At 40.8% G+C, this 243793-nt stretch overlaps 3 protein-coding genes across 14 annotated transcripts; 1 reads left to right on the forward strand and 2 right to left on the reverse strand.

Moving 5' to 3' along the window:
* Positions 1-2508: 2508 nt before the first annotated feature.
* TG (thyroglobulin) lies at positions 2509-161497 on the reverse strand. Its single transcript, XM_054193484.1, has 48 exons — positions 161431-161497; positions 159730-159838; positions 158732-158829; positions 158073-158276; positions 157822-157981; positions 153158-153264; positions 151934-152077; positions 150009-150194; positions 145457-146521; positions 143677-144264; positions 140614-140856; positions 140132-140269; positions 138449-138526; positions 137883-137995; positions 137092-137203; positions 135258-135458; positions 131099-131308; positions 128722-128876; positions 128231-128387; positions 124764-124988; positions 119407-119556; positions 117073-117243; positions 113403-113525; positions 111561-111676; positions 110720-110828; positions 108705-108902; positions 106771-106938; positions 105276-105341; positions 104463-104543; positions 102217-102354; positions 100917-101093; positions 99833-99944; positions 99201-99280; positions 98790-98933; positions 95492-95557; positions 83655-83789; positions 82385-82549; positions 81485-81707; positions 77779-77872; positions 73163-73322; positions 67923-68122; positions 34232-34396; positions 33316-33483; positions 25717-25898; positions 21191-21298; positions 8866-9006; positions 7916-8106; positions 2509-2829 (listed from the first exon to the last, which is right to left on the reverse strand). Exons 1-48 carry the CDS (start codon positions 161495-161497, stop codon positions 2714-2716), a joined length of 8307 nt encoding a protein of 2768 aa, XP_054049459.1. The 3' UTR covers positions 2509-2713.
* SLA (Src like adaptor) lies at positions 42354-63066 on the forward strand. Its single transcript, XM_054192097.1, has 8 exons — positions 42354-42539; positions 47762-47855; positions 53973-54072; positions 56781-56867; positions 58214-58317; positions 59514-59645; positions 61705-61837; positions 62804-63066. The coding sequence occupies exons 2-8, from the start codon at positions 47795-47797 to the stop codon at positions 63021-63023; spliced, it is 837 nt and encodes a 278-aa protein (XP_054048072.1). The 5' UTR covers positions 42354-42539; positions 47762-47794; the 3' UTR covers positions 63024-63066.
* An 8989-nt stretch (positions 161498-170486) lies between the features above and the next one.
* PHF20L1 (PHD finger protein 20 like 1) lies at positions 170487-232819 on the reverse strand. 12 transcript variants are annotated; one of them, XM_054189580.1, is made up of 22 exons: positions 232690-232819; positions 231417-231522; positions 222648-222819; positions 222435-222519; positions 221565-221653; positions 219050-219112; positions 215157-215364; positions 214366-214491; positions 206793-206875; positions 202762-203014; positions 200551-200748; positions 200145-200351; positions 192315-192533; positions 192059-192115; positions 190618-190722; positions 183225-183389; positions 182670-182851; positions 180629-180728; positions 178219-178414; positions 177443-177812; positions 173841-174006; positions 170487-172764 (listed from the first exon to the last, which is right to left on the reverse strand). In XM_054189580.1, the coding sequence occupies exons 2-22, from the start codon at positions 231497-231499 to the stop codon at positions 172622-172624; spliced, it is 3270 nt and encodes a 1089-aa protein (XP_054045555.1). In that variant the 5' UTR covers positions 231500-231522; positions 232690-232819; the 3' UTR covers positions 170487-172621. The 12 variants fall into 12 exon arrangements, with proteins under 12 accessions (XP_054045555.1, XP_054045564.1, XP_054045556.1 ...); XM_054189589.1 differs by having other exon boundaries at positions 173841-174003; positions 200551-200736; positions 214366-214494; XM_054189581.1 differs by having other exon boundaries at positions 200551-200736; positions 214366-214494.
* Positions 232820-243793: the final 10974 nt, after the last annotated feature.

Below are 243793 nucleotides of genomic sequence, written 5' to 3' on the forward strand. Positions count from 1 at the left end.
GTGAGCTGCTGAGTTCCTAGCTCAAAATTAAAACCTTTTCTTAAATTCCAGAGACATTTCTGGGCTCAAGGTGGAGCTGAATAGTGAGGGGGGAAAGATTACATATTTAGCTTCACTAATATGAGTCAATACTGAAGTATTTTAAATCTGTCATCTGCTTACCAGCTCCACGGGCAGCAGATTAGTACTGGGGTGGCTGTGTACAATAATGAGTTCTCAAAGATATTTAATTTTGTATGGTATATTTTATGCTTTATGATATTGTGATGTAGAAGACAGTATGTTCACAGTATTATGAAAGGAACCCTGCTGAGCTGAGCATTTCCTGTTGGAGTTATTGAATTCATTGGACATGTTTGGTTTTTCTTATGATTTGATTCTTTAGAGGCCAATTGTGTTTAATTGCTTTTTGGGAAGCTGGCTTGTTTGGAATGACACTACAAAATTTGGTATACACAACAGGAAAAAAAAATCATTTATTTGCGTTTCTTTTTTAAAATATTCATCTATATAAAATAGTAATAAAAAGCATATGTTTATAGCTTACTAGGATTTAAATTATTTAAGTATTACATTTAGCATTCCAATGTTCATTGTAATAGCTTTTTAACATCTCTTTAACAGGAGCTTTGGGATATTGGGTTGATTCATCAAAACTCCTGGTCTCATGGCCCATTTTCCTCCAAAGTGATTATTTGACACAGTGTAACAATAGAGCCTGGCCTATGGCTATACCAAGCCTGTTCTCCACAAACAATAGGCCATTTAATGTCAGTATTTCACAAGGATTTGGCCGATGTTCTTGAGAATTTGATTTTTTGGAAGAGTACAGTGCAGAAACCAAGAACATTAGCTGGGAGAAGATGGATCAGTGTTGGGATTGAAAGATAGAAGGACCAGGACCGAGAACAAAGTGTCCTAAAATACTTTTAGATGAGTTATAATGCATTTGTTTAATGGATGAAAAAGAACTTTTCGCATTTGCTGAAAATTTTTGTAGATATATATGTATAACAAATAAAGATTCCCAGGACTACTAGGGTCAAGCTAAGGAGGACCAGGATGCTGCCACTGTAGAAATTAGGTGACAGAACTAGAGAAACCCACGTTTCTTTAAGCCGTCTCACTGTTTAATGAATCTGAAATACTGTAGCTCAGCTTTGGGTCTTTCTAGGGCTGGAGATATGCACAGGACTGTCTGCATATGCGGACACATGTAAAACCGTACCTGTTATTAAATTAAGAGGTTTTGGCAGGTTGCATTAAGTTGCACAAAGAGAATCTGTAATTCTGTGATTCTATTAGACATCAATTTCCAGGAGCAGTCTCAAAAGAGGAAAAAGTAAACCCAGTCTTGGCCAAGGGATCGGAACTGTTGCATCTACAGTTACTGCAAAGAAAGCATCCTCTGTTGAGCTATATGATTAAGATCTGGGCTTTTAAAAAAGTTCTTAAATCTATTTTTTTTTTTCAATACCAGTTAGCTAGCATAGGTAAAGATAACGATGGAAAACACAGTTTGATTTCTCCATCTTTACTTTTTTATATTTAATCAGTTAACAAGCTTTTTGAGTCTGTTATATTTATTGTTTGTTGAACAAGATGTAAGTATAAGACCTATGAGTATTACACAGTTTTTCTTCTAGCTAGGTAAAATCTTTGGAAACCTGCATACATGGCAGACAGCAGTAACTGCTCATGCACTGGCAAAGGTCCCAGGCAGAAAACAAAATTTTATGAGTTGTTTTATTAAATCATTTCAACACTGCACAAGAAATGCGGGTCCTACTGAAATCCATGGAAATTTTGCTATTAGTTTCAGGGAAGTCTTGATTTCACTTTTTGTTCTCAAGTATCATGAACATGTGTGTGATTTACTGTAAATTGAGGATTATTTGTTGCCAAATGATCCCAGCAATGAATTAACAATCTAACCTAAACTACCTTCAGAGCCATTGGAGATACCCTATGATGCGCTTTTCCTTACACTTCCAAAAGTATTCTGTATCTCACCTTCTCCTTACAAAAGATAAACGACAACATATTCTAAACTTAATTAACATATGCTTTGTGTTATCTCTGTTGTGTGTTGTGCTTTACCCAAGTGGTCTTATACATCTTTTCACAGGTGATCATGAGCTGAATATTGCATGTGCCTGACTTCCCGGGAACACACTCAATGCACACTTTTGATTCCTTTCTCATATTGTTCTTCCTGGATCCAACCCTTCCCCATTTTGAAGCTTTTTTATTTTCTCCAGAATGCCAAACCAAAGCTCCCACTCCTATCAGCAGCTTGTGATAGGATGAGTAACAAAAAAGAACAAGTCAGATATGGCATCTAGCAAATGTGAGCCTCATTAGCTGAGGGACTTCTCAAGAGTTTCAACGTACATCCTTTTCTGGCTGGTGGTACCACAGTGTGTTGGCATTTGGGTAGTTGGAAGAAATAAAGTCCAAATACTTTTGGGGTTTTTTTGCACTTTTTATTGATACTTCATTTTTCAAATTACAGTTTCTTTTGACCTAAAATAATAGCTGTAGGACTTATTTTGTGTCATATTCAACAATTTTCTTGAGAAACTACTTTCTTGAAAGGTCTACTTTACTCGTTCAGAAAGTTAACTAAAGGAAACAACTTGTTCATCTGGTGTGACACAGTTGCACGGATGTACAATTGTGTGACAAACCCATCCAAGAGCACTGTGATTTTCTATCTGCTGTAAGCCACCTTGTCTCCCAGCGGCTGGCTCTCCCGGGAGGTAAGTCCTTCACTGGGAGCATCAGTAGGGCTGTTTTCTGCAGATGGCTCTTCATTACTTGCACTTCCTGAAAAGACAATTTAATTAAGATAAAAATAAATGTAATATCTTTGATGCAGCAAGCTAGAAGTTATACACTTTGTCAGTGACACTTAAGAGCCTTTTTATGCAGCTATAAATGTTCAGGAAGCTACTTTTCTCAGTTTGTGGTCCATTTCCAAAATCCTTTAGGCTAATGGCAGATCATCTAGTGGTAATTAAGTATTATGCTTTCAGCATGCTTTAAAAAACTGCCACTGGAATGCATAATAGCTTGCACTCCACTTGTGCAAGACTTGTTCTCTTTTTTGTATTATCTCCCGATACCTGCAGGAAGTGTGGGAACATTATTTTTTTGTCTGTCTGGAATACGTAAAGCCCCAGGCTCCTACCTCTGACATATGTCTTCTTCCTTATTCTTTACCTTCTATGATTTAATCTTCCACCCTATTTCAGTAGTGCAGTTGCCCGAACAACACCAAGAAAGTGTGCTGATGGTGTTTATTTAAAGTATCCTAGCCAGAGTGTTCCCATTGCTGCACAGATGTCCCTCATACTAAAGGAGTCTGTTTTCTAGCGGAGATTTCCAAAAAGAAGGTGTGAATAGAATGGGTAAAAGACGAATGCTAACCACAACATTCCTGATTCAGTCTTGATTCAAGTCTGAACTATGAACACTGTTGCTTTATTTGGACTCTTGTGAGGCTACACATGGTGTCTCAGAGCTAATGAAGAAGGCTTCAGTTTTGCTAGCCATTGAATTTTCTATAGGTGGGGTCCAGTCAGGCTAACTTGGACATGTAAATTATTCCTAAATGTCTAAATTCAGGCACATGAGTTAGGCAGACAAGATTTCACTTTAGAGACATTAAAGGTATCTCCTTCTGCCCAGTTGCAACACTGCTTACAGAGGCACTTATTTTAGAAGGACTGGTTCTGTTTAGATACCAGTTAGATGAGAGAGACATGTAGACTGGATCCAAGTCCACCTGTTTGGGGTGCAGTGAGAGGCCTCTTAATAAAGGGAATCACTGTTGGGCACCACAGTCCACCACACTGTGCAAGGGGAATTTTAGCATTCAGACGTACTGTCTGAATATGCATAAACATTCTGGAGCTCCTGTTTTTAACTGAATTTCAAGTTGTTAACACATTCCCTGGAAAAAGCTATCGACAGCTTTTTTCCACAATGACCACTTTTCTTGTTTCTCGTTTTGGTTTCCCATGGAAACCATCATGATTCAGAATATAAAGTATGTCTTTGAAATGCAACCATGAGAACTCCATTTACTAAATCCCAACCTTTTCAGGCACCGACACTTTCATAATTCCTCAGGTAAACTGCCACCCAAAATGCCAACTTTACAAACTAGTTTCAAACAAAACTTCAACAGATTTATAGGTCATCTGCAACAGATTCAAATTTTCCTTGATAATTTGTAAAGGCACTGGCAGGTAAATACGATGAAGAATCATTGCATTTATGACACAACTTCTGCTCAATAATCTTCAATTATGACAACATACATTTCAATTATATGCCAGGAACAAATGATACATTCTGTCATTAAATATTGCAGTCTGATCACAAAATGAAACACCTACTTCAACTTGGACAATATTTTTACTAAATGGAAAGAAAACTACAGGTAGCAGTTAAGCTGGATATATACACAGTAGCTTCTAGATCCAGCAATGAATAATCTAAAAGACATGTAATTTCAGCTGTACAAGAGATTCTAAATATGAGAGGCTTTATTCCAGAAACTGCAATGTATGAGTTTAGGAGTAACTCAGTTTTCTGTTGGACTGAGACCTAGGGTCTAAGATATTGAGCTTTGAGCCTTTAGTTATCCCTAATTTGACATTTCTAAGTCAAGACCTTTCACATGGCAGTAAACAAAGCATCAAGAAAAAAGTTTGAAAAGCCAGTTGCAGTTAGATTTTATGATCGCTGGTTTGTCCAGTTCTTCTCCATTTTACTGAAATATGTAAATATGTTGATTGTTTTTTTGCTTATAGATCACAGATGATACATGAAACTGGAAAGATATCAATTTGGAGGAAGAGGTGAGGTGGACAAAATAGGATTCATCACAGTTGGTTGAGATTGCACCTACAGCTTTGAACTTTGATGTGAAAAATGGATTGTTTCATTAGTGATGCCTCTTGCTGACACACTTGTAAACTCCATCTACTTGGCATGAGGCCACAAACTGCAATGCACAACAACTGATAGTAGTCAGAACAAACAGTGTATCATACAATCCAAAAACACTATCATGAAGATCTATAATTATTAAAAGGCAGGAAACTTCTCTTTTTTCCACAAAGTATGTGTTAGACTGGATCTCACAGTAGTTGACTGACAAATAGTTCCCCCTCAGGATGGAGTGCAAGGTACACCATCCAAAAATGGTTTGCAGCAATGCTCTCTCAAACCTAGCATCCAACTTCACACCAGAATCCCATATGGCAGCCTGGCAGCACTCCAGGAACAGAGTCTGAAGCGGTCAGGTAAGAACAGAGATGGAGAGCTTCAGCTCTGATGGTAGGTAAAGCAAGCTAATTCTGGTGCAAGGAGGCACACCAACCAAGCAGCAACATGATGCTTAGGGACTTAAAAAAAATAATAGTTCAGTTCTTTTCATTGAACACATTCTACAGTCTCATTTGTCCGTTCCTGCAGAGTGTATTTTTGGGAGCAATGCAAGTGATGACCTTGTACTAATGGACTGACACTGCTTTGCCATGAATTTTGGCACAACCTGCTCTCAGAAAGAAATTGAAGGTGTTCAGCCATCATCATCTGAAGTTCATAGAGTCCTTCTAGCTGAACTGATGAATATTATGAATCTTTTTTCACAAGGAGGTGCGCTCAGATTGTTATCAAGAGACCCTCAGCACGAGTACCTGTAAGTAACCATCCCATGTTGAGGTCTGGAGGAGAAATGGGTTTGATTTTTTGCCTACTTAAGTAGAAGTCATATGAGAAGTTTTAGTATTCCAGGGCTGAGTTAAGTTACTCTTTCAGTGTGTTTTTCTCTCCCCCTCTCAATTTTTATATTTAACATTCAAGTATGTTTAACACAACACCTCTCTCGTGAGACCCCACCTGGTGCACTGCATCCGGCTCTGAAGCCCTCAGCACAGGAAAGACATGGACCTGTTGGAGCGGGTCCAGAGGAGGGCCAAAAAAATGATCAGAGGGATGGAGCACCTCTGCTGTGAGGACAGGCTGAGAGAGTTGGGGTTGTTCAGGCTGGAGAAGAAAAGGTGCCGGAGAGACCTTATAGCAGCCCTCTAGTACCTAAAAGGGGCTACAGGAGAGATGGGGAGGGACTCTTTATGGGGGACTGTATCAGGGAGGGGTAATGGATTTAAACTGAAAGAGGGCAGATTTAGATTACATATTAGGAAGAAATTCTTCACTATGAGAGTGGTAAGGCACTGGCACAGGTTACCCAGTGAAGTTGTGGATGCCCAGGCTGGACGGGGCTTTGAGCAACCTGGTCTAGTGGGAGGTGTCCCTGCCCAGGGCAGGGGGTTTGGAACTACATGATATTTAAGGTCCCTTCCAACCCAAACCATTTTGTGATTCTATGATTTTGGTTTTGGCCACTGATGAGGGCTAGGCAGACCATTGGACTGACCCATACCTGAATGTTATTGTGTTCTTATGCCAGTTTGGATAGTTTTAAACCTTCTCTATCTCAAAACCAATCTGCCCTGGTAGATATTTTCCCACCTTTTGGGGGGATTTTCTGTAAGTGCTGGGAGTAGCCTCTGTCCGTGGTGCTCGGTCAACAGCTGTTCCGCCAGAGCTGTGAGTTCAGCTCAGTCTGGCATTACACAGTCATAATGCTGTGAGATGAAGTCCCAAAATTAACTCCCAGAATTAAGATTTGCAAATTAGGAATATCTTGACCAGCAGAAAGCCATCAGAGAGAGCTTGAAAGACATTGAAGGATACCAGGAAACTGATGAAAAGGCCTATAGCAAAATCTTGAGTCTGCTTTTGAAGAAAGATCACGAGTAATGATGCAGGCTGTCTTTTGAACAAGTAAATTGATGTTTGTTGGTGTTTGTATCAGAACCACCAACTTAATGATTCTGAGACACTATACTTTGTGTCACTCAGACGTCAACCTCAGTCCATTTGAGGTGGTCTGTCAGGCATAGATAGCCTGGGTGGCTTAGTGTCTTGAAGAGTACATTTTGTTCCCAGAAGTGCAACTTCCCCCCAAAGCAGAGGGCCTGGACTGTGTTCACTGTGAAGATGAGTCCTTAGGACATAAAAAACACCTGTAAGCTTGCAGGCCTCCAAGAATAATTCAAAACATCTCTGCCTGCCAGAAAGGGATAGTTTTGTTTGTTTTTCTTGAGGCTATCCAAATTTTTTTACAAGATACACAGACATGAAGGGGATTTTATTTACCAGAATAAACTGAGTGTTCAGAACAGAGCAGCAGATTGAAATCTCCACAGAGTTGATCTTACTGTCATAAGCAGTAAGAAAAAATTGAAGGAATCTCACAGCTGCATGGAAATTTATGGAGACAAAGGAGAAATACATGGGGCATAACCAGTACAGCTATTAAAGAACCCAAAGAAACTTATCTAGTGTGAGGTCAAAGCATGCAGGTTCCATAGTGAGATATACCCAAAGTCTCAGTTACAACTTTACAGTGGATAGAAGTTACTGTGTTCCTCCTAAGTCATACGACTCTCAACGTTCTCATGTTAGGTGCTTCCAGTAGACAAAAGAGGCCTGTATAGCTAGTCTTCCAGTTTAGTCAAAGTCTATGTTATGATTGCAAATAGAGAGCAAACTATTAGAAGATATAGCTTCATCATATCTTCTATCACCACTGCAGGAAGATTTCTCTAGCTCTAACTCCAGAACAATGAAACTTTATTACACGCTATCTGCTATAAAATAAATTTGTTTAGTGTTGCATCCTTTCAGTGTCAGGAGAGACTTAACTATGTACCTTTCACAATGCAATCTATGAAAAGTAATTTTCCACACTAACATAACAGGACCACAGTCAGAGGAAAATATTAAACAGAGAGTTTAAGTTTAATTTAACGACAGGAAACATTCTGCTCACCTGTGGATGCTCTCAATCTTCTGATATAATCAGACCAAAAGGAACAGTCTGCTTTTTTCAATCCTTTAAGAGTCGGCAAGGAAACAGTGAACTCCTTGTAGTTATCACCACCATCATTTGGCAGATACATAGGCCAGGGGGGCATCACCTCTGACATTTTTCTTGAGAAACTATGAGGGTAGTTTGGATTTCTAGGGGAATGGGAGAAAGAATCATCAGAAAAAAATGACACGAACAGTAAAATGCAGAAGGAGATCAGCTAGGTCCAGGAAACATGTATCCAGCCGCTCTGACCAGAAGGGTTCAAATTCAGTCCAGACTGGTGTCTCAGCTGACAGTAACTTGTTAGTCTGGTTCACTTCCTAAGGAACAGGTACATGAAACCTGTATAGGCACAGGTTTATGAACACTCTCAACAACCCTCAGTCCCAAAACAACCCAAGGTGCTCTAAAAAGCACATAAAATCACAGTTCCCACACTAGCTTTCCAGAGATGCTCCTCATTCTTGAGCATGGCCACAGCACAGTAAAGCTGAGGGTTATTTTCAGCATAATTCATAAAGGTTGCACTGTCTCTTCATATTCTTTCCCCTTTCCTCTGGGAATAAGGGAATGCTTAGCCTAGAGACTTCAAAAGTGCGGTCCTAGAACTAAGCTCTGGAAACAACACCAAGGTCTTTGTAGCCCCCCATATTTAAGTAGAATTTGCAGCTGCTCCATGGAGATAAAATTCCTATTACTTCTAGCTAAGTGTCATACTACAGATTTTTGGTATCTGCTTGACAACTTGGCCATGAGTTTCCAACAGTGTTGACCAAAGCCCCCTCTGTAGGATTACAAATTCCTAGAGGAAATGGAGGCTACTTGAGTGAGGGCAGAATCTGAACTACATTCCCTCTACTCCTTGCCCCCTCCCCAATTGTGGCAATTCTTAAATATCATATACTTACCCAGAGTTTACAAAATTGGAGATATACTGCATAATTTGCAAGGAAAGGCTTTTTTCTTCCAGAGTAAATTGTTCTTCATACTTTGGGTAGAATGGCAGTCCAAATGCATACTGAACATCCAGCAAGAGCTCCTGACCTGAACTAAAAAAAAAATATTTATATAAAGATAATTAAAACCATCATTTATTTATTTGGGGGAGAAAGGGATCTAATTTAATTCGGAGAGTAAAGCAAAGTTTTAAATAATTAATGACCATTAATTAGAGTGTGGTGAACTGTGGGGCTTCTTGAAATCACAACATAAAAGAAGAGCAAGCAATAACAAGGAGAATTTGCCATTAAGTTAATGCAGGGTCTTTAACATTTCTTACAAGAGGAAATTGTGGAAGACAGCAGGGCACATTTTCTAAAGTAACTGGGCATATAAGAGAAAGTGATAGAGGGAGAAGCCACTTGGCTATTCCTTAAATGCCTCTTAAGTTTTGTACAGATTTTCACTAAAATTAAATTCAGAAAGTGGAAGCAGGTGATGACATGGAATCTGGCAGCCATAAAGGAAGGTTAATTATGGTTTATTTCACAGACTTGGAATAAAATTCTGGCCCTTCTTAACAGCAATTGGAGTTTTTCCATTGACTTCATTGGGGCCAGGACTCTGCCCCAAATCTTTGGATAAGGAAAGATGTAATAGGAGATGTTTATGAAGATTTCTGTTAGACATAGTTTTAATCTAATTTCTCTGCTGGATGTGTGGTTCTGGTTCATATAGTCTGTTCTCCCCAAGCTTTATGTACCAGTCAAGTCAAAACAGCTTGAGATAATCACCTAGATCAGATTTAAGAAAGAGCAATTGTTGTTTCATTCCATGTAATAATTAACACGTATAATAAGGAACATTTCAACAATTCAGAGACAAGACTGGCCAGGCAAGACAACAACACTCACAGGACTTAGTATCAAAGGTTACAGAACTCAAGATATTCAAGTTCTGCAGAAAAACAGTGGCCAACTTTTACTAATAAAATTATAACTAAACTATTCTCAACACAGCTTTGAATGACAGCTCAGAAGGAGAGATTTCTGGTATGGTCCGATTGCATTTTCTGTATCCCATATTTAGACAAAGGTCTTATTGACTTGGTTAAATACTGCATGAAGGCAGACAGCATCAGGGGACCTGGGAAAAGGAACAGATGTCTGTGAGGCAGGAATAAACAAATCCCAGATCTACTCAGCAAGATTTCATCTGCAGTGTCTGCAGAGGTTGTTGTCAAAAGGTGGCACAACTGAAACTATTTTATCTTTGGACATGAAAAGCAGTAGCATTAATATGACCCTGATACTGCCTCTAATGGAACAAGGCTTGTAGTTCAAACCATTATGGGCAGGTGGGCTGAAAGCAAGATGGCTCCTTTACATTTTATGACTGGTGGCACAAAAGCCCCTATTTTGAAAAACAAACACACAACCCTCTAAATGAAATACATCTTTGGTTGTATTTTCCTTAGTCTTATCATAATACCTCAGTAATACTTTGCATCTGGAAAGTGAATTATTCACAGATTATTCACCAAAAAAATGTAGAACTGAAACAAGATTAAAGCATATTTTTCTTCCCCACATGTTTATAAAAGGATTAAGCAAGATCATAGTTTAATAATTTTGCTTTAAAAATAATTTGCTTGGCCCAGTATATTACAGAATGTTTAGTGTCAGTATTGCAGCAAAGGTACTATAAACTTACAGGAGCTATTTTCTTTTCAATAGAGTCACTTTTGAATAGAATAGAAGACATGAAATTAGTTGAGATGCTATGAAGGGACAAATGTACCCATTTAGGGAAGGCATGGCAGAGGTGAACTTAGCTCTAAATCTAAAACGAGTGGGCTGGGACTGAGGGTTTCCCCCAAAAGGAGACTTTGTTCTCAACCCTCATGTTTCTAGAGGTGAAATCTGTTAAGGTCACAGCCCAAACTAAGATTCAGCAAACTCCTAAACAGAGATGTTTTTAGGATTGAAATTATTTGTGCAACTGTAATGGGTTTGATACAGAGACATAAAGTGGTACAAAACTCTACAATGTCGTGGGCTGCCTTCAATGTTTCTGGCTGATGCTACCACACCCTGGCCAGTGAGTACCAATAGTAAGAGGATAAGAAAGAAAACGTAAGGTTAAAGAGGGGAAAGAGGCACATATATACATGCACAGAACAGCAGTAAAGACGACTGTGAAGCATCTAGATGGCAGATAGATGGAAAATACCAGGGGAACATTTCTGTCTCCTCCCTCAAACTCTGATCATGATCCATTTGCTGCCAGAGAGGAGTGAAAAATAGCCAGAAACACCCAAACAAGGATTTTGGAGTCTTGTAAGAGGTCTGAACAGTCTCAGGGTAGCAGCAGGTAGTAACACTGTTTTCACCAGAAGAAAAGCGGAGTGGGAGAAAGAGGAGTGACAGATAAGCAAAGAACAGCTTTGCTGTTGTACACTGCTAGCTCTATGGAGAGTTTTTTATTTCCTGAGCTGCTCCAGACTCCACTCCTAGAACCCCAGGGTGCCATATCGTGGCTCAACAGCATCAGTTCTAAATGGGGAAACGCAGAGCCCAGCAACTGTTGGACTTCAGAGGACAGTTTGATAACAGGGAGAACCGCAGAGACAAGGGCAAAAGGGATTTTTAAAGTCTTTTTTAGGAAGACATACTAATAGCAGCTAACTTCCCCTACAGAAATCCCTTTTCAAGGAACAGATCTGTTATTAAAATAACAGTTATATGTAAGGATGAAAGCTTGGATTTGGTGACTTCAAGGGACTAGTACTTCATGCAAAGGTATTGCTGCTTCAGGTCTTCTGTGTATACCTTTTCTTTTTAAGATGTCAGCATTTTTAGAAACTTATTCATAGCTCTTCTTACGTGACAGTATGACAGACTGGTAATTTGAGCCATGGGGCAGCTAGGAGCCAGACCCTACCACTTTGTTCACACTAAAATGAGCTCCCCTTGGAGAATTATTACTTCACTTCAGAAGGAGGCACTACTGGAGTTGAGTTATCCAGTTTACAGAAAAACAGGTGTTAAAAGCAGAAACTTTGTGCCATTCATAGCCAACGATTTAACAGCAGACCCTGAAATATCACTTGCTGGGAATTTTCATTACACAGTGCCAACCCATTTAATTGGGAAGGTATTGGTTCTGAGAAAATTTTCCTTAAGCCTGAGATGGAGTTTCCATTTAAATGTTTCCAAGTAAGAGAGAAAGGGATTTCTTAGCCATCAGATACTCCATTGTTCTCTCTATAGGACTGTGGCTACTTTCGCATACAAAGAACAGCTTCAACAGGGAAGAGTAAAAGATGAGAAGGTCAGAATTTAGAACAAAAATACCCAGATTCTGTTGATTAGGTTCAAAGTCTTGTTCCAAATCAAACAGAGTATAGATGTAAACCCAGTTTTCCAACAGTTGAAGTTAATATCTTAACCACAAGTTTTTCGAATAGTAAAAAAAAAAAAGAAGAAAAAAGAAAAACAAGAAAAAACCCAGCAAAAACCAAAACTCAACACTCCCCCAACCCAGAAATACTCAAAAATTTTGTTTGCAGAATGGAATTTTCATTAATGGCTACCCATAGTCATGGCAGTCTGAACAGAAGAATATGACCTGGCAGACTACCATGCTATTCTACGTTATGAGAGAATGCACAAGTTAGAACTGGGGCTGCAGAGACCTCACACTGTGATCTGTTGTAAATTAGGACATATATCTCATTTTGAACTTTGTCCTTGTTCTAGATCTGGCTAATTATTTCATACTGGAAACTCATTTTGATGATTAATGACTGACTATGGTCTAACAGTTCTCTTTTTTTTTTTTCCCTTTCATTTAAAAATAGTCCTTATTCTCCTAATGTAACCGTTTCAACTAATCTCAAAGCCTTTTGAGTCACGGCTTCTATTCTTAGTTGGCTTAATGCAGCTTTGGCTTCTTTTTTAAAACGCCACATCCAGATAGAAGCCAATGTAAATTAACTCAAAATTCAAATGACATCCTATACAACACCAATATACCAAACTTCCCACTGCTATTCAATCATTTGAATTTTAAAATAACAAGATAAACATAACTCTAGCTAGAGTTCAGCCAGAGTTACCAGTAAATTACTCAGGATGAAAAACCAAGTTGAAGAAGAATCAGTTTGTCATTAGTGAACATACCAAAGGAATATTTGTCAATCTTTTTAGCTGTGTTGACCAATAATTATATGTATTTTAGTCCTCATAAAGCACAGATAACTATTAACAGAACACTTTTCTAATATATATGGTCTAGAACTAGAAACTAATGTGTGGCCAAGAGTTTCCTTTTGGTTTTGTGCTTTAAAATTTTTTACTGATAGTTAGGAAAGAGTTCCAATACAAATGGAAATTTAAACCTGCTGAAAAACCTGACACCACATCTCCAATAGTATGTGGGAAGAATTTAATTGACATTTTCACTCCAAAATTCATTCTGTCTTCATGAATGCAAACTATTTTAACCGATTTTCTTCATACTCCTTTTAATTCAATTTTATGTACTCAACCTACTGTCCATTTTATGACACAAGCACCCCCTTTTTCGCAAGGGATACTGGTTTAGCATTCTGGGTTTAGGGGATTGGTTTGTTTGTTTGGTTGGTTGGTTTGGTTTGTTTTTTGATGAATGATGAACTTGGAACCAATATAGTCTAGCAGCCATATTTCTCAAGCCCAAGCCTGAAAACCCTCGATGCTCAAATGCTCTTCAGTCTCCCCCAGCTTTGACTAGAGATATTGGCCATTACGCTGTGTGATATGAAGCCAGGCATAGCACAGTAAGCTAGGCTGAGCAAAAATCTAAGCAGAGAACTTCAGAGGCTTAAGTTCCCAGGCCCATCCTACTGGGGACAGCAGCATCATTAGTCATAAATGGTCTACTGGGCAACTCCTTCTTTCTTCAATTTCTGCACAAAGCTTTTGGCTTAGCTAGAGCATTGCAACCCAGCCTCTTCAGGAGATGAAATAGAGAGATCTATTCATTTTGTTTCAGCTACAATGACTGTCTGAGACATCTCAAACTAATGTTAGTCACTGAGTTTAGCAGATACTGGTGATCTGCTACATTAATCCTTTAAATGTAAACTTTTATGAGCTCATTCTAACAGTTGTGTGAAAGGGTCCATGTTAGAGATGGGATCATGGCTTTGAGTTCCTAGCCTCATACTCAAGACCCTGTTCGGTATCCCATTGGCAAGGATAGGCCTATCACTAGGAACTAGGAAAACAAAACAAAACTCTTATCCACTGTCACTTGGCTTTGGTGACAATAGGTCATTTACATACTGATTGGATTGAACATAGATGAAACCCAGACCCATAGCGTTGGTGATAAACCTCTTGCTGATTTGAGTCAAGATAGGATTTCATAACAGCCATGTCCCTGGAGAAGAGGATATAAGGAAGAAATTTTTTACAATCAAGGTGGTGAAACACTGGCCCAGGTTGCCCATAGAGGTGGTAGATGCCACTTTCCTGGGAACATTCTAGGTCAGGTTCAATGGCACTCTGAGCAGCCTGATCTAGATGAAAATGTCCCTGCTCATTGCAGGGGGGTTGGACTAGATGTGCTTTAAAGGTCCCTTCCAACCCAAACTATTCTATGATTCTATGATTCTATATATGAAATGCCACTGCCTGCATGATCTTGTGGCCCCATTCTGTTTTTGTTTTCAATAAATGGATTTAAAATTAATTTCTGCAGGAAGTGTTGGAAATACTAAATGTGGTTGTTTGCAGACATCTACACTCTCTTCATATTAGTACCAGATTTGCAGAAGGGGGTCAAATATTCGAAGCTGTTAACAGGCACCATCTCATCCATGTCATGGGAGAAGAACAGCCTACCAACACTGCACTCTGCCTGGACTGAAATGTTCATTTCAATCATAAGCAAAAATAATTTTTAAAAATATTATATATATCCACATATCTCAGAAAAGGAAATGGTACATAATTGCAGGGAGAAAAAAAAATAATCAAAGGAGAGCTGGATATTTATAGAAATTTAATGATCCAATATAAGGCCTGGTGTGACCTCTGTAGTTCTAGGGATGCATTTGGCTCATTGTGTCTCCTCACATTACAAAGTCCTGCCAAAGAAATGGGGGAAAGCATGTGAAAAACAGATGAACATTTTTCTTTCTTTCTTCTTTTCAGGAAAATCAGGACATATGGAAAAAGCTTAACTCCTAACGGGATTAAACTGCCAAGTTTATCCACCTTTGTACCAAAAAAGCCCTATAGATACATGTGACTTTCAAAAGTATCCTGGAGTTTGCTGTGTCTTTTCCACTTGGGTTACTCCCAATACACGCAATGTTCTACTTTGCATTTTAGCTGTGCCAATTGAAGAAAATAAAACTGAAGTAGCAGATAATAAATTCAAGATCCTGAAAGCTCACATTAATTTAAAAAAAAAACCAAAACAAACATAGATCTTAATGCAGGAAGAAAGCACTTTTATTATCTTGTCAGGACTCCTAAATAACACAGATTACAGAATTTTGTCAGGGAATTACTGTATTAAATATCTAGTAATAGGCATGTTGACACTTGAGTACATCTTTGGTGGGCAGGAATGTGTTCAATATGCCTACTCCTGAGCTGAATGAATGGGTGCATTTCCTTGAAAAGGTGACGTGTCCATCCAAAGACACCAGAGCACCAAGGAAGTTCTCTCTAGATACATGTCCTTTGTGCTTGTCTTCTAAATTACACTTTGTGGGAACAGCCTGTCCCAGTACAGCACATACAGTTCCAAAAATTGTTTTGTACTTTTCTGAGTCTTTTAGCTGAATTTTGATTCCCTTAAAGCTGATTTCTGCTTTTTTTTAGCTTGGTACTTTGATTTTGCATATTTATGGCTAATTTCCAAGATTGGAAAAATCTACTGAATGATAAAGGCCCCTAAGCATTCCCATTCCGTGGGAAGAAAAAACAAATTGTCTAGACCTTAAGCCTTTAGCAACACAGAAACTGTCTAAAGACTTGAGAATGGCGTGATGTGGTTGAGTCAGCAGGAGAGTGTTTTCATAGCTGCAGCTGGCATAACGCAATGGATAAGGCTGGAGGGACAAGAGGCAATTTCAACAAGAGCAAAACAATAACTTTTAGAAGATGATTGGGAGTACAACTTCACAGAGAAAAATGACAAGCTGTTGTTGCAGCAAGTGTATGTAGCTACCTAAGGTGATTGTGGTTCCTGCCCAGCTATGGACGCAACGTGCATCTTGCAATTCTTATTACCACCTTGCCAGTGCCTTATCTGCCCTCTGTGTTTAGATGAGTTTCTTTGAAGCCCAGAGACATAACTTTCTATCTGCCTCCACAGCACCCAGTTCACACTGTGGCCCCCCAACCACTCATGGTTTTCCATGGTACTCATGGACTAACAGCTACAGTCAGGGGGAGAGCCTCAAGTGGACAAGTGGTGGACAAGGACATGATTATTACAAAATCAAAAGAGTGGAAAAATCTCCTTTAATTAGAGGGACATTAAGAACAGCCAGAATTAGCACAGCATATATAATAAATAGAAAATTAAAATATTTCGCATAGTTGAATGGGTTTATACACAAACATTTGCTTTTTTTTATCAGTCAGGAGTTCTCGTCTAAAGTTACAGGAATCATAAAAAGTGTCACCAAAATCCAGCCAACTATGTGAGCATTGGCACGGAGCAGTCTTTTAACAACTCACACCAACGTACACATGAGTGCATAGTCAGGAGGTAAACTGAAGCCCCAACTAAAATGGCTCAAAACAGACATCAGCTCATTAATCTTGGATGAATCTGTCCAGTGCACAACAGTTAACAATAGCTTTTGTGACAATTATTATGCTAATGTTAATGACTATAAGACAAAGTCTCATTAAGTCTCAGCTTCAACCCCTTCAATGACAACAATGATGCTTTGCCATCCTGCTGCAGCTGACGATCTGCCCCCTCAGTGAGCAGAGCACTGATTTTTATCCACCGTCTTTAAGACAGCACATTTGTCACCACAGTGTGACTTGGAAACTATGCCGGTGTGGCAAGCACTGCTACTTCGTATAGTATGCAAAAATCACCCAGAAACCTCTTGAAGGGTTAACGAGGCAAATCTTTGTACAGTTAATAATATTATCCTTGTAAAAACATACTTCTCCTATCACATATTTCTTTACTGTAGCTAAAGCTATGCTCCAGCCCTCCCCACTAATCCCAGGCAATGCTGAGCAGTCACATTCCTCCCACATTGTTTAGAATAAATGTTTACTCCAAAGCCTAAGTGTTCTCAAAAAGACAGTGAGAAAATGGCATCTGGGTTATGTATATATTCTTACCACGGATCATTAATGCGGGAGTTGGCTACGTATCCCGCTCCTTATTCAAGTGGGAATTGAAGACTAAAGCAGACTCGGTGTCACGCCAAGCTCAGGAGAATGCTACCACGTGGAAGGAGATATTAGTTTGGTCTCTGCAAGATCCATTCATCCATATGAAAACTGTCAGTTAATCGGTTTATGTGATTTTCCACATATGTCATAGACATCAGTTTAGCATTGCGTTTTTAATCCTGCTCCTGTATCTATGCATGCTTGAGTGTATGTATGTGTATACATTTTAGAAACACCCAGTTGTGAGAAAAACTTTTGCTAATTGACTTGCACTGGTAAAAATTCCTCCCTGTTTAATAACTTTTTGTCTACTTTGCATCATTGCAGTTGGGTCTGTCTTTACTGGCTGACTTCTTCCTCCGTCTTGTTTATCTTGCTGTGAGTTATTAAGGGACTGCTCCATGTGAAACAAGAGGAAATACCAGTACTTTTTCATCTCTGCATTTTAACCCTCTCTTCTGTTACACATTTTGGGAGACACACATAAAGGAGGAAAGGCATGACAGAGTTGGAATTGGAGAATGTGTTGCTGTGCCTTATCTTAATTAGTGAATCGCCATTTCCCCAGCCACAGTATTTTATCTAAGACTAAGTAGTCTTCCATATTTGTAGTTATCTGAACACAATAGTGTTTTAATGTACTCTTTCCAGTACCCCTGTGATGTAGCTATTAGTAGTTATGACGAATAATATATATTACCATCATCATCTTTATGATACAGATAACAAACACAAAGGGGGAAAGGTCCATATCCTGTGTAAAATAACATCTTAGGAAGAATTTAGACACCAAAGACAAAAAAATCATTATTTTATCTCTAATGTTACCCTATGGACATAATACTATAGAAGTTTCTGTTTTTACAAGGGGAGGTATGTACGTCAGAAAACCCAGATGTGATTCAATATCAAATGGGCTGAGAAATCATTTTCTGTCAAATGCCTATGAGTGAGTGGAAATATCTAATGAGGTGTTCCTCCAACTACAATGCACTGAGAGGGATCAGATCCTGTATGTGTACTCACAGAATATCCCATGCATGCCTACTATGTGCAAAACATACTGTTGGATATTACGTTCATTAAGACAAAGAAATGGCTGTAACAGGTTTCTTCTGTTTGGGATGCCCAATCCATGGAAGTGTTCAAGGCCAGGCTGGATGGGGCTTTGAGCGAGCTGGTCTAGTGGGAGGTGTCCCAGTTCAGGGCAGGAGGGTTGAACTAGACGATATTTAAGGTCCCTTCCAACCCAAACCATTCTGTGATTCTATAATTCTATGATTCTGTTCAGGAATTTAATAGCTAGGGTGTTTTCAGGGTCCCCGATTAAATTCTTACTTCTGCTGAGCAAGTTCAAACCCACACATCCTACCTTCCAGCCTAAGCTGGAGGTTACTCAGCAGAGTATCTGCCTCTGCTGCTCCTCCTGAGAGTCACAATTTTGAAAGAGGAACTCGAGAACTGGCAGGACTAATTACTCCAATGGTTAGGAAAGTCCCTTGGGAGTTCGTGACATGGTTGCAAGATCTTTCCCTAAGATTAGTTAGTGTATTCTACTTGAAGACTCTTTCACGTGCATCATTGGTTTTAACCTGGCAGGGCAAATCACCAATAACATTCCCAAACACTGCATTTTGCTGGTTTCAGATTAATGATGGCTTCTCATAGTTTTTAGCAGTTAAGGCCACTCTCCCATGTGAAGCTTCTACCCTTGACATCGCATCATTGGCATGCAGTGAGGCTGCTGGACAGCCTGCAGTGCACTTATACTAGATGGAGGGGGAAATACTGTAGGAAGGGCGAGAAAGGGAGGTCACATGGCAAAAATGGGATGCAGAATAAGGAAGGATCCACTTAGGAATGAAAGACAACAATGTTTAAACAAAAAACTCACAGTGTATTCAGCAAAGGACCTAGTGTGAGGTCCTTTGGGAAAACAAGGGTATAACTTCATAAATAGTCATGTCATAGTGTCAAATGAGATCTTTCAGTACACGGACAAGATGAATTCTGTAGTTTCTGTTTAAATGCTTGCCTTTGCAACATAAACAACATGGTACTTACGCATAAATAAAGACAAAAGGAGTAAGAATGTAAATGCAGCATACCAGTTTAGGCCATTTCTCCTTACAAGTGGCTTAGCCCAAGGCATTTGAGCCTCTGCCTCACATTCCCACAAGTTTCAGACAGCCTACTGGCTTTGTTTGTTCTTTTCAAGAGGGTTATGAAAAAGTGAAATAATAAGTTTTGCACTAAAATTTAAAGTAATTACCTCAGAAGACCACTGACAACATAAATATTATTAAATGTGTAGCTAAGTGCTACATTTCTGCTCTGAAGAGTGCGAGGAGGGCTAATTACACGAGCGCAAGAGAAATCTTAAATAGGTCTGGATAGAAAAGGAAATTCTCATCACTCCAAAATTGCTGCCTCAAAGCCAGAGACTCTAAGTTGTAGAAATACTATTTCATCTACTTTCAAATAAGATCTTGTCGTAGATGACTGGGCCACTACCATTCTCCAAAGCAAGAGAAAACTTGCTAGCTAATTTAAGAACACATCTTTTCTCTTTGTGTGGCTGGATTTTTGGCATACCGTAGATTGTCCCTGTTTGAAGCCTTGTAAAAGTCACTTATCGGAGCCTATGAGTAGCCAAACTGTGAACATTCCCGCTGGAGCTGCCAGCGAAATAACGGCTCCCTGAGGATTAACTTTTTCCCAGCTAAAAAGAAAGAGAGCTGTGTTACCGCAGCATAATGGCCTTCATCTGTAACCTAGATCTTGGTGGTTTCTTTCAAAAGGTTTTTTACTGCGCTATCAGGAAAGGAAAAAAACCTGTGTAGTTTGCAGGGAGCTTCACAGCATCAAATGGTGTCAGTAGGAACCCGCCATCCCTCCCCTGAGCCCCCATAAAGAAAGATCTAGAAGATAAGCATCCCTGTGTGCTTTGCTGCCCTAACGTGTGGCTCCGGGGGACAGGAGGGGCTACTGTCACAGCAGTTTCTGATCACTCAGCCTTTGAGAGCAAGGCACCAGGAGCTACTGTGGTGTGTCACGTAGCAGCCCAAGTGCCAGCCACTGCCTGCAAACCTCAGTGTCTCATCCTGACTTCTGGAAGGGGCTGGGTCTCACAAAAAAACCAGGGAAGGTCACCTTAATGGCCTCTGTCTACCAGCTTGTTCTGTGCCCAAGGGAACAAGGCATTTGCATGTTGCATAGGCATTTATACCTTTCTGTCTAAAATATGATACAGCTTCTCCTGCTGAAAAATCTTCAGGCAAGCTTCTAACACGAAGGATGACAGAGAGCTTGAGTCTGCAAATGCCTGTGTTCAAAATGATTTTTCTTCCCCTGAGACAGTTTGCCAGCTGATCACAAGTCACGGTGCTGGGGCAGGAAGGAATAAATCCCAGGCTCTGTCCACACTGAAGGCCAGGCAGTGTAACTGTGGTACAACTGCACTGACTTCAAAAGCGGGCAGTGTTAAATTAGTGTCGAATCCCTAGAATGTCTTACCCCATCTATCTTGAGAGCTGTGGACTCCCGGTGGCTTAGACCTCATTCTGGTTCTTTCTGGGAGATTGATCAGATATAGAGGAGAAAACTAAAAGGCTATATGGAACTGGAAAAGGTGGGTAAGTTGCAAAAAGGGAAACTTAATTTAGACACCTAACTTGAAGTGCCTCAGTTCAGAAACAGCATTCCTATTTAGCCAAGAGAGAGAAATAATCTGTTAGATTATTTGTAATAATAATCCTTTGCTAATCCGAACTGTTCATACTCCATCTACTCCAAAGGCTGTCCATACAGACAGCAGTTGTTTTGCAAACTCTAAATCCAAGCAACATAATAAAATACATCTCCTTACCTGCTCTGTGAGGAGCTCTCAGGTACGTGGTACATGAAGACGTTTCCTCTGGAAGCAGCAGCCCAGTGACTGGCCATGTTTATGATGGGACATGTGATAAACTGGTCACTGATAAAAAAGGAGGAGCAGGGAACAGACACAGTCACATAACAGAGAAAAGGAAAGATAAAAACTCCACAACCAGCAGACCTCTCGATATTGATAGGCTTCTTTAAATCTTCCAAATGCATATCTCTGCCTTCAAGTGCGCTGAGGGAAACTACATTCACCCTCTATAAACCCAGTACAGCTTAGAATTCAGTAAAATGTATGTTTTATGAAGTGTTGAACAATGGTAATGATACTAAATAAACAAAATCTGACACATAAGGAGTATCCTGGCAAAAAAACCAATTCCGTTTTAGTCTAGTTTATGGAGGCCCAGGCTTGTAATAGTATAAAGTTCCATCTCTGACACCACTAGGTTGCGATGGTATCTTGTAAAAGGACTTATGTATTTCCTGAGTTAAAGAACAGTAATATCGTTTCTGCATTTGTGTATGTGTGATTTTTTTGGGGTAGAATTCCAGAGCTGGAAGAGGTAAGAGACCACTTTTGGAGACATCCTGCAGGGCCTCTGGTAGGGCTCATCAGTATGGTGCATTGAGGTCACCAATGCACTATAGTGCAGCTGTATGCCTGGGAAAGAAATGTTAACAAAGAAGAGTGCAATGAGATAGTTCAATGATCAATTTATCACCAGGTATTGCAATACAAAGGTGTGAGTGAAACGAATATGCCCAAACCATCCAAGCTTCCATTGACCCAAAAAGTGGGACTGGAAGGTGGGGTGAGCAGTAGCTGGAAGGAGCACAAGCGGTTCAAGAGGGTCAGGCAGAAAACGGGACCACTTACTGCAAGATATCTCTTTATGATTCCTCAAGGCCATATTATATATACATGTATATCACCACTTCTCATTCTACATGTGCCTGAAGACTCAGCACACGCTTTGGGTGTTTATAGATCCACAACTACACGAGCACACACTAACGTATCTGCTGCGGAAGTAGGAGGTTTCATTTCTCAGTCTAGTGAATCTGAAACAGTAGCTGCTCCTTCAGACTTGGTAGGCAAAAAAAAGAATGACTGATGGCAAGAAAGAACAGTGTCAGAGAAGCATAAAAACAGGTTGCTATATTTAACCAGTATGATTATGAAAGGCACTGTTTGGGTAGCTATCTTGGTTCAGCAGAGCTTATTTTAGGCCCATCTGTGAGACCACAAGCCATGGGCTGACTGACCACAATGCTCTTTGACAGTTATGGTTGACAACACCCATATGAAATGAATATTACTGTTCTTCACATGCCTACCAGCACGGGGTTTTACAGGAGCAGATGGCCTTTGAAAACTAGGGAGTCTGTGGAGAGCATTAGCTCTTGACAAATGTTTTGAGATACATTTCGTCACTTAAAACTGATTCTCGGTGCTATCGGGGGAAAAAGTCGGCTATTCTGGGGAAGTAAAAGAAAAATTAAAAAAAAAAAAAGTAGTAACCACAAAAATGAAGCGGTTGTTTCTTACAGCCATGGAATACCAGAATTAAAAAAAAAAAAAAGGGGGGGGGATAAAAAGAAAATGAAACTCATTTTATACCTGTGAAAAATACCAGAGAATTGCAGCTAAAAGAATTTTAAAAGTGGAATTATTTTAAAACCACAAAATATGCACAATGTATGAAAGTTTATAACAACCACTTATATTGCTTTCTCACACTTTATCATCCAGTTAAAACTTTAGCAATTAATTATAACTTCCCAAGATAGAACTTTTCTTGGGTTACACATCTATGCTGGTGGGAATATTTTTTGTCAACAAAATACAGAAAAAAACCCAAACAATCAAACAAAAAACCCTCAAAACAAAAAAACACCAACAAAACCATAACCAAACCCTTCTTTTCTCCACTTTGTATGGGATATTGATGTAGGTGACTGTCTTTCTGTAACTGCTGTCTCCCTTCCCTTTCTGCTGGAGTAATATATCAGATGTCCTGGTTTCACTACTCATCCTTCTGCTTGCTTGTGGTGATTCTTTAAACCATTCAGGTCTTTCCTTAGTCAAATCATTTGCCTCATCTCGTGAGCAAGCAGGTGGTCCCTATGCCCATGAGGCTGCTGCGGGGCGCTCACAGGCTGAGCGCCAGAGGAGCTATTTGTGTGTCCCATCGCTACTGCAAGCCGGTGGTCTGCCTGCCCTCATAGCTTTGCAAAAGTCAGTGTCTGCACCACACTGAGCCTTGGTCTGAACGTTGCTGATCAAATGTGACAGCCCTCTCTTATAACATCTCCTTATGGAGGTATGTCTGGATACCTTCCCATCTCTGGGTGGGAAGAAGGCTTAAAATTTAAGTCCTTCTGTCCTTTATGGCTTAAAACCTTACTGATCTGACTAAAGAATTATAGCCCCATGGGTAACGAAGGTGATGGAAAGAGATCAAAGACGAGTTCTGGCTTTAATGCCCATGAACAACAGCACTTCCACGTGTGCTGCATGCAGTGGCCCCAGACACTGCAGTGATGGGTGGCCTGTCCCTGGGAGAGGCTACGAGGCAGGGCAAATGCGGCACAGTGCAAGACTAGATAAATAGCACAAAGCTCAACCCACAGCCTTCTGGCTTGTTTACTCCATGACCTCAATGGACCAGCACACCTGGACCACCCAGAAACCTTCCCCAAACAGATTTGGTCACTGCTGTCTTGGATCAGGTGTTTCCAAGAGAATCTTGTCTCCTGTTCATCTCCCACTCCCTGAGGCTCCCCTGGAGCAACGCCCTGCAATTCTGATGGAGGATGAAGAGCTACTGAAAGCAAAATCTTGTCTCTAAGGTCTCATGGAGAGCCTCACGGTGGGACAGAACGCTGTAACACTGGGAACGCAGATACCAGGAGCTTGTAGCAATGACGTCTCAATTCAGAACAGAGGTGAAAGGGCTTGAACAGGCACACTAGGAGTCAAACCACCAGCTTATAAAACATATCACCTTAGAAATGTAGAGAGTTTTCATAACGAATTTGCTCATGAAGCAGAGACAGGACTAGGGAAAGAGTTTTCTGATTTGTTTTATGAAAATCTGTTCCAGTTAAGCATTCAGCCCCTGAGTTTGCACAGAGGCAGGAAAAAGGAGGTAAGGAGATTTTCCCCTCAGTTTGCCTCCTTTCAGAGAAACAGGATCACCTCCCCTCAGCCCCCCCCAGCTCAAGATCTGTAACTGGCTAAAGCAAACTGTCTCCCCATGGGGGAGAGAGCAAAATCTACAGTGTTCTCTGCAGACCAAACCACCATGTGACCCAAGGTAAGGATATCCACTAGGATTTATGGCCTACCATAGGTGTCATGACTACTGTGGAGTCCTAGTTCAACAGGGCAACGAATTCTTCAAACTGACTGTTATCCAGTTAAGCGTCAAAGCTATGCATATACACTAGGTAGCGTGAACATGGCCCACTGCTCATCTTCCACTTCCCAATGGCCCCTGTCTGCAATGTTTCAATGCAAAGTATGGGATTGTATATAATGGAGGTAATTTTCTCATGCGTCTGATGACATTTCATCACAACTATTTCCTTTGGAAGAGGTTGGGAGGCACTGTGAGTCTACAGTGTGTCCTGATGGATCAAACAAGGCAAGAGTCATCTATCATGTGTTCTCTTTTCACCTCCACAAGAAGACCCCCAACAGAACCATCCTGCTACCTGATTCTGCTTTCTCTCACCATGGTAAACCATACACAAAGGGAGCAAAATGCGGATTGGGTGACATACAATCACTGTACACTGGCATAAATGACTATAAGGATCAAGGAAATACATGAATAAGCTTAAAGGGATTCTTTAAGCCATAGGTATTCTGCCAGGATTCTGCCATAGGTAAAATGGAGATTAGCAATGCACAGAATGGGGTTGGGAGCCCCTTTTCTGAACATTCACAAATGCTTCATCATTTTCACAGGATATTCACCTGTAGAAAGCCTGACATTGTGAAGAAATATTTTTTGCAGGTTTCGTAATATAAAATTTAATGTAATTGCTGAAATCAAAGTTTTCAAATTTGACCACTCTCCAAATTTCCATAACGTAGGAAAAGTATCTAACTGTATAATTAGGTGACTATTTGTGAGTAAAAGCCATCTATTCGTTTTCTACTATCACAGGGATGAGAGGAATCAAGAAACAGTTGATGCACAGTGTGCAAACCAAGATATCTTTGACATGAAAGAGTACACAAAGAAGCATTAGTAGTCTGAATCCAATATACAGTTGAGGAAAGACAATGGAAACTTTTCACAATGCATAAAAGTCAGTTCAATTTCTGTTTACCAATGACATTGGAAACCTCATAGGAAATGAAATCATATTCCCCATTTTCTGTTCATTTACATAAGATTTGCTCAAGTTTTTCAGAACACAAATGCACACTTGAGATAAGCAAAACAAACCTTGCTTAACCCCAACCACACAGTTGTAATAGGATGAGTTTCTTACCGGGTGGCATTTTCCAAAGCCCTGGAAAAGGATGAATAATCATCGGTTGAATGTTCGAGGGAGTAATACCACGTAGCTGCATCTTCAATGAATGAGTTGGAGTCTTCTCCTCCCAGAGAATTTTGCAGAGCCTGATAAAAAGCTGTTTTACTGTTGGCTCTTCCTTGTCTTTCTTCAAATTTCTGAGAACAAAATGCATACATGGAATTTACAAACAACAAAAGATACATTTTTAATGGAACAACATAGGCTCAGATCTCCCTCTGCTGGAACAAGTCCTCTCTTCTGTGATCTCCGATTCCTAGGGGAAGAAGTAGGGGACAATTCTACTTTTGCTTTCCCAAGATTCTCATCAGCCAGCAGTATTGGCTTCCTCAAAATATACTGTAGGACTGAATCCCTAATCTAGTAAATCCAAATCATAGATATCATGCCGTGAAGATGTAGCTCTAATACTACAAAAACCTCGCTGGCTCTCACAGAAGTAGTCCACATGGATAGTTCTCCACTGTAGGTGTGCCCAATAATGTCTTTCTTATGAGGTCCCTGAAGCAAAACAAGAGGGGAGAAAGGGAGATGTTGCTACTTTCCTTTGGAAATTCCAGAAAGCGAACACGCCATATAGCCATGGATATATGGCTTGCTCTGCCTCTTCTGGAAATACCTACGAAGAAATGTGGGTGACAAGGCCTGTATTTAGGTCCCTTCTGGAATAATATCTGTCTTAGCCCTGGAAGAGAAATCACCTTCCTCTAAATCCCAATGCAAGTAGCAGCCATGATCTTCAAACTTCTTAACCCCTAGGGCCTTTCAGAGAGACCTACAGTGAAATGCTTTTTTCCTGAGATCTGTGGTCTGAAACCTTTCTTGACATAAAGGCATTTTCCCCAGAGCAGAGTGCCCATGTCACTGCAGAATTAGTGACAGCAGAGGGACCATCTTCTATGCCAAACTGTACCCAGTCTTATTTTTACCAAAACTAAACACTGCTGGAAGTTTTCAACACAACTTTCTTTAAGGAAGTTTTTTATTTTATTAATTCAGACTTTTTGCTTTCCTTTTTTTTTTTTTTGGAAAGAATTTATTTCAAGTTCAGAAACGGAGGAACTTCCTGAAAAAAAAGTAACCTGAACTTTCCTGTGGATCAAGTCTTTTCTAAAGAGGGCATCTTGCAGGTGCACGCTGGCTGCATCGTGGTATAAGAACTCCAAATCTAATAAACCACCTATATTATTTTGGGCAGCCAGTCTGATGCAAAATAGGCTGGTGTCTGCCCAGTCCAGTTACCATAGATGTTTTACTGAATATATTATTTTGATGACCCACAGCTGGTTTTCATCACGCTGCTAGAAGGTCTTTCCACAGCCCTACACAGAAAGTACAGAGGGAATAATTACTTTTCAACAGATTCACAGAAATGAAAGATGGAAAATAAGTCCCCATCAGCCACGGACGAGGCCTGTCCTTACTGATGTACTCTAATGCTTTGTGCGTTTTGATTAAGTGACTTTACAAGGGATTTCAAAACACTTCCAAATATCCCAAGATCCAAAAAGATCTTGGCAATTTTCCTTGTATTTGTAATATATTGTTCTTTTGCTTGATATTGGCCCACGCGATGTGAAAAGAGTCATGTGGTGCCAGTTTAAGTAATACAGCTGTACTTCAGAAAAGATCTGCAACTCACACAGGACACGTCACTTCATGTGCACAAATGCCACAGATGAAACTGCAGAGCATACTTGCCTGCAAAATCATTCAGTTTAAATACAGCAAGGACACGTATATTTTTCTGCAAGAAACAGAAATCATTGCCGAAGACCTGACAGCAGGTTCAAAAGCAATCTTTCCATCGGTTTTGGCACCCACCAATTCAGGTCCCTACTAACCAGCTGAAGCACTGCTGCTGTATAATTAGGAATCTCTCATTTGGTGACTGGGGCTGGTGGATTTGGCTAGCAGTTATGGATATGAACAGATGCATTTCTGTGTTCTTATGCATAAAACAACCTGTACAAAGCACCTTTCATGCAACACTTTCATTTTGTTGTGTTTTTTAAATGGATTTGTTACCTTACTCTACACTCATCATGGATACTTAAAAGAGAGAAAAAAAGACAGAGAAAAAAACCTTAGGGTATTATTAATTATCTACCCTAGGAACTGATCCTCTACTGCCTCATCAACGACCAAGCATCAAATAAACACTACAGTTGAAAAACACAGAGAAGGAGATGGATCATCATATAATGCATGGTTAAACTGAGGAACTCCTTGCCACGAGGCTTTGCAGATGCCAAAATTGGTGAAGATGAAGTTTCATGAACAAGGTTTTGAATGTAAAAAATAAATAAATAATAAAGCAGTTGATGGTTATTAAATACGGGAAGACCAATTCAGGCTAGGAAGTCCCTGAACTGCAAAGTGCTAGAGATTTGGAGAGCGTTTAGCAGAAGTATCACATTTGCTTACGCTATTCTTACAAACATCCACTCTTAGGCACTGCTGAAAACAGCATTCTGTGCTGAATGGGCCTTTGATCTGACTCAGTGCGGTCGGTCTTAGGTTTTTAATGTGCCTATGTACTAGTTTCTGTGACCTTCAAAATGCCCCCAAAATTCTGGTAGCCTTTCTCAGGCAATTATTGTTGATAGAGTGGGGTCCTTAAGATGTGTTGAGTCAGATGAAAGAAGACTCTACAGGCAGAGGTAGATGAGAAGCAGAACTGGCATTTGTAACACATTTTGAGATTTTTTGTCCCAACCAGCACTAAAATAACATGACCTCAAACACGATGTCTCAAGTGTCGCTTTAGATAGAATATAATATAATTTAAACATCTGACTTTAACGTGAAGCACAAATCAAAGTAATACGTTCAAAATAAAACCCATGACACATTAAAAAGACAAAGTATTTTAACTTTTCAGAAATTGATTCAATTTGACCAATTTTCCACATCCAACAAATGTTTCCCATTTGAAGAACAATTTTCAAATAGCAGTAGATACAACAGCTGCTATCAGATTAATAGAAACAGCTGCACATTATGTAAAATAATTTACATTCTGCTAACCTTTAAAGAGGTATTAGCAACTGACCTCAGAGTTATAGTGGGGTTTTCAACTTTTTTTAGAAAGTAAGTAAGAAAATAGTTAAAGACAGCAGGTGCACCGCTTCCTACTCTTCTGGTGGTGCAAAGTGGTCATAAACATCGTTTAAATAATGAGATATATAATGCTTACTGTTCTTGTTGCTGCAGCATAGCTTCTGGAGTATGTGAATGAATCTGGTCAAGTGTTTTATTTTAAAAGTAATTGTAACTATTGGTACACCAAACGTTTACATCTTAGAAGGTGCAAAATGTACTTTTCTGTCAAACTGGAATAGTGATAACACTAACAGAGTGTATTCAGATCTTAGGTCTTAAATGGCTTTTGACAAACGTTGTCACAAAAGATGGTGAAAGACCTGCCAGCCATCCCGCAGAGTGTTTCAAGGATTCCAGCTCGTTACAAGATGAAGTAGACAGCTGATATCAGTCCATTCTCCTTACTGATGGCATTTATCAGGACACTGCTCCCCCGGTCATTACAGTTAATATACAGATATCTGCCATCTGTTGCATGTGGCTAAATACCTTTATTCATGAAGAAATTAACTGACTGCAATATAGTGCAGGATGGAAGATCTGGTCTGCACATATGCCGTTGCATGGGGTAAATAAACCTGATTTCTCTCTGTCCATTCCCCTATGTCCTGGTTCTGGGTTCTGTGGCCAACTAGATTTGTGCTAAGGAAGGAAAGAAAAAGAAAGAAAGAAAATACATAAAGCGCAACCTTAGTCTTCCAACTGAAAAGTTAACAATCCTTGCAATGTGGAGATTACATAGTAGGTACAGAACATATGGAGGATATAAACAGGGCTGTACTGACTTACATGCATATACCGACAAAAACAGATATAGATCAGCATGAGTGACTGCATATATTTAATGCCAGTAGGAACCATTAGATCCTCCCTCCTGAGCATCACATAGAGCAGGGGGATAAAATTTTGCCCAGTTGGGAACTGAAATCAACATTTTTAGAGGTTTCTGCTCAGCTGCCCTAATCCATGACTGCTCAAAGCTAATATCCCTGAGGGTCTGTCATGGGAATTGCAGTTAACGGGTTCAGGCTTAACTGCTCCATATGCCGCATAATAGTGCATTATGGCACCACTTGCCATTCCCTTAACAAACTCTGCTTTGTTTCTCACTTAGTTTCAACCATCTGATGGCTGCACTGGGGATGGGTACGAAGTGCTCCAGGAAGTGGTAAATCTGTCTCAGTTCACATGAATAAGCATTGAAGTGAATGCCATAAAACGGTCATTTCCATGGGAAAGACATTGAGCACGAATGTTCAGCGTACTCTCTGCTGCAAGCATCACTGAGAGACCTCAGCCTTTAATTGCAAACAAATCGAACATAAATGTTTTGCTAGCACATAAGTGGTGCCTTCTGTCTTTCTGTTTTTTATTTTTAATAGTAAAGGTCTTAACAGGCATAAGCACAGCGTTGCAGTGGGAGTACAGAGACACCCAACACAACCAAATGCCAGTAACACCCCACAGAACAACATGGTGCCAACTGGATTTACCACCTTCAGGTCTGGTTGCAGTCTAGGCATTTTACTCTCACTTCTAAGACTTGACTGCTAAGAGTTTATGAAACTTGCATGCAACTCCAGTCTAAGATGATAAGATTTGCATCACGGCTCAAGCTTGCTTGCATCCAAATGGCTAAAAGTGTCTCCTCACCTTTTACAGGATCGGTATTAATAAAGCCAGACCAGGATTAATAGAGCAAGTCCTTGCCTGAATTTTTCTAGCACAGCTGTTCCCAGGAACTGGTGGAACAGGTCAGCAGGGGTTAAATTTTTCATCCCCTACTCTTTGCATCTGACTACACTGAAATCAGTCATCCTACAGGAGATGGAAATGAAGAACTTTGCCAATTCCATATATTTACCACAGCACCTTTCAGCTGTGCCATTTATCTACCCAAATACATGCATTGTTCTTCTCTCTGCAGAGTCGGAGCATGTCCACAGACGGATTTTAACCCCGGGGAGGTTTGGTCCCCTCTTTGGAGAACAGATTAACTAACTTGGTTGTAGTCAGAGGCAAACTAGGAACTATGCCTTGGTTCCCTGAGCTGAGCTCGGTGTTCTGTCCACCAGCTAACCCCTCCCACCGTCCTTAGTATATCAGTAAAATCAGCTTTGGGGTTTCCCAGAAAGATGCAAGTCAGATCTACCTCAAGGGAACCCTTAAAATTAATAAAGAGTGGGATACAGTGTGGGTTGGCTCAGATCCTTCTTCTAGGTCTATTGTGGGGAGAGGACAGTCAGCACAGATGAAAGATCCTTATGACATTATGACAGAGGAAACGGAGCACAGACTTCTCGGTAACAACCACCACCCGCACCAGTTTCTGCCACTGTAACTAAATACATCTGTGGCCTACTCAGGACTGTATCATCTGACTTTGACTGCAACCATGCATGCTCAGGGCTATGACGTAGAAATGCTCTTGAGGAGCTGGAAAATGCATGTTCTTAAATAGTTCAATGACGGAGGAAGCATTACAGTTTCCCAGCAATTAATACACTAACTACGTGGACAAGGAAGAAATCAGAAAACTTTAACCTTGCAGCAACTCTTTAAGAAAACAATCTGAAGTCAGGAATACAGACTAGTCAGAACAGTCATATTGCCTCTTGCAAGCTCTAAAAACCTGAAGACACAGGAAAATAGAAATAGAGGAAAAGGTACATAAAAAACCGCATCAGTTCTTACTGAGAACATGAAAACAACTTAAGGAAGTCAAAAGGGAGAAAACAAAATATAACCACCTGCCATGAACATTAGGAATTAGGAATCTGACTTACAGCAGTAGCACTAAGTAAGGTAGGTACTATTATAATAGATAGTAAAGAAATTAACTACTCTTCTAAGTAAGGAAAGTTAGACCCTTGCCAAAGGAGGTGAGAAGAGTAGTACAACAGTAGGAGATTTTAAAACAAGTCTCTTAGGTTGAGATAGGTATGACCTTAGGGTTGAGTTGAAACTTTTTGAGTGCCCTTCCAATCTTATCTTCTGCAAGCCTTTAAATAAAGAAGATATTCCATATTTTCTTCTTGGAAGGGCAACATTTTACTGCAGAGTTCTCAATTACTAGTGGTTTTCCTTGTCATTTCAGCCTGATAGTGCTGGCTTTTAGCACTTATGGCTTTCATTTACACCATGGTTTGTTGCAAAATTTCTAATACATCATGGAATTTCATTTTGGTTTTGCAGACAACTGTCACACGTGGAAATAGTGGTAAAGAAAAGAATTTCACTTCCTAGTCTTCATCACATGACTTGTAATGAGGTTACTGAGGTTTATTCCCCTCTCACAGGGTCTGGATCATTATCTGCAGGCCTCCAGCATCACAGTCCACTTCCTGTGCCTGACTTCCTCTTTTAATTGATTCCAAAAGAGAAAGAAACATGAAATAAGAGCAGGAAACTTGTGGTGGAGACAAAGCAATAGGAACTTTATTCAGGTGGGTCAAAAAGACTTCTTTCAAAGGGGTAATTTTGTCATTAATTCTGAAGTAAATTGATCTATGCATTATTGGCTACCAGCAAAGAGAAGCTGGGATTAACCTTTCGCTGCCTTCTGCAAGATGGAATCCACACAGTTAAAGAAAGATAGCAACTGACCTGCAGTTCGCTTAGATAACCCTCAGAATTATCCCTCCCATGTTACATTGTCCTGTTAATTTCTTAGTGTATGTCTGAGCACGTTGGAACATTTAATTTAATTTGGCTGTGTTAAACAGGGAAGTCCTATTGTTCCCATCGTAGAGAAGGACAAACGAACTAGAAGAGGTTGATATGCTGTCTCAAGAACAGACAGTGCCAGAGGGTTCACAAGAAGACGTAAAATCCCTCTGGTTAGACCTTCATGTTTTTGAGGACTTCTACATCCAAAGTACAGCATGGACGCAATTCTTTTTCATTTCACCAGTTTATGCCCTGAAACCTTAGCCTACACATCAGGCCAGTGCTATTCATAGCCAGTCCATATTCAGAATCATCTTTACAAGAAAATATACTTCTTAAAGGCAACAGAGAGAGAAGGTTGCCACAAAAAAACCACGAACATTGGTGTGGAAAAGACTGACTTAGCCCTGCTGCACAGTGAAGAACCTCATAACCAAATTACGAGCTTGCTTTCTTCTTTGTGAGGTACAACTGAGATTGCAATATAAGTAGGATTTCAGAGACAGTAAAACATACTGCTGCATGTTAATACATGCCAAATCATTACTGATCTCTTACATCTTCCTATATACCCCTGTAATGTTAATCAACAAATATGACAATGCCATTAATCAGCATAAACAGCACTGGCTGGAGATGGGCAATGTCTTTGCATATTTGCATGGAGTGTAATTCACAAATTGTAGAAATCAAAAAGCATCTGTCCTGGCTGCATATGATTACCGTCATCACTATCATAATAGTTATACCATCAGTTCATTAATAGTGGCCTCTTCCTACCTTAATTGCCTTAGCTCTGATGATCAACCCATCTTGCTGAGAACTTCCAATGAGGAGATCTACTTTCCGAAGTTGAGGGCGCTGCAGGGCTTTAGCTAAAGGTTCCCGAAGGTAAATTCCATCCATCACTGGACCCCAGTACTGGAAGGGACCGCTTATAGCGAGGAGCTAGATTAGCAAAAAAGCAATGATAGTACAGTTAAATTATCTTACCCATGTCCTTTCCATTTTACCTATGTTTCAGAAAACTGAGCTGATAGCCTTCAAGTGAACAAGTGACCAGTTAGGGTAAGTGCAAACTCACCATTGGCAGGAAGCAATGCTTTTGCTGACAGTGTCAGTAACAGAAACAAGCCGAATAAGGCAAGAGAATTGATAGACTTAGAGTCACAAAAATATTTTTTTAAAATAGAGATGCTCTATGCATGTCCTGATTGGAAAGTGTATTGCCAGTGAGAGTTTTAATCTGTGGGTAAAGGATCCATATCTAGGATCAGTTATACTGCAGCTTTCTCAAGTCTCCCACTTAAGAGAGAGAGCACTGATATCCCTCCCCACTTCTTTGTCTGAAAAAAATGCAGTTACTGAAGCTGCAAACACTTGATTCTCCTCTAGACTAACACCCATATGCAGATGAGAGGGGACTGAAAGAAGGTAAAATTTATATTTGGATTAGTTATGAAAGGCATTGTCAAAGTAGGGTAAAAGGAATTTAGTCTAAAGGACAATCAAGCTGTGAGTATTCATGGGTCAGGAGTGGATGTCATGGACATCAGCATCACTCCACCAAAGCTAGTCAAGTTCCTCTTTCACAAGGATTCAGCCCAATTTATTTTTTAAGCTTCCTCACATCTTTATGTCAATAGAAGCTTCTTTTTGGTTTCTTGCCAATGGTATATATTTTGCAATGGTGTACCTTAGTCTGTGCATCATTGAGGACACGCGCAGGCAACTGGCGGAGGCAGGCTACAATTTCCTCAGTGGTGGATGAAGGGCATTCCACATCTCCAGCCAGGACTGCTGCTTGGGTCTGTGCTCTACTCTTACTAATAACAGATGCTGGAGAAAAAGCTGAACCTCCCTGGAAAAGACAGACAATACCAGTCAACACATGCTGTCAAAATACCTGGTCCCAGTAAAAAAGCTGAGAAGGAAAATCTGCTCAGTTGCAGAATGTCAAACACTGGTATTTAAATCACAAGAAGCAAGTTCTAACGATGAAAGCAAAGGGGAGAAAGATAGGTTTGGCATTTTCCATCTCTGCCATGGTTATTTTGGAAGACCTCTGAAAAGTGTCTATGTTATGTCTATAACGAAGTCACAAATCTTTATGAAAACTTTGCTGGAAGGAGACACATTCAGACAGGAGTAAATACGAAGAAGGTGCTGTGAGGCACATCAGGGAAAGGAAAGCCCATCTTACAAGAGAAGACTAAGTAAAGTTTTACTTCCTTAACTGTGATAAACAAGGACTGAGAGCAAATATGATCTTTATAAATGAATCCATGAAAAAGAGCTATTTATAACTTAGGACAATGCTGGTACAAGACCAAATGGGCATTAACTATTCATATTAACTGTAAATAAATTTAACCTAGAAACTTTAGAGACAGCTAAGCCAAGGAGCAGTGAAGGTTTAGAAGAGCTACGAGCAGAGGTAGTAGGAAAAAAAGGCTAACCCGAGGTGCAGAAGATCAACCAGAGCCAGAACACATCAATATCAGAGAACAGGCTACAGTCCAATCTCTATCCCAGATTTTTTGTTTCTTTCCTACAGCTGTGCCAGCATGGAAAAGGTCCTTGCCAAGAAAAGATGGTACAACATGGCTTCAAACTAGAAGAGGGTAGATTTAGATTAGATATCAGGAAAAAATTCTTCACTATGAGGGTGGTGAGGCACTGGAACAGGTTGCATAGGGAAGTCGTGGAGGCTCCATCCCTGGAAATGTTCAAGGCCAGGCTGGATGGGGCTTTGAGCTGGTCTAGGGGAAGGTGTCCCTGCCCATGACAGCAGGGTTGGAACTAGATGATTTTTAAGGTCCCTTCCAACACAAACCATTCTATGATTCTGTGATAACATTGTTGAGTAACCATGAAAACTACTTATTGAAAATGCAGATAAATTAGTATAAATCTGATAAGACCTGACCTAGAACACAAAGGCTGGAATAGCTCTGACATGGTTCAAATGACTAATTTCCAAACATTTAAATCAGTTTACTATAACTGCTATGATTAGCTTCCATCTTCTAAAAAAAACCCCAAACCCTAGATGCATGATATGAAAGACCCCGATCTATTCAACTGATTAACTTACTTCTTACTGAATTTGCTCAAAGCATAACTGTAAGTCTGAAAAAGTATAAAACCAGAAGCAAGTTAAAAAGAAACAGAAAGCAAACAGCAAATCCTTAATTTGAAATTGTCTCAAACCTTTGAGCCTGAAGAACTCTGTGCAGCCCTGGCCAGCACCCAGAACATTTTTTATATTTCAAACAAGCAGACCTATTGATACTAATAGGATACCATTGCTCACAACTAGAGAAATATGTTTCCAAAAATAATTGAAAGACATTATTGTTTGGATGTAGAGACAGTCTTTTTAGTTCACTGTATGTAGAATTCCCAATGCTACTAGCATCCTGAAAGTTTTCTCTTCCTTTTTAAGGGATCTGGAAAACAACCACTGTTATCAGTCTAGTGACTGAGATGCAGATGGTTGCAGACAAGCTAAGGAAAATGCTAAGATTGTCAGTCGTGGGGCAATAGAAGAGCCATCTCTGGTTTTAATAGAGCAGAAAGTCTAAAGAAGAAGAAATAAACACTGCTTGGTCTTATTCCTCACTTCCACCCTCAATTTAGATGAGAACTTGAGTGAGCAATGGGCTTTATCCTCACATGGGATTTGCTGTGGACTATTTCGTGTTTGTAAGGCACAATATTTGCCAGCTGCTGACTAGGTGCACTGACTCAGTTGGTCATGAGAGAGAAAGAAAATTATTCTTGATGAGAGCATCTCTGTGTGTCGGTGTGTCCCCAGGACGCAGAATGAGAACATTGCTTTTTTGCAAGGCCTTCAGAAGAGCTTGTTCCCCACCTCTAGAATGGGTGAGACTAGAAAAGGGGTAACACAGCATGCCAGCTTCCCTCAGAAGAGTAGCTTCCTTGCTTTTCATTTGGAGCAAGGAATTACGTGTCTCCTTGGTATAGCAAAGAAGTTAGATCTAGTTTTGTATAATATTTATCCATGAATCTGGAAAACTTATTCTTCAATATCAGATCTGAAAGTGCTCAGCATGTTTTATCAAGTATCCAGTACCTCTAAATAGCATTAATTTAAAAAAAAAAGAAAACAAAAAAGCCCCAAAAAACAACCAAACAAAAAGCAACAACCAAAACAACAAGGGCTTCAGTTTCCCAAATTCTGAAAGTTTCACAGATTTTGAAAGTGGTAGTTTCTGCGTAAATTTTGAAGTTCCCTTATTAAAAAGCTAAGTTTGATAGGGAAAGATCTACTGAGATCAGGCGACATACAGAATCCAAAAATTCGCTGGGACCAAGCAAAACATCCTCATGTGTTCTTGATTTTGGACACATCTCCTCACGAGGATTTTAAAAGCCATGCAAAGTTCCCCTGTCTCTGAGATATCTGCAAACTGAAAGACTACTCTTGGGTCAAGCACTGAGTCAAAAAACAACTGCAAAAGGTTCTGGATAGAAGCATCCCACAAGTCCTCCCTGCAAAGGGAGAGCTAAAACCTTGGACAGGCAAATCTTCATGTCATGCCACTGGATGTGTATGGGTTAGCATTAGATATGGTCCAAGCTCAATGAGAAAAAGAAAAACCCAAAACTTCTGCAAATACATTTGTAAGGCGAGGAGAGCTCTTGTTTGAAGCCTTACTCTTGCTGCACATATATTCTCTTTTTTGCATGACTAGTTAGAACAGGTTTACGTGCCCTTGGTTTTTTTTTTCTTCTATTTTCCATGGTAATGCCCACTTCCTTAGTTTGTTTGGGGTTTTTTGTTTGTTTTTTTTTTTTAATAACATCCGCGTTCAGGAAGCATGTCTTGCACTTTGGGCTTTGAAAGAGATGTGGTATCCACCGTTATTCATACTGTTATTCATGTTTAATCTTCATTGGGACTGGAAGTGGGTGATAGAGGAACTTGGGACCTCATTCAAGCAGTATTTGGAAGCAATGCCATTATGTTCCCTCTTCTGGTGCATCTGAAATAAGTTCCAGGCTCTGGAAACAGGGCTCCTCTTACCACAGAGGTTAGGCAAGCAAAACTGTACCAGTTCTCTGTTTTTCAAATTCACATCACAATTCAGTCTCATTGTTTCCTCATCCTCACTAAAAAAAACTCATGAACAAATAAGTGAGAGCAGAAGCTGGAGACGGCCCAGAATTAAATTTCTTCCTTTTTGAGCCTATAGTTTTCACATTAAAAAGAAATTTTCCCTAAACACTGTAGCCACGTTAGAGGCAGGCTCAGGACACAGAGGATAACATAGCTGCACTCAGCATTTCTGTTGGCCCCTTTCCCTGTGAAACTATAATTTATTTGTGTGATTAGTCCCAGAAACCAGTAACGAAGGAGTTGTTTGCTTTAAAAAATAGGACTGTTTAGGCAGAAGCAGAAATAGCAGAGAAACTGTTCATTTCCATTACATGACACCCATATTACCATTACATGACAGAATCATGAATCAGGAAACCAAAAAATCATGAGATCAGCTCAAAAATAACAAACACTCTGTTCTTTTTGTTAGTCCTCTATTTTTTAATTCTCCAGGAATTCTCCTCTACCTATAAACACAAGAGCTAGAAAATTCACTTTTAAACCTAACGGCTGAGATCTTCAGATAATCCTGCAGGGTAGTTTTTTGAAAGCAAACCTATAAACAACATGAGATATACAATAAAATTGTGAACATTCGCCATCTTGCCGTCACAGGGTATTTCCTATCTCAGCATCATTTAGAGGGGCTTGACAGGGAACTGAAGCCACAGGCAGTTCTTGTTTCAGCTGTCCTCATGGATTGACCTACTGTCATCAGAGGAAGTTCCAATGATATTTCGGACAACGACCTGGATGAAAGCATTCAGTACTGAACTGCTGAGAAGAAGCAGTTGCAGCTGTGTTGCACAATCCACAACAGTGATATTACACTGTCCTCCTAAATTCATAGGAAGAGTGGGAACATTACGATGCTGGGCAGTAGTACCTACTGTAACAAGTTATGGCATTGAAAATGTACGGCAAAGCTTTCAGTGCTATTTAGTTCAGGGACCAGCAGCTTTGCAAGCATTTCTTTATTTCTATTTTCAAAATTAGAGGTTAAGCTAGAATGTAGAAATTCAGATATTAGGAAATGTTGCAGCTCGCAATGGTGAGAAGCTGACGAATGCAGATCAGTATTGCAAGAAGATGAATTCTTGCTTTGATGTTAGGCTGTGATCAGCTGAGTTGAGGCTGGTGCCCCTTGCAAACTTCTCTCTTGGGACACCATAGGTCACAAATCTCCACTGGTGCTGCCCTCTCCATCCCAATTCTCCCTCCGCTTGTTGGACTCATCTAACTAATGTCTAGCCAGACATTAGCTTTCTGCTTCAGATATCTCACAGTTCAGGAGCTTTTACTTGAATAGCACCCCTTGCTACTATTCTGATGAGGCAATAAAAAAGAATATATGGACTATTAGTGTAAGCTGTACCTCTGTCTCCCAACATACCTGGAAAAGACAATCGCCGTATAAGCTGCAGTGCTGAATGTCTTTTAATTCGTCATTTACTCTGGAAACTTACTTCTGCAAAGTTTTTCAAAACTGATTCACAACAGATCTAATGATTAGAAACTTCACTGCAACTAGTTTTTATCACCCACACACTGTAAAGCCAAAATCTTCTTCCTCTCCTCACACCATGACCTCTTGTTTTTTCCAACCTGACTTGAAACTGAAAACCCTGCTCAAGCCACGTTCATCTCTTCGACACGTCCACTCCCTTCAAATTAATGCAGTTCTTCTGACGGCTGCAGGGCTGCAGACTCCTTATGGAGCAGCCTTTCTGTCTGCCCAGAGGCACGCTATAGACAGCAATGTTGCCACAAACAACAATAACAGTAACACCACCCAAAAAGCGAGATCAAAAAATATCTAATGAAAACAGAGAAGCCAACGAAATGTCCTGATAATTCTACTTTCCCAAAAGAGCCAGCTGTACAGCAATATTTCATTTGTTAAAGATAGGCACTCTCCAGGCTCAGTTGCACACAGTTCCCAGCCAGAAGTATCTGTCGGACCATCTGGTTTGACCTCCGTGATAGCCAAGGCTCTTCCATTTCCCGACTGCTGTGCTCAAGGGCTTCCTATCACTTAAAACATGGCTCGTGTTTGACTAAAGCCTGACGTTGCATGAAGCATTTAAGCTGGGCTCCGAGACACCGAGGAAGGCATACCGCAATCTTCTTTGCAGTTCATGCCTGAAGATACTCACTCCACTGACGGGAAAACTCCACCTTATTTCTGTTTGAGGGTGTCTTCAGTTTCAGTTAACACCAGATTAAAGAAATTGTTTATATCTTGTTTTTTCTCTCTGCACAAATGAGCAAGCTGCAACTAAGTGACTACTAACTCTTCTTTCCTACAGACTTTTCTCTAAAAGACTGGATTTAAAGTATTTTCAGAAGTTGTTGTCAATTTGGGGGTTGGTTTTGGTTTTGTTTTTTTTTTTACTTGCAAGGTTGTATTTCAGTATCCTTCATTTCTTTTCCTTAGACATCTAAATCTGAGCAGTGGCAAGCGCTTACAACACACCAAGGCTGCAGGGCTCTATGTGGGGACACTAGTGTTATTTTTTTCCAGGCTTTCAGACAAAGTCTGTCCTCAAGAACTGGGAGGAGTAGAAATCTTTGGGACCAGCTTGGGGAGTATCTATCACTGCTAATGAGCTCTGTGGCAGATGTAGCAAATGTTAGCACATGAAGTGTGACAGGGAATTGGCCAGTCAGTCCATCAATGGACAGGGAGAACGAGATATAAAAATTTTTCCCTCCATAATCATCTACTAGATCTGCGATTTCCAGATAAAAACAGGGGAGAGGAAAGGGTCCTCTGTCTTCTATCAGAAATAACTTTTTGAAGATTTCTTTTTCATACATGAGCCTTGGCAAATCCATCTTTGCTCTAATCAGAGGCAGTCCTGCAAGTGCAGCGTTCCTCTCTCAAGCGACTCACTGAGTGCCTGTGTCAGGTTAGTGACTTAAATAACAGGATATGAACACTTTTAAGATGACCTATAAAGCCCCACTTAATTCATATCAAAACTTTCTTCCATTTAGATGTAAACATTGCCTTATCTTATCATTTAAAACAAGTTATTAGCTGAACAGGAAAACTCACTGTCATAATTGCACGAGGGTAAATTGCCACCAGAAACTGGCAGAAACAATGTGGAAATGGAGAATTTTCTTTACCTCCCTCCACCGCAAACTCATCTGTTCTCTACAAGCATAGTACAAACCGTGTGCTTCCAATGGAGCATGTTCTACCAAGCAAGCCCAACCTCTTCTTTAGTGTGTCCAATCTTTCTTGCTCAGTCTGAGACCTGCCCCATTTTGGGATGTGACGTGACTTCTCGCAAAGGCACAAAGACCGTCAGAGCCAGCCTGAGGCAGACATTGGTGCGAAGGATCAGGAAAAGGCAGAGCTCTGCCCCTGCCTATTCCCATGAGTCACGCAAACGTCCCCCAGCCCGGGATCTTTTAGTAACTCCAGAAACATTGTACATCCATTCACTGAATGCTGTTAGGAAATGTGCATGCCACATCCCTGTCATTTGAAGAAAGCAATAAGGTCCTAAACGATCAAAATGTAACTGGCAGGGATAACCACGGGGCAGCACGGTAAAAACAGCTCCCCAGAGTTCCCGTAATGCTGTCCTGGCTGTGTGTTGTAGCCTGATTTGCTTATCAAGCTCCCTAATGCTTTCCTGCCCCTTCAAGGTGAGGACTGTTAGCACAGCCCATCAAAGAGAAAGGATGTTCTCCTGTAATTACATAGCTCCAAATTTTGGCACAGCTTTGGGAATTTGATCACTGTCTCGTGGTTCCAATAACACTTACACAGCAGCTCCCACGCTCGTCAACTTTTAGTTTTCATCATCAAACTGATTGGCGTTACAATGAGCATCTACTCAGAGCTGCTCTGGTGTGAAGTAGGAACTCAGGTTTCCTGGTGGAATGTTTTCGGTTTGGTTTGTTTGGTTTGGGTTTTTTTTTGTTTGTTTGTATGTTTGTTTTTTGTGTATGTGTTTTTTTGTTTTTAATTTTACTATACAAAATTAGATATATGAGCTTTTCAGATCACATCTTGATTATAAATGCAAAGGGCAAACCTTAATAAATGCCTTTGACTTCTATTTTCACATCTTGCAGTACTATATCTTCCTGAGTGACTTCAGTTGGGTTATTTAGCAGGCTAGTATCTTGGTTTCCCCATCTCAGACACAGAGATGAGAGAGGTCCTGAGGCTCCTGCTTCTGTACTTTTTTACAGCTGATGTGAAAATGCACTTAAGAAAGGCTTTCTCTCCACAATCTTTCATTGCTGAGATCGAGCTTCAATTATTTGCAGACAGAGGTGTTTTGGAGTGCAGAGAAAAGAATAAAGCAAACCTTGCATTCCCATCCAGCTCAGTAAGAATGGAAAACAAATTTTTTGTGCCTCTTCCTGTCTGTCTGAAAAAACTAGCAAAACTACATAAAACAAAACAGTTAGGGACTGAACATTACTGGATAAATAAATTTGGAAGAAAAAAAAAAAACAGAGAAAAAGAAACCCTTTCTGTGTAAGTAATGTAAAACAGGTTATTTTGCTCTTTTTTTTTATATCTGCTCAAACCAGCCCTGATGCAACATGTTGAAAATCTCCCTGTTTTCCTCAGCCCATAGATAAAAAGTGTCTTGAGTAGTGACTTGCAACAGGAACTTCATCTGTTGCAAACACTTTGAGCCTTCCTTATTTCTCAGAGAGGAAGTATGTGGCCTGTTTGGCAAATGCTGCTGTACATGACAGCGTGAACTTCACAACACACTCATTCGACCGGCTGCTCCTCGACTTGATCAGCTAAACCTTGCTGGCAGCACGAGAGCAGTATTATAACTACGGCTTTTTTGAGAAATACTGCAATCTGGAATACGATGCCTAGCATTTAAAGGTAATCCTTGCTCTGATACATTTTTGATTATCTGCCTATGGGACCAAATGTTTTGATTTTATTTGTATTCATTAACAATGACAGTATTCAGACCGTGGATTTCAAGTGCCACCAAAGGTAGAAATAGAAAAGCCTGCCGTGATCCTTTTCATAAGGAGTGGTACTAAAGATAGAAGGGACAAGGAGTATTTCTACGGAAAGCTCACAGTAAGACAGATGCATAGGACCTTATGCTGAAGGAAACTGCAGCTCACTATAACGCAAAATATCAGAAATGTCACAGACAGAGTAGTAGGCTTTTTATTCAAAGTGTTAGAAGTTTGCATAATGTGGTATTTCTGTGTTGTTTCATAGGTGCATGTTTATTTGAATTACCTTGATGGCAGCATTACATCGTTCTTTCTAAGCGCAGAGGTACAAGTGTCTAAAAGCTGAAAGGATGCTCATTTTGATTAAAGACAAATTAAGGGAAATTCACACAAAAATACACAGTTTCTGAAATCTAAGCTGCTCTTTTTTTTCCCCCATGTGAAAAATAAAAGGATGCTGGTGCTTTCATTTTCAAACTAAACGGGATTCAGACATTAGCTGTGAACCTTACTGAGAATTAAATTCTGAGACCTTGGTGGTATAGATGTGAATATTAGGTAACAAAAATAAAATAGAGTGGAGCATCTCAGGAATGATGAATGTCCTGATTTTACTAGTCTGCAGTGTTCCTTGCAGAGGGGCTTTACTCAGGTGCTTATTTTGCCTTTTTATTTCTCTTATTATTTTCATTTCTTTATATTTACTATTTCTCAATCATTTTAAATATAACTTTGAAAAAAGTTCTTACAAAGCAATGAACTTTCCTATATGCCGTGCTATTTAACTGCTCCACAAGCATGTTTTCTCAGAGAACAAATTCTGCGAGAGGAAATTATTGCTACATGTGCTGCACGCAAGAACGGAAGGTGTAAATTGTACCACAGGCTTTTGGGAGGCACGATGTAGGTCAATGAGATTCCAGTCTTGACAGGTGAAGGGTTTGTATCTGCCGAGAGTTCTGCCACTGATAAACAGGACACAATGCAGGACTGGGGCTGTAGGTGTTTCCTCACCTTCCTTTTAGCAGCAAAAATAAAGCAGTACAGATCACTAAAACCCACTAGCTGTGTGTTCACAGACAGCTGTGGCTATCAGCTTTCCTTAGACACCTTGTGCACAAGAGGAAAGGGGAGGAAAGACCAAAGCTTGGAAGACTGCAAATGTGACCTGAACAGTTAATAATCTAATTTCCATACCAGCCTGAGGAGGTGGCCTGTGAGCGAGGAAAGCTGCCTGTACACCCGCAGGTAGTTTGGTTTGCAGCCCAGCAGCACGGCGGTTCCTCCGAGCTGAACAGCAGCTGCACTCCTCCATGCAGGGCGTTGGGTTGATAGGACAAGGTGAGGTTAGAGTCTATCACCTCTCCTTAATTCTTCCCAAACCACCCCCTGTGAATTATTTTCTTTGGATCTGGCATAGTTATCTGCTTCTACGGCAGAGAGATGCCACGTCTACTCATATCCCAAACTCTGTCGCCAAGTTTAAGCGAGATGCACTGCCTGGAGAAGATTCATGATTTCAAAAGAATATCATATAAAAACATTAATGTTCCGCTATTGACTTGAATGACAAAAAATCAGCTCGGCCACAACATGCTCTACAGTTTCCCGTAAGTCAATTTTTGCAGAGCATCTCAAAATTTCAGAAAAAACACCATACAGTTTAACATATAGCGACACAATGGATTTGTATTGCGCTGCCAATACTTGACGCCAGCACAAGCTACTTAAGCCATTAAATTCTATCATGCACTTGAGTCATGCGCGCTGCTGTTTTAGAAATACTAATTCATACACTTACTCTAAAAACAGCGATACGCCATTGCCAGTAAGTAAGTAGAAACAATATTCTGCCCCCTCTGTTTCAAATAAAATTTCCGTTTCTTCCATTTCCATCTCATTTTCAAATGTCTGAGAGCTGAGCCATACCTGAGGGCATTCACTCCACCACCTTTGACGGGACTGTAGGCACATTTACTTTGCCCAGGTGCATAATGACAAGTGGCCTTAGTGGTAAAACCTAGTATGATATCTGTCATTTTCCTTTTAATCACTTTGGATGAGCGAATCATCAGCTCTCAGCTTTCCATTTGCTTATTTTTATTGAACGCTTCTGCCCTGAGTCTAGAGAACATCTTGAACTCTCTTTCCCTTTCAAGATTTTATGCTGCCACTAATGGTTAATTAGTGACAGTAAACCAACATGGAAAATGTAATGAGACACAGTAAACTGTCACGCTAGTGACATCAAAGTCCAAAACACCATGGCTCTTCACTGTTACCGTAAGTACTTTGTAACATTTGTATTTTCCGTAAATCGGATTCTTCCACCTCTAAAGTAGCAGCACTGAGCTGCACACTCTGTCCTGTTGACGTCAGAGGTCCTTTGAGAAGATCAAGGTCATGCTCATATAAAGTGACAATTTGTATGGCAGAAGTGAGCCAGGACAGTTTTGGATGTGCTCTGCAAAAACATGAACTAGGCACATGCCAATTGTTTGGTACTTAATGCCGCTGGACTAGACAGCAAGAGGTTTAATTACAAAATACATATAAGCAAAACTTCAAAAACATGATAGGTATTTTTAAAGCAACGTTTAGAGTTTAGATCCCTAAATACCATCTAAAAAAAAATGAAGATGCTTTGCTTGAACTTGCCATGCTTTTAGAAAGTTTGTAAGTGTGAGGTAAAGTTTTCAGAAGTCTTTCCATGATGCACAAATGCTACGTATCACTTTCCAAAGTGACTCAGGCACACCTGAAAATCATATCCACTGTATCTTAAGAGTAGGAAAAAAGCCCTTGAAAGCACTCTCACAACTCTGATCGCTAGTAGGATGACTTGCTCTCCTGGCCCTCAAATACCAAGACCCAGAATAAAGGGGCACATAGAGGTAGGACTTTATTATTTTTATTTTTCCATATTTTTGTGACACAAAATTACAGTATTATTCTCATCTAAATAACAGTTGCGGTGTTAGAATTATAAATAAAAATATAGGAAATTTGTGCTGCCATGCTTGGCACCTATCCGGAATTGCAAAAAAAGTTTTGGTAACTGCAGCTTGTTTACTAAACACTTAGCCAGATTTGAACTGCCCGTTTCAAATACTCCAAAAACGCAGCTACTACAGCACAGAGCTCAGCAGAGGTTTTCTGTCCAGGTATTCATCCCACTTCCCTGTCTGACTTTTTCAGCCTTGTTGAGCTCTCTATTCCCATGCCCAAGAAATTCTGCTGGCTAATTTGAAGATGAGCCAGGACCATCTATAGTATCTGTAGCCAAAGCACTGGCTGCACTATTCCTATGCATGTACCTCTTATTCCTTATGGGATACGACTGAGAAAAACATTGAAAAAATTAAAATTGGGTCTCACGAAAAAATATACGTAATTACTTCAAGAAATTATGATCTTGCAAGTAGACAGTGCCTGACAAAATGAATTCTGATTTCAGTTTTAGGAACTTAGGTGCATTTTAATGGAGAATAATTTTGTGTTTGTTGTCAGGAGAGACCCTTTTATTCAAATGTGGGTATCCAAATATCCAAAAATTAAATTTAAAGCTACTTTATTATTCAGCTTCTAGACTTCATATGTCAGGCAGTGAAACATTTTTTTGGTCTTGTGAAAGCAGATTTCAGACAGTTGTCAGAAAGACACTGGCACAGCTGCATCCTACAGATGCGCTACAAGCTGGTTCCTGAGCGCAGGCAGTGAAAGGGTGATGTGCCATTTGGCCGGTGACATAGAGATTTCTCACAAAGAGCTTTTGGGAACAAGCACTTAGAAGCTTGAAAATGAGATGAGGTGGAGTCAAACTGTGCATTACCATCTGTTTTAGCACTGATCCACTTGCTTTTGGTAAGAGTCGAATTCTGTTTCTTTTTAACGGCATTTTTTTTCTGTAGGGTATCTCCCTAAACTCGCTGTAAGGTATAAAAAAAATTATGGTATTAAGCAGTATACTTGATTCTGCCAATCTTATTCCAAAAGACAATTAATAATAAAGTCTCTCTGATTTCAGCAGTACTGCTTCTCAAGTTAAACACTTCTCCAGCTAACACCATCAGGCTCTGGTCTGTTGTAAGTGAAGAGCAATACACCAAAGGCAGTCCTCATCTTTGAAATATTTAAGCTAGAAAAGACTGAAAGATGCAAATTGCACCAGAGTTTAGTAAATACCCACACGATGCTGCTAGAGCTCCTGCTATGCTTTTCACCAGGCAACTGACGGAAAAATATTTTTAAAAAATAATTAGCTATCAGCAAGTGAGTTTGAGTTATTTTGCTTTAACGTACAATTTTGAACAGGTATAACTTACTCTCCTCTCTCTCCTCTGCCTCTGAAAATATACTATAGCATGAGACCCCTTCCACATCCAAAGGGTTTTTCTCTCTGTCTTCTGTTGGGGAGAATTATGAAGGGTGTAGTAAAGCCATGAGAAGGAACGCTCCTTTTCACAACATTTAGTTCCACAGTTGCCTCATACTCTTTCTTGTACACCCACCAAGACTTAAGACAAGCATCTGAAGAATTTGCACCACTGGCTTTCTGCAGGAGGAGTGTTCTGAGATCAAAAACTTTGAGGCAAGGTGTTACTTTAAAAAAAAAAAAAAGAAAGAAAAAAGAAAGAAAAAAGAGGAAAAACAACATTACCCACATTCGCTGAGAGCACAAGTGCATCAGAAAGAACCCAGTGAACAACATTCTTGGTGTTTAGCAATAAGGTGACATAATAGACACAGTGCTGAAAACCAGATCCATCAGTCTAATTTCTTTGGAGCTTCAGAACTCCAAACGCTGAAAAGAATATTTTGTATATGAAATGACCGTAGGGGCATGGCTTTGCTGTGACTTCCTATTGTGCTGAGGTTCTGGTAATGGAAACTTTTACTGCACTGCGTTCTTCTGAGCAACTTCCCTAGCTGTGGTTTTCTGCTATTCCCCTGATAAAAGCACCAAAGTGGTGAGAGTTTAGCAAGTATGTAAAACTCTCACATGAGTTTGACACAAGAGTTCTCAAAAGCAAAACTGTATAAAGTCGGAGACACCCCAACTAGGTCATTTCTCATCTGTTAGCACAGCAGGTGTTATACTGATGTTTAATTTCAATGTCTCCTTTGATTTAGTTTTGAAGAGCTTTGACGGAATTACAGAGCACAATGGGAAATACTGTGAAAACGCTGAGAGCCTCCGAAGAAACAAATGTGCCGAGCCAAATGGGTAAGCACTCATTTCATTTCTTTTAAGAGAAAAAGATGTTCAAAATATACGGTACATTCATCCATGTGTCTTCCTTCATCTGCCTGACGTAGTAGAAGCAGGCAAGAGCCTGACTGCTGTGGGAGAAGGAGGGCACCCTCAGACAGTGCTTATTTTTACGTACGTTCTAGCTCATTTTCCAAGAAGTACTTTAATTAAAGATCCCAAATATTAAAACTACTATTTGCTACTGCTCCTTGAAAGACATTCCTTCCAATTCAGAAGCCACTGAAGCACTACTTCAGAAACCAGAAATACTGTGTTTTGACATACTTGCATGTGATATTTTATACAAATTTGTTCTGGAAATTTGGTTTTGCTTCATTTAAGGTTAAAAACCTTAATGATGTTATGCTTGCACTGAACCTGAAGTCCGCTGTTGGTTGCATTAAAAGTAGCACGCAGCCAACTTGTCAGCAGGTTTATCAACAAAGATTACACAGAAATACACCTCACAGGCCAAGCTGCCAAAGGGGATCTAACACATCTGCCCTACGCGTCCACGTGTGAAAAAATCAGGTTGCAAAGCTCCCCCCCACCATAGGCTGGTAGAGGGTCATGCATCTGAGGGGGGAAGCAAAAGGGATTCAGCAACCTGCTACTCCCAGCCTGCGAGCGAGTAGATGGAGAGTCAGCGCAGCCTCGGCTCTCACGCCCCGATAGGACAGACAGCTGGTGGAAGAGCTGCAATAAATCACTCCCCAAAGGTGAGTAAGAGAAAACAGGTTTGGTTTTTTGTTTTGTTTTGGTTTTTTTTCAGAGGAGGAAAGCATTAATCAAAATTTTTGGCTTTTCCATGAAAGATGGTTCAGTTGTACTTCTCATTGTTACAAAGATAGGGAATGAGCCTGGTTTCGTTAGTGCTGGAAGGAAACCTAGCCCTGCTTTTCGCTTGGCCAAGAAATAGCTGATAAGGGTCCTAGGTCCTAATAAGGCAGAGACCAAGTTCTGTTAAGGCTACTCAGAGGCCCATAACATTAACTGACAATTTATTTTTCTGTGCCAAAGTGTGCCTCTTGTTGGCCTTCCCAGCAACCGCTGTCACAAATACCGTAACCACAAAGCAGAGACATGCACGCACTCAGACCAGGACCTCGCTGTGGCTGTGACCAAGTTTGTATTGTTCCTGTACATGCTAAAAGTCAGGATTTAGCAGGGCCAAAGCCAACTGCATCCCTTTCAGTGACATAAATAGAACACACCCCTAAAACATATTGATAGCACAGCAATTAAAGGGGGAAATTACCCATTTAGGAATCCAGGGCTCCATCTGCTTGCAGTCTCCTACACGTCTAGCACATCTAGAAAGGTGCTTTTTTGGATCCTGCCTGACCTTCAGCTGTCACCTGGGGAGGGGACAAGTCTCCCATAGCTTCATGGGAGCTGCTAAGGCCGCAGGATGTGTCAGACAATCACACTGGTGAAATTGCGCTGAGTAGCTATGTGTAAACATCCAAAGGCAGCTTTAAAATCCTACATAGCTCTCTGGAGCTAACTCTTATTCTGAATCAGACTAGCATTATTCATAATGGCTTGAATATAAGTAATTAAAATCAGGAATACAAGCATCAGTAATCATCCAAATCCAATGAAAACAGACTTTCGAAAAGGAACTCAGTACCAAAAGCATATATTGAGGTTAATGTAATGAGTTTGTATCTTTTTGTTTTCCTGAGCAGATCAAACTCCAAATCACATCACCAAGCACGGACTATTTCCCCCAGGCCAGGAACAGCCACCTTTGACTTAAGTGAGGTGGAGGACCCAATCCACAGACTTACAACAGTCCCAATAGTTATTAGGAAAAGCAAGTTTTACACTGGCTCATTTCAGGGAATAAAAGGAAGGAGTGAAACAGAAGGGAAATAAAGAAAGGAAAGAATAACCAAGAAATGGGAAGAAAACAGATGACTGGAGTCTGCAGACTTGATCTGCAGCGTGAATGTGTTCATCAGACCCCTATGAGCACTTTATGCTGCCTGAGAGCTGCACTGAAAGCAAAACCTTATGCTTTCCTCACCTCCAGCGCATCGGTCTTGGCCCTGAAAAAGGGAAGAGTGCATAAGCTGCATTTCCCCAGGAGGCATTTGAACTCCAAATATGACTGCACTCCATCTGAAAGCACACTGTATGGGCATCCCTGACACAACGTAGGTACTGATAACAGGGTAACTACTGCAGCAAGTGGTCATCGGGGGATGTGAGCCCTCCTCTTTCCTCCCTTGGGACCCTGAATCAAGGGTTAATCCTTACTGAGCTGCACCTGCATAACTCTCAGTTCCCAAGCTGGCTGGTTTAGATCTAATTTGGGTACGCCAGGGCGATGCTGCAGCCACACCTTACGGCTGCTGCACAGACAACCTCCCAGACACACACCAGTGCCCTCCTTTACCCTCTCTGGTAGACGCCATGCCATAAATCACAGTATGTCTGCTGGAGAGTAAAGCTGGGAGGATGCAGGGAGCTGAGCTCGGAGCAGCTCATTCCGTCTCCAGACAGGGATCACACGGCTGCACAGCACAGTGTTTTTTGGGGGCAATGAGCTGGATCCGGATGCTCTGCCTACGCTCTCCCTCCTCTCTAACCATGCTTCTTAGTCCATTCACAAGGAATAATTTGAAGCATGTGATATTCAGTCTCACACTTCACAAGACATCCAGGGATGTAGACACTTAAAACCAACGTATATTTCATATTCATCTTCTACTCCTAAAAAAAACCCAACTGAATTAACGCCTGATTCAGTGGAAATGACTGTGCTTCGATCTTTCCACTCTAACTTTTGAGTTGTTCCATTTCAGATGTAACCTACACTCCCACTGCGGAGGAGAGGTTGTGTTAGAAAGACTCAGTCAAATCTTCTTTTTTCTTTTACAACTTAAAAGTACAGGGAGCTCATCAGATCAAATCTATTAGATCATTGTAAATTTTAGGTGTGGAGAAAGAGGGTAATTTTTTTAGTCCCTGTTTCGAGGCTTATGTATTTGAAAGGAGCCAGTACGGGTTTTGTGAAACGTTGTAGAGTGTGGTGGGGTATTTCACATGTCCAAAAAAACCCAGTGAGGTTTGATTTAAATACCAATTAAAAAGAGGTCTTGTTTGTGGAGTGTGAGGGTTTAAAGGTTTTGGTAGTACAAACCCCCTTTACTTTCACTCTAATATAAGTACATGCAGTTTAAGAGGTAACGTTTGCATGGATGGGGCAGCCAACACTATGATTAATTCCTTCCTTTTCAGAACTACAAATTAATGTGCAAAATTGAAACAAAAACGGATATAAAGATGAAAGTGTAAGCAAAGTAATGCAGATCTTGCCAGAGAAAAAGTCACGTACTCTGTAGTGCATAACGAAATGCAAACCACTGGTACGCAAGGAAGGAGAGCAGAAAAGCACTTGTTTTCCACCCTTTCAGCATGGAAAAAAAACATTTATAAAAAAACAGCACAAGTTTTAAAAAAGCATTGCTAAAGGCACTGTCATTAAGCTAAAAAAGATGGCATTCCGCGTAGAACTGGTTTCAAACAATCTGCAATGAGAAATTAGGTGCCAGCACTTTATCCTCACTCTGCAGTTCTTACAACATACCTTCCGGCATTTATTTCTCGTAGTCACAGGTAAAGATCTTGCTTCGTTGAAAAAGACTCAGCACCAATGCTTAGGTCTCGTTAGCCTGAGGTACTAAATAGTTTCATAGACAGAGAAGGTGTCGCAATTTTTAGTGCAGAACAGGGAAGCAATCAAAGGCACTCTCAGCACAGAATTTCTTCAGTATAGTTGAACCAATTGTATAATAAGTTACAGCAGACTAATCACGGCAGTTGGCTCATTAATACAAAGGTACTGGACTAGTCCTGTTTAATTCAGTGACACTAATCAACTAAGAAAACCATGGTGCACTGTCAAACTAATGAATGTCTATTCCAGACTACATATCCATAAGGATGCTCACTAACTCTATTGTGAGGCTACTTCAATGGGCAAAGGCTAGCAAGACTAAAAATGCTTACAGTCAGTTTGAATATTAAGGTAACTACTTTGCATAACACAGGTCCCTATAACACAAAAACAAACAGCTACTCATAATCAACTGAGAAAACACAGCTTTTTATTTCCTTTAAACCACAGATGGGGAGCATTTTTCTTAACACACATATTTTCTTTATCACCGCTGTAAGGATAACAAATGTAAAATTTCTCCTCTTGAAAATATTTCTTTTCTGCAGACTTCCATGTTTCCTTCAGCCTTTCATCGTTATCACTCTGAGTTATTTGTAAGGCCCCAGGACACAGAGGCTGAAAACACAGTCCCCGTCTCAGCATTCATTCAGGATGCTGTTTCTAGGTTTCCCTAAAACAACTGTCTTCCTTAAAGACAAGTTGACGAGGAATTTATATTAAATGAGAAAATCCAACACGATACAAAAGCGTGTCTGTCTCTCTGGGTAATTTCTTTCCCTCCTCCCCTGAATTCAATCCCATTTTTGTGCCTGTTGAGCAGCACAGAGTGGGCAAGTATGGAGATCAGACCATCTCTGCAGAGGGACTGCTGGATGGTATTACTAAGGAATGGGGTGCAGATCCTGCTGGAGGCAGAGGGAAATCTTTGTCTCCCCGTGTGCCGGTGGAGGGTACTGAAATGTGCAGAGGGAAGGGACCCACCTCAAGGACAAACATGGGCAGCATATTACATGATCTCTCTTGCCGGGACTTCTGCAAAAGAGCTCACAACTCCCAGCACAACACATTTCTGAATCTCTCACTTGCCAGCATTTACTGGACACCATAGATTCCTGATGGATCATAGAATCATAGAATGTGTTGGGTTGGAAGGGACCTTTAAAGGTCATCTAGTCCAACCCCCCTGCAGTAAGCAGGGACATCTTCAACTAGATCAGGTTGCTCAGAGCCTCATCAAGCCTGGCCTTGAATGTCTCCAGGGATGGGGCCTCCACCACCTCTCTGGGCAACCTGTTCCAGTGTCTCACCACCCTCATTGTAAAGAACTTCTTCCTAATGTCTCATCTAAACCTACCCTGCTCTAGTTTAAAGCCATTGCCCCTTGTCCTATCGCTACATGCCCTTGCAAACAGCCCCTCCACAGCTTTCTTATAGGCCCCTTCAGGTACTGGAAGGCTGCTATGAGGTCTCCCCAGAGCCTCCTCTTCTCCAGGCTGAACAACCCCAACTCTCTCAGCCTGTCTTCATAGGAGAGGTGCTCCAGCCCTCTGTTCATCTTCATGGCCCTAGGGAGCTCCTGAGGTGCTTTTGAATGTTTGATAGTGTCAGTCTTGTGCAAAGTGCCTGTTCCATCCTTCAGAAACCCAGGAGACTCAGCCCGTGTCCTACACAATGCTGCAAGGCCCAGAGTCATCCCAGCTGATGTAAAAGGTCTTCTTATCTCTTTATTGACTTCAGTTCTGCAAATTGCAGTTGTACAATGATTTAATTATAAACACCCCTGTTGCATCTTTAATTGAAGATAAGGGCATCACGTGCTGCCTCTAGGACAGTTTCCATACAAGAGGGGGAGAACAAAGAGCTCTAGTAGTCCACCAAGCTAATTTTAAAAAGCAATGGGAAATGGGCAATAATGGCCACACTCTTATTGCCCTTGATCTAAACTATTACCTTTGAATAGTACCAGTGTTGGAACAATTCAACGTGCATCTTCCTTTCCTTAAACGTAATGCATCAGCTTGGCTCAAAATTGTACTAGAGGCATTTAGGCAGTGGCATTAATCAAACTGGGTTACTTCCTAATACTATAAATACTTACTAATTTTGCTAGTTTCAAACTGAATATGTCCTTGAAATATGGTAATTACTAGAAAAAGTGGTCTAAAAATAGTTGCTTACAATTAACCAAATGACCTTTTTTCATTTCTAATATCTTCCCATTCTTCTTATAAAGTTATAGGCTCATCTTTAGCTCTTTATGTTTACCAAATAACATTTCAGAGTGAGATTTTTTTCCAATTTGACCTACTACATAAAATATAACATACATAATGAAAAATCTATTTCTACTTCAGAACCCTATCTTGCTTTTAAGTGACATTTTCTTTCTTCTTTAACAGGTCAGGAGAGTGATTTCCTTGCTGTTCTCTATGACTATCCTTCAGCAGACATAAGCCAACCTATATTTCACATGGGGGAAAAACTACGTGTGCTGTCAGAGTAAGTTGATCCAGTTTTTTTAAATTAGGTTTTGTTACAATTGATGCAAAGCTCTGTTTTATGCACCTGGCCAAAACAGGATGCAGTTCAGCAACATGAACTGAGTTCAGAATTTGCAAGGAAGGATGCTTAGCCATGGTGTAAATTTCCCCGTAGTTTAAGGATTTGGGATTTCAGATTGTTCTTGGATGCTTGGATTCTTCTGACTTGGTTTCTGAAGCTGGATTCAGACTCTATTCTAAGGTAGGACTCAAACCAGAATTCTGCTCTAAAAAAAAAATGTTGAAAGTATATCCCTATGTTAGTGGAAAACAAAGTAAGAGCAAAAATAGTTTGAATCACACAGAAAAGGAAAATTGTTCTGAATTTCTCTGTCAAGTGTGTGTCTTTTATTTTCTTTCTCATCCTTTTTATCTAACGAACAATCTGTTATGATTAGGTCTTAGAATTTCACCCTCGATTTAAGGCATCTCTAACAAAAATAAAATGAAAAATACAGCTTTTTTTCTTCTTAATTTTTTTAATTGATTCTGCAGTTTCTTAGTGGAGGGTGGGGGGTAAAGTATTTCCCAGTCACTTCCACTTAAAAATTTGAAGAGCGCCAGAAGGAAGTAGGCTTAAGGGCACTACTTCGTACTGACCTTAAGCATAGCGCAAATATTTCCACACACAACAGTAAGCACAGTTCTTGAAAAATGGAAACCAGCAGCCCTAACGTTCTTTTATGCACCACTTGTATCGGCACACAGCGACCTCCTAGAAGTTACTCGGTCCCACAGACACTGTTTGCACTGCTTAAACAGAAATTAAAGATTTCATTTTTGCAGCTGGTGGAGCATATGGATTCAAGGGGGACTAGACACATTCATAGCAGAGAAACCCTCCGAGGATTTCTAAATTTGTAAAAAAAGTTCTCTACCTGAGGAAGTCAGAGTATCAAATGGCTGGAGGACAGAAGTACTTAAGAGAAGTATCACAGACGATTGATGAATTCTCAGACTCTTCTCCTGGCTACCATGACCTATAATGGCCTTTGTCAGCGACAAGCTACAGGGCTACGCGGACCTTTGGTCTGACCCAGAATGTCTGCAGTTTTGTTCTGATGACAAAGTGCTTTCCCTACCTCCCTGAACCTAGAGGTCACAAGCCTCAGACAATACCACTAGATGAATTTTCTGCTGATGGAGAGCTTCCCTAAACCAGGGGAATTCTTCTCTGGTAACTTCTAGCTGTTTAAACCTTGCTGCAGTTTGTATAACATCCACGACATGGTACAACAATTGCTTTATCTTGGAAATTCCAGCTTAAAGCCTCACTCCCAGCTTTTATTAGCTACGAGCCCTCACAATACCACATAACTACATATGCCCGTATCAAAGGGAATTATGTGTGTGGCACATCGTATGCATACATTTGCTGCATAGTGATCTACCGGATGAACAGCTTCTAAAAGTACTAGGCTTCTGTAGCAGCAGTTTTTATCAAGTTTGCCTATTGTGCAGTGATCAACAGCTTCTCCAAATAGTAAACAAAAGCCAAAGCAAGCCTTGATGGGAGCTTTCCTTTTCCTATTTTGAATCAGTTTGTCCACAGAAGACATGACACTCCAATGCTTTATGCAAAGCGTAGTGTCCTAATGAAGGACCTGTTCTTCCCTGCTGGGGCATGTGCTGACGTTAACAGGAACTGCTTGCCTGCAGACTCTTGCTACACATAAGCTGTAGGCATAATCTTCTTCTCAAGTCATTCGAAGGAGCAAAATGCAGTCGAAGAGAAGAGCAGCATGGCAGGCACGACCAGAGCATGAGTGATGAGGAGTCACCACAGAGAAGCCAGCGTGAGCAGGCAGCACATACTGCTTCTTCAACGGCTGCTTTTCAGCCTTCTACCAAAGCAATTATGTGTAGCAGCAACCAGCCCCGCCAAACCCACCAGGAACATGATATATGGAATGCCCATAGAAAACACAGCTCCTCACAGCTATTTGTGACCGCTCTGGGTTGGCAGGATTAGATAAGCACCACTGGCACAGTGTCCCACTCCCCACACTTGTCAGGCACCTTTCATTACCAGATGAACAACTGCAGTTAGCTGGCAGTAGTCAAAGCAGATGTCCTCCAATGATCCCCCCAATCTACATAATTTCTGTGGCTCCTGACCCAGCAGTGATGTGCTGCTTTTTTATTGGAATCTGGTCAGCAACCCATTGAAGAAAAGGAAAGGAGCAAACCATGAAGCAGGCTCTGTCAGACTGAAAACCGGTTCCCAGGCAGACAAGGGTCCATTTGCTGAGCGTCCCTACCCTGATATTACAGGAGTAACTACAGGGCTGTCCAGACAGAGCATGCTCGGACATTACCTGAATATCTTGGATACCAGGACAAGTCTAGCTGTGGGAAGGCAGAGCACAGCAGGGTTTAACCACTGAGTTATTTACCCTTCTTCTTTTAACTACAGAAAAATATTTTATTACTGATGTAATTTAAATGGAACAAATGTAGCTTATTTCTGCGTCCAAATTTAATTCCAATGTAGGTTTAGAAAGGGAACTACTCTAGTGAAACAAACTTTGGTCCCTTTCTGAATATGTAGATTCAGGAACACGGACAGAAGGTTACAGGCTAATCCGTATGTCTTAACTAATTTCTAAAATAAGGACAAGCTCTGAAAGTACATCTGAAAATATCCCTTCTCTTGCTTTCACACAGTGAAGGAGGTTGGTGGAGAGTCCATTCCCTTACAACAGGTCGAGAAAACTATATTCCAGGAAAATATGTAGCAAAGGTTTACCACGGGTAAGTAAATGCATTTCCTGCAGTCTTTCAACACTACTTTTCTATGTACAGTGCCCTGATTAGTTATTCAGTGGCATAATCAAAGCAATGCCAATAGTGACTAGACAGGCAGAAATTTTATTTATTGACAGTCTAAAATAGTTCCTTTGAAATCTGAGAACATCAAATCCACATCTAAGTTTAGATTATATGAAAAGGAAAATCCTAGTTTTAAATGCTGGAAAGGGTCAATAACCCCTCAAACGTGAAATTTAAAATACTTCATTGCAGGGACTCATCTCTAACTTTAAGATTTTGATAAAGAGACCTCGTTTAGAAAGAATTTTTGATATTTACAAAGAGTAAAATTTAAGCTAGAGTTGCTCATGAAAAACAGACCAAAAAGAACAAATAGAAAAAACTAATAAGTCATTCAGGAATGTAAACTCTCACACTGGAAGAGCTAAGGAAGGTTCAGGGGTTTCTTGTTGTCCTAGACACCAGTCAGGAAAAAAAACATTGAAGCACACGCTTAAAACTTTTTTGGCAAAAGTTTTAATACCTGTTTAATTTTAAGCATATGAACTGTGAACTCCACTGCAATTTATGCAAGTGCTTAAATTTTAATACACTTTTATATATTCTCCTGAAATAGAGATGCTTTCCCAAAGACAGGGCACAGGGTAATGAAAGCTACTGTCTGAAGCTTCCCCGAGACCATTTTTGCTGGTAGCAGACGGGATCAAATACACAAGAACAACTTTAAAATAAAGTGCTAGTAAGTCCTACACCAAGCTCAGTTACATGGTTAGACACTAGCTCTGGCAAAATACAGCAGTGCACCAAGCTGTGGTGAAAATCAGTAGTTCTAATTCCACCTTCCCATATCCACAAAGTCAATTAATTGAAATGGATGGACTGTTCCCTAGTATAAGCACAATAATTGTATTTTATTTTGGGTTTATGTACAATGCAATAAAATACAATTTGGCGTTAACAAAAGTAGTTTAAATGAAAAAGAGGGAGTTAATTAATGTCACAGATACTCCATCAATATACCACAGGGATGTGTCCCCAACTATTTAGATCAAGGCAGCTTGAAAAGTTGTTTTTTTTTCCCCTAATAAGTCCAAACCTTATTCACTTTTCTCTTAGTCTTACAAAAGTTAATAGAACTCAAAGAGAGCAAGATTTTCTCCATAAACTGGGGAAATATGCCTGGACATAGTTGAGAGAATAACTACAGAAAGCTACAGTGTTATTTTTGCCGTCACTTTTCCTGGCTAATGCTGCACTTTCACGGCCACACGCTGCTCTCTGTTTCACTGGTGTCCAAATTTCAGAATTTGTTTTTTCCTGCTTCACAGCTGGTTATTTGAAGGGCTGGGAAGAGAAAAAGCAGAGGAACTTCTACAGCTACCCAACACCAAGGTCGGCTCCTTCATGATCAGAGAGAGTGAAACTAGGAAAGGTGAGCAAATCGGATTTCTTTCCCCCTTGATCTTGGGCACTAACAGTTTTATGGCTTTTTAATTCACTCCCTGTCCTGCTTCATATGGATCAGTCTGAAACCAGAAAATGGGAAGGCAAAGGCACCCAATGCAGCATGCCAGTCTTCACCAGTCACCTACACTACGAGCAGTGCTGGAAACATGGTTAGCGATGGCCATGGAAAGTTCCACAGGCATCAGCACAAACAAGACACAGTTGTTTGAACACTATTATTTACTTTGGTTGCACGCAAAGCTTATCTGGCAGTGGGACTTTTCAAATGGAGGAAAAGTCACAGCTTTGCCTTGGTCCACAACAGATTGCCTCAAGAAGCTATAAAATATACACCAAGCAGTGGGGGTGGCTGATAAGTGCATTTCCTATATGAACAGGTGGTTCTTTTATTTACTTTTTTAAAATGACGTGCCTTCAACTTTATTTTCTTTCATAGCAATTCTGTTGCTACGTGGGAATTGTACTGTACACACTTTATACTTTTATTCTCTTCAATGGGAAGACATCTCCCACTGTGCAATGTGGTATCTTCCCTTTTTCTGAAGCAGCAGAACACATCCCAATATCATGATACTACAGATAGAAGGGAATAATAAATCATCTACTCAACATAGGCCAATTTGTTTCATAATACCTATACTAAATTCAAAGAAATTTAGGTTCGACATTCAGTCCTTACCAATTAAATGCTGTACAATAGTTTTGAACAAAGAAACAGGAAAACCCAAGTCGTCATCTCCTGCCAGGACTGCACTATCAGGTATCAGCTACTGCATTATTGGGAGGTGACTAAATCAGCATACCAGCACATGAGTCTGGTCCCCTTCTTCAGCGGAAGACAAACAAGTTCTGTAAAGGCCTATTTCCTTTACACCATTTCAAAAAAAACCCATACCAGAAAAAATAAAGGAAAAACACACCAGAAATTTAAATTCAATCAAAATCTCAGGCCCTGATGCGCGGCTCTGTATTCCCTTTGTTATACTTCAGTATGTATATAAAGTATACTATATTACTAGGAATTAGGATGGTCACTCAGGTTTTTTTTTCCAGATCTTTCTGGTACCACATCTTACAGATACTTTGGTTGTGGTCACTGCTATCCAATCCAGAATTAGGGTCCTACTTTGGTCTAAATAATTCTCTTCTCTCTTTCTCCAGGTTTATATTCCTTGTCAGTGCGGCACAGGCAAGTGAAGCATTACAGGATCTTCCGCCTTCCAAATAACTGGTATTACATCTCTCCACGGCAAACCTTTCAGTGCCTTGAAGACCTTGTGAATCACTACTCAGGTAAAAAGAACTACAGGGTAAACATGTGTTCTACTGGCAACTGTAAAACTATCTACCAAAGGCCCAGAGAAGAAGTTTTGCCTATGTGCGAGACTCACAACTATTGCCACAGAACAAGCAATAGAAAAACTTTTCATTTATATCTTTTACTTTACTTTTTATCCTAAATACAAATATGCTAACCTTAACGGTGCAACTGAAATCAACCCAATAACTCAGCTAAATAAAGATAGACAGGCTCTGCCCATATTGGTAGATGATATTGTATGGTTGTGCCAATAGAGCTGTCCCTAACGCTATTTGGTCCAAACACTAGTGTCTAGCACTTTCTTAGACAACTTTCAAATACAGTTTGGAGATTAGCACAGGCCAGGCATGACCAGACCCTAGCACAGCTAAAGTTCAAGTTTGGGTGTACAAAAACTTTAAGCTGTACAGATGCCGGTCAAGGGTTTGGGTCCCAGGGCCAAAGTTCAACTCCTGGCTCGTTTTCTTTACCAGCGTGGACATGTCTACCATTTATTTACTTACCATAGAGACAGACAGATAGAATCAGGACATGCAAGACGAGGTTCTGCAACCACGCTTCTCTTGGGAACCACTACATCACACAACCTTATCTACAGCAGGAAATTATCGGAAACGTTAGTTTCTTCCCTATTACTTTAGAAGAGTATGGCTGGATTTTATCAGCAGAAGTTATCTCAAGGGGCTCAAGCTGTTAGCTTAAATTTAGATTCGACCGTCATTTTTACTAACATCATTCCAGCTGATGACACCTGTTTCAATTATAGTTTTCCAGATTTATGGCAATTTAACCTGTGTCAGAGAGATAACTCAACAAACAACGGAATTAAGTGGCTGCAGTTAAAATGATAACATTTTAAAATGAGGAAGGAAGACTGCAATAGGTTAATTGCATAAAAGTTACATAAGAACAATAGGTTCTGTGCTTTAATTACTAATGAGTACTCTGTAATTTTAAAAGTGTAAAGCTACTGTGTCTGCGTATTTCATAGGTAAATGAAAAAGTGTGTTGGCCAAAGAGTTCTCTGACATGCTGGGGCGAAAAGCCATATTCAGCTTTAAAACATGCAAACGAAACTTTCAAGTCCAATGATATAAACAGAGTGAGAATTTGGACAGGATATTTTTTATTTTTACATTTTAGTTAGCTGACACCTTTCTCCATTTAGAAAGAAGCAAACAATCCATGCTTAAAATTCTGGATGGGGGAAACCCAAAACTTGTAACAGTTAACATTTCTACTTGAGTTATAGGTGTCAGAGGAGACATAGTGAGATTTAGCTCTCCTCCTTCCTCCACCATGAGATGATACAGAATCTCACCCTGAAATAAAGCTCAGAGATCTAAAATACTAGTGTTCTGCCACGATGTTCTCTACTTCCCTAGATGTCTCTAGGGACATGGGTTAGTGGTGGACTTGGCAGTGCTAGGTTAACGGTTGGACTTGATGATCTTAAAGGTCTTTTCCAACCTAAACGATTCCATGATTCTGTGATTCTGCTTGGGCAGAAGAATACACGCAAAGTTCCTAGTGGAGCAAGGAGAAGAGGATAGAGAGAAGAAACATATATGAAAGTAACATGTGAATCTTAATTCATTCCATAGTCATGTCCCACAGCACAACTGGTGCACAGACAATCCAGTCCGTGTGGTTGTATCTTGCATCTATTTTACATTCTCTTTGCATGGCTGAGGCAAAAGCAGAACTCACTAAGGACTCAGGAAACCTGGGTTTAAGTCCCTGCTCTGTCACAAACTTCCTTCCAGAGTTTGGGCAAGTCACTGTATCTTTCTGTGTCTCAGTTCCTCACTTATACTGTGGAAAATATACCTCATGATAAATTAAAAGGCAAAAGTATGAGGAAAGGAAAAAGTTAAACCTGTGTTTCAGTGTCCTCGCTGAGAACACACAATTTATTGACTGCTACTACTGTGCCCAAAACTGGTTTTTTGAGCACGCACCGGGGAAGGAAAACAATGAAGGTAAGAGTGAGCAAAGATTAACTGTCTGTGTATTCATTTCCCTGTTCAGAAGTTGCTGATGGTCTCTGCTGTGTCCTTACAACACCTTGTCTTACCCAGTGCACTAACAACAGCAGCGTAACGAATCAAGTTCCTCCTGTGGTGATGCGGAATAAAAACTTCAACTGGAGAAATATTCACAGGTACCACATACAACACAGGCTGCCGAAAAACCAAGGGTTTTCTTTTTCCAGCCTTGTAGATACTTGTACTTACAACACAAAAGAAACATCCATTTCCTTCTTCTGAGCCCAGTTTTAAAGATTAGACAATCTTCAAAGCTGCTGACAGCAGGTTAACCCATGAAAACTGGATGTGCAGTTCTCTACCTGATAATCTTGGTCTAACTTTGAATAAAAGTATAGTTAACATTAAATCATATCTCCTATTCAGCTAAGGGTGTGCCCACCTATGCAGTCCCTTTGGAGCTCCTCTCAACCAAGGGGGCAGGAGCAAAAGCCAGGCCATAAAGCTTAGTCAGATCCACCACCAATGTCAAATTAACATGCAATGATTACAGGTGAGTCCCGATGGTCAGAAATGGATCCCCCTTGTTCACATGGTGGCCATCCATGAAGCAGCACGAGTACAATGAACACATTATCCCAGCATAAATCTTTCCTACTGTGTGTGTCTCAATACATAGCCCAACTCAAGGTTCATGAGACTTCTAATATCATGACTGCAACTAGAGAAAGTAGGTCAGGTTTCAGAAGCTGGTGAAACAACCACCTTCAGGAACAAAAGCACCTCTTATTTTTGAAGTGTAAATTTCCCTCCGCTACCCTTTCTTTACAAAGCATATTAATTTGCTTACAAATGCAAGAAAATTTTGTGCAGTATCAAGGCCATCTTTCCTACAGATTAAGAAGAAAGAGAGAAAGTATATAGATGTTATTTCCTTTTCAGATGCCAAAAAATATTTAGATACTACTGTTGTACTGATTGTTTTGGAAAATCACTAAATGACAGAAATCTCTGGCAATTTATGAGACTCAAAATTTTTTATACAACAAAATTAACATCATTTGGTTTGACAACTGTTAGTATTATACTAACAGGCTCAGTTCAAGTAGCTGAAATGGTAACAAAATTTTGTTCTTTTAAAGGCTGGAGGTGACCGAAGATACTGAAAGCACCCTGGCAGCAATGGATGACTCTTGTCTCAGCTACGGCCTGAGGGAAAGCATCGCTTCCTACCTCTCCTTAACAGGGGATGACAACGCTTCTTTTGCAAGTGCCAGAAAGAAGAAAGCCCAATCTCTTATATACACAGGGAGTAAACGTAAGAGTACCCTTCACTTGCCACCTACATACTATGAGGACTAAATATAAGACAACCAGGAAGGAAAAAAGAAAAAAAAAAAGACAATGAGGGGTTAGAAGAGAAACCCAGAGCGTTCTGTGGTCCTCCAGTCCTTCGACAGCTGAGAGATACATGCTGATGATCAAACGCTGGCAATGCTTCTGCATTTTCTCTTCTGAATGTCAACCAGAGACGTTCTTAAGGGTGCCATCTCAGCCATGGCATACACTGGGTATGTCCCCAGTGCACCTGAAATTAGAACCTGCTCACAAGCAGGATAAACTGAGATAGACGCTAAGTCAAGAGACAAGTGAGGCAGAGGACTCTTCAGCAAGGGTGATGCCCACCATTGTACAAAGGTGATTGCGTAGGGAAGGACTAACTACAGCTCAAGAACTTAAATTAAGTCTTACTCTGGTATTCTCCACAAGGCTGAAAATCATCTTTTCAGAACCTACCTACATTGAGAAAAGGAGCCTTTTTCTTCTCCATATAGAATCATTCATTGTCATTGACAATGGGTCAGAAAGTCATCAATAATCCTAAGGAAGTGTTCAGCATCCATCATCCAAGAAACACCTGTTTATATTGACTTCATACTTCTGTCATTTTTACCTTTTAGGGGAAAAAAATAGAATCATTGACTTTCCAAGTGGCATTTAATACAACTGCTGGTAATGGCCTGCAGCAGCACAAAGTGGTCGCAAAATTAAGAACAGGCTTAACTCACTGAGAAACGTAATTCCTGCTTAGCCCTCAGCTTCTCGTAGTATGGCAAATATACAACAGAAAATAAAGGGGGTTTTAAGTGAAAAGTAAAATATGGTAATACCATGCCTAACTGCAAAGGTAGGTTTGCAAAGGTGTGACCTTTTATGTATAGAGGACCAGATTTTAACCTCATCTCCTGAAGGCATCCCAATATTTATGTATAGTATTTATATTAATAGCAGCTTTTTTTAATAATTAAACTCAGAGAGCAAATCAGCGACAATGGCTGTTAAAGAGTTTTCTGAATTTCCTGTTTGAAGAGAGTTATGTCAAATAGTAATGACACATTTCATCAAACCGCTTAAAGATTTGTAACTGGATTATCTGAAATTTTTAAAATTAGAGATTTTTTCGTTATATATGCACCCTTTGCTAAGTGATAAAGGAGCAGCTGGCATGGTCCTTTGAACGTGACTCGTGACTGCTTTCTAAATCAAGTAGTCACTCACATCTGGGGGTGTAAAATGCTGCAATCTATGTTCTTGAGGTGAAATCTTTTCAATCTAATATTCTGTCATACCTTTTTGCACAGATTTGAGTAATAAAGGTTTGGAGAGAGGGAACTGGAGATGTATATGTACTTTTTTTTTTTTTTCTCTGTAAATACCTCTTAGCACAAATCTGTGTGGTCCTTAGATCCTTTGAGATATCAATATCTCTAGATCTTAGGTCATTTGCACTAGCAAGAGATGTTCAGAGATGAAAATAGTTCACAGCCTATTTAAACATATTTCAGAACTTAAAGGATGAATGTAATTTGGCTGGTAAACATTGAACACCATAAAGCAAAATGAACTCAGGAACTCTAGGCATTTGTATAATCTTATTACTGTTACTGATCATTAATATGTTATGGTTATTGCATTTTATCCAGTAAAATGTGTATGGGGAGCATTACAGATTTCTTAGTCATGACTTGTATTTATTCATTAAAATAATATCCAGTCGTTACTCTGTATTGCTTTTAGAAAATGGAGAACCTAGTGTGCAACTAGTACAAACACCCAGCCTTGCAATGACACTGCCAGAAGGTATCTTTGACAGAACGCAACAAAAGAATCCAAGAGCCCATGTAACTGGGCAGCACCTGGAACATGCTCTGTAGGAAGGGGAAAAGACATGTTCTGATGACGACAGGTTCACACAATCACAGACCAGTTCAGGTTGGAAAGGACCTCTGGAGGTCACCTGATGCAACTCCCCTGCTGAAGTAGGGTTACCTAGAGCTGGTTGCCTGGACCATGTCCAGATGGCATTTGAATATCTACAAGGATGGAGACCCCACAACTTCCCTGGGCAACCTGTGCCAGCACTTGGTCACCCTCACAGTAATGTCGTGAGAAGGTGACAAAAACTTATGAATTGTGCCACAAAGGATGGCTGGATTTCACAGATGGTTATGGGGAAATTCTGTGAGGTCTGGCCATTTTTCACAAATAACTGAAAGATTATTTTAAGGACCTTTTGTGAAGCACAATCTTGTGAGGGCAAGCAGCACTGTGGTGATTCCCTACAAATCTGAGATTAGTTAAGAAACAACATCAGAAATACCAAATTTGGGTAGGGATGTATCAAAACTAGGATCAATGTTGAAAAAGTAATCAAAGGTGGTTGGTTGGTTGGTTTTAGAGGGAATGAGGCTGGTAAAGGGAGAAAAAAAAGGAGATGGGAAAAGAGGGAAGAAGAGGATCTAAAAGGTACTTAATTATAGGACTGAGGATATTTAGGGTCCATGTCAGACAGCCCTGCATCCAATTGCAGTAGTTTTCAGTAGGCCAATAAATTTGCTCTTTCCACCATTGGCTGACCTGCTTCTATGGCCAGGAGGGACCTGGTGTGTTCCCTTGTGTTGGGTGGAAGCAGCCTGGGAGCTCTTCTGACACCCACCAGGGAACACCTGGAAGGGACACCTAACATCTGCCCTCCACTGCCTTCTGCAAGAGATGGAGGCAATCCATACCATTGATCCACTCTTCAACATCAAAATTACACCGGTAAATAAATCAATTAATCAAAAGATGAAGTCAAACACCACGTTAATGCTCTTAAATGATTTAAAACAAGACCATAATCACTGAGACTACACTTTAATAATCATACTACTGGAAGATGAAATAAGTCATAAAAAGTCCTTATGATACTTCGCATTGATTTTGTACTAATCTTTTTTCAGATCTGTTCCAAACAAAAGCTATTGTAGGGCAGATACAGGAAACTCAAAAGCATTTTGCTATTTCAGGCGCACGTCTTCTTGAAGAGAAAGTTTCATGCATCACACCTCTCTGCATGCTAAGAAACACCATCTTTTTTTTTTTTTTTTAAACACACAACAAAGACCCAAACAAGGAGCACAAGACTAACTTGCAGAAAAGTTGTATTGCTTCATGGGATTTTCCCTCAGGAAACTTATATCTGGTATATATTCTTAGTTTCATGATTCTTAATCTGTGTGTACCTCCTTTTTTTACAGTAAAATTAAAAGTACACAATGGTTTTGGTGTCTTGGAACAAAAAGAAGACACATCCCTTTACAGGAGGTCTAGGTGAGAAATCTGAGTAAACCAACAGTTGCATTCTGCATCACTTCGTTACAAAAAAAAAAAAAATCAAGTATATTTTTAAGCCACTGCTGTTACTGCTTGCTTTTTATTTTAACAGTGTATTTCAGAAGAAAACTAAATCCACTGTGAAACCGTAAGGATAAATACTTAACCTTACTTTGAAATAAGTGGAGATCCTGCTTTTGCCAAGACAGTGGTCTGCACAGCTCCAGGAAGAAAACTGTTGTTACAAACACTAGATTAGAGGGAAAAATTGATGCACCTGCCTGCTCATTGCACTTGCCACTGTTTTCTATTATTCCATGTCTTGCTGTAGGAGAAAGGAGGAGTTCAAACTCTATTTTATAAAAGAAAAGATGTAATGTGCAAGTACACTCCAGAAATAACGAGAAGTAGAGAGATCCTTGCATTTCCCTTTTATCAGTTGTTCAGCTGGCAAATTGCACTGTACCCTGTTACGGCTTTCACAGGGCCCCATCCTGTCAGTAAAGGGTTTGTGACTTCAGAGAAAGAGTAGGATGAAGCTGTACTCTGAGAGAAAAGGACTCTGAGTCTACTAGCAAATTAACCGTTATGCCAAGACCTGGGTAAAAATCTAGGAGGAATTACCTGAGAATGACACAAAAACCCAACTACTGAACAGCAATTTTCAGCAACTTCCCTTGCCTTCCCCACTAGAGTGATGCAATTAAAATAATCTTACTGAGACAGGGGGATGTAAAAGGCAAGTTATGTTTCCTGGAGCAAGGGCACACTACAGAAAATTCAAATAGCAAATAGAGATGTGATTATTTTCAAGGCGAGATTTTATTTAACTGGGCCCTAGCTTTCCTGGAGCAAGAATTTTGTTCCTTCGCTCACTGCTCTAAGTCAACACAGCTAGCAGAGAGATCATTTTGTCCAAGTACCATTTCTGCTAGATATATAAACCTCCACTGAAGATTAAGCCTCATTTCAGTGCACATTACTCTCATCTGAGGCTGTAAAGATCAATGGTAGTATCGAAGCTGACAAAGCTGGCCTCAAAGTCCTGAGGTTTGACACAGGAAGGGCTGTAAAAACACTGATCACTTGGGGTATCTGTGAAAATAGCCCAAGCTGACAGCAAACAAGGCCGTGGGCAAACGGATTTTTACTCTCTGAAACTTGCTTTTTCTTTTAAATGAAATCTGTCGTGAGATCAGATAAAAAGATTGGATACTTTAAACATGCGGATGTTTGGCTCGTCATTTTTGGAGTCTAAAAACTGCTGATCAACAACCATATTTATGGAATGGAAACTAACCTGTTGTACCTATAAGTTATGAAAGAAGACTATTTATATAATACACAAAAAAACCACAGTGACGAAAACCAGATTCTTGCTATGACTAAACCAGTCACCAAAGTGCATCTCTTGTACATCCCTGTGAAGCACCCAGCTCTTGGAGATAGCAGGCACAGGTGAGATGAAAAATAACTATAGCAATAACAGCCCTTAGAGTGCTGCCAAGGTATGGATGACATAAAACCAGCACCCACACACTGCAACATCCTCACGTCTATAACATCCTTTCACAAAGAAGTCAAAGTGGCAGGAACGGGACTTACCATCAACAACACCCTCTTGAAGAGGTCCATACTCGCTGCCTCTGTGAGCAGGTGAATGCTGGTGACATCCGCCCCACCGCGGTCGGCCCCTAAAGAAACTCGGCTTGGATCTCCTCCAAAGCTAGCAATGTTCTGCTGCACCCACTTCAAAGCTGCCAATTGATCCAAAAGGCCAGCGTTTCCACTCGCTTCAGGAGAGCCTATTGTGGAAAATAAATAAATAGGTCTGAAAATAAATAAAGCTATAAACATTTGAAGTTTTGATTAAACATTACATTTTTAGCAACTCTTGCAGATGAACCTTGGCAAAAATGATACCAGAGCTTAAAAGCCGAAGTAGTCTCTTCCGAGGTCATTACTATATTAATAGACTCCATTTCAATTTTCACCACTCCAGGAGTTTAAAAGAGCAAGTATTCAGTGCTGTAGTTACCATGTATGCTTATTCATTAAGGCCCTGAAATAATCAGACATTTTTTAAGACTTCCCTACCCAAACAACCAAAAGTTCCATGTTATAAGCATGACGCAAACCAGAATAGAGGACTCTCTGGTGCCTATCTGCAAAAAAACATTTTATACCCATACTTGGTCAAAGATGCAACTAAGAGTAATTAACCATTATTCTGTTTAATTTTCAGTACTTTCAAAAACATCTGATCATCTTTTTCTCTAGCTACCATTCTGCAGGAGCATTTTATCCAAGCCCCATAACGTAGTGTTAGTGTATTTTATTACAAGACCAGAGCAAGTTAATGAAAATACAAGAAATGACAGTTCATAGAAAGTTAATATAATCAGCAGTTCTTCCAACTGCATCCTTGGAGGTACCTAATTGTTTGTCCTCATTATAGAAAAATAAGACTCCAACTTCTAAGCTTCATTTGGACACCTCACGGTACGAGACATGAATCCAGGCTAAAGTCTTCATAAATTGAGGCCATAAGATTATTTTTCTAAATAGGCAGCTTGATCTTAAAATGAATTAAAAGCAAACAACAAATCAGTGTGTTTGCCAGATTCAGTTGACTGTTTCCCTGGAGTACACCTAATTGCATCTTTCTGCTTCCTAGATCCCTTTTACACTTTCCTGACCAATCATTTATAAGTCACATTTCTTTACACATGTACAGATATTATTTTATAATTTATAGTATCTCCATACACATCCTTTGAGATTTACCTGTGCCTAGCTGATAGAGATCTGAATTATATGTATTCATATTTTTGTTCCCATGAAAACAAAAGAAAAATAATTGATTACGTACTCTCCATGCTTAGGTATCACCACTGAAAAGACTACTTTCTTTTCAACACCAACCAGTGGTAACCTGGTACTTTGATTAATAGGAAACTAATGCTGAAAGCATCTAAGGATGCGAACCCCTTGGCAAGCTTAATTTTATATCAATAAAAGAAGAAACAAGTAATTCCTACACAGTCCCTAAAAAGGAATAGAAAATGATTATTCGCTGTCTACTTCTTTTTAATCCACAATGAGCCATTCATTTTTAATGATTTTAAATTCTCCACATTCAAAACTTGGAAGAAAAAAAAAAAACAAGACAAGATATAAAGCCAGGAATAGAAACACAGCTGAAACTATTTGTCTCTTCCATTGTCAAGACCAAATAGTACAATTTCAAAGTAAGGGTAGGCTCAGAAACTAGGAAATCAAAATGAACGGATAGTGGAATAAAAAGCTGCCACTTTTGTGGACAGGTAGCCCTGTCTCAGACAAAGAGCAATTGAAAGCATGTAGTAGATATCCATATGCCTACCAGAATGAATTACTAAGGTATCATAGAGATCAATTTAAGCAGCAGAACAGAATATAGAGGAGAGCAGATTATTGATAGCCTTGCAGGTTTTACAGATACCCACGTCACAGTAGCCATCACTGTAAATGCCCTTTCAGCAGGACAGCCAAGAGTGAAATGGCCCTGGAAACTACACCCTTCCACCTATTGCCATAGTTTCAGATGATTAGGCCAAGTCACACCAGTGAAGCAACGGAGAAAAGAAAAATAATAATCCTGCTCTAGTTTTTAGGGATTTTTGAGTCTGTTCTGCACACCACAACCAGTTCCCAGGGTTCTCAATCCAGCAATAAACCCACTCGATGTTGTTAAAAAGGAAACCTCATTTCAAGGGCTTGCTGCATGCCTCATGAAACCTCCCAGAGGAAGTTAAGTCCATGTAAATGTTTTAGCCACCCAATGTGCCTCGCTACCGGCACACTAAACAAGCAGACCGAGGAGGGAAATACAACCAGTTCCTTCTGCCCTGGCAAAAACCACAGCCAGGTTGTGAAATGTACCACGCTGGGGAACAGATGCCTGCACAGACATTGACCGTAGTTAGACGAAAAGAAAGGTGTCTGTCAAGGATCTTTTCCATTGTCTTTTTGCAGGAAAAGATCACATTCCTGAGGACCACAGGAGAATGAAAAGAAACCAACGTTCAGAAGGAAGCAAAGAGGGACATAAATATGCATTTCTGTCATTACTAAACTGGAGAAGAACAATAGTGCTAAATTTAAGCATGAAAATCATCCTGTTTTATATGACTCCATGAACTCCTAAAAGAATCAGGCCTGAGAACGTTGACTGTCTTCTCCATACTCTTGCCATCCATATCACTGGCAATTCACCATAATTAACTTTTCTGGGTGCAAAGCAAGAGATGAAGGCACTAGGAAGAATGTGCATCACTTTTTGCAACATTAACAGGTGACAGCAAATTAAATTAAGCCTCCTTTGTACTTAGAAGAATAAGAGCTCTTTGACTGTTTGCAAAAGCCCTGACAATAAGAGACCAAAACAACTGCAGAACTAACAAAAAAAACAAAACAAAAAAAAAAGAAAAAAGGAAGTCTGTTGTTTTCACTACCCTTCCTCCCCCAAAAGCTCCATTGAAGACCTTCATTTCTAGCTTTGCAATTTATAACAAGTCAACATGAGAGGATTCAGCACTTTGCTTAGTTGGACAATGAAACTGATATTGCTCACAAAATCATAACTTTTGTAACTTCAGGGCTTTTTAACACTCTGCTGTTCGTGTATACCCACAGCCCTAAGGGCAAGCTCCTGCCCCCTTTGAAACTGGTGGCAAAACTTCCAAAGGACCAGGATTTGCCCAAGTCTTTCAGTGAGAATGGAAACATCCCTGGAATATCATTTGAGTCTTGAGAAAAACCCTTATTATATTTGACCCAGCTTGTCAGTCTTCATTGAAAATCCCCAGTGGCAACTGGTGATGCACATAAGGAGTCAGAGATACTCTGTCATCCTGTGGTGGACCAAAGAGTAGTTCTTGCAGTGGGAGCATTGCTTAGCCTGGTACAAACATACCACGCCTCATCCCCCCCACAGGGGATATAGAGGAGACAGAAGTGTGGCACTGAAGGAATTTTTAGGGCTTCCTACGAATGCGGTGCTTAGCTTTCTCCAATGACTCTTGCAAAGAGCTTTTCCTGCTTGTTCAAGTTCCCTGTGGAGCAACAGGATTTTCCCAAATGCACACCAAGGATTTCCCACAGGGGAAGGGGCCAGGAAAGATTGCCCTTTTCCCTGGCTGCAGCTCCGCAGTACAGAGAAGGAGAGGGCCCCCAAATACTCCCTACTCATAATGAACCACCTCCATCTGAAGGTTTGCAGGAATGCAAATACAGTACCTCCAGCTCACGCACTGAATTTTCTGGGACATGCGTACAGATCCCTATGAAAAAGAGGATGGAGATTTTTCCTGACCCCTAAATTATGGACCATCATGTATGTAAAGCTATATAATATTCAGCCCAGCTAGCAGTTTCCACTTAGGAAGAAAGCTAGGTGAGATTCACAGGGTTGAAGGAGGTTAGTGGGTAACGCGTGGGCAGTGCTGCGTAATGGAAGCTCGCGCAACATGTATCCACACTGCACATGGCCCTAGCCAAAATGAAGCCACAGTATCACTTTCATAAGCATCCGGTTCACACTGATGAAAACAGTGATTCTTTCCCCAGATACACCTATTACCAACTTCATGTCTAAATGAGTAAGGAGTTCGCAGTGCCAGCTTTCTACTTACTGAATGAAAAACAGACCTTGCTGAGAGTGAGCTTTGAACAGAACACTAAAACAGAGAAGGGAAATAATAACCAATAGCTGTAGCTATAACCCAAAACTAGGCAAAATCCACCCGACAGCACTAGCACTCAAAAGGATCATGAGGCAAAGTATATCAGTTTGGTGTTTGCAAACATTGCAAATATAACCTCCTAAAGGTTATAAAAGTACTAAAATGTCCACTAGAGAGACCAAGGATTGCCACCGCAGTGATGGAGCCAGAGCTCCACTTGCAATTGTTGCATTTTCTCTTCACAGTTCTCTGCCTTAAGTTCCCCCACCCCAGGCAGAATTGAGAGATGGTAGGAGGAAAAGTGTTCCCCACAGGCAAATCTAATAAAAGGCAAAATGAAAAAAATAATCCCAAAGAACAAAAGGGAGACATTACTGTGCGTTTTTCTGTGTATGCGCCTCTTTGCCCAACATAAAATCCTGTATGTAGTGGGACTTTGTATAATTTTTAATGGCAATAGGTATTAGGAAGCAATAGGAGAGCAGAAGTGTCCTTTACACTAGCATATGGGGAAGGGATGCAAACAGAGCACATGCAAGTGTTCACTCACGTCCAGGACAGTAAAAGGGGCTAAGAGAATACAAATTAAACAAGGCAAGTCCTTCAGAGAAGTCAGGCTGAACTACTGAGGAACCAACCAACTATCTGTCCTGTGCTTTCCATGCTTTCATGTCCTTCTTACCACTAACCTGCAGTTACCCCTCTCTGCCTCTTCCCCACTGTGACACGGGCACAACTGAGCATTAGCAATATTTCATGAGTGGAACAGCTGGTAGTTGGAGACATTGAAAACCATACCCACAATGTCAGGCCACTGAAATTAGCAGAAAAACCCAATATCCACAGTTTCATCTGCAAACAGAAGTCTAGTCAGATGCTTAGATTTTGTTTGTTCTTTTCCCTTTGCCTCCAGACTCTCCCCTTTCTCTTCAGAACAAGTCCCCATCATTTCTTTTCTTGCTCATTTTTTTCTTCCAAAAACCAGTAAAAGAAAGATACAGGTTTCTCAAGTTTAAAAATAGATTACTTTTTCTTAAAAAAAAATAATACTAGAAACAGAAGTGTCACAGAATGCAATTCAGACAATAGTTGTGTGTGTTCTAGAAATCCATGACTTACCAGTACTGAGGAAGCCAAAAACACCGACCCGGTAGTTTGCTGTCACAACAATGGCGTTACTGACGGCAGCTAGGTATGACCCATCTATCGTTGTCTTTCCCGCCTCAGCATTGTAACTCCCTCCATTGTGGAAGAACAGCAGCACTGACATGTTTTTGACCTGCCACAACAACAACCAGGTTAATATCCCTGTAGCCAACTGCTTTTGTAGGTCACTGATGAGAATTTCACATCTTCCCTATCTACACCATTCATAGCTCTTTAACAATGACCATAATCAGAAGATATCCGGCCGTCTGTCTGAAATTCTAGGGCTAAATTGCCCACAATGACCTACATACCATTAAAGAGGACACTATGTCCAGTATAAAGAAGATTTAATGGCACCACTGTGTTCCACCAGCCAACAGGTGGAACCTGTTGGAAGGCTGTAGAGCTAACCTTCTACCAGGTCAGCTCAAGGCAGACCCATCCTGCTGACTTGGCCATTGAGCATGCAGTGGGCTTGTCTGCTGTAACATGTCTGCTTTACAGAAGCACACAGGAAAAGTTCAGACAAATAGGAAACAGGAATGTTTCCTCACGCTCAGAAATGGAGACTTTTTCACAAAGCAGCACCCCATCTGTGTGGACCCTCTCTACACACAGCAGGGCTGCGGCCAAGCTGCTGCTGCGTGAGCAGCACAAAAGCAGAACTGCCCCAGGAGACCTCAACGTTTACCAGCAGATTACAGCTCCGTCAAAATGACACTCAGAAGAAATACAAGTGAAACATATGGAGGGGTTTTGTTTGGTTTTTGGGGGGTTTTTTTGATAGTTTTGTTGGTTTTTGGGGTTTTTTTCTTCCTGCTGCAGAAAGCAGAATAACCTACTGGAATGTTAAAAGGTTTTTTTTTCAAAGTCTAATCTCAATTTTACAGTCAGCACTTTCATGTCCTATTGCTCACTTTGGGGCTATCCTGAAGGATGCTCCTCTCTCCTCTGCTCAACAGCGGGTCACACACACCCACCCGTCCAGCCTTCTGCTTTGGCAACTGCTCATGTTTTTTCAAAGGGCTGGTGGCCCCTGCAGCAGCATCAAAGTCCATCTGAGATTTGTTTTTCCCTGCAGCTAGAGGGCATTGGGCTCTGTCGCTGTTATGTTCTGGATGGAGCTTAGCTAAACACTCTGGCATCTGCTCTGGCAAATGATGTCTCCAGCAAAAATGCGACTGGCTATATGGGAGAAGCAGCAGAGAAGCGATGGTTGCGGCTTCCTGCAAAATTAATTTGTCATGATTGTGTGCGCTCCTCAGTTATCTCTTTGGAGAATCACTTCAGAGGCTTCTTGTGGACACGACAATGTTACCAAAAAAAGCCCCAGAAATTGCAAGCACTGACACACACTGCTGTCTGTCAGGAACTTCTGCTCCTGAATAGAAATTGCCTAATTCACAGTGCCTTGCCCCTGGTTCCCATTTCTGCACTGCACGCAGCACGGCGAGTGAGATGGGGGCAAAGAAAAAAAGGAAAGAGTCTATTTTCACATGGAAATTCATTCTGAAATACAACCACATTGAGCCACCTCAGCTAAAACAGTATTAAATATGATGTTGAGCCCACTCTGTCCCCTCAGCTCAGTGTGGTTAAGCCTGAGGTTCCAACTAGGCATTTCCCACGTGTCCACAGCCTGCACAGCACCGTGACCTCCAGCTGCCCTGTCAGTTGTATATTACATTATGCTGGGCAACTTTGCCCAATGCTCTAGTGATGCAAAGCTTAAGAAAGGCAAAGACGGGAGACAGAAGTTAAAAATGGCAAAACAAAGCCTGCTGCAACAGCTATGGAGCAATGCGGGGGAAGATTTAGCACCAGGGTTATGCCTAACGCCAAGTGTCTGGAGGTAGCATTCCCATTTCTGATCCGTGTCGAGCAATGACAGATCCCTCTCTGATGTAAAGGTAAGATACAGCTATCATGAAAAATAATTTGGGGTTTAGAGATTTCAATCTCGGAGCTCATGGATTTGAGCATTTTAGATGAGGGCTATTTAATGTAATCGTCTTCCCATTTCTTGTTAACTATTTTAACAGTCTAGCACAATTATTTTCATGCTGTAATTGAACTATGACTCACAACATGAGATATTTCGTATCACCTATCTATATATATTTGGTAGCCAGCTAATTATTTACTGTACATTAGCTGCTGGATAATTTATTTTGGATATAAGTGACTTTCCCCCAAGGCTTGCTCTCAACCAAATTCAAAGACCACTGCAATTAAATATGTGAGGCAGAAGAGCTGTCAAGCCAGAAGCAATGCAAGAGCTTAACTAAAGCCTGCTGGAACCAGTCTCTTCACCCCCCAGATGGTACCAGGGTACCAGGCTTGGTACTGGGCTGAGATGCAGCACCACCAGCATCAATGCCAGGTTGCAGTGGGGAAAGTGGGGCAATGCTGGGCAGAGTGGGGCCAGCACGTTCCTCACAGACAGGCCACGGCTGCCACGTGGCTACTGCCCAGTGCAGGGTTTTGCTTCATACTTAGCAATAAAAGGCAAACGCTAGCGCTTTGAGGGGTAAAATCGGCGCAGAGTTACAGCTGGGACGTGGTCAGATGGCTCCCTGGCTCAGGCAGCAGGGGGAGGTCTTCTGGGGAGCCCAGCAGCTCCACTGTGGTCTCATGCCTGTAAGGGCTTAGGTCCCATGTGCAAACTCTCAAGGGGGAGAGAAGTTCAGCATCTGCCAGGAAGCTACAAGTCATCTGGAAATCTGAAAGCCTCTATAATATTCGTAACCATCTTCTCCATTCTGTAAAACATTTAACGAGCTTCTTGTCAGGGATAGATTTAAACTCTACTGAGACAGGCAACCTCAAGTGCTTTTACTACTGTACAATACTGGTCTGTAAAGAATTGAGTGCAGCAGGGATGACGCAATAAGGATAGGAATAACACGTGCAGGGGATGGGAGAAGAGAGGGAACACTTTCCATTCTTATTTAGTGGAGAGTTTCAACTCTTGATCTTACATTTGAACTCTTCGCAAATCAAGCTGAAGCACAGCTTCGCTTTGCTAGTGTGGCAGGTGGTGATGGTTCCACATGGAAAAAAGTCTCTCAGAAGTGCCAGTTTTATTTGGAGGGTTATGTGGTACACGTAGCTATGGAAGCAAAATGAGGTGATGTCGTTCACCACCTTCACTGCTTGACACTTAAAGAGTCCTTCGGTGGCAGGCAGCAGTCCCTGCACCGTGCTCTTGTTCAGGCTCAAAACGCTCCTGAACGACCTCTGCATTCACTACTTTCCAGGAGGTTTTATATTCAGTATTTACTAGCTAATTTAACTTTCCATGGGCTGAAAATATATAAATATAGGTCTCTGTATGTGAGTAAAAAATAGAGCTCACCACAAAAAGAAACAGGAAAATGCCATGCCTTCTGCTCCCAGCTACTTCTGCAAAAACAGAAGTTTTGGTTCTCTCTTGAGCAAGACTTACGCATGTGAAACTGATTGACTTGATCAGACCCACTTCTACCTTACACCTCTACAAAAGACAGGAGGGATTCAGTTCTCAGAACCGCCAAGGAGAAGAGACAAGCTTATTCAGTCTATCAGATGGCAGCAAACACAATGCTTTCAAATAAGCTATCTGGAAAGCAGCACTGTGGCGGAGATGGCAAACTGCCTGGGACAGTGACCTGATGTTTTCAATAAGCGATGACTGTGCTCAAGGCAAAATGACAGTCTGGTGCTGCAGGCAGAAAACAGACTGCTGGTCTTTCTGGTGACTGAAAGGGCCTGCGAGGGACCGTGTGTGCTGCTGTCAGATAGCTAGACCAGCTCTTTCCAGACATGCAGTATGACAGACTCGTAAATCTCTATTATAACCACCGTCACCTTCCGAAAATTACCAGTACTGTGGACAGAAAAACTCTGTCCCTGTGCTCTGGGCCCACTCTTCAATGGGATTCACATGTTATTCAACATCTTTATCCCCAGCCCCCCAGGGGTTTGGCCAACCTTCTAAGCGTGGCTTTAACTTGAAGCTTTATTTTATATCTGTTTGGAATGAGAAATTCAAGATCTTTCAAATGACAGTTTCTCAGATTGTACCATTGACACAGTCATCTTTAAAACATCTATTTTTATGCTCCGTGGGCTGGGCACAAATCTAGCACTGCTTGCTACCCTCATTCCTCAACAGAACTCCCATGGATGTCAACAGGAAACAGTAAAGATGAGGGTGAAAAACTCATCTGCTGCCGCTCAGCTGGTGTTAAGTGTTGATGTGACGTGTTTGCATTGTGTTATCCTCTCCTGGACAAACAGGACATTGCCGTTTCTTTCCTTAATTTCTCCTCCTTTGCTGCCACCTTCCTCTTGTGTTTTGTTTCCCTCTTTGTCTCTCTCTTATTTCTAGCGGTTTAATTTGCTGCCCTCCTCGTTACCCAAACAGGCCTCACTGAAAGCCTACAGGGAATACTCTTGCACCAATACAAACAACAGAGTGCCTAATTTAACCTCGCAGTGCTTTGCAAACACCACATGAAACACAGTCATTCGTGACAATTAAAAGTACTTTGAAAAGAGACAGTGCTCAGCTACAAAAAGAAATTGACTTGTCTCCTACTTACAGTGGCGGCAGGAACAAAGACGTTCAGATATAGACAGTCTTCACTGACTGAGTACGGTGGGGCCTCTCCATCTCCTGGCTGCCAACAAGCTGCCCTAGAGACACAGATTGAGAAAATTACAATTAAAAGGCTTGTACTCTTTTTCCCCTGCTGCTCTTTCCTTATATTTTGATGCACTGAGTTTATAAAATCTTTAAATCTGTAGATCTCAATCACAATTAAAACTATGCCCACCTACACCTTAGTAACACATACGTGGGTTTGTATATACACATACGAACGCAAAAAACGCATTGTATTTTCATGCCTGGAATCCTGCCCTCAAAAAAACCAGCCTCATTTTAAAAATATTAGAACTTGAAAATAAGCCTTCCGAAAACTCACACTACATAAACTTCACAAAATTAGCACCAGATGTAGGGGGAGCGGGACTGGAGGTCTCAAGGACAGGTCTCCCCTTGGCACATCTGTATAATCCACTCTTTTGCTGAAATGCCAGTTATTTATTTTAACTTCTAATAGTCTGTGGGCTACATTTATTTATATTTATTTTATTTTCTAATGGTCTGTGGGAGAATATGGAAAGTTTAAAATTTTAATGCATTTTTAAAATCTTTTTGCTTTAAGCATCATAGCAGACCATTAGCAGTGCCCAGCAATGCTAAAAGTAACCTTTCAACAGGAATTCGGCCAGGCAGCCACGTACAGAAAAATCATTTTCTGGCCATCATCTGTATGAAATTCATATGCTCGAACTCTGTCCACAATAAGAATCAAGTGAATGACTTTTGCAGCTCAGATATAAGCTATTTTGAAGCCGGTTCCTTCTACTTCACAGCCATAGTTGTATCACATAATAAGCTATGGAAAAGCATCACAAGTTATTAGGGAAGAAGACAAAAGAAGCTATGGAAAATACAGTAATATCTCAGAGAATTATTTCTAAATTATCATTTTTAATGAAGGTGTGAAGAATTTAATAGAAAACTGCAAGTAAAAAGACCAGTTTGAACGCAATTCTACAAAATCTTTTCATAATGGAGGCTCCTAGGACAGTGATATCACTCAACAGCTTTCACACTGACGTAGAGAAGCACATCATCTCCAACCAAAACTGCTCAAAATACAAATTCCTAGGTAGGAACCCAACCAGAACAACAGGTCTAACGCTATTAATCGTGCAGCCTTCAACAGGGCAGCAGGAATCATCACCCGCATTTATGGCTATTTTTTTTTTTTTTTTTTTAGCAACTCATCGAGATTCCCAGCACCTCCCTCTCCTCATGTCAGGACTCCGGGGAAAGGCTGCCACCTGCTGAGGCAAGTCCACAGCTCCTCCAGCAGCTGGAGACTCCAACAGCCGGAGGAGATTTTTTGGCTTTTTTTTTGGTTGGGGCTTGTTTTTGTTTTGCTTTTTTTTAATCTCTAATCAGGTCTAGGCTGATAAATAAGTATTTCTCTTCTGTCACTAATGGCACCGTGATAATGTGAATTTCTTATATACAAATATTGTGCAACAGCAAAATAGAGTTCCTAAAAAGAATAGTTGTCAACACTTTGTATACAGAGACTAAGATCCTTGTGATTTTGCAAGTACACTCCTGCTAAGTTCAAAGAAATCTTTTTTTTAACCTTAAATGAATAATAGAAGATAATGTCCAAGTTATTCACTGGCCTAATGAAGCCTGAGAAGTCAAAAGATAGGAGCGGATTAACTGAAGTCCCTAAATTGCTTTGAAAATCTCAGCCAGGCTGCTCATTGCAACACCAGGTCTTCAAAGAGAGACCACAAAGGCAGATGGGTTTTACCAAAGCCTGCAGCTGTGGCTGCAGACACAAAGAGTTGATGGTGTGTGTGCTAACCTAACATCGCTGTGTACCTGAGGAAATAAAAAGCCACGTCTCACCAGATCCCTCCAACGTACATGAGGCTGCATGGCGACTGTGGTTATGCTGTTGTCACCTCCACAACTCAGGTGCAACCTGAAGGAGGAGACCACCAGAGGCTAGATGCTCTTTCAACTCCCCAAGACAACACTGCATCTCTTTTCACTCAGTTCGTCACAGGCGTTGCTAGAAACCTCTGGAGACAAATTCTGAGTAACGGAGGGACCAAACAGAGCTTGTAGGTCTCTCAATCTGTAGCCCCAGGGTGTGTTTCCACCAAGGCAGGTGGTAATTCGTGTCAGCCCTGAAGGGTGCCATCCTCCCACCTCCCTTGCAAAATTGGTAATTCCCTTCACAATGTAAGCTCTTGGTCAGATCACGTAGCTCAAGTAGTTCATCACTAATCACAGAAGTCATTCCTACTGCCAGGAATTGAACAGGACCGCATGGCCAGGCATGGCTGGAAGGATAACACAAGGTCTCAATAGACCTCAGGTCCATATTAGCTGCCTTGGAAGCTCTTGGGTCACTAAACCTCAGCTCTGAACCCTGATTTCTTCAACTTTCTCTACAGAAAGTTTGTCGAGTCCTTCCACCAGACTCTGTCCTTTTGATTGTTCTGCACCTTCAGTCTCCTATTTCTTGTTTCTATCATTTTTTTTTCCTTGCAGTTCTTCACGTCAGCCATGAAACAGTCTGCTTTTTATTGATAGGAATGTGATCGGGTACCAGTTCTCCTGTATCAGCTTCCCGTGTACATGAGCAGCATGGCTCGCTCAAGTGGGCTTATGTGCTTTGTAGTTTGCTTTCTGTTACGTGGAGCAGGGATGCACTATGAAAAAAAAACCTAGAAAAAAACCACTCCACTTCCATACATTTTTTTTCTTCTTGTTGCTGCGTTTCTATTTGCTGGGGGGGGGGAGGGGGTTTATTAAAAATGATTCAATTGTCCTGACATGTTCCACAGCACAGACACACTAAGCAGTCTCACCCAAACCCTCTTTTCTTTAAGGAATACACATTCACAATTTTTCATTTTGGTTCCCCAATGCAAAAAAATTAAGACTCGTATTATAAGACTAAATGAAACATAAACATGCACATACAGGCTATGTCCAAAGAGTCCCTCCAGCCTAAACTCACCAAACAGCGATGTCTGTACAGCCCTGGAGATCCAGAGCCAGCCAGCTGGAAATATTAGACACAGGGACGTAAGATAAATTTAGCCCATCTGCTAATACAGTTCCAAGTGCTCATTTCCTCTTAAGGCATTACCTAAAATGTTTATAACTTCTGTACCTCTGTCCAAGCCATTTAGCAATTATTTGCTTTTTAATAGTTTTTGGTCAGAAAAGACTATTTGGGTCCTTCAGCCTGATCTCCTAGACACTACCAGGCAAAGAATTTTTATATGAGACCCACAACTTCTGGTTACATCAGCGTCAAAGCACCTCCGTTTGATTAAATACTCTACAAATTTATGGCTCAGCAGGAGCAAAATGTATTTGTATAAAAATTAGAAATACTTGTATACATACTTAGAATGAAAATGAATTGACAGCAGACAGTCGGTGGGGAGTTATGCATAGATTCGAGGCAACGTACTGGAATCTGCCTTTTTTCTTGAGGTGCTTTCATGCATTAACATATAGATGGAGGAATTATTCTTTTTTGTTAAACAAAGTCCCAAACTCGTATTAATCTGTACCCTATAGGTTCTTTTGCAAGGAAGTACATGAATATTGTGGTCATCACTCCAGCTACTTTCATACACCTGGATGGACAAGGAATTCTGCAGGTGATCAAAGGGGTTTCTTACCGAGCCACAGTAGCATTCCAGGTTTCCAGCCAAGCAAATGGCTCTGGAGGACTGAATCGCCTCTCCGCAAGGGGAGGTGCAGCATACGGGACCCCCAGGAACTGACTGATATTTCTCCACTCTGAGCCAATGCGAATCACCTGGGACTTGCCCACCAGATCTCCATGGGACGGGATGTACACAGATGGGGTTAAATCCGATTCAGAAATGGGCAGGAATAAATCTATTTGGGAGGGAACAGAGAAGAAATAATTTTCTTTTTCAAGTTAGTACCATTCCAGAAATTAAAATCAATCCATTTCCCCTTAATTTTCAAGTTAAGTGTCTAATTCACATTAAATGAAACATAGATAAATCTGTGTTATTCTCTCCCTATATAATACTTCCTGCTATGCTAGATGTTAGCTACTGGATATGAACATTTTCCAAACCCTTATTCCAACATTTCTTCCAGATCAGACATCACATTAGAGTATAAATCTGAACATGTCTACAAAAAGGGAGAGAGATTTTCAGGCTTCCCCCTCTTCCCTGACACTTCATCTACTGCAGATGAAGAGGGAGGACCTGGACTTTTCTTGCTGGTTTTTTGGTTTGTTTTTAATGTTCTGCACTTTCTAAAACCTCTTTTACAGACCTCCTTTATTTAAACTTCCTTTATTATAGGTGCTTCAATAGCAGATGATAACACTATGATTTCGTGCATTTTAATGAAAAATAAATGGGGATATTTTCCCATCCCACCCGTCTGTAACTCCCCTGAAACGGCAATGGACAATTGGCTAGGAAACATCCAGACTGCTTTATGTCTACTGAGGATTTCCTCACAACCATTCACGAGAATTGCGCGCAAGCCACCACAGTTGAGTTCCTTCCTCCACGGCCTTCACGCGCTCTTACCTTGTCTCCTGTAGATATATGTAGCTGGCTCTTTGAGTAAAACCCAGCAGCTGTGCCCTTGCAGGCCATGTTTGCATATCTGTGTATCAGGGTAGAAAAGGCATCTTATCGCTGAAGGCTGGATTTCCAGTGTAACCACTGTACACGACTGGTTCTTTGAACAAGCTGTAAGGTGAAACGTGAAGAAAAAGAGCAGGTAAAAAATGTATGCTCAAAGTAGTTTGTATGACATTGTTAGAAGATGCTTAAAAGAAAGGTTTTACAACAGGTCAAGCAACAAGGATGCTGCTCTAAGGCAGAATAAGGGAACATAAATGTCCCCAGGTTCCAAGAACATTCTTCAAAGTAGCCAAAGGACAGAAGGTTATATTGGCTTTAAAACAGAGCAATATAGCAAGAGAACTGGTATCACAGCTCTTAGGAGAAGAAAAGCATCTTCTAATAAAGTATTGAGGACCTCAGCTGAATTCAAACAGTCCCCAGGGAGCCCCTAGGGGAAGCTTTCAGAATAAGAAAAGCCATCTTCTCACTTGTCAGTTTGTACTCAAACACCTTTCCTTTAGAAAAGCTCCTTCAAACAGTTGTGAGACAAGGAAAGGGGAAAAAATTACACTGCTCACCTTCGTAAGGCGAGGGCCATCTACTGCAGAAAATGGGACCATTCCAAGGGCCATCTTCTGCAGCAGGTGGGAGCAATAACTTCCCTTTTCCTTATTTCTACCTCTCTGTGGCATTTTAGGATTTGTCCATCATGTGAAGTTAAAGGATTCTTTGCTGTCTAGTCAGGCTCCTGATTAAAGCAGTTCCCTTTGTTGTTACTACAGCCCAACCCTGCTTCATCCCAGCTCTCAGTTAACCTGCCTTCACGCACTACAGCTACAGGTTATTTTAGATAATGGTAGGTAGGTCTACCATCAGTCTTACTTGATGAGCCTCCCTTAACTGTTCTTTAGAAAATAATGAAATTATCCTTTAATTATTTGCTACAATATTCTGCAAGTTGTACAATGCCTGAAGAAGCAAGAGGTCTCTGTGCTCAAGAGATGTCAAAATTACCCAACCACTGTATGACACTTTATTTCCATTGTATCTCTCATTAGATAAATTATTTCCCTTCTCTCAAAATCACAGACGCTAGGGTAGTCTTTAAAAATAAGTTAAATCAATGTATCTATGTAAGAAAGTGTGTGGGGAGGGAGAGAAGCTGTTCTTGGTGTTTCAGTCTCATGAGCCAATATTTTCTGTAAAGTTGTGAATAACTATTTCTTACCGGACAGACAAAAGTCTCTGGCAGTGGAAAAGTCATTGGATATATCTCTACTGACTTGCACAACTTCAAAGTTTGAGATGGATGAATCCATGAGAACAAAGGACATATTTAAGGGTTGCCATATATCCGAATACTCTGTAAAATGAACCATATAAAAATAATATAACTAGATAAATCAGTAAAAAATTCAGAGGAAAATAATATAGAGGTAAAAACACTGGGGAGTTCCCCAGTGAAAGATTTTCACTGGGAAAAATCCTTTGCATCAACAGGGAACAAATGAAATAAAATATTCAAATGTTTCTGACTGACTAGAGGGTCCAGTCTCTTCTTCAGAGGTTATTTAAAATTAAATTTACAAAGGTATTCAGTTAATAAAGATGTAGATCAGGAGCAGCTCCATCCAGGTTTCCATGTAAATCCAACTGATTTAAGTAAAAGATTTCTGAACAGACCTAATTACATTAAAGGACTTAAGTCATAATGCTTGCGCACAAGTTCCTGCACAGGTACAGCCACTGACTCCTTGGAAAGCAAGTGGGGATCCTGCACATGACTGAGCACTCCCAGAACCTCCAGCAGACATCCACATCTCTATTTAAAACAGGAGCTGGTTTCCTAAGGTAAGCTTCACCTCAGTCACCTGCAAGGTAGATATCTACTTCTGAGTCAATTACACTAGACTCCTTGCACTATCGGGAGGAACAAACCATTTTACTATACAATATCTCCACCCTGCTTTAGATGTCTGCTTTAGCATGGGACGAGTTACCCCCAGGAATCCACAGGTTACATGAGCCAGAGGTCCATGTTGTCTGTTTAGGGAACCTCTTGTGAATAGCTGAAATGGAGATGTTTATGTTGCCTGCATACATCTACATACAATGCAAGTCCCGACCTTACAGACTAAGTGCAAATAAGACAATGGTTTTCACAAGTGTTATATTTTGTCTTTACTTCCCTTCTAAGCAATCGACTGAACTCCCACAGCAGCACATGCAATTTTCAAGGATTTACAGACTTTTTTTTTTTAAGGTCACAAGAATTATTTTGATCGTTTTAATTTGATTTCCTAGACAGAATTCCATTAAATTCTATGAAGTTCTAATGTCATGTAACTCCTATATAATTAACATTTAATTCTATTTAATATGTATATATACACATATACATAAATATGCATATATACATATATACAAACATGTATCTTCACATATTTTCATGTACACAAGCATAAGCATGTGTGAGCATATGTATACACATACATACTGACTCTAGTATTCATCCAAAATTATTCTTCTGTCTCACAGTAGATTTAAAAAAATGCCACAAACATTCTTCTCTCATACAAAACCAGATAAAAATATCCTGCAGGCTCTCAATTCTGCACACAGAAGTCAAAAAAGAAAGCTTGGGAAAGAATGGGCCTTTAATTATTTTAGTTCCTTTCAACAGTTCAATATGTTTTAAAGGCAAAAGGGCCCTGATGTGGCCACTGAGTCCTAAACAGGAGGTTGGCATTACCCTTTCCATGTAATTGTAAGGAGAGGACAGAGCTGAGTCAGCTCTTGCCTTGCTATTCCTGGTGAGCAGATCTTGCCCTGTCGCTTGAGTTCGTTTACCACACAGATGATACAAAATTTGTGACCGTTCATTTCATTGAAGACTTCTAGTCTTCTGAGAAATTTGTGACTTACAGACATAGGCAAAGTTTCCTTCCTTACCCTCCTCACAGAAAGACAGCTGTGACCGTACCACACAACATTAAATGTGAAGCTGAGGTCTGGGGCTCATATAATCAGGGGTGCAGCATGCCCTCCTTGCAACTTGGAAATCCTGGTGTTGACATATTGTCCAGTTGATGAGAACCCAAGACCCAAAACAGACCACACACTAGCCTGGTTGCATCATACCTTGAGCAAATAGGCAGGAAATAGTGATGACTAAATTAGATTTCAAAATTATTTTATTCCAAATAATTCATGAGAACACAGGGCAACTGCCACGACCCAGGGCTCTACATCCATAATAAAAGTCTTTGCTTTTGCAAGGCAACACCTTCCCAAGGAAGTGTAAGCCTCAAGTATGGGTTATCTCCCAGAGGACAAGCTAAAAAATAATTGTATGCTACCTATCTTGCCAAGGCTGTTACCTTAGCACTGGGTCCTTTGCTCTCACCCTTGCTGAAGAAAATGTCTAATGGATTAATGGATGATGAACTGACCTACTGTACTCCATATACCTTCCCAAACAGCCCAGGTGTGAACTAGGTAAGAAAACAGCACTGAGTCCCATGGGTGCTTTTCAACCACTTCAAAATCATTCTACTCTTATTATGTTTGAGAGCAATTTTTCCAAGAGACAGAGGCTGAAGTCTCCAGCTAAGTAGAAATGAAGGTTAATTTGGTATTGCACTGTCATATGTTAAAGAGCACATACTTGGCATTGCAGAGTAGCAAAGTCATCATCAGCGCTATATTCAAAGGGAATCTGAATATTAAGGGAGCAGTGACCCTGCAATCACTGCAACAGACCTACTGCACTTAATTTTTTTCTTCCCCTCAGGCACTAACTATTCAATTGTTTTAGAATACCGCAGTGATTTTTAGTCATGTGGAAATTACTATATTTCATACTGTCAATGATTTCTCTATTTTTAAAGCCATCTAATATGACCAGCTGCATGACCCATATTAGAAAATTTCAAACTCTACCTCTAGGGTGACAGTTTGTGGCATTTATTTAGAAAGATACCTAAAACCAGAAATTAACTCCATAAGTGATGGGGAATTAACCATTACAACCTCCCCAGAGATTATTATGTGCACCAACTGGATCCCCCAGGTCTTATTTTTACAGATTATATCTTGTTGGGTTTTGTTTTCAAATATTTCTTAATTTTTTTTTTCTGAAAACATGAACAAGAAAAGATTTTTTTTAATCAATCTGTTTCTACATAAGAGCAATGTTGCCATCTTGCACTGTGTACAGTACTCGTAACTGAGGCCCTACTGCTGGAACAAGTAATCTCCTTAGGTTCAGACACAAAGCTTCAAATTACTAGCTGTGGTTCTTCCAAAAAAGAGCCTTGTTTGGATTCCATTGTAAGTCAACAAGTCTGGGTGCGTCAGTGGTTTTGGAAGATAATTCACCATATTGACTTTATTCCCATCGCTTCCCCAACCCACTGAGTGACCTTAGGCAAGTCTCATAATACTCATACGCCTCCATTTGCCCACAGGTCAAACATTCAGAAGCATTCTTGCTAAGCTAAACGGTACTCTGTCAGGAAAAAAATTCAAAACAATTCCACAAAAGCAAAAAAAAAAAAATCCTTTTATTTACACCTCTGACACTTGAATTTGGCCTCCTGTATCTATTTCCCTGAGGTTTACTATCTTATTTTTATTAAAATATTTTGAAGGTGCTCAAATCAAGCTTGTGAGTGCACACTGTCATTATTAGATACATGTAGTGTGTTCCACATTTGATCACACGCTGCACTTCCTACTTCTATAATAAAAGATTTTTATTTTATCCTTTTACATTGGATAGAGTCAAGTTAATAACATTGATTTTTCAATATGCATAAGACACATTGGGCCCTTTGCAGCCCATGCTAGGCACAGAAGAGTGACCACTCATGATGCAAACATCCACGGATCATATATTCACACCTGAAACACATTTTATTTTGATTATTCTTTGCCCCAAATCTCACAGAAGTGACCCTTGCAACCTCCCACTACCCCCATGGGGTTGTTTTTTGTGTTGGTTTGCGTTGGGAGGGGGTCCATTCTCAGTTCTAGATGAAATGTTCATAATCTCAGATCATATTTAGATACTGAGACTTCCAATGTTTTCCCTTTCCAATGTTCTGCCTAGCTGACCCCAGATGCAGATAAATACAGAAACACTAATGTTTATTTTAATGACAGAGCAAAGCCCTTTAACCAAGAGCTATCTATGGATGGCACCACCGTGGACATTGCCAGCCAGCAGTCAGTTGCAAGTGATATTTTGGCTATTAGTTGTTTCCTTCTTCCCTTCTCCTCGCAGCTGACCCACCAATGCCCACAGCCACGCACAACCACTGCATTACGTGGGCCAAACAGGACTTTCCATGGCTGATCTCAACTTCCCTCCTCTAGAAACTGCTCTCACAAGGCACAGAGCTACAACCTGGCACTGCTTCACTGAAAATGCATAGTGCACCTGATGGGCTGGAAGACATTTCTGGTTTATATATAGGTTAAGCTCAGACCTTCCAAACCACATTTTGGCAAATGCTTTGATTGGATAATTACAGCACTCTGAATCCAGCCAGCCCCGTAACTTTTATTGCAAAATTATAGATGTCCCATACAGAGAGCCTCGCTCTTCCAGATGTTCTTGTTTGGGTAGGCAAGGTTTAAGGCTGGATTTGCAAAAGGACTCACACTGGCCTTACTCAGTTCCCACTCAAGTCACGGGATCACAAGACTGGAATAGGTTTCCTGGGGGCACAGAGTTCTGCCTCCCACTTTCACAGGCAATGACATTATAAAATCCTTTTCATAAGTCAACAGAAGTTTCATCACTGACTTCAGTGGAAGCAAAGAGGGGTCAGTTCTGAATTTGCAGGAAAATTTGACATTTGAGGTAAGGAAACAGAGATGCAGAAGTGTAATAAAATAACAAGCTAAATTTAGAAGAAAACTCGTGAGGTTTTCACATGAGGTTAACATGAGGTTAAGGAGGTACATAACTCAGATCTCTGGGTTCAGTATGGCTAATTTATGTTTGAAAGACAAATTCTGACCTTAATTCTAAGATTTGTGAGCCATATTTAAAAGCCTTGGCTCAAGCCAAACATATGCTGACAGACTGAACTCAGTGCTTTATATTCCTAGCGTTCAGAGATATTTCCAATGAAGACTGCTAACCTGTCTGTATACCAACAGCCTATCTATCTACCAACAATCTCCAAAAACCAGCAAATCATCAACTCAGAGTGGACCTGAAGAAAATATGCTCTTTCTAAAATATAGTTGCTTCTCATTTTTGTCCATCCGCTGAGATTTGAATAATTCAAAACAAGTCATTTTCTTAAAACTGATGCACAATAACTATAATCACACCTCAGACAAATATGTCCCAACCTAACAAAAGTGGTATTTATAGCCTTTAGCAGTGAGCAATCTTGCTATGCTCATGTTAAATGCAAGCTTTCTGCCTCCTTCAGTAGTGCCAATTATAGTAAATGATATAGTAATAAGATACTAAAAATGTACCAGATATTTATCCAGGTTTAAAATAAGCTGTTTTCAAAAGGCTAAAATCCTCATGTTTACAAACAGAATAAAAATCAAACTTAAGACCAAAGATAGAGTAACTCTACACCGGAGGTCCAATATGCTGTATGGGGGAATGGTAAATCAGTTCCCGAGGATGGATAAAGAAAAGCTGCCTTTGTTTCACACCAAAGATCTCTCTGACATATCCTCAGCATTGTGGGAAAACGGGAAGACAAAAGATGCTATTAACCACCAAAGTCAGCTACATCGGCACATATACTCTCTGTTGAGAATGGAAATACCCCATGTGCTGTGATAGCCCAATGGGAAATTTATTCCCACGTCGGAAAATCCCATAGCCGCTGCTCAGTCCTGCATTGAGGGAACAACTATAAATCACTAGGGGATCACAGGAGGCAGAAATAGGATGGGCCTAACATCATTACATCCATATGACTCCATGTTTTCTCAATGAATTATTTGATTTGAATGGAGCCCATATGATCTGTATACGATCTGCAGTCCCATGCAGAGATCACCATTTAAGGGCCATTGTCTTTTAGCAGTTGCCAAATCTAAGATAGATAGCTGTATCCTATTTAAGACTGAGGAACCTGAAGACACAAATGCTCATTAAAGTTTGGATAATTAAAGTATACAACTCATAAATCTCATAACAAAGTATAAAGGTAGAAGTTATACATCAGTGTCACTCCTTCCACATTCCCACACACAGAATATTTGCTGGCTCACCGGTTTGCTTTCAACACAAGTATTGCTTCTAAAAAGCCAGGTAACATGTTTCATAGGTTGTTTTGCTTCTTTCAGTCTTAATTATAAAGACATAAAAATGTCCACAGCTCAAACTCCTGTGCATAAATCATTTGAATAACAGCATTATGCAGCCGTAAAATACCGATACATAATTTCTCATAAAAACCTTTCCTTATCTTCCCATATCTTACTGCAGGCTGCAGAAAGTTCCATCTCAAACCTAATTATGAGACCTGACTGTTTTCTCTTTTACATTTCTCCATATTCACACAACTCAACAGAGTTGTTATTTAAATTCTAGCCTAAGTAAACCAAGACTGTAGCATGACAATATTAGCATTTTCTGCACAGGCAGTCTTAAAATAACAGTTGTCCTCCCATCACGAAAGGTCACAGATCATACCTGAAACTAGCCACAGATGGTTCCATACCCAGTGTCATCACAGCACATGAACTTCTTCAGGGGAAAAAATGCTCCAAATGTAACAAGTCGGACTTTCCCAGTCTGTTCAGCCTATCTATTTTTCAAGCATTATTTCTCAGATAACAGAAACTACATGAAAATCACAACTGAGCAGCAGGAGCGTTCTCTGCTCCATGAGATAGATGTACAGAAGACAAATGAAAGTATTAATTTACTTAAAGACAAAAACCACACATTCAGTTAAACGCACTACAGACTAGTGATGAAGATGACTTGGAGAGTTTAGCCTTGTGTCCAAAAGAATACAAATAGTCAAAAGAGGTTGAACAAACACCAAAGCAACAAGAATTCAGGTAAAAGTGTGCAGCTCACCTCCCTCCTGCCAGAGAGCAGTGACCTACAGGCATCACAGAGCACTTAATTTCCATTTTTTGCAGGTTAACGGGGCACCTAATGAGTGTTAGAAATGCCTAGCAGTGCTGCTTGTAGGGAGAATAACCCGGGGAACTCCACAGGAGCCTCAGGCTCTCGAGAGGAATCACAGGGCTACAATGGGCTGCTGGATGAATAATCTGGTAGAAGGCAAAGAACAGGAAAAACCCTAACCCTTCCCTCTTGCTGTGTCTCTCCTGAGGTTAGCCTCACATGGGGAAGGGATTTTTTTGCACATCCCTGGTGGCTGCAGGCTGCTCTATGACAGGGCATGAGAAGAAACCACTATTGAAAACAATTTCTGCCATTGCAGATTCAGAGGTCTGGAGGTTTTATGAAGATTACTGCTCATGAACATCTTCAAAAAAAAAAAACAAAAAGGACATTCTGGGTTAAAATAAGATAGAAAGTGAGACAAATTAAGATCTGGTGACAGTCTAAAGAAAGACAATCTAGCTCTGCGAGAGCTGCCTTCCTTGTAGAACAAACAGATGAACAAAATGATTTGGGGGCCATAAAATTTTCTTTTAAAAAGTGTTTTCCAGCTTATTCTGGGACAAAATGGAGAATCTTGACAGGTTTGACTGGGGGTTTTTTAGTTTTGTTTTGTTTTGTTTTTTTCTTTTTTGTTTGTTTGGTTGGTTGGTTGGTTTTGTTTGTTTTAATTAAAGAACGGCACTTCAACATCTCCAGGGCAGAATGATTCAACTGGCTCATCAGAGGTGCTCAAATCTAAAGTGACATCCTTCCTTACGGGTAGAGATGGAGAAGTTGGTAGGGAACAAGCTGGCATCCTGCAGGATGGCCAGGATTCCTTAAAATGCACCTTCTTACAACTACATAAACCAGCTAATGTAAGAAGTTACCTCAGCTTGCTCTCCCAATAATCTAAGGAAAACCAGCAAATTAGCCAATATTCCTAATAATTTGAGCTAGAAAAGCTGAAGGATGTGTGAACATGAGAGAGAAGACCTATTTTCTCAGAAGGCTAAATGTTAAAACAGCTTCTCTGTACAATTGCTAGATGAAGGTCCTAGCCAGCTTTTAGACAGAGCTAAAAGATAGCTTGATGGAAAACTGCTTGAGCAAAGATGCAAGTCTGTCCATCTCTCTAGCCTGTTGAGGTCCCTCTGACTGGCAGCACACCACCCAGTCTATGAATCACTCTCCCAACCATTTATCGTCTGCAAATTCACCGCAAGTAGACTCTGTCCCATGCTCCAGGTCATTATTCAAGACGTTAAACAGTATTAGCCCCAGTATCAACTCTGAGGGTACATCAATGACTGCCCTCCAGCTGGACTTTGTGCCATTGATCACAGCTCTGTACCCAGCAGTTCAGCCCACATAACTGCTGATTTATCTAGATTAGTTTTGCTGATTTACTTCATCAGTTTCTGTGAGGATGTAATGTGAGACAGCATGGACAGCCTTTCTGAAGTCAAGATACACAACATCCACCGTTCTCCCCTCATCCACTTATACAGTCACCTGTAGAAGACTATCTGGTTGGTCAGGCATGATTTTCTCCTTCATAAATCCATGCTGACTACTCCAAATCACCTTCTTGTTCTTAATGTGTCTGGAAATGATTTCCAGGATCAGTTTCCCTATTACCTTCCCAGGGATCGAGGTGAAGCTGACCAGCACATAGTTCCCCGGATCCTTCTTGCCCTTCTTGACGACAGAGGTGACATTTGTTTTCCTCACAGCCTCAGGAACCTCCCACGTTACCAGGGCCTTTCAAAGGTAATTGAGAGTGGCCTCAGAATGACATCAGCCAGCTCCCTCTGCACTCATGGGTGGATCCGCTCAGGGTCCATGGATTTGTATGTCCAGCTTACTCCCTAACCTGATCGTCCTCCATTGAGCATAAAAGTCTTCCTTGCTGCAGTCTTCCCCCCTGGTCTCAAGGGCCTGAAGGCTGGATTTACCAGTAAAGACCAAGGCGAAGGAAGTACCTTGGCCTTTTCCATATCCTTTGCCATGAGGTCTCCTGCCCCATTCACCAGCAGACCAACATTTTCTCTGCCCTTCCTTTTGCTGCCCACGTACTTGTAGAAACCCTTCTTTTTGAGACTTTTTCTATTGTTCTTTGGTTCTACCTGCCTCTATCCTCTCTATCAAGAAGAACAATGAGTAAAACAAGCAAAGCGTCTACTTGCCACACGACTGAAAATAAGTGTGCTAATCTGGGTTTCTTCACAATGTGTCAGGGCTGGAAACAAAGACTTGGAATGGAGTCAGCACCCTGACTGCAAATGGGCAGAAGCGAAGTGCTGGGCGCTCAATCCTCAGCATTTAAAATTAGATTACTAGAAAATGAGGCAGTCAAATACATTAACTGTCTATTAAAATATAGGCCTTAATTGTGCTTCAGTAAACTCAGACTCTAGATGGGACATAACACTAACTTCACTATTTCACAGAGCCTTCTGGTAAAGTATTCAAATTTAAGTATCTTTCTGATCTTTTGATGGAAAGTCTCATATACATTTTTTTTATATATATATATATATATATACACACACATATATGCTTACATGCACACACAGGGACATACATACACACACAATGGTGCCCTTTAAATAGGGACATTTTCTTACACTCACCATCTGGTTACCACACGGGAGGCACAGTATTACTTTATTTTCCCCATGTACAAGCAATACCATAATGTAGCAAATTCAGTCACTGCTAGTTTTTCTATGATGCCTAATCCTAAACCCACTAATCTTATATAGCATATATTAATATAACGCATATAATCATAAAGAGTTTGGAAACAATGTTTTTGAAAATTTTCCAAAACTTCTGACAACACGGCGGAGATAGCAATCTGACCTAAATAACCAGGCTGGTGCTTTTACTATCAAAATGAGGCACAACGTAAGAAGGACAGATGGTGCCCGGTTGCATTTTGAATGTGTTGCTGCACACACTGGTGTCAGAAACCCAAAGAGTACCGGATACCAGTGCTAATTTGTCATTCGGGCTAGTTGTCCTCCTTGTAATTCAGTGAGTTCTCCTGACTGCTGTCCTCAGGACAATCACTCCAATCCAGAATCCTTCCTCTTTATGAGAAGCTCTGCTCACCTGGGTGGTTAAGCAGACCTTTGCAAACCAGAGGCATACCTCTGCATTTGGAAAGATGACCTGGGAATGGGTGTAATAGATCAAGATTGTTACTAAGGGTAAGACGAGTACCTCACTTGCTGTGGCTAAGTTCTGAGCAGTCTTTAGAGTAGAAAGCAAATGACAGACAGAAAGGCCTAATTTCCTTAAGTGCTGCTTAGGTCACTATTTTTCTAGATTTAAGAAACCAAGAAAAACATAAAAGTAAAATAACAAAATTACTACAAAGCTTCACATTGAGAGGAAGAAAGCTTTAGTAAAGCTGTTTTCTACAGGCCATGGGGAAAAACATTTTGCAAAGGAGTTGAATTGCCCAACCTACACATTAGCCCACTAGCTCCTTCATTTCAGACAAAAAATATTTCTGCTTACCAATAAAGATAGGTGTTTTCCTTCTAGTACGTTAAAACGAACATTATAAAAGCACAAATTCTACTAATAATACAAATTGTCTGAACATGATCATGACTGGTAGTCATAGATATGATGATGAAACGGTTAGTAATAAATTCTGAACTCAATATTGAGTATTAACCATCTCCTGCAAGCCCAGTTGCATATGGTTTAAGAAAAGACAGACACAAACTGATTAACAAGTTTGCTGAGATCAAACAAATAATCGAGGGCAGAGATGGATGAGACTTCTTAATTTCAACCTAACCCAAGGGTTAAATTGAGTTATCTAATGACTAGTCAACCTGCTTCCTTTCCGTTACACACAGCATTTAGCAAATATGATGTGTATTTATGGAAAGCACACACCAGGGAAGCCTGTAGCTGTTGACAATTTGCATGCATTTTTAGGGGGCGATAAACACAAAGCCCTAAAAGGCATCAGTTAAGTTTCATTTATTAAGAGGATCCACCCACTTCTAAAATAGCACGTGAGTACTGTAGAATTAATTTACTGCAAGACTGAAATAATTTTTATTTCCCAATACAAAAAAAAGATGGTGTCATAGCAAGTTACAGCATCTCCTCAAAAGTGGGGCCCAACACACACCTCAAATACTACATTTTTTGTGATCCTTTTCTGAATAATCTTTGAGATAATATTCCAGGAAACCACAAACAAGGATTAAAGGCAGTACAGTTTATCATTCTTCTGTATCATCAATTATAAAGCAGTATAAACCTGCATTAAATTTCTGGAGGAATTGTCCCTTTTATCATCTTGGGAAAAACTAGATTTGCTAAATTCAACTTTGCTATTGTAATTGTTTGTATCTATTTGGAAACTCATCATCACTCCTTGCATTCAGCGTCACTGACAGAAACTGCTGGTGATTTGTCTAATCTGTCATCTCTTGCCATCCTGGCAAGCACCAGGTGCTACAGGAAAGGCAGTAGAAACCCAACAGTGGACAATAGTGCAATAAACAATTGCTCTTATTACGCAATAAATACACAAAAAATATTGCAGGAGGCTACCTTTGCCAGAGCTTTTCTTCATTGTCCACTGCACTACTATATGAAGTTACATCCATTGAAAGTGATGTAACATCCACACTTATAAATGATATATTTCTTCTATATCATGCCAAATATTTTGCCTCAGTGACCTCTTGGGGCAGTGACTTTGAGAGATAGATATTAGACCAGCATTGTGGATAACAATAATTTTTCCATTTCAGTGATACACATTTAATAAAAAGAATACATGCTGCATCTGTATGAATAAACTCATGGGGTACACAACCATTTCATTATAATGTGATCTTTGAGTAATATATAAAAAATATATACAGAAATAGAGGACGCGTCCTTGTTTTACCTTAATATGTGAATATACTTACCATCTTCTGGCCTGAGAGGTAAGCTAACAGGTGGACACAGGTTAGGCATGGTGTTCTTCAAATCAGCTAAAAGCAGAAAACACAAAACATTTGAAAACAATTACTCTTGAAGGTTTAAAATCAAAACCTTAATATTTCCTGTATTACTTCTGGGATCTGAATGTTGCATCTTCTCACCCCAAACACCGAGAGTAAGGATGCAAGGCTGCTTTGCTGTCTAACTCATACATGACACCAGATTTCCCTAAGTTCCCATATTTATAAACATTCCTACAAACACTTTTCAAAACATAGTTATTTATGACCAACTCATTTCAGTAGTTCTGTGTTTTTTTCCATCCCCCCCTATATTTGGTTTCCTACATCATAAGAGACATGAGATTTTCTCTGCTTCCTGATTAGCAAACTGGAATTTCTCAAAAGGAGAACTAGGAGCAAGTCAGTTTCCAACAGGAAGTTTTTCAAATTAAAATTCAAATAATCATTCATATTTTCCATACACAAAGCTTCTCATTTCCTAACATTTCTTTCAAACATCTTGTAATTTTAAATAGCAAACAAGAAGTTTCCCCTGGGCATTCATATTTTGTAAAACACTTAGGCTAATCAAATCAGTTATAAATTCTCTACTACAACAAAATAAACCACCATCCCTACAGAAGCTGAAGACAGGTCAAATTTTCTGTTTGCTTCTTCCACTTTGTATTGTCCGTGCACGTAACCAATAGATATTTCTTAAAGCTCAGGAGTTTTACCATTCACATTGACAGGAGTGAAGAATTGGGGCTATCCAGAACTCTCTTTAGAATGCTACTATATGTTCCTCTGACGGCGCTGCAACCGTGGATACACATATGAAGTCAAACAGCTCCTGAGCAGAGCTGCGCGGGCAAACAGCTCATACGTCAATTTAACATGAAATGCGGTTACACAAGTACCTTCTTTCAACAGAATACTGCGGACTAAAACCAAAGACCCTGCTTCATGCTACTGTCCCACTGCCTACAGTAAATTCCTCCTTCAGATTTCACTCATTTTTCCCTTTTAGCCTCAGACCTTTCTTGTTCCTCTTCCTGGTTCCCAGACGCCCAGCACACCAGCACAACTGACACAAATTTTTGTCTGCAAATATCTCCATTTGCATAAACATCTGTGCCTTGCTGTGTGTTAGGGTGGAAACACATCTGAAGCTTCCTCACTAAGTAAGGAAATGTCACCATCTCTCCTAACACTATCCCCTTTGCATACACCCAAGGCTCCTTTTCATCATCCCTCTGTCTGTAAAGTAAGAAACATACTTTATTTTTAGGTGATTCTTTGTCAATGAGAGGAAAAACAATTCCACGTGGAAGCGTATCTACACCTCTGCCATCTCCTCTTCACGTTGCCTTTCTACTATTCTTCATTCTTACCCCTGGCTGCCTCTCAGCTCCCCCTGCACGCAGGCTCCTGCCGTTCATTGCCTACTTTATCAGGCCTGTTGTTCCCTTCTTCTCAGCGCTAGAACCTCACCTCATCCATCCCCAAACCCACACTGGGGATTCGGGAAACCCCTATAAGCTTCTGTGGTGCTCCTCAACTCCATGCTGTGTCTCCTGGAGCACAGAGAACCCCAAATATCATGTCTAGTTTTGGGCCTTTCACTGCAAAAAAGACATTGAGGTGCTGGAGTGTGTCCAGAGAAAGGCAACGTTGCTGGTGAGGGGTCTGGAGAACAAGTCTGATGAGAATCGACTGAAGGAGCTGTGGGTGTTCAGCCTGGAGAAAAGGGGGCTCAGGGGAGACCTTCTAGCTCTCTACAGCTACCTGAAAGGAGGGTGTAGAGAGGTGGGGGTCCGTCTCTTCTCCCAAGTAACAGGCAATAGGACAAGAGGAAATGGTCTCAAGTTGCGACAGGGGAGGTTTAGACTGGATATTAGGAAAAATTTCTTCACTGAAAGGGTTATTAAGCATTGGAACGGGCTTCCCAGGCAAGTGGTTGAGTCACCATCCCTGAAGGTATTTAAAAGACATAGTGCTTAGAGATATGGTTTAGTGATGGTTTTTGTCAGAGTTAGGTTGATGGTTGGACTAGATGATCTGAAAGGTCCCTTCCAACCTCGGCAATTCTATGATTCTATGATTCCTCTTTAACCAAGGTTGCACCACCTGGGGAGGAAATGGGTGATCTAGCGGGTAGAGTGCCAGTGCAGGACTTCAAAAGCTCAGGATTGAGTTCATATTTCAGACACTTACAGTGTGAATGAAGGTTTCTTTAAGTTTACCAACACTTTAAAATGCAGTGCATTGCAAGGATATCTGATCTAGCGCTACACAACTTTAATTGGATTATCTTTACATCACATGCACTGGACAGCATATATCCGCACTTCATTCTTCCCCCTTCCACTTAGGCATTGGTCCTTCTGATGAGTTTAAAAGCAGGAAAAAGTACTCCTTATTCAAATTTTATCCCTGATCCTGTCAACATCGCCAGACCTGTCCCCATGGGGCCTCACTACTTTCAGAGAAGTTCAACAGGGTCCTGCTCTTGTAGACTCAATAACAGGCTATCCTCACATAAAGGGGGATACAGTTAGACAGGTGTTCATTGTCCTTATTGTTTCAGTTATGTCAAGTCAACTTTTAACAAAGATTTAACAAAGGGGTCAGTATCACCCATCCATGAGGAGTGTAACAAATGACAAACCCACTGAAACTTTTCAACAAAGTAATGGAGTCTTTTGTTTCACTATGGAAAAGAAAATTCACTTTGACTAGCTCTACTTTTGATTCCTCTTGAGGAAATAACCTAACCTAAATAACTTCTTTTCTATTTGAACACATGACGGCTTCCTACCACTTGAAGAACACAGTGCTACTTTGGAATTTGGTCTTGTCCCTTTCTTTACCAAAACAGACAAAAATGAATTTTAAATTCCAGAACAAAACCAATCCTTTGAGGCAACCCATCCACTCACACTGTTGAACAAAAAGCCCAGCACTGAGAAGCAAAGAGCAATGTCCTGACCAGGCCTGTGCAGTGGGACAAAATATATTTAGATTCCAACATCAGCCACAAGTCTCCCATACAATCTACGGAATACAATTACACCTCTTTGAGATATTTCTGTTCCTTTTCTACAAAAATGGAAATTAAAATTTCTTTCCCTCACACATACTTGTCTGTCCTGTCTATTTGCAATCCCTGCAAATGGGTCCTCCATCTGAAAGCTGAAGCTTCTATACGTTAAAGCTAAATAATAAGCTTTAATGTGCAGAAACCAGCTGGAAAGGCCATGTGGCCTGCACCACTTACCAGGCTTTTGATACCAGCCAAATGGGTGTATCCTGACTTCAGCATCCGACAAACTACAATTTGAAACTTGCCAAACACTCCTTGTTTCCTCAGCACACGTCTGGATGCCCAGGCTGTTCAAGGTCAGGCATACGATCTTTCCACCTGCCAGGGAAAGACATGGTTATAGATGAGGAAATATTTATATTATATTTATATTAAATTTATAGATGAGGATAAATTTATAGATTTCTGTGATGCGGAGCTTTTCATTGCACTGAACTAGAAATGGTTATGATTACTCAAAAAGGTGCTAAAGAAAGTTGCATAAGATCTGCAAGGTCTTCTAAAGTGCCCTTCACATCAAAAGAATGGTAAAATTTATAATAATGTAGGAAGACTGAAATTATTTTAAAAATAGTGAAAAAATACCTGATAGCTGGGAGTCATTAAAAAAGCCAAATCCTGTGCAACAGGGGTCAGCATCACACCAACGCTCACACTCAAAAAAGCTGGGAAAGGAAAAACCTCATTACTTTTATTATCAGTAGTAATCTGTCTCTGCCATGGAGAAGGGAAGAGAGAATACTGCATAGAGGAGAGATATCGAGAACCTGTAGAGATGCCCCTCACGATAAGATCACCTCACAGTTGTTCAAACTGCATAGACGCTGCCATACATTTTCTATTTGTAGATGAAATTATGTTCTATCAGTACACATCTACCAGACTACATCTAATAATTTAGATGAGCATTTTGATATCTGCCCTAAAAATATCAGCTTACATTAATTTGGTGCATTATTACCAAGAGATTTAACTGGCTAACCAGCAATTTAATAGCAGTATGAGTAATAATTCATATATATATAATTACTAATTATATACATTATTATTATAACTCAATTATAAATTTATTTTAATTCATATGGTTTTTTCCTGTGTTAAATATTCTCTGATAATGCTTTTCTTGGATAAATACATCTGATCCCCTTCATCTGCATAGCAGGGCCTCGGTGTTCCAGGCATGATTAAAATTCCAGTAAAAAACAGTCATGTCCTACCCATCTGAAACAGTTTTTCTGCTCATGTCAGTCTTATTCCTCACTGAGATCCCAGTTACTGTCTGGAATGGTATACGTGTGTAGAAGCTCTTCACAGAACTTTTTAGAGTGACTAGAAGGAAAAAGAAAAAGAAAAATAAAATAAAATTGGAAAAATCAGCTTAACCTTGTCATTTACACAGGCTGGCCAACTAATCACATGGTAAGGGTAAAGTTTATGTTTATATGCTACAATGGTCTTGGTCCATCAAAAGGTAAGTTTTGCTTTATCACAGCAAACTTTTGACAGTTAAGCCTGAATATGAACAAAAATCCAACAAGCAAAGACTAAAAACTTAGCAAAGTACGTCGCCACGGAAAGACTTCCAACCCAGAGTTTCTGTTTCTGAGACCTGTATTGACATTAATCCTTCCTCAAGGTCCAAAAACCTTTCCAGAATTCCAGATTGGAAGACTCCAGTGTACTCATGCATTAGTCACCTTGTGCTGCACTTTGAGCTCCCCAAAACGACACAATTAGTAGTTGAGTTCAGTGGGCCTCTACATTTTTCACAGCAAAAGTATAGATTCCTGTACAGTGATAACAGGCTTGTTTGTCCAGTTTTGACCCATGAGCCCTATGAGAAAATCATTCAACTTCCAAAGTATCAAAACCCAAAGATTAAAATCCACATGTCTGTAAGTCTGTATTTTCTAAAAGAATAAAAAAAGTAAAAAAAATTTACACTCAATGACTTTCAATTTTTGCATTGCTTAACTACCATGGAAATGTTAATGGCTGCAAATGGTATTGGTGACATCCCAATGACATTCCCATTTCACTCACATTATAAAAAGGTCTAAGGCCTGGTATACAAATTACTTGAGCTACCCTTGGCCTCACTGAATTGGGAATAACTGAGATGGAGAGTGGAACTTACGGTTAATATATTTCCATTCTGAACTGAAAATGAAAAAACATACCCAGAACAGCCGGACCTTCCCCCTTGCCCCGTCACTTTTTATCTCAGAATCAAGAGCCAAAACACTAGCTTGCGTTATCAGGGTTAGAGCACACATTATACATGCAAATCCCCAAACTTACCTATTTTACGATACAATGTCTGTGGTTGCCGGGGTAGCACCGTTCGACAGCTTTCTGGCATTTGGTTGATGCTGCCATCACAAATCTGTGCCTCTGGATAGAGAGTGCACACAAAGTATACATCTGTGGCATTTTGAAGATCTGCCATTCGACAAAACTCATCTTCTTGTGCACAACCTAGGAAGCAAAGTTACTAAGAGTTACACACACAAGCGTTTCTTCGCCTCTCTATTCCTCTTCATGTCTTCAGTGCGCTTAAAGCTGACCATCAGCAAATAACTAAAAGTGAGAATGTCAATATTGTTCAATTATTGCACAAGAGGAACAGGGACAGATTCTATTTCTTGCGACACTGAAGAGCAGGCTTACCTGGAGAGCACAGAAAAGAAGCTACATCACCGCTAACTGGAAAGATACATTCCCCAGCTGTGATAAGCATTGTCCTAGTGTATTGGTGTCACTGACACTGTGATTCATAAAGATGTCTCTTTCTTTTTAGTAAATTTGGCATGCAAACTGTACAATCATAAGAGAACTCTGCATTAGTCATGGGTGTCTTACTTTAAAGAATAAAAAGAACAATAAAGTCTACAATGTCTTAGGAATTTTTTGCAAAAAATATTTCTGAAATGTTCACGTGTTACACAAAAATATCAATAATTTTTCCAGACTCAACTATTCAAGCCATTTGCTTGTAGCAATTTGCACTGAAATTTGCCCCAGGGTAATAATGCACCTTCCCAAAAGAAACAAAGCTGTCAAACCCATTTCTTAATTACAGTGGCAATGGCTTCAGTAAATATATACCTCAACGCTTCATTTTAAACAGGCATAGCTCGACTGGCCTCTTGCAGTGATGTTTGTGCGTGGCTTGGTACTCTCGGTTCTGCCTTCCTGGTACTCAGAGTTAGAAACTCTTCTCCATTTATCACGTTGAAATGTACTTTATCAGTAACCCTAGACATCTGAATTTTACCTTCTCCTTTTACCACTATGTCATCTATTTGGACGGCTACATGTCAAGAACAGCAGAGTGTTGTCTAAGCTGTATCTTCTACTTCTCTTGCCTATAACAGGGATACGCTGGTGACGAACGATGAGTAACCTTTCTGCCACAGTAGGCAAAGATTGTAAGGAAGAAACAGGTGGCCCCATTAGTAACTTCCATGAAAATTTTGTGGGTTTTTCCCTAAAAAAATCTCTAAGTCCAGAGTTTCCACTCATCATGATTATAATACCCATTAAAATATTTTAATTAATTATTATTCCTTGTAAAATAACAGTCTCCAGGATGTCTTACGTGTGAGACACCAAAGCACAGCTTCCTCTGCTGAGTACTTCTGCCTGAAGACCCAGTACTGCTGGTAGGGGAGAGAAGAGTTCTGATCACTTTGTATCTGGCTGTTGTCCATTAGGTAGAAAAGATCCTTTGTAGAATCTGAGATTCAAACAAACAGACAAACAAATGGTCAAATCCACAAAAAAAACCCATAACTATGATCTGTAATAAATTGAATTTATTTGTATATAAAATTCTGCCTTTCACGGTAAAACAGCTGCAAACTTTTCGTAGGGCTAGCATACACCAAATACTGCTTTTAGTAACAGAATTGTCCACCCACAGTTATTGATGCCTGTGTCGGCAATGCCTCCTCGCCGAGCTCCACTGCACAACGTCGCATTGTCAGACTATTTCCACCACCCAAAAAATAGATGAAAGTCATAGTTCCTAGAAATAAGAAAGTTCTCTCTACTCTGTCACACAGCACATCAGCTTAGCAGTGAAGTATGATGCTTCAGGGGATGTTTACAATGCCTTAATCAATCTAGTTTTATTAATCCAAAACACAGTAGTTTCCTTATATTACCTTGAGAGGCTTTTACACCTTTCAGTGTTAAATGTTCTCTTAACATATATAATATCTATTTCATTCATTTAATCATTTCTTCTAGTTTATGCTCCACGGACTACATTAAATAACTCCTTTCTGTCCCCTGCTTATGACTTTAGATGTGCCTACAGCACTTTATATCTCCTGAGCTTCCTCTGAAACAATCTTAACTATTTCAAGCCGTTTTCAAATTCATCCCTTTAAAATAAGGCTCCAAGTAAAATATTGAAAGAAATGAACACTCTTCACCGATCTCTTACAAATTTCTTCATAAACACCTTTTTATTCATCAAATGTCATCAGCAGGTCTCATCCCCAGTTACTCCAACAGTGGAGAGATTCCTGTTATTTAATTTTACACGCACTGAAACAGCCAGACAAAAATGAAAATAGTAAAGACACGCTGACGATTGCAGCTGAAATGCTGAAGCACCTACTGGGAGTGCACAGTAGCTTTGAATTTTCTATCAGAAAATAGAAAAGATATGCTACCACGTGCTTTAAGGATGATCATCAAGTAATAAAAGCTCTGTAGACATTTTCTCAGGTGTATCCATAACTTTTTAAAAAAGGTGATTTATAAGTCTTGTTACCTCTCAAGACTTAACTTCAACCTTCAGTTTCTCTTAGTTTGTGTCATGATTAAAATGAAGGGATGGAGGAAGAAGCTGCATTCCTTGCATAACTCCAGGGTTTAATGATATCATCAGCTGCAGCAAGGTAAATGGAGAACCCTGAGGGCTGCACTCATGCCTTGGCAGGTAAATGCAAGAGAATTTCACCCAATGTATTAAGTGCAGGGTTTTTTTTTCTCATTTTTAAGTTTAGACTTTAAAATACCACTAATTATATGGGAGCACCACTGGGTAAATGGGCGCTTTAGTTTCCCTTCCTCTCAAATTACACAAGCAAAACTAGCAACTCGCTTCATGTTAAGGTTTTACATGTATTAAATCACATGCTCAGGTATTCATCAAGGCTTCTCAGCAAAGATTACAGTTCATTAGAGATGAGCCCAAGCGCTCTCAACAGGCTCCACTGCTTTGTTTCTCTTAGGATTATGGTTCCGAAGACCCAAAGGAACACTAGGAACTCAATACAAATGATTTTTGGTATATACATGACTTAGTATAATGAAGAGCAGACCCTGGAATAACAAAGAAGCTAGAGAACTTCCCAGGTCGCCCACTTTCGTCATGCACAGAAGAAACACTTGTGATTGCAGTTTCATCCTGAGTTCCTTCAAGCATCGTATTTACAGTCATATTGTTGGTAGCGATATATATATATACCCAGGTACCCAGGCTAAGGATTCAATTCATGAGTTTATATGAATTTTTTCCCCAACCAAATAATATTTCCTGAGTCTTTACAGTTCAGTAAGTCTGAAAGAACAAGCTTTCACTGAACATTTTAACACTTTCATTTCCAGCCCGGCCTGGGAAGGTAAAAACCATAAAGACAGGAGACTCACAATTTGAACATCTCTCTCAAAACCTGCATTGTACTTCTTACCCAAGAGAAATCCTCTGGACTTCACAACAGCTATATCATTATGATACATATATGGCAATATATGATATTTTCTAGTTAAATTCCACACCCCTCTAAGCTATCGTCTGCTGCCTTCTCTGTTCGCCCTTTACTGCAATACCTGATAACGTCAGATCATTCTCTGTTTTCAAAGCAGCAGCATTGCATGCAGAGGTTTTAGTTCGGGTGACCATATCAGAGCCTGGAATTAAAAAGCATAGTAATTCCATTTACCTTTCATCCACGAGACAAGCTTATCCTTAGTTCACTAAATTTAGCAAACATTTTAAAGTGCAACATTTAGGAAAACTCCTTAGGTAGTTCCACCAACTGATGAGTCAAAAATGACTAAGACCATCTATCTACAAGTAACTCCATGGGAAAAACCTAAACCAGAATGTGCTATTTGGAGGATAAAAGTAAATGCCACATCCACAATCACTATACATTCCTCATCAGTGCTCTGGATGCTGTGTGCATTTCTAAAGCAGTATCACAAATCATTTGCGCAGGTCCTGCTATCTGTGTTGTGAGATTCAGAAAGTAAACTTGCAAAAACAACACATACGTGGTTATGGTGCTAATAAAGGTAACCCTGCTAGTTATGTATAAAGTGCCAAATTATTATGGATCCTGGACACTGGTGGAACAAAGGCAAATGTCTCCGTGATAGCATTTTTCGCAGATAGTAAAACTAATAAAGCATCTTCTCAGACACAAGAATTTACCCAAGTCTCACAAAACTGACAGTAGCAGAATTACTCCAGATTACACCTGGCCCACCAGGAAGGACTGCTGAGTAGTGTCTCAATTTGGATGGTATAAAATAAAGTGAGAATAACATTTCCAGTTTAAACAAGTTTACAGAACACACATGTGCCACTGCCTCCCATTCATGGTGAGTTTTTATAACAACTTTTGTGAGATAACTCACCTCTCCACAGATAAACTTGCTGAAAGGTAGTAAAATTTCTTTCAGCCTCTTCTGCCACCTTAGATGCTAAGAAAGAAAAAAAATTGTTAGAACAGCTGCTAAAGTTAAACAGGTAGCACTGAAATTTTCAGAAATTACATTAAAAATACATCACTAGACTACACATCACCTTATTTACAATACAAGACCCTGAGGAAGAAGGACCCTCAGTAAGTTTGCAGACGACACCAAACTAGGTGGGAGTGTTGATTTGCTTGAGGGTAGGAAGGCTCTACAGAGGGACCTGGACAGGCTGGATCGATGGGCCAAGGCCAACTGTATGAGGTTTAATAAGGCCAAATGCCGGGTCCTGCATTTCGGTCACAACAACCCCAAGCAGCGCTACAGACTTGGGGAAGAGTGGCTGGAAAGCTGCCCAGCAGAAAAGGACCTGGGAGTGCTGGTGGATGGCCAGCTTAACACGAGCCAGCAGTGTACCCAGGTGGCCAAGAAGGCCAACAGCATTCTGGCTTGTATCAGGAATAGCGTGGCCAGCAGGAGCAGGGAAGTGATCGTGCCTCTGTACTCGGCACTGGTGAGGCCTCACCTCGAGTGCTGTGTTCAGTTCTGGGCCCCTCTGTACAAGAGGGACATGGAAGTGCTGGAGCGTGTCCAGAGGAGAGCTACCAGGCTGGTGAGGGGTCTGGAGACCAGGGCATATGAGGAGAGGCTGAGGGAGCTGGGCATGTTTAGCTTGGAGAAGAGGAGGCTGAGGGGAGACCTCATTGCCCTCTACAACTGCCTGAAAGGAGGCTGTAGAGAGGTGGGTGTTGGCCTCTTCTCCCAGGTGAATAATGACAGGACCAGAGGAAATGGTCTGAAGTTGCGACAGGGGAGGTTTAGATTAGACATTAGGAAGAATCACTTTACTGAAAGAGTGGTCAGGCACTGGAACAGCCTGCCCAGGGAGGGGGTTGAGTCACCATCCCTAGAGGTGTTTAAGAAACATCTAGATTTGGCACTTCAGGGCATGCTCTAGTGATAGAGATTGTAAGGGTTTTTTGTGTGTGTATGGTTGGACTCGATAAACTCAAAGGTCCTTTCCAACCATGAAGATTCTATGATTCTATGACCCAGATGTCCTGGTGCTATTCTGGGTCCACGGTGCCAAGGCTTTATTCTATTTTCCATCATTGTATTTTCTGTTCAGCTCTGGGCATCTCTCTTTTTGTCTTTGCTCCAGAATTTACCTTTCTTTCCAATTATTGTCTTGAATCTGCCTAAATTAAATATTACAGAGTAATATACTAAAAGCAGTACATTCTTGACTTTCGTTAATGATCACACAGTAAAGTGTGTCCGTCCAGTTGGGGAGTTCTTATTCTCTTGTGATTGTACAGATATGGATTTACTTGAGAATAAAAGCACTGAAGTACAAGAGCAGGCTGGTGAAAAAGGTGGAGTCTATAGAAGAATTAAAGAAAAGGAATGTAAATTGAGATAATTCTTGACATACTTCCACTGAACACTTGCCCTCCCAGGGTGAAGGAAAACATCTTCTCTTTTTCATCATAGCTCACACCTTTACATATCCCATCCATGCCAGATGTTGGTGTCGGACTCCAGTCGTTTGCATTGCAGATCAGCACGTCTGGGGAGCTCATCAAGCTACACAAAATGGTACCTAGGTTCAGGCAAAAGGACAGCTGCATCACTCCGATGCTTTGAAGTTACACAGAGATTTCTACCCAAGCATCCCAATTGTTTCTCTGAATGCCAATTGAACTTGTGTCACCGAGGTAGATACCCTTTAGTATTGCTACCCAAAAAAAAAAAAGACAATCAGACCCATACATTCACATCAGAGCAGTAAGGTTAGCTATTCATACCTAAAAAAAACATTTGTATCCTGCTTCTCAGAGATTTCAAGCACATACTATTACCACCTAATAAAATACTACTATTATCTGATAATACCCAACAATGTTCTCAGCACTTTATAGCATCACAGAGACATATTCAGTCCTTCAGTGGTCTTACAATCTCAGGCTCTGAACCAAGAAAGCACTTACATTTTTCCTGGGATGGTTTCCTGGATTGGTATCTGATTTCAGTCAGTCCAGGCCTGAGCCTCCCCCAGCATCATAGTCTGAGTCAGGGGCACCAGCACGCTTAAGGCCAGATGTTTTGGCATCGCTCTCTTACCATAATGTCTAGACAATACTCAGTTTTTGCTTTGTATTGGCTGTCACAGCTCAGGCATTTCTATGGTTTTACAATGCCTTCTCTGATTTTATTTTTTTTTTTATGGACTAGGTACATGAGATATGGAATGTGATACTTGTATTTATTTATTTAATTATTTTTAAAACAATATGTTAGTCAAACTAATGTGTTTACCTGTATTACTGATCCAAATAGGCCACTTAACTAACCAGAGCGCTCTACAACACTGATCTTCTCCCCACCCCCTTCTACACTCACAAGGACAGAGAACATAAAAATTTGATGGTAAACATATAGGAAAAAGGACTTTACAAGATCACCAAAACATTTTGGTGCAAAAATAAAAGAGATGCCAAAACAAAAAATAATTTCCTGGAAACACTTGCTTGACAATTTCCACAGAGAAAGTTTTCTCAAATCCAGGATCAGTTTCCCACTCAAAACTAGAGAAGTGCTTGCCATATAGCAGCCAGTAGCACATGCCTTTATTTGTAAGAGCCCATCTTTAAAAAAATTGAGGCAACTCAATTAGAACCTCACGTTTCCTATATGAAATGCACCTCCAACAGGAAAGTTGATCCCATGTGAGCTCAAAAAGAAACCACAAAAAGCCGCCACTGACATTAAATCCTTAAATTTACTGGCAAAAATCTGGGCTCTAAGTCCCACCTCTGCCAGACTCTGTCCATCCCACTCCAACTTGTTCTGCTAGCTAGACACCCAGACTTAGGAGAATGTAGACTGCATTCCTGTATGCAGTAACTTAACATAATTCCCTGTTTAGCATCCTCTTTTCCTGCTCCAAAAGGGGAGCTGATTTACATTTGTACTACAAGGACTCTGTCTGGAGGCACCTTCTTAATTCCCCCATCAGCTGAAAGGCACCAACTTCTGGCAACAGAGACACGTTACATAAGGAGAGAGGCATTTTCAGAATGATTTATCTCATCCAGATGGAGATGTCTAAAGCAGGTCAAAAGAATTATCCTTTCAAAATGTCCATTTGTCTCCAAGAGGATCTTGCTACCTCAGGTCTTTATCTCTACTGCTCCAGGTCAAGTCTTGGGCATTACTCAAAGTCTGCCTACACCAAAAAAATGTCAGTGATGTAGAGTCAGGCACTGGTATGATGTAGACGTAAGTGTACTGTGTCCAAAAAAGATTTCTACTCAGTTAGCGTTGGATTTCTACTGCAGAATTTTTTATCTTGCAGTTAGACAATACCTCCATCAAGCGCAATCTGACTCAAGATGAAGCCATCGCAGCAAGAGTCCCTGCTGCAAATCTGCCGACAGAAGAGCTGAGCGTCAGTCAGAGACGTGCTGGCTGCAGAGAGCACCACGGAGCGATATACACCAGAAAGCACATTCTGGAAACCGGTCCTTTCAAAGGTCTTGAGTCCAGATGAGTTAAATTCTTGTCCTGGGTAGACAGAACAGGAAAGAAATGTTCAAAAGAGCTTGGGAGGAGATGGGATGCCTTTGGATTGTCTGCAGACTGGAGCTGGTTGAAAGTTTTATGATAAAAACTCTGCCTCAAAAGTCCTTTTCTCGACTTTGTGGTTCAAAAGCAAGATAAGATAATCAAATGGTTTGGTGCAATTTTACCTGGGCAGTTGGTCAGAATGTATTGCTTGGGTAGAAAAAACAGCCCACTGTATCAGCAAAGGTCTCCTAAATCAATGTACATTGTAAGGTTGGTAATATTCCACATTCAAGCACTATATTAATAACTCCCAGGTATAAATGAAACAAAATTATCTCATTAAAAAAGTAAAATGTGTAATTTGGCCAGTACAACTACATCTGGAATAAGGTTTCTGCTGACTAGACACATATGTGAGAGGACACGATTCATATAATGCTGGATCTAATTAGCAATATCAACTGACATGTAGAGTAGATCTGGTATCAACAAGATTACACTGATTGCAACAAGCTCAGAGGACTTGCCTTTTTTCAGGTGAAACTTCGATCTTTATTTTTATTATTATTATTAATAAATGGTGACTCAGAGGTTTGGATAGAAGTAAAAAGAAAGTAATGACACCAGAGACTTTTGACTCAAACCCTGCAGCATTCTGCATTTGGTTGTCTTGTTTCAAATTTGGCATAAGGCTTGAAGTTGGACATGCATTGGATGGGACATGCAGTGATATCTGTCACACTTAGGCTAAAAAAACATATCTTGTACATTCATTAGTTCAGCTGCATCACTCTGGGAATCACTGAAGACCAGGTTATTTCTTGTCTGGTATATTAGTGGGACAATTTACAGACAAAATTATCGTAAAAAAAAATTATGTACAAGCTGATCATTGGTAATGCCCTATAGCTGAATAACAAACTGTTTAATCAAAAGAAATCATAGTACAACAAAACAGAATAGAATAGAATAGAATAGAATCATTTAGGTTGGAAAAGACCCTTGGGATCATCGAGTCCAACCATCAACCCCACTCTACAAAGTTCTCCCTTACGCCATATCCCCTAACACCACATCTAAACGACTCTTAAACACATTCGGGGATGGTGACTCCACCACCTCCCTGGGCAGCCTATTCCAGTGTCTGACCACTCTTTCTGGGAAGAATTTTTTCCTAATGTCCAGCCTAAACCTACCCTGCTGCAGCTTGAGCCCATTCCCTCTTGTTCTGTCACTAATGACCTGTGAGAAGAGACCAGCACCAACCTCTCTACAGTGTCCTTTCAAGTAGTTGTAGAGAGTGATGAGGTCTCCCCTCAGCCTCCTCTTCCTCAAACTAAACAGTCCCAGCTCCTTCAATCGCTCCCCATAAGATTTATTCTCCAGGCCCTTCACCAGCTTCGTTGCCCTCCTCTGCACTCACTCCAGCACCTCGATATCTCTCTGGTATTGAGGTGCCCAGAACTGGACACAAGACTCAAGGTGTGGTCTCACCAGTGCTGAGTACAGGGGGACAATCACCTCCCTACATAGAATAGAATAGAGAATAATAACATTGGATAAAATTTGATCTCTTGTGGGACTGTCTGCCACCGCAATGGCTTACAAAAGCTGTATTCCTAATTTCTAGGGAACAAGACAAGACGGGAAGATTTGCTGAGGTTGCTGGTCTATCACTAAAAGTTAAGCTCTGAAAAGTATTACGTCACCTTGAACAAAGATGCTCCCTCACATTTAGTCATCATCCTACATGTAAGTAACTACAAAGCTGATCACAGCACGCTAACATTAGACGAGTGATTTGCATGTGGTACCTCTCTTCAAATAGGCTGTCACTGCATCTCCCTCTGGATTCCTGACATGAAGCAGGCAACTGAGACGATCGATGCTTGTGGCAGCGGGGTTCCCAAAAACACCTTGCACCTGAGACAGAAAGCAGGCATGCACAATAAATACAACCTCATAGATTTCTTCTCCTAAAATGCATTTTCCTTATTCAGAAACTTATTCAGAATTAGCGCACACGGTTTATAGCTCCCACAGCTCTGTGTGGTCATTTTTTATTCTATCAGACAGACATCTCCACTCTTCAGTGCCGCTTTTGCTGTGTTTAAAAGTAGTGAATAGGAAGCTGTTACAGTGCTGAAGAGCACATGATTCAAACCCCGGACCAGAGAAAGGGACTGACAAATGATGACTGTTTCAGGTGGCCTGATTACTGACCTGGATACTGTCTCATCCAGATGGAGGTGTCTAAAGCAGGTCAAAAGAATTATCCTTTCAAAATGTCCATTTCTCTCCAAGAGCAGCTCTCTGAGCAGCAGTTTGAGCTCTCTGGAAGAGCAGCAGTTTGAACTCTCCGGATGAATCTCCCTTTCAAGTTAACCTGATTTCCAGACTGCGGGAGCTCAGCACGTTTTAAGAACAGAAGTGCTGTGTGATGTTTCAAACCAAAACCTGAGGCATTCAGATGTCAGTTTTGGGAACATTTGGATGTAGCTTCTTTACCAGCCTGCAGGAACTGATTACTGCCATAGTGAAGAGCAACGTCCAAGGGGTGAGGTAACAGCCTGCCTTCCTTCTGTGACGCCTTCTACTTATATTGAACCTACAGTACTATGCTAAACACATATTTTTAAATATGATCATTTTTACCAATCCAGAGGTGGTGCAGTTGAAGTTGACTTCAGCAGCACTGTATAATTCACACAGAACACCAGCACCAGCAGGAGTCACAGTGGCAAAACCACATGCTTCTTCCCTCTCACAGCCTGAAAAACAGAAAAGAAACCTTAGGTTTCCAAGCATTCCATATGCAAAATTTCTGCTGCAAATTTCACTGTTTAGGGCCATTTACCTAGATTTTCATACCTCTATGAGGTGGCAAATACATGAATTTCATTAGCCAGATGAACTTTAGTATTTAACTATTTTAGTAGAAGGTTACGTTTTTAAATTAACTTAAATTCATGCAAAAAGTTGTTTGGACTTTCGTCACCTGATGATACAAACTGCTGAGCTAGGTCTAAGCCCCCCACCCAAATATTTAATGTCTGCTGGATAATTTTGCCTGGGGCAAAATTTCCCCTCCTGTTCTAAGAGCAGAGGTGTGGGAGCAAGTTAGCGGTGGGTGTGCAAGGGCAGAAGGACCTTCAGTCACTCCTAAATCCAGGGGGGGGTGGCTTGCTTGCTTACACTGGTCAGATGGCCAGCACAATTGAAGAATTTGGTGTTTCCCCTCCTCCCTATCACTCTAATATTTTTTACAATCTGTTTGCCATGGGGTTACTGTATCAGGCGGATGTGATATTCTCTAAATGTTTTTAGTATAAAATCAACCAGATTAGAACAAAACATCCTCAGAAATGGAAGCCAGGCTGTCTGAGTTTGTTAGGAAGCAGAGAGGGAAGGTTTAAGTCTTACCCTTCAGTGTGCACCTCAATAATATCTTGTAGTAGTGCTGCCATTTGACAGTGGGTGTAACTTATGATGAAAATACAGGCTATGTGTGCTTGAATGAGATTGCTTGTCAAAGGGCCATCTTTTCCTCCCTAAGTTCATTCCCACCACCCTCTCAGCTCAGTGCTTTGCTTTTGAAGGTCTCCAGCTTCAGAGAAAGGTGCAAGAAGCCTTGCAGTGCACAGCTAGGGGATGATCTACCGCAGGAGAATCATTCTAGTAACACATACATGGTTTCACAGATTCATCTCAGCACAAAATGACTGCTCCCACTAAAGCAGGGTAAGTGACACAAAGCCACTGACTTTGTCAGACTTCGGTGATGTCTGCCCTACAAACAGGCCACCTGTGTTATTACTGCCAGGGTGTTTTTATTTTAAACGTGACCCCTCTGCCTCTCTCCACAAGTTTGAGCATTAGGAGACACAAGGTACGGCATTGATTCAAAGCAGCGATCTGAACCCCTGAAAGTGGTGCAGTGATTCCCCTTAGTTTTAGATGACATTGAATCAATATAAACCAGTAAACATAATGTATCCAGATGTAATATGGTATATACACTGTAAGGCTCAGCAGAGGAATATCTGCACTCTTCATAATATCCTTCTGACATAAGCAAGGACGACTATTCCTCTTTTATATGCCAGAAAGGTAATTTGGGAAGAGGTGAAAGCTTGCTTTTCACGTATCCTGAACACCTTATCCTTCTTTTGTCTGCACATCTGAAAAGTCTGATGAATGTTTCCTAGTCTGAATCTCAGCTCTCATCTATCTTGCAAAGTACACCAATGGGCTTTAGAGTCAGATGACTTGTCTAACGTGGTACATAAAGTCAGAAGACTTCTTGCTGAAAGAAAGACCAATCTCTTCCCTGAACCAACATCACCAAAAGTTGTAAACATCTTGCAGTAAACTGGTACTGAACTGCAAAACATATAGTTCATCTAGGAACTTAACTATAAGCTCTTCATATAAAAAGATTATTATTTTTCATGATGGTTAGTGTTGTCTCTACAGGTTTCTGAGAGTTTTCCTCACCTGAAATACACTGAAAAGCTGAACTTTGCAGGTCTCCCCCAAATGACTGAGACTGAAGAATTTGAGCTTCTTCCAACCCATAAATCAGTCTGGAGGCAGGAACTCTCTCAAATTTTCTGAGCACTAAAAAAAAAAAAGCACAAACCAACCAGGTACTATTATCAGTTACCATGCTGCAGAGAGACAAAGAGATTTTAGATGAAAATAAAAATTCATGAATTCTGTAGGGAAAAATCTTTACTCATTAAATGATGTACCGTAACTCCACAGATAACTTAGGAGATAGCTGGACTGAGGATATAATTTCTATTCTGAAAAAAATAAAAAAGTGTCATAAGATCTTTTAAAAATAACTAGGAGTGGGGTGAGAGTTTATATTCAAGTGAAACTTCTCTTCCAGCACCTGACTGGCCATCTCCCATTACTTGTCCATGGCATAGAACCAACTATTGAGTCAACAGGAGAACTAACTTTTCTGCAAAACAGATGCTGAAACAAGAGCCAGCTCCCACAGAACTTGGTTAGAAAGGAAATCTAAGAGCCCTATAACTTGTTTACAGGATCACAACAGCCTGATCTCCACTGACTTCAGCTCAGGGATCTATTTGAGGTAGTATGTCCCACATGCTCATTGTTTTCCTCTTTCATTCAACCTTTAGCTCCAGACTGTCACGTCACTTACCAAACTGTTTTATTTATTCTCTCTGAATTGGACTCACTGCACCTGAGAGTGAGGAATCTGACCAGCAGCACTGTTCGCAAACTGGGAAAAGCTCATGGGGTCTAGAGACGCAAAACCCAAAGGTCACTAAATGGGGAGAGGAATCCAAATTAAGCTCCAGTCTGGGCCTGGCTGTGCCCTGAAGAAGGTTATGGTCTCATGAAAGGACACATGGTGGCACCACCACTACCATGCTTGGGTTGCTACTCCATATATTGCAAAGGGATTTTGGCACAGTGTGTCCACCAGTTGATATACTAATATTTTTCAGTGAACACAGTATATTAAGGAAAAGGGAAGAAGGTGGTGACTTAGCATCACCCCTGCGTTGACCAAACTTGTCCTCTAAACGTCCCAAATGAATGGAAAACTGTGGCTTATTGCAGCCAATGCCTGGTATAGACCTAAAAGAGCCAAGGAACAGGAGCCCTGGTCTGCTCTCAGCCCATCGGAGATGCCTGCGTGTGGAAGAGCTGGAAGCTCAGCCCTTCTCTCCCCCGCACACATGAGCACAGAGATCCAGCAGGAGGATCCCAGGCCTCTCTCCCTGAAACGTCTGGATAAACCACAAAATAAAAGTCAGGGATAAGTTCCTAAAACAATCATTTGTACTCTTACAGCAAAACAGTCAGGGCTAAATCAGAAGCAAATGTCCTCCACTGTCAGGGCTGAGTCAGCAGGTGCTTTTGATAAAACTGTAATTTTTGCTCAGAAAAAACACAAGGGCCAGCCAAACACTTAACACAAAAAATTCCTCGCACTCCAGCTCAGCCACAGAGAGGGCTGAATGATGGTGTAAACAGAGGTGGAAGTTTTTTCCTTCATAGAAATACAGGACACCAAAATATAAGCATTAACTTAATTCTGTATTAAACTTAATTTCTTCTACATCTGCAACTTGCAGTGATGCCTGGTTAAAAACAGAATTCACATATTTTCTTAAAACTGAAAAGAAACAGTGTTTTATGTTGTTTGCAATTGTTTGTTGCCCTCATTTCTAATGCAGAATTCAAAATAAAAAAAAATGATATTTGTAAATGTTTTTATTTTCTTCTGATTTTTTTTTCCTAATTCTGACTTCATCCCCCCCCTCAATTTTCTCTGCAATAATATGGGAGAAAAGTAGAGAAGAGGTAGAAAGTGTAATGAAACATTAAACTGAAAATATTGCAAAACTAATAGAAAAGCTGCCTTTTCTTAATTCTGGAATTTTAATAAAAAGAAAGGTAAAAAAGTTGCATTCATAAAGCTACTTTGTCAAAAAAAAAAATACAATGAATAATATTCTACTAGCTCACATTTTCATGAATTTGTTAGTTCACATTGCCCTCTTCTCAACAACAATATAATTAAAAAACCATTCAACAGGCTTAGTCTGTAGCAGAAATTCTCCTTAATCTCACGTCACTAGAGAGTAAAGCTCTAGAACCCATCCCTGTTATTGCAATAAATGTTAAGCGTGGCTTAAAATATAACAGAGAGAACAATACGAATGCGCATGGGTTGTTACAGCTAATTACTGTGCATTCGTAAAAGGAAATTCTTACTCCTGCTACAGCCTCAAAAACCAAAGAACAGTTGGGTTATTTATTGATGCTGCCCAATCGCCAGCCTCCTGGCAAAGCGAGATCCGTCTCCAGACCCTGCTGTCTTGTTGCATGCTGAATTCAATTAAGGGAAGTAGAAGGGGCAGGGGAAAAACTGAAAATAGTGGTAATCGGTTTCACTTCATATAATGCTTTCTGGAAATACAGCATGATTTTTAAAAGAAAAAACAAAAGAAATTAAATTATCCTGTAAATTATTTTAAAAAAACACTGGACTTCTTGGATATTTGTTATTGTTGTTTTTTGAAGCCCTGAATTGTCAACACTTATAAATATTTATTTGTAGTGAAATCTTCTAGCACAATCCATAAAAATAAGCACAGATATCTACAACTGCTCCTTCTTGGACAGAGTCAGAAATACTCATGTAGGAGGGCTCAAGGTAAGTAGCAGGAGAATTAAGCTGCGCAGAGAAATATCCCAATGACCCCGTGAGAGATCAACAGAGGCTAACACCTCAGCGTCATGATCAGTCCCTGAGTATGCTCAGAGAAAAAAAATAGCTATTTTAACTGAAGACAGTTTTGCAACCTGTTCACAGATGAGGGCTTTCATTTCACACTCCTTCCGCTGATCACACTTGTCATAAGACACTGTCTAATTCAGAGCACTCTGTGACATCAGTTTCTAAACCGAACATCCCATTAAATTTGATACCAATCATATGATGAATAATAAAAACTTCTGGAAAACTATTTTTGGGCAAGGCAAAAGCTTTGGCCCTGAGAAGCACAATTAGAAGCTACTGCAGGCAGTCTGGGGACTCTTTGATGGATGACGTATTGTTCAAGTTATTCATCCCTGAGAACCGGCATTTCACAACTGCGTTCAAGAAGAAGTAAGTCTTCCCAGCTTGCAAGGATATGTTCACCAAGTCAGATACTGTACAGCAGGAGCCCAGGGGGTGACGTTATGCCATGGCTGTGAGGTTATTGCCAAAACACAGTCTATTATTGCCAAACACAGTCTATTTCTCCTGAACACACTGATGAGTGATAATTTTACTAAGAAAGTAAAATGCTTCTGCTTCTTTCCCATTAGCCCTCTTGTTATTCTTTTGGGTTTCCAAGCAGAGAGCAGGAGATCAGCCTACAACAAAAGCTGTCAGCCACCTGAGAGTGCAAAAAACCTGCTTTTCCCTCTCCCTACAGGAAATGACTTCTCCAATGTAGTCAAGAAACGCAAAACTAAGGCGGAATGTAGCTTAAGGCAGAGGCCACAACCATGGGAAGGTGGCAAGCCATAAGCTGGCAAGCCAGCTGTGGAACAGAAAGTCTTTTCATAAGGAGGTCTTCACTTATGTGGGGTGAAAACATATCCAAAATACTCTTCTGACACTCACCTAGGCACTGGTTGTCTATAAGGAGATCATCTGTTTCAGTCCAGTCCAGTGCTGCTCCAAAGCTATCGATGCAGAAGGATTTCTTAGTGTCGGGGTCTTGCTGGGAAGGTCTATACTGGCCATTTTCATCACACTGCAGACCCTGCTCATTGGTTTGACAGTATGTGATGCCTGTTAGAAGTAAAAAAGAAGAAAAAAAAAAAAGGTATTTTGATAATGCTGTCACAGGGTTTCACAGAATGGTTCTGGTTGGAAGGGAATTTTGGAGGTCATCTGGTCCAACTCCCCTGCTCAAGCAGGGCCACCTAGAGCTGGTTGCCCAGGACGATGTCCACATGGCTTTTGAACACCTCAAAGGTTGGAGACCCCACAATCTCCCTCGACAACCTGTGCCGGTGCTCAGCCACCCTTAGTAAAAAAGTGTTTCCTGATGTTCAGAGGGAACCTCCTGTGTTTTCATTTGCACACATTGGCTCTGGTCCTGTCAATGGAGTAGGACAATGTTTCAATGCTGTAGGACAGAAGTACTCTAAGTACAACAGAGACTTTACTGAAAGTTAATCTATAATTTTCATTGTGTTTCATGCTCTGAAACATGGTAGTCTCACTTTTTTGTTGCTACTGCAATTCATACTCCAAACATTTTTAGGATTCTCTGCCATGGATCAGATCTCCTTTATGCTAAGTACTGTAAAGCAAAGAAGTACAGAGAAGGAACTGTATTTTCCTACAGGTTTGTTTAGTGCCTACTGCAATGGATCCATGAAAAGTTATGAGCAATGGCACAAGAGACATCACATCAATTTGTTGTTTGCTGCTCCCACACGTTTTTATTTTTTAAAAATGTACTTTTCAGAGGGAAAGAAAAGGTCTTCACACTATTTTTAAAGATTGAAGAAGTTTGATTTTAATTAGCAGCATCTTCCCCAACTACCTAACATTTTTAATGATTTAAAATGTTTAGAAACCAAGTATCTGGGCTCCACAGAGAAAGAAATCTGGAAATTTGACCGACTTTGAAGGCAGCAGCAGAGAACCCCAGGTGGACTAAGCCTGACAGGGTAACCACCTTCGTGCCCTCCATCTGAGTTGCTACTTAAGCAAGCGAGGCTTATCTACGTATGAAGAAACCACCAGGGTTCAGTCTGACACATCAAAATGTGACATCATCAGCATTGTTTCAAGTCAGTGCACTGAAAGTTTAGGAAATTCTTCTTGTGCCTCTCAGCCATCCTTGCCACAGAGGCACAACCTCTGGGAGGAAAACAAGGTAAGCAGCAGAGGGGAGAACGCTTCAGTCCTCCATTTTTCCTGTGCTGTGTTCATCGGGCAATACTTTCCTTTTTGTATCTGGCAGTTAATTCAGCAAACTCTTCAGACTTTGTAAGCAGACAGCAGAGAAAGAAAGAAAAAAAGAAGAAAGGTAATTGTGTACAACATGGCCCTTTGGAAAGGGCTGGCACTGAGCCTCAACACACAGGTGAGGTGGAAGCCAGGCAGGGAGCTGGTTTAGTTGCAGGCGCTTATGGTAGAGAAAACTGCAAGTGCAGTAAAGAAAACTTAAGGAGCAAACTTGTAAGAACAGGAGTCCCATACCTACACTGGGAACACATACAGAAATGAAGAATGATATCTCAGTCTAACATCTTCTTTAGGCAAAAGCTAATTGATGTCAGGGTGCATTACAATAAACATGGGGGTTTTTTATCCCACCTAAGAAAATAAATAGGTTGAAACACAATAAAGCAGTCCCTATGCTCACCAGTACTTCCAAGAAACTCATTCTCACTACTCACTTTAATTTTTACCCATGACCTAACTCTAGACAGAACTGAATTTGGCCTTAAGTGATATTTTTTATGGAACGGATCCAAAACTAATTCATTTAAACTGAATGCACCAACTTTAGTGAACATATTGATAGCTGCTTTGTGAGAAGTATTTTTATTTGCAGGGGAAAGAGCTGCACAAAGACAAGACTGCTTTAGTGTTCATGAAAATGCTAACAAATGAACTATGTAAGATGTTTGTCACTGATACTGGACACCCAGGTATCATTTCTGAGGACAATGAACACATCTTAAGGAACCACAATGTCCTAGATGAGACTGACCACGCATTTCTCATGCATTTTTGGTCAAAACACCAGACAGATTTTTCTGTCTTTGAAAAACATCTTTGAATGTATGCAGAAGAGATCATATCCATCCAAAAAAACCCAGAGGGAGGAGCTTTTTTTTTAAACTTACAGATGAAAAAAAAAAAAAAACAAAACTCCATCAGTTATTTGAAGCCAGAATACAAAGGATAAGGGAAGAAATGAGTTCAACTTACAGTGATCAGCGCTGAATGCCCCATAGGAGTTGGTAGTTTTGCCCACAGGACACTTGATACAGGAGGAACGTCCTGTCTGATACTGATAGTAGCCAAGAGGGCAGGGAATGCATTCATCGTTCTGGAAATGACTGCCTGGAGGACAAACAACTGCAAAGAGAACAACCACCTTATTACTTTTTTGTAATCCAACCAGTTCAGGCATTTGCGCACATATGTGGGCAGGGTTTATATATACCATGCTGGTAGACTTGCCACAGGCTTCAAGCTCTTAATATATGTAAACAGTCCTTAAACGTTCATTAAACTCATGAATGACTGCAATATAAACCATGGGGGTTTTTTGTCAGAACCCCCTGAAAATGTTCTTGGATTAGTGCACTTGGCTCTTTGAAACGACAAGTCCAGGCCTGATTTCCATTTGTCAAATCCATTTGTAATCAGATAATGCACTGTGTGGGTATGTTGTGAAAAAAAACAAAGGAACACAAGCTACAAACAGAATGAGTTCTGCAACCACTACAGACCGAAACAGGAAGAGTCTTGGAGCAGAAACTCCAAAAACATCATCCAGAAACACACCATATGGTAACACTTTGATTCAGAATTCCTGGTAATGAAATTTTTGGTGAGCACTTCCAAACTAAACAGTAATGGCTGGATTAAAAGTCACTAATTGTGCACTTGACAACCCAAGCACAAAACAAAAGGATATTCTTAGTCTGTATAATTATCATTTTCAGAACAAATCAGGAGTAATATTTCCAGCTGACCTGTTGCATGTTATAAAGAAAACTCCTTGTCTTCTGGGACGTCATGAAATACTGTCTTTCCCTCCAGATCACGCGAATGAACATTAAAGCAGAAGAGGCGCAGACACATTTGCAGGACAATACCTTTACTTGTTATTTCACAGCTGCTTTCCAGATGTAGATTTCCTTCAAAACACTATCAAATGTATATTTTGGGACTTTGACAAGGTGCAAAACTTCATTTCTTGCCCTACATCTTGACAGCACTTTAAGCTTATATGGGAGAGAAACAGTAATGGAAAATTGGCCATCTCCACTGCAACCCATATGATGAATTGCTGTTCTGGCCAACACACCAGAATATAAATTAATTTAACTTACAGGAGAACTTAAATCAGAATAGACTAAAAAGACAGCTAGTGTGAAAATGATCATGTCTTCCTTCATCTGCTTTAATTGGCCCAATGGGAAAGCCTAGGATGAGACAACTGTGAGACTGAAATTTTCCTCCCAAGTAAGTATCTAGGCAATTGCTCTAGGTATAATGCATATCTAAAATCAATTACATCACCAAAAAGTCCTGGAACAGACAGATTTCTCCTCTCTCATGCATATTATTTAATACACAGGAGCGTCTGATACATTTTAAAGACATTTTCCAACACATGCAAAAAGGATCATATTTGTTGCAAATGAGCAACAGTAGAAATTAAAATGAAATGAGTAATCCATGCCTGAATTGAAGACAAAGTGCAAAGGATGAGGGAGACTAATTAAGCAATTAAAGTTTAAAAAGGTACAAATTAAGCTTTTCAAAGCACCCTCCTTTCTTTGCATTTATAGTCATGATGTGAAAGTAACACCTGTGCCTCCAGCCACATTTTAAGCAAGTAAAATTGCCTTTTCAAAAGGGCACAAAGAACAGCAAAAAACACTGGTGCAGAGAATTATGTTTTCTAGATTCCTTAACTCTCGAAGGCACACATCATTTCAGCTACAGGTTACACTCAACACAATTACATAGAGGTTAAATTCGATTTGGGAAGTCAGACAAAACATCACACTGTACTTTTTTCAAACTTTAACATTCTTATATTTTAACAATGTAGGAGACTTAGAAAAAAGCCTTGAGCCAAAATCTCAGAGCTAAGCATTAGCACTGGGCCCAGAATTTGTATCTCTAGAATAGGAAAAAATAAATAAAATTTTAAATTTAAATTAATCTTTCCTGTACTTCAGATTTGTAACTTGCCACGCTTCGACCCAGACTTGGGCTTCTGTGTACCAGGGGAACGACACGCTGAGAGAAATTTCCAGGCTAAAGAACGACTCACTGGGGAAACACAAATCAGCTCTGTGCAGGGGTACCACTCCTCACAGTAGCCTCATTTCACTTGGGACCAGCTCTCACTATGTTAAGAATGCTTAAAAACTGTCACAAGTGATCATTGCACCCAATGCTTGCACTGCTCTTTCCTCCCTCCAGGGATACTGGAAAACTTTGGGATATCAGATTCTTGATCCAGATTATTCCAAATGAAGTCTTTGAGCTGCCAGCTCAGCTCTAAAGCTATCACATTATTTGATTTGGGTTATGCCCTGCTCAAAGCAATTCTGATAGAATCGCCAAGCTTTCTAAATAATAAAAGGAACTTGCATAAAAATACGTAATAAAACAAAGATAGCTCACAAAAAGGCCTCAGGCTTTCTCCTGACATAAACGGAGGGAGAAGGGTTGAGTTCATAGAGCTGCCTCCTGGACAGTTTCCAACTCTCTTCTTTTTGACTCACACCTTAGCAAAGAAAGTGTCTTTTTTCCCTTTAAAATTTAGCTAAAATAAAACTGTTACCTCAACTCTTAAGGAATTATAATCATAAATACCTGTAAACTTAGTGTATGACTGAAACAATGAAAAAACTCCACATAAGAAAATCTAACACATGATAAATGTTACCCATTTTACAGGCAGAAAAACATAAAACAAAGCCACAATAGATGCAAAGAAACAGATGACTGTAAGGAAAATACACAAGAGATGAAGAGGCAGGTTCATGCAAGCTGTGTGTTCCTAAATGAAAATGTTGAGTTTATTTGGAACAACAGAAAGCTGCCGCTACTAAGAGCTGTTGATACTTTCTGAAGCGAGGGGAAATATCATTTTCGGTGAAATAAAACCAAACAAATCAATAAGATCAAAATCTGAAAAGACAATTTGTGTTTCAACAAGGTGCAACAGGAAAAGGAAGAGAATAAAGAATCCCTGTCACCCTCACACAACTTCGATTTCTGTAATCACAGCCGATGTCTTACTACTAACCCCTATTATTAGGAGAGAAACAGCCTCAGAAGGATAAATGACCAGAATATATCCATAATGCAAAATAAAACTATATATATATATATATTTGAGAGGAACCAGAAACTGAATTCCTAAATCCTCTATTTAGAACAAAATACACACTCTCACTCCATAAACAAGTGTCCAGCAGCGTAGCTACCATGACATTTGAGAATACAAAATCTCTGCCAAAAGCTGGAGCAGAAACTGTCTCCTTTCCACATTTCTTTGACACGTCTTTTACTGAGTGACTTTTTCTACAGCTAGCTGGTTCAAATATGTATGAACTAACTTACAAGGCAAATTAATTCACTGCTTCCTAGAGGCCTTTATCCCTGGCAGGAAATATTTGGCAAAAAGATCCAATTCTTTCCTAGTCGTGTGATGGACTCTACTTAATAAATGATGATACCTTTAATCAGTACAAGAGTACATCTTGTTAAGTAGCTGCAAGTTGTTACAGACTCCGGATACTCTGTAGGAATTAATCTTTTTTCTGCATAGTGTATTTAAACAACCAAAATCTGAAGTGTTTCAGACTGTGGAGATGAACTGAAACTGCAGTCAATTTACCCTTAAAGGTCCAAGCTGGAAATTGCAGCAGTTCAGAACTGATTTGTCACTTGATTACTTTGAAGTCCTTGCCCAGGCATTAGGAAGCTTTCCTAACTTAGGGAGAACAATGATACCAAGCAGGGAGATAAGTTGTTTTCATGTGTTTTGATTTGTTCTTAGCGTCTCTAACTTAAGCTGTGTAGTGTTGAAGTTTTCCAATCTGAAAATATTCCTCATTTTGGGCAACTTCTTCAATACCTTATACCGTTGATTTTTATACCTAGAAATGATACATCCCTCCTCTGTTCCCAAAGAAAAGCTAGACATAATGAATACATCCCAAAATGACATAAGACACAGTATCATACAATCATAGAACAGTTTGGGTTCAAAGGGACTTTTAAAGGTCATCTAGTCCAAACCCCCTGCAATGATCTGGGACATCTTCATCTAGATCAGGTTGCTCAGAGCCCCATCCAACCTGACCCTGAATGTTTCCAGGGATGGGGCATCTACCACCTCTCTGGGCAACCTGGGACGGTGTTTCACCACCATTGTTGAAAAATTTCTTCATTACATCTAGTGTAAATGTACCCTCTTTTAGTTTAAACCAATTATCCCTCATCCTATCGCAACAGTCCCTGCTAAAAAGAGTCACTGGTCCAATGAGAACGATCAGGGTTGCGCTGCAGGTGGGTTGATGTTGATAGAAACAAGAGCAGGGCTGTTAAGGCAGAGGCTCTTTGGCAGCATGACCCGGTACGCAAGAGTGCTAGGTACAGCCATGAGGATCCATCAAAAAGATAGGTTTGGCAGCCCTAAGCAGGATGTTTGCAGAAAGGCAGCCTGTTCCAGGGAAGCAGACTAAACAAAACGAAAGAAGAAGAAAAGAGGGCAGAAGTGCAATTAGGCCTGGGTGTTGGCCAACACCAAGAAAGCTTCCATTTGAGCTGGCTGGAGTTGGCCCAGGAATTCACAATCATAGAATGGTTTGGGCTGGAAGCCCCATCCAGCCTGGTCTTGAACACCTTCAGGGAAGGGGCATCCACAACGTCTCCGGGCAACCTGTTCCAGTGTCTCACCACCCTCACAGTAAGGAATTTCTTCCTAATATCCAATCTAAATCTCCCCTCTTTCAGTTTAAAACTGTTACCCCTTGTTCTATCACTGCGCTCCCTGATAAAGAGTCCCTCCCCATCTCTCCTGTAACCCCCTTTAGGTACTGGAAAGGTACTATGAGGTCTCCCTGGAGCATTTGCTTCTCCAGGCTGAACAACCCCAACTTTCTCAGCCTGTCCTTGTAGTCTCAGGACTTTCACCATTTCTTCATCTAGGTTTCTATTCTAAGTAATGTATCATCATCTAAAGCACTGGCTACATTATCTTTACAAAATCATCTTACTAAGGATCACGTACATTACAGAAAGACCTTCTAATACCAGACAGATCTAAAAAATCCCCAAAAATATTTGCAAAACTTTCTATACTATGTCAGTGCCATGACGCCCATTTCCAAATCATTGATTCAATGCAAGGACTGAACAATAACCAAAGCACTAATTCCCATCTCTCATCAGATTTATCATTCACGTTGGTGCTTCACGCCTTTCACGTATTAACCATAAACACAAGTTCACTGATGATTTTCTAACTTTAGCTTTATACTGATTCCTAACAGCATCAAAGAAGGGGAAGCTAAACTGAGACATACCACATCCTTGTGAATTTGGGACTGTTTTCCCAGGAGACGAAATTCTTCGAAACCCACTTCTACATCCTAGCTGCACACTCGGAGACAGATCAAATTCTTCATCCCAGGGAAAATCAACGAAAGAATCTGCTAGGAATTGCTTGGAGTCCAAATGCAGCAGAAAACCACCATCCTCAATCTCTTTTATAAATGCTCCAATGAGCTTTTCTCCAACAATTGCATTTTCTAAAGGGGGAAAAAACACAACAAAATAGTATGGAAGAGATTTACAATATAGTAATGGATAACCACACAGAAACTGATGAACTTTAAGTTAAAAACATACAGAAATACAACATGTTAACAAACAGCAGACAAGAATAAATCTGTACAGTGTCCTATCAGATTAAAGTACTGATCTCAATATATGTAGAGGTGCTAAAGAAACAGCAAGAATACCACAACAAAAAAAATGTCATATTCAAGAACTAAAGCATCAGAGAACAAAATTAGATTTCTGAGATACAAAAATTCAGCAGATGAAAACCAGGATTATCTGATTTTCAGATTAAATACATTGCTTTTTTTGTTTCCAATGGATATCGTTTGCTTCTTTTTCAGCATTTTGTTGGTTTGTTTTTGAAGGCCAGCACCTGTAGCAATATAATAATCACATTCCATCACACTACTGATAGCCAACATATGCGCCTATGCAAGAGACACACTCTTCACAATCGCTGAAGCTGGTGTTTAAAGCCAGAAAACAGTGAGTACATTTCCTACTCTCTATATTCTTACTTGCCCAGACAGCTTCCTTTCCGATGACCTGTACAAGGACAATTTTCAGTGCTCATTCAAGAACGAATTCCACAGTTTGGCTGGACCAGAAATACTACAAGAACAGCATTCCCAGTGAATTTTGTTTGCCCTCCTGTTCTGTTCACCCTTGCTGGCTTTATGGCATTGAATTAAATGTTGATGTGGTTTTCTGGTCCAAATTTGCAAGACAAGGGCCTCCGGTAGCTACAAGGATGAGCAGCCCAGTAACCCAGCAAACGGGAAGTCCTGCACCCTATATACTTTGAGTTTTGCAACTACACTAATGACCTTGGACGTTGAATTTTCACAGGGAGGGTGTTATATACATGAAGACAGCGTGAGGAATGTTACAACTCACACGCTGTACAAAGATTAGTATTTGTGACTGACGTGTCCAAGGCAAATAGCGGAGGGTATCACTGCCTTCTCACGTGGCAAGTTCCCTGACTTTGTGCTGTAGCCCACGGGCAGCTTTTAAATTGTGGGAGGAGAAAATTTCACAGCCAGGTACGAGGCTCTGGTGACGCAGAGCTGCCCTCCTGCTCGTGATGAAGCACACACAGACGTACGATGCTTTTTCTGAAAGATCATCCTAGACCTTTAACACCTAAAGCATAGGTGCCCCCTCGCTGAACATTGGTCTGTAACCAACTGCTGTGGTATAGATGTTGTTTCCCCCTTTGTAGAGGAGGGACACAAGGTTTTTACACTTAAGGGCTAAAGTGAATGGACCTCACATTAAAGCTGACAGCTTTGTCCTTGTATTCTCAGTGCTCTGTTCCCTCCAGCTTTCAGCAACCTATCCTGCTGCTCTGACACATACTATAATCAACAAAATAGCACTTAGCTTTGTTCAGCCCCAGGCCAAAATGATACTTAGGTCACGAGTAAGTAATTGGAGATCGCCACATAACCAACACTTTGCAAATGTTTTGCCAGAACTTGTCTCATAATTGAAAGCAGGAATAAGCAGATTAGCCTTTTATTCAAGCAAATATCCTTCCAAATCATCTAGTGACTAGCTGTAGCAGAATTAAAAATAACCTTGACATGACAGCTGGAGGGAATTCCCACGTAGAAAAGAAGCAAACAATCAAACCAGTAAGAACCTAACTAGGTCTGTTGAATTTCCTTTGGTCTAAGATGCTTTCCTGTGTTGAAAAGTTCTTAACACTATCACTAAATGTGACCCTCCTATAGCCTTGGAATTTAGTACATGAAAATATCTGGAAGAAAAAAAAAGTAATGAAGCATTCATGAGTTAGTTAGATTTGAGGCTCTCCATTGGGAACATATGTGGCTCTGCACTCCTGTTTAGCAATTCTTTTCTGAGATACTTCACAGGAGGGGAAAAAAAAAAAAAAAGCAGCAAGACTTCTCATTTACCTGTAAAGAAACTGAGAGGAACAAAGCTATTTTAGTAATGTCAATTTTCAAATCAGAGACCCATTTTTCTCACTCTGTGTAAATACACCAGCAAACACCTCAAACAGAAAGACTCAAAGCTGCTCTAGAAGGTAATGGAAGTTGATGGTGCCAAGAGCATACAGAAGGCAGGTTCTGCTCTGCCACTTATGAAACCATATGGCCATTCCCAGAAAAGCAATTTTAGTACTACAGGGAAATTATAGCGTGGAGAGGGTCAAAAACATAATGCTCTCAAAGCGGAACACTTTCAAAAGTAAAGTTTAATGTAAAACCAAACACACTTATACTTTGGTCCACCTCCTGCAAACTGCTTGAATATTCATGGATCTGGAGCAACTGAACGGATGTAAACATAAAGAGGCTGTAAAGACATGAACCGCACGACCACTGCAGCCAATGTCTGCAACTTGAAGGCTTTTGGATTCAGCTCTGATCAGGCAAAAACTGCTGTAAGGCACACGCCTCCAAGTCCAAAAGTTAGAGGGAAGGACACGTGCAGGCAGAGTTATTTATATTTAGTGCTGGGAACACCATTGCAAAGCAGTAAAACTGAAGAAAAGGTGGCTCACAGGGCATTTGAACTTGGGATGTGTCTTTTACATCTTTTATTTTAAAGGGAAATACTGGCTGCTTTGAAAGAAGTTCCTTACACCATCCCTAACCTGCTTGGAAACCACAGGAAAGATCTGCCAGTCAGTGGTCTCTGCAAAATTACTCTAGGATGTCTGAGGTAAGGGTTATTCTTTAGTGTCAAAGGTAATGTAATAAATAGAAAAGGGGGGAAATGAAAGAAAGGAGAAAAAAAAAAAACAAACCACAACTTGGAAGAAACTAGTTACATTTTTGGCAATGTGTGAATTGTGTTTCTGAGTCCAACCAAGTAAGGAAACACAATCTTTTCCACCACTGAGGACCTGTCCAATGGAAATTAACATCTGGGACAGTTCAGCTCATGCCCAATAAAGTAATTTTTAATCTCATTTAAGGAAGCTGGGAGAGACAGTCCTATCTGAAAGAAACATTCAGTTATAGCTCCTTTCCACTGTGCAGTCACGGCCTGAAAAGAGAAATATATCAACACCATAAGCTCAAAAACAACTCCAGTGTTATAAAGACATTTTCAGTGAGTATTTATAGTACTTTGCTAGTGCTTTCTAAGAGCAGACACAGGGAAGCAAAACAATTAAAAACAAAGCTGGTTTAATTCACAGAAATATCAGAGGGGAAAAAAAGCAACTCACCAACATCATGTAAGTCAGGGAGAGAAGTTGCGGGGATGTTTTCCAGCTGAGTCCTCCACGTGACGTTCACCCCGAGGCGGTCCACGCTCAGGCATTCAACATAGACAGTGGAATCATCACAGACAGAAAGCGAGCCGGTATTTCCAAATGCGTTTACCTCGAATTTAAAATTAAATGAAACCACGGTTAGTCAACCTGAGAACCTTCTAGTCCTTGCCTTTCCCTACTCAACTGCACTGTGCTCAAGGTGACATTTTCAAAAGGGCCCATAAAAACAGAAGTAGAAGTAGGAAAAGATAATTTTAGCAGGTGATTTACTCACTGTTAGAATAGTCTAAGGGTTCTCTTCCATCAAAATATATTTTTAATAAATATTTCTGCTTTGTATCTCACCTTTTTTTTTTTAATACAAAAAAAAACAAGAACAAAACAAAACACACCACCAAACAAAAAAAAAAAAGCACCAACAGAGAAAAAGGATTTGAAATTACCTGGAGATGACATAAACCACGAGCCTTCAATTCATCTAAAATAAAGATCTGGAATGCCTGGAGTAATCCAGAGTAGTCAGAACTACAAGTCTTCTCAGGAGGCAGTAGTAATTGAAAGTGTGTTTGAGCTTGGACTGTCTGAAATGATTGGGGCTCTAAAAAAGATAAGTAGAAAGGGCATTTAGTAGCCTCATTATGTTATGCAGAAACCAACTTTCAAAGTTACTTTGAGAAAAGACAACATTGATTTGGCATTTTGATCTTGCATCAATAGCATCTCCCCATTTCTAGGTGGAAGCAGCAGCGTTGTCAGTAGTTACAAATAAGCAGCAAGAGACATGCTTGATAAATATATATGTTGTGCATTAGGGACAAAGCCAGGTGATGCAGTTATGCAATAATAAAGATATATTTTACACTGGAGCACTAACTCACAGAAGGATAAGAAACAATCTGAATCATTAATGACTTTTTGTAAGACTTGGCAGATAGGAATTTCCAGAGAACTAGACGAAAGCTGACGTTATGCCAATACTTAAAAAAGAAACAGGAAGACAGGAATTATTGATCTGTCAACCTCCGCTTCTCTCAGACACAATCATGAAAGGACTCCTATTAAAAAAGGAAATAAATGATTAAAGCAATTAATACTAATTCAAATGGGCTTTCAGAAACCTAGCTTGTCAAATTAACTGGGAATTAAGTTTTAAGAGAGAATAAATTTGGTGGCATAATAATGGTGTTGACGTGGACAAGGGCATTCCAATCCTTTGATAGCAAATCAGTGACGCAAATCACACAAATTGATGAGAAGCCCATGAGCTCATCAGTCACAAAATGAAAATCAATTTATCCAGTTTTCGGCCAAAAAAAAAAGGTGCAAGTTTCTTGGCTCCACTGGAGTTATGCCGACCTCAGGCTTCACAGAGAGTTTGCTACCTCAGATTCAGCACAGTGGTCATGCTGTCATTGCACCTCCAAATGGAGATGGCCCTTATCCCACCAGCTTGGAGAAGCAGCAGAGCTCTCCTTCATTCACTTCCCCTACAGACCTTTGCTAAATCAGGTACAAGTGTCACTCCTGGAGCACAATTCCCTGCCCCTCACCCCCAAAATGAGCATGGGAAAGCCTGGAGAGCATCCAAGAAGAATGGTCGGAGGGACTGAAGGACATAAAAGCCTCCTTCTTCCTGCAAGGCACAAAGCCTTCTATCTGTTTAGTTTATCAGAGAGTAGTTAAGAGCCGACTTCACCACAAGCTCTAAGTGTACATGTAGGGAAGAGGAAATAAGATTTTTAAGAGTGTGGGTAATTATCACACACTCTTCGGTGGTGAATTCTCCATTATCAGGAAGTTTATTCAATCGCCTTCAGATGCGTTGGGATTTTTTTCTCGCTCCTTAAAACCAAGCTCTATTTCTAACAGAAAGTACTGTGGGAAGTCCTGAGCTCACATTAAAAGGCAGCTTGAATTCAGATTGACACACGCTCCCCTCTGTCCTTATAAACAGTTATTCAACTGCCATCAGGCAAACATGAAAGTTACTTCATAACATGCTACAAAGACCTAGCAAATGTGATTACAGACAGACAAAAGTCTCAGTCTGAAATTTAAAGTTTAAAATAACTTCCATTTGGAATAGAAGACCTGGGGTACAAACTGGATATGCCACAATATGGAGGTCTCCAGAATGGTTTAACCCATTCTGGAGATGAAGAATAGGTGCACATCTGGCATCAAGATCTGCATTTCTCAAAGTTCAGCACTGCCACAAATTGCCATTTTGATCAGAACGTATCTCTCTCTGAAAAGGCCAACATTAATATCCAATTACATGATCTCTTAAGAGACAACTGATTCTTTCAAGATTTAAAGTGCCGTTTTTTTCCTTGAAAGAAAAATGGCTTGAAAAATAACCACAAGTCAGCCTACAAAGATAACAATAACCGTAAAGAACAGACTGCTGCAAAAAGATGCAGAAGTAACAGTGACTTGATTATGCAAATAAACAGTCAAGTTCTGCCAAATTCAAACATCTGGCGCTCATCTGTTCCTCCAGGATTAAGTGGTTCCATCAGAATCACTTCACGGTGCCAGCATCTTTTAACTTGCAAAGAAGAATCTGCATATAGATTGAATAACTATTTATAGTTATATTATTACAGAAAAGCGGGACTTTCTGCTATAGGAGCCAGCCAAGAGACAGAAGATGGCAGAAGACAGGGCTAATCTACTGCACCTTAATTTAGCAACTCCCATAGAAGTGTTGCGTCTTATTATTGTCATTCACACAGTAGCTTCATGATGAAAGAGCATTTTTGTACATCTATTTACATTGCTCTGCGCCCTTCCCACCCCAGGGCATTTCAGACATACTCTGGCAGGCCTGGTAGAGCGGGACAGCCGAGACCCATCGACGTTGTTGCACATCACACTGAAACGACGTGCTGGGCGAGGAGCTGTGGAAGCCCTGGCGACACACCAGCCAGCACTGCTGAACGCTTGAAGCTTGCTCAGAAATGTTTTCGCAAAATACAGCTCCGTTGAGAACAGATGAGGTACCGAATGGCAGAGCACACTGTGGACCTTTAGGGACATGAGAAAGGGAATATATTAGTGGCACGCTATGAAGCACTTCTAGTAAAATTCCTCATAACCCTCACACCAACAGAGAAAACCTATACAGGACACTGTGCATGTCCCACTCATCTCGACTTGGATCTGGTCTGATGTCAGCATGGTGCGGTTTATTAAAGCTGATGAAAAGACACATATTGACTTTGATGGGTGACTCATTGGGTCCAGGAAACTACGCGCACGATTTATAAGAACAGATAAGTTTAAAACAGTCATGAATAAATTTAAGAAGGAAATGAGAAGGAGGTTTCTAATCATCAGCAGAACAAACCTTTACAAAAGATAGCCACTGGAAATAGGCAGAGTTGAAAAAAAAAATTCTCAATTCCCTTTAGAGTGGAATTTGAAAATTTTAAGATCAGGAGCTCATGACTATGGTGTCTTCAACAGCACCAGGATGCTTCTGGTGACTCAGCAGGTCCTTAACTGTAGTATACAGCTTTGGAGTTGTAGCACAAAGTTTACGCTATCAACTCATTTGGCATCCATACAGTCATTTGAACCCTAGCCCACTGTAACAGACTTTTATAGCTGACTAACTACAATGATAATTAATTTCTACTAATCAGTGCAAACCAAACGCTTCACTCAATATTAGCCAAATCCCAGCCTAATTACTGAATACATCTAGTTATAATTAAACACTTCCGAGTTCTAGAGCTGCAATTCATAGAAGAAAAAAACAACTTCCTCACTCACAAATAAATATGAAGAAAAAGCTGTTCTTATATCATAGAATTCACTTGCTGTATGTATAGATCATTTTCCAAATACCAATGCTCAGATCAGTCCCAATCTCCCTAGTCACTGGAGGAAGGCAAAGACTGCTGATGGTTCAAGTCTGAGCAGCTTCTCTCTCCCCTTCTGATGGAGATATCAAGATTAATTCCTTAACTTAGCAGCCACTTCAGTTAAAGCTTAAACATTGCAGGATGAATCTGGGATCCAGTGTGCACAGTACATCTTTGTTTTCCAACCCTGAGCATTTCAAGGCCAAAATAAAAGGCTTTCATATCTGTCTCTGAATTTGTTTCTGTTTCCAATTCTCCTTTATAGCATCTTTTCTGCAATAACTCCACAAATGGGGCCACGACATTGCTCCTCTTCACTCATTGACTCTCTATCCACCCTCTTTTTCAGACAAGGTGGAAACCTGGCATCCTCGCGTAACAAACTTTTAATAAGCCTCCTGAGATTTAGGACCAAAAGATATCACTGTAAAAGAAATGGTAATACTTATCCTGAACAATGTAAACTACATCCACCATTATGTGTAAATTATGTTAATATCTCTTTATACAAAGTATTTAAAAATCAGTTTGTGGTCTCTTTATTGCTCTAATACATTCCTAGACCCAGAAAGTCAAATCCAGTCTCGGCCATATGCTGCTACAGTCTTTTACTGTTTGTTGCAATGAGAGTTGGTGTGCGAACTAGGGAAATAACTGCCCCCCCAAAACATAAGTGATGGACGGTTTCCTGGTGTGGTTCACAGGTTTCAGATGACAATCAGTAATTTGCTCGTTTATCCCTCTACAGATGTCACCTCATTTACTATCGTTATCAAGCCTGCACCATTTCTTCGTTCTTTGATTTCTGCCCCAGTTTCTCAGTCCTGTAGGAGTGAATCAGAATCCAATTGAATACTGACACTTCTGTCATAGCTGTTTCTAAAGATTTCCATAAGGAAACTGCTCTCCCCAGGACCTTCTCTGGAAGGCTTTCTCTCCTCTATCTCCACTTAGAGCTGTGGAAAACGGGCATGAGGATGGGCCGCGCGCGTGAGGACTGCTAGGATACTTGGCATCATCTCTCTGGTGCATGTTAACTAGAAAGAGTTGGATTCTACCTCTGATGGAAATGATTAAGCTAATGAAAACCTCGTTGCACGCACTGGGCACTGTGAAGTTATTACTTGCTGTTTACAGCTGTCTGTTCTGATGTTGCTGGAGAAATTTATCATATTTTCCTCACCACAACAGCTTCTTTTGCTGATAGACAAGATCTCCAAGACAGTGAGACAGTACTCCCTTCCCTTTTTCCTGAACAATTATTAGCAGTTCCCAGGACTAGAGGTTTAAGGCTGGATAGACTGAGGGGAAAAATAACTTTTGTGTCTTTATTCTTACACATTAACCAAGTTGTTTAGCATGAAAAAGTTCCATTGCTATTTCAAAATCCAGGAAAATCATTAAAGATTATTTCAATGGTATTTCTATGCAGAAAGTAACAGATAGCTTTCAGTAAAGCCAGGTTTCCACTATATTTCCAGAGCAGTTGTCTCTCTCAGCTCAGTCATTTAAAAAAGAAAGGTTATTAATCATTCAGTCACTATTTCCTCTAGAAAAAGTAGAGCATTACAGGATCCCAAGAAACATCAGATGTGCACGAAAAATGTAAAAACATCTTAAAGGCATATCTCGGGGCACACCTCCTTAGAACATATTCCATACATTCCCTTGGAATTTAGGGGGAAATCCAGAAAATGAGCTTTCACAGAGAGAAAGAGATATCAAAGACTTAACATTTACAACTAGTTCTGACTTTTCTCTGGCCTACTAGAAACACTTCCACTCTTCCCTACTCACCTTCAGAGTCTATGGGAACGTCAATCCATACTGCTGAGTGCCAGGTGTCACACACTAAGTTCCTCCAGCAGGCCCAAACAAAATAAATATCACATAGCCCCATGACCCACAGAGATACTAGCCCATGAACTGAAAGCAGGATGGCAGCAGCACTGTAATTGCTAGACTGATCAGCTCCGCTTCTCTGAAGAGCTTGAAACCTGTATTGGGCTGCTACGTTCACATGGCTATGCCACCTTAGCTCTGGAGCTCATCTCTTCAGAGCTTGGTTGGGCATCTCCACACAACTCCACAGTGCGCACAGGGCAGATACAACCCTGGCATGTCCCTGTGGCTTCTCCTAAAATCCCACCCGCATAGCTCTCTATTGGTACAAGACAGTTCAAAGAAAATGACGTTGGTGATGATTTCCAAGCTGGTTGAGGAGCTACCTAATCTATTAAATGCCTTACAGCCCGTGGGGCTGACACAATCAGGTATTTGGTTGGTGACCACGTGTTCCTCTTTATATAGCAGAATCACAAGAGGAAACTGAAGCAATCTCTTACCATGTGGTCTCATCTTCCTAAATCTACCAACAGCTCTCCTTTAGAAAAAAACAAACCAAAAGAACTATGGAAACAGTAGTGTCCTGCAGGCACTAGTTTAAGGTTTTCTTTTTACATCTCTAGTTTCCACTAATCATTACACTTTGGAGCATAGCCTTGTAGAAAGTTTAGTTTGTTTTGCTTCACTTCAATGATGGGGAGATGTACAAAGACCACTGCAAATTAAATTTATCCAAATGCCTCCTATTTGGACATCTTACTGGAAACCATGAGTGAATTCCAGTGCTTCACAGTTCTGGTCATGCAGGAAATACTCTGTGAATATGTAGCGTTTTGGCACATCCTTTTCACAACTCTGGTCACAAGCCAAGAATAGGAATAGCAGAAGCATACATTTTTCAAATTTTATTTTAGTCAGTTGAATGGATTTTAATCCCAGAGCCAGCTCAGGCTGGAAAAGGTTCAAGTTTGCAGCAAGCTGTTCAGATTGACTTTCTAGGTTTGATTTAACCAATTTTATGAATAAGGCAAAAATCAAAGATCCTTTCCCTTTCTCCTTGATAAAGCACTTGGAAAAAACTGGACATTGTGCCCAGGTATGTCTGAAATCTGCTATAACGCAAAGCAAACTGCTAGAGCAAAAGTCCCTACAAATGTCTGAACAAAGATTAAATATGCCTAAGTACTGGAAAAAGTTAGGATGTAGGTCAAGTTCCAGAGCTGGATTTGCTCAGCAGCAAAGTGCCTCAAGCAGGAACTCACTTGCACATGCAGGTCTTCCTCCGCTTACTCGCGTCCCTGGCACCTCTTCTCCATTGTCAAAGACGCACCAGCAGCTTCCTTCATCCTGGCTGCACTGCATGGGTGAGAAAGTCCCATTGTCCCCTTCACACTGTGGGATGTAGCCTTTGCCAGCTTCTCGTAAACTAGTTTTAGACTTCAACATATTACAGAAACTAGGACCTTTAAAGAGAGAAATTCATTGCAAGATACATAAGACAATAAACTGATTATCTGCAGAAATTAAATATATTAATGTACATTGTTGTCCTAGAGACTTTAACAGCAATGCTTTCATTAGAAAATGAAAGCATAGAAAATAAAACATAGAACATGTTTTACTAGAAGGAAGAAAGATAAGTGATCATGAAATCATAAATAATTTGAATCATTATAGAAACAGGGAATTTTATTTCCTCCAGAAAACCCACATTTTTTTCTAAAGATTAAAGTGCAAGTTATATGGGTTCACATCAATAAAATAGTTGAAAAAATACTGATATTTATTTTGCATTTACATATTTTTTGGCAATAGATTTGATAGTGTATCATTTAGATTTTAGTATTTTAAATTTTAAAAAATGCTTTTAGTAAGAATTCTTGAGCAAGGTCATTTTAAACATAATAATATGATTGTCACATTTTAAAATAGTCAAAATGTCCCAGTTTTATACCTTCAATACCGGAAAGAAAACCCAATCCTGAAACAGCAACATTTATGGTCTCCCATAAAGAAAAAAAAACAGGGACATGAGTGTGTGGAACCACACAAGAAGATCCAAAAAGTTCAATTTGAACTTGAGACAAAATTGATTTTTACTAATTTTGTTCATCTGCAAGTAGAGTAAGTTTGTAAACCTGTGTATCAAACCTTTACACAGCTAATTCCTCGGTGAACGTGCAGTTACTTATCCCCCATCAGGCCTGTTGTACATCTCCATAGACTTCTATCATTAGCCCATATGTAAGAAAAAGAAAGAAGACTTGCTTGGGTCAGATGAAAGTACCATCTAACTGACTATCCTCTCTTGAGTAATTATCTGCTCTGTTGCAGATGTCATAGAATCGTAGAATGATAGGGGTTGGAAGGGACCTCTGGAGATCATCTAGTCCAACCCCCCTGCCAGAGCAGGGTCATCTTAGAGCAGGTTGCACAGGAGTGCAGGAGAAAACAGATTTCCTATGGGAAATGGCAAACAGAAAATCACTAGCTAAAGAACTGAAGAAACAAGCACAGCAGAACTGTAGGCTCTTGGGCTGCCTGTAATGTGCAGAGGAGCAGAACCAGGGCATGGGCTCCAATAGGGCATCCCAATTCCTACGAGCAGGGATGCTTCAACTTTTTAGATCAACCATCTCCTGTGAAACCTCTACAGTTCTCTGTCTTTATTTGAAGATAATACAAAGGTATTATAGACCTAATTGCGTTCTGTGGAGCAGTTGTGGACCAGGTAAAATGGACTCACTGACTGCCTGTGGCCCAGTTCCCGTAGTTCAGGATTCACAGCCTTAGAAAACTCATCCACGAGCCCAAAGAATTTTCTATGGTGATAAGAAACAGAAGGCACAAAAATGTATGGAAGCCTCTTCATGTGTTTGTCTAGACTTATTTATTTCTGGTGTTATGAAAGGAAAGGATAACTATTTTCAGGTACTCTTTCAATGTTGATGTGCTTGTATGTACCATATCAGTGTGGAATTAAACTGTAAGCCCCCCATGTTTTCACGGGCATTGCTCTGAAAAGGAAAGTACGTATCCTGCAAAGCATGAGGCATTGCCACTAGCAGCACGGGCGGTGGGTAAAGCATTACTCACACTCAGGATTGCCATCCAAATCTTTGCTGCCACGCTGGAGTACTTCTCCTGACACAGGATCTACACACCAAATATCTGCGTCGGATCTCTGTAGCACAGCGTATTCTCCTGTCTACAAAGAATCAGTTCCATGTCATTGCAGAGCAATGTGTTTTAATACAGACACACTACAATCCATACCCCAAAGGTTGGCTAAGATATTTGATTATATTTACATTTGTCCATTAATAAATCACATCATTGAAAAGAAACAAAATATTAAAACACAGTCTACCTAATTTAATACACAGACCAGGCCCTGAGAGAAGCAGTACACAGACTAAAAACCCATTGAAATAAGGTATAATCTTGGTCTAAAATTTCTGTTCCTTGCCCGTCTCAGTACTCTATCCTGCTCACTACCGTGTTTCGAGAACATGACGGACCCTGTTCTGGGATGCCTGCATCCAACTCCCTCTTGTCCTCACATTCTCCCACAGGTCATGAAGAAAGCCCCCCAGATATCAATTAAGTTGTGCCTTTAAGCACAGCCCTGCGAAAGGACTAGGCAGAGCCACCCTGAAGGAGGGTAGTGTAAGCAGAGATAGAGCTTCCTATTCGCAGTCTTCATCTCAAAGCTATTTAAATTCTGCCTCATGCAGGGCAACGCCTGCTGTTAGTTTTCTTTCAGGTGAATAGGAATGTACAAGGAATACTTAAGGATCATAGACTGAAACTGTACGGGCCTTTGGCGTGGTGTAAGCTAAACTGGGGGGGTTTTGTTTCTTCCTCCCTCAATCACGTTAAATCACCTCAAGGCAGTAGGGAACGAATAGATCTGCTGTGGAGGCGCCCAGCTTTGAACCGCTCTGTCTCCAGCTGGAAATTAAGGCATTGGTTCGAGATCGCTGACATGATGTCTGGCCTGTAAGAGGGAAAACACACATGCATGTTAAAATAAAATCAAGATCTCAAACCTAAGCTAGAGACAGAGGTACATCCCCAGCTCCTTCGCACAGCCCATCTCCTTTAGGCTCTGCTACAGCCTCAGGTGGGGAATTCCTCATCGGTGTTTGATAACCACAGGATGGTTGATGTTGGAAGGGACCTCTAGAGACACCTGGTTGGACACCTGGTCCAACGCCCCTGCTTAAGCAGGGCCATCAACATTAGAGGGTCCATTCTCAAATCATGCAAGCCAAAAATCACACATAGTGAAATTAAATGAATTAGAAAAACAAGCATAAAATTCCTTTTCTGTTTCTTGCAATGGTTAGAAATAAACCTTGCTTCATGCATATCATACTAGAATTTTCAATAAATATTAGAATTTTTGAGAACAGACAAAGACAAACATTTAGGAAGAAAACCAACTGACATTTGGGAAGTTCTGCCGAGCGTGAGACCAAGGAGTCCATGACATAACGTCCTCTCTCATCCACACACCAGCAGTGACCTGGCCAGGGAAGAAAAACAGCTTTATTTTGGATGTCGTACTGCAGTATGCTTTGTTATGTACTGGGAAGACTTTCACCCCCAGCACCACTATAGAAAGCGGTCAGTAAATCTAACTCACCGTTAACTCTGCTATCCAGAGATAAGCAGACCACAGCTGCGAGCAGTGGTGAGAATGGAAATGTAACAGCTCTGGTGAGACTCTCCCATCGCAGCCCTATCCTGCAGTGTATCAACTACTCCCACCAGTTTGGTATCATCCACATGCTTGCTGAGACTACACTCCATCTTATCGTCCTGGTCATTAATGAAGGCATTGATCAATAACAGCCCCTGAACTGACCCCTGAGGAACACTGCTATCAGCAAGCAACCCCCATTGAGCTGCTGCACTGGCTGGATGGGCGGTCCCAAAGAGTGGTGGTTAATGGAGTTAAATTCAGCTGGCGGCTAGTCACAAGTGGTGTCCCTCAGGGCTCAGTGTTGGGACCATTTGTGTTCAACATCTTTATTGATGACCTTGATAAGGACATAGAGTGTATCATCAGCAAGTTTGCAGATGACACGAAGCTGAGCAGGAGTGTTGATCTGCATGAGGACAGGGAGGCTCTACAGAGAGACTTGGATAGACTGGACCGATGGGCCAATGCTAACGGTATGAGCTTCAACAAGGCCAAGTGCTGGGTCCTGCACTTGGGCCACAACAACCCCATGCATCGCTACAGGCTTGGGGAAGTGTGGCTGGAGAGCTGCCTGGCAGAAAAGGACCTGCGGGTTCTAATTGACAAGCGGCTGAACATGAGCCAGCAGTGTGCCCAGGTGGCCAAGAGGGCCAATGGCATCCTGGCTTGTATTAGAACTAGTGTGACCAGCAGAAGGAGGGAGGTGATTGTCCCCCTGTACTCAGCACTGGTGAGACCACACCTTGAGTCTTGTGTCCAGTTCTGGGCACCTCAATACGAGAGAGATATCGAGGTGCTGGAGCGAGTGCAGAGGAGGGCAACGAAGCTGGTGAAGGGCCTGGAGAATAAATCTTATGAGGAGCGATTGAAGGAGCTGGGACTGTTTAGTTTGAGGAAGAGGAGGCTGAGGGGAGACCTCATCACTCTCTACAACTACTTGAAAGGACACTGTAGAGAGGTTGGTGCTGGTCTCTTCTCACAGGTCATTAGTGACAGAACAAGAGGGAATGGGTTCAAGCTGCAGCAGGGTAGGTTTAGGCTGGACATTAGGAAAAAATTCTTCCCAGAAAGAGTGGTCAGACACTGGAATAGGCTGCCCAGGGAGGTGGTGGAGTCACCATCCCTGGATGTGTTTAAGACTCGTTTAGGTGTGGTATTAAGGGATAAGGTGTAAGGGAGAACTTTGTAGAGTGGGGTTGATGGTTGGACTCGATGATCCCAAGGGTCTTTTCCAACCTAAATGATTCTATGATTCTATGCCACTTAAGTCCCTCACTCCAGTCAATTTTCCACCGATCTTGTAGACGACTTCACCTCTCTCTAGTTTGGCTACAAGAGTACAGGTTTTTCCATCTTTTTTATTAGAATTCTGCTTAGCTTTTCTTTGTTCAGACAGCCCAGAGTATCTTGTTAGCAATTGCTCACCTGTGCTCTCATAGCACTGAGTTGGCTCCCAGTTTCCCAGGCCATCACACTGTGGGATGTAAGGGAGAAATCCCAACCGTGTTGCTTCCCCAGCAGAACGTTTTGAAGTAAAGCGACTCCGCCAGTAGAAATGCAAGACTATAAAAGATAAGTAAAAGAAAGATACTAGTGGCTAAACTAAAAAGAGATCTTTTAAATGCACGTTTGTAAACACCTGATTGCTCCCTGCACTTTAGAAGGGACATTAACAAAGGCTGAAAGTACATTAAGGCTAGTAGGTGTCCAGATCTTATATATGCATGAGACCATGCATAGAAGACAACTGAAATTAACTCTTGGGTTGGCAGGTTAATTACACTGATTAATGATACTTACCAAGTTGCACCTGTTTTTCAGCAAAGTTGAATGTGACGTAGCATACTCTTGCACAGACCCTGGGCATTAATACACTTAATTAAGCTTCGCATCTCTCCTTCACCTACCTGACTGTGCAGCCAGCTGGAGAGCGTAGTCACTGCCCAATAACAGCTTTTCAGAGACCACCACCTCTGACTCATAGGGCCGAGCAGAACGTAGGAGGTCATTGTCTGTAAGCTGTATCCCCTTTGCCATCAAGAAGCTTTCTCCAAAAGGGAAGTGGGAACTATTCGATGCTAAGATGAGCTGCTCTGCCTCCTCCATAAATTTCATGGCTTCCTGCTTTATACCTTCACACATACCAGGACCTGTAGAACCAGAGGGTATTTTAGTGCCTTTCATTTAAATGTGAAAAGTAACTGGTCTCTTAATTAGCATCTTCTGTTTCTTCCTGCACTTACTCGATTTTGAGTTGCTTAACAAAGCAAGCAAACAAGACTTATCAATGCTTAGCTATATAGCCACAAAAGTCCCAGAGTACCAGGAATCGCCCAAACATTCTCTAAATCTTGGGCCAAAGCTTTAATAATTTTAAGCTGCCTCCTCATCTTTGGTCAACAAATGGAGTTATATGTCTCTACAGAACTGTCCCTCGGTCACTGTCATAAAAAAAAGTGGATAACCAGAAAAAAGTGCGAGAAAGGAAATTGAAGGTATATCCCTTGGGTCCAGAGTGGCAGCTGACACTTGGCCTGTCCTCTCTGTACATCTACTGACTGAGATATGGCAGTTCAACACACCAAACCAGCTCAGTGAAAGCTTCTCCACTGAAATAACTGTCTGCTAATCTGCTTTGCCCCCTTTATTCCCCATTTGTCCACAGGACTGGCATCTCCAGCATGCCTAGCCCATTTGGAAATTTGCCATTCATTGTCCTGTCTCTTCATCCTGGCCAGAAAATTACTGGAAATAATGTTTTTAGTGTCTACATTCATAATACAGGTCATCTTCTGGACTAACTCCAAAGAGGACCCAACAGCTTTGCTGGAGTTGTCTAAACAGAGGGCTTACCAAACTACAGTGGTGGCCTCACTCTTCTCCTGGTGACTGCTAGGGGATATCTGTTACTCTTGACTGGGTAGTGAGAAACAGCAAAGAAAATCCCTCTTGTCTCACTCGAAGGCATTCTTGAAAGTCATAGAATCATAGAATCGTTATGGTTGGAAAGGATCTTTAAGATCAAGTCTGACCGTTAACCTAGCACTGCCAAATTCACCACTAAACCATGTTGCTAAGCACTACATCTACCTGTCTTTTAAATACCTCCAGGGATGGCGACTCCACCACTTCACCAGGCAGCCCTTTCCAATGCTTGACAACCCTTTTGGTGAAGAAATTTTTCTTAATATGCAATCTAAACCTCCCCTGGCACAACTTGAGGCCATTTCCTCTTGTCCTATCTCCTGTCACTTGGGAGAAGAGACCAACCCCCAGCTGGCTACACCCTCCTTTCAGGTAGTTGCAGAGAGAGAGAAGGTCTCCCCTCAGCCTCCTTTTCTCCAGGCTGAACAATCTCAGCTCCCTCAGCTGCTCCTCATCAGACTTGTTCTCCAGACCCCTCACCAGCTTTGTTGCCCTTCTCTGAACATGCTCCAGCACGTCAGTGTCTTTCGGGTAGTGAGGGGCCCAAAACTGGACAAATTACTTGAGATGGGGCCTCACTGGTGCAAAGTACAGGGTGACAATCACTTCCCTAGTCCTGCTGGCCACACTACTTCTGATACAGGCCAGGATGCTGTTGGCCTTCTTAGCCACCACCTGGGCACACTGCTGGCTCGTATTCAGCCAGTTGTCAACCAACACACCCAGGTCCTTTTCCCCTGGGAAGCTCTCCACCCACTCTTCCCCAAGCTTGTAACACTGCATGAGGTTGTTGTGACCCAAGTGCAGGACCCTGCACTTGGCCTGATTGAACCTCATCCCCTTGGCCTCGGCTCATCAATCCAGCCTGTCCAGATCCCTCCCTTCCTACCCTCAAGCAGGTCAACACTCCCACCCAACTTGGTGTCATCTGCAAAATTACTGAGGATTCACTTGATCCTCTCATCCAGATCATTGATAAAGGTATTAAACAGAACTGGCCCAATACTGAGCCCTGGGTAACGCCACTTGTGACCGGCCACCAACTGGATTTAAGTCCATTCACCACCACTCTCTGGGCCCTACCGTCCAGTCAGTTTACCCAGTGAAACGTACGCTTATTCAAAATATGAGCAGCCAGTTGCTCCAGGAGAATCAAAAGCTTTACTACGTAGACAACATCCACAGCCTTTCCCTCGTCCACTAAGTGGGTCACCTTGTCATAGAAGGACATCAGGTTTGTCAAGCAGGACCTGCCTTTCATAAATCCATGCTGACTGGGCCTGATCTCCTGGTTGTCCTGTGTGTGTGCCATCACACGTGCCTTGTGTGATGGCACTCAAGATGACCTGCTCCATAACTTTCCCCAGCACCAATGTCAAAATGACAGGCCTGTAGTTCCCCAGATCCTCTTTCCACCCCTTCCTGTAGATGGGTGTCACATTTGCTAGCCTCCAGTCAACTGGAACCTCCCCAGTTAGCCAGGGATGCTGATAAATGAAGGAAAGTGGCTTGGTGAGCACTTCCACCATCTCCCTCAGTACCCTTGGGTGGAGGTCTCATCTGGCCCCATAGACTTGTGTGCATCTAAGTGGTGTATCAGGTTACTAACCATTTCCCCTTGGATTATGGGGACTTCATTCTGCTCCCCACCCATGCCATCCAGCTCAGGGGGCTGAGTACTCCAAGAACAATGGCCTTACTATGAAAGACTGAGGTGAAGAAGGCATTAGGCACCTCAACCTTTTCCTCATCCTTTGTCACTGTTTCCCTTGTCACCATACATCCAATGTGTGTTTGTCACTATGCATCCAATAAGGAATGAAGATTCTCTTTAGCTCTCCTTTTTTGATGATGTATTAATAGAAACATTTTTTATTGTCATTTACAGCAGTAGCCAGATTAAGTTCTAATTAGGCTTTGGTCCTTCTAATTTTCTCCCTGCATAACCTCACGACATCCTTGTAGTCCTCCTGAGACTTTCCTCTTGCGGCATGAAAGAAAAGATCAGAAGCTGCTACTTATGTGCCAGAAATTCTGTTACTTACATGCTGGGACCTGGTTCACTTCTGCCTTTGTTCCTTGCAGCTCTTCTCCTTTGCTATCAACACACCAACAATTACGAAGTTCAAAGTGGCTTAATGGAGCGCTGAAATCAGTGTATGGTCCTGGGTAATAGGTCAACTGCTCATTCAGAAGCTGCCAGAACGTATATGGATCCAGTAAAATGTTCTCTGATGCATAGGTCACGTTTCCTTCCAGCACTTCAGATGGGAGATCAGTGAAGGAGGAATATGTGGTGAATGCTGGGAAGATATTCTGGTGCCCAGCCTCAAACAAAGCTTTAATAAAAGCTGAAAAGCCTTTGGAAGACACCTCTTTATATCCAGTTATGATGCTTAACAGATCAGCAATGGGCAGGGTTTTGCCCTCATTGTTCTCTGCGATCCACCTTTCGTACCACTCAAAGGCTTGCTCAGGAGGGCCGCTGCACTGCACCTGCCTCCAGGCCCCATCCGCGTCGCACTGCGGGAGGTAAACACTGGAGAGCTGAGACATACCGCTTGGACCTGACAACAGGAGTTTCACAGCCTTTAGATACTCCTGACCAGCTGTTACTTGGCAAGCACTTGGGCCTGGGGAAAAGAAAAACATGCAGAGCACCGTCTTATGAACGCACTGAAGATATACAATACCCTTCACCCCGCTAGTACAATAAACACCATTACTAAAACTTGGTCCTTTATCCCAGCGCTGTTATTAAGGCCTGTTATTAAGAGGCCCAATGATCTTAATCTCCTGTGCTGCACCAGGGGAGGATTTCCAAAGGCATGTGAGCACTGAAAGATGGAGATAGCTATAATTTTTGAATACATCTGAGCACATTAGGTGCCTATAGTTCTTACTGGGTGTGTGGGGATAGGTGTTTGATGCCACTAAATGCCTTCCTGAATCTGTTCACACCAACTAGGTATTTTCAGATACACTTGATCATCTGGCAGTTAATTCTTATTCAGCCAATCCCTGCAAAAACAACCATGTGAACAGCAGGATAATACTGATTTTATTTCCTCTTGGACCATAATTTTCAGATTCTGTTGTCCTCTCTTCCTATTCTCTACTGGAGATTGCAGCTGAATATGAAAATACCATCCTTCAAAATGCTGCAGTGAGTTTGTTTTGGAAGCCTTTCCTGCCATCTCCAGAGCCGAATTTCATTTTGCCACCAAGCAGCTCTACAAACATAGCAAATACAGGAGCTCATCTCCTTTTGAGCACCAGAGAATTATGAACCTGTTTATTTTTGATTGAACTACAGATGGGTTGCTAGATATTAATCCCCTACCAATTGAGATCATTGTGATAAATTCCCCGCTACTTCTGCAAACTGCTATTCAAAGGACCTCCTTCACTGTGTACCCACTGTCATCTGCTGGATACCCTGCTACTCCTTCCAACATGAGAAGCAGGCTCTTCTCTTGGTCTGTTCCCCCTTTTGATGTGCCATTTTCAGTTCACAGAAACTTGAAAGCCAAATATCCCTAGCCAATGTTCTTCCTTCTTCCTTTGTATTACATTAATAGCTGGACAAGATGAGGCAGTTGATAGTCTATAAGCAAGTTGCAATGGCAAATTGGTGGCTGGCAAATCATTTGCAACTCACTTTTCAGGCCTGATGCATGACCTTTATGAGAAACGTATTAGCCTTTGAATCCCTCTCCATATATATCATCCATACATTTCAGATATAATCAGATATGAAGAAAGAATCATGACATTCCAACACAATAAGGAAGCATTTTTAAATTCCCAGTCTCTAGGACTTACATTGCATCGGCTTTCCAGCTTTTCCCCTTATTCCTGGAATAGTCTTGCCATCCAAATCAACACAGAAGCAATTCGTCCCGTAACACTGGAGTGGCAGAAAGTCCCCATCCTCGGTACATGAGGGAATAAAAAGATCTGATCCCGCAGGCAGGGTTTGCTTCAAGTTTTGCAGGTTTCTCCTTTGCTTCTCACAATCAGTGGGACACCTTGGACGTTTGCCTTGAACTCTTGAGCCTGGAACTTCCTTACCTGAAGTGTCCAAACACCAGCACTCTCCTGCATAGCACTGAACTTCCTCATACCTCCCTTCCTTGGTGCATGTTGGAACAAACAGGTCTCTTGGCAACTCACCACAGCCTTTGGATCCCAGTGCTAATTTCACCACTTCACCCAAATCTTCAGCAACGCTTTTGGGGACAGAAATCACTTGTTGAAGAAAAGTAAAGAATTCTGGTAATTCCAGGACAGAGGAAAGGAATTTCATCATATTCTGATTGTCCTGTAGAGTTATTGTGCGGCCAAAGCTGCCTACAAGAGGTTTATTCAAAATGGAGCTCCTGTGTGATACCTCCAATGACAATGCCTCAGCTGATTCCAGAAGGCTGGAATTGTTATCCCTCTCCGCCACATCCTCCTGTGGGAAAAATTGTCTGATGCTGTATTTCCCACTAGTGCCAAGTGCCCCTGTGAAGTTAAACTGGATCAAATTCTTCAAGAACATTCCTCCAAAGAGATTTTCTTGGAAACGCTTTGGATTGGTACTAAATTGCAGTGCCACTTGAGCCAGTTCCCTTGATGGGAACATCCCCGTGATGGCTTCACTCAGGGTGGTTTCTAGCCCAGGAATTTGGCTGGTGTACGGGCTTTGTGCAACTGGGGATGACAATCCAGAGTCCAGAAACAGCTCCTTGAAGGAGGGAGGGCAGGGTTTTGAGAAGCCAGCTATTTTTTCCAACTGCATATCTGGTGTGGAAAACAAATTGGCCTGACTGAAGTACCCAGCAGGGCCATAAAAGATCCTTGACAAGGCCCGTCGTCTCTCAGAGATGCATGCTAGTTCTTCACCTAGACAAAGATTTTAAAAAAAAAAAAAATCAAATCAAATTTTGGAGCCTCCAAAACCTGTAACTCCATGGCTATCTTTCAATCAGTCTCAGCAGAAAATGCATAAAAGTGTAGTTTAACCTGTCTCTAGTTCCTCAACTATGCCTCATGTACATTGTTAAGGAAATTTGAGCCGTTGCTGAATACAGTCTAATAAATAAGCTTCTCCAGTCAAGATACAGAGTGAAAGGAGACATTCCTTCATGATGTCCGAGTTGTCTGCCCTGTGGTCTTTTCTGGTTCTATTGTGTCCCAATGTAAATCCTCATTCCTGTTCCAAGGGTTGAAAGGATATATAAAGTCTTTTTCAAATACATTAACACTCTGGTAGGATGCCTGTTTCTCATGCAAACCTCCAATGATCCAGGCATAATATGTGAACCTAAGAAAGAGAAACAGACTGCAGAAAAACAGAAAGTTACTTCAACCAATGCCCACTAATGAGGAATTTACGGAAGCTTCCTACCTAGATCTTCAGTTTCATAGTGAAGTGTTTATTACAAGAGGTTTGAAAGGAAATTGTTAGAACTAGTAGCAATTGAGTGCTAAGGACCAGATGGCATAAACTGAGCTCTAAAGGAAAAAAAAATACAAAATTTCAACAAAAATAGTCAAATGTCAGGGTACTGAGGGTACCAACAGTGGCCCTGGCCACCCACATCCCAGGCCAAGCTATGTCATCTGCATCCACCCCCATCTGTACATTCAAACACAGACAGCAATGGCTTTGAGTTGGGATGCAACACATCACTGAAAATGTCAGCTTAAGGCTTAAAAGACATCAAAAAAGGAAAGACTTGGTAGATATAAAGACACTGAGAACCAAACAGACAGGATGATGATGGCACTGACTGGATCTCTGGAATGCACACAGCAGCTTGAATCATGCGCCACACAGTTATCTTTCCTTGAAAAGTAGCAGAACTATAGAGAAGGGATGGAAAAGTAGCAGAAATATAAAGAAGGGGTGCAAAAATACTTTAAGGACAAAGCAGCTTTTCCAGTAGGAAAGACTATTCTGCTTAGACCAAAAAAATATGATAAAGGTTTTTAAAAAACAGAATTCGCCAAATCATTCACAATAGACATTACCCAATATTTTTCACAGTACGGGAATTAGAATGGTCCAGAAGTGGAGCACATACTTATGATCACAAAATTTATTGCAAGAGGATGCTAGGAAGGATGAAAGGTTAAAAGGTAATTAGGCAAAATCCCTGGAAGATGACTCCATAGGGGAGTGCTGAACACGATGATCTGGGTTCAGCCTACAGTTTGTGGCCTCTCCCGCCTGCAGGAGGATATCATAGAATCATAGAATGTGTTGGGTTGGAAGAGACCTTTAAAGGTCATCCAGTCCAACCCCCCTGCAGTAAGCAGGGACATCTTCAACTAGATCAGGTTGCTCAGAGCCTCATCAAGCCTGGCCTTGAATGTTTCCACCACATCTCTGGGCAACCTGTTCCGGTGTCTCACCACCGTCATTGTAAGGAACTTCTTCCTAATGTCTAATCTAAACCTGCCCTGCTCTAGTTTAAAGCCATTGCCCCTCATCCTGTCGCTACAATATATTCCAAGGATATATGGAAGCTACACGCATCTCCCATGTTTCTCACACTTTCTCCCTAAGCACCACTGCTGTCGCTGTAGGGGACAGGGTGGTGGATAAACAGCTTTGGTCTGCTCAGCATGGCCTCCCTGCCCCATCCCCATTTACTCCACGTTTAGGCAATATGATAAAACATTCGTGAATCCTGTTACCAGTAAGGATAAAAGCTGGAAATCTTAAAAGCTGCTAAAATAGATTAGCAAGTAATCTGAGGCTTTGTGATCAGCATCTTTCTCACTCCTCCTTTCACACCCTTGTCCTGCTCTGTAGTTCCTGGCAGGGGCTCAGGGTCCCTCACAGTGATTCCTTTGTAAAGGCGTTTTCTGTAGGATGGGCCCCTTCTGTTTTCAATGTTGGCTCTTGGTAAGAGGGATGAAGAACATTCCTCTGGGGACCAATAAGTTAGTGTAAGCCACAGTCCCGCAAGTATGCTAATACGAAACAAATGTAGGATCACGGTCTTAAATGCTCTCTCCTCCTACCCGCTGTTGAATCAAATCAAAGCAGAGTGAGGAGGAATAAACAGAAAAGCCCTGCTGGGGTGAATTTACTGTAAAAAGTCTGAAAAGGAGCATGTTCCTATCAGAACTGCCTGGTGCCCTGGGGACATGCGGGTACCCAACGTGCTACCCACACCTACGCCTCTGCCTCCTCCAGCGTCCACGCTGCTGAGTGTGAGAGTCAAAGATATTAAAAGAGAAATAAACCAGAGCAGAACTGGAGACACGCGCATGGCATGTAGCTGTCTGAACGCAGACTGCAGCTATATTCTCACGAAATACCTTCTCGGGAGTCAGGCTGCAGAAATTTTTCCCTGCTTAAATTTCCTGAGTCTGCCAATAAAAGCTGCAAGCAGCCCCAAGTCGTTGCTCCCCCCCCCTTCAAAAAAATAAAAATCATCAGGAGGGCTCAGCAAAGCACGTTCAAAGAGAAAACAACCAGTCCCAACAGATGGCAAGGCCTCTCGGAGGTTCCCTTGCAATATCCTTGGTGATCAGCCTCGGAGGCATGCTAACATTTTCATTTCTTAGTAAGCCTCTCTGTGCCCAAAGCACTTGGAGTGACTTGGAGCCGTAACACCCTGGGAAAGAGGTTCCTCCTTCTCTATCCGCGTGGTAAGACCGCGTCTTGCAGACAGAGCAATTACCTTCCCCGCAGGCGGCCCCCGCGCGAAGAACCCTGTGCCCCAGCCCTCCAGCGCAATCCTGAATATTTAGGTAGTGCTCTTCGGAGTGAAAGTTTTTCACTTTCCTCCTCCCCTCCGGCCCTTGGACATTTCTGCTGTCATTTCCATTTGGGGCACTGATTTGATGGTGTATTTTTAAAGAAATCTCTCAAAGCCCAAACCCATACATTTTTTCTGATTTTTTTTTTTTTTTTTTACTGGATTTGACAATTTCCATGGCCAGGTATGCAGTGACAGGAACAGGGAAAAAAAACTGCTCAGGATGAGAGAAAGAGATACCTTACAAGTTCAGTGGCATTTCACCAAAGGAAGGAGGCAGAACTCAAACCCACTGTTGCTGGCTTCCTTATTATTATCCCAGATATTCTGACTTAATGCCCCAGATCTTGGAGATGAGATAGTTATCATGGCTGCAAAGAAAAGCCTTGCTGTATGCAAAACTAAATGGCTAAAAAAGATCATAAAAGAAAATAAAAGGAAGGTGACATTTAAAAATTTATTGGAATGTTGTTCTTAACCCCAGAGAGTTTTTTGGACCCCGGTTTTTGGACATCAGAATCTGTCCGAGCTGAGAAGGGAACTAGTCTTTGGGGTTTTTTCCTAGAGACAGCAAGAGATGTGCTCATTATTGCCTTTCCAAACCTCATACATACCGCAGGCTGGGGGCTGTCCTCGTCTCTTTGTGCCCTGGACCTCTTGCCCTTTGGTGTCCACACACCAGCACTGTCCTCCCTGCTGACACTGCACCAGCGCGTAGCCCCCGTCAGCATCACAAGACGGCACGTAGGCGTGCTGGTAACGCAGGGCTGCGTACCGCTCCACCTCACACTTCGAGGGGCCTGCAAGGAAAACGGTATGTGTTAAGGAAGAAAGCTTAAAGTTTCAGAACCATCTCTGCTTGATCCTGTTGTTTGTCTATTTGGGAGGGAAAAAAAGGAAAAAAAAAAAATTTAATTTCCTGACTGTTTTCAGTCACACCTCGAGTACCAGCCCAAAATACGAATTCCCCACCCTCTTTTCCACTGGAGAAGTGGCCCCAGGGTTTTCTACTGTAGGTATTCATTTCTGAAAACCAAACAGAAAATAAAACTGCAGTGCATTTTTCAGCCGTAGCCGCGGGTAAGCGAAGTAGCAGCACCTCAGCGAGCTGTGCTGGAGGCAAGGTGAGCTCTGGCCCTTAACGCAGATGCAAAGCTGGTGAATAGAGACAGGGAGGCTAAGATGAAGGCAAACATCGATGTTTCTAAAGAGAACGAGGCATTGCTCCTGCAAAAGCATCTGTATCTGACTCTGGAGATTCGGTCTGGGACCACCCGATTTCTTTCATTTCCCTCTGCAGGGGATCTGAAGACCCTATTCCTGTCAAACTTTCCTTGATGACAGAGAAGCCAAAACTCCATAAAGCAAATTGTCTGAGTTATGATCTCTCCAATACTAGACTCCATCCTTCCAACAGAAATTTTGCTTGTTTATATAAACCCTGCAATCCTACAGTCTAAATATTTCTCACCTTCAAGAGCCCTCCAGCTACACTCAGCTACCAGGTTGAAAGAGCAAGAGCATCACAGCAGAACGACCTGTTCACCAAGGAAACCTGACAATTTTCCTAACGTGTGTGGCTTCAGGTGGCGGTGTGAGATCTGGGTAAGTCACCAAAGAAGTCCCCCCTCGGCGGCTGAGGAACGTGGTCACATCTCCATCTTGTGGCTGTTAGAGTTTCATCTGCGCCGGGAGCCGCTGCATCCCCAGCGGCGGTCAGAGCTGATTGCACAACACTGCCATGGGAAGGGGGAAGACGCTTCCCAGACTCCCCAGAATTATCAGCTGGTCCCAGAAAGAGAAAAACCGCCTGATGATGTGGCCGGAAAACTTACATCAGTATCTGCTTCATGTCTCTGGTGATGGAAAGGTCAGACAGCAACGTCAGAGGAATTTGGATGGGAGGATGAAGGATCACACCACGGGGTTCAAACTCTCCCCAGCCAAGGGAATTCTCTTGGGCTCTGCTGTATGGAGAAGGAGGTACCTGACCTCTTGTCCCACAGAGTTCACTGCCCATAGGCAGAGAAACTCTCCCCATTTGCCTGCCCTGACTGGGGCAGGAATGGACACAAGGGCAGATCCAGAAGCTCAGCCTGGCTGGCCAAGGCCCTACAAACTCTTGTGTGGCCTCCTGGGAATCGAGTGTGTTGTGGTTAATGCAAGATCCTTCCAATTTCTGAGTGTACCAACATAAATTAGGGAGCATTTTCTCAGGCTTTTAATTGAATAAATCATCAGATCCATCTCCATAATCTCAGGGCAAGAGATATGGAAAGTTCATTGGATTTCAACTAATGCGAACTTTAAGTGCATGGAAAGCGTTCTCAGAGGCCAGGTACAATCTGCTGGTACGAATGTACAATCTGGAGGTTAAAAGCCAGCTGTAATTCAGCGACCTTATTTCTTGCACCAAAACTGTGATATTATATGCTTGAGTGCAAGAGATTCCTAGAACAACTCTCCCCAATGGCAGCTGTCACATATAAGCTCCAAAATGGTCACTTTATTTACAGGGCATCGCCTGGGTGCTACTCACATCTGAACTTGCCAGAGGTAGCCAGCTGAACGCCCAGAAACCGCCTCTGCAGGATCCGATATACGCTGGTCTCCGTGAACGTGCGGGCAGGCTCCAGCGCAGAGAAAACCGTGTCGTAAACTTCATCGAGCAGCAGTTCCAAGCCTGGGAAAGAGAGACTGTTAGCACAGAGCCTGGTTTTAAGACAGAAGTCACCTGCTTTACACCAGAGCAGCAGAACTGGAAGCCTATCAGGAAAAAGAAAACCAGTCCTCTAAACAGACCAAACGCGAGCTTGTACTACACAATCCTGCTGCGCCGCACCATACAGCCCGCTGATGAGTGCCCAGGCACTAGCTCTAGGCCTTGACTTCTACCAAAACAAGCAGGAGGAACACGCTGTAACAGGCACTGTGCTGTGGTTTTGTTAGGCTCGGTCTGCAGCAGAGTAATTGATGGAATCTTGGAAACTGATGTCACCAAAAAACATTTCGGTTGTATACCAAAAAAAAAAAAAAAAAGGCATGCAGAAGTTTCCCTGAGTGAATAAATTTTTTAAGAACTTCTCACCCTTGTGGGAATTAAATGTTGAAGTTCTCATCTACCATCTAAATTATTTTTTTATTATTTTTTTAAAACCACAGTATCTAAGGAAGAGGATCTGGAAGTCCTCAACCTCCTCATCCCTCCTTCTTGGAAAAAACATTCTTTCTTCTAAAGGGTCCCATCAACTATTAACATGCCTAAAAGCTATCCTGAGGCTATGAGAGAAAAGGAAGGACCGTCTGATGTCCCTCCCCATGGCAAGGGGGTTGGATTAGACAATCTTCAAAGGTCCTTTCCAACCCAAACCATTCCATGATTCCACCTGAGCAAAAAGAAAACAGTTCAGTCTTTATGTTCCTCCGCATTTGCTAATTGGACTTATCAAATATGACACAGCTTTCTAGTGTGGGCAGAGGCTGGACATTCAGAAATCCTACTCCACCATCCCAAAAAAGACAGGATTAGCTCCCGGGCAGCAACTCCACTTGCTACTGACTGAAGCTCTGCTTCTAAGGTGGGTTTTCGTTAGTGAGCTCCAGCCCATCCCATGGATGCTAAACTGGTCACAGTGGTTTCACCCCTTGTAAGAATGAAATTGAACTCCCAAATGAATCCGAAGACTGATACGTGTTATTTGTCCTTTCCCTTGGGAATTCAAAGCCACTCAAGTCAGAGGATCAGCTGCTGGTGGGTACTTACCGGTGTCTGCTAGCTCTCTGCCCAGGCTGTCGGTGCAGTAACAGTACCCAGAGACCTCCGGGAACGTCTCCCGCAAGGAGCTGAATGTTTGGAAAGCCCTCGGGAGCCTGGAAGGAAAAACAGCCCCCTGTGAGGAGCCCAGGGAGGCCCGTTGACAACAACTAACCATCGTCTCTTTCCCTCCCATACTTGTATGGCAAGGATGTCTGTGGAGCACAAAGGCATTACAAAACCCTTTGGTCCTTGTGGCGACCAGGCTCTGACATGGTCCAGATTGGTGTTTCAGAAGGATAAGAAGTCTCCTAAATGCCATTTTTTTTAAACAAAAACAGGACATTCTCCCTTCAGACAGATTTCTGACCATTCCTAAGCAGGTACCCAGCACCTACCACTCATTTTCATTTCTACTCTCATGTTTGAAAGCCTGTCAAAGAGTGTAAAATAGATAGATGTTGGCTTAATGTTATTACAACACCCGTTCATTAGCTCCTTCCACAAAGCTGCACAGGATGGCAGAGTGCCTAAACAAACAGGTTGCCTCCTCTTCCCTGCATGCTACGGACGCTTTCTGCACTGAATTAAGCACAAAAGCTGATAAAAACCTCACTAATCTTTTTCATTTTCAGAGCATGGCTCAACAGATTAAGGAGAAAGGGGGTTTAACATATTACAAGTAATATTGACTCGTACTTCTGGAGATCAAAGAGACGCTAGTTTCCAGTATAATATTCTAGGAGTGACAACAGCCAAATTCCAGCAAAACAATCATTTAGGAAGGAAACTTAATAAGGTCAGAGTTCGAAAAAACATAATAAATGTGATCTTATCCAGCAGACACTCTAGGGTTTCTCCAAGCAAACAGAAGATAAGTTTTTTCTAGATTCAGGCAATATGACCATTGGAACAATTTTTCTGAGTTCCAAAACAATCGTATTATTTTACAGACACATACCCTTACCCTGAAATACAATAAAGGCCTGGTGTTCCAGCTGCATATAGTTTATTTGGGAAAAATCTAACAGCAGGGAAGTGGAATTTTCTGCTCAAGACATTCAGAGAATTACACAAAAAGTAGATTGTTACCAAGGAAGGACATTTAGCAGTAAGAGTAATGGTAAATTAGGCCCAGATAAACTGGGAAAAAGGTTGATGTTCCAAAGCACTTTATGGCAACTCTGCACAGTTGTGACCATGACCAGCCCCAGTTCCAGTGCCACCCTTCTGCAGCCTCAGGGCTGCTCCGTAGCACGTACAGTCTGCAGTGCCCCTGGGAAATGCAACAAAAGTAGAAAGAAGGAAGAAATTTTTTACACTGAGGGTGGGGAAACACTGTCCCAGGTCGCCCAGAGAGGTGGTAGATGCCCCATCCCTGGAAACATTCAAGGACAGGCTGGACAGGGCTCTGAGCAACCTGATCTAGTTGAAGATGTCCCTGCTTATTGCAGGGGTTGGTGAACTGGATGACCTTTAAAGTCCCCTTCTAACCAAAATTAGTCTATGATTGTATGAAACGCTTGTCTGGCTCAGAACCAGTGGTCAGGTGAGAGGAGTGGAGTAATGGCCCTTTGCCACATTCAGGTGTCTGCCTGAGAGCTCTGCCACCTCTTGCCAGGAGAGCTGAAGATGTTACTGCTTCCTCAGTGTATCAAAGCACAAACTGGGGAATGCATGAAGCATCAGCAACCCCTGGCAGACAAAGGGGCTGGTAACTTCAGCGTTGTCCCAGCATCATCCAGCAGCTTGCACATCCCTGCGTGGCACCGCTTCACTCTGGCACTCTCCCACATCTTCAAATTAAAAGCCTAATGACTCCCTCCACTTTGGATCATCAAGTCTTGCTCTGCTGCTGACATCGGCATGATAAAAGCAATCAAAATGTCATACTTCAGGGCACAGAGGGACTTCTGTCAACATTAAAACAATGCAAGTTAAGATATATAGAGCTAGATACCATCTTTCTACGGTCTTCTATGTACACATGGATATAAATGGCTTGGGGCACTTCAAGAGCTTTCTACTCTCCTGAATTATCATGCACGGGCCAATGCCCAACAAGGAAAATCATCTTTTCTCTTCTTAGGAGAGCAATGCCCCTATATTCAAAGGCAGAGTTCTGCGCTGCTCATGTCCCTGGAACTCATCACCTCAGCATCGCAACGTCTAGCTCAGGGAAACAGGATGCAACAAAAAAAAACTCTGCACGCTGCTTTCTTTCACCCTCAATGTTAAGAAGTCACATGTATAATTATACGACTTTTATATGGGGCAGATGTATAGTCATATCCTGTCATTCTGGTTATATTTAGCTGTACTCTCAACTGGGAACAAAAAAAAGTACAAACAGATATAAATTAGGCCCTCACAAACACGAGGACAGAACTTTGCTCATCTTGCTTGGAAAACTCACTTCCAACTGCTTCTTTTCTTTTCTTTTCTTAGCCTCTTTTTAATCACAGCCCCGGAGATGAGTAGCGATAACACAGACTCCCTCATCTATCAGACCCAGTCCAAAACAATGGCTGAAGCAAAGCTAACTACATTTCAGTTCTGGATAAATTTATAGTGTACCCATGCGTTTCAGCAAAAATGCTTGCACTCAAAAATATGGAAAAGTAAATAAATGTGAGGTTGCTGACCTTTTCTCCCAACAGTGAATCTCTGCTCTTGGCTTCCAGCAAAGGTAACTCATTACTGATCTTTAAAAGCAGGTTTGCAAGTAACCGCTTCTATGTTTCTATGAGCAGCTCAAGTTACAGCTGCCCTTCTCATTGACTACTCAGAAACAGAGGGAGAAATGCAAATCATGGCTTTTTCATAGAATCACAGAATCATTTCCGTTGCCAATGAAATAATACATAAATAGGACAGAACCTCCAGTGAGCTGGGATAAAGAGACTGGCACGAGGTCTTTAGTCTGATGAAAATTATAGCAAGAAAGTAAAAAGATCTTCCTCGACTTTTTAATTTTTTGATATTTCTCCCCAGTCCATAGGCCATAGGGCCTTCTATATGATTGACCAACCAAGCAGGACTCAGGCACAGTCTGTATAAAATAAGTAACAGTAGCCAGGTAACTGAGGTGAGGCAGGAAATGTGGGCTCATCTTTTTTTCCGAAAGTCTTCCCCTTGGGAAAATCTTAGCTCTAAGCCACTGAATTTCTACATTTATTTTTTCTAACATACTGATTTATTCTGGATTATTTATAAAGGTGTAAACAATTTGGAAAGGGAGTTAGTTTGACAAGTCTAGATTTCAAAAATCAGTCTGTGGAACCAAAGAAAGTTGCTCCACTGGTTCCACATGAACATGAAATGTGGGTTTAAATCCCTGCTCTGCTATAGTCCTTTGCTGTGGAACTCATCCCTTCAACTCCATACTCTGGCCACATTTTAATGGGACGAGGTAATGACATTTCAGGCAGAAATACTGTGAAAATAAATGTTAATGACCTGAGATACTCAGATGTGATGATAAAGGGTTAAGTCAATGCCACAATTAGAAAGGTAGACAGCTGGCAGTGAAACGATCCTGCTGTGATTAATTACATGACACAGACACAAGAAAAGCCAATCTCCCAGGCCTTTGCAGACAAATCTCCCAAGGGGAGAAAAAAAACCCAAAAAGTTAATTTAAAGCATTGCTTTCTCCTCTGCAATTGTTGTTTTAGAATTTCCACACTCCACAGGCCAAAGAAAAAAAAACCAGCCAGATTATTTTGCTCTTGCCAAAATAATCTCTCCCGAAGCTCTGACAAATTTGTGCTGTGCATTTGGACCTGCCTTTCAGTTTTGTTTAAATTAAAAAAGAAAACCCTCAAAATAGAAAAATTGGCATTTACAATAAAATGCCTTTGCTACTACAGAGCCAAGTCAGAATGAGACATTACATTTACTCCACTGCCCTCCACCGGAAAAATGTGTTGGCTGAGATGCCAAGATAACGGCACTTTGCAAGAGACCAAGTGGTTTCTCTGGAGTGTCTGAACATCTGCACTGAAATGAACTCCTCTCCCTGTGGTTCCCCTTCTCCATTCCTTATTTCTCCACCTGAGCATTAATTCCCAGCTCCTCCACAGGACAACGGCTTTTTGCTCCAACAGACAAGCATTTGATCCAGCGTTTTGGAGTCTTCCCCAGCCCACTCCAACCACCCAAAGCCAGTTGTATGTCAGCATTACCATCCACCACTTGCAGGTTCACCTGTGTAACCAACCCTGCACTGCCTAAATGGAAGAGAGTTTCCCCACCATCATGTGGAACTTGCTCTTTTCATGTTTCCACTTGTCCCTCTGTTTTCATCTCCCATATGGAATCATCTTTCCTACCTCATACGTACATTTGAATTCCACTCTTCCTTCCACATTTATCCCATCTGCTGCTGTGTGTCTGCCTGAAAGGTAGCCCTGGCTACTTTTCCAAATACGGATCACAATGTGGTATCCACTGCTGTGTGAGGACACACTGATTAGACGGCAGGGATGGAATATCGAGCTTTTCTAAATGAGAAAATTTAATTCAGAAGTCGTCCATTCATTAACAGAAAATAACATCATGTGGGGTCAACAGAAGGAGGGCTTCATGTGGAATAAAAAAATGCAGTAAGACACACTGAATTGAAGAGGTATGTAGCATTGCCTCCCTGTTTCAGAAGCCTACGCTCTTACCTGTTATAACTATGAACGAGATCAAAAAACATCATGTCTGTAGTGTTGACAAACTTGCACTGGACAGACAGAAACTCTCCATCTGCTGAGCACTGTGGTGGGCTCTTCTCCCCAAACCCATGAAGAATGCGACGGTCTCGGATCTCACAGTTCCCCGGACCTGATGGGGAAAAAAAGTAATGTTTACTAGTGTTTTAAGTTCCCACAAAAAGGTGAGTAGTTATATTACTTGAGTAGTTTATATTACTTACACCGCGTTGGCTTTCCTCTCTGTCTGGTGCCATAAATCTCCATTCCCTCTGGATCTACACACCAGCACTGACCCAGCTCCGTGTCACACTGCACCGCATCAAACGCCCCTGAATCCAGGCACTGAGGGATGTAGGAGATGCTGCTGCTGTTGATGTAGCGACTGACCAAGATTCTCTGCTTTTGCAACTGGCAAAAGGATAAGCCTGTAGTACCAGAGAGGGGCACTGTTAGAGAAAGGTACTTGTTGGGCACTGAATCATTTATTAAGGCAACATCTGAGTTTTCTGAGAGCCGCAAGTTCTGATTCTGCCACTCAGTGGCATGAGGACATTGATGGACTTGAGGTCATGAAAACTAGTATACAGAAACCCACCACAGAGGGGGTTGAAGCCCTCCAACTCAAAAGCCAAAAAATTAAGTTGATCTTTCATGATTTACATTACTGTGACCTTCATGAATACAGATCATGCAGGTGTATCAGGTTTCCATGACAAGCTCCAAAGAAACTCCAGATCTTCTACAAGAAAGACCCAGCAAATTACAACAAACTAGAGTCCATCAAAGTCCAGGGCGAACCTGTTCTTGATTTTAGCAGTTCAAATGCAGATTTAAATGGCTCTTTACCCAATCTCAACAAAAATAGAAACTCGTGACTTACAAGATACGGGATATCCGTTCTGTTTGCTGCCAGGTACCTCAATGCCATTCTCATCCACACACCAACACGAAAGACCATTCCTACTGCACTGAACTGTCCTGAAGAAGATCACAAGTAATATATTTCACTTTGTGAATGACAGAGTCCTCAGTCAGTATGGGATATAAACCAAGACAGAAAGCAAGCCAAACAAGTTCAAGTGTTTCAACACTGCAAATAACGGAATCAGAAAGGGCTGTGTTTATGGTGACTCCAAATCCACCTGGTGGGAGCTCTTAATTCTAGTAGTTCTCTGAAGTCTTCAGGAACTGCAGATAAGTGACTTGAAGTCAGTCAGGACGCAAGCAGGTTGGACGGAATCCTAATTCTCAGTATTCAAGAATTGCCACACATTTTGAGACATTTTTAAAGTCAAATCTAGCATGGGCTAGGTCCTCCACCCTAGGCAACAATAAGGTAATAGTAGAGAACGTTACAACTTGCACTCCCCTCAACCGCACCTTTAACCCATTAACTTCATGCATCTTCAAGCAACAAGCTGCTCTCTAAACCACCATTCTCCACGTGCTTTAGTTCCTTCACTGCCTTTAGAAGGAAACCCAGCTGTGCTACTTACAGCAGGGTGGATAACTTCTCCAAGTCTGCTTGGCTCAGCTGTGCCAGGTGGCACGCTGATTGCAGACCATGTGCCCATGAGCATGTGTAGGAAGACAGCAGCTGCATTACACAATAAGCTGCACCAAGTATTTAACATGCAAATAACGCTGCTGAGATTAGCCTATTAATATTAGATTGACCTCATAACCCAGAGATTATTTCCAGCAACATGGAATTCATTCAGGAGGAGCTGGATCTGCAACATGGCTCAATGAAGTCCCTTCAGTCTCCTGCACCCTCCAGTCCCCTGACACGGAGGCTCTTCAAAACCGAAGTTAAAGCCTTCATTCGTAATGAAAGGTCATGTCACATAACAGCAGAATAATAGCAGGGATGAATACCTGAACTGGCCATCTTCTGAGCACTGAGGAACGTAGGTTTCTCCTCCTGAAAATGCCTTTTCCCTCTGAAGTTCGCATGGACGTAACGGTTGGGAATCTGCCTGGTACTCTGAAAGCAGCAAGAAGGTAAACACATAAGGGTGGTTTCACCACAAGCCTCTTCTTCTCAAACCCCTGTTAGTGCCAACACTGCATGGTAAAAGTCCCAGGTTTGTGTGTCCCTGGTTGTTTCCCCATTGCTCCTTGCGTACATTTTTGTATGGGACAGCACAGGGAGGTACTGGACGCACTCGCTGGGCTGCCAGCTGCAGGATCAGCACACGACGGAGGTGCTCCTGAACCCCTTTCCCAGGCCTGTATTTAATTAGCTTCAGCTCTGTTCTGTACTGGTATAGCTATCATTTTCCATGTACTCAATTAATTGTGGCTATCACCAGAAAACAGCCCTTTGCCATAACCACACACATCACTATTAACATTTTAGGAGTATTTATTCTTTACTGAAGCTAAGTCACTCACTATTCTACTGAAAGGAGAGGTATTTCTTCATAGTCTTACGAAAAACCTAAAAAGAATCAATGTCTAGCAGTTAGCACCAGGGTAGTTCATATTCTCAATTTTTAGCAGGGCAAATGACCAAGCGATACTGAAGCCACTTAGCAAGAAAACAGTTGACTCCTCAGTTCTTAATGGACTCAAAACCACATTTCGATGCTGTTTTAGGAGAATGATGAATATTCAGTAAGTTCTTTTGTACAGAACAGATTAGTTGATCCAACACTTTCTCTGTCAATATATGATGAATGTCATGCTCTTAATTCCATTGACTAGTTCTATGAAAATACAGCAAACAAGGATAACCATAGCTACAGCGATTTAGACCAAAGTTTCACTTAAGCCAATATTTGGTCCGAGTGTGACCATACATAGTAGTGCAAATAAACCAGAAACCAAAATACTTTGACAATTTGCAGCTCAGGGATTTCTTTAACCACAGATGGTTTCTGTGCGCCCAAGATCACTGAATCACTTCTGTTCCTATGAGTTTTCCCTGTGTCCCCTTAAGCCCATGTGAAATATTCGTGAGACTGTGAAGGGAATTTAGTTAGCTCACCCACAGACATCCACACATAGGCAAACCTCACCATTTTCATCTCCAATGCGCCTCTGAGCCCGTCGCTCTGGGGTGTGTGGAGATCCCGTTGTACAGTGCTAGAGAGGGTCTACTAAGATATCTGAGTTAAGAGATTGATGGAAGATTCAAATTGCTTGTTGTGCAGGACTGTCAAACTCAGACCAGGGAACTGGGGACAGCACTCAGACTGTCCAGTATCTTAAATCAAAGTTCAAGCATAAACTAGACGGTAGCAGATACAAGTAGAAGTTATAATCTTAGGACCTTCACATCCCTGCAGCACCACCTTTTCTTAGTCAAGCTCCTTCTCTAGCCCAGCCTCTTCTTCCAGAAAACAGTGTTTTTTCCACTCAAAATCCAGGTGTACTGAACTCAGATAACCTATAAAGATCCTTATAGTTTAGCGTTTAACCTGGAGCCCAAGCCCACAGCACACAACAACAAGCTAAGTTTGCCATATGTGAGATTTAAGACCATTACACACTTCATCAGAACCATACACAGAGCAGCACAAAGAGCGCAGTCGCCCCTGGACACAGGCGAAGGAAAAGAACAAGTGTACTTACCGAATATATTGGCCGCTGCTACGCTAATAAAGCAGCAAAGAAGGGTGCAAAATGGGACGGAGCCCATCTTGCGAGGGGAGAGCTCCATCCCCTTTTGTCAGGGAGGCAGCCCAGCACACCCCAGGCAGCCTTCACCCACCTTTTTATAGCAACCATCATGTGGACGGGGTCACTTATGCGCCGGTCGACTGACCGCAAAATGGGGCGAGTGACGCATACGATGCTCCTGAGAAAACCGCAAGAGGCCTGTTCACCTGGAACGGCCCTGGTGGTTCTCGTCCTCATTCCCGCTCCGGGGAGCACGGCCGAGCTCACTCATCGGAGAGGACAACAAGCGGCAGCAGGCACAGGGGGGACTTCGTTAAATCAACATGCAAATCGAGCACATTGACATGACCCCGGCCAGAGCTCTGTCTCTCGCCTGCGCTGTGGGTGCAACCAGAATTTGTGCTTTGTGTCAGAAATACCCATTTTTGTGTCCCTAGAGAGCCCAGCCTGCCGAGGGGACAGGCGAGAGTTAGGCCTCCAAGCGCTGCAGCACCGGGAGCAAATACAATTCATAACGTGGTTATTTATGAAGTGAAAAACAGGATGGATGTAGCTCCACTGACTGTGAAGGGAATTGAGGGTCGGAGTCAGTTCCGTCTGACCTTTTTCTTTTACCCCTACTTGCACCATGCACTTTTGTAGACACTTTTGTACCTGACGGGAAGCAGCTCGGCTTCCTGGGCTTCATCTTTCAGGTGTAAGATCAGTATAAACATTAAGTATATTAAGTCCAGCTTTTTAGTACTAATTACATGCAAGATCCTCAACCTAAAACATATCAGAAATATTGTTTCCTTGGTTCCAGAGTATTTAGGGGACTGGAACACCTCTCTTTTATGAAGAAAAGCTGAGGGACTTGGGTCTCTTCAGTCTGGAAAGAAGATGCCTGAGGGGGGATCTTATCAACACTTATAAATACTTAAAGGGTGGGTGTCAGGAGGATGGGGCCAGGCTCTTTTCAGTGGTTCCTGGCAATAGGACAAGAGGTACTGGGCACAAACCTGACCATAGGAAGTTCCACCTAAACATGAGGAGGAACTTCTTTCCTTTGAGGGTGGCAGAGCCCTGGCACAGGCTGCCCAGAGAGGTGGTGGAGTCTCCAGCTCTGGAGACATTCCAAACCCGCCTGGACGCGTTCCTGTGCAACCTGCTCTGGGTGACCCTGCTCTGGCAGGGGGGTTGGACTAGATGATTTCCAGAGGTCCCTTCCAACCCTTCCGTTCTGTGATCATCTCTTACTTGTCCACCTCTTACAATCATCGGTTAGCATTTACTTGCACCAGGAATTACGAGAACTCACCCTGACTTATGTAAAGCTTGCTGGTTCAGAAGAATTTGCTAAATAGTAAGAGAAGCACATGTTCAAGGCTCAGTTTAGGCTGATTTCAGGAAGAAGTGAGAGCAGCGCTCTTGTTTGTGATTCATGGGTACTGGGCAGTCTGGAAACGACTCTACTGACACTCTCCTACAGACTAAGACTGTGCTAACAGTAATTCAAGCATCCTTCCGCCTAGGCTGCAGACTGCTACGGTGTTTGATATGTCTGGTAAATGTGATCCCAAACAGCAGTACAATCTTGCTTTAGCCTGGTTAACCTTTTTAAAATTATTAGGACTATATTCGGATTCCACTTTCCAGCAACCTACTCTGGACTTGAGGAAAGTCAATCGTCCACAGAAAGATCAAGCTGGGAAAAGATGAAGAACGCGTCCAGCACAGGCGACACACCAAAAAAAGACAACTTTCAGAGGCATAAAGAAGAAGAGTCCTGTAACAGCCTCGATTAAGCAGGAACAGAAAGAAAATGAGTTTCTGTATTAGTATAGTATTTCTAGGGAAACATACGGGCAGAGCAAAGGAACAGGACTAAACGGAGAATAGCCGGCATTAGCACCAGGGGGGCAGAAGCAAGAAAGGTGAAAAGTTTGACCCTGACGTCTATTTCTGACTCAAGAATACTTCAGGAGTCTCTAATTAGGCCAGGTTTGTGTCTGGCCCCCAGTGCAGTGGGGCAGATCCAGGACAGCACCAAGAGGCAGCCCAGTGTCAGGGGCTCTCCAAGGGCAGCAGCATCAGGGCTCACGGGCACAACGATGTTTCCAAGCCACAGAAACACAACCAGAACGTGCGTGTGATACCAATTTAGTCCACTTTTCTAAAGTTGGTAAAAAAAAAAAAAGTAATTCGGGTTCCTTGCACAGCAAATGGGGAGAGAAGCAAGGTCAGTAATGTAGGCTCCTCTGTTCTTTGCTACCACAGGACATTAGTAGCTGATAACAGAGTAAGGCAGACAGGAAACCAAGGAGGTATCAAAGGGCTATTACTAAGAGAAAGAAGCACAAATCTGCAATATCTACATAATGTTGATTCCAAAGATTACTTTTATTTCCTTCAGAAACACGCAGAAAACAACCTCTGAACTCTGCAAGCTGGGAAGAACAGCCAAGCGTTAAAAGTCTCTTAAAAAACCAAGTGAGGGAGTGAGTTTTGGCAACTGGCATCACTTAAACCACTTCTAGATGTGCGTCAAACCAAGATGGGCATCGCAGTACATGCAAGTTCAATGGGATGCAACAGGCCATGGATTTAAAAAAAAAAAAAGAGAGAAAGAAAAAAAAAGTAGTTTATAGAGCAATATGCACAATCCACATTCTTCACAGAAAAGAAGGCACTTGTCATCTATGGCTGGTCAAATCCAAATTAAGAAAAGCCTCACTGAATAACTTTCAGTGTAAGGACAACTGAATTGACCTCTACTTTTAGCACCTGAGAAAACAGGGAAGAATATCTTAAAATAGCTCACCGATGGAGGGGAGGAGTAAGAGGAAAAGGTACCTGTGGCCAATATGGCCTTAAAACTAACACGTCTTCAGAATCATTGCTCCAGGGCTGGAAATGAGGGTTTCCTTTGCTGTACACACCAGCAAAGCTACTCCATCCAGACTATAATCATTGGGGGAAAGAAAAATGTCAGTGTGATGAAATATTGAAATCACAGAGCTCAAGGGAGAAGCAGAGCATTTAGTCATTCTTCCAGTTTTGCATATGCTTTTTTGGGGGAAAAGACGGTTTGTGCTACTGCAATTTTTACATAGTCAAAAGCCCAAGGGTAAATGATTCCTGTATATGGACACATAAATACCTATACCCACTGAAAAGTTGCTCTCACCCAAATAAACCTTGAGCCTGAGAAGTAAACCTTACTTTAAGAAACCAACTTAAGGGAGCCTCCTGGATGAGGCAGCAAATAGGAAGCAAAAATTTTAGGACTGAAAAACATTGTCGGACTATGCCCATATCAATTAGTTCACTTATTTTTCCATAATAATCTGCTTTTCTATGTTAAGCAAACCACTAATATTGGACAATCGTTTCCCACATTTTAAGAAAACTATGTAAAACCATAGACTCACACCATTTGTTAGCAACTTATTACGCTTACAGCTAGAGGAGAACTATGTTTTACGCTTGGTACACGTCTTCCAAGCATGAGACATTTGTCTCAATCTTCTTCACAGGATTTTGGCAGATAAAATAACAAGACCTCCTGAAGTACTTATCTCTATCATCTCTGCTTAAGTTTTAAAAAGTCCCCATGTGTTGTGAAATTAAAAGATGTCAAGGAAAAAAAGCACAGCCAAAAAAACCCCCAGATAATACAAGTTTTAGTCACTTCATACATGACACGTTCTCCAGATTGAAAGAATGGTGGCGAAGTTCCAGTAATTTAGCCAGATCAGAAAAATGGGCAGAGGCCTTCGCAATCTTTTTTGTATTGTAATTTGCCAGCTGGCGAAGTGCCTTGGTGACAAAAGAACCCAAAGTAGCCCACGTAAGAACACATGAATTTGCCTTTGTCCCTGCAGAAATGAACTATTTCTAGGACAGGTAAAATGGTGTTTTTCTTACTTATCCATTGGAGGTAACACAGAATGGTTCAGGTTGGAAGGGGCCTTAAAGATCATCTAGTTCCAACCCCCTGCCATGGGCAGGGACACCTCCCACTAGACCAGGCTGCTCAAAGCCCCATCCAGCCTGGCCTTGAACACCTCCAGGGATGGGGCATCCACAGCTTCTCTGGGCAACCTGTTCCAGTGTCTCACCACCCTCACAGTAAAGACAGTTTTCCTTTATCTAGTGATGCAAGGTAGAAAAATGATTACTTTATTCTCAAGACAAGTGGGATGCGTTGAAACCCCAAGTCAGTTCTGCAACCCGCAATGGTGCGACGGAGGGATTTACTCACCAAATCAGCTCAAAGTTTGACAAAAGCAAGGTGACGGAGTGAGAAAGGGCACCGGCAGCCACAGAGGACAGCAGCAGGGTGCCAAACTTCTGGTGTTTGTAGGACAAAACCACTTTTGGTCTTTTCAATAATGCAATATTTAACCTTTTCTGAACTGAGGGCACGAGCGTACACCCAACAGAGCCAGAAAGCAAGGCGAAGGACACACACGGCTCCTTCTGCCACACAACAAAGCTGTGGAATTCCATATGCCACCCCCTGGGGCGAAGATGAATGAACGAAAAAAAGACAGATTAAACTCATGGAGCACAGATCTGTCGGTGGCTGATAAAACAGATGGTCTTCATAAAGATTTTGGTACAGGAAACCTCAGTTAACCCGGCGTGAAAGACACATTAAGGGAAAGAACAATTTGTACACATCATTTATAGTCAGTATGTTTCTGCAGATACTGACGTTGTATTTCTACTGCAGATATGACACTGAACTGGCTGGGTGTTGGTCTGACGCAGCAAACCTCTGCTTTAATAAGTTCTGCTAATTAGAAAAAGCAGTTTCGTGTATTACTCCAAGATCTGAATTTGGCCTTGTATCTTACATTTGAGAGACTGCTTTGAGACTGTATCTTCAATAATGATTAAAATATCTGTTTCAGAATTAAAATTTTGAAATTTCTTGCACATTGACAATAATAACTATTTTTTGCTGTGAACAACAGAAGAATTTCTCTGTGTTAGTAATTCATTTAGATTCTGTCTGATTTCATTCCCCTGCTGCTTACATCTTGCGCCCTGTTCCACGGGACGTCTAGGACAGGAACTTTCTTAGCATCCTTTGTTTATTTCTTTCCTACTACAACAGTGTCCTCAGCAACAGTTTGTAGGCAATACTAAAATATAAGATATCACTAAAAGCAAACTGAAGTTATTTTGTAATGCCGTTGTAACAAAGGCACAAAACTCGAAACACCCTGAGGAGGCAGATGCACCTGCCCTGAAGAAGAGTCGCCATCACTGTGAACACGTTGTTGAAAGATTTTGTCTTTTGTCGTGGTTTGGGCAAAACCAGGACATCTTTCGAGGAACGAGGACATTGCAAACCCCGAAACTGTTCAACAGCAAAGCAGTTCAGAAAAATCTTCTAGTTAGTTTGCCACACAAGAAGTTAATTCTGTACTGGAACTAATTTACTGACTGCATAATTTGCCTACAGGCTAAAATACAACTGCACGTTCCCTAAAGCTTTGCAGTGTGTACAAATAAATGAGTATTGATGACAGCATAAAACTGACAGACTACAGGCTAAAAACGCCACTGAAGATTCCCTAATGCTTTAGGAGACAGACAGGCCCTCACCAGCTCGCCAAAACAAACGTCCACTGAATGGGAGCCCAGGCACGTAACAATCTCAACAGACCTTTATTGTGAGTATTAGAATGCAGTCAACATTATTGCTATTATAAAAACAAAAAACAAAAAACAAAAAACAAACAAAGAACAACCAAAAAAAAAACCCCAAAACCCAAACCAAATCACAGAATAAAGTATTTTGCTTCTCCCACAGAAGATTTAATAATAGTGCACTGCTGCCTCTCTCAGAGTGTTTAGTGACAACACACTGACGCACGTGGCTACAGCCGAACGGAGGTGGCTCGGGCCAGCTTCAAAGCAAGGCAGGCTGCTGTCTGGAGTCAACGGCAATAGAACTAGCTGAAGTTATTCAATCCATACAATAAGGCTTGGCTCATTTGCTGTTTCCACGCAGGCCTAGTGTGTACAGAAAGGGAAATTCGCTCCCGAATGATTTTTCGCGCTAGTTTGTTTTCGCCATGCGATATCCAGTTTTGTATTTGAGTTGTTCCGGCTGGCGCAGAATGGCTGCCGAACGCCCAATCCGCTCCCTGGGCAGTGTATTTTCACCATCATTATATGCTCCGAACTTGTTTTCCATATATAAACAGATATACACATAGTGTATAATACTTATTGCTAAAAGACAGACCCCCCACACCCAGGACATAACACGGTATAATAAAAAACATTACTGAAGTATTTCAAACATCCTCTGTAAAACGATCACCTAAAGCCATATGGACTCAGTACAACACAAAGAAGCTAATTAAATGTGAGACGAGCAATGGACCTTTTGAAAATGGTTAAGCCTCTGACATTAATAAGCCCTCCAAAATTAAGGTGCACATACTGTAATATTTCTAAGCAGTAGAGAGAAAAATTTATACTTCCAGTGTTCTAAACCGACTTGCAAAGGTGGGTCCCCTTTCCAAATGAATGGCATCATCGCGTGCACCCCCTTTACACACCAGCACCTCCGTGTGACTACTACCAAGGCAAGGTGGTCAGGATGGCCCGACTGAACGCTTCTTGTCACGAACCTCCGGTTTGCAGAGGGCTTCCCACCCCCGATTTTTGCTGTTGATTTTTACATCACGCTCCAGTTCAGTTCAGGACCTGTTTTGTGTCATTTAAAGCTTCAGTGAAGAAAAAAACAGTTGCGGTTTCCCTTCAAATACAAAGGAAAAAATATTCTGGTTTGCGAGCATCTAAATACTTTTATAATTTTACTGTGACATTCAAGCGACTCCTTTACATCCCAGCCTTCAGTTTGGCCAGGAGCGCTGGAGCCCAGCGGTGCCACAGGGGCTTTGCTCTAATATTCATTCAAGTCTAGTCAAGTTCGAAGCCAGCTGGGAGCAGAGGGAGATTCGCACCGTTTGCACAAGAACAGAAGAGGCTTACGACAAGAAGGCAGCAAAAAATCTAAAGATTTTGATCATGGTACACACAATCCAACCATACACAGCTCACAGGACACAAGGAAGGAGACCTTTCCCTCCAGCTGCTTCCCACAGCAGCCAAAGAACCAGGCATGAGGACGGAGAAGCGAAACCCTCCAGGCATCACAGAAGAAGAGAGAGTGCAGAAAGCTGAAGAACGAAAGGAGAAACAGATGCAAGCTGCACAACAGAGGAGCAGTACATGTAGAAGCTTAGAGGTAAAATTAAGAGACAGGTGGATGCCAGCCGCACAAGAGGACCGCACCCACAGAAGAACAGTTTCAGTTCTTTGCCACCCAGCATATATGCAAAATCTATCAGAAAACTGCAACCTATATTCTTTGACTATTTTAAAGAGGACCACAGGCTTCTACCACTGTAAATTACTCCACAGTTGTACAAAGATCTATGCATCTAAGGTCAGAATATCCGAAATACGGGCACTACTCAACCTACAGCTACCCAACAACAGGACTAGCAGGAAGCATCTTCCAACCTATTCCCTGCCGTATGACCCGAGGTACCTCCGTTTTGTAAGTGAAACACAGGGAGCCCCATCATTCGATAGCTGATCACGTCACCAAGACTACGTTTCATTTACAACTGCAAAACTGATGTCCTACTGCCATCACTGCAACTGAAAACACGGAATTCCTGATGTAGATGCCTATGGTATGGTCACAGGAAGGAGAAAGCTTTGAAATGAACCACCCTGATACCTCCATTAAAAATTAAAATCCCAACCCTTAGATAAAAAGCTGGGCATTTAAAGGCTCTAGAAGTTTGCCACTTAGCCCTGTGAAATCCCAAGAGGCTTCTGTACAATGGCATTTCCCTTTTGTTTATTACTATTAAGAACTTACATTAAGTTAAAAGAAGGCCGCAAATTTAATCAATTTTTTTTTACTTTTCTGTGCACATGTATCAAAACCAGTCCTTACATCGCCATATACTATTTCTTCCTCAGAGAGGGTCCGCCTCCTCCATCATAAAGCCCAAAGCAATTCACACCTCAATAAATGACGTTGCAAATCAGACTGCATGAAGGTCCCTGGCTTATTTACAGAGGAAGACAGATGGGAAGCGATGCCTACAGGAAAGATTCTCGTGATAAGGCCAACCAGAAGAAATACTGGTACGAGCCCGGATGCGCTGGGTTTGACTGGCCCACAAGCAAAGCAATCAACTGTAGGTTACAGTCTGTGCAAAACACTTCGCATTCTTATGGCACTTGACTTGTAAGCGTTTAAGGAAAAAAAAACCAACTTCAAAAGCATCCCAAACCTTTGAATACTTGAGAAACTGGGGCCAAAACTGACGTTCACATCTTACAGAGTAACACCACAAACTTGCGCGAGCAAGCTCAGCCGAGTTCGTGAAGCATTCAAGCGAGACGCAATGTATCACAGCACTGTCCATACGGACACGGAGGCTGTATTCCTTAGAAGATACGAATGCCTGCAGCAACCTTTATAATACGCAACTACACAAGAAAGGGAGATGAAAAAAAAATACTGAACAGATTATTTGTTTTTGTAAGCACAGTCCACCCTCAATAAGGCCGGATCCTGAGGGACAAAATTACATACTCATGTAAATTTAGAGACCGTTACACATACAAACAGAAGACAAGTGAAAGCTACTTGGGCAGCTCTGACGTTGACCTTACGGTTTCCTGTTCAGGACACTATTCCCGCATCTCCCGCACCAAGAATGACATCCATCCTCCTACCTGGAATCTCTCGGTCCACCTCCAACATTTACAACTATATTACACCACAGGCATGCACACGCATTGCATAACATTGCTACAGTGTATGCTGTATAAATTATGTAAATACACTCCACTTCGTTGCAAAGCAGTTCATCTGGATTTACACTTCTCTTATACAGTACACACAGTACCACATTCAAGGCTATGCAGCAAGTGAATAATATATAAAAGAGTCTCACATATCCAAAAGCAAGTAGGTCACTCCACTATTCATAGTTTGAAGCAGTTATTTAAGCATCCAACTATATAACACAGAGTATTTTATTAACAGTTGCTACAAAAACGTCAACAACTCCTCAGCTCTTATGTTCTTTCTGCCTTACGAAGTTGCCAATCGTGATTCCGCAATTAACTTCCTCGTTACCATACAGCTCTGGAGTGTCTCCTATAAGCTCGATGTGGCAAGACTTTTTAAATAGCAACCACTCTGTAACAGGGTTTTACGTTTCGCTTTGGACGTCACGAGTGACAACTCACTTCAGACATGGTAGACGGACGGGAAGTGTCAGGGTAGGTTTATTTGAGCAATGAACCAGCCACGCTGCTTCCTTTCTCCATAATGGTATTACCACGAAAGTTCAATGCACTGGTTGCAAAGTCTTTCCCACGTAATCCATCTTTGGCACGCTTTTCGGTTTTACGCATCCTCAAATGGCATTCCAAGATTTTTTGTGGGGTTTTTTTTGGTTTTTTTTTTTTTTTTTTTTTGATGGTCTGTACATTATAACAATCACTTCTTTTTTACATTTGTACGTAGATCAGGAAGAAAAGTGGAAAATGGAGAGTATGCAGAATAGTTTTAATAAACAGTTTTACATACAGTACCTTACATATAGAACAGTGTGTTTGCAAATTTAAATAATTTTTGAATGTACAGTGGCTTGTACTCTTATCAAAAGGTAAATTCAAGTTTACTGTCTATCGGTTCTAAAATGCATTTATACAGATAACTAGAACTGATAAACAGACGTGAGGCATAAAATGTTCAAGTATCTTAACGTCATCAGTTAAATAGCCTCCTTTTAACAGTCATATTTTACAAATTTCAAAACCTGTACATACATTATTTTCAATTTTAGAAACTGCTTGTTAAAAGGTAACATTTCATGTTAACCACCAGTTCTTATAGTCTATCGTAATAAAACTAGACATGTGTAGATATAAATGTGTATAGTATGTATATACGTACACGTGTATCTATACACATATACATACACATACAAATATGTATGTAGCACTGGGTACAGTGGCAACTTATAAGCACAGGGAAAGTCCTGGGCTCAAAATCCAGCAAGAGCTAACAGAGCAAGTAGGTTGCCTTTGGTTTCATGACGTTTCATTCACCGAAGCCGAAAGATTTTTATAAAAACCATCTTGGAGAATGTATCTTGTGACATTTATTCTAGTGGTTTAGCATTATTCACAGCCACAGACAGTTTTGCTGCTCTTGTCATTCCTCATCCCAGCTGAGGATGGTAAAGTTTCAGAGGGCCAACACCGGAACAGAGCTACCCAGGACAAAAACGGTACCTTGAATCCCAAATACTGCAATAGAACATAAAAAAATATAAACTAGATACAATTTTGGATGGATTGCTGGCACCAAGTAGGACTTTGGAAAAAAACCTTCGTCTAAGTCATAATCAAACTCTCATCCCAGTGTTTTTAATATTATTTGGCACATCTGACCACTATTTGCCACTTATGTTTTAAAGGAGCCTAAGGGTGCTGTAATAAGGATTTCTATTTAAAAAAATACTTTAAAAAAGAGACCATGATAAGTAATTTCTTTCAAAAAAATCAAAGCTAGTATGTTCATTTCCCTGAACCTACATGAGAGAAGGAAACAATCTAAAAACTTTCCTTGTAGAGAGGATACAGATCTCTCTGTGTCTATCTTTCACTAGCAAGATAAGAGGAATTCATTAAAAAAGCAGTTTGGAAGAATTTTTAGTCAGCTGAATTCTGTGAATTTAGAATTCTTTGCCAAAGGTTTCAAAATAGTAGCATTGCTCTTCAGAGAGTTTTTGTTTGTTCAACTTTCTTATATATGGGGATTTTCTTGTTTATCATGTTAAAATCATATCAGCATTTCTCAGTATGCAATATATTACATTTTGAAGCTTGGACACCGAATACTCAGATTTTCAATATAACAGATTCCTTCCTCTAGATTTCCTCTCTTCCCTCTCTAAAGCTTCAGGCTATGAATGTAATCAGCAAAGAACCAGATAAATGCTCAGCTTTCCACTGTCTTCCTGTCAGTCTTGTGGCTAGTAAGAACATTCACTGTAAAGAACCTATTTTTATTTCTTTATTCTTCCTTTTGTCATACAGAGCAAAGCGTTGCTATTTGCTGTACTTTCCCCATGTCAATTAAGAGCTGTTTGATACGTCGCTTGAGCTGAGGCAACCTTGCCAGAGGATCTGGTGGTTCCAGTTCTCCAGTGAAATCAAGCCAGCTTTCTAAAACTACAGGAGAAAAATGAAGAGGTTGATTAGAATAAATCTTCGAGAAGCAGTTTTCATAAAAATTAAACTTTTCTTTCTTACTGTCTGTCTTTTATGAGAAGGGAAAATATACTGAGGCTGTGATTTTTATTTAACAGAAGAAATGTTAATTAGGGAAACACGAACTAATTTCACTTAAACAATGCAAACGTATCTTCCAATTTACAATCTACACACATGAAAGAAACCTCAGTTCAGAGCTTTCTGGCTATGACAGTTCTGCAAGAGAAAATGCAATCCTTAAATGCAAGACTTGCTTCTGTCACTTTAGCAGGCTCCTGTTTACAAGGTCCAGGTTACAGGATGTTTTTTTCCTCCAATCTTTTTCAAGGAATTTCTATGCTTGTAGAGACAGAGAAGGGGAAAGGTCAACCCTGTTAGCCTAGAAATACTGCCTAGTACAAGCAGGAATATTGAAAGCAAAACTGCAAATGGGAATAAGGGAACTTTATTTGTCAAAATATCATTAAGGACTCCTATGACTAGACTACAAGCTCCTCTCATTCTTTATTTCTATGATTGGTGAGTAAACTTACATGCTGTCAGATTTACTTCTACACTACAATGTCATTCAAGTTTTCTCACGGAGCCTGATTTGTCTGCCTGAAACTAGTTACTTACTAATATACAGCAAACCGAAGTTGACAGCAGAATGAACGTTGGGTTTTTTTTCTTAAATATTGTCAAATACTAGAACAATCAGGCCAAAACCACTCCAGGCGTATAAAAATCCACCAACTTTATGAACCACGTCTGGACAGAGACAAGTTATCTAAGCTTTCTGAAGTCTGCCTAATATCAGAAACTGGAGCTACATTTTCAGCGGCCCTGAGTGCTTAAGCTACTTTATTGGGCAGTCAAAACTTGTGGAAGAGGGTTGGAGCATCAAGGGTACAAGCTCTGGTCATAATATTGGGTACCCAAATTTGAACACAATACTTAAAAATCCATCCTCAGTGCCTCAGATCACTTTCAACACGGTCGCTATGAAAGATGCTGTTACAGGTATATTAACAAGTATCTGGCAATGCAGTTACCATCAACTTCTTTTTCAATCAGGTCCATTCTGCTGGTGACTTCGTTCTGTACATTCTCTATATGGGTAAGGAGATTTAGCTGCCATTGAAGATGTGTGTCCACTTGTTCTTCTGAGCCTTTTCTTTCATTACAAACAAACACAGTGTTGCCTTCAGCAGAATTCTTCTTCATAGCAGCGACAGAAAGAAAAAAAAATGCCATTTAAGACGTTTTTTCATTATTTTTTTTTTTTTTTAATTTCTGGTGTTGATTTCAACACTTGAGTCACATGATAAACTATGATGTTTTAGAATTGTACTTCTGTCTACTTGACTAAAAGCACACTCAAAGAGCCATGTACCATGACAAATCAATAAACTAACACAAGCAAAATGCAAATTCCATAGAAATGAGCATGTACAGCACTTGAGGAGACAAGGTAAAATTTACCGGCTCAAGCACTTTGTTTAATGCAGTAAGCCTGACTGCATTTCTGTGCCCTTTTTATACAAATCATGACTTAAAGCATTAAGTGCACTGCTCTACTGTCACCAAAAGTGTGCAAAAACCTTAACGTTTGTTTCATCTTCAGCCAGAGAATGAAGGAAAACTCCCTAAAATGCAGTAATATCCAAGATATCGAAGTCATTATTTTGCTCAAATAACCTGGACGTTCCATTTGCTGATGAGGACAAAAGACTTCTCTCTTCCTACCATCGCTATGGTCCCATATAACTTGCAAGCACAAGTCTGGGACAGAATTGAACACGTTTGGGGATAGCTACGAGGGCAGTAACATGCAGAGTTGTGGCAAACACAATATCTGAGGAAGACTGACTTCTTTGAAATAATTAGGATCTTCACAGCAAGTCAGAGATAACACACAAGCTCCTCATCTTTCTGTATTTGACATTTCAGCTAACGGAAATAACCAAAGGAAGCATACCAGATTTAATGAGTTAAAATATTCAGTACCTCCATGAATTAGCACGATTCATAGTTTCTATTTTATATCCGCTATGACTTCATAGCTCATGAAGCTCTTTCACTATCAATGATTCTGTTTTAGGGACTAAAACACTGGATACGTGTGCTCACACAGTGTAAGTTCACGACAAATGCCAGAGGAGTAAGTTTCATCATATTAACACACTTTTCTGATAAAATGCTCAAGCTAATTTTTTTTCAAGTCACATAACAGACAATACCATTTTTTTTTCTTCAGTGTTTTTCTTCATTTCTTTTTCTAGCAAAGAATGGAAAGAGTAAGAAGAGTGAGGAAGAAGAAAATTGCGACTGATGGATTTTAAGTTACTTCTTAAACAGTCACTTTTTTGCTTAAGACTCAAAATCCATTAAAAAAAAAAGTCAAACTTGGACCAACCTGCCGGTAGCTTTAAGAGAGGGTCCTGGAGGACAAGTATTGTTAATACTCAAAATATTAACTAAAGGGCTTAAGGGTATTTACCAAAGATAGATTTTGAAAGTCAGGAAAGCCTCTAAACTCTCAAACCTTTCAGGTAAAATCTTTCATCTCTCAAGGCATCAGGTCTGTCTCAACAGTGTTTTCCCTATTCAAACTATTAATCTTTGTAAAGGATATTTTCAACGTAAATAAGAAATGCCCTATTTCTTACAATTTTCAGACCCTCTCTAAAACCATGAGAGAAGAATGACATTTTTCCCTCTCTACATAAGGACTCAAGTCCATAACTGTAGAACCAAGATCATCTGTTACTTGATTCTTTCAAATGCCCACATGAACATATCTTAAAGATAAATAACTTAATATCTAAATAACATAATAAAATATTTTCTTTTCCTTTTAATGACCTTTATATTTGTTCAAAAGGTTAGTAAGTGCTCCTTGGAAAAAAACCCTCAAGATCAAACAGGTCCTCCTCTAAGTTAAGAGATCAATGGAGGCAATCAGGGAGCGGTGGCACAGGTAGCAAAAGAAGCAGAGCACAGGATCCAGCTCACAAAGGAGAAATAAACAGGAGGTTCAGGTGGGAAAGGCTCGTGCTTTCAGAAACGAGAACAAGGAAACTAAATACAATTTTAAAGATGATGTGTAGTCCAAAAAGGGTCTTGATAATAAGCAATCTGAACACTGTTTATACGAGAAAAGAAGATATGTAATGGAACTGTAGATTAAGACAAGACAAAACAGTATGGAAAACCAGAATATTTAAGGCTCTGAGGGATGCAAGAAGGGAGACTGCAAAGTCCCAACCAAAACTTTGACAAGGAGAGGTGAAGAAGGCACCTTACAGAGAAGTTGGTTCGTGTAAAAACGGCACTTCAATGTCAGTATCATCACGGTTTTAAGGGAAGTACAAACAGGTTCATGGAGAAACCAAGGGGAGCTTTTCAATGTGTATTAAATCTGGACAGGAAGCCTTATTTCAGCTACCAAGGCAGACTACTGACAACAAGGTGAACCAAGGTCTTCCAAAGAAAAGAGTACTCTGACGTTGCCGCAATCAGATCTCTTCCTAGATACACGCTTCAGCCTCTGAAGGAAACTGGAGTTTTGTTTCACTGCTCACATGTATTTTCTTTTCATTCTGAAAGTATTTACGCTATTTACAATGACAATTTAAGCTACTGTTTGAAGGAAAGTGTACTTTACACCACTGCATGTCTCCTTACTATACAAACTGAACATAATCATGCAATTTAGCATACAGTTATTTCTAACTAGAATGAGCCAAAGTTTTCCATTCAGACGATACAGCTTACATGTCACATTTAAAACTAAAATTAAAAGAAAACAAACAAACCATATCTTACTCATTTCTTCCACACCAGAAAGTGTACTTCAAAAGGGAGATGAGTTGGGTCATTTATTCTCACACAGTTGGTATTGTAGAAAACAGAAAGGTTTGTTTCACTTTGGTTTTTGCTCAAAGAGAACTCTTCACTAAAAACCAGACTAACAAGTTTCAGACCTTTTTCAGAGTAATGGCTTCAAACCATTAATGCAAAAATGAGAGAGAAATGCGTTAAGCAGCCAAACATAATCCTGACTAACAGCCTGTGACACGTTTGATTAGAAGAAATGCGCAATATAAAGGACTCAAAAGATGTTGCACATGAGGTGAAATTAGTTGGTCAGTAAATCATTACTTGTGGACAGAATTCTAGACAGTGTTGCTCTTAGAACAAGAATATGCTACAATAATAAACACTGTTACAAATCTCAGTTTAACACCACCACCAAAGAAACTCCACTTACAGAAAACAGAATTGAGAGAAAAGAGGAAGCTTGTCCCGTTTTCTTCATCTCGCAAAAAACACGTAAATTCTGTTTCAAGACTCTGCATTTTAAGCATAGGATTGTTTCTTGCCCGAAAAGACTGGATTAAGCATAAACAGTTTTAGCATAGGCAATATTTTAACCACACTTTGCGTTTCATTCACCAGCTGAAATGGGTATACTTCACCCAAAACTTTCTCAGTGGTATAACTTTGCTTGTAGTGATTTCTACCAACTTATTTGATAGAGTATGTCGACTTACAACAATGAACGTTTCTAAATACTTGAATGTGGTGAGTTTTATCAGATTGAACATATTTTTCCAACTAAGAAACTACCCAGATGAAGAATGATACTTACCTGCTCATTCAGGCCATCATCTTTAAAAGAATATTGTAAACAGTTTTTATTCTCAGTGTGAAATTCCTGATCTTCCTCAAAACTACTTGTATCTTCATCATCTGAGCTCATAAGATCAGTGACTGCTTTGCAGTCGTGACGAAAACTCTGTGGTTTTTGGTAACTGTGCTCACTTGTGATGTATGTTTCTTCCATCTTCTGGGGTATACTGGGCGGCTCTTTATGGTTTTGACCATGACACGTCCTTTCAGTTGGATTAACAGCATCCGGCAAAGTCACTAATTTTTTCTCTACCCCAACAGTTATTTGTTCTTGTTCTTTTCGCATCCCTGAATAAGCCCAGAGATGAAGGTCTGGGTGATGCTTATTTCTGCAACAAAGGGGAGGAAAAAAAGCAAATTACAGAGAATGCCATTTATAGCATGGAACTATTAAGCATCCACAGCTGCTAGATCACAGCTATCAATAAGGACCATTATCAAACATGTAAGTATTCCTAGGTCACGTATCAATTTAGGATAAATCCAGAATGTCCATTTAACACAAAACTGAATATTAAAAAAATATCACCAATAATCCCAATACACCAGATCCACTCAGGTTCTGAACACCTAACTCTCACTGAACCTGGAGGTACTCTACAGCCTGCACTTGAATTATTTGGACTAATACACATGAAAGAAGTCTAACGTGAGATAATAATACATATGGAACAACAGCAGTCTGTGCTACCTAAATATATAAAGATGGAGAATAAACCCTGGACTGATACTTACTTTAATATCCCAATCTTCAACTGCAGTCCATGCAGTATTTCAGTCACACCATATACATCTGCCAGTAGGTGATGCGTTGACACAATCTTTTTGGCATTAAGATGAGAGTAGTTTTCTTTCAAAAATGATAATCCACACATGTGTCCATTGTTTAGCCAGTCTTTATCATAAAGATATTTGGCACTCCACCTCTGACCTGCGATAAGCAATAAACAAATTGAGGGCCATCTAAAGCCACAGCAGAACTGTATTTAAAACTAGAGTGCTATAACTATATGCTGTACTCTCCTCAATGTCTCCCAACAAACATGAAAGAATGACTCAAGCAAGATCTCGCTATTGATATTTTAAAATATAGTTTTCATGGATTAAGAGGAAACTTAACACTTACAAAAACAAAAATAAACCTGAAATCTCAACACCTCTCTAAATGGCATTTGAAATGAAAACCTAATCACCTTTATGATCAAAGTACAGGATACTAAGAACTGTGCTATTATCAATCTAACTGCCAAAAAAAAAAAGTTTAAATTGGCATTTTATTTATCTAACTACTGCAGCTTACTTAAAAAAAAAAAAAAAAAAAAAAAAGAAAAACAAAGTTACAAGAGAAATGTTAGAGAGTGGATCTTATATGGACATATCCAAAACACCTAGTTTGTTTCTAAAAGACAGATATTATGCCTCAATACTGAAAAGTCAATATCTATTTTGTAGGAGTCAGGAACAGGCTTCGTGAAAAGCTGACATTTCAAAAGTTATCTGACAGCAGAGCTCTTACACTCTCCTTTGAGGTGCCTTTTACCAGACACTACAAGACAGGATCCCGATGTAAGTGGGCCTTAGGTCTCCCATGCCACGCTACCATCTACAGTCTTAACCCAACAGGCATGAAAGAGTATTTAGCTAATGCTTCTATAGTAACTCAATAACTATTTAAAAGTAAAAAATGAAAAAAAAAAACGAAAAACAAATCTAGAAATGTGTAATGCTAATTATTCCAATATTATTGTTTACAATGAGTAACCCAGACAAACAGACTGACTAAGACCGCAATATCTTACACTCAATTTCATATCAGACTATCATCATATACAGAACAAAGAATGGGTTGATGGAAGCCCTTCATACCTTTCAGGAGAATACCCTGTCTATCTCCTTTCTGCCCATTATCCCAATACACTTTAAAATACTGACATTGTGAATGACCTTTTTCTCCTGACATAGAAAGAAAAGAAGTAATGGTTAGGAAGGGAGAGAAGATAAAAATTAGGGACACAGTCTCTGCATAGCAGGGGATAACGAAGTACCTAGTACAGTGCAGGAAAGACACATGACAAATTAGTTGGTTTTAATACAAAAAAGTTTGGCTGCTCAAAGAACATACCACACAGTGCTATCAAACAAGACTCTATACCACCCACTTAGACTCAGATCGGGGCAAATGGAAAGTCACATCTGTCCAGCATTATTTTCCTAAATTTTCTTCTCAAAAATAACTAATAAAACTTGCGCTGTTTTATACATCTGCAAACAGTTTTCAGATTTCATTTTTTAAATTCAGAATGAAACTCAGTTTGAGGGTGTAGTCTCATTTCCCTTTTGAAACAGCTGGACTGCTGGATATTTCACCAAGAGACACGTACATGAGTTTGTATAAATTGTCAGGAAAAATACTAAAAATTTTCTTCCAAATTGTACAGTTTTTCTCCAAATAACTGCTAAGAAAAATGGGCTTATGGACAGAATCATTTTTAAAATCAACATTTTCCTCATCAAATTGAATCAGTTTAAAAGTAAATATACTTTTCCTAATGCTTAGCATTTCAAACTTATCCTGACAATCCTAAGTTCAAGATGTGCTGTTCGTGCACTATCATTTACCATAAAAAGTGCTAGATTTTTTCATATTTTATATATTCAGTTCCACACCTTTATTTACACAATTCTGTACAAATGCAAACATTATAAAATTGCAATTGATATGAAATTCCATCCACAGCATACTTGAGTGTACTGTAGTAATGAGTCCTTTTTCTCTAAAAAAATATTTAAATGAACAGATGTGATGCCAAGCAGAGGCAAAACAGATGGCTGAACAAGAATGATTTGTTTAGAAAGACTCTTCAAACTACGATGACGTGAAAAAGTGCTAAGGTTTTGGGGGAAGGAGGTTTCAACAACTAAAGTGATGGTAATTAAGATGATGAATGAGACTTAGCAGAGCTGAACAAGATGTTACTAACAGGAAAGGAAGTTGCTACTCACAGCCAAACTTGGAAGCACTTGCCCCAAAGAAGTATAACAGATAACACAAAACAGACAAATCTTTAACAGTTTAAGCAATGCATAACATCTCTGCTTAAAAATCCTAAGCAGCCCATTGCAGATAAAGGTGCTTTATCCCTACCTGGTGGATCTCTGCAGATGTAACAGATGTACTGCTCTGGAATGCTGTCCTCCAGCAGTCCCATGCACACACTGTGCTGCCAACACAAGCACTCTTCACACTGACATCAGGGGAAAAAAAAGAGGAAAAAAAGAGCACAAACTAAAACTGAGATAATTAAAAAAAAATAAAATCAGAAGCTATTTCTTGTCAAAATGCAGAGAACAGCAGTTTAACTTAAATATCTGGTTTGAGTAAGATTATTTTAGTTGGGCAATTTGTGTTTGGGTAGGCAAAGACATCAAGCTAAAAAATAGCTCTAGTTCTGAAAGTTACCTCAACCACAAATTCCAGACTGGGGAAAAAAAAAAATTGAAGATGTAATATTTAATAATATTTTATTACAACATTCAGTATTTTAGCACCTAAATATTTAGTAGTGAAACATAAGACAGGAGTATAATATTACAGTAAAGTAGAAAGATAATGTAATACATTACAGCATAACAGTGAAAAGTAGAAAACTCTTCAGTTTAATTATTTATATTTACAAAGCATCTCTCCAGTGCGCTAGAAAGATGTGTTTTTAATATCGCACCAATGGAAAATCTAAAAGAAAAAGAAAATGAAGAGAAAATGAAAGAGGAGAAACAAGAGAACAGGAGAGCAAAATAGAAGTGGTAAGACATGAGGGTCTAGAAACAGCAAACTGGTTGCTCTCAGTGAGACAAGGCATGAAGAGGAAAAACCAGGCTGTCACTGGACTTCAGAAACAGGCAGGAAACTACCACTTAAAAACATATTTCCTTTTCTCAACTCTGTGTTTGCCTGTGTTCTAAATATCTGCTGGTTTACTACAGAAAGTCTCTCCTCTTTGCTTTGACATGCTTTTGAGCATCATCAACCTATTCAAAACACTGAAGTCACCTTTCCTCTCGTCCTACTGCTATGGCTATGATTTCCTCTCCCCTCTCTGAAAGTTTCTACACCAGTCCATTTTTCACATTATTACCGTAGCTGAACTCCTGCTTCGTTCCTCCAACACAGCACAGCCTTTCAGTAATGTGTTCCCAGGGACAGTCTCTGTGTCCTTCACTTTCAGGTCTTTCTGTCATTTCCAAAAGACTTTAAGTGACAGCCACACTTGCCTTCCTTCAAATCTCAACTAAAAAGGCTCTGTATTTTCAACAGAAACTGTACCACATTAATAGTTGAATACCAACCTGTCTTTTGAGTGAAGGGAAAAAAAAAAAAAAAAAAAAACCACACCACAAGAACTTCATGGCTTTTATAAAGTTACTGATAAGCGAGTTCTTCCTCACTGTTGTTTGCATCTGATCTAATCACTGTATTATGAATTCCTTGAGACAAAGACTTTAAATTGTTCATTACTAGATGGGAAATGCTCCCCTCACTGGAGTACAAATAAATAAGCAGCAGTAGTTGCAATCCACCAGCACCTGAATGCTATGCAGACACTCTATGCTCCTCTTCCCTTTTTTCTACACCAAGTAAGACTTAAATTCTTAGCAGTTTCTAAAAACAGGCACTGATTTCTAGTTTGAGAACTGCTGTTCTAACGATGAAGAATGCATATCACACACACATCACAGTGACAATATTAACGTCTGTATAGCAAAGATCTTGGGTACAGCTGAGGAACATTTAGAGTGAGCAGAGTGGTTTCTACGATTGGTACCGCAAAGCACAAGGGCCAAACCAAGAGGGCTGGTACAATCGGGATGGTCTGTGGACAGAAGCGATGATTCGTGTGTGGGAGAGGATACTTTATTCCAAAGTTATCAACTGGCTATAAAGAAAAACATTACCTTTCCTTCCAAACCTGTTCTACATATCAATTTGTTAGGGAAACCCCATCCTAGAGTAATAGTTCTGCATACGTGGAACAGAGTCACACCAAGTGCAGAACACAGAAATACTTTGTAATCGTTCACTTTATTTACAGCTCTCTACATTAACTTCAGTCTCCAACACATCAAAAGGGCAACTTCACAAGCAAGAAATTCACATGGAAAATACATCCCTCCCCAGATTTCTTTACCTGAATCATAAAGCCATTTTCTTCATCCAGTTCACAAATGCATCTAACAATTTCATTGAGAGCATCATCTTCATCCTGAGACTCTTCAAAGTTAGTTGAATCAAAATCCTGATTGTATTCATCACCACTAAGTAACAAACTTTCTGTAGAGGAATCATCCAAGAACTCCACATCTGACAGGTCTAGTAAAAATAAATATATGTGAAATTCTGTGTGCAGAGATACAATATTTTATGGAGATAAAAGGGGTTTTTGGCAGTTAAAAATCTTAGTCTGCATACACAAACACACTGCTGGTATATTAGATTTCTTGATGAATTCTGCAAAATGCCTTTAATATCATCTCCTCAGAAGCAGAGTAGCAACACTTAACCAAAACAAGTACAATGCAGAACAGCTTGAGGAGTGTAAGCATTTTGATTTAAATAGATGAAGTAAAATCGGTCACCATATTTATAGCTACAATCACAAACATAAACCAAATAATTTCCTTTAAAACTCTCATTCTTAAAGAATTAAACCTACAAACTGAAAAATGCTGTTCAGCCAACCTACTTTCTCCACTAAGGTCAACAGACAAGATAGCTCTTGGATACTGGTATGATGTATTCTTCTCTGAGAACATGCTGCGCAAAGTCAGAGAGCTCCCGGAGGACCGTGTTAATGGAGAGGAGCACCTGTCCAAGAACTCAACAGAACTATCTTCATAATCTGAATAATCTGAAAAGTTAAAGAAAATAAGTCGCTGTTATAAACGTAGAGAAAAGTTTACGACACAAATGAAAAAAAAAAAGAAAGAATATTTAAGTATACTGCAACATTACGTTCAGAAGTAAAGCATATCAACATTGAGGCATTAGGATGATGAAACTCTAAGTATGAAATGGCAAAAGCTCTTCATAAAATATTTTATTAAAAAAAATTCCAGTGAGAAATACAATGAAGTTTAATAGCTAAGACAAGCATTACCCCTTTAACTCCCCCTTCCCCCATCTCTGAATGTACAGAGGAATAATTTTTCCTAGAAGATTATGCAGTCGTCTTTTTCCACAATTCATCCTGTACCATCTGCAATCCTTAGAGATGCTGCTGGTAGCTCTCTCGTTTTGCCTTAGGTCTACCTACTAACATTGTTACGTAGAAGGAACTGCAGACAGTCCTGTCAGGTTAAGTGAAAAAAGCTCATCTGCACCCCTGCAGAGGGGCACAGGGAGCCCAAAGAAAACCCTTCTGGGATGCTCCGAAGCCCAGCTCAGGAGCCATCAGCTGTTGATGGGCCGACGGCTGCTGGGATGGGCACGGGACCATCCCAGTAGGGTATGCAAAGCTCAGAGGAGCATGATGAGCTGTCAAACACACCCTGCCCAGGCCCCTCCCAGGGATGTCCCAGCAGTGTCATCACCCCATTATCCAGGTGTGAAACCCATCACAATGCGTTACCCAGAGCAGCTCTCCAGATCACCTTTTGGACTAATGGCGGTTGCCTAATATCTAATCTAAATCTCCCCTCTTTCATTTTAAAACTGTTAGCCCTCGTCCTATCACTGCACTCCCTGATAAAGAATCCCTCCTCATCCTTCAGGCAGGCCCCCTTTAGGTACTGGAAGGGGCTATAAGGTCTCCCTGAAGCCTTCTGTATTCGAGGCTAAACAACCTCTCAGCCTCTCCTCCCAGGTGAGGTGCTCCAGTCCCCTAATCATCTTTGTAGCCCTCCTCTGGACCCACTTGAGCAGGTCCATGTCTGTTTTATGCTGGTCAAATGGTAATTAAGAGTAGCTACCCATTTACTCCTCCTTCAAACTTATTACTTTGAATATAAGCAAGTCATTTGATTTCTACGCATTCATCCTTCTGTAATAAGCATGCCTGCTACCACCTGTATCTACAGTTTTCTTGCAACGGGTTCCACAACATGCATCTCTTGTAAACACCTTGCATAAAGCCACTGCTCATATTTACTTTCTCCTGTCAGAAACACACTCACCGGAGTGTCTACTGCATTTCCTAAGTATATTCACTGGAGGGGAGTCAACTCAATGAGCAGTTGTGTTAATTACTTCAAGTCATACTGCTGTTGACCTCACTGTGACAGAACAGTGTAAGTGACAGAAATTACCTACGTTCTGTGTTACATGGGTTTTATATGAACATTGATTGACAAACGAGCATATAGCCAGAGCACAAAAATGTTTTTCTTGGGATTTTTTGTTTGCTTTAAAGCCTTGCATAAAACCTATCTGGATCACACAACATGCCCACTCCCTCTTCTTCCCCAAGATGCCTCCATTTGATTCCAAAGGAACGGAGGATGCCTCACACCCTTTCATTTCTGCCATGCCCTGAAAGTAGAGTGAGCTTGTCCCGGAGAAAAACGACTTCTTTTGACAGATCATTTTTCAATGGGCTTTTTCAAGGTCAGACACTAGAGTCAGAATCTGCCACAGCATTTGTCTTTTTTTCTCCACCAGTTAAAAAAAAAAATATCCAGGCAGAACATCTCTGGATTTTTAGAAACAGATTCTCACAAGATGAATTTGCAAAGAATAAAATGCACAAGTTTTTCCTCACACTGCTTTCTGCATCTGGATTTAAGATTTCTATTTTTTGCAGCATTGGACATATACAGAATCACAGAATCCTCACGGTTGGAAAGGACCCCCCACAAACAAACAACCTACAATCTCTGCCACTAGAGCACACCCTGAAGTGCCACATCTAGACGTTTCTTAAATACCTCTAGGGATGGTGACTCAACCCCCTCCCTGGGCAGGCTGTTCCAGTGCCTGACCACTCTTTCAGTAAAGTCATTCTTCCTAATGTCTAATCTAAACCTCCCCTGGCGCCACTTCAGATCGTTTCCTCTGGTCCTGTCATTATTCCCTTGGGAGAAGAGGCCAACAACCACCTCTCTACAACATATAGTTTTCTCCTAATATTTACAATCTTTGGATATGTACAGCCCCTAGCAGCCGGGACCTAATTGTGGTACCTCTGCCAAGTTTCTAAGTTTCAAGACAAGTTGGCAAAAAAACCCAGAGTAATAAAAAGAAGGAAAAAGAAAACAACCACAAAATCACAACAAACCACTTTACAACCTCAAGAAGATAAAACCAAAGAACAACACTGGGCAGAAGAACACAGCTCTGATGTGAATTTGCAAGAGGTGCTCGATTTGATTCAGTTTGGATGAATAGGGTTTGCAGAACCTGTTGCATGTGGGAGCTGTATGGAACCAGAGAAGAAGCTGCACCCCAGGCAGCACCAAGCCTGAGACTCTCCGATCTCAAGCACAGCACTTCATGAAGTAGCAAAGTATCCAAAGCTCAGATGAGAACCACCAGGCTGACCAGCTCCTCCCAAACCTTCTATATCATGCACGTCAGCCGTTTCTGATGATTCACCTACATTCCAGAATTCAACACCAACGATGACAGATAACCTCAATTTACCCTTTTCTTTGGAAATACATGAAACAGAAGCCTTGGGGAAATATGATGTCAATGTCTCCCCATTACAAAAATATACATTTGTAGTTTTAAACTTATTTCAAATCTGTAGCTTAACTTGTTACCTATTAAAACAGTTCTGTTCAAAAGATCTTTTTTCAAATATTTCAATCGTTATTTCTTTTTATGCAAGTTATTTTTAACTTATGCAAGTTCTTTTTCAAACAGTTTTACACCAACACTCAGTGTCATACACTCAAAGGATAATAAGACCTATAAAACATTTTTCTCACTCTTATCAAACTGCACTGAGAGTGCTGCTGGGGATATTGCTGAACACAAGGTGATGGCACATTACATTTGAGGATCTTCCTAAAAACAGAACCCATGGAGAAATATTAACTCACTCTGCCCTGTTTTAATAATCACAGAGGAAACAGCCAGGATTGCTTAGGGTCTTGAGGTTTTTGTTCTTTTCTTTGGCTCTTGCATAACCAGCATTTACCAGTACCTTCCTGCAAACACTTAGATGCCTTCTTAGTGCAAGTAAAAAACTCCCGATAATTTTTAGGTAAAATAGGCAATTGAGGCTTATAGTTTAAAATTATATTACACTGATATAAAGATGGTGAAGTACCTGAAGCCCAGACTATTGCAGTTCACATTCAAGCACTGAAGCTCATTTTAATACATAGGGTTTTCCAAATGCTCGAGGAAAAATTTCTAGAAAAATCTTTGATAAGTTTTAAATTTTTTGCTGTCTCATATTTTAAGAAATTTTAATCAAACTTTAATCTAAGTTGTTGCGACTGATATTTAGTAAAGTACACTCTCAAGGTACACAAAAGTAAGATCCTTCTCTCTAATTTAGAGAGATATGGATTTGATGGGTGAACTGTTTGGTGGATGAGGAATTGGTTGGATGGTCATATCCAGAGGGTAGTGGTCAACGGCTCAATGTCCAAGTGGAGATCAGTGACAAGTGGTGCTCTTCAGGGGTCCATAATGGGACCAGTACTGTCCAATATTTTCATGAATGACACAGAGAGTGGGATCAAATGCACCCTCAGCAAGTTTGTAGATGAAACCAAGCTGAGCAGTGCAGCTGACACGCCTGAAGGACGGGACCCCATCCAGAGGGACCTGGACAGGCTTGAGAAGTGGGCCTGTGTGAACCTCACGAGATTCAACAAGGACAAGTGCAGGGTCCTGGACATGAGCCAGCGATGTGCACTTGCAGCCCAGAAAGCCAACTGTATCCTGGGCTGCATCAAAAGAAGCATGGCCAGCAGGTCGAGGGAGGTGATTCTGTCCCTCTGCTCCGCTCTGGTGAGACCCCACCTGGAGCACTGTGTCCAGCTCTGGACCCTTCAGCACAAGAAGGACATGGACCTGTTGGAGTGGGTCCAGAGGAGGCCACAAAAATGCTCAGTGAGCTGGAGCACCTCTGCTACGAAGACAGGCTGAGAGAGTTGGGGTTGCTCAGCCTGGAGAAGAGAAGCTTCTGGGGAGACCTTATTGTGTCCTTTCAGTACTTAAAGGGGGACTACAGGAAAGATGGGGACAAACTTTTTAGTAGGCCCTGCTGCAATAGGACAAGGAGTAATGGCTTTACACTGCAAGAGGTAAGATTTAGACTAGATATCAGGAAGAAATTTTTCACCCTGAGGGTGGTGAGACACTGGAACAGGTTGCCCAGAGAGGTGGCAGATGCCCCATCCCTGGTAACATTCAAGGTCAGGTTGGTTGATGAGCAGTCCTGGACAACCGGGGAGGTCCCAGCTGACTGGAGGTTAGCAAATGTGACACCCATCCACAAGAAGGGCCGGAAGGAGGATCCGGGGAACTACAGGCCAGTCAGTCTGACCTCGGTGCCTGGGAAGGTCATGGAACAGATCCTCCTCAGTGCCATTACACGGCACATGCAGGAGAACAGGGTGATCAGGCCCAGTCAGCATGGGTTTGTGAAGGGCAGGTCATGCCTATCAAACCTAATATCCTTCTATGATAAGGTGACCCACTTAGTGGATGAGGGAAAAGCTGTGGATGTTATCTACTCGGATTTTTGCAAAGCTTTTGACACTGTTTCCCACAGCATTCTCCTGGAGAAACTGGCTGCTTATGGCCTGGACAGGTGTACTCTTCGCTGGGTAAAAAACTGGCTGGATGGCCATGCCCAGAGAGTGGTGGTAAATGGAGTTAAATCCAGTTGGTGTCCGGTCACAAGTGGTGTCCCCCAGGGCTCGGTGCTGGGGCCGGTTCTCTTTAATATCTTTAACAATGATCTGGATGAAGGGATCGAATGCACCCTCAGTAAGTTCGCAGATGAGACTAAGCTGGGCGGGCGTGTTGATCTGCTTGAGGGTGGGTTGGCTCTGCAGAGGGATCTGGACAGGCTGGACCAATGGGCTGAGACCAATGGTATGAGGTTCAACAAGGCCAAGTGCTGGGTCCTTCACTTGGGTCACAACAAACCCATGCAGCGCTACAGGATTGGGGCAGAGTGGCTCGAAAGCAGCCCAGCAGAAAAGGACCTGGGGGTGTTGGTTGACAGCCGGCTGAATATGAGCCAGCAGTGTGCCCAGGTGGCCGAGAAGGCCAACAGCATCCTGGCCTGTATCAGGAACAGTGTGGTGAGCCGGACTAGGGAAGTGATCATCCCCCTGTACTCGGCACTGGTGAGGCCCCACCTCGAGTACTGCATTCAGTTTTGGGCCCCTCGCTACAAGAGGGACATTGAGGTGTTGGAGCATGTCCAGAGAAGGGCTACAAAGCTGGTGAGGGGTCTGGAGGACAAACCTTATAAAGAACGACTGAGGGAGCTGTGGTTGTTTAGCCTGGAGAAGAGGAGGCTGAGGGGAGACCTTATCGCCCTCTACAACTACCTGAAAGGAGGTTGTAGAGAGATGGGGGCTGACCTCTTCTCCCTGGTGACAAGGATAGGACAAGGGGAAACGGGTTCAAGTTATGTCAGGGCAGTTTAGATTGGATATTAGGAAACATTTTTTCACTGAAAGGGTTATTAAACATTGGAATAGGCTGACCAGGGAGGTGGTGGATTCACCATCCCTGGAGGTGTTTAAAAAAAGGGTAGATGGGGCACTTAGGGACATGGTTTAGAAGTGGCTTTTGTCAGGGTAGGTTAAAGGTTGGACTCGATCTTAAAGGTCCCTTCCAACCTCAGCAATTCTATGATTCTATGGTTAGGGCTCTGAGCAACCTGATCTAGTTGAAGATGTCCCTGCCCATGGCAGGGGGGTTGGACTAGATGACCTTTAAAGGTCCCTTCCAACCCAAACTATTCTATGATTCTATGAAATTCTATGATTCTGATAGGTACAGAAAGGACAGTCTAGGTTCTTATTTTTAAATTTTTGAATATTTAAAAATGTTCTCAAGAAAACCAAACCCCACCATCAGCAAGATAAAAATAAGTAGTATTATTTTAAGTCCTGAAACACTTTTTGAAGTAAGCAGGCACAGTAGAAAAAAAAAATAAAGTTCAGTATTTGGCAAGAAGAAAAGACAGAACGAGTTTGCGTTTGCCCATGCTGTTATTTTTATTGCCACAATGCTGCAGCTAAGACTGTACTGAATGCAAAAAAAGGTAAACCAAGGAACCTGTACTGTGATTTTATGGGGGATTAAAAGCACCAAAGGACATGGAAAAGGGGAAGAAATAGAAAGAAACAGTAAAACTGTACTGGTCAGAAGGATAGTTAACTTTTTATTGAAAAAGGAAAACCCCTAAATTGTTCAGTTTTTCCACAGAATCATGCCAAGAAGAGTTAGAGAAGGGAGGGCGCTCCAACGTTAAACCACACTCTTACAGAATACTTCTCCAAGAAGGAGGAAAAAAAAGCACCAAGTGGTTTGAAAGGGTTTTTTGTTTTGTTAAAAAAGCACAGGCTTCCTAGAGCCTCATATCTAAAAATCAAATTACTTTTGTCCCTCTAGGGAATGGAAATAACAGAGAACAGAAAAAGATGACTGATACGATCAAAGAATCAGAACAGGGAAGTGAGATGAAGACAAACGGAATCACCATTTGTCAAGACAACAGCCAAGGCTGTTGCAAAAGAGATGCCCATCTCAGCTGTTAGGGATTATCTGTTAAGAAGGGGCTACATTTTATACAGTAAACCAGTAAAATTTCGCAACAGCCTAGATACTAGAACAATTTATGCAGAATAAGCAGGACGTCTATACAGAGCTTCACGTGAAGAATTTGAAGATACGAGAAGAGCGAGCATATCTTTTGTAGGAAGAAAAAACATCTGTGAAATATATATGTCTGTTACCTACAAAACCTACCTACCTACCTACAAAAATGAGGTCATAGACCTAAGTGTCCTTTCAACACTTAAGGCCAAAAGCTATTCTTTGGAACTCCTAAAATTTGACATTCATATTGTTTAGACACAAGTTTTAATATCTAATGCCAGGAATACGCTGAGTAGTTTGACTTATTTTAAAAAAAAAAAAAAGTAAATTGAACTTACCATGCTGTTTAGATTTCTTCTTTTTTTTCTTCTTCTTTTTCTGTTTTGATTTATGATCTTTCTCCTTCTTCTCTTTTTTCTCCTTTTCCTTTTCTTTCTTTTTACCTGAAATAAAAATTAAACATTTTAAAACAGCAGTACCATTCCAAATTACTTGCTTCACTTGGCTTAACCTAAACATGACATTCAAAATCAAGTATTCCAGTTGCCTAGTCAGATCAAAATCATTCAGTTAATTTACTTGGTATCTTGGGCACGTCTCTTACTAATTGCTGGTAGAATGGTTCAGAGAAATCTCTCTCAACAAACAACATTTTACTATTTCAAATATTTCCAAATGAGGTGTCATAGTACAAGAAGATATAGCAAAGCACACAAAATAAGTGACATTATTTAAATAGCTTATAACACCTATTTTACTTACAGCTTATAACAAAAAGGTTTGAGCAAGAGAAGAAGCTTTCAGAAGTGCAAAATTCAAAACTAAAAAGGATAACATTGTCTTAAAAACATGCGTTAGGCCTATAGAAAGTCATTTGAAGGAAATTTCAGTATTGAAAAACTGGCGATGCTGTCAGCACTTTCTACTACACAGCAACATTCTCACGGAAAACTGGTTTTGACTAAAATTTATGATATGTTTTTACACTGCAGTTCACTTCGAAGCGCTGTTGGTATACACAAGAGGACAAGTACTTTGTCGCAGGAAAAAAAAAAAATTTAAAAAATCTATTTATCCTGTTAATTCTCCCGAGACAAAATACATCGCACAATATTGTCACTCCATAATAATTTTCCAAGCAATCAGCAGTGAGATAAATAATGAGGAAATTGACTTGTTCCAGAAACTAAATTCTTAGAGTCAGTATTTAAGGATTGTTGCCTGCACACAAATCAGTCTTATTATCTTCTCGAGGAATACAGAAACAGAACTTTTACCTCCTGGAAAAACAAGGCAGAAAAACTTATGAATTCTTGTCCACCTCTAATGATTTTTTAAAATTTATTTGATTTTTTAAACACAGGGTAAAACCAAAGACGTCTTAATTTATACTTTCAAGAATTGCCAAATGTTTGGCTAGTAACACCCATTTCCTTCCCACTCACGCCCCTTATAGACCCCCTCAAATTGGTCAGTACAAGGAAATTAAGGCAGTATCACTAATTAAACTGAAAAAAAGAAAAAAAAAGTGCTTTTCTTTTTCAGGTACTATTTAGATCTTTCCAAATCCTTGCTCTGGGCACTTTCATTTTCTCTCTAAAATCATTTTTCTACTATAAACTTGTCATATATATTAAAAACATTTTTAAGACCTCAAGAAACAAAAGAAGTGCAGCTGGGCTCAGGAAATATTTTACGTGTTTACATTTCCTCTTCAGAGACATCAAGCATTCTGGATTTTTTCCTTTTTTCCTAAAAATATTATTGCTCTGTACGTACCATATGTTGAAGAACTTTTCTCTTCCAGTTTTCCTTTTCTTTCCATTCTCACTGCACCTGCAAATTGAAGAAGAATATATGACATAAGTGTAATGTCTGGCTGATGACCCACTTTCTTGTAAAAGTCATTAGACCATAAAAAGTCCTAATGGTACATGATAATAAGAAACATAGAAACAATAAAATTACTTTTAATGTCACTTTACGATTATTTTTATTGGCTAAAGCACTGGAAACAAAAAGTATTGTAGTTTACCAACTTCTGAGTGCTTGTCCTTCTCAATCACGTTCTTTAATATTTTCTCCTTCAGACTCTCAAAACTTTTCTCCTTTATGGGCACAGAGCACTGTATCTCTGTCCCTTCAGAGCTCACTGATGTGGAAGACCTCTTTTTTTTACTATTCCCTTTGGGTAACTTTAGACTATTGGTTAAAGGCATTTCCAGATGCAAGGCATGTACATGGGACGAGGGTGCTGAAAACAAGAAGACAGATTTACTAGGCATTCCGTAAGGATTGCAGCCAGATCACTGGCTGCGTCAGATCGCTGAAATGTCAAGTATTGGTAATAATATCATCACACTTAAGATATAATTACTGCGCATGAATGTCTAGGTCTTAGTCTTACATACCAGACAATACATGCCACAAAAGGTTTCTTTGTTTTGGAATTTGCACTCACTTTGAAACTACTTGTACTGTGCAAAGTCTGCTTTTGCTGCTACTTTTAAGCCTTTTTGTTTCCTTTTTATTTCACTATAGTAGAAACCCAGGTCAACAGTAAGGGTTAAGGGTGCTGACATTGTCAATATTGTTCAAGTTATCATTCCATTATGTGAACAGCGAAACTAAGCTCTGGTACAACATTTTTAGTGCTATGTATAAGATTTACACTTCTGCTTATTGCATTTAATTGATTTTAATAATATTTAAATCATTCATTGTCTTTCATGTGTATAACTAATCCATATTTAACTAACATGCAAGACACCATGATCATTTTTCAGAATTCAGCATCATATACTGACAATTCTTATCTTACACTATTCAGAAAAGTTTATTTAGTGAAATACTTAGGTGTTTTTTAATCTTCATCTGATGCAAATTAGGAAATCACACGGCAAAAAAACCCCTCAAGCTATAATTTTCACTGGTAATATTTACAATTTATAATCAAATCGGGCAATGGATTTTTCAAATAATCAAACTAAAATAAGAGTTATTTATAAAGAACATTATTGAGGTCGTTCAAAATTCTATTATTGTGTTCATTAATATTGTGAGAGCTTAAAGTTTCATTTAAATGTAATTAGGAAAGCCTAATCTTCATCAGCCCACTGAGGACACTTCAGGACCACGCCGAGGACATACTGTACAAAACGCGACTCTGCAAGGCTCTTGGAGGCACCTGTCACCTTCGCTGTCTCTCAACACAGGGGCCCAACAAAAGCATCAACGTGTAAAAAACACTTGTGGGTTAAAGTGCTGAACTAAAAAAAGTCCTGAAAAATACCTGCTAGCGGTCAAGATATTAAAGACGACAAAAGATGAAGGTGATCTGGAATGTTCTTTGAGCTCCCTCTTTATTCCCCCCCCCCCTTTTTTTTTTTTTTTAAGTATTCAGTAATAAAACAACAAAAAGTATTTAAATAAGCAATGTTAAGATAATTTAGTAAATTCATCAGTCATAAAAGGATTCTGGGGAGAAGGTAACAACGTCTCAGGGTTGACTCTATATGGTGGCCTTCCAGGCTTGGACAGACCAACCCAATTCTACTAGGATACAACATACGTGTTACATGGAACCTACTCCAGCTCCCACGCAGCCCCTCTCAGGGTAACAATCAAAATGCCACAGGGCATGAATGCCGCAGAGGCAGCAAGAGCAAGTAGCACATCGCCTACCACACCACACAGCACTTCAAAATGCCACATGTTCCCAGCTGTGGGATGCAAGACATCACCATACCATGCCATCCAGCCAGCAGCAGCTGCTCAGTTCTGCATTCTGGCTTCTAACACGAAGAAGACACAAGATGCATGACCCTGGCTGAGGCCACCTGAACCCTTCCACTCCTTCAAATCAACCATCTCACCCACCTAAGACCATAATCCTCTCAGGACTGGTCTACTATTCAGGCTCTTGCCTTTGTCTGTATTTCAAGCGGACTTAGCTTGCTGGGATACTTGTCATCCACACAAAACACTATTCAAATTACTCCTTTCTTGGGTTTCCTAATTAACGTTTGTCTCTGTTACAGGACTGAACGGCTTTGCCATCTGTGGAGCAACGAGTATATTTTAGCACCTCAGTAAAATAAAAAAGTGACACTTCTCCACATCATCATGTTATCAACGTCTTGTCTCGTTTCTAAAAAGAGCACAAAAGGATCACCCAAATACACACGATTCAGTTAGGTCACTGACATTTTGATGAAAAGATGTGAGAATACTCCATCCAAACAACCTCAAGAGAAATTTAGTCTCAATATTAGATGAATTAGTATTTAAACTTCATTATTAAGAAGAAATCCTGACCTCAGGCATTCAAACATGCTCTGCTATTGATGATCACAACACAACAAACTTCACTATCTCAATAATTTTCAACACAAGCACATCTGACAAAGTAATCAGTCAGCAATTAAATAACTGTTTGAGGGAACATTTATGATGGGCAGAAACATGCTACAGTCACACAAATACCCATCTCAATGACAGAACTCTCCAAACTGTCTGTCTATAGTAACCTGAAGAGAGAAATTACTATTATGCCTGCGTACACTGCAATGTTATTCTTGGTTTTTACTTCTATTAATCAGAAACCATTCTAAATTTGGAATCCTAATTCTAAATAAGGTGTGAAAGCTTGCAAAGCTTCATTTTCAATTGTGCAATCACTTTGCCTTACATGTAACCACAACATTAGACAAAGCAGACAATCACAGTCTGAAGGGCAAGTAACAGATACCACAAGAAAAATACTAGTTTATAAAAATTATCTCCTTTCTAGAAATACGACCATGTATTTTTTAACTGTTACCTTTAATTGCAATTTTATTCCTGTTGAGGAATTCCTTCTGTCTAGTCAGCCACCTCCCACACAGTGAAGCGTGGGAATTCTGCAATTAACACTTAGCAGAGAGAAAGATGCTTAGAAATTAGACTTGATAAACTCCTGATTAGGTCATTGTTCTAAGACCAATTTGATCACCTGAAGACTGATTTCAGATTTAAAAAAAAAAAAAAAAAATGCAAACCCCAGCACTTTTCAGTCTGCTTTATGCCACGTTTCCAACGCCACGTCTGCTGGTCTGGCACGGTGGAGTGAGACAAGCCCACGTGCGCAGGCACAGAACAGAACGCTCTGCCACAAGCGCAACAGCACAGACGGGCTTTTAGCGGTACTACTTATTTCAGTGCAAATTAAAATAAATTGTACCACTGTGAAGCAATTTATTTTGTTGCATGATATTCTATTCCACAGATTTCGATGGCTTCTCAATTTGCCTAATAAGAAACGTGTTATTATCTGCATTAATATACAACTTCAATCATAACATGACCAGCATAATGCATGGTTTTACCATAATTAATTTGTTGGTTGCAATTCCCAGTGCACAGGATGAGTTTCATATCTAAATGCACTTTAAATACATATTACAGATTAATACCAGATCCTGCACAAAACGATCTTCAGGAAGGATGAGGACATGAAAGGTTCTTGCCTCCAGCCACCTACTGCAAGAATCAGCTGGGAACTTCAGGGCAGAGATTAGAAGGGCAGACATTCAAATTAGGGAGTAAACCTGACTGTCAATAGATATTAGGAGTAAAACAAACAGCTCCAAAGTAACAAGAGCTTTAGTCAACTAGATACCTCTTAAAAGCAGGGTAACCAATAACACTGGCAAGAGTTTATTAAAAAAAGCAACTGGTCTTGTCCTCTGAAAATCTTGTGCATCAGCCATTTCTTGTTCCTGCTGCAGTAAACTGTTATCAATAAAATTATGTAAAAGTATACAGTGTTTTTTATTTTTAGCATAAGTGCAAATTTCTCCCATAGAGTTAACCTATTGTTACCCTACTAGCGAAATCATCTAGACTGAGCTAGAACAGGAAATAAGAGCTAATGATAATAGTGTAATATTACTACTATAAATAGGATATTAATATCGTTATATTAGTAAATGTAACAATATTTTCCTTTTACTTAACTTCTAAAACCTAGACTGATTGCTGAAATTGTGTTTGCTCAATACACAACAGTTAAACTAAGACAAACGGTGTAGAGTTACAGAAACGAAGATAAGTGAATGCAAATTTAAAGAAAATTACAACTACAGAAAGATCTGGACTTCACGTAGGCAGAACTGGAAAACTACAGTGTTTTGCATGTGTTCAGACCGACTGCAAATTTAAAGCCTATGAAAGGCTAAGTGACAAAAAGCCAGATATCTACATTTTAAGCCGTTTGGCAAATGAAAGCAAGGATTCTTCGTTACATGTGCAGCATGGGGTGATCACAACTAGGTCTGTACACCAGTTTAGGCAAAGCAGTACCTCTGTTCACGAATTAACTGGTAGCGTACCACTGCCTACCAAAGTGCTCACAGTACTTCCCTGCAGCCTGTAGACTGAAGGAATTGATCCTACTGTTTTTGGTCTGCCTTTACGAAATGACAAGTTTTTCGTTTTGAGCAATGATTTTGAGAAGGGATCTGTGTGTAAATTAATACTATGAGTTGCCATTTTTGCTTCTGTGCTTCAGTGTGCCTCATCCCTCCCCTACGAAAACACCAAGTTAACAACTTTTGCATAAAGATCTCATCAAAATGCATCATTTTGAACAACATTAAATTATTTTTCAATTGACTCAATTGATAGCACCCATCAGAAGTCTAGACCTCGCAAGCCACAAATTGGATCTCTGGGCCTATAACAGTACAGCTCTTTTACAGAAGGGTTGGCAACCATAATAGCCTGTTTCAGGCTAAATAATTCCATCACCTCCATAATTTCTAAAATTATCTACAGTTATCCATTTCAATGATTATGAAGACAGCAGGTCCAACGTAAGCGCACTTAGCCAACTCCATAGTGTTGTCAAAATCTCGAACACCAGTGTGTCCAGACTGTGTCAATAAAATCTGAACAGCAAAAATATCATAAAAGGACACAGATTTAAAACAGTTCTTTTAGATTAAAAAATGCAGACAATTACAGAATAATCTGGATTGTACACCAATGTTCTCAAATTGTAATCTACACTCACAATGCACACCCTAAACAATGCAATATATTACATTACACTTAGGCAGGCAGATGTTCCTGCATAATACAAATTAACTTTTCTCGACAATTCCAAGCATTGACAGGAATGAGAAAGGAAAGCTTTGGACATCTCTCCTTTATATATTAGCTTGCCATTGTTTAAAGAGGTTCATTAGAAAAGGAAAAGTAGTGATAGAGGGGATTCTATTTTTTCTCCTGAAGCATGCAAGAATTTAGTATGATTATGTGTATTTAAGTAATGTGACTTGAGAACCTGTGCTATTTCAAAAGTAAAAAGATGCCTTCTAAAGCAGAGATCACAACAAAAACTATTCAACAGCGTAGAGTAACTCCAGAGGTTTCAAACCTGAATTTAAAAGCTACATTTTTCTTTTTCTTCTAAGAAGAATATGAGATGGAGAGGAGACAAATGAGTTGCACCAGAGTTAGAAGCCTGAGATGCACCCAAAAGACATATGAACTTCAGTTAGAGTCCTAGAGATACTAATGACAGAGGCAGCTAGCTCCAAAACTGTCCATGGAATTTCTGAATTAAAGATATCAGACTGCTTAGATTAGTCTTTTAGTCCACAAAGCTTATACTGCTCAAGGGTGCTGGGCTGCGTACTTCTGAAAACTTCTAACATTTGGACAAAAAGTCAGTCTGAAAGCTCAAAACAGAGTTCTAGTGCATGGCAGAAAACTGCAATACATGAAAACTAGGAACAAAACACAGGTTTGCCTGTAAGGCAAAAACCCAGAAGACAAAAAAGTAGCTGGCAAATCAATTCCTTGAGAGCTTATAACTCCTAAAATTATATAGGCCCAAAAAAGCTCTATTAAGTTCTAAATACAGTATAAACTGTATCCTCCAGCATAGGTTGCAAGTGCTTCCATCTTTCCATTCTGGACCCAAATAGTAATACCAGATCATTTTCTCAGGGAATGGCTTCCCCTGACACAAAGCATGTGGATGTGTCAAATATTTTTGAGTCATAAATAAAGGCGGTGATAAATGCAACATACTGTTTCTTTAATTAGACTCATCTGTGGCGAAGATCAAGACTCAGTTCAACCAACAAACAGGCGCAAGCCTACTGATGGATGTGGGGTTTAGAACCAGCTCACTCAGAGTCCAAGCCAGTCCCATGACGGAAGTGGACAACAAAATGAATACCTGTCAGCGTTACCAGCTATGCATTAAATGATCCAGAAAACATACCAGAAAAGTCAGAAGTTAAATTCCTAGTAACTGAAATCAGTTCTAATAAACAAGAAACAGATGGCAGTTGGAGGCTGTTAGTTTCTTTTATGATCTTGTTCTATGAGTGGGCAAATATACATCTCCCATAAGCGTTTCTCTTAGTTGCAAAACACATGAGATAAAAGGACTTTTACAGAACTAATTTTCCCAGAAATCTGCGATTCTACTGCTATGTAATACATAAAAGGCAAACAAAGACTATCACATGGTTTCACTTGAGAGATTAAGTAGTATTTTCAAAAGCTTAAGTGGCAACTCATTAGAAATTCCCGTAGTCCTTATTTTGACAAATTGGTTTACAAGATTAATAGATTTTTTTTTTGGAGAGCAAGAGAAAGGATAATTACAGTCATCTATTTTAATCTACGCAATATCGATCCAAGAATCCTACCCAGCTTTTCCTACATCAGGTTTTATAGCGATGCTACAGCTCCATGAAGTGATCACCTTCCGCCCTCAGTGGCGGCATGTGGGAGCAGACGGCCAAGAAGGGGCTGTACATACTAAACAAAATGCTTCACTACCCTACTGAGCACTGCAGCTATACGATCACCTGAATGCAAAGTTGTTATTTTTTTCCTCTTTAAACAAGGCTGAGTTATAATTTGAGTGTCACACTTATATACCTTAAGGTCATGTTGTCCTCCTTTACTATCAATCATATTTACCAAAAACTTCTCCAGCAGAGTACAATAATTCGGTGGGTTTTTTTCCTCCTCTTACTTTATTGAGCTGTTTTCTCATTTAACAAAAATAAAAAAACAAAACAAACAAAGGCTTGTGAGAGTTCTTTTTTGGAAGCCAATTAAAAATGGTACGCTACTCACCCACATAAGAGACTTATTTATGAAAAAAGTATACGGACACCTAACATACACTGGATGAAAACAACCCACTTTTAGGGTCTGCAAATCACTATGTAAACCTTTCCCCCAAACTCTCAATTGCCTCTATCCAAGCGATTCACTTAAACCATAGTAGTCAGTAAACTCTTCCGAAGTGCAAGGCAGCAGAAGTTCCAGTATTGGGCTCTACGCTAACTCTGTGAGGGTGAACCAAGTCTATATAAGTTTTAGAGGATTTTTCAGAAATATTTTCATTTTGCAGCAAGCAAATGACAAAATTTTCACTGCAAATAGAAGCAAAGGTAGAGGAATGCTGACTGCCTTGCAAAATGCTGATGTTTAAAGCCGAAGCCACAAGATCAAGGAGTACATCTACATTTAGTATATATTAGTATGTTAGTAAAAAACTTCACAGATTATTTTTACAAATTTTAACAATATAAAATATTTGTGAAAGAAATACTGCTTTTTATATTCCACATTCTCAGATCCTCCTAAGTGTGTTAGAAAAAGTGTTAATGCAGCTCAAAGCCAGTGGGAGACGAAGAATATGCAGATGGATGGACCCCAGGAAGAGTGGCAGGTTTGTGAGTGTGCAAAAAGGGAAAACAAAAAGTATTGCCTCTTTCTGTGTGACTGAATACATACACATTTTAAACCCTACAACTATAAACCTAACTGGTTGTATACTAAATCTCTTTACCTGACGCTGTTGTAGCTACTCTTCCATCAGTTACTGCTTTGGAAGAAAGATATGTAATCATCTGAATATCTTCCTTCTCTTTACTGGGATATTCATTACGGAAAGTGGATTCTGTGGATAATGGTGCTGTAACTTCCGAACTACGGCTTAAATCAAGAGGGAGACACGGTCCACGCTTCTCAAGTGACATATGAGCAACATCAGGTACTACATAAAAGAAAAAATGTAATATTAAAACAGATACATAGGTCCAACAAACAACAGTTTGGATTGCAGCGTTACTTAACATAGGCACAGCTTTAGCTACAATAAGTCAAAACATCCCATTAGATGAAAAGCGTGAAAGGTCTAATTTTTATGATTCAATTTCTCTTGGGCAGTTCTTTATTAGATTAAGATACATTACCCTCCAATTTTGATGACTGTTGGTTTTGACCACTGATGGAGAGCACTTTTCCATCAGTAATTGAAGAGGGAGAAGAAACTTTTTCTACAGAATCATCAGGCAAGGAGCAAGTGGCTAAACGCTGTGATCTTCTTCTCCGTTGGCTATGTTTGTAGGATCTAGGGGAATTCACTGGCTGTGATGGACCTAAAAAGAGATCTTTCAATGTTCATGAAGCAGAGAGATATACCATAATCTTACCGCAGTATTTGAGATCTAAAGATGGAGAGTGCTTTAAATAGCTCTTATTTGCAAAGCTGGGAATCACAGCAGAACCGGTAAGAGGAATTAAAAACTGTGATTACCAGGAGCAAAAAAAAGAGTTATGCTCAAGATATGATTCTGCTTTTTGCTTATTATACATTATTAGGGCATGTATTTCCCCACTGATAAAGGCTGTTATTTTAGGCAAACACTGTACTTACAGTAAGCAACCCCCCCAGACAACCCATGAGAGTAGGCTACTTATAATGGGAGGGGGCAATAGGATTTAACAGTAAGCAGAACAAATGATCACACTTAAAGATCTAAAAAGTCATGGACAGTGGTAACATACAACTTAAAAAAATAATCAAAAGCAGTGGTTAATTTTATATCCCACCTCCCGTCTTCTGTTAACCTGATATCAATACTCCAACTATACTTCAAATGCACACTGCCAAAGCATGGCACAGTAAGAAGGCTCAAGAACCTCATACTTAAAAAAAAAAAGGGGGGGGGAAGGAATTGATATAGGTTAATATAGGCCTGATTCATTAAAAACAAAAAACCCACACTCCCCTACACCTCTCCAGTTTTACACAGTTTCACAAACTTTTGCCCTAAATTAAGTCATTATCACACTGTAAATCTCTGTTCTCTCCTTTTCTTAAGCAGTTTTTACAGTCAAACATGTACAGATTTAAAAATAAATATGCAGCAAAATTAAATTTCCATTAAAGGTGGTAAAGACTCAGAAGCCAAAGACTAAGTGACAGCACTAACGAGATCTAAGCTATTAAGTAACCAATTTTTAAATTAGCTAATTTTTAAAATATTGCTACAGAGAAGTCTAACTTAATCCAAAATACAAACATGGTCAAGGAAAGCTACTTACCATTAGTTTAGGGGTGGGGAAGGAAGGCATATTACAATATAGAAGACTGCTAATATTTTGTGGGGACAAAATACAATTTATAGCAATGTGTCCTGAATAAAGATGGCTGAATTTGCACCCCTCCCTCTCCCATTCATTTAAAGTTATCTGTGAGAAAAGATTACGAGAAACTTAACACCTAAGGGAAAATATCAAATCAAGGTTAAGGAGAACACACGATGCAGGTATAGTCTTCCATCCTCAATCACTATTCTAAAAGTGAAACAAAAATGTAGCTCTTGACTTACTGGAATCCACATTTATTTCAACTCTTGGCCTCATCATTTAATGTTCTTCAGGCAACAAAAAGCCTGACCCTAAACAACGCTAAAAACCTAATGTAATCTAAAAAAAAAAAATATTACAGAAACATTTTAATATTCACAAAAAATAGCATATTCAAGGATGCGGCGTAAACCTTTCCCTGTTCTGATGACCAATATTTTGGTACTTTGCAAATCAGTTGCACACGTTAAGAAGCTGAACACCTATGCCATTTTTCTACAACAAAGAAACCGACTTTTTTTTTTTTTTTTTTTTATATTTCCCCACCACACATCTTGAACCCATCTTCTCTTCCGCATCATATTTGCAGGAAATATCACATAAGGTGAAGAACGCCACAGCCAACAGGTACAGCACAAAAGCCAGCTGAGGGCAGAATTTCTGAGAGAAGGGGAGGTCCACAACCAAGGTGTACATCTTTTCTTTTTAATGAATCAGGCCCCTTCAGAAGAGAGGTTTGATTTTTCCTGTATCACTGTTAATACTACCGCGGAGATTTAAGCTGGAGGGAAAGCCAAGCATCCAAAGCCATGACTTTATAAATATAAATGTATTAATTAAGGTAGAGTAATTCATACGCCTTATTATGTGACTTGAATTTTATAATACTGAGCTACCCCTAATTCTCCCACTTGGACCTTTTATTTAAAGCAGATTCATTTTTAAAAGCAATAGCCATTTACAACCAAAAAAATTGTCTGTATATCTCTTATAAGTAATTACGGTATTTTTTTTAAAATGTCTGTGCTCACTAGTTTTATTTATCACAGAAGAAGGAAGCTGAGAGACCAGCGTCAAATCCTCGACTTGTATTAATTCTGGGGAAAGTGGTGATTTAGGGGCCTTTATACACCCAGAAGAATCTCCAGATTCTTGTTTGCATTTCTTGCTGCGAGCCTTTCCTGAAGACAAAGTTGAGGATAACAGTGCAGGTTTCTGTATGTTGGCAGAACTGCTAATATCAGCTTCATTTTTTTTCTGACTTTGTGGTTTAGGTGAAATCTCCTGAATAAATAATAAAAAATTGATACTTTTATTTCAGTTTCTTCGCTGTAGTTCTTGTTTTCTATTTTGATCTTTTTAAAAGCAACTTTAGTATTCAAAACACATTTTAAAAGCAACATTATTTTCAATACAAATGAAAACGATTTAAAATGCATCACGTTAAACTTTTTTTTTTTAAAGGAGCACTATCAATTCTTTTCAGTATTCAGAACACCCTCATTTCTTAATATTCGAAATACCTGCAAAAAGTCTGGAAACGAAATGTTTTTTCCTCTGTTCCCATTTTAAAAATTCACCAAAGTCTTTTTTAGTTTCTGTCTCTTTCATCTTCAGTAGACCAGGACTGGCAGTGCTGTCTCCAAGTATGACTTGGGGAACATTTGTCACAGGCTACAATTGCTAGAATATATACACTGATCCACAATCATTAAAATGTCTGAAGTTGGAAGGGACCCAAAAGGATCACCGAATCCAACTCCCTGTTCCTTGCAGGACTACCCAAACCTAAATTACATGACTAGGAACATCTAGACGATGCTCCTTGAACGCCAACAGGCTTTTGCACTACTACGAGCAAGCTAAAAAAAAGCTGCCAAGATTTTCCCTTCACAGTCATTTCCCTGACTGCAAGGTCTTTCACAGCAAGAAAAATTTACAAAGTTCCAAAGGAAAACTTTAACACGAATTTCATTTTTAGAGAAGAGCCTGAAAAAGTTGATAATGCTCCTTTAAGGAACGTCTGAAAACAATAAAAAGTTTCCAAATTCTGAACACACTCTCACACAACCCCTTTCAGTGCTGGGAGTCTGGATTTCACCACATTATATGTTTGTGCAAACACATGAAGAAATCACAACTTCTAGCACCACAGGGTTAAACAGATTGCTAACTGTTGGGGAAAAGGGAGCAGATAAAGAGTTAAAACAGTTTTTGAAGAAAAAAGTAATCAACATATAACGCAGCTTTCCAATTTCATCAATTTTCATCCTTCTTAACACAGATACTAAAGTATTATTTTTAGACAACTAGCATGCATTGACAGACATTAGCATTTTAGATTTTTAACTGGAAGATCTTCCGACTTTACTGAATAAACTGTGCATGTGTTACAAACTTGCCCAATAATGGCAAACTAAAATATCTGAACATTTCTTATACCTGTCCCCTTTCTTGTCCCAGGTCCATCACCCAGCATAATACCGTCTAAGAAAACCATAACTAAGAAAGTAGAAAGATATTTCTACAAAGTGTGCACCACTTTATCCAAACTAAAAACATCACACCTTTGATGATTTGAGGGTATTATTGGTTTTTCTTATAAATCACAGTTTTATTTTCCACTGGAACTTTCCACATTCCACTGGAAAAAAAAAAAAAAGGCAAAACAAAAAACCCCAAGTGCACATTCTATGTTTGTAAAAGGGCACCCCTGAATGCTACATGAAGAGATGGCTGGAATTATCATGTAAAGATCCAGTGCAAAACATCCCATTCAGCAGACACCAGTTCTACCTTGAATAATTCAATTACACATGTACTAAGTGCAGTTTATTCATTTAAATAAAATATTCCATGAACTGTAGAGTATACCTATGCTGGTTATGAGAGGTATTACCAGAAATTAATTAGAGTCATAACTTGTAAATAAACAATTTTATTGTTCATCTTCACAGATGTGAAAGACATTACTACAGCATCCATTACTTTCAAATTACAAAGTTATTTAAACAAGATTAAAAAAATTAAATTAATATTTTGATAAGGTGCTTAACCTCTTAACAGGACAAATTAACATTAAAAACCTTAATGAATTAATGTTATTCATCTAATCAGGTCTTGGTCAAAAGGAAATATAACATGACATACCCTAATACAGTTAAATAAACTACTGTATCTGCAACTAATAGGCTGAGGTTTTGGGTTTAAGACAACTGTAAACTAAAAATATATAAATATAAATAAAATAAACTTCCATAAACAAAGTCAGTTTTCGGCTATTGGCCTGAACACTTCTACCATGTTCCGTATCACATTATTTAAAAAAAACCCTACAAGATATTTTACCCATCCAACTTTATAGCAGTAGCTGACAAAACCTCTAAGGAACGTCAGCTTTGCTACTGGAAAATCTTTTGGGGAGGTTTATAACTCGGCCATTTTAATTTGAATTTGAGCAGCAAATTAGTGAAAAAAGCTTTAAGCTCAAAAATTTTCCTCCCCACAGTTAATAATTTAAATGTTTGTGAGGTTTCTGGTTTTAATTAGAAGCAAAGGAAAAGGACAATTCGGGATTTTAGATGCCTCTTTAAAGGAGCTTAACTAGTATTCCCAAAAATGAGGTTTTTCAGACCATTAGCATGTAAACAATGACAGAGACATCTTTTTTTATATATCTAATCAATAAAACAGAAACAGCCGAGTTACTAAGTCTAAGAAGTAACAAAAAGTTTGTAGTAAATATGCACTGTCGTTTATACTGTTGCATACACAGTCTATGTAAACCACAAAGTCCCATTCACCGTAATGGGATTCTGCATGGTAAGATTTACATTGTAATGATTCTTCCAAAAACAACATGCTGTAAGCCATTTCACAGTTTTTTGCACATTGAAAATATCACACACAGTAGCAGTAAAATCATAGCATCTTTAATATGCAAAAATTTGAGAAATGGAATGTCATGTCAATACATTGTAAACCTTTATGCAAAATATCGGTCAATGCATTGACACCGTAGTGGCTCAGTTAGCCCTTACGGTGACAGCATTAAAAACAGAAAATCATGTTCCATTGACAAGACTCGCATCCAATGCGGTGTCAATGGAAAAACCACAGCAAAGTAATTATATATCAGCTCTAAAGAACCAGTACAACCAAAATATCAAATAAAGTTTGGGGTAGGGACTGTTCATAGAGTGTGCCGGGGCTTAAGAACAGAAGTGTTCTTTTAAGAATTGTGGGCAGCAAGGCTATTTTATTCAAATGCTGCTGTTAAAGAAGAATGAAAATGAATACAAAAAAGCTGTATTAAAACTACATTAAGGCTCTGATTTAAATCATTGGAAAACAAAGATGTCCTGAAACAAAACTACTGCTCATCCTTAACTTGCTTTACCATGCTTAGGCATTCAGCCCTTTTAATATGCAAGATAATGCACAACTCGGAGTCAAGCAATGCCTGAACATAGTAGAAGCAGCCAAAGATAAAATGGCAGCAGGTCCTGCAAATATGCAGGTTTAAAAATCAGACCCTTAACATTATTTAAAAGTTTCTTTTTTGTATTTATTAAAATACACACCCTTGCAAAACGTATGGCTCATTGAGCAGTTCATAAAACACATACAAGCCTACAACACCAAATTCTTACAATATAAAAGAAACTTCTTTTAAAAGAAGTTCTACTTGATGTCAAAAACCCTGTTTCAAACACAAATCAAATTTGTGTAAGGGCCTTTTCCTAAGCCAGTCACATGGTTCCAGGTATAAAACTGGACCTTGGGACACTGGTCTCCTCACATTTTTTGCATGGAGACTTCATTTTTCTTTGTTTTCTGTTAGTTCTCTAACACAAAAGCTCATTACTGAAATTCAAGTCAACACTGTGTTTAGAGACAATTAAATTCCGTACTTCTGGCTCTGCCAGAAATGTAAACATAAGATCAATTTTCAGTTCCCTATTATATCTGAAGGGGCAAATTTTAATGTTGTAGGTACTATATCTCCATGGCACACTCCAGTGGGAACCTTGCAAAAGAATCAAACTCTACCATTTCATACCTGCTCCAGGACTGGAGCTGTTTCTTTGTTGCCTTCCTTTTTTTCAGCACCATCCGCAACAACAGCTTTGGATGCCAATAAACCTTAGGAGAAAAATTGCAGAGTTTTTTAGTTAAAGAAGCTTGCAACAAGAATTTGGGGAAAACAAAGCAAAACAGTGAGACGAGAAATATGAACTGCTTGTACCTACAACGTAATTCTCTCTGAAACAGTTCCACACAAAGCTGAACACTTTAAATTAGAAGAAACAAAAAGTTAAAGGACATTCCATGACGGTGGCCTTCCAAAAGAGGTACTTATCTGGCATTTCCACTAACAATATAAAAATCAAATCATCAATTGTAAAATAATGCCTTACCATCCTTTTAAAGCCTAAGTGCTTTGGCTACAAAACCAAGACTATGATAATTAAGTAAATTGAGAGATCAAAATTATTTACAAACCTTTTCTATCTCTCCCCTTTTCAGTCCTTAAGAAATTCCCGTCAGAATTTGTACTATTACTTCTTAACTTTTAACACATGCAAACCTTTCTTAGGCAGAATAGAACAAGGGATTTCATTTCCAAATGAATATTCTCATTTGGAGCTCTCAAAGTGGAGCTCCCGAATTGCCTCAGCAACAAGACTATATTAGGAGCAAATACATGAAAATATGTCACTTCGTTCATGAACTCATATACAATATCGCTACTATAAAAAAAAATCTGTAAAAGACAGCGCAACATAAATACGAGGAAGCTTTCTGTTGGCTAAGCGTATAGCAATAGCTTCAGTTCTGCTTCACACAGTAACTTCAATTACCTAAGCATGCAGAGAAAGTAAAAGTTCTATGCCATAAGACAAAGCAGAACTGATAAAACCTGAAAAACACAAACCTGAATAAAAGTATACTATCATAATCCTTGGGAATGTCACTGTTGGGGGTGGAGAGCTAAAATCCTCAAAAATAACTTGAGCTTACAGATCCACAAGATGTTCCTTTCACATTCCATGAAAAATTAGATACGTTCAAAATTAATTTACAGTGCATAATGCCCAGGGAATTATAAAAAAGCCTGGGCTCTCAGGAAGCATTAAGACATTAAAAAAAAAAAAAAACCACAACAAAAAACATGCATACAAAAAAAGTGTGGTATTTTGCTAGAGAGCTACCACATTTCAGCATTCCACAGTAAATACGAGGTGCTTTTTTTCCCATTTCCACTTTACCTTAGATTAAGTTATGCTTCAGTCTACTGGAAAGTAGTTGTGTTTTAAACAAACTTTTTCAGAATACCACGTCCATAACAAGAGGTGCAAAGTAATTGATTTTACAGCTAAATAGGTTAACCGGAAAGTAGAAACTTACTTAGCGCTATTTATTTTAATACAAATACAATTATCAGGTAAGATTTTAATTCTGCATAAATAAACCTGACTCAAACGACCCTGTTTAAATCAAGTTGCAAAATTAGCAATATCCCATCCACAAGAAGGGTCAGAAGGATGATCCAGGGAACTACAGGCCTGTCAGTCTGACCTCGGTGCCTGGGAAGGTCATAGAACAGATCATCTTGAGTGCCATTATGCAGCACATGATGGACAATCAGGCTGTCAGGTGCAGTCAGCGTGAGTTCATGACAGGCAGGTCCTGCTTGACAAACCAGATCTCCTTCTATGACAAAATGACCCACTTGGTGGACGAGGGAAAGGCTGTGGGTGTTGTATACCCGGACTTTAGTAAGGCCTTTGATACAGTTTCCCACAGCATTCTCACGGAGAAACTGGCTGCCCACGGTTTCGACCGGAGTACTCTATGCCAGGTTAAAGGAGGGCCAGGCCCAGAGAGTGGTGGTGAATGGAGTTAAATTCAGTTGGCATCCAGTCACAAGTGGTGTTCCCAGGGCTCAATATTGGGCCCTGTTAAATATCTTTAGCAATGATCTGGACAAGGGGGTTGAGTGCACCCTCAGTAAGTTTGCAGATGACACCAAGTTAGGTGGGAGTGTTAATCTGCTTGAGGGTAGGAAGGCTCTGCAGAGGGATCTGGACAGGATGGATTGATGGGCTGAGGACAGTGGCGTGAGGTTCAACAGGGCCAAGTGCAGGGTCCTGCTCTTGGGTCACAACAACCTCACACTGCGCTACAGGCTTGGGGAAGAGTGGCTGGAGAGATGCCCAGGGGAAAAGGACCTGGGGGCATTGGTCGTCAGCTGGCTGAAAACGAGTTGGCAGTGTGCCCAAGAAGGCCAAGGGCATCCTGGCCTGTATCAGGAACAGTGTGGTGAACAGGACTAGGGAAGTGATCATCCCCCATACTCGGCACTGGTGGGGTTCTACCTTGAGTACCGTGTCCAGTTTTGGGCCCCTCACTACAAGAAAGCCATTGAGACGCTGGAGCATGTCCAGAGAAGGGCAACAAAGCTGGTGAGGGGTCTGGAGAACTAGTCTGATGAGGAGCAGCTGAGGGAGCTGGGGCTGTTCAGCCTGGACAAAAGGAGGCTGAGGGGAGACCTTATTGCTCTCTGCAACTACCTGAAAGGAGGGTGTAAGCGTTGTGTGTCAGTCTCTTCTCCCAAGTGACAGGAGATAGGACAAGAGGAAACAGCCTCAAGTTGCGTCAGGGGAGGTTTAGACTGGATATTAGGAAAAATTTTTTACACTGAAAGGGTTATTAAGCATTGGAACAGGTTGGTTGAGTCACCATCCCTGGAGGTATTTAAAAGACGGGCAGACATAGTGCTTAAAGATATGGTTTAGTGATGGTTTTTGTCAGAATTAGGTTGATGGTTGGACTAGATGATCTGAAAGGTCCCTTCCAATCTAGGCGATTCTATATGGACAAGCACGTACCTACAATGAAAAGCATAAATTAATTTTCAAAAATAAGAGAAGTGGAGGTTTAAGTACTTAACAATAAGTACAGTCTATAAGGCAGCTTTTGTGGTTCTACAAACCACAGGTTGCCCAGAGAAGTTGTGGACGCCCCATCACTGGCAGTGTTCAAGGTCAGGCTGGATGGAGCCTTGAGCCCTTATCTAGTTGAAGATGTCCCTGCCAATGGCAGGGGGTTTGGATTAGACGACCTTTAAAGGTCCTCTCCAACTCAAACTATTCTATGATTCTATGACTTTTGTTTCTAGCTAGATGCTCAGAAAGTAAAGCCATAAAATGAACTTAGGCTCTCTCAGATCTGTGAATATATAATTCTTCTTATGTCTGTCTTCTCTACCCCATTAAGTATCCGTTTAACCAATTATCATGCCTGTAGAAAGACAAAACAACTCCACAAGCTACTCCAGCAGCAGGACTACAGGTTCACCATCCCGTCAGTAACAGCACATAGCAAATAAAAAGCACAGGGCAGCACAGCGAACAGAATCACAGAATGGTAGGGTTGGAAGGGACCTCTGGGATCATCTAGTCCAGCGCAGGGTCATCTTGGAGCAGGTTGCACAGGAACACGTCCAGGTGGGTTTTGAATGTCTCCAGAGTTGGAGACTCCACCACCTCTCTGGGCAGCCTGTTCCAGTGCTCTGCCACCCTCAAAGGAAAGAAGTTCCTCCTCATGTTTAGGTGGAACTTCCTAGGCTCAAGTTTGTGCCCAGTACCTCTTGTCCTGTCACTGGGCAACGCTGAAAAGAGCCTGGCCCCATCCTCCTGACACCCACCCTTTAAGTATTTATAAGTGTTGATAAGGTCCCCCCTCAGCCATCTTTTTTCCAGACTGAAGAGACCCAAATCCCTCAGCCTTTCCTCATAAGACAGATGTTCCAATCCCCTAATCGTCTTCATAGCCCTTTGCCATACCCTCTCCAGCAGTTCCCTGTCCTTCTTGAACCGGGGAGCCCAGAACTGGACACAGCACTCCAGGTGCGGCCTCACCAGGGCAGAGTAGAGGGGGAGGATGACCTCCCTCCACCTGCTGGCCACACTCTTCTTGGTACACCCCAGGAGGCCATTGGCCTTCTTGGCCACAAGGGCACATTGCTGGCTCATGGTCATCCTGTTGCCCACCAGGACTCCCAGGTCTCTTTCAGCTGAGCTGCTCTCCAGCAGGTCAGCCCCCAACCTATACTGGTACATGGGGTTATTCCTCCCCAGGTGCAGCACCCTACACTTGCCCTCGTTGAATTTCATAAGGTTCCTCTTTGCCCAACTCTCCAGCCTGTCCAGGTCTCTCTGGATGGCGGCACAGCCTTCTGGTGTGTCAGCCACCCCCCCCAGCTTTGTGTCATCAGCAAACTTGCTGAGGGTGCACTCTATCCCTTCACCCAGGTCATTGATGAATATATTGAAGAGGACTGGACCCAGTACTGACCCCCGGGGAACACCACTCGGCACTGACTGCATAACCAGAAGTGCTGTGTTCTGTAAGCTTACTGCAGATGTTATCTGTTCTTTTAGGTATCAACACTGCAGCAGAGGCAAAAATTAATTGGAAGAAGACATTAATACATGCTTAGCAGGAGATATCCTTCACCTTCGGGAAATGTAATTTGCCTCAGTGGTGGTAACAGAAGAAAAAGGAGCAAAGGAAGCAACTTTATTTTGTTGAATGGTGAGCAAAGAACACCAGAGGCAGATGTGGCCCTTGTGGCAGACAAGGAAAACCTTCTGCAATAAATATTAAATTGAAATCCAGAAAACAGTTGCCTTCAAACAGCCTCCTGCAATCACATTTTTTGCTCCATTTCCCCAAAACAGCTGTAAAACACTTGGTAAATGACCGTTTTCCTAACAGCTAAAACACTTTATGATTCTTTTGTAGCCATTATGATAGATACACCAGCGTGATTCCCAACCTTCCTTCAAATCTAAAAGCTCGTGCTGGAGACACAAATGACAATTTACAAGTATTTCAAGCATAAGAAATAAGACTGTAGCAAGAGTGTGATGGTGTGTTCCCCCCACCCCCCAGCCTGACCTTTTCCTATAACCCTGCTCAAGTAATAACAATCAGTGGTGGTCATGATGGATGCATCTGGTCAAAGTGGATTTGGGGGACACAAATAACACAATAGTCAAGGGTTAATTAATGGCAATGCGCCCACCCAACCAAAGTGCTGGTCAACGTCCCACTCAAGCCAAATTTTGAAGAAACTAAAATCTGTGGTTGGTATGTATATATGACTGAGTCAATCGTCTTACCCCCATACATAGTCAACAGCCCAAGAGCCCTTTGAGCTCTCCTGCACAGCAGTGGGCTGCACACCAGATCTCCCATGGAGCTGGGACGCATCTCAAGGTTAGTCCTTGAGGCTGAGAGATTCCTTGCTGCAACAGATCCTCAGTGAGTGACTAACAGCGCACTAAGCTTTGAAGCGTCACTAAGATTATATCTTGATTGATTGTGCGCACACAATCCTTTAGAACGTAGACCATCGACCAAGTCTGGGACTAGGATTGGATCCAGCTGCACCCAGACTCCTCTCTGAGAAGGAGTTTAGAAAGCCAGGGGGTCCCTTCTGACCCTCGTGACTCAACAGGAAGGTTTCCCTGACAATTTTGTCTGACCCCATCTTCTATGCAATAAATAACCAAGTGTACCTTGTCATCGAATCTTGTTAAACCACTGTGGCATTTAATATCAAATTTTGTTAAATCACTGTTTTATATGAATAAATATATATTGCTGCTTCGCTCTTGAGTGAAGTGCATCACTCCATCCACAACAAAGAAAAAGTTTGATCATCAACAGTTACATTTTCAAAATATTACCTATTACGTGCAACAATAAAAACCCCTACTACAGCATGAGCTGCAGAAGCGTGTTAATTTGAGAGCAGTTACACAAAGTATCTACCAAGCATGACAAACTTCATCTTGTAATTAAAGCATTCATTCACTTTCACTGAATGGTAACGTATTCTCTGCTAGTAGAGTATGCTTTCATGGACAGAGACAGACACTCTTTTCAGAATGATAACGAAGTCAATGGCTGCAACATTATGTTTTCTGGTTATTCAGTTCAGTCTACATGAGCCCATCCAACTGCCATTATTCTCACAAAGCTCCTCAGGAAAGGAGAATCTAGTCACAGGCACAGAAAAATACAATTTCTAGAGCTGTAGGTTTTTCAGCTGATTTTGGTATCTTCTGCTACTAACTGATACCGGAAAGAAATAACAGGGCTCTGTAAATACACATCACTAGTATATAACTTATACTTCTACTGCTCGTGGCAACAATTAAATCGGGACTTAATTGAGGGTGTATGCAGTATGGGCAAAGGACAGTAGATATGAGGATGATAAATCAGACATCTGTTAACTAAATTCGGTACCAAATAAGAAGCCTTCCAGGAAAGAAAATCCTGGAGGCAGAAGAACTGTTTTTCTAAAGACTGCTTCCTTCATATCATATTCCATACCAGCCCATTTCATTTATTTTCTCTTTTACACTAAAGTACTGATTAAGAGACTGAAATGGAACCACAATCGTAAGAAAATTGACTAAGCATCCTCCACTGCTGACCTATGAAAGGCTGGATCTGCCAAAACAAGCCTGAAAAAAACAAACCACCTCATCACACAGTTTAGTAAATCAGGTTATTTTTACATTACAGAAACAAGTAAGGCTTTTTAGATGAATGGCCATATGTTACCTACTACAAAAAACAAACACAAAAATCCCCTCTTATCTGTAGCATACAAAAGTTTGTCAGATTTCACACAAAATATTTACTAGAAGAATGAGTGGAATGCTTTTCTATCCTACCATCCCTCCAAGGGCCACCTCTGTTAACTTTTTTTCACGCAGCTTTTGAAAAGCACCTGATACTTTCCCAGCACAGGTACAAACATATTACCTCATCCTAAATACTGACAGGATCAATGCCGGCAACCCAACTTGCTTTTTGGGGGGTATGGGGGAGGAGGGATACAAATTGAAAGAATTTTTCCACAGTTCAGTAAACTTCTATTAAATTTTGGAATAAAATGCATTTTTCAACTTTTAAAGATAAGACCAATGATCTATTACTCCATTTCCCGTTGTATAAAATGTATTCTATAGCTGTATACTTGTTTCCCATTAATACCTTTGAGTAATAAATGTAGGGAATTAATGTCTTAGACACTGAAAAAAAATGTTTCAGATCTTCATTGCTTCAATTTGTAGTTAGGTGGGTATACTTTAAAATGGCATACGGTAAACTCTTTACAGCAACAGTTTTACTTTATGACAAACTATGACAAAACTTTTAGTTTTTCCACAGCTAACAAAAGCTTTCATTTACAGTGGCGGTATGTAATTCATGACCACGTTAAGAACTGCTAACAAACCCCAAATCCACCCAATAATGAAGGAAATTGTACAGCTGGAGTTAAAATATATTGAAGAAACTCATCAGTTCAGGATGGTTACCTTCCTAGAAAACTAAAAACATCAAGTCTGAGACCATTCTGACTTTATGAACAAGGTAGAATTTATTACCTTTTATAGATTCCATTAAAATTCCTAACAAGTAAAAGACTGTAGTGAGTACCTGCACATGAATGTGCTTTTATCAATCTACTTTAGTACCTTACATGTAAGCACTACATTAAAAAGGAAAAAAGTCTATAATAAAAAAAAAAAAAAGTATTTTACCAGTGATCTTGTTAAGACGAGCTCTCTTTGCCTGAAATGAGTTGCCTAGATTACTTTTCCTCTTGTGTGATAACGTGCTTTCTGCCTGCACAAAGGCCATCTTTGGAACATCCACTACAGGAAATCCTACTTTTAAACAGAAGAGAAACCTAATAAACTCACAGTTCATAAATACGTAACAACACCTAAAATACTCAAGTATTTCAGAACTGCTATTAGAATACTGCAGTAAAGAAACTTTAAAATTTTATTAAAAATTAAAATGACACATTCTGAAGATTTAGTATTACACACTGAAGCATTAGGCACAGGTTACCTCAAAATTTCTAATTTTTACTCAATATTATGAGAAATTAGTATTAAAGACTATTAAAATGAATAAATTCTTATCAAACCACAAAAAGTTTCAAACATCCTTGAACACTGATATATCATCCATATTTGGAATATTTTTTTCTTAGAACAGAATCAGGGATTATCTCACAGATAATAGAAGATGCAGGAATATGAATAAAAGTGTACAATGAAGTAATTAAAAAAAAACCTACATTCTGCTCTTGTTAGAGCTTGTCAGAAGTTTTGCACAAGTAGTAAATGCGCACTGAACTAGATTTACCTGCTAAAATTGATTCTAAGCTGATTAATGTTATGTATCATAAAGTAATCATAATAGCAAATGAGATATCTTCCTCTAGAAATACTAGTTCTTACTTAATAGCAAAATTAACAACAGGAATTCTACTTCAGCACTACAGAAAAGCCTATTTATCTTTTATAGAATTTGTTTTTACCAAATGTGTCACTGGATGTAGGCTCCTCTTCCTTTTTTTGGACTTCCTGCATAATTGTAGAGGTTGAGGTTTCTTCCTTTTTTGAAGGAACTTTTAGCCATTTTCTGTCCTCTTTATCTTTATTGCTGTTTGCGCTGGTTCTAGGTTTACTTCCTGCTTTGTTCTTGGCTGCTGCAGCAGCAGCAGCTTTGACCAAAGCTATCCAATCCTCCAAAAAGGAAAACATGGTGAGTAAGTATTAAAAAGTGCCTGAGATTCAAACAGAAAATACTTATAAACCCAGTGAAACTTCATCTAGAAATGTTCAAAAGCAGTTGAATTTATTTTTATGGCTACTACTCAGAGAGTGGTAAAATGAGTTTCCCAAATTGCCTAAATAAACTTGAATGCCACAGATAAAAAGAAAAAAAAAAACCACACACTTCAAAAAACCACTGCATATAGAATTCCGGCTATACACATTCCCTGCTATCTATTTGATGTGTCCTAGCCTTAGAAACCCAGGACTCCCAATCCCAGAACACTGACTGTTTGCTTACCCTTCTGGCTGTGAAATATACCAATTTCATTGTTGCTCGAATTTAGCGACTATTCAAAACTACAATCAACTCAAAGCACGGTCCAGTCAGCTGCGTGATTGGGCAGAGTTCTTCCCAAATTAAATTGATAAAGCAGGAACAACCCTTTTCTAATTATATCTGTGTTTCTAGAATAACTACAGATAGCACTCTTTTTGTATTACACATTACAAGTTTCACTCAATTTCAATAGAGTGCTCTATAACATGACTGAATTTCATAATCCACATTTAAGGTAATAAAAGTGCCATTTGGAATAATGGCTTATTTGACCACACGGAAACATCCAAGGAGTGAACAACAGAACATACAGCCCAAATTCATCTACTTTTTAGCATACCGACGAAGTCTACCCACCTACAAGTCAACAGAGAGAACTAAATACTTCCAAGGCTGAGCCAAGCTCTTTCCATTAGTTTAATCAGTCTCCTGCCTTATGTCTCCCAAGTGTCAGGGATCAATCTGACTGCAAAAATTTTAACTTGATCCTTTTTACTATTTTTTTCAAATTTTCCATAACATCAAAGTACAGATACTTTTCCATGGAGTAGTTATATGCAATATAAAAAAAACAGTAACAATGTTCATCCTCCACCAGTAAAAATTAAGCAACTGAGTGTTTTGAACGATAATTAATTTAATGGCAACTTGAGTATTTGTAGATTTGTACTACCACGTATAAAAAAAAAGGTATGATAAAGACTATTTTTTGTCTAGTTTCCCATGAGTGCTTTGCAAATAGTAAAACTTTTTTGGTTCCCCAACTGTGAAGAGACTATATTTTATTCTGGACTGCTTCCTCATTATGTTATCATGCAAGATACCTAAAGTATCTTGATTTTATAAATCTTGTTTCAATGCAATTTTTCCCCCACTCATTACATATTATAAGTCTTGAAAATTTCTGTTCTACTGAGGTTTCTTTTCCTTCTTTGGTGTATGAGAAAAGCATAATATAATATACGTAGCATTAATTTTCCTTGTAGTATGCTTTTCCTCTTCCATAGCTCAATACTTTTAAATCACTGCTTTCCATAGATTATGCTTCTACATTGCATCAAGCTATATGCTTAGAAACACCAACAGTTTTGATTCCTCTAAGATGAAGTGTTCTGTGTCCAAACTGTCAATGCAAGACGCACACACTCAGTCTAACTAGCAGCAGAGAAGTTTGGAAGCACTTTGGCAATGCTTACACAACAGGCAACTACCAAGGCCATTTGGTGACATGCCAGCCACAAAGAGCGTGTCTAACTGCCAGCTGCATAGTCAATCAAAAACACACATACCTCTTTTTTGGCCAGCCAAAACGAGCACACACATTAGCTCCAGTCCATCCAGAGCCTTGCCCATCCAGCAGGACAAAAAAAGGATTGAGCTATTTGTGCTGGTGAGGAGTTAGGAGACCTGAGAGTAGAAGTCTTACACTGTACCCTGGCCAAGGGATGAAGAGGATCAGTAACATGGCTGGAGCTTGGATCTTATGATAAAAGTGGGAAGCAAAGGAAGCACAGCCTGCATCAAAACAGCTTCTAAGCAGTATTTTAGTTTTCAGTCAAGCTAAGCACCCTGAAATTGGAAGCTTGTCAAAGATATCGAGCTTCAAGGATCACAATGAGCTAAGTATCCTGTTCTAATGGTAGCTGTTCTGGTGCAACATGAAGGGTTTTTTTGTTTGCATTTTATTTCATTGTTTGGATACCTTCCTTAAGACAGGGAGCTTACAAAGGGTAGCAGGACACATATAACAATGAAGGAAACAAAGGTTAAACATTCAGAAGCCAGAGCAGAGAGACATTAATTACAGTGATAGCTATACTTTTTTTTCTAGACTAACATGTAAATTCAAACTCAGTGAAGAGAACCTTGAGCAGGGAGGTGGACAACATTATCTCAAGAGGTCCCAGCCAACCACAACAATTTTGTGGTTCTGAATTGGCCAGAAGCTCTGTGGGTCCATTTTTCTTTTGACTCTGGAGTAAATATATAGGGACTGAAGTGACACCGGTAATTCCTGCTTTTTAGCCTTGAACTGTCACAGAGCAATTGCTCAGCTGCACAGCTCCTGACATGTGAAAACTATTTAGCATCTAAGATGCTAAGATGATGAAATTTCCTTTGAAGAGCACAGGAACTCCTTCTTTAAAAAGATGTATTTGTGCCTTTTTCAGAATTTTTGGAAAAATTTAACAAAAAAATGGGAGAACAACAGTGGGAGGCTAAAGCGCAATGAATTCTGAAATCTGTCTCAGAGTTGTTGTAAGATATCTACTCTGTCAACCATAACAGCAAGACACTAAATATCACAGATATCATACAAACTAGTTGCAAATCTTTGATAGCAGGACTTTTCCCCAGAGCATTCAGCATACCTAAAGCCAAGGGCCCAAAAATGAACGCATCACAAATTAATAAACAAAAAGCAAAACCCTCCAAAGAGAAATTTCCTCTATTTCTCCCTGACATTGTCACTCTATTGGCTGTGCTTTTGTCACTCTGCCACAGTTACTCTGCACCATCTAGTCTGATTTCCCACTTCCCATAGCATCTCACCCCAGAGAAGTTTCTCATTTACATATATAACTTAAAAAAAATAAAATGTGTATTTCCTTCTTTTTTTATTCTTACTAAAATTCACCTTTCAAGTAAGCTGAGAAAATTGACAGGAGGGAAGTAATGGGACATGGTAGTTAGAAGACAAAACGTTACTTTATCACTACCAAGGAAAACTGTCATTATGCTAATTAGATTCACTAAATCAAAACACAGGAAATTGCACGACCAAGAAATACGTTAGTAGAACTTACCCAATAGTCTTACACATTAATTGGCTAAGACACTTGTATTTTAAAATATTCCTTTGCGTTACCTTAAACCCACAACAGCGGGAAGGCAAAACCCAGAATCATTTCTAAAATCCAACCCTTGTGCCAACAGCAGAATTCACACACACTTATCGTTCTCCCTTCACCTGCCTACCACCACCAGTTTTTTGCTTCTCTACAGTATTAAAGATTCAGCTGGTTTTCTTCTCCTGACACATCACACAACTCCCAACACCCACACACTCATACATACACACACATAAAACATCATCAATCTATTGACTGGCTGATTCCACATCAAGCCTGGAATCCTTACCCTCACCTTTCGATTCTAAACAGTCTGCCCCACCTACATCTTGGCTCACATTGTCTCCTGTCACATCTTCTTTTTTTCCTCTGTCCCAATCGCAAATCCATGCTTTTTCCTCAGCTTCCTCTTCCTGTGTGCCAAGTCCCCTCCCTCTCCTTCAAAACCCTCCTCAAAACTCACTTCTTTTGGTTCGATTTCCGTCACTAATCTCAGCTCCGGCGCTATCTGCTCCCTCTCGCGCGCCTAATTATATCGAAGATAAAACAAAAAACATGAAACAGAAAAATAAGTTATCCAAATACTTCATACGTGCTCTCACAAGGGCAGTCTCAATATCCCCATCTTTTTTTTTTATTTCCTCTGTACTACGTTACCCACATTTCTGTGATTTCCATTAATTTGAACTTATCTGCAGAGTAACCTAACCTATAGTCTCATTGCATTGAGCCACACAAATATTTTCCACCCTTTAACAATTTTGCCTTTCCATCCTCAGAGCTGAGTCTTATTAAAACACATTTCCACTGCAACTCAAAAATAGGTTGTTACAGTGTTTACAAACTCTCCCTTTAAGACACACTAAATTCAAATCAAAGAATTAACTAAACTAGTCTATATCTCTCTTTCTCCACATAGTTCAAATTCTGCATGCTTAGCACACACCTTCCAAACAGATCTCACATTTGTTAAATTTGCTAATGCCCATCTCTTGAAATGTATTTTTTTTTTCCTTTGGAAACAGACAAAAAAACAAGACAGGTTTAAATTAAGCATGAAGTTTTGGATCTGCCAACTCCACTACTTTTCAAATCAAGTTATGTTCTTGGCATTTTTTTAATATTTATATAGTTTTTAGTGAATATTTTCTTATAAAATAAATAATGCAAAAAACTATTCATTTGAGTTCTAGGCTTGTACAAAGCTCAGTTTCAGATAACTGATTTTCAAACCAAATCTTAGATCACTTTTTTATTCTTAAATACCACTAAAATATTTTGAAAAACAAACATTTTTACCATAGCATAATGATGTAGGAGATGTTGCAGAAAAAAAAGCCTTTAAAACCTACAGAACTTCATGCCTAACTCTAATTTTGCAAAATGAAAGGCTAAAAGACTAGTTTCAGCTAGCATTATAGAAAGCATAACTGGTGTTGCTCTTGCTGCAGGGCAACTTAAAAAAATCTAAATCCAACTCAGAAAGTGTAAATTTGGTCCCCTTAGTCTTTCTCAAGATCTCACTGAAGCCACCTATGTTCAGCCCCTGAGATGCATGAGACTGACACCATAACTCTCAACTAATGAGAAAAATTAGAAATACTAGATGAGCTGGATTGCCACCAAGTATGTCTGGACATAAAAATGGTTGCTAAGAAATGGATTTACTATTTTTTTTAAGCTTAAAATACCTGTGGCCTAAGAGTAGTAACTCAAGATTAGATATGACATAGCTCCCTAGAAAAAGCAAAGGATCAAGTGAGGGACTTCTTTACCTCGTCACAGAAGAGCTGTTTCAATTCAGTCACAACCATATTACCCAAGTGATCCTTTTTATGAAGTAAAATGAAATATTCTAGCTTCCTAGCTTACTGTCATACTGAAAATATTTTTTGAAATATTATATTCTGGTTCAAGAGAGTTATTGTAAGACTGCAGCAAGCAGCCAGTGTTAGCGTGACTACGGATTTCAGTTTAATCTTTTTAAGGAAACATAGTTTAAGTAGTGCAGTGTTGCCTGCACAAAGTTCCAGTGTTCTTTGCACAGGTGATCGATCCCAGTATGCAGCTACCTGTAACCTGGAGGCCAGGACACAGAAAGGTTTTCAAGCCATTTCACTTATCCACCTGCCCTTGTTGTGATCTGGATGGTTACAACAGTAATTATGAAATACCTGGATTTTGTTTGCCAAGTTACAAGGAATATTCTAAAGAAAACTGGGAGCAATTAAAAACAGGGGTTTTTCACATTTCTTGTCTCCCAGACTCAAATAGTTTCAGTGGAGTAATTTCTCATTAACTATAAGAATACAGTTACCATACAAGATAAATGCCATGGTATTTCCACTGAAAGCATGTAACATTTTCAATGTTGCTTTTCTTTTGCAAGTAAAGATACACCTAGTGACTAAATCATACCCTGTACTTCACAGCTTCCCTCAGTTTCTACTCAGCTGCTCTTCTTTAACAGCAAGTGGACATTATCAGAGATAAAGAAATACTTATCTGTCTGAATCCCCAAAAGTTCTGATACAGGGGAGAAACCCCCCACAGAACAGTCATATTAATAAGAACATGTGGGCAAAAAGCTACCACAGTAGCAAACAAAAGAGATGGGGCGAGGAATAAATAAATAAATCGGCAGCACAGCCTACTGACAAGCTAAAGCCTTTTTCTGACAGGACACCAGAGGAAAAAGTCTCTGGATGCCCCTCGTTTTGCAAACTCTGCGAGACAAAACTCTGGGAACAGATTAGTTGGCAATGGAGTGTATGGCAGATAGACATTTCAGGTAGCGGCAAGACTACTTGAGCAGCACACTCTGGAGCATCATCCATAAAACTGGTGAAGCAAGGCAGTGCAGGACCTAGAATAAAGACTGTAATCTAAAACTAGTTGTGCTAGATGGCATTTATTCAAGATATTAAAAAAGATAATCAATATAAAACCTAACAAAGAGATACCTAAAGTATTCTTACCTGCCCTTTTGCATCCTCCGGCATAGATTTGATATGCATCCTCTTAAGACATCGAATAACACCATCATAGAACTGTACTGTGAATGTTCCTAGAAGAGGATTGATGTAATCACTATGAGTAGTTAAGAAACAAACACGCCTTGTTACTATGAAAGCTTTAGCAAAATGTTTTGTAGGCTATATGATCAAAGTAACCAGGTGCTACCTACAGTCAGGATCAAGAATTTTAAGAAAAATAAATGACAGCCTCAATGAAATCCTGCTTTTATATAGTTGTTCCTTGTCCACTTGGACAATTTCAAGCATGTTTAATCTACGGTGCCGTTTCAGCTCATAATTCATTGGAAGAATTATGTAATATTTAAGTTGCCACAACAGAGAAACCTATTCACAATCAAATCCTCGTTTGCATTAAACTACAGTAAAAACTTCAACTTCTATTCATGTTCATTAGAAATATCACCTCACTGCGAAGTACTGCATCCAAGTTGTTCCTTTATTTCCCTATTTCCATTTTCTTCAATAAAGAGAACTTTCTTCAGTAAAGAGACCTACCATTCCTAAAACAATTACTAAAATTTAAATATATCGCTAACCCAAATCAACAATAGTACAAAATACTTGTAACAAAAAATTCTGCTCATCGCTGAGGAAACGTTAAGCATTTTCTTATCCCGGAGAAATTCCAATAGTTTAATTCCATGCAGATAAAAGACAAACCTCTTATTAAGTTTCACAGGATAGAAACATTTTTACTTAATACTGAGGCAGTGAGGAAAACTTACTATGCATGCCAATTTTCTAAGCAGACTACAGCTACAGCATAGCATCGGAAAAGTCCTTACCAATGGACCATACATGAATGCTTACCCTCTTTATTAATTGCTTCAATCTTCGCAGGGTAATATCGACAGTCTGTCCAACGAGCTAGGACTTCTTCTCCAGGTTTAAAATCCTATTTTATACAAATTTAGTAATTAATATTTTAATCATTCAGATTTTTTCCTAACATTATGTGCTAGAAAGATTTAATGCAGGAAAACAAGCAGGACAAGTCAAAGACGAAATAAATGTGCAACTTACAACAAATTCTTCATCATCTTTCAGCCCTTCTTTCCTTAATGCTGGTCGTTCCAAGGGTCGCAACCTATTGCTGTCCCAGTAAATCCACTCATCGTAGCGATGACTCCAACGTTCAAAATGGACCAACATCTTCCCCTCTTCATAATCTATCTTCTCAATACGAGATGGATACCTTGAATGACAAACGTAAACTGATAAATCCATAAGCCTTTTCCAGAGTTTTTATCCAAACAAGCACAACAGTGCTTACATGACCATTCAGAAAGTTATACTAACACCTTGTAGTGAAAAATCTACAAGTCTGAAAAAGATGAAGTTACTAAATTGACAATAGGATAGCATTTAGTTTAAGAGTTATCTATACACATCAGTGATATGTCATCAGTTTCATCCCAGCCAGATGATTATACACAAATTTAAACCTCAAACTCACAGACCACGATGGCCTGAAACTGGCATTAGAAGTTTGTGCTTATCAGTTTTAAAACCTGAGTTTGTTTAAAGCAGAATCGTGCAAGCGTTTTCATTTGCTTGGATGGCAAGAATATAAAATAGTTTCAAGAGTACATTCATTACTTTCATCATACGAAATGTTTCAAACCATACCATTGATTCCAGACAAATCTGAGCAATTAATCAAACCCATAAATCAACAGAACATTCTTACTTAATCTAAGTGGCTTATTAATTTATAGATCAACTTTCATGGTTTCACTGCCATTAAATTTGATTCATAATAATGACTTTTTAGCAGTCATCTCTCTGTAATTCCATGCACTAAAATAAATACGTCAGTCTTAATTAACATGTGGATTTTACTCTGAGCAAACATTAGTTATGCTCAGTAAAACTAACCAGGACTGAGCTGCAACCAGATCAAGTCTTAGGATTTAATCTTGGGTGTGGCATATATATAGATAAGGAACCGTAAAATTTGAGATTACATTTGTAGGCAAAAAAATAGCATATTTCTTTAATTTCAGCAATTATTATTTCAGTCGGTCTTATTTCAGTTTCACGTAAGTGATGTATTTCACAAAACTGTAGTAAGCTAGCAAGGCACAAACTGGTTGCGTCACACTATTTCCTCCACCAAAATTATTAGATCCCGTTATTTCCACTGTATGAAGTGCAGAGAAAATTGGAATGATGCAGAATTCAGCTCCTTCTGCCTTTCACAAAAGTACTGAAACAGATTCAATAGCACAAAGAATCTCCTACAAAAAAAAGTTAATTGGATCATCAAATTTTCTCAGACAATATACTAGGGATGCTCTAAAGTTAACAAAACATGTATTGAAAGAACAATCACAGCAAAAGGACAACCGTCTTTCACTTTCAGTAAGAGGCAACATGTTTTTCTAACAAAGTGCTACTGTTGAGCAACAGTAAGAGAGCAGAGCTCGAGCGACCCATTTCCAGTCCTACTGCAAATTCTATCAGCTAGAAACACAACTAACATACAGGAACCCCATCAACGTTTTCCATTTTTAATATTTTCCTCTCCAAAATACTGACAGTGCTGATAAAGAAGTTTTTAGAACTATGTTCTGATTAGAAGTTTTCAGGAAGTACGGGCTTTTCCTTATTTCCTGGTGACTGGAACAGGGCATTAAAACAAAAGGTGTCGAACTCAATTTGCTCCTTCATTTCTTCAGTCATGCTTCTTCAGCTGCAGTGATGCATATGGCTTTCCAACATCTAAACATCTCAGGAGTTCCTGAATAAGAAAAATTCTCTCTGATCTTCTAGGTTACAACTGCAACTACTTCAGCCACATTTCACCCTCAGATCAGAAAGCACACACAGTCCAATCTCTTGTTGCATTTGTCTCATCCATACATTTCCGAAATGCGAAATGTTTTCATAGCCATTCTTTAAGTTGTCAATTTCTTCCCACTGAACTTCAAAAAAAAAAAAACCCAATCAAGTCTAAGTCTCAAACTGCAGATTCTCATTTGCTGCCCTGGTAACAAAGTCTTTTTCAAGATAGAAGAACTCCACGGGATTTTTTTCAGAGGAGCAACAAGATCAACCTCCTTTCCCCTCTCAAGTAGACTGACAACAACAATCTAACAAGAACAGTGAAACTGATGATATATTGTATCAAAACAGAAACTAAAACTCACAGGTCAAAACCTGAATCCCATCATCAGCATTTGTCCTCGTTTGACCAAACCACAGCAGCATTCTGGTTTAACTCTGAACAAGGCTTCAAGAAAATAAGTCAGCCAAGAGATGGTTTTTCTAAGCCCTGCCTCTGATGGTGCTTTTTCCTTAAGTCTACATGCTGCCACATTTAGGAATTTTATCACAAATTTCTTACTAGTTTTTTTTCATCTTCTGGAGCGTTCCAAATTCAGACTTCTTGTAACTAGACACAAAGTGTCAGATCAAGCAGGAAGAGTAGCAAAGCAGAGGAAAAAGTAAAGTTACTGTTACTACAGCAAATGTATGAGTAAAAGCGTTACCTAAAAGAGTTCCAAATAGAAATAAATGATGACACAAAAAGCATTTCTCAGAGGGAAGGAAGGAAGAACACCAGAAAAGCAAGAGGACAGGAAATTCACTTTGCAGCAATCAAAAATGAGAGCTTGTGCACAAGCACTGAGGCTGCAGTAGTGAAATCAAAGACAAGAGTGATGGTGCTCTTCCTCACTATAGCTGGAAATTTCAGATTTATCACATGCCAGCCAGGTAGTGATGCAAAACTACAGTTATTTTACAAAATTCAGGGACCATCAGCCAAAAGACAGAATTCTCCTTTTCCTATGCATCTACAATGGAAATCCTCTGTTCCCGTTACGGCTCTGCCCTATAGTGGTTCCCTTGCCACGTTTTTATTGTTGTTACAGCTGGTAGCTTTCACTGGTCATCATCAGCAAAGTCACCATTCCACACACCGTGTGTAGAAGACAACGGAAGGGATAAATCGGCAAAATGTAGTATGCTGTCCTGTAAAGAGAACACTGAGAAAGAAGGGGAAGTAAAATACAGAGTATAGTTTAGAAACCAATACATAAAAATGAAGATAGTTTTAAGGAAAATTCAGCAAGTCAAGAATTGAGACATTAATATATATAGAAAAGAAAAAGAAACAAGAGAGTAAAGCCAACATCAGTTAATAAAAGATGATAAGCAAAATATTAAGTTTCATTAGGGATCACTCAACAGAGGAAAGGCAGCACCAGGTATTTATTGGTTAATATCTCTTTGATAAACATAATTTCTGCTATCAAGGTCTTTTTAAAATATCATTATCAGCTCTGAATCAAAGTCCATGGTACTGGCTTTGCACAGTTAAATCTTAATGATATCATCACATAATGTCTTTATTCCAATTATCTGTTTTGTCAATGTATTGTGGTTGCAAGACAAATAGAGCCAAAACCTGCACTCAACTCCAGTCCTCAGAGATGGAAGATTTAGCAAATCTCTGAACCACCCAAGCTATATATGATTGGTTATTAGGCAGCCCAAAAATAACTTTGTATGTATTTAGCAATAAGCTATTACCCTCAATATCCACTAAATTTAGACACGGTGTGCCACAAATATGTATAAACAGTAATATTTCACAATACTGATCCCACAGTGGAAAAGAGCAGACCATACGTATTGCAGAATTTACTATTGCAAATTTTACACTGCACAGAAGCATTTTTCTGGTGCTATGGTTTTTGTACTTTCATCGAAAATCATCAATTTCATAAATTGCAAAGTTATACACATATTTCAAAGCCAAGTATGCATTTCCCGCTAATAAAAGATAAAATGGCAACATAAATTTATTAATCAACCTTTTTAAAGAATTCTAGTAACAACGCATACAGGAAAGCTTCTACTATGGCTAAGAGCAATTTTTAATACTTATTCTGTAGGAAGAAGATTAATATGAAGATGGTTACATCTCACACACATGAGAAATTTTATGCCGAAGTTCCTTCCATCACAAAGCTACAAATAAGCATTATGAAAAAGTATGACAAAGGGAAATACCAATGTCACTCTTTAAAGTGCCGAAATGTAATGACATGTAAGGCCTAACAGTCTTCCAGTTACCGTTTGCCCCCAGAAAGCACTCCACACTAAAGGATTAAAATGAATTTGGTACACAGATTTGCCAACATCTGTTCAGCACAAATCAGAAAATATGCTCTAAAAAACTGAGGAAAAAGTCTTTACTTTTCACAGAAGAAAAAAACCCAAAATGAACGAACAAACAAAAAAAAAAAACCTGACCACCGCACTCCAGTTCAATAATGCAAGTGTTCTTTTTGTGGGAAGAAACAATAACCTGTAAGTTTTGGGTGCGTTTTTTTAATAGCATGCTGGAAATAGTATTTAATAATCCCAAATAAACTCTCATCCAAATTTCAGGGGGTTTTGTTCATGTTCTTTTAAAGAGAGAACACGAAAACTATTGCTAGCTGATGGTATCTGCCAAGTTCACTTATTACACACTCTCCATTCTCAGGTTCCCGTGATTCCAACGAGTAAAAACTACACAACATTTTTGTAAAGCCGCAAAGTTTAATACAGTTTACAAAATCTACACTATGAAGCACTAGTCTGACGTTCATGTAGGAAAACATGTTCCAATGTTCTTATAGGAAAAATTAATGGAAAACTTACAGTTTTCATTTCTTGACAGCATAAAAACAAAAACACCACCATTTTCCGAACACGTATTAATGGCCACATGGACAGTATTTTTCATTTTTACATCATCTTCCTTTTGACCCTTCAAAAGCCACCAAAAAGAGTGGTGAACTGCCCTGGGAGGTGTGGCAACAGTTATTTCAAACTGTGAAAAAGGGTGCAAAAACATTAGTAAATTTACCTAAGTTTGCACCTACGAAGTCTATAAACAGACACATACTTCCTGCCTTCACAGTAACAGTATAAAAAGTCTTTCCTTCTACCTCATAGAGGATATAAAAATAAATGCCCTCCATTCTGACTTCTTCACAAATAGTCTTCTGGTACCTACAAACACCTATTTCTAACTCCTCACTTTTCATTATATATATAGTATTATATCAATATAAAACAGAGCCTTCACAGTCCTTTCAAATACCTGGCTGTCAAGCAACACAGTCAACTGAAATGCGAAGGACGGACTGTACAAAATAAGATTTCCTAAAGTCTTACAGGAAAAAAAGCTTCCTCCATACTGAAAAAAAAAATAATCCATCCATATAATCAAATATAGCAAGTCAAAGTGCTGTTGTTTTGATAACTAACCTATTTTAGTGAGCTGTTTCCATTTCAGAACCGAAACAAGGGCCATGTATCTGTGCTTTCTTCATTACCTAACATAGTTTAGATCAAGCAGATTAATAAAGACTATGGTCTCAGATAAACAACAAGGTTGCTTTTTTCAAAGCAGTATCTGGCACTTACGGGAAACCAGTAGAGAAGCTAGAGCCCCGAAAGGCACAAGAAAACAGAAAAAAAAAAAAAAAAAAAAGAGATGTATCTTTAAATACATCAGTTTTGCAGAGCCTGTGTCCTACTGTAGGAGCTAACAGCTTAAGAACCAGTCTTCCACATGGGAATGTACTTGCAGATATATGCAGTTTTACTGCTGTTTCAGTTGTTTTGTCGGCAAGAGGCATAGGGCTGTGTGTGCACATGTATCAGTTTTTGTATGATACTGTATCATAGTATGCATATTGTACCATTGTATGATTTTGTATCATAGGGCAATTCAAGTTGGAAGGGACCTCAGAAAGCCTCTAGTCCAACCTCTCACTAAAAGCAGAGTCAGTTATGGGATCAAACCATGTTTTCCAGGGTTTTATCCAACCCAGCCTTGAAAACTTCCAATGTCAGAGACTCCACAAACTCTTTGGGCAACCTGATGCACTGCTTAACTGTCCCACAGGGAAAAAGATTCTCCTTGTACGTAGCCTGAATCTCTTTCGTTTCAACTTGTGCCTGTTGTCTTTTGTCCTTCAATCACGCACTACTGTGGAGAGCTAAGCTAAGTCTTCTTGAAGACATCCCTGTAGGTATTGCAAGACTGATCATGGGTCTCCTGAAGCCTTCTCCAAGCTAAACAAGCCCAGTTTCCTCACCCTCTCTCCACAGGTCATACACCCCAGACCCCTGATCATCTCATATATATTTAAAATTTTTCTATTACCAGTCAGTACCATCTCATTCACTATCTGCCAACCACATTGATTTCCATTAGAGCTGCATTTCGCTTTAGTGAATTTAAATTTAACAAGTGGTACAAATTCATTACAGAAAATGACCTCCCTTGCAACAATATACTGTTTTGTACTTGATAAGGAAGCAGTTGTAGTTACCTCCACAATAAAACAAAAATAAACATGCTCACTGACAGCCTGTCTTTGCTGATCAGTTTGACCAGGCTTTCTTCTACTCAGTAATTACACATGCCAAATGCCACCAGCGACCCAAATGCTGTCTACAAAAAAACTTCCTCATTTAAAAGTACGCAGGTTTTAAGCAATAAATAGTCAAGGTACACAATACCCTCTCCAAAGTTTTCAGAATTCAAAGAGAACACCAGATTCCATGAGATTAATTTCAGCAACTACTAAATAGATGAAAATTTAAGACCCATAGAAGTGCCTCAGAAAGCTAAAAAACAGAGTAGAACTTTATTTTTTCCAATCCTCTAGAAGCCCTTCTTGATTAAGATTTTAACTGGTCATGAACTCCGGACCTTTAAATGACAGCAGGCTTTCAGAAAAATGGAGGAAAAAAATTAAAACCCTTTCAAAGGCTGTTTTTCAGCAAGCATTCCCAATTTGTTGCTTGTAGAAAGACTGAGCTAAGCAATACTATTGCTTTTCAATTTTGGTTTTGTTAAAAAGAATATAAAGAGATTTCATGTAAGTTCAGCAACTTTATTTTCTTTGAAGTATGTTCTATTTCTGCATGCAGATGAGGGGAATGCATACAGCTTATATATAGAAAGAATTTAAAAAACATCCACCACCCCCTTATGTAACAGAAAGCTAAGGGCGGGGGGGTGGGGGGGTGGAAATCACACAGACTATTATTCCAGCACATGTCACAACAGTAACATGACAATAGGATTTCTCTAATAAACTCTGTGGTTATGTGCATGGACATTACTTCATTTGAAAAAGGGAAAAAAAAAAAAAAAAAAGTCCTGTTTTCAGAGTTGCTGTAACTGCAAAATTTTAATACTAACTTTCCACTCCTGAATACAGCACCACAACCATTTACATGCATATAAACTTGACTTGTTCTACCTGGTGGTCCACATGATGAATCAGTTCCCAGAAAGTTCAGAATAGACTCTCTTCTGCACAAAAATACCAAGCAGCTCATCTGCAGAGCTTGCAACGGAGACCGTGGCTGACAAGTCCAAACTTAGCCAAGAACTCCAGAACTGGCACGCGACCCTCCCCTGTGAAAAGGCTGGGCAGATCTGATACAAACTATACACTGGATATTCAGTGATTATTTTTTTTTTTATATACACAATTAAGCTGAAGCTATTTTTACATATTAACTTTTGTTATCTAGTAACATTAACCAATTCTCTCTAGTCACAGGAGATGCTATAAAAAGTTCTATTAAAATTATTTTATTTTTATAACGCTATTCAGACAGTTTCATGATCTTGGCATTCAGTTAAAAAAAAAATCAGTGTGTTGAAAACCCACTCTACAGCAACAACTAAGAACAAGGACTGTTCTGTAAACCATATTTTCTTTTAGAGACCATTTATTAAAACACTTTTGCTACAATTAAAAATCAAAGCTCTACAGATAAAAAAGTTTAACCCAACTTTTTATATGGAGCATATAACTACTGGAGTAAACATGCAAATAATACACGGACTTTTATATCACACAACCTGGAGTCAGCAGGATCAGATATTTATATGAACACACTTAGTTCTCCAGGAATGCAACAGAAAAGCAGGCACAGGCCTCTATATTTCCTAGCCCTAACTAATCAGCAAGCAGCTGAGGAAAAAATTCTGGTTAGAAGCATCAACTTCCTGTGTTATCTTCTTTAATAAAACTAGGGATTTTTTCAAACCGAAATTGTAGGGACAGCGTACATCATGAAATTAGACCACTTGCACTAATAAAATTTTGACTAACAATTTCAAAAGAACAACTCCTTTCACAATACGCATGCTGTGTGGCGTGGCCCTTGTGCCCATAAATTTCCATTTTATGGTCTTATATAGACCTTATTTAGACTCTTACTCATGACTGGGTGGTGCAGAGTCAGTTTTAAGCACTTCATTCCTCCAGCTGTTTGATACAAATACAATCATACTTACCTATTCCATGAACTCCAATTAAGGATGTTTTCTTTTTTAAAAAGCAGTTTTCTGAACCTAAGAAGTGTGATAACCGAACACAAAGCAAATTCGCTTGCGTGCCTTCAAACTAAAACAAAAGAAGTCTTTAGTCACAGAAGTTTGCCACATCAACACACTAATCACCTCGCACATGACACTACATTCTACACTACTCTGGAAATGCTCTTTGCATACTACAGCTGCACAAGCAAATAAAAGCAAACAAACAAAAACCCATAGAAAAATGTAATTTGATTTCTGAAGAGAGAATATTTTCCTAAAAGATAATAGATTTAACAAAAGCATTATGTGGCAATTCATAAAGTTTTATGTGAAACAGTCAATTAATACGTGCACTCACTTTTATAATTAGACGTCAAAACATACAATATACACAAAATAATTTTGCTCTTAGCAAACACTGCACAATGCTTCCATACCATTTTTGTAAGTAGTCCAGTGCCTCCAAACGAGCACCAATCTCAAATGTGATTCCAGGACGATTTGGAGGCTTTTTACTCATCTTGATATTTTCTTTTTCAATGCCTTTGGAGAAAAAAATAAAAAAAAAGGTCATATAAAACACATAATGTTGTCTAAAACATGTCACTTGACAGCAAATATATTCCAGAGGGTGGAAAAAGATGCAAAATTTCTATCCTGACTTTCCATTAACTGCTTAGTTTTCACAAGTATAGTCAAAGCCCATTAAAGAAGGCATTAAAAAAGCCACACGTATTTTTATTCAGATTTTCTTCCCTCAAAAACAACAAGAAACAGTCATCAACCTTAAGCCAAAAAAAAAAAAAAATCTGGTGCTCATGTCTGGAAGGGTACTACAATGTAATTCCTTGACATCCCTCTGCAGCATAATTTTTAGAGTTACCTAGACATAGTGTGTTCTCTCCTCTGCTGTGGAAAAGGTCAAAACCAAGAAAAACATACCTTACCGAGCAGAGAAATTTACAGACAAATATGGCCTAAAGGACAAGTAAGATGAAATTAGCAAAAACAAAAATAAAGAAACAAAAAAGCCGTCTTCAGCTTTTCTATGCACTCTCGAGTCTCATTCATTGCACGAAGTAAGTTCCGTTGACAAGTGCCTTTTAATTGAAAGAAAAATTGAAAGAAAAAAAAAAAACACCACTTCTCTGTTATGACCACTACCGCTATTACCGTGACTTTCTGATGTACCACCGTTACCAGCCCGCAGCTCGGAGGGGTTTGCCGCTGGGGCCGGGTGCTGCCTGCCCACCGAGGAGCGCGGGTGCCAGCCCGCAGGGCCGGAGCCCCCTCGCTCCGGACAACCAGGACAGCGGCACCCGCTCACCAGTTTTTACGCGGGGCTCTCCTGCCAAGGCCGGCAGCGGGATGCGGGCCAGCTGCCCCGGAGACGGTGACGGGCCTGAGGGAAGCCGGTGCCGCTCCCCGAGCGCGAAAGACACAAAGGGGTCCGGCTCGGAGCGCCGGAGGGCCCCGGCCGGCGGGGGCTCGGCGCTCCCGCAGGCCCTGAGGAGGAGTCGAGCGGTCGCGGTCCACCCGACCCCCGGCTGCGGGCAGGGCCCGGCGCGGGGAGGGCCGCGGGCGCCGCCCCGCCAGGCCCTGGGCGCCGTGAGGGAGCCCCGCGTCGCGCCGGGCCCGCCCGGAGGGGGCGACGGCTTGGGGCCGCCCGCCCGCCCGCCCAGCCGCCCGCGCCCTCCCCGCGCTCCTTACCGCCTCCTCCTCCGACTCGCAAAGGCGGCAGCGGCGGGGCCTGCGGCGGCCGCGTCTCGGCGCGGCGGGGGCTGTCCGGCGCGGCGGCCGCCCTCACAGCCCCATCCTCCCCGCGCCCCGCCGCCGCGTCACCACCCCGCGACGCGCCCGCGAGGCGCGGCCCGGCGCCGCCATTGCCACCGCCCCCCCGCCCCCGCCACGTGACTGCGGAGCCGCCGCCGCGTGACGCCGGGGGGGGGGGGGGGGGGGGGGGGAAGAGAGAGAGAGACAAAGAGAGGCGACGGCGCGCACGCGCGGCGATTGACATGCGCCGGTGATTGACAGCGCCAGTGATTGATTGACAGCAGGTCTCCCCGCCCCCCCCGCCCGCCCGCGGGTGACGCAGCGCGGCGCTGGCACAGCGTCACGGCTTTCCCCGCTGCTGTCATACTGTACCTCAGCCGTCACAACAGGCGAGAGGGAGAAGGGGCGGGGGTGGCCACCGGGGAGGCCGCTGAGGTGGCCAGGGCCCACGGGTGGCCAGGCACCGGTCAGCGGGCACCGAGCAGCGGCCTCACCGGGGCCTGCATTTACCTCATGCCTTCGCCTGTGGGACCAGCTGCGTCTCCAGACGTGGATTTCATTGCTTTCGCTCTTCCCAGTCCCTCCCCGCTTCGCCGGGGGTCGAGCGGCTGGGTGGGTGCTTGGCTGCTGGTGGGGCCTGCTCACCGCCATCCCTTTGGCACCCGGCGTGGGCCTTCAGGCAATGACGGAGTTGGTCGGGTGTGCCAGGCTGGGTTTATAGCTATTACAGCTGATACGCGCTGGCTTATTTGCCCCCTTTCTTGCTGCACACTAAACTCCAGGGTGGCTTTCAGCTTTTGGTGTTTGCTGTGCTGCTTATTGCTGTGGTTTGCTTTGCCTGGGAGACCTATGATAAAAGTACTGGCCTTGAATCAAGTCTGGTATCTGGCCCCTCCGTTGCTGCCATCTCAGTACTCTGGGAACCATCTTGTGGAGACCTTCCTCCTTCTTCTTCTCCAGGACAGATGTTTCCAACCTTGTTGTAATGGCAAGATTAGCATCACGACATCCCCATGGCCGTGTCAGTAAGATAACAGTCAAGTTACCACCAGCTAACAAAAAAGAAACGCAACCTTTCCTAGGCATAGCGGGTTTCTGGAGACTGCACATTCTGGGGCACTCTCAGCTTGAGTCCTCTCTATCAAGTGACCCAAAAGAAGAACTATTTCAAGTTAGGCCCTAAACAGCAGCAGAACAGACAGCAGATAGTTTGTGAGGTAGCCCTTGGGCTGTGAGAAATATGCTCTACACTGCAGTTGGGGAACATCGTCTCACCAGGAGCCTCTGGCAGAAAACACTTGGAGAGATCCAGGGTGTTCTAGGGTTCTGGAGCTGGGGGTATCAAGGGTCCGAGGTACCTGTGCTGCACTAGATGTTCATAGGAAGGGTCCCTCCTATACCTTATACAACGGACACTACATGAAGTAAGTGGGTAGCGTTGATCATGCAACAGCCTCAAACAGGCAACCCCAGCTGCCTGTGAATCCTGGAAGAGATCACAATTTGGCCATGAGGCAGAGATTTCAGATCATCACCTGAGGTGGCGGCTTAGGCCCAAGAGTATAATCAATTAGCAGAAAGTGAAAGGCAATATGCCCTGTTTACCAGCGTATCCTGTTGTGTTGTGCGAAACCATCTGATGTGGAAAGCTGCTGTGTGGAGTGCAAGTCATGGACTGAATGTACTGACTGGACTTCTGTGGAAGTGGGATGTCCCACAGCCTAAGGGAATGACGTCTGTGTGTATGTCAAAAGACGGGGGGGGGGGGGAGTCATGATTGTTGGGGATGTATTGGAGAGTGTAGGACCTGAGTACGGTGCGAATGGTGTAGAACAAGGGGTGGAGGTTGTACTGGGTCTGGCTGGCGTTGAGTTGACGTTGTTCGTAGCTGTCTGTATGGTGAAATATTTTGAACAGCGCTTGTGCAGCATCAAGGCTTGCTTTTTTTTTCCACTTTGGCCCCCCAGCAAGTAGGCTGGGTGTCGGCAAGAGACTGGGAGGGGACATAACCAGAACAGTTGACCTGAATTGGCCAAAGGCATATTACATGCCATGCAACATCTACTTCAGCAATAAAACCTGGGGCAGAGGAATAAGAATGGTGGGGCTTTTGTCTTCCAAGGCAGCCGTTGCTGGGAGACTGGCTGAGGATGGGTCTGCTGGTGGAAGGTGGTAAGTGCTTTGCATTGCTTGGGGATTTTTTGGGTTGTGTTGTTTGGTTCAGGGTTTTTTTTGCATTCCTTCACTTACTAAACCATCTCTATCTGGATCTACAAACATTCTCTCTTTTGTTCTTCCTGTTCTCTCCTCCATCCCACTGCGGGGGGAGTGAGCGAGTGGCTGTGTGGGTGTTCGGCTGCTGTCTAAGGTCAACCCATCCACTTTGGTTAGTCCCTGCGAGGCTGCCTCCCACTTTCAGAGTCTTTACAGGGAGACTGTGCAATGTGATATTTTAGATTTGCTACAGGATTTTTTATTCCTCCTTTGACTTTTCCTTGTTCCCATTTTCTGGATAGTGGTGGCAAGCAGGAGACACTGAAGGAGGAAGGAGGCTTGAAGAAAAGCAAAAGAAATGAAACCAAAAAAAGCACTTTTTCTTCTCTCTTTAATAAAAACATTGTCATTGCATTTATTTGGATTCTCCAGCTGTTACTAGTGTCTGCGTAGTTTTGGTGCAGGCTTTCGTTTCGAGGGTTTGTTACAGGGTGGTGATGGTGGTTGTGTCGGCAATGCGACCTCTCCGAGTGGCAACGAACATGCAGCACTAGGATGCTGTTAGAAAAGTGAAGATGCTTCTGTCCAATGAGACAGAGACGGGGGAAAGATAAAAGAGGGAGCGAGGACGGGGTCGGGTACGTGTGGGTGGTTGAGTCATGCTCTGTTGACTGCCGGAGGCTGTCTGGGTTGTGCTGTGACGTGAGAAGGGCTCAGAGCAGTGCGCGGCACGGTGAGCATCACCTCACTGCTGAGGCTGTCAGGCGGGGGAGGCAGAGCTGACGGCAGGCTGCAGAGGCACAGCAAGCCCCAGGTGTTCAGTAATATGGGCCAAAAGCTCATCTGCACACCCACAAAGGAGCACAGAGAGACAACAGCAGGAAGGAGAGCCCAAATAGTACCCTGCCCCGGCAGCTCCCAGGAGCCATCAGCCCATCAAAGGCCCATTTTCTCAAGCTCAGAGGAGCACAGGGGCACAACAGCAGGTGGGAACCCAAATTAAGGACTCAGAGGAAGGGATGCCCCAACGCAGAGTGCTATGTATGACTCCTACCATGCTGCCTTCAGAACACAGAAGTCCACTTGTGGTCCAGCAGTACAAGGCAACATTTTGTTCCAGTATTATCAGAATAGTTAGGGAGTCAAGGAGCCCCAGCCAGTGTCCCCATTCCTTTGCTGCCATTTCAGGTATACCCACCCTGCCCTGCTGTACCCCTGAGGGCACCCACAGCCCTTACTGGCCTTGACTTGCTGACCCCAGTGCGTCCCCCACCCTGCCCATGGCCCAGGACCCCATTTCAGCTACTATGTTCCACCATAAAGCCAGTGAGGAGCAACTTTGGCCAAGATCTTTTTTTATTCTTTTAGCACAAAAACGTCTCTGATATTTAGTCTCGTCTCCTAGGAAAACGGGGCTTACATGGCTGCATTGCATGTCTGCCTTCCCTTTTCCTTTTCTCCATTTACTTCCAGAACTTCTGCCTAACTTCAAGCTTGACAGAGAGACAGAGGTCTCATCACATTATCCCAACCTGTTTTGTTAAAATGCTCAACTGCTCAGGGAAGAGTGACTGCCTCGACCCCTCCATGATAGAAAAGCTCAGTGCTTACTCTCCTTCAGGCACCGGAACATCATCGCAAGGCAGAGATGCAGGAAAGGAGATTTCATTACTTCGTCTCCTCGCAAAATTTGGTGTTTAATCTGGTCACAAAGCATGTATTTAGCATTGTGAATATTATACAGACCATAAATTGGAAACCAAACTGGATAGGAGATTTTATCTTGCCAGTCAGTGACTCACAAAGTCTTGGAGGGGGAATAGAGGATTTCATAATCAGCTGAGCATGAGCTCATGGTGTGCTGTTGATGCTGAAAAGACTAATGCAGTCTTTGCAAAGCACATGCACATGGAAATACCGAGTAGGAGTAGAGAGGTGACATTATCTCTGCACTTGGCACCAGTATGTTGTTATTAAAATAACTTACTGTTCAGAAAAGCCATCCAAAAACTGGAAGGGTTCAGGAAAGACCTGGGAGAATGATCAAACACCTGGGAAAAAAGATATTATGGTGAGAGACACAGACATCAGTTTGTTTATTTTGCCATTTATTTTTTCTTGGGGGCGATTGGATTAGTCCATAAAAGAACTACTTTAAAAGTCAGATATTGCAATCATGAGGTGCTAGTCAATGGAATAAAATTTCGTCTTTGTCTTTATCCTTTTCGTAGTAGGGAGACGTGTTTAAAGTGACTGCTGGTGCTTGTGTTTAAATGGTGCCTGCACGGCCTCAGCCTAGCAAACATGCAGCAGCACTTCTGCCCTGCTCTATCCGTCTGTGTAGGCAGCTTGGTCACAGCCTGGCTCTGCTCTGTCATCATTTATCGTTTTTCTGCCATTTCCTTGGTCCATTTTGACACTCTGGCGTCAGTTGCTGTGTCCTCCTCTTCAGTTTCTCTGCCCTTCTTTTCCTCTCATCCTAGAAACTCCCTCCCCTCCTGAAATTCCTCCCTCCTTTTGTGAAGATTTCCAGTATCTCAGCAAATACTTCTCTTTTCCTTTTAAAGCCCTAAATTTTCCAGATGCTGGGAAATATCCTAAAGGGTCTGAGTTTTGGAGTATCTGGCCTTCTATGGGAAAAGCAAGTATCTAACAGCCATTGCCATGGTCACCAAACAAAGCAGTAACCCCATGGGTTTGGGACACCAACCCCAGTCTTTTCCAGTTTTGAGAGACACTGAAGCTGGACATTTTTTTATGCAATTGCTCACTGGTCTTTGCAGAACGTCTTTAACTCAATAAATGGTTCCTCCCAGAGACCTGTCTGTTTGCTGACAGGTGTTGCAACCACAGCACTTTATTTCACTGCACGCTGGAGAGGCGACATGAAGCTATAAACCAGAAGTAAGGTTCCTTACAAGCAATATTGTAAGGGTGAAGTATGGTAAGATGAGGATGCTAAGGTCCTGCTAAGGTCAGGTGAGTAATGAAATTTGCATTTGTACAGATAGTTTCACATTAGTGAAAGAGTCCCAAATCCACACAAAGAAAGAGAAGAAAGAGAAGAAAGAGCAAACGCTGACTGTTGGTGGAGATGAAAGGGATGGGATGGGAGGCAGGTGAAGTTGCTGCCTACCAGAGTGGTATCTCCTGATGCTCTGCATGGCTGGAAGGGAGCAGCTACCCATTCTGGATGAAGGCAGCTTTGCTGTGCCATGTTACAGCCTGGTTAAACCACTTTCTGTGTATCCATTTGATATTTTGGGAGGGCATAGTCAACATTCGCTGTGCTATGAATATTGTTTTGCAATGAATGCTAGACCTCATGAGATTTAATTGTGCTTTTGCCTCGGAAACAGTGTCGTGCAATGTGTTGCTTACTTCTGCCTTACATATTGCAGCCATATGTCTTGGATTGTGTTTTGGTTTGAGGGGGGAGTCAGTAGATTGGAACACACACATCAGTAAATATTTTACTGAGGATTTTTTTTAAAGCCTTGATGAGAACAGTACTGAACAGAAAATGTGCTAATACCTGCTCTGATTTTACACTGATTTCCTCGATTATTTCCCTGTGAGACTGAAATTCAGCATATACTTTATGGTCGATCAACGGAGCACTTGACTCGCAAACATATCCCAGTGGTAAGTTTTCATGGTCTACCATTTTGAGAGCTGACCTCAGGGTGGGAAAGGGACAGAAGGAATGTCTAGCCAAGGCGATGGCTGTGTTGGAGTCACCATTTGAGCACTCAGCAGCAGGATGTTTATTGCAGTCATAACGATACTGGGGAGTAACGTAAGAGGAAAGGAGAGGCTAACAGGCAAATCACCTCAAAACACGCAGTCCAGCAAGGACAGTTTTGTAGTCAGATCGCCAAGATGTATGTGTAGAGAGAATTTGTAACGTGGACTGAAGGAAAACAGAACTCCAAAACTCACATCTGTCCAACCTGGTGGAATCCAGCAGTGAGAATGGAAATAAAAATGCATCACCTCTGCCAGCAGGCAATAGCAGTTCCTTTGTAAAACTAATGTCACATTTTCCTGTCTCCTTTGTGGTCCTGTGAAAATTTGGTTGTCCTCGGGGACTGAAGGATGGTCATCAATTAAGAGATTATCCCTGAGTGTCCAACCCTGCCTGTGAAATGCTTGCAAAGCATTTGTTTATGGGAGGGGTCACTTGTTTCTTGGTACTTGGCCATTGGGTCTGTGCTGGCATCCCACGGACAGGTTCCTGGAAGGTTATCAGAGTTCTGGTCTCTGTCCTCAATTGCCTTGTAGGCCACATTCAAATCCCTGATCTTTATGCAATGCTGGATAGCATCCAAGCTATAAAACCACTCCGCCTCTAGTGTATCATGATCCTCCATTGGATACCAAGGCTGCCTGTGCCTTTTCCTCTCCCTAGCAGTTGAATTAGTCCAGAACATCAGTTTGAATCCAGCTGGAAATGTGACAGGTATGGCACGGGCATATCTGGAAAAATTGCAAACACTTCCAGAAAGGCCTACGGACTCTCAGTACAAGCTTCCCAAATTTAGACTTTGCTGAAATACTGGCATTCAGGCAGAAAGGAGCGGTGGTTATTTACACAGAAATAGAGAGACAACTGTTAAGGGCGCTGTGTGAAATAGCACGTAAGACAGGTATTTTAAAGCATGTTATTGGAGTATCACTGTCAATTGTTGTTTGTCTTCATTTATACATTCGTCATTTTGATTTATTATAGAAATGACCATGGCATCAGTATCATCAGTATTTTGCCAGTACCATTGTCTCAGGAACCAGCAGTACAAAATCCTCCACCATTGGTCACATAATCATAGAATCATTCAGGTTGGAAGAGACCTTTGGGATCACTGAGTCCAACAATTAACCCAGCACTGCCAAGTTCACCACTAAACCATGTCCCTCAGCACCACATCTACCCAGCTTTTAAATACCTCCAGGGACTGTGACTCCACCACTTCCCTGGGCAGCCTGTTACAGTGCTTGACAACCCTTTCGGTGAAGAAATTTTTCCTAATATCCAATCTAAACCTCCCCTGCTGCCTCTTGAGGCCATTTCTTCTTGTCCTATCAACTGTTACTTGGGAGAAGACCCACGCCCACCTCTCTACAGCCTCCTTTCAGGTAGTTGTAGAGAGCGAGAAGGTCTCCCCTCAGCCTCCTTTTCTCCAGGTTAAACAATTCCAGCTCCCTCAGCTGCTCCTCATAAGACTTGTTCTCCAGACCCCTCACCAGCTTTGTTGCCCTTCTCTGGACATGCTTCAGCACCTCAATGTCTGTCTTGTGGTGAGTGGCCCAAAACTGGACACAGCACTCGAGGTGGGGTCTCACTGGTGCAAAGTACAGGGTGACAATCACTTCCCTAGTCCTGCTGGCCACCTTATTACTGATACAGGCCAGGATGCTGTTGGCCTTGTTGGCCACCACCTGGGCACACTGCTGGCTCATATTCAGCTGGCAGTCAACCAAGACCCCCAGGTCCTTTTCCCCTGGGCAGGTCTCCAGCCACTCTTCCCCAAGCTTGTAACACTGCACGAGGTTGTTGTGACCCAAGAGCAGGACCCTGCACTTGGCCTTGTTGAACCTCATATCATTGGCTTCAGCCCATCGATCCAGCCTGTCCAGAGCCCTCTGTAGAGCCGGAACCTAGCTGGTAACCTAAAGCTGTGTACATCTAGGTGGCTTGTTCATCTTTCAGCCACCAAGGTGCTGCTATGGAGGTGGACTGGCTAGCATTAACTGGTGACATGGAAGACAAGGAATGTTGGCAATTGAGTCTTCAACATGTCTTATGGGTTATTCCTAGGTTGTGAAGATTGTGCTGTGTTTGGACATGCCCCTTGATACCATTTAAAGCTGAGAGTGAGCAGTCTCCCCATGCTGTCCTGCCTGGTTTACTCCCTGTCCTTTCCCTCTTAGTATGGGTGTCCTAAGATGCTGCATATGGATTTGTGCTGGAAGCTTAATGACCAGCTAGTCCAGGCACCATGAACACACACCATTCATACAGTGCTTCCTCTGCCACCTCAAGCCCCGTTCCCGTTTATTCTCCATTCAGACCAGTGATCAGGGCATTAACGTTTCAATTGTCTACAGATAAGATGCTGCGAGAGCACAACTGGCCAACAGCCAGCTCTGTCCTGGCTGCTTCTAGTCACTGCAGACACTGCAGAGTGTTAGTTCATGAGTTTTTGTAATCCTTAATAAAATTAAGTCACCCAGTTCTTTACAAAGAATTCTAATGAGGACCCACCCAAGGCCTATGAGGGACCTTGACTAAATTCTGCCTCGACTGATGGATCTGATTATTAGCCTCTTCCTTTTGTTTACTTCCTCTGCTAAAATTGTTTTTAGAGGAGCAATATTTTTGGATGCAAGGTGGGGGAGCTGCAGATTCTAATGGAAGTACTTCTTTGCCCCATGTATGCTTTTCCACTGTTCTTACATTGTCATGCGACATTGTATGAAATTCCTCTCAAGCACATGCCCATGGCTACATCAAGTTATATATCAACCAAATTTCCTACTGATACCATGTAATCAAAGAGCAAGGGGATGCAACACAGACTGGTTGTGGCTTTACACAGAGAAGTGTCATTGTACATCACAGGTTTCCTTGACTCGGATACGTTCTAAACACTTTTTGTCTGCCTGGACTGTGTGTTTAGTATAATACAGCGATTGAGATCCAAGCAGCGTGGGTGTATCAGCGAGCTCAGAGCTAATTCTAAGTTTTACAGGTCTATGTATTGTACTCCAGCATGCAAAACAGAAATGCCCTTTGTTGCCTGTATTGCAAGAGCAATTAAGCTAAAATAATGAATTTAGGGAAAAAAAAATCAACCCTGAAACTGAGAAAGTCTCTGATAGGGTGGAGTGGGATTTCCATCTGATAACACTAAAAATTAATTTGTTCCTGTCTTAAAGCAAATTAATCTTTGTTCATACAGCTGACCTGATAAGGTTATTAAAATCGTGTATGATGTGCCAGTTCTCTAAACTGCAATGAAATGCTAACTTTATGCAGGATCAGCCTTCTCTTAAAATTGAAATAAAATGTTTGGATTTCTGAGTTGTTGGGTTGTTTTTTTTTTTAATTACCAGGGTACCTCAAACATTGCTAAATGGTTCTGCTGGATAAAGGAATGCGCTTAGCTTAAAATGTTATCATTCACAAAGGTGAATTAAAATGAGCCTTAGTTTTCCCTGCAGCAAGACTACAAGACCAGCCCTTCCCCTGCTATTTTTTTGGATGGTTCAACCAATTTACAGATATCTCAGACTATTTTTTACTCATTGGGTACTATATATACAGTGTTAGCAAAGAGCTGTGATATGGGACGAATCATAGAATCATTTAGGTTGGAAAAGACCCTTGGGATCATCGAGTCCAACCATCAACTCCACTCTACAAAGTTCTCCCTTACACCATATCCCTTAACACCACATCTAAACGACTCTCAAACACATTCAGGGATGGTGACTCCACCACCTCCCTGGGCAGCCTATTCCAGTGTCTGACCACTCTTTCTGTGAAGAATTCTTTCCTAATGCCCAGCCTAAACCTACCCTGCTGCAGCTTGAACCCATTCCCTCTTGTTCTATCGCTAATTACCTGTGAGAAGAGACCAGCACCAACCTCCTTTCAAGTAGTTGTAGAGAGAGATGAGGTCTCCCCTCAGCCTCCTCTTCCTCAGACTAAACAGTCCCAGCTCCTTCAATCGCTCCTCATAAGATTTATTCTCCAGGCCCTTCACCAGCTTCGTTGCCCTCCTCTGCACTTGCTCCAGCACCTCGATATCTCTCTTGTATTGAGGTGCCCAGAACTGGACACAATGCTCAAGGTGTGGCCTCACCAGTGCTGAGTACAGGGGGACAATCACCTCCCTCCTTCTGCTGGTCACATGGCCTGATTTGATGGTCACTGAAGCTAAATGCTGTGAGCTTTCCAGGATGTTCAAAGAGAGTTACAGAAGCAAAAAATTACTCTCAATTGCATTCAGTCAATAAGCACTCTAGTCCCTCCACCATGGCCACTCCATCCACTCTACCCGGAAAAATACCCTTTCTGAAAATTGTGTGTTTAGCATAACAGTGCACGGCAGTGTGCCCTTGTGTCCAAGAAGGCCAATGGCATCCTGGGGTGCATCAAGAAGAGTGTGGCCAGCAGGTGGAGGGAGGTCATCCTCCCCCTTTACTCTGCCCTGATGGGGCCACATCTGGAGTGCTGTGTCCAGTTCTGGGCTCCCCAGTTCAAGAAAGACAAGGAACTGCTGGAAAGAGTCCAGTGGAGGGCTACAAAGATGATCAAGGGACTGGAACGTCTCTCTTATGAAGACAGGCAGAGAGACCTGGGTCTGTTTAGCCTGGAGAAGAGAAGACTGAGAGGGGATCTTATCAATGCTTATAAATATCTAAAGGGTGGGTGTCAGGAGGATGGGGTCAGGCTCTTTTCAGTGCTGCCCGGGGACAGGACAAGGGCCAACGGGCACAAATGGGAACAGAGGAAATTCCATCTCAACATGAGGAAAAACTTCTTTCCTTTGAGGGTGGCAGAGCACTGGCACAGGCTGCCCAGAGAGGTGGTGGAGTCTCCAACTCTGGAGACATTCAAAACCCGCCTGGACGTGTTCCTGTGCAACCTGCTCTGGGTGATCCTGCTCTAGCAGGGGGGTTGGACAAGGTGATCTCTGAAGGTCCCTTCCAACCCCTACCATTCTGTGATTCTGTGATTGAGTTGCAGTGGGTTGCTGAGATGGCAGACTTATGGTGTAATATGTGCTAAAAGCTCATCTGCACACCCGCAAAGGAGCAC

The sequence above is a fragment of the Rissa tridactyla genome, chromosome 2 (genome assembly GCF_028500815.1).
Source record: "Rissa tridactyla isolate bRisTri1 chromosome 2, bRisTri1.patW.cur.20221130, whole genome shotgun sequence".
NCBI classification, from domain to species: domain Eukaryota; kingdom Metazoa; phylum Chordata; class Aves; order Charadriiformes; family Laridae; genus Rissa; species Rissa tridactyla.

Excerpts from the sequence above, each read along its gene's own strand:
- TG (XM_054193484.1), bottom strand. The coding sequence starts at position 161,497 with ATGGGCTCCGTCCCATTTTGCACCCTTCTTTGCTGCTTTATTAGCGTA. Across the intron at positions 153,265-157,821 it reads CTCGTTCATAGTTATAACAG|GCTCCCGAGGGCTTTCCAAA; the intron begins GTAAGAGCGTAG and ends TTTTCCTTCCAG. Across the intron at positions 101,094-102,216 it reads TGTGCTTTGGTGTCTCACAC|GTTGTGCACAAGAAGATGAG; the intron begins GTAAGACATCCT and ends TTTGCTTCCTAG.
- PHF20L1 (XM_054189578.1), bottom strand. The coding sequence starts at position 231,499 with ATGAGTAAAAAGCCTCCAAATCGTCCTGGAATCACATTTGAGATTGGT. Across the intron at positions 221,654-222,434 it reads TGAAGCAATTAATAAAGAGG|GAACATTCACAGTACAGTTC; the intron begins GTAAGCATTCAT and ends ATCCTCTTCTAG. Across the intron at positions 180,729-182,669 it reads AAAATGGCTTTATGATTCAG|TGTGAAGAGTGCTTGTGTTG; the intron begins GTAAAGAAATCT and ends CCCTGATGTCAG.
- SLA (XM_054192097.1), top strand. The coding sequence starts at position 47,795 with ATGGGAAATACTGTGAAAACGCTGAGAGCCTCCGAAGAAACAAATGTG. Across the intron at positions 47,856-53,972 it reads AAATGTGCCGAGCCAAATGG|GTCAGGAGAGTGATTTCCTT; the intron begins GTAAGCACTCAT and ends CTTCTTTAACAG. Across the intron at positions 56,868-58,213 it reads GTAGCAAAGGTTTACCACGG|CTGGTTATTTGAAGGGCTGG; the intron begins GTAAGTAAATGC and ends CCTGCTTCACAG.